The following is a 265,344-nucleotide window of genomic DNA, read 5'->3' as shown; positions in this document are numbered from 1 at the left end:
ACAGCTGGCTGCGTGCTGCCAGCAGCTGGTGGGAGCCCGTGCCGCCGTCCTGCGCGGCTGGTGGCCCAGGCACCCTCCGCCAGCCTCCCAGGGGACCTCTCAGGACAGGGAGGGAGAGGCTGGAGCTGACCTCGCCCTCCCTCCATCATGGAGGCCCCGGGGCCTTAACTCTGCGTCCTACCCTACGTCCTACCCAGACTCGAGCTCTTGGCCCATCGGCCACCTGACGGCTGCCTGGCCAGCTGCTCTTCACCTGCCTGGGCCAGAACAGCGCCACCCCTACCTGCCTGCCCTGCCTCCTCTGCTAGAGCAGACGCCGCCAAGCCCCAGGGCATTTGGACAACCTCTGCTTGGAGGGCTCCGTACCCAGATCTCCCCAGGCCTCTGCTCACATGTCGCCTCCTTCCGGAAGCCTCCTGATTTCCCTTGCATGGTCATCCTCCATGTCCTCCCTGCCTCCCTCCTCCCTCTTTGCCCCGCCCCTCTGCTCCAGCCTCCAACACGCTAGGCTCCTGCCTCAGGGCCTTTGAACGGCTGTGCCATTGGCCCGGAACCCTTCTCTCCTTTACCTGAAATTTCTGCCTGGGCCCAGCTGTCCCCGCACCTGCTGGGGCCCCTGGGTTTAGCAGAGCTGAACAGACACCTCGTCCCCTGAATCCACTGTTCCTTCTCAGGCCCCTGGACCCAAGCCTCCTTCCAGAATGTCCTGGCCGGGGTGGGCTGCAGCGTCTGCCTGTCTGGTAGCCACTGCAGTCGCGGGGATGGTCCTGCCCTGGGTGTGCCCCAGGCCTGCGGGTCCCTGGAGAGGAGGTGGAGGGCTGAGAGCCCGAGAGCAGGCCACTCCCCGCCACATCCCCTCATCCCAGCCCCTGTCCCGAGGCCACGTGCAGACGCCCAGGAGGGGACGCTCCATGTCCGTGGCACAGAAGAGCCTGGTGGTCAGACCTGGTGCCACGGAGCCGGAGCCGGAGTCCCTGCCTGCCACTCACTTCCTTCTGTGTCACCTGTGCCCTGGGCTCCCCTTCCCATCTCTGGAATGGGGTGGCCCGGGGCTTCTTGCCAAAGGGGACGTGCTGACCGCCAGTTTCGCCTGAGGCGGTATCCGCTACCTGGAACCCCTGCTGGCCATGGTCACTGTCATCAATTCTATTTTTTCTGTCCCCAGGGCTCAGTCCTTCACTCCTGAGTGGAAGGTTCTGGAACCTGGGGGTCCGCAGCTCCTTCTGGGATCCTCTGCTCCCGGGAGAAGGTTCTAGAAGGGGGAGGGGCTGCCTGGAGGCTCCTCTCAGTGCCATCTTTGTGGAGCAAGGCTGTCATGGTCACCTCTGTTCACACTGGGGACTTCTGGAGTTTGGGGAAGCAGCTGAGGTCCCCTGAGACGTGCCCCCGCGGAGAGCAGGCAGCCCTGCCCCTGCCGGGTGACTTGGTGGCCCTGGCTTCTGGGGTGGGGGGTGGGACGAGTTAAAATCAAGATCAGGTTCCAGACAGCCACTGTGGGCTGGTGGGGACCTTGAAGAAACCCAGCTCTGGCCCCTAGAAGTGACCCCGGGGCTGCCCTTGGCCTGGGCCCAGCTCAGCTAATGGGGAAGCGTCTGGGCGCCTGGAAACCGTTTCCATGACACTGAGGAGCTGGGCCCTGGAAGGGCCTGGTCCGAGGTGGGGGCTGGGCGATGCTTGCTCGGTAGCCATGGCAACGGAGCAGCTGCAGGAGCGGGCCCAGCTGCGGGGGAGACGCTGCCCAGCCCAGCGCTGGCTGCAGATGGGGACATTGAGGCCCCGCGACACCTGTCATCCTCTGCCGGTGGCCCTCTGTACAGTGGGGGGCCTGGCGGAAGGCCACGCTTCCCGGGCGTCAGGGCCACCGAGTGGCTGCGTCAGGGACCCACCTGCTCCGCCGTCTAACAGTCGGCCCCCACGATGTGCGTGGCTCTGCTCCCTGTGGACCCGAAGGCCGCCCTGTCCCCGTCCAAGGCCGGCCCGCGCGTCACTCCAAAGAGACGTGAGGGAGGAAGGGTCGCCCTGCCACCCCATGGATGGGTCCTAACCTGTGCGCCCTGCCCCCAAGTCCCCACTTTGTCCCCCAGGAGAATCCAGACCCAGGAAGGGGATGTGGCTTGAGGAGGGAGAGGCGTCCAGGCCCGGAGGGGGGACCCTGAGACTGGAAAGCGTCCTGCAGAGTGTCCCAGGGGAGGAGGCCGCCTGGCACTGCAGGGAGGAGGCGATTCCAGGAGCAGCAGCGACCGAGGGCAGCAGGGGTCGGCCCTGAGGTGGGCACCCGGCTTGGCCCCAAGCCCCACGCCCTCTGAGGACAGGAGCAGGCGCGGGTGGCACCCGGCTCTGCCCCCTCAGGCCCACTCCCGTTCCCGAGGCCACCCACCCGCGTCCAGACTTGAACCCAGGCTCCGACAGCAGCCAGGTGACCGCAGTCCAGCCGGCCGCCAGCTGGGCGCACCCCGTCTCAGAACAACAGAGGCCTGCGGTGGCTCGGGGCACAGCACCCCGGGGCTCCCGTCCCAGCACAGGAGGGGGAGGGGGCCTTGGGGACTCTAAGGACAGCAGAGTTCACAGACCCTGGTGGCAGGAAGCGCCCGCTCTGTGGCTCCGTTTGGATGGTGAATAGTGGAAAACGCCCTGGTGTGAGCCTCACACCAATGACACAGATGGGTCGTGGCGATCGCTGACCCTGGGGTCCAGGCGTAGCTGGATCCAGGCGCTGAGGTCGTGTGGTGGGAGCCCTTTCTGTCACCTTCTCTCCTGGACTCCTTCTGGGTGGCCTCCCCTGCCCCCTTCGCAGAGGACACTCCCAAGTTCAGGCTGATTTCCGTCTTCCCAGGGGACCCTCTGGTCTCCTGGTTCCCGCCAGCCCCCCCGTTGGTTCTGATTGGCTAGCCTCAGGTCACATGGCCACCCCTAACCCATCAGCAGGACCCAGGGAGGTGACTTCCCACTAGCCACCATAGGGTCACCTGGGCAGGAGCCAATACCTGTCACCTCGCGGCACCCGGCCTGGGGAAAGCAGCCCTGCCTAAGCAGTCCGCTCACCGTGACAAGCTGTGGTTCCGGGGGTGACTCGCCCTCCCTGAGAGTCTCCACCGTCAGCCTGTGGGGTACGCCGGCCCCCGCCACCTCTGTCCCACGTCCTGATGCAGCACAGCACTTCCCACGTCCCACGTGTCCCCAGGTGGCTCCAACCCCAGGGCTGGCCCAGGACTGTCTCAACCCCATTTTAGGGCTAAGTTCCTAGAAATGACCTGCCCCACGGGTGACCCTGACCCCTCCTGGTGTGCACTTGCTAAGAAATAAAATGACCTTTACAGCAAACTCCGCGTCCTCCGTGGGCAGGCTCCAGCTGACCATGGCCAGTGCATGGCCGACACCTGCCCTCCTGGCCAGCAGGTGCCTCTGTCCTCCCTGGGGGGGGGTCGCGCCTGTGAGCCCCTGACTCAGGCCCCTCCTCTGTCCTCACCCTCCAGGGCTCCCACTTCCCTTGAGGTCAAAGCCCAAGTCCTCCCTGTGGCCCCAAAAGTCCTGCAGCGCCTGCCGCCCCCTTCCTCCTCTCTCCCCTCCCCTCTGCCCGGCCACACCGGCTCTGGCTGAGCCTCCACTCACCAGGCTCCTCCGGCCCCAGGCCCTTTGCACAGGCGCGCCCTCTGCCTGGAGCGCTGTCCCCCAGAGCTGCCCGAGGCTGGCTTCTCCTGTTCACAGAGGTTGACAGGTGAGGCAGGGCCTCAGTGTCCCCAGCTGCAGCCCAGGCGCTGCTGTGGGGCCCCGCCCCGCCCCGCCCTCCTGGCCCTCCCACCCTGGCTTGCTCATCTCCCCGCCAGCCCCTGGTTTCCTCCAGGTCACCGGAGACCGGCCCCTGGCCGCCCTCTGGTCTGGGAGCCCTGAGGGGCCTGGGAAGTTTGTGGCCTGCGCTTGGCCTCGGTGGACGTGCCGGTGGGTGGGGCGCAGGACTGGGCACGGGGCGCATTGCGCTGCGGGGTGAGCGGTGGAGCCACGTCTGCGCGGGGGCGTCACGGCGCCACTCCGGGTGCCCTGGCCGGGTCACTTTGTGCGGTTCACAGTTTCCGGCTCCCTGGCTGGCCCTCCTGGGGGAGCATCGTCTCCATGGTAACCGTGTTGTCGGTCTGACTCCGGCTGAGTGACAGCCTTGGGGGCCAGATGAAGTCACTCGCCTCCCACGCGGGAGGAGGGGCGCCAACTCCAGGGAGGGGCACAGGAGGGTGGGGTCTGCCCCATCCGCCGGCCACCCTGAAGCTCCGTCCTGCCTGGGTGTCTTGGAGGCCTGGCTGGGGACAGACTGCCCGCCCCGGGCTGGCTGGGCGCACACTAGGTGCTCAGTAAACCCTGGGAAGGAGGCCGGAAGGAGGGAGGGGACTGTCCCCAAGCACTCCCTGTCAGCAGGTCCTTATCGGTGGCCTCTCACTCCCACTCGCTCTCTAACTGCACACAGGACCAGATCGGCTCAGATCCCCAGCACAAGCTCTCCTCCTGGTCAGGGGCCTCCGCAGGGGCGGGGAGCCTGGAGGACTGGGGGGTGCGGGGCAGGGAGGGCCTCCTGGGCCTCAAGAGCCTTCCTCCTCCGACCCTCGGAGCTGGCCAAGCCGGGGCGCCTGCCTCCAGCGACGAGGGCCTCCAGGGAGGGGGACAGGAGGTGGGGTCTGCCACCTCCTGTCCTGGCCGGGGACACTGTCTGAAGACAGCGGGTGAGGGACTAGAGTCCCCTTCCTGATGCTGGCACTCAGTGACCTCGCCTCACCAAGCCCAGGTCCAGCGACCCCACCATCCCGGAGGGTCACAGGAGCGTCGAGGCCACAGCTGTGTGCTGGCCTGGCTGGGAGCTGGGGACACAGAGAGACCAAAGCCCATGAAGACCCTGTCCTGGCGGGACAGGTGGCCTCTGCCGGGGAGCAGCCACAGCCACTGCCAGGGGGTCAGCTGGGGGGGACATGCAGTGGGACCAAACAGGGGAGGGCTCTGGGGGCCGGGAGGGACTCTGCAGCAGCCACGCGGCATCTGAGCTGAGACCTAAGACAGAGGGAGGCGTGGAGCCGGGTGTCCCTGGCACAGGGAGCTGGCGGGGCAGGAAGTGCTGGGTGTGTCTGGGGACAGCCAGGAGGTGGAGGAGGCGCCGTCTGAGCCCAAGGGCCTGTCCTGTGAAGAGCCGGGGTTTCCGTGGGAGGGGGACACGCAGAGTCCCCGTGGCCGTGGCAGGAAGGGGCCTGGAGGAGATGGAGCCAGGGAGAGAGCAGACAGACGGACAGACACAGAGACAGGTCCCTCGCTGTGCTACGGGCTGAATCATGTCCCCCCCAGACTCATGCTGAAGTCCTCGTCCTCGGTACCTGGACTGTGGCCTGGTCGGATCCAGGGTCACTGGCCCTGCTCTTAGCTCGGAGGAGGTCATAGTGGGGCAGGGCGAGGCCCTCATCCACCTGCGAGGGTCTTCGTAAAGGGGAGTCTCGGGTGCAGCGTGCCTGCCCCCAGGACACTGCCCCGTGAGCAGGGGACAGCTGCTGACCAGCCGCAGGGGCGGGCCTGCCTGACCCATCCCACCCGGCAGCCCTCAGGGGCGCCACCCTGCCACACGTCCCTGCTCCAGGTGCTGTCCCACGCTGCGAGGGCCCGCGGGGGCCAGGGGTTCACAGGCACCACGCTGGGTCGTGGGCCACTGCTTTGCCAAGCTCGCTGTCTGCTGGGCAGCCTGCCCTGCGACGGCAGGAGGACACAGGGGGCCGGTTCGGCAGCAGAACCCCACCACGTGCCTCAGGAGGGAGAAGGGCCAACAGACCCTCGTGCCCAGCACCCTCTCCATGCCCCTGCAAGGAAGAGACTCACAGAGGAGGAGCCTGAGGCTCAGAGAGGGCCCCGGGCAGGCAGCCTCGCGGTCCTGGCCAACCCAGCCCCTGCCCTCCTGCCCTCGGAGTCACGCTCCTTGCTCTGAGGAGCGGAACACAGGAGCAGCAATGAGATGTCACTTCCATGATTAGTGTCCCAAAGACCGTGACTTCCTCTCACTGAGCCGTGACTTTCCATCCTTGCCACCTGGAGGAAGCAAGCTGCCATGGCCGGGGGACTCTCGGGCAAGGACCTGAGGCGGCCCCAGCCACAGGCGGCGAGGGACAGAATGCCGCTGGCCGCCATGGGAGCATGGGAGCAGATCCTGCGCGCCCAGCCTTCAGGGAGACTTCATCCCTGGCCAGTCCCCCAGCCTGCCGCATGCCTGGTGCACAGAGGCAGGGACACCAGTGGTTCCAACCCCTTGTTTGGGGTGACTTGTTACACAGCAGCAGCTGACCATGCCACGGGCCTGAGGTCGCACAGTGGGAATGGCGTGGTCAGAACCTGAACCGCGGATGCCCAGAGACTTCCATCTGTGCTGTCAACACGACTTGAGGCGTCCTGTGTGACCCAGGGTGGACGCTTTCCTCTTGAACACCCCCAAAGTAGATCATCCCAAGACGCACTTTTTGGGGGACTCCCACAAACCTGCTTTATGTTCCTTTACTTCATGGAGTTTGGCCTGATGTCAGGGTCTTGATGCCCCTTGCCTGGAGCACACCCCATTGCCCTGCGCCCCCATTTTCTTTAGTTTCAGTTCAAATGTCACCTCCCAAGAAAGACCTGTGATCCCCCAGCTGAAGTCCCTCCCCAGTTGTCACTCTTACAGCACTGGCCCTTGCCTGGCCTGCTCGGGTGAGGGAAGCCTGTCAGCCAGGGAGCGGCCCCAGCCAACCCGGCAGTAAGTGCTCAGTGACCCTCCGGCTGCCTGGGACCCTCGTGCCCTCCCAGCCCTGAGCCTCAGGGCCACCCCCAACGGGAGCCTGCAGTGGCAGGTCTGGAGCGCAGGCGCTGTCCGTGGTGCTGAAGGCGCTGCAGCTCCTGGGCTGCAGGTCGGGAGCCCGGGCGCTGTCCGTGGTGCTGAAGGCCCTGCGGCTCCTGGGCTGCAGGTCTGTCCGGGCTGCAGAACTGTGGCTGCCATGGGGACTTTGCATGTCCACCTCCCACCTCCAGCGGCCTCTGTGGGCAGGAGCCTCTCCTGCGCAGAGGCCTGGCCTCCCAAACCCACTGGCCCAGAGTTCTCTCCACTCTCATGAGAATTCGGGAGCCGTGGGTTGTTGGGGTGACAACCAGCCCCGTGCTGAATCCACTGTCCCCACGTGCACGCGGCTGTCTCTGCCTCAGTCTTCCTACCTCTGTCTGCCTGTCTGTGTGTCTGTCCCCATCTGTCCCCGTCTCCCCCTCTGAGAGCTCCCAGCACTCCCTCTGCCTGCCGAGGGCCCAGCCTCCCCAGCCACAGGCCACGGGGGACAAGGCCGGACGCAGGCCCTCGGCCGCCCGCACACTGGCCACGCGAAGGCAGCAGTGCCCCGAGGCCCGATGGCCAGAGCCTCAGTGTCCCGGCTGTCCAGGGGTGTGACTGACACCCTCTTGGGGGCCGCTGCCTGCTCCGCACCTAAAAGACCTCATTGGCCCGGAGCCCCTGGCGTGAGGGAGGTGGAGAGCTCACCCTGGGAGTCATCCTGATATGTCATGATAATCGTGATGAGCGTTTGCCTTTTTTTTTTTAAAAGAGAGAGAGAGAGAGAGAGAGAGAGAGAGAGAGAGAGAATTTTTAATATTTATTTTTAGTTCTCGGCGGACACAACATCTTTGTTGGTATGTGGTGCTGAGGATCGAACCCGGGCCGCACGCATGCCAGGCGAGCGCGCTACCGCTTGAGCCACATCCCCAGCCCAGAGCGTTTGCCTTTGAGGCTGTTGGACACCGTGAAGGCAGGGCCCGGAGCCGGGGTGGCCTCTGCCACCTCCGCATCAGGCGGACCTCTCCCAGGAGGGCGCCCGCGGGCCGGGCAGGGGAGAGGCCACCTGAGTCGCGCTGAGGCTGCCAGACGCCCTGAGTGGTTGGGTGGGGGAGGGCGTGGCCGCAGCTGTCTCTGTTGTCCCCCCGCCGCTCCTCCGCCCCCCGCCACCCCTCCCCTCCGCGCCCTTATTGCTTTAGATTAACTCCCAGCCCCACCGGGTTCCCAAGGATCTGCCCGTCCTGCGACACCCTTCTGCGCCCCTTCAGAGCTCCGCATCACCCCAGGAAAACAGCCGGGGCCATCACAGTCACGCCCCTTCCCAGCCGTGGCCTGCAGAGCAGCGGCCCCTTTCTGTCTCTAGAACTTTCCCGGCTTGGTCCCCAGACTGTTTGTAAGGACCACTTTCAGATACCAAGAGAACAAACCATGACTGACGCTGGAGCCAGGAGGCCGGCCCTGGTGGGGGATCAGAGATTATGCAAATCACAGAGCAAGCCACTGTGCGTGTGTGTGTGTGTGTGTGTGTGTGTGTGTGTGTGTGTGTGTACGCTGCTGGGGATCGAACCCAGGGCCTGGTGCAGGCTCTCTACCAGCTGAGCTCCATCCCCAGCCCATAAGCAGGGCCTCTGGATAGCTGGAGGGAACGGCAGGTGCAAAGGCCCTGGGGCGGGAATGAATCTGAAGCAGAGGGAGCAAGAGAAGATGAAGGGAGTGAGAGCAGAGAGATGGGGCCACACTCTTCAGAGTCTTGAGGCCACATCATTTAAATTTTAGTTTAGTTTAAAATTAACATACAGTAAAAATGATTTTGGGGAAGTGCAGAGTTCTATGAATTTTTAATGAGCTTTATTGAGATAAAATTCACATACCAACAATTCACCCATTTAAAGTGCACAGTTCAGTGCTCTTTAGTGCAACGAATCTGCAGCCACCAGCTACTCCGCACTCCACCAGCCCCAGGGAGTCACATACCAGTGAACAGGGACCCCGGCCCGGTTCTGCAGCCCCCTGAACCACCAATGCACCTCCGTCTCCGGGGACTCACACCTGGACCCGCTGCCTGTGCGCCGGGGTCCGCCCCTCTCGTGCCGGCTGCAGGCTCCTCCCTGCCAGCCCCTGGTCACCAGCCGGGCGCCCTGTGTGCACAGGCGCGAGCCGGGCCCTCGGTGACGGGCACCGGGCTGTTCTCCAATGTGATTCTGTCACTGAAGCCGTCAGGAACATCCATCCACAAGAATGTGGCCACACACCTGTGGTGTCCCTTGGCCAGGGCAGGAGTGAGGTGACAGCTACAGCATGGGTGGACCTGGGGACCTCGTGCTCAGTGACAGACACCCAAGGCCACAGGGTGTGACCTAGTGACGGGAGAGTCCAGGACAGGGGAGTTAGAGATGGGACGGGGCTGGAGAGGGTTGGGGCCCTCCTAGGTTCTCTTGGCCACCGGCTCCTGGAAGAGGCCACAAGCCATGGACCTGTGTGCGTTAGCCGGGTGACACATCGGTGAAGACCTCAGTGAGCGGTTCAGAAGAGGACGAGGACAGACAGGCCTCCGTGCCTTCACCAGGCTGCCTGCCATGGGGCCTCTTGGAGCCTCCTCCGTTTTCTTGGTTGAGTAGTATTCCACCATCAGCTCAACTGCCACCACCCATGGCAGGACACTGGGTTGTTCCCAGGGCTGGACTCTTTGGACGGTGCTGCTCGTCACGTCAGGCCTGCGGGTGGCGAGGTCTTGGCCTCCCTGAGGTGTCCCCTGATGCAGGCGCCGGGTCCTTGGCCAGTGCGTGTTTGCTTTTATAAAACAGCAAGCAAAACCGAATCTTCCGGGGGCTGGGGATGTGGCTCAAGCGGTAGCGCGCTCGCCTGGCATGCGAGTGGCCCGGGTTCGATCCTCAGCACCACATACCAACAAAGATGTTGTGTCCGCCGAGAACTAAAAATAAATATTAAAATTCTCTCTCTCTCTCTCTCCTCTCTCTCTCTCTCTCTCTCACTCTCTCACTCTCTCACTGCAGGGCTGGAGGCTTCTCTCCGCCCGCCGGCACTTGCCGTGAGTGCTGCCTGCAGGCTGTGTGGTGATGCCCTAGGGACTGTCCCTGGTGCCCGGGAAGTGGCCCCTTTTCCTACCGCCTGCACCTCCCCTTCAGAGAAGCCTCCATCCGCCTGCTCGCTGGGTTCCGGAGCCCTGCCTGTCCCCATGTCCCTGTGGCACGCTGATGGCACGTGTTGTCCCTGTCCTCTGCCACACCGTCACTGTGTTGATTCCAGTGAAGTCCCAGATGTTCCTCCCGCGGGTCCTCCTCTCAGGCAGTGCGAGGCCGTGGAGCTGGTCTCTTCTAGAGGCTCAGGCCTCCACCTGGGCAGGCGGCCCAGGGCCATCAGACGGCTCCTCCGAGGGGGAGGACAGCCCAGGTCATGTCACTGGGGGACCCCAGGGAGCCAGTGAGGTTCCGGAGTGAGGGTGGGCGGGAAGGCCCTGCTGGGAGGGTCGGGGGCCACCTGAGCCTCAGTCCCCAGCAGTGAGCAACCCCCAGGGCAGAGGCCCTGCAGCCACCAGTAGGGAAAAGAGGCTGCGGCCCCGAAGCCCTGTCCCCAGCACCAGGGCAGGGACAAGCTGCAGCCGTCCCTCCCGCCGCGTGGGTGTGGCCCGTGGGTGCTGGGAACCCCCTGGACCCAGGCTGTGCTCCTGGCCCTGGGTGGCCACAGAGGCCGTTTCAATTCCAGTCACTCTCCTTCATGCATAAAGTGTGCCCAGAGCCACTTTCCCGAAAATCTAAATTGAAAGTAAATAGCACAGGGACAATTCTCGGTGATAAAACCAGCGATTTCGGAGCTTCTGGGGTGATATTTATTCTCCCCCCTGACGGCCCCAGCCGCCTCCCCGGTGACGGAGCACAAGCTGCCCAACCCAGGCGGCCCCCACCCGGCCCGGCCTGCAGAGGCCCCGCCGCCCGCTCCCGGACAACGAGATCAACGGCCGCTGGTTGGCAATCACTGTGAATCAGGGAGCGCGTCGGCAGGACTTGTTTTCTTTATTGAAAATGTTTAAACTTCATGCGTCGCAAACACCACTGCCCCCGACTGCGCGGAGCTGAGTCTGGAGGAGGACTCTTCGGGGTGCAGCTAAGACCAGGCAGGCGCCCAGGAGAAACTGGGTTCAGAGAGGGAACGCCAGGCGCCTGAAGTCACACAGCAGAGCTCCAGAGCCCACTGTGTACTGCTCCTGTTTTGTTTTGAAGTCACGTGCCTCGTGGAGAGACCGGAGGAGAGCTGCCCTCGCTCCTCCTGGGAATATCCTCCACCACCGGGAGGCGAGGCCGTCCTCCGGGTGGACCAGGTGGTCACGGGTGTACCAAGGAGGGCAGCCGTGCCGACCCTCATTCCCTGAGCACCCACGTGTCTGTCGAGACCCGCTGTGCACTGGGTGCTGTTTTAGGCACTGGGGACACAGCTAGAAATCAAACAGGTCCGGAAGCCGGTCCAGGCAGAGGGAGCTGCAGCACAGAGGCCCGGGGCTGGACCACACTGAGTGAGGGCAGGGGGCAGCGCGAGAGCGGGGCAGGGGGCGGAGGAGCAGCGGGAGAAGGAGAAACTTAAGGTGCTGTCCTGTTGTTCTTCTCGGGGACCCAGGGCTGCGCCCCCTGTCCAGGTGGACTGCAGGTCTGCTGGGGGGCAGGAGGGCCAGGCAGACGGGACACCGGGAGGGCGAGTCCTGGGCTGGGCGCCTCCGGGTCAGAGGCCGCCCAGGAGGTGAGGAGGACACCACCTCAGGTGGACCTCGATGGGGCAGCTCCAGTGTGGACGGTGGGGGCCCAGGCAGAAGGTTCTGGAGAAGCAGCAAGGGCCACCGCTGGGGCCGAGGCACGTGTGGCAGCGGGGATGTGGCCCAGGGGAGCAGGACAGGACAGGACGCGCCTGGCTCCTGTCCGCCCGCCTCCTGTTGGTCCGCCCCACCGTCCAGCACCGAGTGTGTGCAAGGGGTCGCTGTCCGCTGCCCTGGCCGTGGCCCGGGAAGTAGACAGCTCGGGAGGGCTGGGCGGGAGAGGTCCCTGGGAGGCAGCCCCCGTCAAAGTGCTTCTTCAAAAATAAACAGCCTGATTAGCATAAGGTATGCAAATGTATGCTAATGTGCCGACTATTAAAAGATCCCAAATGTCATCGAGGGAAAACACAAGTCCTGGCTGGAGGGGGGGGCACAGGACGAGCCCGGACCTCGGGAAGGTCGCGTGTCACACACACAGGTTCTTCCCGTGTCCCCCAGGCCCCGGGCTGTGGCTGCTGGCCTGAGTGGGAGCCTGGCTCACCCCGAGGCCCCGGCCGGTCCTGGAAGCTCTGTGCAGGGTGACGGTGCCTCCCGCCCCCTGCGCCAGGTGTGCCCCACAGACCTTCCTGGAGAAGACACAATGACAGGGTGACGGTCCCCAGACCTTCCCTCCAACAGACCCCCCCAGCCTCCCTGCAGGTGGGAGGTGGCCCTCACTTGGGAGAACCCACCCCTCTTCCCAGCTCCGCCTCCGAGGCACACGGGGCACCTCTGGCCGGGTCACGCGCTGTGCCGTCCGCTGCCCCCCAGAGCCAGATGGTGCCGTGAGCCCTGTGAAAGCCGTTTCCCATCAGGAAACGGAGGGTCAGAGAGGGAGAGCGCCCTGCCCCAGGCCACAGGGCCCTCCCAGGCCTCTCTGCTGCCCGGCCACCGGGTCCTGGCTGTCCCTGTCACACACCCACTTTGTAAAGTTCTGAATCACTTCAAAGGAGGCTGTTCACCAGGTGGGAAGTGACCACAAAAGCCCGTTCCTGACTCCTGAGCCAAGGCAGGCCCACGAGGCCTGCCCTGGACTTGCCTGCGGTCCCAGCGGAGGACAAGGGTCCAGGAGGGGCCCAACCCGACCTCCTCCCGGAACAGAAGTGAGCCGCCCGCCAGGCGCAGGTGCTGCGCCATCCACCCTCCACGGGAAACCTTCTCCTGGCCTCCAGGTGTGTCCACCTCCCTGAAGGGCGGGCCGAGCGGGGACAAAGGCCCCACTTAGAGGCGCTCGCTGTCAACAGCACAGCCAGAGCAGCACAGCGTGACCAGGGAGGGACGGGCCATCTGCCCACCACCCACCCGCACCCTCCCACACCCGCACCCACTACTGGCCCACCCTCCCCCTGCCAGCCACCGTCTGATGACCCTGGCAAGAGCGGCCATCTGTGCTCCATCCGGCCACCAGCCACATCTCTGGCAGCACCCAGCCATCATCATCCACCTGCTGCTCACGTCCACCCAGGTCCACCTTCCCGCCCAGGCCCGTCCAGGATGGGCCTCACGGTGACCTGCGCCCCTTGTTCTGGTCCCTGGGCCGTCGGGTGGGTGAGGAGCGAGGTCACCAGAGACACCAGAGCTGCCCAAGCTCCCCCCGCAGGCCTGACCCCCGCTGGGGCTGCTGGCTGGTCCCGGGGCCCTGCCCAGGCCGGGTCTGCCTTGTGAGCGCTGACCCCAGGCCCAGCGCAGCCTGGCGCCTGGGGGTCCTGTCTTTGGGTGAGTCCAAGAAATGGAGGCTTCAGGCAGCTCCTCGGCCGCTGAAGCTGCCCTGGCCATGTCCAGCACAGGGCTCCTGGGCGGGGCAGAGCAGCTGGAAGGGGCCCTCAGGAGCCAGGCCTGGCCAGTGACGGACAGCCGGTGGACAGACGCCCCACGCCCACCCCACCCGGGAGGCACCGCTAGGCGCGTGCTCTGGGCCCTCTCCCAGGGTCACCAAAGCTGCCCGCAGCGTAGGGCGCACTGGCCCTTTCCGCCCCCCGCTGCCCCCAGCCGCTCCTCGCTCCAGGAGCAGCTCCCAGGCCCAGTGGGACCCTGCGAAGGCAACCCCCGCCAGGCCCCGCAGAGCACGGGGAGGATGGCCGGCCGGAGGACAGCCCCCGCCAGGCCCCGCAGAGCACGGGGAGGATGGCCGGCCGGGGGACAGCCCCCGCCAGGCCCCGCAGAGCACGGGGAGGATGGCCGGCCGGGGGACTCGGTGCCTCTGGCCCCCGCCGGCTGCAGGACGCAGGCTGCGACACTAGCAGTTGTGTATTAATTGCACTGTTTTTTTTTTTTTTTTTTTTTCTTTCCAGAAACGAGATGCTCCTGCAGTGTGTGTGTGAGCGAGTGCGTGTGTGTGAGCGAGTGCGTGTGTGTTTAATGACTTTCTCATTTTGAGATCGGGCCAGATAGCTTCTGAAGCAAGTCTGCCCAGCGCCTGGAACATATAGAAAATTCTGCCGGCCTAATAGCACCCCCGCCCGCCATCCGTCTCAGAGGCGGGCGGGATGACAAACAGGCACAGTGATTGGATCCATTTCTAATCGACAGCCTGAGATGCTGTTTGAGATGCGCTATGAGACGGAAGGGCGGGTGTGGAAATGGCCGTGGCTCATGTCTCAAGGGCAGGAGAAGAAAGAGGACCCCGGCCAAGTTCAGCCAGAGTGTGAGCCGTGAACGGGGCGGGGCGTAGGGACCCGCCAGGGAGACACGTCACCAAGATCACAGTCATGATGGGGACACTCAGGGGCTCTGGGGCCCAGAGGAGCTTCCTGACTCAGCCTGGGGGATGGGGCTTCCAGGGGGCGAGGAGCTCGGAGAGGTGGAGGCTGCAGTCGGGTGGGTGAGAAGCAGGAGAGATGGGGTGCACGTGGTAGTGCTTTAGGGCCGTGGAGGGGGTTGGAGGCCTCCTGCAGACTCCAAGCAGCTGTAGAAGGATCTGGAACAGGGACAAGTGCTATTTGGTGGCGTGGCCTTGTCCTCGATACTCGGGAAGCTGAGGCAGGAAGACCACAGTTGGAGGGCAGCTCATGGGTCCCTGTCTCAAAAATAAGAAGGGCTGGGGTGTGGTCGGGGGGCACTGCCCAGCCTGCACCCGGCCGGGTCGCTCCCCACACCACAGAGACTATCACCTGCACAGCATCATCAAAGGCACCCGACGGCACTCCTAGGCGTGTGCCGTGGTTGACAGCGGGGATTCAGACACAGGGATTCGGGGGATGGTGACATTCCAGCAAAGGTCCAGATACCCTGACACCCATGGTCACCACAGCGTCACGACAGCCAACCTGGGGCTACCCCGTGGCAGGTGCAGATGAGTGGGTCAACCTGAGTGGCCCAGCCGACAATGGGACGTTATTCCGCCCGGGACGGCTGCCCCTGGCTGTGCGGAGGGCCTTGTGCTGGGGAAAGCAGCCTGGGATTGTGTCCCCACTGTGAGGTCCCTGGGCGGCCAATCCGGAGAACTGAAAGGAGAAGGTGGCCCCGGAGCTGCAGCGGGCGGGGGCTAGTGCTTAAGTCGGGGAGCTTCTGTCGCGGAGGAGGGTGTGGCCAATAGGGGTGGCCGACCCCGCTGTGAACGGGCCAGACGTCACCGACGGCACACTTGAAAAGGGTTGAGACGGCGAGTTTCATGTATGTCGTGCCCCGTTTTAAAAAACAAAAAGGTCTGTAACTTGAAGAAAGAAAAAGATTTTGGCTGGAGCAATAATGGGACTTAGACTAGGTGGGTCCAGGGACGGAAAAGGAGAGTCGCATGGGCGGGGCCTGGCGCTGCGGGGCGGGGCTGGCGCGGGGGGGCGGGGCTGGCGCCGCGGGGCGGGGCTGGCGCGGCGGGGCGGGGCTGGCGCGGCGGGGCGGGGCTGGCGCGGCGGGGCGGGGCTGGCGCCGCGGGGCGGGGCCTGGTGCGGCGGGGCGGGGCTGGCGCGGCGGGGCGGGGCTGGCGCGGCGGGGCGGGGCTGGCGCGGCGGGGCGGGGCGGAGGTGAGAAGCAGGATAGAGATCCAGGACCGTGCAGGCGCCTGGGTTCATGTGCCCATTTTCTGGATTCCTGGACACGGAGGTCTACCCCGTGGCCGACCTCTCTGAATCCCCTCCGTTCATGGCCGGGCCTCAGGTGTCTCACAGGGAGCCCCCAGTGGAAATTCGTGTCGTTTTCTCGGTGCAAAGACCAGGCAGCGCTGGATCCAGACGCTCCGCTTCGTCCCGCAGCGCCTCTGCCACGTGCGTCCTCTTGCAAGGTGCAGCTGTGACACCTGCGTTTAGATTCAATTAAGGCGACTCGACTCCTCCTGGAATACGCGGGGAAGGGAAGGAGAGCGCAACACAGCCCAGGCCTATTTAGAGATCTCCCTCTAAGTGGATTTTAATTCTCTCGATTTATCAGAGGCCGGAGGAGCTGCTGACAGCCGGTGCTCCTTCAGCGTCCGCACACCCCGCAGCCACAGGCAGGGGGACAGGGCTGGGCTCCCCCTGACGTCCCAGCCCAGGGTGGGAAGGTCGGGGGTCGCCTATGAGGTCCGGATCCCAGTTTTGCCCTCAGTGGCTGCGCCACCTGGGGCCAAGTGCCGGACCTTCTCTGGGCTTCAGTCTGTTCATCTGTAAAATGGGGGCAAGGGTTGGGTCTAGCGCCGAGGACCCGTGGACACCGGTCTGGACTGCCCCGGGAGTCTGGGCCCAAGTCTTGGGGCGCAGAGAAGGCTCCACCACGACGGGGGAGTGACGCGCTGCTGTGTGGCGCCTGGGTCACCTTACTGACGCTCCTCTGCAGCCCCTGGCCCGGCCCTGGGGGGAGAGAAAAGGGAGGCGCCCGGCTTGGCCCTGCTTCCAAAGGTCAGGAGGCCGGGGGGCAAGGGCAGGAGGACCTGGGCGGACTGGCCAACGCCAAGCAGCAGATCCGGCAGCAAGGCCTGGCAGGTCAGGGTTCTGGACGAAGGACAGAATTCCATTCATTCTCAGCAGCCACACCCTCTGTGAGACCCCTCCAGCCTCGTCCCTTGTCACCAGGGAGAGCTGACCAACCCAGCGCCGGGACAGCAAAGCAGATAACGGCCAACCTGCTCCCTCTCCTGGAAGCCCCATCTGGCCTTGGACTTCAGGGCAGGAGAAAGCTCCCCTGGCTGCTCCCTAGAGGGCCACCCTGGCCCCGCCCAGGACAGCGCCCAGCACCCGCTTAATGTGCAGTCCCCCTTCACAGGTGGGGACAGGACTTGGGAAAGAGAAGGGGCCATGCTGAGGCCAGCAGCGGGGGCTGTCCCCTGGAGGCTGGGCCGGGCGCACACTCTGGCTTTGGTGGACGTCCACCCGAGCCTCCATTTTGCCATCTGTGGGAGGGAGTGTGCCCCCCTCAAAGGCCCATCGACAGGCGCCAGGTCCCCTAGGAGGGCACGCATCTTCACAAGGGCCTGGTGGCCAAAATGGGGGCATCTCCAGACCTCGGACAGAAAGGGTTCAGGGCCAAGGGGGTTCTGCCTGGGACGCCCCTGGGCAGGCCCAGCAGGTCACCGCTGGCTTCACGGGAATATCACAGCATCCCCAGGTGGCCTCCCTGGATCCCAGGCACATTTCCCATCTGGCCCTGTCCTGGGAGGCCAGTGTGGCCAGGAGACCTACAGGGCCAGAGCTGGGGGTCGAGGTTGGAGGCCAAGAGAGACGGAAAGGGGCCGGGGGAGGGGCGCGGGCTCCTGGGCGGGGCCTGGCCTGCATCCCGCCTCCGCCAGCCGCACCTGGGGACAGGGGCAGAGAGAAGGAGGTGGAAATTAGGGGAGACCCAGAAAGACGGGGGAGACCCACACACAGCAAGAGGAAGAGGGAGGGGGAGAAGGGGAAAGCAAGGGAGAAGGCGGGGCTCCGCGAGGCCGGGGAGGGCCTGGAGGCGGGAGCGTCGCCGTGTCCCTAATTGTAATTACACGGGAACGTTTAGTGTGTAGATGCCGCGAGATGAAGGCCCAGCGCCTGGCCATTAATCTAATGGCTGTTAGTCAATCACGCTTCAAAAGGGCCCGGCTGCGCGGGGGTGGCCACAGCCTGCAGAGCGCGAGGGACTAATGGTGCCCTTGGGGACAGCCGCAGGGGCAGCTCCGGGGAGAACGCTGCTCTGTTCTGAGCCGGGAGCTCCAGACCCTGCAGGCAGCTCCCCGCCTGGGAGCCCCGGGGCGAGTGAGCCTGATGGCAAGGGGCCACCTGCGTGGCCGGGGTCCTCCCTAACTAGCCTCCGCGGGTGTCTGCGCTGGGCCTAGAGGCAAGAACCCGGGGGCTCTGAAGGCAGGGAGGGCGGAGGAGGGGCAGGGCGGCCGGGAAGCGGGTCAGTGTCCTGTCTTCTGAGGGCACAGGCAGCCATGAGGGTCCCCAGCAGATGGCACGGTTCAGTTGGTGTTGGAAAGACGGCCACCTGGGGCAGGGGGGGCTCATGTCAGGCCTCTTCCTCACTCAGAACGCCTCCTGTCCCAGGGTGAGCAAGAGGCCGGCCACCAAGCCTCCAGGGGAGACGAGGGTGGGAAGGTCTCCTGCAGGCAGGCGGAGGCAGGGAGCACTGGCCAGGACGGGCTGGGTCAGGCCTCATGCACCCTGGGCACAGCCTCGAGGCCTGGGGGCGGGGAGCAGGGAGGGGGAGAAGGTGGCCCACCACACCACTGCCACCCACTGTGGGCACCACCGCAGGCGAGAACCAGTGACCCCCAACACGATCCTTCTGGAATACACCTGTCAGCTCCAAAGGACCCCCCTCTTCTCCACCCCACCCCTTCGGCGGCTCCACCTTTGATCTGCTGTCACCTGCTCCCTGCAGCCTGTCCTCCCTATAGCCACCAGAGGGTACCTCCGTCAGCCACCAGGGCTCCCACCGTCCTCAGGAGTAAAAGCTCAAGTCCTCCCTGGGGGAAGAGCTCCACCCGTCCTGTCCCCTCCCTTCTCCCCTCCCCTCATCCCCTCTGTCCAGCCGTGCAGGCTTCTTGCTGTATCCCCCACACGTCAGGCTTGGTGCTGCCTCAGGGCCTTTGCACGGGTTGTGTACTCGTCTTGAACTCCCACATCTCACAGCCTCCTCAGGTGAGCTCTCCTTGATTGTTGCTCCAACTGCCTCCCCACCTGTCTGCCTCTCCCAGCTGTTATTTTCTGACAGACACAAGGATCTTCCGGAAGGAGCCACCTGTTCCCCAGCAGAGCTTAGGGCGCAGGAAGCTGAGCCAGCGGGCTGTGGTCAGGGCGGCGTCCTCAGCTCCAGCACAGGCCACGCACACAGTAAATGCTCAGTTAGTTACTGTCCCCTGCTGGAGTGGACCTTCCAGCAGCCGCGTGTGGGGACTTCCGAGAACCCCAAGCCACACAGCAGAAAACGGGGGAACAGGCTGAGAGGGAGCCTGCAGCTGCGTGCTGCGGGGACATCTGGGTCCCTGCTCCTCGGGATGCTGGGCAGGTGGCCACAGTTCCACTAGCTGCGCTGTTTGCGCTGCGGTGGGGGCGTCTGGCGGTGCCGCCCTGGGACACTGCGTAGGGAGGGCGGGTTGATGACCGAGCCCTTGGGAGGTGGGTCCCCTAATTTAGACTGGGAGGGGGCCTGTCGCTTCCATTCTGATCCCCACCCCACTCCCCAAGATCGTCCTGGGGATGGCCGGGCCAGGGGACCCACGTGGGGGGGACACGGAGCGGAGGACACCATTCTAGAGGCCCTGCCCACGTCGCGATTCCCCACGCTGTCCCCTCCCCCTTCCCCTCTGCTCTTTACCCTCCTCCGTCTCGGGACCCTCCCCCGTCTCGGGACCCTCCCCGCTGGCCTCTGCAGTCCCCTCCCGTCCCCGACCGGCTCCCAGCTCCGCCCACCGAGAGCCTGCAGCCAATGCCCGCGCCGCCTGGTGAGGTAATGCGCCCCTCCGCGTCCCCATTGGCCGGCTGCAGGGCTCTCCGCCCGCCCGAGGCTGAGGCCCGGAGTCCCGAGCCTCGGGCTGACCCGGGCGCAGGGCCCAGGTGGCATGTGACACCCGCGCCCCTCCCTCGCCCTTACTGTAGGCCCCCGCCTGCCTGTGCCCGTCTCTGTCCCTGGAGACCGCAGCCTCCCAGGGTCGCCGTGACCACCGACAGGCAGCACGGGAGACCCTGCGCCGCCCCTGCCGGCGACCGCACTTCCCTGAGCGCCCAGCTGCCGGGGGACACGGGTGGCAAGTCAGCCCCGGCCACTGTGGGCTCAAGAAGGATGGGGACGGGAAGCCCGCCAGGGCCAGCCGGGCTGCGGTGGGCGGTGGGACGGTGACCGGGTGGTCCCCGCACCCGGCCGTCTCTGACACTCTTCCTTTTCCGTCCCCTCCCCTCCCGCCACCACCCACTGATTTCTTTGCCGAGGGGGCCTCCCGGGGTGGCCCCAGCCGGGTCCCTGGCCCCGGACGCGGGGGCTGAGCCAGGACTCAGCTGGGCCGGGGAGGGTGGACCGGGCTTTACTTGGAACGTCGGTGTCAGGTCACCCGGGATGTTTTGGAGCCAAGTCTGAATAAAAAAAAAAAGGTCTACAGTCAGATGTCGCTGGGCCGAGCTGGGGGCGTCGGGGCTCTCTAACCTTCTGCGCCTCAGATAAAGCCCGGCCTGCCCCTGGCCTCCCCCTCCCCCTCTGCCCCTCCCCCTGTGCCACACCCCGGCGCCCCAGCAGAACTTTCCGCCACCTGGAGGTTCCCTCACTCCCCACCACTGACTTTCCAGGCCCCAGGGCACCTCCTTTGCCGGTCTGCAGCATGGACTTTGGAATTTGTGGCCTCTGGCTCAGCCTCATAGCTCTGAGATCCTGAGTCCTGGACCCCTCACCTCTTGTCTCCTTTTGATGGCTGCATCGTATTCCAGTGTGCAGAAGGGTGTGGGGTGTGTGGGGGGCATTTGGCGGTTCCCTGCGGCAGCGCTTGGGGAGACAGCTGCGCCCCGTGGACATATGCTTTCTCTCCTCCCGGGTAAACACCTAGGCGGGCCTCGGGCTGAGTGGTAGGTGTGCATTTCACTTCTTAAGAAACTGCCAAGTGGTTTTCCGAGTGACGGAGCCATTTTGCAGGGAGGGGCACCCGGTCGGTTCTTGGCAGTCCTCCTCCTCCTCCTCCCTTGTCGGCTTCGCCAGGCGCGATTTAAGGATCCAGTCGGACAAGTTTTGACAGATCTGTGAGTAAGCGCTACCCACCAGCGCCAGGCATCGCTCCCCAGAGAACCCCGGCCTGTGTCTGACTGGGAGAGGCAGCTCTGCACCTGCCTCCCTCCCGGCCTCCCCTCCCGGCCTCCCCTCCCTGGCCACCTTGGCACTTGCTGCCGGCTCTCAGCCATTCTCCAGTGCCCCCGAGTCTCCTCCAGTCTATTTGATTTTGGGGGGTGAGTACCAGGGATTGAGCTTGGGCCCTGGACCACCGAGCCCCACCCCGGCCCTTCTACATTTAGAGACAGGGCCTCACTGAGTTGCTGAGGCTGGCTTTGAACTTGGGATCCTCCTGCCTCGGCCTCCCGAGTCGCTGGGAATCCCGGCGTGCACCACCCGCCTGGCTGGCTTTTGGGGCTGGGACGGACTCCAGGGCGCTTTCCCAGGGGCCGCCCCCCCTCCTGAGACGGGGTCCTGCTCTGGCTGGTCTCTTCCGGAGCCTGTGTCCTCCTGTCCCTGGGTGTGCCACTGCACCAGTGAGGATCCATGTTCAGTGTGACGCCCAGCCGACAGGCCAAACCCTGGGGCAGCCACCTCATTTGACTCCGCCGGGTCCCCCAAGAGCCGCCCTTCGCTACGCCGTGGGGGAACAGGGGTGCAGGCGAGTGCTGTCACCTGCCCCAGCCCTCGGTTCCAACGCGGGCCCTGGACCTGGCCCTCGCTCGCTGTGCCCTTGACCACCCTGCGCCCTCCTTGGCTGCCAGGGAAGAGCCTCCCCACACGGAGGCGTCGCCTGGGCCACCGTCCGGCCTGCCAGGCTCCGGAAGAGGGTCGATGACATCTGGAGGACTCCAGAACTCTCCGGATGCCCTGGTGGACTGGCACCCAGTCCTGCGGCCTCCACCCTCCCGCTGGCGGCCAGCCTGGGGGTGGGCGTGGCTGCAGCCCTGCTGGGTGCGTGTCTCCCCCACCCCGAGCTCTGGAACATTCCGGAACCCAACAGCCTGGGCCCGTGGGTGAGCTCTGTCACTGCCCCAGAACCCCCTGGGCACCGGTGGCCCAGGCACACCCGGCCCCGAGAGGTCCCTGGGTCAGTGGGAATGCCGGCCTGCAGGGGCCCTGCCACAGACTCCGCCAGTCCCTGGGGTCAGAGAGGGAGGACCCTGTGCCCTTCTGCTCCCAGAATACTGTGCAGCCCTGGGGGCAGGGCATGGCTGGGCCACCAGCCGGGCTTCCTGGAGGAGGTGACGCCCAGCAGAGCCCTGAAGCTGAGCCCTGGCAGGGAGGACAGGGTGTCCCAGAAGCAGGCTCGGCTTGTGCAAAGGCCCTGAGGTGCTCCGTGGGCCTGAGAGGTGCCCCGTGGGCCCCACGTCCCTCAGGGAGGGGAAGGACAGAGCCATGCTGGCCTGCCCGAGCCCCAGCCCCTTCTCAGGCCATTCCTTGTTTCTGTCCCCCAGAGGCGGGGCACTTGAGCCTCTGCAGACAAGGCACATCCTGGTCTCTGCAGCCCTCGGGGCATCAGCACCCCCGTCCGTGAGGCCAGGGTGACCCTGGGTGACGGTTGCCTGGCCCTGGCCAATGGCCAGCGAGAGGTGGATAAGGCGTCTCTGGGGAAGGCGGCCGCCCGGCGGAGCCCAACACCTCGCTCATCGACGGCCAGAGGACTGGGGTGAGCAGCTCTGCCCGCCCCTTCCAGACCGCACAGCGGGCACCTCCCTGCCAGGCGCACCCCCATCCTAGCCCCCATCCCCACCCAGGTGACCAGGGGTCCCGGGTCCTCCTCCCCATCCTGTCCTCCCTGCAGCCACCAGAGGGCCCCGCCTCCTCTGGGCACAGACTGTGGCTCCCAGCCCCTCCTGGGCTCCTGCTGGCCCTCCATCATGCAGCTCATCCTGCCCCTGGGCCTTTGCACAGGCTGTCGGGGGACATGAGATCCGGGAAGGGGCAGAGTGGGTCAGGGCTGGCCGCGGTCATCCCCAGCACGGTGCTTGGCACGCGGTGGCTCTCAGTGGAGGTTCCTTCCTGTGACAGTGACTTGGTGAGACCTCAACAGACAGCTGCCTTCCTGCTCTGGCCGGGAGCCCTCGGCCGCGGACGGTGATAGAGACGTCAGGGCGACTCCGGGTTTCGGCGCCTCCCCTGCCTTTAATTATTTTGTGACAAGGCGCACAATTCAGCGAGTCAAGGTGGCATTTGAGAGGGACGGTTCCCTTTAGCGTGGCTGACAGCTAATTTGTGGGAAGTTTAATTACAGGCGGCGTTAATTAACTGGCAGAGCGCTGGGCGAGGAAGGGCGCCATCTGTTCCCGAGAACGTCCTCCCCTCCTGGGTGGGCACGGGAGGACGGGGCTGGGGGGAGGCGGGACCCGGAGGAGGGGGCGGAGGACCCAGCCTCCACACCAGCCCTGATGCGGTCGGTGGAGCTCTTCACAGCCAGCGTCCTTGTGGCCTCCTCCAGTGACCACTGGGAACAGCCTAGCAGCCCCGCCCCTCCCTGGTTCTATCACCAGGAGCAGAGGGTGTGGGGTAGAGGAGGAGGAGGACACCCTGTTCTTGGCCTGCACTGGAGAGGCCTGGCTCCCAGCAAAGCCAGTCGGGAAGAGGAACCCGGACAAGATCCAGGGTGAGAGAGGCCCTAGGCCGCACAGTGGGGGAGGGCGGGCCACCCCCCCTCTGTCCATTCATTCGCTCCTTCCTCCCCTGGTCAGTGGGGACGGCATGGACGAGGCAAGCCACCTCCGGAGATAGGCGTTTTGGATCCACATCCCAGTTTTGTCCCATCTATGCTGTGTGTCCTAGGGAAAAATACCTGACCTCCCTGGGCTTCAGTTCCCTCCTCTAACAAACGGGGTTGGCCAGCTGTGGTGGTGCCTCCTTGTGATCCAGCAACTCAGGAGGCTGAGGCAGGAGGATTATGAGTTTGAGGCCAGCCTCTGCAACTCAGTGAGGCTGTCAGCGATTTAGTGAGCAGGGGCGGAAGGAACCCACCGTCCAGGCCGCGCAGCCGCGGGAGGGCGCGGGGTGTGGGCAGCCCAGGACCCGCGGTGAAGAGGACCGCGGCTCAGCGGCCAGTCGGAGGCGCCCTAGGCGCAGGCGCAGTGGCCACAGGCCCCTGTCAGGACTCGGAGGTCCAAAGGCCCCTGGTCTCTGCTGTGCAGCTGGAACCCCGCGGGCACCGCCCACTGCTCCCCGAAGTGACTTCAAACTGGCCTCCGCGGCCGGGATCCTGTGTCCTCAGCCCTCATTTCCCCTCCAGCCTCCTCTTGGCCCAAGGGCCCCCCACACTCCTGCCCTGCTGCGCCTCCAAAGCTCCTCCTCGGGGCCTTGCACGGCCTGTTCCCTCCACCTGGATGCTGTTCCCTGCATCTCCCCACTTCTCCCCAGGGCCGAGTCCTTGCCGCACTCAGGTCTCTGCCCCATGTCACCACCTTGGGGACGCCCTCCATGATCACCCTGTCTCCACCACACCCCCGTAACGCCACCCCCTTAACAGCTAATAGCAAACTCTGAGAGTCGGCCAAGGAACTCCCTTGGTCACCATGTCCCAGTGCAGCACTGAACACATAGTAGGTGCTCCTTAGTGTGGATCCAGAGCCAGTTGAGGGAAGAGTGAGGGACAGGAGGCTGGGAACCCAAGTTGGAACCCTGGCGTGGCCCTGGCACGCTGTGTGGCCTCCAGCGATTTGCTGAACCTCTCTGTTCTTCACTTGGAGGGTGGGATTGACCTGCGTCTCCTGCGGGGTGTGCGGAGGTGTGACGAGGCAGGAGGGAACGGGGAGCCAGCGCGGGGCACCCCAAACCCTACAGGTGAGAGGCCACAAGGGGAGGCCCGCTCCAGGGGTGCCCAGGATCGTCGGCGGAGTAGAACGAACCATCGCCAAGCGCAGGGCTCAGGCCTGGGGGCGCCGGAGTCCTCCCCCCTCCCTGAGCCCGGCCGCGGCTGCCCCTGTGCCCGGGATCCGCTGCGTGGTCTCTGCTCAGCGCACCTGGCGCCCCGCGTGCCCCCTGCCTGTGGCACCTGCTGGTCCCTAGTCCCCTCCTCAATCGCCTCCTCCGAGCCTCCGTTTTGCCATGTGCCACTCCCCCTTCAGCAGACGCGGAGGCGCGTGTCGGGGACGGGCAGGAGGGGCCTCCGCGGCGCTGGGACAGCAGCCCGGGCGGGGGCGCGGGGCTGGCACGGCGGCCTCTGTCAGCTGAGTCCTTGGCAGCGCGGCCTCACGGAGGCTGGAGGAGGCTGGGAGAAGCTGGCACCTTCCCAGAGGCAGAAGGTCCCACGCGGAGGCAGGGAGCTGTGCGTGCACACAGTAAGCACCTACTGGCTGCGTGCCCGGCTGCGCGGGACCTGGGGGCGCCGCTGAGGGCATCCGGGTCGTTTCTGTATCAGGGCGTGGGGGGCCTCGCCTCCTGCCCCTGAGGCCCAGGTTGGAGGGGTCGGTCCTCGCTCTTCCCCTGGCTCTGGGCAGCTGTGTCCAGCCAGGCTGGGGGGTCCCTCGGGCCCAGACTGTGCCCAGTGCCCTCAGGGAGCCACCCGGGCGTCTGGCCTCAGTTCCCAGGTGGGAGGCCGAGGCCACATGGGTTGAGCACAGTGGGCCTCCCGGCCGGCGCACAGTAGGGCCTCGGTGAGGGCTTATTTCCAGGCGCGTGGGCTCCCCCCCACCTGCCTGGAGGAGGCCCTCACTCCCAGGAGGTGCCCTTGGGTCTCACGGGGCAGTTGGCCACTCGGCACCATCACTCTCCCTGCAGCCCACCTCCGGGCCAGGCAGTGTGGCCGCGGCGCAGTGTGGGGTTTCTGGAGAGCATCCCTAAAGGGAGAACCAAGTCCCTCCTCACTGCCTGGAATGCACATGTGAGAGCTGGGGCTGAAGCAGCTGCATGGCCCCAGGAGCAGCCCACTTGCTGAGGATTTTGGACAAAAGGACGTAAAGAGTCCAGTTCCAGGTGGCCCGGAGCCTGCAAGCCACCTACAGGCCGGCTCACGGCAGGAAGAGCCCTGGGTGCTGTGCTGCTGGGTTGGGTGCTGGAACCCACCCACCCCTGGCTGTTCCGTTCGTCCCTCGCTGCTTCTGTCCCATGTCCCCCCCGCCTCGGGCCTGGAGCTGCCCTTGCTTGGTAGCCCTGGCCACCAATGGCCGTCCCCAGTGGCCAAGGCAGCGAGCCCTGGGAACGGCCTTCCTAGTGGCACTGGACAGGCTGCTGTGATGTGCTGGGGAGCTGGGTGGCGGTCCCCAGCATGCAGCCGTGGCCTGTGACCACGTCTGTGTCCCCGCCGCAAGGGCCAGAGCATGACCAGGGAGAGCCAGGGACACTTACAGGGGACAAGCCACCGTGTTGGCTTCACGCAGCGAGGGAGGGGTGTGCGTGCAGGGGGGAGAGGCCCCAGGGGACGCCGTGGTGGCCCTGGGGTGCTGGGTGCCCTCTGTGGTCAGGTCTGGGAGGCATCCCGTGGCCTCCTACCTTCCGCTGCCACTCACCAACCGACAGTCAGACCCTGGGCTGGGGCACCGTCGGGGGGCAGTGAGGTGCCCAGCGTGGCTGCTCGGTCCTTGGTCCTCCGGGTGCTGCGGGAACACGAGGCCGGCGGGAGAGGGGAGCCGAGGTGACGGGCAGGCACGTGGGTCCCTCCCAGAGCCAGGTGTCCGGCCGCAGACGCCCGTGGCGGGGGCCTCTCGCCCCACGTGGACGGCGTTTCTGGACACCCGAGGTGATTCCAAAGTAACCGTTTATTTAGGGGAGGCCGGGCTCCCAGGAGGGCCTCCTGGGCCAGCGAGCGGGCGGGGCGTCCCTCCTGGTCCCAGCCGGAGTGGCCGACAGCAGCGCAGGGCGAAACTCCACATTCAAACCCACTTTATTCTAGAAACACCCGTCGCCACCCCCACGCCCGGACGGGGTCAGACCGGGGGCCCCAGCTCAGGGGGGCCCCAGGGGCCTGTCGGGGGGCGCGGCTGCGGTGTCTGCTGCCCCCAGGGACGTGGTGCTGCGGTGGCGGCTGGGGCTGGTCCGGGCCAGCAGCTCCAGCCTCCGGGAGCGCAGCCGGGCCTGGATGGCCCAGATGGGCGGCTGGTGGCCCGGCAGGGAGGCGTCCTCGTCGCCGAAGCTCTCCACCGTGGAGTCGGAGCCGTCCTCGGTGCTGGCCACCGACTGCTTGCACACGGGGCAGGAGCGCCGGGCGGCCTGCGAGAACCAGGGCCCGATGCAGCGGCAGTGGTAGGTGTGCGAGCAGGGCAGGATCTTGAGCCGGTCGCCCTCCTCGTACTCGTCCAGGCAGATGGCACACAGGTCGCTGGCCCGCGTGAAGGTGCGCACCTGCGCCTTCTGGCTCGCCTGCGCCTTGGCCGGCGGCGCCCGCGGCCACCAGCTGTGCACCCAGAGCCACAGGCGGCGCAGGATGAAGCAGGTGGAGGCCACCAGCGCCAGGGTGCGGCCCAGCACCCAGGACATGGCCAGCACGGGGTGGCAGTCCAGGTCGGGGCAGGGCGGGGCGTCGGGCAGCAGCAGCACGTGGGCGGACTTGTCGCAGCGCACCATGACGCGCAGGTCCTGCGAGGCGGCCTCGCCCACGAACACGGAGGGGATGGCGATCTGGCGCCGCAGGTCCTCGTACACGTGGGCCATGCGCACCAGGTCGTCGGAGCGCACGTTGTGCACGATGGCGGCCTCGAAGCCGGCCCGCTGCGCGTTGAGCACCTTGAGGTCGAAGGTGCAGTCGTAGCGGCGGATCAGCGCGATGGCGCCCAGCGAGCGGTTGCCGGGCCGCGGGCCCTCGATGGGCTGGCAGGCGTTGGCCGGCTTGGCCTCCATCAGGTAGCCCCGCATGCCCCCCGGGGCCAGGGGCACCCCGAACAGGGCCGGCAGGTCGGCGAAGTCCACCGAGCTGCCGTTGCCCTCCAGCACGGCGCGCACCACGGCCCGCGAGGGCCCCAGCAGCACGGCCAGGACCAGCGCGGCCAGGGCCGGGCCAGGCCACCCCATGGCTCCCGCTGCTCCCGCTGCTCCTGCGGTTCCCGCCTAGGTCCCACCAGGGCAGGGCGCCAGGGGCCCCTGGGGCATCTCGGGGGCCTCTCCGGGGCTCCTGGGCAGGGAACGCGGGGCGCTGGGCGGCGGGGGTGGGCCGGCAGGGGCGGGCAACGGGCTGCGGCCGGACGGCCTTAGTCAGAGGCGGCTCGGGGCAGCGCGGCCAGCATGGTGTCACCCAAGCCTGGTCTCAGGGGTTCCTGCCCCCCAGCCGTTCTGCCAGATGACACTGAGCCAGGAGCCCTCAGGGTTCTAGATGCCTCCAGCCTCTGTGACATCGTCCTGCCACCTGGGCCTGGGGCTGCTGGGACTTTCCCAGGCCCCGACCTGGGCCCAGGCGCCTCTGAAAACCCGCTCAAAGCTCAGCGCACCTCAGCTCCCAGCACTCAGGGACCCACAGAGGGACCAGTGTCCCCAACACGGGTTCAGTCCTCAAAAGCCCAAAGAGAAGATGCCATTGTCACCTTCCTCTGAGACTCCAGAGGACCTGGCTTGTTGCCCCCCATGGGTTCAGCTCTTAAGACCAAAGCCACTCCCCTACCCTGCCCCCAGCCCCCTCCCAGCCACAGTTCCCTGCTGGCCTCCAGCACGGCTCTGCCCTGCCTCAGGGCCTTTGCACGACTGCACCTGTGCCTGGAGACCCTCCGTCCTCCAGAGCCCAGTCCCCTGGTCACCTAATCCAGAGCAGCCCCTGCACGCCCCCTCCGCGTTCTGACTGCGCGTCCCTCAAGCGCGGGGCCTTGACTACTGTCTGCCTCCCCCATGGACCACGAGTTACTGGGGAGAGGCTTCGGCTGTCCTCAGCCTCCAGAAGAGCCCCTGGCACATAGTAGGTCCTCGGTATACATCTGTGAAAGGACCAGCGGTCCTCAACCCCCATTTTATGATTGAGACCATAAAATTCAGAATCCGGGCTCGCCGGCAGGGCGCTAAGTCCCCTTCTGTGGGCACTCAGCACCCGCCACCACGCCTACTTCTCCTTCAAACTCAGTGTGGGGGGCGGGGTGGGGGCCAGGTGGAGCTCAGGAAGGCGGGCAGAGCAGACCTGGGGACATCAGGTGCCCCACCCTGGAGCTTCCTCTCTGTAGGGAGTCGGGGAGTGGAGGTGCCACACTCCCTTCTCCATCTTTCTGGTCCGTCCACATCTTACCACTGGACTGTCATGGACTTAAGAGAGCCCGTCAGTTTGTGTCACTAGGAGACCTGGAGAGTGGGCCTCAGGTGCGGCTGGCTCCAGGCACTCGAAATGGCAATCAGGAAGGTGCTTCTCTCCCTCTTGGATTGCCTCGTCCTGTCTGGGCTGGGCTCAGTCTGGTCAGGCCTGCATCTGGCCAGCTTGGCCACCGGGAGCAAAGCTCCCACTAGGCCCCCTCTCGGCCTATCTTCAGGCTAAGCAGTGGCCGGAGGGTGGGCTCCAAGCCCAGGGAGGCCGCGGGGAGAAGCACCAGGGGTGGGGTCCCCCGCCTTGGCACTGCCAGCCCCCGGGGAGGCTGGCTTTGCCATTTTGGCGAGGGGGGGGACAGGGCTGCTGCTTTCTCCTGTTTCACGTCAGGGTCTGGACAACGGAGGCCAGCGCGGACCACAGCCTTCCCAAGGGAGGCTCTTCACGACGCTGCCTCCAGCCGCGGCCTCCCCCTCGCTGCGGATGGCGACGCTCCTCCGGCCCTTGGCTCAGCTTCGCCGGGGGCCCCAGCGTCGCGCGCGGTTCTTGCTGGCGACCCGCAGTCTGCGCTGCCCTCTGGGCCCGACTCGCCTCTCAGTGAGGGACGACAATGGTACCACCTACTTCTGGCGACATCTGCTTGGGGCCAACAGCAGAGCGTGTCCGAGGGCTCTTCTTGTCGGCGCAAGTGGACTCTGAGCGTCGAGGGGCAGGGCAGGGCAGCCAGCCTGCGGGGTAGGCACATGACCCAGGTCTGACCAATGAGAGTGTGGCTATCCTCCAAGCCACAGTGATTGGCTCAGGGGAGACATGTGATCCAAGCTGGGCCAATGAGGGTCCAGCTCCCAAGGGTGCATGGGAAAGAGCAGACCTGTCCGGCTCCTTGCCACATGACCCAGGCCTGACCAATGAGAGCACTGTATTCTCCCAGCCACAGTGATTGGCTCATGGTAGAACATGTGATCCAGCCTGGTCCAATGAGAGCTGGTCCTGGGACTTTCCCCCAGGAACCAGCAGGAGCAAGGCGCCTGCTGCCTTGGTGGCTGAGCTGGGAAGGCGCTGCCCATCTGCTGCCTGGAACAGTCCTGCTGGCTAGAGCCTGGCTCTCCCTTTCTCTCCTGCCACCCTGTCCCTCCCGCACCTCCTTAGCAGGGGTGGCACCCAGGGCCTGGCCCCACTTGCAGACCTTCACTTACCGTTTTCACCATTTCTGTCCATTTGACCTGCTGTCCCCGCGCCTGCAGCCCGGCCCGGGGCCACTGCTGCCCGCTGGAGCCCCCGGGCCTTGGCAGGGGAGTCCGTCCCACCCAGGGAGCAGCCCTCGCCAGTGGCTGAGGGGAGTTGGCGGCAAGCGCCCCATGGCCCTGGCTCCTCTGCCGCCACCCGCACTCTACTGTGTGCTCTGTGTCCATCTTCTGTCACCTACATCTGTGCCATCTCCTTATGGACATGTGCTTGTCACATTGTCCCTGTGTCCTTTGTTTCCCTATCTTCGTCGTTCTGTCTCGGTTTCTCTGTCTCCTTAGTTCTGTGTCTGTCCGTCTGTCTCCTGCAGCCCCACCCCTGCTCCAGGTGACACACAGAGGATTCAGGCAGCTTGAAGGTCAAATGCCACCTTCCTGGATACAGCTGAGCTGCCCCAGTGAGGCCAGAGAGCTGGGAACGCGGCTGGCAGGGCCATGGCACAGAGGGAGCATGAGGAAGAATGGGTAAGGAAAGTGAAAGAAGACCCTGGAGGTCCTAGTGGACCACAGCAAGATTTCCCTGTGTTCCAGGTGCAATCAAGATTCCTGGGGGGGGCTGGGGTTGTGGCTCAGTGGTAGAGCGCTCGCCTAGCATGCACGAGGCACTGGGTTCGATCCTCAGCACCACATAAATAATGTAAAATAAAGATATTGTGTCCACCTAAAAATTAAGAATAAATATTTAAAAAAAAAAAAAAGATTTCTGGGGGCCAGGGACTGACTCACATCTTGACGTTGTCTCTGGCGGAATAGATTGAAGGGTGGTGAGGGTGGCCCTGAGGACCAGGGCAGTCGTCCTGCAGGGAGCCATGGTGGAGACTGGGGAATGGGGACGGGAGGAGGGACAGACTGGGCCGCTGGGACAGTTTGAGCTCATCTAAGCCTTGACTGACGCCAAGTCAAAACCTGGCTCCTCGCCCTCCTGGTGGGAGGCAGGGAGGGAAGGGCTCCGTCTCCCTCGTCCTTCCAGAGGCTTCTGTGCCCACGAGGAGCTGTGGGGTCCTCTGCGCAGGGACCATCACTGGCGGCCAGGCTCTGGAGGGCACCTGCCTCCTCAGCCTCCCTGCCTCCGTCCTGGGCTCCACTCCCCCTTGCTGCCTCGCAGTCTGTCTCCATCGCTTCCTCCCTTTACCCACAATGCACTTTACAGCGGCTCCCACTGCCCCTGTCTTGACCTGGGGCACCCCTCTCCCCAGGGGACCCCTGATTCTGCTCCTGCCCTGAAAAACCCCAGCCCCACGGCTCAGGACCCACCAAATAGGGCTCCTCATCCATCGCTGGCAGGACACGGATGGCAGCCTGCTCGGGGACAGAGCCAGGGGAAACTGAGTCACACCCGGATGCGCTCCCGTGACTGAAACACCTCAGTTCTGCCCAGTGCCAGAAGCCCTTCCCTTTGACTCAGAAATTCCATCTGTGGCCTTTCATCTCGCGGTGACACCGGCTGAGTGCAGTGTGACCGTGACTGGAGACAGAGCAACTGTGTTCCCAGCAAGAGGAAGCGAGCCAGCAGCTCCCAGCCTGGCCAGGCAGAGGAGTACTACACGGCCCTGAAAAGGAGCGGGGGCGCCCCCACGTGCTGACGTGGCGCAGGGAAAGACGGGAAAGGCTGAGCGCGCAGGCGAGGGCACCCGGCACTGTGGGCCAAGCTGGGAGAAGCCCCCACTTGCCTCCCACACACTGGGCCCACACGCTCCACACCTGCGACTCCAAGCACCGGTTGTGAGCGTGAGGCAGAAACTGTGGTGGGCTGAACGGGCACAGATGGTTCTCTTGTCCCCCCAGCAGCCCAGCGCTCTGGCCTCCCCGCAACCAATAAAAGTGTCGCCATCACAGGGCCCAAGGACCAGCTTCTGAGCACCGTCTTCAGGACCCGGCCTTGGCTCGTTGGACCCTGACATCCCAGTCACACGCTGCCCTTTACCTTTAGTCGCACACATTGGTGCCTAATAACAGCAGGTCCACAGTACACAGCTGGCACACCATAAAGGCTGCTTCAAGGTGGAGAGCCCATAGGTCCTTTGGGGTGGTGCCCCTGTCCTCCGACCCAGGCCGTGGGGAGAGAGGCATCCCTGTTGGGGACGCAGGTGACAGAATTGATCTTGAACAAAACCCAGGCCTGGGGGACCTGTCCCCACACGGGGACTGCTCCCCCCACCTGCCCTCCTGGGCTCTCCTCTCCTTCACTGGGTCTGTGCCGAGCGGCTTTAGTGTGGTGGAGGCCAAACTGACCGTTCCCCTCTTGCCCTTGGTGGCTCTCAGTTCCTGCCCCACGGTGCCTGAGACGGTGGCCACGAGGAGGAAGGGAGACAGGAGGGACCAGCTCCCAGGTCCCCTGGGGGACGCTCGTGAGCCTTGGGATCCTCAGACCTTCCCCTCAGCCTCGGGGTCCCTGTGGGTGGAGGGCGGAGACCGCGGCCTTCTCCGGGCAGAGTTCAGAGCGCCACGTCCCCTGGGAGTCCCCTGGGAGCCCTGGGCCTGGTCCCTGCTCTGCACCGGGTTCCCAGGGGCCGCAAAGCCCCTCCCCGAGCTCCAGGGACCCGCGTGGCGGCTTCACTCAGGGTCCCTCGACCGTCACCAGGACACCAACGTGGGGACAGGGACCCCCACTGCTGGAGCCACCCGGTCCCCACCCCGGGCTCTGCCGGGAAGAGCCAGGTGCCCGTGGCAGGGGACAGGGGCTGCAGCCAGGCGCTGGCCAAGGCGGAGACCGCAGAGTCCCCGAGGCGCCCGAGACCCCTGCATTTGGAAAGAAGGGCTGAGTGTCCAGGAGGGAACCTGGCCACCGTGGCCTAGGCCCAGGGCCAGCGTCCAGCAGTGAGTCGCGCTGACGCGGTGGCCTTCTGATCCGAGGGGCCGAGGGTGGCCTGTGGGCAGGAGGCAGGGCCCGGCTGGACCTGGGCAGCACCAGGTGCCCCCCGACCTTCTGCAGAGGCCTGCGGATTCTCCAGGAGCCCCCCGGGATCCTGGCTGGGGTCCTGGGGTCCCGACAGAAGGAAGCCGTCGCTGGAGCATCTGGCGGGATGTCTGGAGGCTGACGTGTCACCTCCCAGAGGGGGGACCAGAAGGGGCTGCTGGGCCTGGAGGACCGAGGGTGGCAGAGACCGGCCGTCCAGGGCGCACCGGGCGGAGGAGCAGCTGTGGGGGTGCTGGGGACGAGGCCGGGGCTCACCCCTGGGCCGCGCCCGGCCCTTGGTACTTTTTATTTTGAGACAGGGTCTTGCTGAGTTTCTGAGGCTGGCCTCCAACTTGTGAGCCTCCTGCCTCAGCCTCCCAGGCAGCTGGGTGACAGGCGCCGCCACCTCGCCCTGCCAAGAAGGATTTTTAAAATCTGGCGGAACTCAGTAAAGCGCGTGGATTGGTTCTCTGTGACCCGGTGACACGCGCACATCCTGGTCTGACGGGCTCTGTGCTCGTGTGAGGTGTCGACCTCGGGAAGCTGGGAGACGCGGGGTGCACAAACCCCGAGCTCTCTCTGCAGTTTTTCTGTGAGTTTAAAGTTATGTAAAAATGAAATTCTTAAAAAAAAATAAACCCACAGAAGTCCTTGGGCACTGAGGAAACGTCGGAGGCGGAGGCAGCGCCCGTCCTGGGGGGACGGCCTGGGGCCAGGGTGCCCAGGGCAGGGCAGTGGTGGCCCCGGGCACCAGTGACCGAGCTGAGCACCCGTGACTGCGGCGGTCCCCCGTCCTTGGACGAGCAGGGCCCTCGGCACTGCCCACTGTCCCTGCTGAAGTGCGCCTCACGGTGTCCGGCCTGGCCCCACGCGGGCCTCCCCCGGCACCAAGGTCCTCCCCGATGCTCTGTGCCACGGGGTGCGGCCCAGGGGCCCGATGGGGAGGCTCCCCTGCTGGGGGACAGTGACCCGGCGGCAGGCAGCGGGAGGCGCGTGCAGAGCCGCTTGGCTGGAGGTGGACAGAGGCAGGAGCTCGGCCACTGGGATCCCAGCCGGGGGACGCGGTGCCCGAGAGGAGGACGAAGGACTGGACTCCCCCCGGGGTGGAAGAGGCCAGGACCAGGGAGGCCGGCACCTGTCTGCGTCCTGCGGGGCCCCAGGGTCCGGGGACATGGAGGGGGTGCCCTGCTGGCGGCTGGATTGTACTGCCCAGGCCCGGGCAGGCGGGGGCCGGGGCGTTTGGCCACAGGCACAGTGGCAACCGCTGGGCCGCAACGCGACTTGTCGGGCGGGAGTGAGTGGCCCACAGGATGAGACTCGGCTGCCCCGGGAGCCACCTCGCCTCCAAGTGGCCCAGGGTGTGCGCGAGTGTGTGTGTGTGTGTGAGTGAGAGTGCGCGAGTGTTCGCGTGTGTGAGTGTGCGCTCGCGTGTTTAATTAGGGAATGAATTTAATTCCAACTCCGCGCTCGGGGGGAACAGCTGTCTACCGAGCCCCGTGGCTTTAAATAGCCACATCTGCACCGCCTGAGCCAGCCGCCAGGCCACCTCCGCTCTGGGGCTCGGAGCCTCGCGCCGTGGGGTGTGGGTGTTGTGCAGAATATTCATCCGGTGGCTGTCGCAAGACCCCGACCGCCAGGCCTCATGGCCGTGAGCCCCTGGGTCCCTGCTGGTGTTTCCCGAGGATGTGGTATCCAGCAGGCGCACCATAACTGCTCAGAGACCCCGAGGAGCGCCTCTGCCCGCTGGAGATGGGGTCTCGCCCTCCCACCAGGCGCACGTGGCTCCGACTGCGTCAGGTCACAGCCTGGGCCGCCCAACAGGACCCTTGGAACAGCCAAGTCACCTCTGCCCCGGGGACACGGGCGCCTGTCTCTGACAACCAGGGCTGGACAACCAGGGCTGGAGCCAGGTCCTGTGGGGACCGCAGCCAGCCCGGGGTGAGGGTGTCCCTGGCTGTGTGGCCAGGACCGCCCACACCCTCGTCTCCTGGGGACAGTGGTCAGGTCGGGGAGTCCACGCCCCCTGCCCGCGCTGGCTCCTCACTGTGAGCCGCTGTGCCGTGTGACTCCCAAGGACAGAGGGGACAGGGACGGGGCAGGAGGGGCCGTGGGTGTGGGAGGCCCAGGGGGGTCACTTGAGGAGGTGGCTCTGAGGTGGCGCTGCAACCAGGGGCCGTCCACACCCAGTTCAAGAGCAGAGCGTCCAGGCAGCGGAGCAGCGGGGCAGAGGCCCGAGGCCAGCCCAGGCCTGGACACTGCACCCCAGCCAGGCCCTGGGGCTGCGGCGGGAGCAGGGAGGGGACAGCCCCGGCAGGTTGCGACTCAAGGCCACAGGGAGCCACCGCAGGTTCTGGGGGGAGAGTGAGACCGACTTTCTGCTGGACACACAGCTCCCATCTGGGTTTCTGTGAGCATTCATTAAGTGCTTGCTGGACACCGAGCCCTGGGAGGACACGGCGCAGCATCCAGGCTGCTCGCGGGCCCCGTGGGAGAGGCACTGAGGTGCGCGTCCCACCCTGCCTGCCGCGGGGCACCGGGTTCCACCCTGGACGGCCACTCACCGGTCACAGGGCCTGGCCGCAGTTTCCCCTCGGGAACCGAGTGGCCTCAGGGATGGAACAGAAAGGACGTGTCCTCAGGGCCTGCCGTGCTCAGCCCTGCCCAGCCCGCTCCTGGACCGTCCCCAGAAGCCGCGTGTGTGTCCAGGGCGTGGTCCCCAGGGGCTGCCAGCAGGAGGCCGAGGGGGCTTTAAGAGGCGGGGCCTGGGGTCTGTCCCTGGGGGCCCTGTCAGGGTGCGGGAGCCCAGCCGGGCCACCAGGGGAGCGGCTGCCCCCATCTGGACAGGCCGCCCAGGCCCAGCCGCTACAAGGCCAGGCGGAGGCGCCTCTTCTCTTGGGCTGACAGTACGCGTTTTGTCACAGCCGCGGACAGCGGAGGGGTCGCCTCGGTGCCGAAGCTGTCCACCTGGGGACCCGCCCCGCCCCCGGGGGCCCCTTCACCCCAGAGAAACGCCCACCCACCTCCCGTGACATGGCGTGGGCTCAGACCAAGAGGGAAACTCCCAGGTCCCACAGAGTGGGTCCACTGGGCCCTTCAGCCCCGCGAGGGGGACCCAGCCCGGTGCAGCAGCTGGCGCTGAGCAGAGCCGCCGTCCCCGACCCACCGGGCGCCAGGCTGCATCCCCAGCTGCCCGGAGGCCGAGGCAGGAGGAGCGCAGGTGGAGGCCAGCCTGGGCGACGCGGCGAGGCTGAGGCAGAGTCATTTACTGAAGTGGCCCCTTCCCACAGAGAGGCCCGCTGCACCCGGCTGGGTGGGGGACGGTCAGCAGAAGCGTCCAGCGTGGGTGACCTTCCCATTCCTGTCGCCTGCTGGCTTGGCCACTGGCGGGGAAGATGCAGCTCCCGGTGCTGGACCCTCACTGTTCAGCCGGGTCCAGGGCGGGGCTCCCTGGAAGTGGGCACAGCAGCCCCCGCCCGAGCCGCCTGCACACGGGCGTGACGTTTCCAAGGTGAGTCACAGCTGGGGGCGGGGAGAAGAGGCCCCTTCCCAGGTGTGGTCCCTGAGGGGCAGCGAGCCCAGAGCAGAGGGAGCGGCTCTCAGGGGCTTCTGCAGACCGCGGCCTCTGCCCCCCCCCCCCGGATGTGAGACTCTGAAGCCACCTGAAGCGGGGCTCAGGGCACTGGTGGTCACTGCTGTGCCCCTGGACCTGGGTGCGGCCAACAGCACTGTCTCCTGCGACTTCGGTGACCTGCCTCAGCTCCCGGCCAAACGCCCCGCCTGGACCCCCGTGCGCACCTGCCCGAGGCACCGGCTCCAGGACAAGACTCAGGCGCCTGGTGGCGCGGGGCCATCAGCACGAGGACCTTGGTGCGGGGACCCCCTGGGCACCGAGTCCCGTCCACTGAGCCCGGGCAGTGCGCGGGGAGGCAGTGGCCGCGTGGGTCCAGCCCAGGTGCCAGGCGAGGGAGGGCAGTCCTGCTCATGAGCCAGACCCAGGCCAGTGGGGTCCCGTGACCGCAGAGTCCAGCAGAGTCCACCCCCAGGGAAGCGGCCTCCACCTGCCCCCCCGCGGCTCCGGCTCAGGGAGGAGGCGTCCGCGAGAGCCCAGCCCGTGTCCAGCTCCAGGAGAGGTGGACGGCGGTGTCTCTGCGAGTGACAGCGGTTCAGAGAGGACTCGGAGAGACGCAGGGACCTGGGACCGCCAGCACCCTGCTCCTGGGGACCTTTTATGAAGTGTCCAGCAGCCCCCTCCCCTTCTCCCCGGGTCCATCACAGACTCCCCCAGAGGAGAGCAAGGCGGAGGGCGTCCACTGGGGTCACAGAGGCGTGCACCCAGCTCAGCCTCGGAGGCTTCTGGCTGTGTGACCTGGGGACAGTGCCTTTACTTCTCTGGGCCTCGGTTACCTTATCTGCAAAACGGGGATTTGAACACTTCTGTGGGGGCCCCAGGGCTCAGATGGTCGTGAAGGTGCAGGGGCGTGGCTCAGGGGAGACTCAGCACCCTCCAAAGCCTTCATAATTCTTCATGGGGGGCTGGGGATGTGGCTCCAGCGGTAGCGCGCTCGCCTGGCATGCGTGCGGCCCGGGTTCCATCCTCAGCACCACATACCAACAAAGATGTTGTGTCCGCCGAGAACTAAAAATAAATATTAAAATTCTCTCTCTCCCCCTCTCTCTCTCTCTCTCAAAAAAAAAAGTTCTTAATAGGGAGCCAGGTATCCAGCAGGCGCTGCATTGACGTCAGCCTCCACGAGGAGCTATTCTCACCACGTGTTGAGCCAGGCACTGTCCCGGGTCACCCCTGTGCTCACATCTTATTTCTTAATCTTTCATCTTTGCATTTTACATATGGAGACTCACAGCCACGCAAAGACGTGGTCAGGGACTTACTGAAGGACGTGGCTCAGCGGGCCTCGGGCGGCCCTGGACACCGTGGCCCTGGACGCCACCGCCCTGCCAGCCCGGGGCAGGTGCTTAGCAGAGTCGCTTCAGTGACGTCGAGGCCTTTCTCTCTGCCAGTGGGAAGGGACCCCGACGGGCAGAGGCCCAGGGCTCCCGAGACTCGCATTCCCCCGACACCCTCCCGTCACCCTCCTTTCTCGCTGCGGGAGCCACCGGCCTGCAATTTAGCAAATGTGACAGCGTCTTGGCTGGGTGCTGCGGCCCAGGCCAGTGTCTCTGGGGTGTCACCTCCCGCGCTGCCGAGCCCCAGTCGGAGGAGCAGGGATGGCCCGGGAGGGTGGGGACAGGTGGGGCAGGCCGCGGACCCTGGGAGTGGGGAAGGTGGAGGTCAGGGCCAGCTCTCTCAAGGTGCGCTTTGGGTTCCAGGTGCGGGACGCGGTGATGAGATCTCGGGGGAGAGGTGCAAAGGCCCTGGGGCGGAAGCGCGGGTGGAGCTGGGCAGCCAAGACCGCCCTGTCCTGTCTGTCCGTGGCCCCCTGGGCTCGGTGACCAGGCCATAGAGCGTGGAGGTACCACGTGGCCCTGCGTCCCCTCCTGGGCGCATGCTCCTGAGAGCCCCGGGCGCTGCTCAGTCGAGGGCCCTTCACAGCAGCGTCCACGGAGCCCACAGGGGGCGCCCAGGAGGCCGTCTGCAGAGGGAGGGGCCCACGGCCTGGCCACCACCTGGACCGTCCTCTCCAGGGCGGGTGGAGGGGACAGCTGCAGACGGGCCCGAGGACCTTGTGCTCATGAGAGCCAGACCCAGGCCGTGTGTGACCCAGTGACAGCAGAGAGCAGGGCGGGCGAGGACCTGCGGGCAGGGAGCTTCTCTGGGGTGACGGAATGTTCTGGAACTAGGTGCAGCCGCCTCCCGCCGGGACCTTCGACCTCAGTGAAATGTCTGGATCCGACAGAGCTGCTGGGGCTGGGCCTCCCCGGGGCTGGGCGGCTGAACAGGCCCCCGCGGCCCTCCAAGGGTCACTCTGCGCTGGTGGACTTCATCTCCACCGAGCAGAAGCCCCGCCCCTGGGTGGCCTCGGGGAGCTGTGGGCGGGAGCTTCCGGAAGCCCTGCTGGCCTGGTCCCGGGCCTGCTCGCCCTGTCCTGGAGGCAGGTCCCTGGACGGCGGGGGCTTGACCCAGGTGCGCCCCCTAGAACAGGCCAGGCCAGCAGGGGCCTCCCACGGTCCCCACTGGGGGAGGGGGCTTGTCCCCGTCCCTCTCCCTTGTCGGGGCGGTGGAGTGGTCAGGTCCAGGCCCTCTCCCGTGGCCTCCAGACCTCCCCTCCACAGCTCAGCCTCCACCTGCTTCCACACGCAGCCCGAGGCCTGGGTAGAGGCCGGAGGCCCAGCTCCACTCCTGCTGCGCACCCTCCCAGGCGCCTCCCTCTGCGGGGCCTCCCCAGCTCCTCCCGCCCCTCCTGCCCCAGGGCCTTGGCACGGCTGCCCTCCGCCTGGGGCCCTCCTCCTGCTCTCCAGGGCCACGGAGCTGCCCAGCTCCACTTACCCCTTCGCGGCTGGCAGGGTCAGAGAGGGTGGGCGGCTGGGGACAGGAGCTGGACGGGGCAGGGCGGCTGCACAGGGGCTGCTCAGGCCTGAGGGGCGGGTGGGCGGCCAGCTGAGGTCCCTCCCGTCCTCGCCCAGATCCCGCCCATCGACACTCCCAGAGCCGCTGGACATATTTTCTCTCCGCTGACACTTTTGGCAAAATACGGTTCCTCCAGCTTTTTTCGTGCAAAAAACATGTCATCAAAACGGTCCCCGCGGCCCGGAGGAGGGGCCGCTGGCTTGGCCCGGGGACTGTGGGGGTGCTCCTGGGAGAGGAGACTGCTCTCCCGGCTCTGGGGGGCGGGGGCGGTCATCAGGACAGCCAGGACACAATGAAGGCCACTCGGGCCAGCTGGGGCGGACGCCCACTCCCGAGCCAGCCGCTGCAGCCCTGCGCCACCCACCGTGTCACCTCCAGGTCTGGGGAGGAGGCCGGGCTCAGAGTGGGAAGGCCTCCCCAAGTCACACAGCAAAGCTGAGGTCTGGACACAGGTCGCCCTCGGCCTCCCCAGGGATGCCCCAGGAGCCTCTACCCGCCAGGGACCAGCAGGGGACTGTCTTCCCCAGCAGTGAGTTCCCAGGGCCCCAAACAGGGACAATTGTGGCAGCAACTGCAGCTGGGCAGACAGAGGAAGGAAGAGCAGGCCTCAGGCCTGGCGCAGTGGGAGGCTGAGGCTGGAGGCTCGAAAGTCCAAGGCCCGACTTGGCAACTCAGACCCTGTTTCAAAATAAGAAATAAGAAGGGCTGGGGTGCGGCCCAGGGCAGAGCGCTGGCTCCCCTGTGCCAGGACCTGGGACCCCCCAGCCCTGGAGACCAGGGACCCCCACTGGGGGGACAGCGGGCCACCCACCACCACGGCTCCACCCACGCCCCCGCTGCTCCCAGCCCTGCCGTGTCACCTCTCTGAGTCTCCCCGGGTCACGGTGCAGATGGCAGACACAGCAGAGGGCGGGAGGGTGGATCGTGGGCCCCACAGGCTGGGTTCCAATCCCAGCTCTGCCAGTGTCCTGCTGTGCAACCTTCAGCAGGTTGCTTGACCTCTCAGTTTCCTTGCTCATAAAGGGCACTCACAAAAATGAGTGGCCGTCCAATCTAAACCCTGTGGGGGGAGGACGGGCGCACAGTAGGTGCTGATAAATGGAAGGGGGTTAGCTGGTGACTCCTGAGGGGAGTGGGCCGCAGTCCCCCGTGGGAAGTGGCTTCTCTAGGAGGCTGCCCCTCCCCGGGGTCCCCGGAGCCGCATGAATCCCGCTTCATGGCCGCGGTTGATGGAGCGGGAGGCTGCCCTGGCGAGGCCCGACTGATCTCCCCGTGTGGCATCTGATCCCTGAGCTCCCGCGGGAGGGGCAGAGGGGGCTGGGCACAGGAGGCTGAGGACAAGGACGTGGGCAGGCCAGTGCTCTAGAGCCCACTCGAGGAGCCCTGTCCAGGGAGCCCAGCCCCAGCCCCACGCCTGTCTGGAGGTGGAACAGAGGAGGCCGAAGGGGGGGGGCGGCTTCTGGGTTTAATAAGGATGAAAATGAAAGTGTCACCAGGAGACCTCCCAGCAAAACCTGCAGGAGGCGTGGCTTTGGGAGGGACGCTGGCCAGCAGGGCAGAGCCTGTGCAAAGGGCCTGGGGCAGGGCCAAGCCTGCAGCTGGAGGCAGGAGCCCGGAGCCTGGGGCAGAGGGAGGCGGAGGCAGGGAGGGGCGGGCAGGTGGGCGCGGCCCTGAGGGCTGAGGGAGGACTTGGGCTCCGACCTGGAGGGCGGTGGGCGCTGGGGGTCCTGGTGGCAGAGCCCGGGTGGACGCTCTGTGTGGAAGCAGCCGGTGGCCCTCGGCTCACGAGTGGGACAGCCCCGCCCTCCAGCTCCGCGGGGCGCACGCTGTCCCCTGGCTTATGTCCACGTGAAACCCGAGTCACCCCCGCAGGGCAGGTGGCCTGGACACGTCACAGTGGTCGGACCCTTGGGAGCCAGGGGCCACGTGGGCTGGGGACCCAGGCGCTGGGCCGCTCCTCCACAGAGGCTGGGCCGCCGGAGCGAGGCCGGGCTCTGCATGGAGCCAACCCAGGGCGCCAGCGCCGTGGCCCAGGAAGCGGGAAGTGGTGGCCGCTGGGCCCAGCAGCTCCAGCCCTGCTCTGGCCTCCCCCGGGGCCATCTGGGAAAGGGGCCAATTAAGAGCAAATCAATTAAACCCGTGGAGCCGCGGCGCCCTGGGCTGGGCTCCCAGTCCTGCCCCGACTCGGGGTCACAGACGCGCTGTGGTGGCATCTGACAAGGGGCCGGGGTCAGCGGTCTGAACAGAGCTCCAACCCGCCCGGGCGGGATCTCAGACGGTATCATCTGATTCCCCCCGGGGAGGGGACTGTGAGCAGCCGAGGGTGACAGAGAAGCCGGTTCTGCCGAGGACGAGGACAAGCTGCCGGTGTGACCCGAGTGTGAGAGGAGCCCTGGGAAAACAAGGCTATAATTTGCTCATTTCTTGTGTCAATCAAGCAGGAAGTGGCTGCTCTTGGCCGCCTGCTCTCTGAGCAATCTGATACCTGAAAGGGACAATTCAGACTCCCTGCGGGGCTCAGAACCTGCAGCGTCTCTCGTGGGCCACATGCAGCCTGAAGGCAGAGCAGAGACGCTAGGAGAGCTCCTGGATCCAGCCCTTCCTGAAGCTCATACACCCTGGACTTTCCAGTTACAAGCCGGGGTTCCTGTATCTGGCTTTGGCTCCGTAACTCACACCAGATTCCTCCTGATTTCACCCGCTGAGACGGGAGGTTAGATTATGGGTCAACCTCAGCTCTTCTCAAACGTCACGGGGGGAACATACGCCCCACTTCAGGGATGTCGGCCCGGCGAGTGATTTGCCTGGACAAGGCACTAGAGCAAAGGGAGAGCAGGCCGACTCTGAGCGTCGGACTGGGAGTCGGATCTTCTGCGTGTCTTGCGTCCCTGTCTTTAGGGACAAAACTACACTGTGAGTCACAGCTAATCCAAGCAGGACACATAAGCACCCGCTCTGGACACAATCCCCAGTGAGACCGGAGCCCAGCCGCCCGCTGTGTGACAGTGAGAAGGAGATGCTCGCGGTTGCGCCTGCAGAGACGTGTGGGCTGTTTGTCACGCAGCAGCAGCTGACGGCCACACCGGCTCATGGGAGAATTGCCATTCCTGGGCTCTGATTGGTCAAGTTGGGTGGGGCCAATGGAAACTGGCCAATGGGAACCGACCTGAGCCACTTGCAGACCAGAGCACTTGTTGCTAGTGAGACGCCCTCAAGAATTTCTCGTCCTGGGCCACGGAAACCAACAATATCCCAGACAGCGGATGTACCAACAGCCAGGGTCCTGGAGAAAGGTGACGGGGACAGGTCCCTAGCCCAAAAGATCACAATGAATGTACCGTGTGAGAGGGAAATAAACCTTCAATGATGTTTGCTCCCGAGACCTGGGGCTGTTTGTTACTGCAGCAAGACCCAGCTGATCCTGACTGACACACGGAATGGGCTTTTGACAGTCGGGACAGAGATGGCACGGATCTGAGGTGAAAGGAGACCCTGGCCCCTAACTGGTAGAGTTTTTCCAGTCTTTCTGCCTGCCCCCTTTCTGTGATTTTGACACGTGTGTGCTGGGGACTGAACCCAGGGGTGCTCTGCCGCTGAACCCCTCCCCGGCCATGTTTTGTTCTAAGATTCACTGGTTGTGGGCGGACACACTACCTTTATTGTACTTCTTTATTTCTATGGGCGCTGAGGATCCACCCAGGGCCTCACACGTGTAAGCGAGGGCTCGACCACCGAGCCGCAGCCCGGGCTCCCAGCCCTTTTCATTCAGAGAAGCAACTCTGAGACAAGTTGCGGAGGCTGTCCTTCAAGCTTGTGATCCTCCTGCCTCAGCCTCCATCGAAGCTGGGGTGGCAGGTGTGGCCTTGGTGCCCGGCTGGGAGTGATGCCGTTGGCTGCCCATCGGTGCTAAGCACCAAGAGCTGAACTGTGCCCCCGCTCAAGGCCACCTGGAGGGGAGGCGCTGGGCGGGTGGCCCCCAGAGCCTCCTTCCCCTGTCTGGCCTCCTCCTGGCTGTGAGGCTCCTCGAGTCTGGAGCCGCCCTGGGTAGCCTCAGGGGCAGCCGCCCAGGCCTGGCGCCAGGCTTCCTGATCCCCTGCGGTCTCTCATCTTGTTCCCCAGAGGGCGCTGGGCCTCCTCCCTGGCCGGGGCCTGAAGACTGGTTGGTTCCTCCGAGCCTCTGAGGCCACCACGGGGTGATGGCAGCTCACAACCCGACGTCCCCTCCCTTGACCTCTGGGGTGTGGGCGGCCGGCCCTGCCTGTGCCAGAGGATCAGGATGGCCCTGCCCTTCCCTCTGTGGCCGCATTTCTCGATCCTCACCCACCCGCGGCCTCCTCTCTCCTGTGCTGCACCGAGGCCTCGACCCAGTGACACGAGGCGCACCTGTTCTCAGTCCCACTGGGAAGGAACACAGCCCTGTGCTGGTCGGTCCCCCGTTCCTGTGACAGACCCCGAGCCCGAGCACCAGGAAAAGAGGCTGAGCCAGGGGCAGTGGTGACCCCCGCTGCTCGGGAGGCTGAGGCAGGAGGATGGCGCATTGGAGGCCAGCGGGGGCAACTAGGCGAGGCTGTCTGTAAATGAACATCAGGGGGCGGGGGGCGGGCGGCTGGGATGGCGCTGGCCCAGCAGGGGCGAGGCCCGGGCTCCACAGAACAAGGAGGAAGAGGCTCTGGAGGCAGCGCCCCCTCGACAGGGGGCCAGGACCCACCCAGGTCCCACTCCTAGGTCCCCACCGCCCACCTGGCCGTGCTGGGGACAGAGCCACCTCACCGTGGCCCCAGCCCCCAGGGACTCTGCAGAAACCTGATCGCGCCCCAACAGTGACATCGAATCACGGAGGAGCCCTGGACTCTGGTGATTAAGAGCGTCTGGGGCTGTGGCTTGATGAGCCGCACATCAGCCCCGGAATGGAGACTCCGAGCAAATGGCCTCTGTCCTCTTCAAACCGCGCTCTGCAGCTGGCGGAGCCGTCACCTGCTGTCAGGGCGCTGGGACCTGGCAGGGTCAGACCCGCCTGGGCCCGACCTCAGCCCCGCCCTCCTGCTCCCACTCAGGGACAGGGTGTCCCCCCCCAGCCCTGGCTCAGAGGCCAGCGTGCTGCCCTGTCCCCACGTCCTGCCAGCCCCTCCCCAGGCACCTGCTCCCCACCTCCTCCCTGGCCTCCTCCCTGGCCTCCTCCCTGCCTCTGCCCTGGCCTCCTCCCTGCCTCTGCCCTGACTTCCTCCCTGGCCTCCTCCCTGGCCTCCTCCCTGGCCTCCTCCCTGCCTCCTCCCTGGCCTCCTCCCTGGCCTCCTCTCTAACCTCCTCCCTGGCCTCCTCTCTGACTTCCTCCCTGCCTCCTCCTGGCCTCCACTGGGCTCCCAGCCTCCTCTGCACCCACTGCCCTCCTATTCTTCCAGGGTCACTTCAAGGTGACCCCAGGACTTGGGCTGGTGCAGCCTCCTCTGGGGGCCCTTCCGGCTCCCTGGGTGGCCCTCCGTGGCTCTGATCACCTGTGTTGTGGCTGCCTGGCCTCGGGTCTACCTCCCTCCTGGACCGGGGCTGCAAGTGGACAGGGCCAGGCCTCCTGGTCACTGATGTGCCCTGAAGCCCAGCTCAGGCTGGGGCACCCACGGGGCAGCAGCACCAGAGTGAGGGCGGGAATCGGGCGGGAGGTGGGGCCCGGGGGCCGGGCATCAGCCCTCGGCAGCCCCCAGTCCAGCCGGGTCCCCAGCAGACAGCACCGGGGGCCCGTCAGTGATCCCGCCCCCGACGGCCAGCGCTCCGCCTCCCCAGGAGCGGGACTCATCCACCCCGCGGGTGGGGCGCCCCACTCTACGGAGGCTGGTGGCTGAGGGACAGGGACACCAGGGTCTCAGGGGCAGAGGGAGAGTGTGAGCAGAGGTGGGGGAGCCACGGCAGTCAGTGGGAAGTTCCTCCTGCAGTCTACCCACAAGCTGGGGTGCAGTCAAGGGGAGGATGGAGTTTCAGCCTGGTGACGTGGCTCTGCCGGGACCCGGGCGGCAGCCGGGCAGTGGTCCAACACGGTGAGCTCTGCAGCCGCAGGAGCTCCACTCCCAACGGTGAGGAGCAGGGGTCTCACCCAGGCCAACCCTGCCCTCGGGGGACACTGGGTGACAGGCAGGGACACGTGCGGTGGTCATGCCTGGGGTGTCCTGGCCGAGGAGGACGGGCCTTCCTTCACACCCGGCCCTCCTGGGGCGTCCCCGCCTGACTTCCCTGGGGGGACCCAGCGTCACCCACTTTCAGGTGACCAGAACCCCCACGAGGCAAATCCCCGTCCCAGGGTCACCAGAGGCAAGGAGGCCAGGGAACTGAGGTGCCCTGTCCACTCGATGCCCGTCCCTGGGGCCCGGAGGCCAGGGCTGAGGCTGGCCTCCCGTGGTGGCGCCCTGGGCCGGCCCTGGAGAGCCCCTTCCCGGCCGCGTCCTCGCTCGGATCATGCTCTGCCTCCAGCCTCTGTGGGTCCTTTGTCCTCCGCGGCCTTCAGCTAATCGCCGCCTCCGCGCAGGGGGAGGGGATAAGTTCACCGGAGGCTGGAATAACGGAGGCTGCTGGCCGGGCAGGGGGTACTGACAGGCGGCCACTTGGCCCAGGCGGCAGCGTCGGGATATTCAGGAAAACAGATCCGGCGGCGTCCGGGCGGCTTGACTGGCAGATGGTGGCTGGCCTGTGCCAGGGACAGCGCCCTCGGCTCTCCCCACCAGGAGCTCGGGAAGGCAGCGGGTGGGGAGCGGGCAGCAGAGACCACCCGGGGCAGCCCCTCTCCCGCCCTCACTTGCTGTGTGACCTTGAGGAACTTGCCTGCTGTCTCTGTGCCTTGTTGCTACTAAGCAGTCCCGTGGGTGCCCACAGTGGAGGGAGCCAGGAGGGTGGGGGGCAGGGGCTGCGCGGTGTCCCCCCACCCCCAGCTGGGAAGCCCCACTCCAGGCCCCGCCCATGCTGCCCCCGGGGGCGGGGCCTTTCCACAGCCCTCCCCCCTCCTTGCCCGACTCAGCGGCTGACCCCACCCTGGACCAGCCTCTGTGTTGGGCCTGGGGACACAGCGGTGGCCGAGGGAGACAGCACCCAGGTCACGGGGTTTTCATGGGGGACCCTGGCCGGCCGCACAGCCCCAAAGTCACCTTGGAATGACAAGTTTGTTGGAGCCGGGCCTGTGACCCACGGTGGGCGTGGCCTGAGGCTGAGCCCGCAAGTCCCCACTGCGACCCACGGTGGGCGTGGCCTCGGGCCCAGGGGGACGCCGGGCGGGGGGAGGCCGCGGTGGCAGGCGCAGCCCCTCCTGGTGGTCCCTGTCTCTGTCACCCTGGGGTGACCCTGACCTTGGCCCCTTCTCAGGTGACCCCCGGAGGCTGGTCTGGGTGGTGACGGCAGCAGGGGGCAGCAGGGGCAGCAGGGGCAGGCGGGGCCCCGGGGGGACACCAGCGCCCACCGTCACCTGAGCAGGACTCGGGAGGAAGCCGTGGGAGCTGGGGACGGCCCCTGTGTTGCTGGGAGGGTCCCCCGGAGGGCTGTGCCGCTGGCCGAGAGTCCCTGGGCAGAGCAGCTGGGCAGGCTGGGCCTTCGGGGCCCAGGGACAGTCCCCTCCCCGGGTCCAGAGCCACAGCCCAGGGTCCTCCAGCCTCTCTCTGGCCTTGACCCTCTGCCTCCTCTAGGAGGACCTCGAGGTGACCATAGGCCACTGCAGCTCAGGGCCCTTCGATGATGCCTCTGCCCCGGGGTGGCCCCGCCACAGAGACGAGGAGGTGGACCACCTGGGGGGATCCCGGGTCTGGGCCTCAGTTTCCCCGCCTGCCAAAAGGGGGTGGGGTCCTTGGAACACTGCCCAGTCCTTTAGGGGGGGTGAGCAGGAGCAGCACGGCCCGCACCCTGGCCAGGGAGGTGGCCAGGGAGGTGGCCGCCGAGCATCAGGGGGATCGGAGATGCCACTGGGGCAGCGTCCTGGGCGGGAGGAGGGCGCGCAGCCTCCGGAGGAGCCAGGGGAGGGCACTCTGGGACCTGGGGGCAGCCGTGCAAAGGCCCTGGGGCGGGCGGCAACCCCTCTTCTCTGGGAGCCTCCCCTGGGAGCAGGCGGCTGCTACAGGAAGGACGTCCACTGTGCTCCCAGCCTGGAGGGCCAGGGCAGAGCCGGGGCAGCACGGCAGGGGCAGGGGCACCAGCGGGAGAGGGTGGGAGGCAGGCGGGGCAAGAGGGTGGCCAGGGACACAGGGGACCGGGCCACTTCTGAGATGGGCGCAGACGCTGACACGGCTCAGGCCAGAGGAGGGACGGCCTGGGGACCTCCAGGGAGAAGCCCAGGGGCCTGGACCTGCAAGATGACGGGGCTGGCGCCACAGACCCCCGCACGCCAGAAGTCGGGCCGTCTCCACCACCACGGAGGCCCCCGGAGAATCAGGGACCAGGACGGGGACCGAGGGCTACTCGAAGGCCCGCTGCCCGCCCACCGCCTGCCCAGCGGGAAGCAAGTAATGGCCAGGGGTCATTTTGAGATATTTATTCAAGGTGCCCCAGGGGCAGGAGGCCTGTATACACTGGCAGGCACGAATTGAGCACCTACTGTGTTCCGCCACTCCCCAGGCAGCGTGGACCAGGAGGTGACCCGGACAGAAACAATAAAAACCTCACCTGGGCACCGTGGCCAGCCTCCTCCCAGCCACGGGGAGGCTGAGGCAGGAGGATCCCAAGTTCGAGGCCAGCCTCAGCAACTTGGCAAAACCCTGCCTCAAAGTGAGAAATACCAAGCACCGAGCTCACGGGGAGCAGCCGGGTTCAGTCCCCGGCTCTGGGGGCCACGAGGTGGGAGATGCGCCGAGCACCCCGTCCGTCCTAAGTGGTGGCCACCGTGTGCCCGCCCCGGACCACTGTCTGCAGGCCCAGCAGGCCCCGAGGCCCGCGCCAACCTGCCCGGGAACACAGTGGGCACCACAGGGACGTGTCGCCCCCGTCACCAGGGTTGGGGTGTCGCGGATCCTGGCCTCCTGGCCTGTCACCCTGCGTGGTGTCACGAGGGGCTGGGGTAGCTGCTCAGCTGGGCACCCAGGGCTGCAGGTGACAGTCCTGCTGGCCCTGTGGCCTGAGGCTGCACCAGGACCGCAGGAGCCCCTGCCCGGGCCACCTCGTGGCATGGACGCGGGTGAGGACCAGGAGGAGGCGGGAGGCCTTTGGGGCTGGCCCTGGAGTCCACCGTCGCTGAGGCAGGGTGCTGGCCACACGGTCACTAGGGACCACAAGGTCGCGAGTGCCTGGAGGCCGGGTTCTCTGAGACCCCTGGGCGGCCAGCCGCCGGGGAGTGTCACAGCAGCAGGAGGAGCCTGGGTGGCTAAGCAGTCCCCGGAGCTGCCCGGGGAGAGGCCGAGGGAGACACGCCCGATGGCTGGGGAGAGGCAGCTCCGAGGGAGCCTGAGGCCCCTCTGCTTCTACTTCTTTCCCTCCTCCCTGTGGGTCGGGACGGGACCGGGCCCTTGTGGAGCCAGGCAGGCTGCGCGGCCTTCCTGGGAGGCCTCCTCCCGGGCCACCTGGTCCCAGCTGTGGAACTGCTGACCGTGGATGGCACCCGACACCTTGGGCCAGAACAGCGTGGGCCCAGGAGTCCTGGCCAGGCCGGGAGGGGCTGCGGGTGGTGCCGCGAGGTCAGCCCTGGCCTCCCACTGCAGCGAGTGGCCTCTCCGAGGGGGTGGGCATTGGAGGGAGGCTGCGACGGCCACGGGACCTCCCGCCCCTGACGGCAAGTGACACCTAATGTTGACACTAAAGTGCCACCAAGAAGGTGACCCCCAGGCAGCACCCCTCGGGGCTGAGGTCAGTGACACAGTGGGAGGGACTCTCAGGACCCCGTTTCCAACCCTCTGATTCTCCAGGTGGGGAAACTGAGGCTCAGGGGGGCAGAGCGGCCCTGACCCCTCCTTCCAGGGGCTCCTCATCTGCGGCCTGTGGGCACGGCACAGCTGAGCAGCTGGGGGAGAGGGTCCGGAGCAGCCGGTCCGTGGAGGCCCCCGTGGGCGTGAAAACCCGGAGTAGACGGGACACCCTGCAGCCTTCGGGGGAGTCTGGGCTGGGCCTCAGAAGGTGGGACGGATTTGATGCTTGCTGATCTGTGGAACAGGCTGGATCAGACCATTCCTGATGTCCACCCACGTCTGAAGTGAAGGCCAACCTGGCCCCCCCTGGCCTTGTGAAGTGCTGGAGCTGGGGGCCATTCAGAGAACCCACAAGCCTCAGGGAAGACCTGTGGGGAGCCCCTGGCTGCTGGGCTGTGTCCCAGGCCCAGTCCCTTGGACCCCTTCCCCTCTGGGCGTGGGAGCAGAGGAGTGTCTCCTCTGAAGCCCTTGAGCTTGCGTCTCTCTTCTGCTGGCGCCTCGGCCGGCTGGGATCCCCCAGTCCTCCCGGTCCCCCCCAGACCTGCTGCTGGGCTGTCATCCCGGCGGGAGGCCTGGGAATCGCAGCAGAATGACCCTGATTGTGGCAGAGGCCTCGGGTCTAATTTCCCCAACGGTTCTGAGCGGCTAATGCGGCCCCCGCTGGGCCGGAGATGGAGCTCCCGGCGGGGCCTCGTGCTGCAGCGCCAGGCCACCAGGCAGCCAGCCGCAGCCTGTCCCTGACCCCCAGGCCGGGGTCTGGGGGAAGGGCTGGGGAGACCCCCCCCCACAGGCCTGACCCTGGGGGACGGCAGGGCTGGGACCCAGCCGCAGGACAGGGCTGGGAGGAGGAGACGGGGGCTCGGCCGGGCGGGTCCTGGCCTCTGGCCCTGGGGGCTCTGGCGGGAAGCTGCTGGGTTTGGGGCGCAGTCTGGGCGGGGCTTTCTTGGGGTCAAAGGCCAACCCAGGGCCAGAGACTGGGTCCAGCTGGGCTCAGCCAAGGTCAGGTGCAGGACAGGGACAGGGCGCGGGCGCAGGTGGAGGGGGGCCGCGGGGGAGGCCGGCCTGGCCCCTGGTCTACACCAGCCCCTGGCGGCCCACCTGTCCCTCCGCGGTCCCGCTGGACGCGCTGGGGCAGGGCTTCGGACCCTGCCACGGTCCCCTGCTCAGTGCTCCTGTGCCCAAGCCCCTCCAAGGCCGGAGTGGCCCTGAGGGACGCAGGGAACTGGGGCACAGGTTCCTCTCTGGACGCGCCCGCCCGGCAGGGGAAGACGGTGGCCGGGGGTGAGCGGGGTCTCCGCGAGCCGCAGGGCCCAGACCAGTGAGGGCGCCACCCTGGGGTCCCGGGGGCACAAGTCACCTGGGATCAGGCGGGAGCCGCTCCTGTCCCTGAGCCGGGCTCTGCCCCCACTTTCTCTGACCTGAGGGTGTGGGAGCCCCCGAGACTCCGCCAGGTTGAAACCCAGGGCTGCCCCCTCCCAGGGTCAAAGCCCAAGTCCTCCCTGAGCCCTGGGGTCCCCCACGTCCTACCTGGTCCCCTCCCTCTGCTCCGGCCGCCAGGGCTCCTGGCTGTGCCTTAACACGGCGGGCTCCCCTGCCCCAGGACCTTGGCACGGGGGTGAGCTGCCCCAGACGCCCTTCCTCCAGGCGAGCCCAGCCCCCTCCCAGTGTGTAACTCGCAGTTTGACTATCACCTCCTCCTGGAGGCCCTCCCGGACTTCCCTGACTTAGGCCACAGCCCTCCGTTTCTTAACCCCGTCTCCCTGTGTGTGTTGGCCCTGACTTGATCAATGTCTGAAGTTTCTGTCAAATAGTTCATTACCTGAAGTGACAGATCGATTTCATTGACTGATGATCTGTGGAACGTGCTGGGTCACACCAACCTGCTGTTGACCCCCTTCTGGGTCAAGCGCACACCTGGCCTGGCCTGGCGGACGGCACATCGCATTCCCAAAGGCAGGGCCCGGCTTTGCTGGCTCTTCCTGAGCACCGGGCAGCATCGTCTCAGAGTCTGGAGGCCAGAAGTCCAAGGTCAAGGTGTGGGCGGGCCACCCACACACTCACCCCACCAAAGGCGCTAGAGCGGGTCCACCCATCCCCATGGGATCCCCGCGTCACACGGGGCTCCTCCTCATCTGAGGACCCCCCTTGGCCCCTGGTTCTGATCCAGCAAGGGTGCAGCGCCGCCCCTCACCAGCAGAGGGCGCCCTGCACCTTCCTCCTCCGACCTGGCCCAGCCGCCGCCTGACTGGAGCTGGACCCAGGCCAGTTCCAGGCCCCTGGTGAGGCCACGCGGGCCCCATTTCACAACCTGGAAGACGGCGGGTGGGCAGAGGCGGGTTGGCAGCCCCGTGTCCTGCAGCTGCCTGTGCCCGCGGCCGACCGCTAAGACCTGGGGAAGCCCTGGGCCGGCCACTGCAGAACCTGCCCAGAGCCGGCCCACCCCCTCCTCTGCCTCCCGGCTCTGAGGCCGTCACTGCTCCCCTGGGCCAGCCGGTCACCCTCCCTGGTCCCTGCAGCTGGTCCTGCCTGCCCCGGCCACCAGAGGCCACCAAGCCCCTGGCAGAGGGAAGAGGACCGAGCGGAGAGACCCGGCAGAGGCCACCCCGCCTGGCCCCACCCTGCGAACCCAGGCACCGAGGCCCAGGCCCAGGCCCAGGGGGTGGACTTGGGACGGGCCTTGGGAGGCACCCAGGGTTGGGAGGGTTGGGACAGTGTCCCCATGGTGGCATGAGTGTCCCACGAGTGAGTCGAGGCGGCACAGAGGGCGTGCTCTCCTCCCCCTCCCTCACAGCACCGAGGCAGCCGGCCAGGTCCCCAGGCGGGGACGTGGGACGCCTAGAGTGAGCCCGCGCTGACCCCGCGAGGCTGGGCCGCCACAGGCCCTGTCCTGGGCCTCCCGGGCCTCCTCACGCGCCTCCTCGCGGCAGGGGAGCCCTGGCTGCAGGCGCGCTGGGCACCTGCTGGTGGCGGACGAGCACCCAGGACGCTGTCCGGGCTCCATGTCACGGGCGATTGGCAGGGGCGCAAGCCCAGGTCGGCTGTCACAAGAGCCACCCTCCTTCTGAACCTGGGGATAAGTAGGACTCGGGGTTCCGAGGGAGACGGGGAAGAGAAGGGGTCCTCCAAGCCCCTGTCCCTGTCCCCACTGAAGCCAGGTCCCCTGGCACCAGGTGGTTCCTGGATGGGCATCCTGGGCACTGCAGGGAGCTGACCCCACCTCGCCAGGCCAGGGGCTCCCATCAGGCCACCACACGTGTCCCCAGCCTGTTCCCACGGTGCTGTGGGGGGCGGGGACCAGCGAGCCCGAGCGTACTGGCTGAGGGGACATGGGGGGGACCCGCGGCCAGACCCTGGCAAGTGGATGAAGTGGGAGGAGCCTCCCGGACGGAGCCTCAGGAGCGTATTGATCTCCACGAGGCGAGAAATTGAATGATCCCTTTTGTGACTTAAAATGCTGCTCAGCAATTCCCTCATGGAAGGGGCCCGCGCGGGCCAGCAGCTGGCGGCCACCCGGCCTCCCAATGGGGTGGAGGACGAGGAGCCGGGCGCCGGCCTGTCCCCGGGGATGGGGACAGAGCCCGCTGCCTGCGCCTGCGGCTGGGATTTATCAAAGACGACGATTATGAGAGGAGCCGACTCCCGACCATCCGCCTGCGCCCGGCTGATGCCCCGGGTGACACCTGGGGGGGGGGGCTTTGGCACCCTGGGGACCGCGGCTGGGCTCCGGCTTCTGTCCTCTGTGCAGGGGGGAGGCCCCCAGGACTGGCACCGCGGAGTCGGCCCCACCATGTCCAGAGCCTTCTGGGCCCCAGGGCTGAGCCGCTGGGCCAGGGACACGCAGGCCACACTGGCCCCGGGGGTCTGAGCCGGTGGTGGCGGGCGCGCGTCCTGGGCAGGCTCTGGGATCCGTTGGCAGAGTTTCTCTGAGATTCAGTTGGAACTGGATGTCCCCTATTCTAGCTGACGGTCCCACTGTGACATTCGGGTCCCCAGCTCCCAACAGCCCCACGGGGGAGGGGCAGGTGCCGCTTCCTGATGAGGGAAAGGGGGGGAGGGGCTGGACCTGGCCGCTGCACAGGGAGGGGGCCTTCCCTGGTGTCCAGGCCCGGCAGCCCCACCTGGGCCTCGAGAGCCAAAGGCAGGACAGGGGACATAGGGGAAGGTCCACGGTGCTGCACCGGGGGCGGGAAGGACCCTGGTGGCAGGAGCAGCAGTGGCCCAGCAGAGCCTCTGGGGCCACTGCCCGCCTCTCCTTTGGCGGTGGGGGACAGATGCCCCAGGCCCCTGGCTGTCCCCTGGCGCTGCCCGGGGCCTCCCTGCCACGGTGCTGTGCTGGCATCCGCCACCAGGTGTCACTGTTGAACAGGCCCCTGGCGCAGCTCTGCTCTTTCCCCAGTGTGTCCTGTGTCCCCAGGAGCCCCAACACGGCCCCCAGGGATCCTGACGTCTGGTTCACGCTCGTAACCAAGTGGGATGCTATGGGGAGGGAGGAAGGAGGGGACCCTGCGGCCACCACAGCAGCAGGACACAGCCCCGCGCTCTGTTTCACACAGTCCCCCTGGGACACCCCACCCGCCTCTCCCTGGCTCCAGACGTCCCTCTGGGCCACGGAGCCTCTGGAGAGAGCCTCGGGAGGAGGCCGCTGGGCACGCTGCCGTCCCGGTCTCTGCGGTGGACAGTCAGGACGGGCTGCTGCGGTCTGAGCAGGGTGACTGTGGGGCTGAGTCAGGCGTCACCGGGCCCTCCAGCCGTGTCACAGGCATCTGGCGCAGGACTCCGTGGAGCCCGGCTCCTGTGAGGGTCAGCCCAGGCGGACGATGACCGGGGACAAGAGAGGGCCCGGGGTCCCGGCCACCCGCCACCTCACTCCCAAACCAGGAGCCGGGCTGAGGTCTGCCGTCCCTGCTCAGCTCAGGCCCACCAGGGAGGAGGCCGGGGTGCAGCCGAGGCAGGGCCTCCTCAAGACCTGGCCGGCCACAGCACCCCTGGCCGGGGCTCACTCGTCACACTCGCGGCTGGCGCTGACGGGTGCACTGGGTGGCAGGCCAAGGGGGTGTCCCACAGCCTGCCCGCCGGACACAGGCCCAGGGAGGGCTCGGCGCAGGCTCCTCGGGCCGTCGGTCGGGCTGGGACACCAGCCTGGGGCTCGCGGGACCCCCACCACCCAGGAGGGCGACAGAGTCCCCGCGAGGACCACGGCCATTTCTTCCCACACCCTCGGCCTCTCAAGGAGGAGGAGGAGCATGGACCCATAGGCCGGGACCCGACGCCAGCGGATTCAGACAACGCCATCTGCGCCTGGGGCTCGGCTGTGACCTGGGGCAGGGCAACGTCCAGGAACAAGCCACTCCTGCCTGGAGCTGAACTGACCCCCACGTGCCTGGCCCTTCACTGGGTCCCCCAGACCCCCCAGGGCAGGGTCCCCAACAGAGCTGCTCCAGGGCACTGTTCTCACGGGTGAGTGCCACCGGCTGCCCCTGCAGCTACATGGTCTTAACGTCCCCAGGAGAGCAAGGGCTCCTGGCCATGCAGCCCAGGGGGGAAGAGGACTTCCCAGGGAGACCCGGTGGACAGGGTTGCAAAGCCAGGAAGGTCAGTAACGAGGGAATGCGGTGTGCACAGCGTGGAGTACTACGCAACTGTAGAAAAGGAGGGCTCTGGGGCAGGTCTCCAAGCTACTTTCCCTCGCCCAGCGCTTCCTAAGCTACGTTGGCCATTAACAAGGGACAGACAAACTGTATGTTTCATTGTGTTTGTAGAAATTATAGAAGATTCTCAAGGAATTAGAGAATCCATGAGAAGAGAATTCCCTCGCGGGATGAGCCTCGGGACTGAGGACAGGATTTCCACTGTCTGCGACTGGCTCCCTCCAAACACCAAGTGAAAACAGAGATAAATCAGCAGATAAAAAGCGGAAACGAAGCCCTAGAAGACCAGGACCAGACGGAGCCAGCAATGACCCCCACCGCGCCCCCGCGGGAAGCCAGGAGCCGGGTCCCACCTGGCCTCGGTTTCCTCATCCATAACACGCGGGTCGCGAGGCTTGGAGGGCCATCGTCCAGGTAAGGGACAGTGTGCGTGGGAGTCCTGGGCAGACCCGGGTGGGAACAAGGGCTGACGGAGGCCAGGGTCCTCCCCGGCCCACCCCAGTCCACTGAGGAGGCGCCAGCGAGTCCAGGCTGCAGGGTCACACACTGACCGGCTCTCCCTGAGGCCACCAAAGTCCCCAACCAGGGAAGTCTGAGGAACCGGCCCAGCCTCCAGGAGGCCTGGATGACCGAGCCTCCGCTGGGTCCCTCCGGGGACCGGAAGAGGCGGGACCCGCAGCCAGTGACCACGTGGCCTGGTCTGTGCACCGAGGTCCTGCTCTCTCCTGTCCTCTGCTCAGCTCCGCCTCCGAATGGGGCCAGAGGGTCACACAGACAGGAAGCAGCAGGTGGGAGCTAGTGGCCGGGAGGGGTCGGGACTGGTGTGGATTGGGGCGAGTTCCTGCTGGGGAAAATGGGAGGATCTGGAGACGGTGGCCGTGCACTGAGACGGGAAACTGGGAAGTCCTGGTCTTTCTGGGGCGGGTGGAGCCAGGGCTGCCCTGCCCCCGCGACCCAGCCCTTGTGACTCAACTTTGAGACAAGGTCCTGCTCAGCTTCAAGGCTGGTCTGGAACCCGCCTCCCACCTCAGCCTCCCTGGCCGCTGGATGACAGGCTCAGCCAGGGCGCCTGGCCAGGGGATGGCCACCCTGGGTGCAGCTGACCACCAGTTTTGGGGAGGAAGGCTTCTGTCCCCGTGGGGTGGCTTTGTGACTTCTTCAGGCCACTCCTCACCAGGGGTTCAGACGCAGCCTCGGGGCCACGGAGAAGCAGAAGCCCAGAGAGGGTGGAGAATGACCCGGGGCAGCACAGCGTCAGGGGAACCAGCAGGACTGGGAGGGGAGGGAGGGAAGGAAGCGGTTTCCCTGTGTCTGAGCCCCGAGGTCCTCCCTGGGGAGAGGCGGACTGTGTTAAGCCGCTGACCACAATACACCCCATAAGGCGCCAGGCCTAGCTGGTCCCCGGCTGCGTGGGTGGGGGCCAGGGTGGCCCTGTCCATCACTGCCTGGAGGGAGGAGCTCAGAATCCGGGAAGGACAGGGACCAGCCCAGGGTCGCCAGCAGAGGAGGGGCAGGAAACCTCCTGGTTAAAGCGCGTCCTCTGCCACCGTCCCCCACGGTGCCGCCTCCCTGTGGTCAAAGCCCGGGTCCCTCCCTGAGGCCTGCAAGGCCACCAGCCGGGTCTCCGCGGGGAAATGGGGGTTCCAGGATAAGTGAGGTCCCAAGGGAAGCTCGGTCACCGCCTGAGAGCTGGGAAGACCCCCGGAGACCCAGCCTCAGCCTCTTGGCCTCTCCCTGTCCTCTGGCCTCCTCCCTGCCCCTCCAGCTCAGCTCTGCGCTCCCGCCTCTGCGTGTCTGTCCCTGTGTCCCTGGTGCTGTTAGAAGTCACACTGGGGAAGCAGCTCCTCAGCCACAAAGAAAATTGCCGCCCCCGCGGCGGGGTAATTGAATCTGCGGGCGGCCAGGATGGAGGCCCAGGATGGAGGCCCGGCAGCAGGAGGTGGGGAGCGGGGCCTGGGCAGGGGGGATGCGCCCAGCCACCACAGGGAAGGACGGATCAGCTCCCCGCTCTGCCTGCAGCTACCGAGCCCAGAGGTCTGTGCTGCATCTGTCCCCATGTGCCCCGGGCCCGACACATGGAGCCTGGGCAGTTCTGCTCAGCCTCCCCTGCCCCAGCCACCCACCCGGAGCTCCACGCTCTACGCCCACCTGCCACCTGCCCCTGCACATGCTGGGACCAGAGGCCACCCACCCACCATGGTCCACCCCCATGCTCCTTCCCCCTCCCCCAGTCAGTCACACCCTCCCCCTCGCCCCCAGCCGCTGATCAAGCACCTCCTTTGAGCCGGGCATGGAGTCCCCAGGGTGAGATTTATTTGCAGGAATCATGGTGTCCATGTGATGTGCTGAGAATCGGGGGCATCCCACACCAGGGGGCTGTGGGGAGCCCAGGGCCCAGGGAGCACAGCCCGACCTCGTGGTGAGGAGACACCAGGACTCAGGTGGCCCTTGGGCCGCGTCCCACCCTCCCTCCCTCCGTCACTGAACTGGTGTTCACAGTGCACCCAGGCCCTGCTCCAGCCCTGGGGACGCAGCTGTGAGCTCCCCAAAGCTCCAGGAGCTGTCAATCAAGCAGGTGAGACACACAGTCACACACAAATGCAGGATCCGACTTCAGGAAGCAGTTGGAATTGGAAAGCAAGGTGTGCGGGGGAAGGGGAAAGAGACGGGGTGGTCACAGCCGGCTTCCCAAGGAGGCCAGATGTGAGCAGAGCCCGTGGGAGGAGGAGCAGACTGGCCAGAGGCTGGGAAGCACATCCCAGCCATGGGAGCAGCATGTGCAAAGGCACCGTGGCAGGACTGAGTCCTGCATTTTAAGAATTAGCTACTCCCCCTCCCCTTTGCAGTGCTGAAGCCAATCCCGGGCAGCGTGTGTGCCCTGCAAGGGCTAACCACCCGGCCACCCACCCGCAGCCAGGCAGCTGCCTCTTTGGCTGGAGCAGAATGCTGGGGTGGGGGCGCCCTGACACCATTCTGGCTCTGCTCACCGCTTCCCTGTGGCGGTTCTGCTTGGTTCACACCTCGTTCCGGGGCTGCGTCTCCCTCTGGGGCTGTTGCCCCCAGGGACGGGCTCCTCCGCTGGAATGAGGCTACCACGGGTGAAGGAGGGGGAAAGAGCAGGTGTCCTTCCCGCGAGGCCCTCGAGGCCACCTGGGAAGGCGGTCAGCGTCTCTGGCCACCGAGGCCCCTGAGGAGGTAGGGCTGCCAGCGGGGTCAGGGCCTCCTGGATCCCCGATGCTAATTAACCCGGGGCCCCCCCGGGCCGCGGCTGGAGGAGTCCAGATAAGTGGGGGGGGGGCTCAGGCGACAGCGGCCCCGCCCAGCCACCCGCCAGCTGGCCGGGGAGGCGGCCAGGAGAGGTCATTTGCATAGGCAGGTAATTGGTTTTGCAAATAAATCTGGTTCTTGAAATTTGTAGATTAGCAATAATACGTCTCCCGATGAGAGAAAGGTCACGGTGGATGAAGCCACAATTCAACTTTCGGGAGATTATTAAACTAAACAGAAGCCTGGCACCCGGCGGCCTTGGTGGCGCCCAGGCTGGGGCGGCAGGGGCTGGAGGGGCCCTCCTGCGTCCGGGTCTGGGCAGAGTGGGACTTTCTGGGTGACCCTCCCAGGACAGGTTTGAAGATCCCCGTTCTCAGTAGAGGAGACTGAGGGCCAGGGAGGACCCCGGGTGAGGCAGGGAGGCGGCAGTGGGGGAAGGGAGGGAGGAGGGTGGCCCCGGCAGGAGGGCAGACTCGTGGGAGGACAGACAGTGGCCATCGGGAGACCTGCAGGTGTTAGCGCTCCCTGCTGCCTGTGCTGGGAGGAAATCAGGGCAGGAGAAGAGCCCGAGGGAGGGAGCCAGGGGCTCAGGGGGCAGACAGGACGTCCTGGAGGGGGCGGGGGAGGGAGCCAGGGAGAGGCCGGAGAGCGCTGGGGCAGGGGGAGCAGCAGGGTGAGTCCCTGGGGCAGGGGGCCTGGTGGTTGTGGGCAGGAGGAGACCTGGGGCTGCAGCAGAGGAGGAAGGAGGCAGGGAGAGGCCGGTCGATGGAGGCCACAGACTTAGGCTTTGAGACCAGAGCCTCCCGTGGGGCATCTCGCTGCTGTGGTTGCCGACACGGTGACAGACCCCTCTCCTCCTTCCCAGCTCACCCAGTGGCAGGGACCAGGGTCAGCTGCGATCTCCACTCCCCACTTGGCCCTTCAGAGACTACAAATGATGCCTCCCTTGCAGTTCAGGGTGACCATTGGACACTGGTGCGAAAAAACAGGATGGGAGCATAAATGATGTGTGTGACTTCCAGGTTCTAACCTCAGAAGGTTAGGACAGACCCTCCTCTTTCCCTTCTCCCCAGGCCCCCCCACCCCCTTCTGGAAGACAGCCATGATGGCAGGATCTGGGCAGCCATCGTGGGCCACAATATGGAAATTAGGGGCTAAAGAGGCAGAGAAACATAAGAGAAGGAGCCTGGGTCCAGGGTGGTGGTGGAGCCCCACTGTAGCCTGGCTGAGGCACAGGTGGTGAGGACCCGGGACAGTGACCTCCCTCGTTTAGGCCATGGCTGTATGGCTTCCTGGTAGATCTCAGATAACCAAGGGACCAGAGCTCGGCCACTGCCCACTCTGCAGACTGCAGCCCTCCCTCCTCCCAGCATCAGCAACCAAGCTGTACCCAGACAATGTGCCACCGTGTGGTCACTCTGGTCACTGTCCTTGCCTGGAGGAAGCCCTGCCCTGGGGGTGGCCCACTTCCTCAGCAGACCCCAAGACGCAGTGTGGACACCCCCCAACTAATCCTCTGACCTCACGCCCCCTTCAGGCTTTAGCAGCGGCACCAGAGCTGAGCGGGGACCTGCCAGGTCCGAAGTCTGTGTGATTCCATACAGCAGCAAGGGGACCAGAGAGGGTGAGGGGTCACACAGCAGACCATCCTCTCCAAATGGGAAGCAGAAGAGCGAATGTGGCCAAGAGAGGGTGGACCACTGGCCCCATCTGAGGGCAGAGGACAGCAGGGACCCTCAGTGTGAATGCCCACCTTCTATCAGCCAGATGTTTTCCTTGCCTCATTCATTCCCCAAACACTTATTGAGCAACTGCTGTCTGCCAAGTCCTATTCAGGAAGCCAGGACGCGTCTAGCCAGGGGGGCAGATGGCAGGTGGGATGAGCCAGGAGCCAGGCCTTGGTCCCGGGCAGCAGGGTGGGGTGAGGGCAAGGAGGGCTTCAGGGCAGAGGAGGTGACAGCTGATGGCCTGAGGAAGGCTGGGGCGGGGCCTCCCTTGCTGTCCTCCCCACTGTCCTCCGGCCTGGGCCTGGCCTCGCTGGAGGGGACACAGCCGCCAAAAGCTCGGGTGGCTAATGAGGTCGGCGCGGCGCGGGCTATTTTTAGCGGCCGCTCCTCGGGACGCCCAATCGCGTCGCCGCCCGGCTGCCATGGCAACGCCGCCCCGGCCCGGGCTGGGAGGGACACCCTCTCCGGCCGCGGGGTGGCCTGCGGGCCGCTCCGGAGCCTCCGCTGTCCCCGGGAGCCCCAGGTCCAGGCCGCGCTGGGCGCTGCGGTGCGGGGCGTCGCCCGCGGTCCCACCCAGGGCACGAGGGCGGCCTCAGCCGGGGCTGGGGAGGCAGAGGGCGGAGGCTGCGGCCCCGGGGCCCGGGGACACCGAGGGGCCAGCACAGAGGACCCAGGGTGGCGGCCAGCCGTGACACCCCCAGCGAGTGCTGGCAAGTGGGTGGGGACTGAATGGGGCCCCAGGGGGGCCGAGGTGACAGCAGAGCCCCGCGTGAGCCAGGACAGGAGGCAGGGAAGGGGACAGGGCACAGAGCAAGGCCTGTGGCCCCAGCGTGTCCCTCTGTGCCTCGGTTTCCCCACCAGCAGGGCCACCCCCACGTGTCCCGGAGCCACCCCAGAGCCCTGCCAGGCCTGGGTCCTCGGTGGCACCACTGGGAGGTTTTTGGTCCTGGTCAGCCCTGAGCCTGGGGGAGGGGACCTGAGGTGCAGCTGGCGTCCCCAGGCCTCCCCGTCCCCTGCCCCCTGCCCCCTGCCCGGTGGCGCTGTCACCGAGTGGCGCTTCCCTGGCTCCTGGAGAGGGCTGAGCCCGAGGCGGGTGGGCGTGGCCCAGGTCGGCCCCGCCCCTGCCCGGCTATAATTAGCCCCATGATGAATAAACATGAGGTGGGGCTGTCGGGGCTGTGACAGCCTCTGTGACACTCTAATTGTTCCCAGGCAGCAGGCAGAGGACAGGGATGATGGGGGCTGGGGAGGGGACACAGGCCTGCTGGGTGGCGGGCGAGGGGCAGGGGCACGTCCTTGGCAGGGACACGCGGGTGGCCTCCGTGTGTGCTGGGTGCTCGCGGGGCGGGGCCGGTGCAGAGGGCTCGGGGCCAAGCTGGTGGCGGGTGGGAGGAGGTAGGACCCTCCCCAGCCTCGGCTGCCCTGCCTGGCCCCGCTGCCCCGGGCACCCACACCTGCCGGGGCCTCCTGGCTCCAGCCGTCCACCCGGTGGGGCCTGTCCTTTGACTGGGGCCGTCGCCCCCTCCTGGCTTCAGGCCACCTCCACCATCTTCCAGTTGACCTGCTTGGGTCTCCACTGGGGGACAGGGCTGGGGGCCATTCTTCCCTCTGGGCTCGTCTGCCCCTCGGGGATGGGATCAGGGTGGCCCTGCCCAGTTAGATGTGCCCTTGACCTTGGCCCCGGGCACCCTGCCAGGGGCCACTGGGTCCTGTTTCTGCAGCTGGAGGGAGGTGGGAGGCGGGCTGGGACAGGGACCCCAGGCCCCTCTGCCTGTGCCAGCACCCACCCCGTGGCCCTCTGTTGAGATGAGGAGCTGTCCCCGGCTCTGCTGCGTCCCCTGACCTCACCGAGGTGACTGGTGGCTCCAGTCTCAGGCAGGGTCCCCACTGCCTCCCAGCCTGGTCCCCTCCTGGTAAGACTGGGCACAACAGTGCCGGGGGCAGGGGACTCAGGGGCCCCACGGCAGAGCCTAGACCCCAGGACATTTTCTCTGTTCATGTCCCTCCACCTGCCCGAGCCCCAGGGACTCCAGCGGCATCACACGTTTGCAGGGACCCCACCAAACTGGGTCCAGCTGGGCAGGAGCAGCCTGGGGCCAGGCAGGGGTGGGTGCAGCCTCGGGTCTGGGGGGGCTTCACGAGGCAGGCACCTGCCAGAATTGACACCCGAAGTCCAGGCGTTCCCTGGGGGCAGTGGCCTCAAATCAAACCCCCTCTGTGTCACCCCAGCCCTCAGGAGGCTGAGGCAAGAGGATGGCAGAGTCAAGGCCAGCCTCAGCAACTTAGTGAGACCCTGTCTCAAAAAATAAAAAGGGCTGGGATGTGGCTCAGGGGTACGCGCCTCTGGGCTCAATTCCCTGGACGGAAAACAATCGGTCAAACCCCTGGGGTGTTTGCAGGCTGTCACCCCTTGCAAAACGGGTGCCCGCAGCTCACACCCTGAGCTATCACAGGGTAAAAGGAGCTGGAGAGAGTGGGCAAACACTTGGCGCCTACTGGGTGCTCAGAGAGCAGGGTCTGTTACCCGGGTACCCAGCAAGCGCGTGCGGCTTGCCCTTAGCAGTTAGGTCCTGTGTGTGGAGCGCGAAGTGACACACACACTCAAAAGCCAGGGGACGGAGGCGGGGTCAGTGGCAGAGAGAGGCCTCGCCTGTGGGAGGCCCTGGGCTGGGTTCTCGGCCCCAGGGTAAATAATGAGTAAACCGAGGCCCTTCAGCAACTAAAAATTAAAGAAAACCAGGGCTGGGTCTCCTGGGGGCGCCTGCTTATTTTAAACAAATGGAGAGGAGGCGGGAGGCGGGGAGTGGGGGCCTGGCGTCTTCCCGCCTGTTCCTGGGCCGGGATCAACCCCCGGGGCCACTCACTCGCCTGGCTCCTGGCCTCCCTCTCCCTGGGGAGGCCCGGCCTCCGCTTGATCCCTGGAATTGAGGTTTAACCAGGAGAAGTTCAGGAGAAGGCCTCCAGGTGTGAGGCCAGAGAGGCCGCATGGAGGGGGCGGGACCGGGGCTGTGTCGATGCGGCACCGCGGGGTCTTCACTTTGGCCACTGAGTGTCTCCTTTGGTTGTTCATTGGCGGGGTCTGCCTGCCCCGCTGGACAGGGGCTCTAAGGGTGATATCTTCATCTCCTTCCCTGCAGTGCCTGGTGTGCAGTAGGCACTCAATAAGTGTTGAGTAAAAATACACAGGTCCTGCAGATACTCCTGGGCTTCTCCCAGAATCCCAGCCCTCCCCCGCTCCCTCTGTGGCCACACCTGGCCTGTCCTGGGTCCCACCTTCCCCCGTGGGCACCCGCGGGGACTGCGCTGACACTCCCCAGCCCCCTGTGGCCCTCGGAGGAGGCCGGCCTGTCCTCTGCCCAGGGCCCTCTCCTCTGATCCCGTCCTCCAGCCAAGATAAGCTGCTGAAGTTTTGCGACCAGGACCCTGGCGGGTGGGCGGTCCTGTGGGGAGGTGAGGGACAGTGTGACATTCGAGGGAAGGACACCTGTGCCTTCTGAAAGCTGGAGACCCTGCGGGCAGAGGAGGGGTCTCAACTCCACCCCTTCACATGGGTCCTTTCACAACCCTCCTGGACCTGGCCCAGTGCCCAGAGGGGACTTGGCCGGGGCCCTGCCCTCAGGACTGAGGGGCTCATTGGGACACAGAGCAGAGCAGCTGGTGCTGAGCCAGAGGGACCCGGAACTGGGGTGGGGGGCGGGCACCTCTGGAGTGTGCAAGAGGTGGCAGGGTCTGGCTGAGTGGGACAAGGGACTCCTGGGTCAGTCGAGGCCCTGGTCAGGAGATCTGGCTTCATCCCAGGGTGACAAAGGCCTGTGACCACACCTGCCTGTCCTGGGTCCCAGCCATCCCCCTTCCCTAAGGCACAGGCCACACGGCCCCTGCACCCTCTCCCCATTCCCCTACCCTCAGAGCCTGAGGCACCCAGGGGCTCTATTGGAGGAGGTGGACCCTTTAAGAGGCGGGGCCTGGCGGGAGACCTTAGGCCATTGGGGGCGTGGCCTCGGGAGCCCCATCTTCCCCCTCCCTCTTGGCTCCCTGGTCCCGGCTGCACCCGAGCTCCGCCCTGGTACCTTGATGTCCTGCCTCCCGCAGGCCCCGGGCAATGGCCAGCAGATGCCGGCCTGGAGCCGCCAAAACCCTGAGTCAAATGAACCTGAGGTGACCGTCTCGGGTATTTGTTATGGTGACAGGCAGCCAACACACTGAGGTAGTTGGGGATCCATCGAGTTGGAAAGATTACGAAAATCAACTCAAACTGTGCTGTTTCCCTTTTCCCCCGCGGCTACCCGTGCCATGTCAGATTGCCCTGGGGCCAGCGGGATATTTCCAGTGGACAGTGCCCAGGTGATGAGATCGAATTGCTAAGATGTGTCGCTTTTTCACTGACCACCAGAGGGCGCTGTGCCCTGCAGCAGGGTAAGGCCATCTGGAGTCTGTAGGAGCAGGAAGTAGTTCTGGCAAACTATTGGTCCTTTGTGGTTGTTGAGTTCTTAAGCTCAGACCTGTTTGCCACCCACATTTTTACCGTCTCAGGGACACAGATCTGTCCACTGGGTGAGGATTCTATTCCACCTCTGACCCGTTTTATTCTGCCAACAAGGGGAGAGAATTAGGCTTCCAATACCCCCACTGATTCTGCAGCACTTATTGGACACCTGTTGCATACTACACTCTATTTGCTTGAGGCAGTCCCCACCCTTCAGACCAATTCATCTCAACAGATGAGAATTTTTTTTCTTCCCTTTTTCCCAAATGAGAAAACTGAGGCCCAGAGAGGGAAAGTGAGTTGCCCAAAGTGGCCCAGCTCAGCCCAGGCCTTCCCACCCAGCTCTGCCTGGCTCCAAAGCCTCTGGGCTCCTTCTCTTGGCCAGCTGCCTCTCAGCCTCTAATAAACTCCCGAGAAGCACTGGGTAGACGGCGGCAAGGACACTCTCTATCTGTCGGGATCGGGCGGCTCGCTGGCGCAGGCCATGATGAATTCTGAGTCTGGCCCATTTATCACGGCGGCAGGAGCGAGGGCGCCTGGAATCCCCACCCGGGCCTCGTGCCCCTGGGCAGCCTGGAGCCGGGCACAGAGGTGGCAAGAACTGGGCGGGGGAGGGGCCTGGGTGAGCCGGGGCTTCTGGGTCCCGGGCGCCCCGCAGACCAGTCTCCACCCTCGCGGTGCCCAGAGGCTCGCGGGGAAACACACCAATGAATAATAATATAAATAATTGATGTCACCCAGGAGTGGAACAGGATGTCCCCAGAATACAAAGCCAGGTGGCGGCTGCTCCGCCCCCGCCCGCCACTGGGAGGTGCAGGGGAAGGCTGGAAGGTGGAGGCAGCAAGTGCGGAGGCTGGGCAGCCTCCATCTGGGGAGCTGCCGTCAGGGCCAAGTCAGGAGCCCTCAGGGCACAGCCTGGAACCCTCACTGTGTGGCCAGCAGCCTTCAGTGGACAACCAGGGGCCCTCACTGGACGTCTCCTCGATGCCCCGGGAGTGGCGAGGCCGCCCTGCCCCAGGTGGTCGGAGGCTCTGCTGGTCCCTCCCCCCATGTCCCAGCCCCCCTGGGGCACGAGGGGCAGCCAGGGTTCCTGTCAGGAAGATGCTCCAGGCCCTGGCCGAGGCCCGTCCTCTCTGGGCAGGTGGGAAACTGGCCCAGGAGAGGCCTCGCCCGAGTTCAGCAGGACGCCGCTGGGCGAGGGGCTTCCGAGCCCCCAGGAGCCCGCCCTGCAGCCCCCACACTTTCTGTTAGACCGTGGGCCCACGGGGGCGTCAGCTGAGTGGCCTGGTACCACACTGTCCCCAGGACTCGGTGGTGCCTAGGATGGGCCCAGGGCCAAGCGTGCAGGGCCAGTGCTGACCAGGGAGGGCACCCAGCCCCAGGGAGGCTCAGGCCCAGGGAGGCTCAGCAGGGTGTCGGGGACACAGTCTGGAACGGCAGGGTGACCCAGGTCAGGGACGGGGCAGGGGCCGGGCAGAGGTCCTGCGGTTTCGGCGGCAGCTGGACACTGCTGCGGAGCCGCCTGGGTCCCCCCCACCCAGGGAGCCCCTCCCACCCTCTGGGGCCCTGGCGGCTGCCAAGTCTCACCTGAAACTCGGGCGCCCAGACTTGCCCTGGGTGGGGCCCAGCCGAGGCCAGTGGGCGGCCGCCTCCGCTGCCTGGCAAGGAGGTGCCCAGGACAGGGGGGGGGGCACCCGGGGGACACAACCAGGTCGGAGGTCGAACTTGACTTTTATTCTGCACACGCCACTCAGCCCCCAGGCTGCCGACCCCAGGGAGGCCGGACCCCAGTTCTGCCATCAGTGGCTGAGGCAGGACAGCCCAGGACAGCAGGGGAGCCCCGGGGTGAGGGTGGGATGGGCGAGTGGAGGGGCCCGGGCTGGTGTCCGGCCGCGCTGAGCAGAGGACGAAGCAGGACTGGCCGGTGCCAGGTCCAGGGCGGCCGCTGCCTTCAAGGTTCCCGGGGCCCTGCCCAGCCAGGCCAGTCCTGGAAGACCTCGGAGGTCTCCAGCCGCAGTCACCTCCCTGAGCCACAGGTTCTGCCCACTCTGCTCCTCGATGACACCTGGGCAGGAGTGCCCTCCATGTGCCTGTGTGACCCAGGGCCACCCTGGCCCTCTCTGTGCCGCTGACAGCAGGAAGCTGGAAGTCCTGCTGCTGATGACCTTCACCCCAGGCCTGGAGGGGGCTCTGACGATGAGGGGAGAGAGAAGAAACGGATGGAGGGAGGGGGAGGGGAGAGGGAGGGGAAGGAGGGGGGAGGGGGAGGGGAGAAGTGGGGAGGGTGGGCTGGAGAAGAGAAAGGAAGGGGCAGGGAGGGAGCGGGCAGGAGGCCTGCACCCCCCCCAGGCCATCACCCAGGGACAGGTCCGACATTATTATTTCAGACCACGCCGCCTGAGCTGTCGGGGCTTAAGAAATGGGTGGCGATTTGCATGCAATTTGCATGCGATTTGCATACTGTTTGTTAAATGTCAAACGCCCTGAAAACGCCCCCTCCCCCACCCGCCTGGCAGCAGGGACCCTGCCGTCCTCCCTCCGGTCCTCCCGCCCGCCTGGGCTGGGCCTGATCCAGGGGCTGGGCGGGAGTCCCAGGCCGGTGCCCTGGGCAGCTGAAGCCCATCTGTGAGCCGGCCAGGCGCCTGGCGGCCACCTCGCTGCAGGTGTGCAGCGGCTCGCGGCGGCAGGGAGCGGGAGTCGGGCCCAGCACAGGGGAGGTCTCCTGGAGGAGCCGGGGCTGGGCTGCAGCCAGGGATCAGGTGGGGACGGGAAGGCCACCCAGGACGGCGGGGACCTCCCCCCAGCGCAGGGCCCGGCCTGCAGAAGAGCAGTGGGTGCCCCCTCGGCAGGGGGCTGGCGCGTCCCGGGGCTCAGAGCCCAGAGCCGCGGCCACCCAGGGCGCAGGGTGGAGAGAGCACCCTGCCTGGGGCAGCTGCACGGCCCAGGCCAGAGTCCACGCAGGGGGACAGGGAGGCCGCCCAGCGGCAGGGGGACAGATGCATGTTCAGGGACTTGGAGGGACACAGGGTTCGAGAACCAGCCCAGGGCTGGGGCCACCAGGTCCCCCTCTGGCTTAGGAGACGGGGTGAATGTTCACAGCAGGAGGCCTGCGGGCCCAGAGGGGACAGGTGCTGGCTGCTGGGGAGGAGCCTGTCCCAGGGGACTTCCTGGAGGAGGCTGCACTGGGCTGGTTGGTGACGGGGCGCCAGGCAGGGGCAGCAGGGGCAGGAGGGCCGTCACAGGGTCCCAGGCAAGAGGGGCCCCTCTTGTGCGGAGCCGGGTGGGGGATCAGGTGGGTGCAGTCTGGTGCCCGTCACGGGGTCCCCTCTGGCTGTCCACAGGGAGGATCCAGGTCACGGCACAGAGGGAAGGCCACGGCTGGGCTGTGGAGCTGGTCAGGGACAGACGTCCTGGGTCAGCGTCGGGGACAGGGCTCCACCAAGAGTTCGCGGTGCAGCCGCAGCCTGAGGCCCTGGGTCTCTCCTGCACCTGGGAGCCCCGACCTGGGGCAGCAGCAGAGGGAAAGGCCACTTCAGCCCAGGCCAGGGGGGTGACCGGCTCTCAGGCCCATGTCCTTCCCCTTTCCCTCACAGCTCTGACGTTGGCCGCTGCCCCTGCACCCACCCCTATGTCCCTGTTCCCTCCCAGACGGACAGGGGTGGGTGGCTTCCGGGGGCTCCCCTGCCCCTGGCTCCGCTGTGTTGGGCCACCTGGTGGCAGACCCAGGAATTGCAGGCAAAGAGTGAGGCGGGAACAGGTGCCAATCAAAGCCCCAGGCTCCATTTCAAGATGGCAGCACCGAGCCCAGAGGGGATGAGCGACTTCCCAAGGTCACACAGCAAGTTGGGGGCAGCACTGCTCAGAGCCATTTCCTTTATCCACAGGCAGTTGAGAAGTGGAGGCCAGCATCTCCACCCCAAGGGCAGAAGCACCGGAGGAGGGTGACTGACCCGGAGGCCTGTCCTGTCTCCTCTCTGACCCTGTTTCTGCCGAGGTCCCTTCTGGGTTCCAGTGCTAGAGTGACCTGCCTGGAGAAGGCCCAGGTGCCCGCGCCCGCCAGCTCCTTCACGCAGCACCTGGAGGCCCCTCCAGCGTGGCTCCGCCTCCTCCAGCTACCTGAAGAGAGGGACAGACAGACACAGGTTCAGACAGACACAGCCCTCGCCCCAGGCGTCCCCCACGCCTGCCGGGACGCGCCTGCCCACTCCCAGTCACCACCGGGGCAGGCAGCGTCCTGAGCAGACAGTCAGCGCTGTCTGAACACCTACTGTGTGCCCGCACTGCCCTGGGGGTCGGCCCAGGGGAGCGGGTGGTGGGTTAAGGAGGTGGTGGGGAGGGGCTGGGCGTGCTGGGTGGTGGGGAGGGGCTGGGCAGACCCCAGCACCACTGAGGGGGGAGGGGAGGGAGGGGAGATGGCATCTAGGCAAAAGCTCCTGGCAGAGGGTGCAGCTGGGCCAAGGCCCTGGGGCAGGACTGGGCCTGGCGGTTGGAGGCACAGGAGGAGGGGAGGGAGGGACAGGCAGGATGTGCAGGGGCCTGCAGTCTGCAGGGCGGACCTGGACCTGGGCTTTGACTCCCCCGGGAGGTGGGAGCCCTGAGGGCTGTGGGCAGGGGACAGGGACAGTGCAGTGGGCACCTCTGGGGCTGAGGGGGTGGGTGCTGGGGAAGCGGCACTTGCCACCCAGTGAAATGACAGTAGAAGTCAGAGCCGTGAGTGTCCCCACCGCACCAGGCAGCCGCGGGGCCCTGGGGACCTGGGCGCCTCCTCGTCCACGCTGGCCTGCATGGGCAGCAGGTGCCCTGTGCCGACTGCCCTGGGCAGTGCGGCCATCTGGAGGCGGGAGAGTCGCCACCCACTTCACAGTTTAGAGACCAGAGGAGACAGGAGGGAGCCCGCGCCCGGGTGAGGCACCAGCCAGCAGAGTGGGCAGCAGGTCCAGCGCGTCCCCCTCCTCTCTCATGGGCAGCTGGGGGCCCTGTCCACCTCTGTCTGCGTGTAGCTCCAGGTCTCAGAGCCCACTGGAGGCCCAGAGAGGCTGGGTGCACCGCCCCAGGACACACAGCCAGGGGGTGGCAAAGAGCGAGGGGCCGGGGCCTGTCCCCCCTGTCTGCTGGGGGGCACAGCCGGCCTCTGCCATCGGCCCAGCTCTGTGTGGTCGAGGACCCGGGACAGGACAGAACCCCAGGGCGGGGCCGGAGCCAGAGGAGGCCCACATGGTCTCTGCCCTCTCCTGACCCCACGCTCACCCCCAAGCCCGCTGCCCCAGAGTTGGCAGAACAGCCCGCGGGCACCCGAGTCAGCCCGTCCTCTGTCCACTGCCCTGCACGGCTCCCTCCTCCCTCAGGGACCCCCGCCCGGTGCCTCAGGACCTTTGCACGGCTGGCCGTGTCCTCTGCCTGGAGCGCCCCCCTCCTGTTGCTGGCCCTGTCCCTCCCAGCCAGGCTTCGGCCACTGCTGCCAGAGTGGCCGCCTCTCCTCACAGCCATGGTCAAGAGCTGGCACTTCATGACAGGCGCATCTGCCCCCAACTGGACAGCGGCTTCCCCGAGGCGAGGCCTGGAGCGCGCCTGGCCGAGTGGCGCTTCCTCCAAGCTTCCAGCACCTTGAGTGACCATTTTCCGGCTGTTTGAGGGTCGCCCACCGCCAGGAACGTGGTCTCTCAGCCCTCAGCCCTGAGCCCCACCCTTCATCACCCACAAGCCTCCCCCTGCCCCCAGAGACCTTCCTCAATCGGGCCCAGCGGGGTCCCCCGCCTCCAGCCTCCCAGGACAGAATGGCGGCCGAGGCTCCATCTCTCAAACCATATCCCAAGCTTGGTGGACCAGGCCTGGCAAGTGTCACAAGGGCCACACTGTGACACCCTGTCCTTTCTCCGCTCAACACCTCAAGGTGGCGTCTGAGACTCCATGACCAGCCCCTGTCCCCTCTGCCACCCACCCACCTTGCCAAATGCCAGCTGCCACCCAGCTCCCAGGGGCCTCCCCCTCTGGAGGTGCCATTCCATGGCCAGAGCCCCGCTCTGCAGACCCCTCCTGGGGCGGGAGACCCTTCCTCAGTCACCTCGGCCAGAGGACTGCCCTGGAGTCCCTTGTGGCCAGCAAGTTTCAGGTCAAACTGTGGAGAGACAAGTGGGCGGAGAAGGAACAGAGAGGGGACGAGGCAGGGACAGAACGGCAGAGGCAGCAGGGGCCGGGGACCACGCCTGTGATCCCAGCAGCTCGGGAGGCTGAGGCAGGAGGATCACAGAGACAAGGCCAGCCTCAGCAATTTAGTGAGGCCCTCACTCAAATTATACAAAGGGCTGGGGATGGGGCTCAGTGGTTCCAGGGTTCAATCCCTGGCAGCAAAAGGAAAAAAGGCCGGGAGGCAGGGAGGCCCGTAGGCAGGGAGGCCGGGAGGCCCACGCTGAGAGAAAGCAGAGACAGACGCGGATTCAGACAGAGACAAGAAGAAAGAGACACACGGCGACGTGGAGACGAAACAGAGACACGGAGAGCAGAAGGGTGGAGAAGGGCAGGGGGGACAGGGCCACCACCCGCAGCGCCCGCCCGTCCCCGCCGCGGCCACCTGGGGTCGCTGACCAGCAGCAGCACCGCGCCGTCCTGCAGGCGCGCCTCGCGCACCGTCTGGTGGTCCGCGCAGCGGCCGCGCGTTGTAGTAGAAGGTGCGCTTCCAGGAGCTCACGCCCTGGCCCACCAGCTGCGCGCGCAGGTCGCTGAGCGTGTCCCGCGGGCGCACGGTGAGCGGCAGCAGCAGCGCCTCGTCGGCCAGGTGCACCTTGATGTGGTAGCGCTTCCAGCGCCACAGCCCGCGCCGCAGCCCCTCCATGGCGCCCGCTCCAGTGGGGCGAGGCCCAGACCCGGGGTGTGGAGAGGACCGCGGTCACGTGGTGGGAAGGGCGGGGCGCGGCCGGGCAGGAGCCTCCCTCCCGGGGCGGTGGCCTCCCAGGAGATCTGAAGGAGGGAGCCGCGCAGCGCAGGGTCAGGGATCCAGGCGGCTCCGGCTTCGTGCGGACATGCAAAGGCCCTGGGGCAGGGCGCAGGCAGGTGGGAGGCGCCGAGCAGCCGGTCTGGCTGGAGCCCAGCCGGCGGCGGAGGGAGGCGGCTGATGGTGCGGGTCTCGGGCCCAGGGACGACTTGGCTCTTCTTCCTTGGAGGGCAGGCCCCGGGCAAGGACCTGATGGACTCACCCAGCGTCTGCCTGTGTCCAGCTGGGCTGCGGGCCGTGGACTCTGCCCTCTGGGGCCGCCCAGTTGGGAGAGAGGGACACACTGCACACACTGTCCTCTGCTCCGGTGGCCAGGGCCTGAGTAGGGGAGGGCCTCTGGGGCCTCCGCTGGGAAACCAGGAGATGGGGACGGTTCCTCAGGGTGGGCTTTCCACGGGGGTTAGCGGGTGACCGAGAGTCCGTGGCTCCCACAGGGGCAGCTGACCCTCATGACCACACGCCTGCGGGGTGCCCAGCCACTTCCCTGCCCCTCCAGCCCCACGGGACAGGCGCCGGGCCACCCTGCTGGGCCAGGACCCTGGGGTGGCCTCAGCCATTCCAGGTCTGCCCTCGGCCAGTGGAACGTCCCCTCCAGCAGTGGACAGTGTGGCCCCTCAGGCAGGAGCTCACCTCCCTGGGCCTCGGCCTTCCCGCCTGGGCAGCGGGTGGACGTCCCAGCAGAGGGAGAACACGGGACCTCTCCCAGGAGCCCAGGAAGAAGGGGGAGGGCCCGACTAGCCCGGCCCCTGGCCCCAGGCTCGGCTCTGCCCCAGCGGCCACCCGCCCGCCGTCAGACTTCAGATGGCTGTCGGTTTATTTTTGAGACCAGGCTCTCTCTGCTGCCCAGGCTGGCCTCAAACTCCTGGGCTCAGGCCATCCTCCTGCCTCAGCCTCCCCGTAGCTGGGACCACAGGCGCCTGCCGCTGGGCCTACTCCAGACGGAGGTTTTAAAATGGCTAAAACCAAAATAAATTGTAGACAGGCTCCCTTCCAGACACCCACCCCACCAGCTAGAAATGACCAACTGCTGGAACACAACAGGGGACTTCAGTGACGGCCCCAGTGAGTTGAAACATGACATGAAACCCAGAAGTCTTTCATTAAAAGAGGAATAATGGCCAGGTGCGGTGGCACACGCTTGTAATCCCAGCTACTCAGGAGGCGGAGGCAGGAGGATTGCAAGTTCAAGCCCAGCCTCAGCAATTTCACGAGAGTCTGTGTCAAAATTCAGAATTTTGAAAAGGCCGGGGTGTGGCTCAGCGTGGAGGCTCGCTTCGCACACGTGAGGCCCGGGGTCTAGCTCCCGGCACCTCCTCACGTGTCTAAGGGACCTGGCGCCTGCTCAGCCCCTTCACAGAGGAGGAGGCCAACTTTTCAGATGTGATAGATAAAAGACTGATTCCTTAATATGTAAAAAGCTTCCTTCTAGAAATAATAGGAACGACACGCCAGTAGCTAAATGGGTAAGGAACAGGGTTTTTGAAAAAGGAAGGCAACGCAGCCGGCCTTGAACACAGCGGAGGGACTCGTCAGATACACACGAAGCCACCACGGAAGGCAGTTGTCCTCCCACCTTTTAGGTTGGCAAAGATGAAGACATTTGTTAATGCGCTGTGTCGCCGGGGCTTGGGGACAGCGGTCTCACGCAGCGGTGAGAGGACGCCATCCCCCTGCCACACAGCCGCTGTGGAGCCCCTTGTCCTGAGCTCGCTGACCGGGGACGCCGGAGGCCCAGAGCGGGTAGCAGCGGCGTCCCTGGCCGGTCCCTGGCCCCTGGTCCTCTCTGCAGAGGAGGTGGGCGGGCCGGCTCGGCCTGCAGAACCGGTCACCCAGGCCCGGCCACCTCCCCTGCCAGGCTGACCTCGGGCCTCGCCCATCAGCTGCTGGCACCCGGGCGGGTCAGAGGGAGGCCCAGGGACGCGTGGCTGGGACCGACGGTAATTGTGACCTGGTCGTGATGTCGCCAGGAAAAGCAGGTCCTCTGCCTGGCGGCTGGGATGGCGGGATGGTGACCTCCGTCCCCGAGATGCCGCGGAATGCCCCGGGTTGGGTGGCAGACGCAGGCGGACGGTGACAGGCTCCTGGGTGTGGGTGCCCGGCTCCGGGCCCTGGGGACGCGTCCCTCCCGCCAACCCTTCTGCGATCCAGGCTGGGCAGGCTGCGGCCACCGCGGCCCCCTGCCGCCTGGGATTGCAGTCCTCCTGCCTCAGCCTCCGCGGAGCTGGGCAGCAGCGGGGCCCGCCCCCACCAGGGCTGGGAGCGCAGTGAGGAGCCGCCCCTCGGCGGGGTCGGGGCAGAGGGGGCCGTGAGGAGCCTCAGGGCCGTGAGGGCTCGGAGGGACGGAGGAAGCCCCCAGCAAGTGGGAGGCAGGGGGCCGGCAGCGGGGACGGGGCTGCGCCCACCAACTCCACAGGCAGGTGCGGGCGGGGCCGCTGGGCTAGGTGCCCTCCACCGCTGCCCCCTGCAGCGCCTCGCCCCAAGACCCTGGACACGGAGCAGGGTTCCCGTCAAGGGCCACCTGGGTGGTCTCCAGGAGGGGCAAGAGGGGAGGCGTGAAGTTCGTTTTTCCCACTAAACCCTGGGTTTCAGCCGGGCACAGTGGCACACGTGTCTGCCATCCAGAGACTCGGGAGGCTGAGGCAGGAGGATGGCAAGTTGGAGGCCAGCCTGGGCAACTTTGCGAGGCCTTGTCTCAAAAGGAAAAGGGCTGGCTGGGCTGCGGCTCCGTGCAGAGCGCTGGCCTTCCCAGCCCCGGGCTCCGACCCAGCCACAAAAAGAAGAAAGGAACAAAAGTGAGGCCCACGTCCCCGAAGCCACCCAGGAAGGTGGGCGCAGAGGCCGGAGCAGGCACAGTGAGTCCCCTGCCGGGCGGCACAGGAGGAAGTGGCGTGCTGGGCGGTGGCTTCCAGGACGGAGAGCCCTCTGGTGCTGACTGACAGGCAGGGCCCCTGGCCCACGGGGCTGGACTGGCCCTGAGCGGCCACCGGACCCAGGTTGAGGTGCTGGAGGGAGGAGCTCGCACATCCCGGGTCCCCCGGTCACTGTCCAGGGGTGCTCCATGGGGCTGGGGGGGCGGGTGCCCCTGTGGCTCCAGGGAAGATGCAGGAGACGGGGGAGGGGACGTTCTAATGCCACCACCTGTCCACCGGGCCGTGGGGTTGTCCCTGACAGCCAGGGCCATGGACGGCGGTCACCCCACCAGATGCACAGACGCAGAGACCACACTGGCACACAGGACACGCACACGCAGGACCCAGGGCCTTGGCCTGGGCACTCGGGAGGCCCTGGGTCCCAGCGGCAGCCTCTCCAGCCTCCACTGTGTCCCAGGGCCTCCTCCAAGGGGTGGCCGGCCAGGAGGGGACAGGCAGGCCGGCAGCACAGCATGGCTCTCGGGCGCCACCCAGTGGGCAGGCGGGGCTCTGGGGTCTTCCCGTCTCGCCTGTCCCTCCAGTGTGTCTCCTGGGCCTTCTCTTCTGTCCCCACCTCCGCCTGCTGCCCCTCTGCCCCCAGGCCCCGCCCAGAGCGCGTGTCCCAGTCTGCACTTGGACTCGGTGGCTGCACACCCCACGCACACGGCCTCCCCTGGGCCCTGTCCCCTGTTGCATCCCGTGTGGGACGCCATCTTGCTGACCGCTGGGGCTGCTGGCAGGACGGCCAGCCTCCTGGGCTTCGCTGCCCGCCAGCTCGCACGCTTGGCCTTCGGGGCAGGCACCCCGAGGGGCAGGCTGCCCCCAGCCGAGGCTCACCCCGCCATGGGCCCCCGTGGCCTGGGGAGGGCGGAGCGCGGAGCCCGGGGTCCTCGACCCCCAGGAGGCCGGCCTCCTCTCCAGGGCCCAGACTTGCTGTGGCTCCCGACTGGCCTTCAGGCTGGTGACCCTCCCCTGAGGGGGTGGCCAGCTCCCCTTGGCCCTCAAGTCCCCTGGGCTCCGTGTGTGTCCCCCAGGTGTGGCACCCCTTCCTTCTTGGCGCCTGGCCACCCTGGGGAGCAGGACTCAGGTGCAGGGGCCATGGCCACCTCCCTGGCACCGACCGAGCCAGGGCGGGGGTCCTGGGGCGTTTGCCGGGCCGGGCTCTGGGGCCTGGATCTGGGACCGCGGTGCAGCTTCCCAGTCGTGGGGCCTCGGGGACGTTTTCTGAGCCACTTGTGATCCCCGCCCGCCCCGCTGGGTCTCCTCTGTGAGCCTCGGGCCTGGCCGCAGCTCTGCCCAGGCGAGGCCTGTGTCTCTGTGGCTGGGCACACGGGGCGCCCCGCAGCGCCACAGCCCGCTGGCAAGGTGCGTGACCCCAGGACCGCGCAGGCTCCTGACGCCATCCTGGGCTCCCTGCACTCGAGTGGCCAAACCGTGGCCTCCTCCTAATATCTGCTCATGCGCCGCGTGGGGGACGGTCCAGCGGGGACGAGGGGGAGCCTGACCCCTGGGGAGGGGTCTCTGGCAGGTGGCTGGGGCTGCCGTGGCCCATGCAGAGCGCTGGCGGAGCGCGTGCCAGGCCCTGGGCTCAGGAAGCCACCAGGGGGACAGCACCAGTGGAGGCCACCGGCTGACGCTGTGCACACGGGGGTCGTGGGGCCTGGTTTCCTTGGGGTGTTCTGCTGCGGGGTGCAGGGTCGGCCCGCTCTGCTGCCCACGCTGCTTCAGGACGGAGCTCGGGCAGCGGGGCTGAGGTCGCCGGGTGCCAGGCAGAGCCGGGATCTCCCTGGGCCTGCACCCAGGCTGGGGGCCCGTCCTCACCGAGGTCCCCAGGGGGCCAGCGTGCAGAACCGAGGCCCAGGGTGCTCTCTGGGGACCCTGGAGGACCCCGTGCCCCTCCCGGCCTAGCTGTCCCCGGAGTCGCCCATATGAGGTGTTTCCTTTTGAGTTGAGAGGCCCTCTAGTGACACTGCCCTTGACGTTATCTGGGTACGGCGACAAGCAGCCTAACAGGGCGCTCACCCTGCGCTCTGGGGCTCCGAGGTGGTGACTTTCGTGAACACAGAATTTAGTGAGTGGCGAAGGTGACACGGCTCTGTAGCCGTGCAGCCGTCGGTGAGGGGCCATCTGGTCCTGCCACCCCTCAAACCAAACTCCAGAGCACCTGAGCCCTGTTCCTGTGGGGCTCCCCGGGACTGTCAACATTTATGGAGCACTTACTGTATGCCCGGCACGATTCTGAGCCTCTTCTGTGGCTACGCCACTGCTCATAGATGGCGGATGGCGCACGATCCTTCTTCAGGTGAAGCCGCCGAGGCACAGCTGGTGGCCAACCGTGTGGGCAGACAGCAAGGTGGCATGGCAAGCACTCTGGCTCCCCCTCCCCCGGCTCACTCCTGGGAGGCCGCCAGTGCTTCCCTCCTTTAAAAAGAAGGATCTGGGGCTGGGGATGTGGCTCAAGCGGTAGCGCGCTCGCCTGGCATGCGTGCGGCCCGGGTTCGATCCTCAGCACCATATACCAACAAAGATGTTGTGTCCGCCGAGAACTAAAAAATAAATATTAAAATTCTCTCTCATCCATATCTATCTCTATCTCTTAAAAAAAAGGATCAGTCCTTCTGGCGCTGGGTGGGGAGGCATCCGCGGCCCCGGTGCCAGGGAAGTGCCTGGGCTCTGCCCCACCCTCAGCATAAGTGTGTGTACCAGGGGGTTGAGCTCAGGGCCCTGGACCCAGTGCTGAGCCACCCCAGCCCCATTTTGTATTTTATCTTGAGACAGAGTCCCACTGCGTTGCTCAGGGCCTCACTAAGCAGCTGAGGCTGCCTTTGAACTTGTGATCCTCCTGCCTCAGCCTCCAGAGCTGCGGGGATGACAGGTGTGGCCGTCCCACTGGCCAAAGGAAATCTTCTTTTAGGCTGTAAGCACATCCTCATGGTGTGCAGCACCCACGCCCGTCCCCACAACTGTCGCCTCTCTGCAAAGGGAACTCTTCTGTCCCACTCCGCGGCAGCTCCTGTCCCCAGCGGTCACCATCCCACTTTCTGTCAATCTGAGGGCTCAGGGTCTCCCCGGGCGCCATCAGGCATCTAGTTTTGCTGTCTGTGTTTTGTGGTGCTGGGGACGGAGCCCAGGACCTGGGACATGGTGGCGGGGCAGCTCCTCCAGAAGGGAAAGGGAGCCGCGGGACCCGGAGCTCGGCTCCATGCCCAGGCGCCGGTGGTGGAGCAGGTGTGCCCGCGGCGAGGTGTCTCACAGCAGCAAGGGGTGGCCATGACCCAAGGGCCCTTCGGCGACTCCTTCCTGCAGCAGAGACCCTGTCCCCCTGCGTTCTCCTGGAGTGAAACCAGGATGAGGACCCCCAGGACAGTGTCATCCTGAGGCCAGAACCACAGGCTGGCTTCCTGCCTTTGGGGAGAGGGACGTGGTTCTGCTCTTGGCGCTTGTCAGCTGAGGCCCCTCCTCGAGGACACGGTGGAAAGTGGACCTGGGGAGCAGAGGTGGACAGGAGCCAGCTTGTCCAGCCCGCGCACTGCCCACTCCTGCGTCCCCTCCAAGAATACTGCGCCCCTGGGGACGTGAACCTTGGCCGTCTGGCCCTGCTGGGCTTGGTGGTCACGATGGTGAACCAGCAGCTCGGGAGGCTGAGGCAGGAGGATCAATCACGGTCAGCTCCGTGAGACCAGCCCAGGGGTGCCGCCCAGGGTGCCGTGCCAGGCCCTGGGCCCCGTCTCCAGCACAACAAATAGACAACAGCACCGGGCAGGAGCCGCAGGCCAGAGTGCCCCGGCCATGGCTGGCCCGCACTCCCAGGCCTGTGCAGAGGGCCGTGACCAGACACGGCAGGAGGCTGAGCCTGGCAGTGTGAAGTCTTCGGGTTCTGAACAGCACGTCCCTCCACCCACTCGGAAGACCCCCAGGCATCACTGCTGTGACGGGCACAGTGGGGCTGCAGTGCCCTCCACGTCCTACTCACCCCCCACCCCGGGACCTCGGACGTGGCCATAGGAGACGGGCTGCTGCAGTGGGTCTTAAGAGGAGGCGGGAGCAGGTGGAGCAGGGTGGCTCTGGGGAGCAGCTGTGTGGGAGGGGTATCGGTCAGGGCGGGGGCACCACAAACTCCCTCGGGGCCTCGCGTCCTGGATCCGCTGGCAACCTGCAGGGCTGCGCCTGCGAAGTCCCGGGCCACCAGCAAGCAGGACAGGTCCCCTTTCTGCCAGACAGAGGTGTTCAGGCCTGGCTCAGCCCTGCGGCCCCAGGAGGCCTGCCTCCAGCTCCCAGCCAGGGACAGCCAGAGAGGCCTGGATGGGGAGCCCCAGGATGCCACCCACATCCGCCCCGGCAGGCAGCTGGTGAGACCTAAAGCGCTCACCGTGCCCCTGGGCTGCCTGCTCTCAGGGCAGGGACTCTGTACAGTGACTCCAGGGGCCACCGCTGTGGGGCTCGGGCCTTCCCTGCAGCAAGCTGGGCTCTCAAGATCTTTCAAAACCAGACCCCGGCAGGGACACAGGGACAACCTGCAGGGGTGTCTGGCCTGCGGGCGGCTGCCCTGGACCCAGAGGGGAGGCAAGCGTGCAAGCCCTGAGGTGTGCAGTCCCACCGCTGCCGGCCATCGCCCGCCCACAGGGCTTCCACCTCCCTGTCCAGCCCTGGGGGGAGCTGCGCCTGCAGAGACCTCCCGAGGGCCCTGGGCCTGGGCGGGTGAGATCCAGCAGGCAGCTGCCCTCTGGGGCCAGCCCGTGTCCACCAGGGGCTGCCCGAGCTGCGTCCCAGCCTTTCCGAGTGTCGTCGTCGTCGCTGGGATGGCAGGCAGCGCCCCTGCCCAGCACAGGTCCCATCAGCTGCACACGCAGGACCAGGGGGAGGAGGGTGCATTCCTCTCGCCCAGCCTCAGGCACCCTGCCACAGCCACCCTGGCCCCCACCTGGCAGAGGAAGAGACAGGCACAGTGACGAGGCCTGATGGGTGGCCCACGGAGCATCCCCAGTCCATGACAAATGACTCCGACCACAGCACTGCCACCTTCAAGGCCTGTGCCCTGGTAGGTGCCTGACTCCGGGCCCGTTTCTGCTTGGGCCGAGTGGGGACCCAGCCAGCCACTCCCTGGGCAGCTCTGAGGCTCAGGAAGGTGGTGGCGGACATGGTCACCGGCTGGTGAAGGGCCAGCAGCGTCCCAGCTGGGTGGACACAGCAAGGCACACGGTGCAGGAGTGCGAACCACAACGTTTATTTGGAAATGGAATGCTCGCGACAGGAACCTGGTCTACAAACGGCGGCGGGGCCAGAGCATGTTTATTAAAAAACAAAACAAAACAAAACAAAACAAAAAACAAACAAGAGTCCCCACAGTGTGGCCTACACCACGGCGGCAGGTCGGCTTCCGTCTCGAAGGTTCCAGTTCACGGGGCCTCCGCCTTCCGGCAGAGCCGCGGTGCGGGGGCTTCAGTAGCGTCGGGTGAAATGGGGGTACGGGTGGGGGTGGGGGTGAGGGTGTGGGACTCTGCTGGCCCGGTCCTGGTTGGCCACTCCGCCACCATCTAGTCCACCGCCAGGCACCACGTGACCTTGGGAATGTCCAGCATGTGTGAAGCCGCCTCGCCTAGAACAAAGCCAGAGGTCCCTGAAGCCCAGCTCCCTGCAGCCCGGCCAGCGATGAGACAAACTGTCACCCATGCTGCATTCTAGGTGACTGAGGGACATTTGCACTAGCTGCAAAGAGTTGCTTTTTGGTTTGTTTTCAAAGCATCCAACCCAGCAAAGTTGACCAAACACGCACAGAAGGGGAGTGAGCACAGCTGCCCTGCTCCTTACCCAGCCACGCCGCCTCGGCCTGCCACGTGCCCGGGTCCCGAAGCTCCAGACAGGCCCCTCTCAGCACCTGCAGGAGAGGACAGGCTGAGGACACCAGCACGTGGCCTCCGGCCCTGGGCCCCGCCGCGCCTCTCCTCCGGAGTACCTTGCCACCGCGTGTTCTCCCGGCCCACGGCGCTGGCGTCCACGGCACCCTGCCAGGCCCGGACCTGATGCTCCTCCAGTCGCGGGTTGTGCTCGGCCCAATCTCGTCCCCCCCTTTGCCAAAACAGAAAAGAGACACAGCTGTCCCGACACGTCTCCAGGCACTGAGAGGAGGCAAGTCCTGCGCCCCAGAGAGATGGGGGCAAATGACCACCGAGCACGGGTCTCCCCAAAGAGGACACTGCGGAAAGCCCGGGGAGGGTGCTCAGCAGGGAGCCACCAGGGACCTGCAGCTCAGCCACGAGAAGGGGAAGCGGACACGGGGCAGCCTGTCCGACAAACCTGGGGCCCCTCCAAAAGCTCCAATCCCCTGAACATTCCAAGGAAATCGACAGACACATTAAAATAGGTCAGAAGCCACACTCCAGAGTGTGTGCCACCAGCTAACCAGCGTCATTATAATGTCGTCATGTTCTTTTTTTTTGTACCAGGGATTGAACTCAGGGACACTCGACCACTGAGCCACATGCCCAGCGCCTCGCTGTTGCTGAGGCTGGCTTTGAACTCGTGATCCTCCTGCCTCAGCCTCTCCAGCCCCTGGGATGACAGGCGTGTGCCACCGCGCCCAGATGACCATGTTCTTAATTATTGTTATTACACAGCCATAAATTTATGCCACATACCACATTTAGGTTTTATAAACGTGTCCCACGTCTGGGATGAGGGAACAAAACAGGGTTCACACAGACCTGCCCCGTGAGCGGCAACGCCAGGCTCTGGCAGCCCCCGAGGGTGGAAGGCAGCGCTCCAACAGAAACACCCGCACCCACGCAGCAGCGTGAGCCACGGAGCCAAAAGGTGGGAAATGACCCAAATATCACGGTGCAGGGCGCGAGCCAGGCGCACTGTGCCTTACAGCGGGACACTGAGCCAGAGCAGGAGCCATCGGTGGAGGTGAAGAGCCAGACACGAGGCTGCTTGCCCACTCCCAATACCCCGAAAGCCACTGAGCGGCGCAGTGCCGGTGGGTGACTGCACGGCGTGTGAGCTGGACTTCAGCTTTAGGCAGAGACTGCGGGATCAACAGCCAGTGCGATGCCAATGTCCCAGCAACAGGGGTCACCAGGGGCTCCCGGGGCTTCCCAGCCTCGGGCTGTGTGAATACCCAGCTACTGCTGTGGGACGGTGGCCCTGGGCCAGCCGGGCTCAGGGGACCCAGGGAGTGAGGCCTCCATATGGCCCACCAGCCGCTGCCCACTGCGGTCTGGGCTGAGGACAGCTCTCCCACTTAAATGTCCCACAGGCGATGAAGTGACGCGGAGGCATCAAGCTCTAAGTAGGTCGCTGGGAAGAGAACATGTCCCACTAGTTCATCAGACTGTGGCTGCGATCTGCCACCTGCAGCGGGGTGGGAACTGCCGGTGTCCTTGAACACCAGGAACAGCTCAGCTCCAAGGAGAAGCAGAGTCCCCAGCAAAGGTGCATGGAGGGACAGGTGGCACAGGAGGAGCCCAGGCCACCCTGCCCCTTGCAGCAGGGCCCCACCTCACATAGGCCACAGAGACGGGAACAGCAGCCTGGGGACAGTGCCAGTCCGGGGCAGGGGTGGGCTGGCTGGGAACTGCGGGGCCACCGTGGACACCAAGCATCCTGCTGGGGCGGGAGGCCCAACCTCACAGACCTGAGCCACGGGGCCTGCCACTCACCTGGGGCCAGGCGGGAGGCCCCGGCCTTCGCTCATCCTCTTGTCAGAGCTGTAGCCCCCCCAGCCGTCGCGGGAGTCCCGGCCATGGCGCTCGGGGGGTCCTCCATGGCTGTGGCGGTCGTCTGAGTAGTGCTAGAGGCAAAGGGGGACAGGGGATGCTCTGCCGTGGCCGCCCCCTTCCGGGAGGGCCAGTCCACCTGTGGGCCCAGGGGAGCAGTGGGCAGCCAGGAGCAGGCTGGGGGCCAGGGCGTCGAGCTTCCCGAGGCCCTGCACCAGGGGACCCTTCGCCCCCAGAGTCCCCTCGTCATCCCCTCACAGCTCTGTCACCAGCCCACCTGAGCACCCCAGCACCCCAGCGCCTGACTGGCCTGGCTGAAGGGCCACTGATGACATCAGCCCTGAGGCCCCTCGCTGCCTGCCACCCGAGGCCGGTGCTGTACACGCAGACCACCCAGTGGCCCTGGCGAGCGATCCAGCACCACGTCTTCTCAGAGAACACACCTGCTTCAGACGCCCACCCCGCCCCTCAGCCGCACTCCTGTCCTCTGAGCACACACAGGGCCTGCACAGTGCCAGAGACTTAGGGCCACCTGCAAGGTCTTCACCCCAGTGTCAAGCACTGTAGCTGAGCCAGATGGCCCCCAAATGTGCTTAAGTGATGCCCCAGCCAGCTGTAGGCCGCCACCTGGGGTGTTCTAGGGCACCCACTGTGTCGGACACGAAGTTCCTATGCTGCTGAGGCTGGCCTCACACCTGGCCTCCTGAGGCACTGGGATGACAGGCCGGGCCACCGTGCATGACTCTAACCTGCAGCTGGAGCGCATGGAGACCACTTGGGAGAAGACCCCAAGCACGCGCTCTGCGAAGCGCTCCCAGAACTGCTGTTCCCATGAACCCCTGCCTGGTACAAGTCACCAGCCACAGGCCGGAGCACAGGCAGGCAGGACCCTGGTGCGGGCTCTGGCCCCACTCACCTGACCGTCTCGCTCTCCCATCACGGGCCTGGACCCCTCCCTCCTGCAAAAGGAACAGATCTCATTCAGTCGGCAGCTGGTGGGACGGACACTCTACCGGTCACCCTAGAGTCCTCCAACTAAGGCATGGGTGCCATGTCCCCACACGAGCACTGTCACTCCCTGGCCGGCTCAGCGGGTCCCTGGATGGTTGGAATAAAGATGTGACTGAATGCAAACCCTGAGAAGGAGCCTCAAAAGCAGACTCGCTGGAAGGCCTCACTGACCTGACAGCCTCAGGCAGTCCCCAGCGTCTCCTCTGACCCACGCCTGTGACTCAAGCCATCCGCCTGTGAATCAGACACCTGGCTCCCCCCAGCCCCCTGTTCTGACCCCTTCCATTTCCCAAGAGCTCCTGGGTGGTGATGTGGCTCTGCCCGCGCAGCCCAAGGGCAGAGAGACGTCAGGTGGGGCTCACCCGGAGAACCCCGGTCACCTTTCCTTGCAGTGCTGGAAACTTTAATAAGCTACATACACTCAGCCGGGCACAGTGGCACACACCGGTAATCCCAGTGGCTTGGGAGGCTGAGGCGCTAAGCAACTCAGTGAGACCCTGTCTCTAAATAAAATACAAAACAGGGCTGGGATGTGGCTCAGTGGTCGAGGGCCCCCCACCCCGAGTTTGATCCCTGGTACCAAATAAAACCCAAAACCCTACACATGCTGTCCTCCTCCTCCTAACAGGGACTAGCAAAAAAATGAAAACCAAAACCTGGCTAAAATCCCCACCCACACCACCAAGGGAGTAGGCCCGAGGCGTGCTGCGCGCTCAGGCGACGCTCTGCAGCCCACTGGCGTGGCAACCTCTGCTGGTCAGCCAGCCCCGAAGTCCCTTCTTCCCCCATTTACTCCCTGTGATGACCAGAAGGATGGGCCCTGTGCTCTGTGGCAGAGTGGTGACGGAAGAGACCCCAGGGAGCCGTCACCTCAGAACCTGGCGATGCTGCCAACCCCACCCTGACAGCTTGGCGCGAGGCCCAGAACGCTGCCTGGGCCAGACGTGTCCTCCCTGTACGGAGGGGACAGTGGATGTAACGAGCTCAGATGCCTTCCTGCTTGGCAAACTGAGGAAGCTCAAGTGACCACGACTCCAGCGACCTGCTGGAGCTGTGTGTGAGGGACCAGGCGGCCACCAAGACACTAGAGAACAAGACTCTGAGAGCAGGGGCGAGGACCCGTCCCTACACAGGACGGGAACACAGCTGACACCTGCCGCGGGCGCGGCTACAGACTGCTGACCTGTCAGCGGCGTGGTCCTGGTACTGGCCTCGGTCTCTGTGGTCAAAGTCATGGAAGCGATGATCCGGCCGGGGGAAGTCAGCGTGGTACCTGTCCTCCAAGGCCACACGCTTTCCTTCTGGCCAATAGGCATCATCTCTCCTGGTTTTATAAAAAGGACACCAATTTCACCGACGAAAGAGAATGAGGAAAAGGAGAAGGCCAAGGCAGGAGGAGCCCCCTCTCCAGACCCGCCATCCAGGCCGCCCGCAGGCTCATCTCTAACAGCCTGTCGTTACCGCTTTGATTTGATAAATTAAAAGCCCCCAAACTGCCAGGAGGCGAGCTGCTAACCACCCGGGGGAAGGACTGCTGGGAGCTAATTGTATCACAGGCTGTTAGGACCTTGATCCCCGCATGAGCTCAGACGCAAGTAAAATGAAATACGTGATCCTTCCAGAAGGGTGTTCCGGTTGCTGCGCTCTTACCTTCCATCTTCTACGGGAAACCAAACTCCCTCTGGGTTTTTTTTTTGAAAGCAAAGGAGTCAGATCGGGTGATAGTGAACTACATACAGAGCAGGAAGCATCCAATTATCTTCTTCCTGGCTCTTACCAGAAAAGGAGGCTCCTGGGGAGCAGGGTGATGGGTGACCCTCAATTAAGTGGCTCCAAGAAGCTGGAGACCAATAAACCTACTTTCTGGATGGGAAGGCAATTTCCTCTTCTGTGGAGCCTTCTCTGCCTGTTGGCAGACTGGCCCTGGCCAACCCTGGCCTGGCAGACGTGTGGTCACTCAGGGCCCACAACAAAAGCCCCCGAGGACAGACCCTGAGGGTCTCTGTAAAGCTAAACTGGGAAGAACAGGCTGCAGAGCCTGGGGTGGCCACCGGTGGAAGGGGACACTGGGGTGTGGGCGGCAGGCCTGGCTCACCGGCTGTCCAGGTCGTAGGGCCTCCGCAGGGCCGGGCGCCGCTCCTGCTCGTAGCGCAGCTGCTCTTGCTGGCGCCGCAGCTCCTCGCGCTCGCGGTGGATGCGCTCCTGCTCCTTCCTGCGCTCACGCTCCACCCGCATGCGCTCGCGCTCCAGCCGCTCCCGCTCCATGCGCTCCCGCTCTAGCCGCTGCCGCTGGCACTCCAGCTGCAGGCGCTCTCGCTGCAGCCGCGCCTTCTCCTTGCGCTCGTGGAAGGCCTCCAGCCGCTGCTCCCGCTCCCGTTGCTCGCGCTCCCTGCGGACAGGGACACCAAGTCCGCCTCAGCCTGAAGTAGGAACCACCCCAGCTGGCCCTCGCCCAGAAGCGCTGGGGTCAAGGCCAGCAAGACTGGGCTCAAATGCACCGAGGAAGCCAGCAGGACTACAGGAGCGCACCGCCACAGGCAGCAAGGCCTCCTGGCTGGACAGCGGCTGGGCTCGTGGGGAACCCTGGAGCAAAGCTGCACCTCGGGGAGCAGTGCCCATTCCTGTAATCCCAGCAGCTTGGGAGGCTGAGGCAGGAGGACCTCGAGTTCTAAGCAACTCAGTGAGACCCTGTCTCCAAGTAAAACATAAAAAGGACTGGGGAGGGGCTCAGTGGTCAAGCACCCCTGGGTTCAGCTCCTAGTGCCAAACAAACAAAACCCCAAATTCCCAAATATCCCCAAATCTACAACTTTCTGAGCACCAACCTGAAAAGTAGAAGATTCCACCCCAAGCTCATGTGAGGGGTCAGTCAAAAAGCTCTCAAAGTGGCATATAAAAGTACCCTCAGGCTGCACCCCAAGGTATCTCAGTAAGTTCATGTAAATACTTCAAAATCTGGAAAAATCCCAAACACATCTGGTCCCAAGCATTTGCAACCACCTCCCGAGGGGAGAAAGGCCCGATTCCTGTCTCAGGGCCACACTCCGAGGCCAGCAGCTGACCTGCGCCTCAGTCCCTGAGTCAAGCTCATTCAGGACTGTCAGCCTGGACGGGGACTGGAGAAACACAGGCTCAGGGCTGGGTGGAGTGGGGGCCCGTTGCAGACCCATGGCCAGGCTGCTGCGGGTCAGAGGGCCACTGCTCCTCATAATGACAAGGCCTGGGAAGGGTGGGCACCAAGAAATAAGAGGAAGCTCCCAGGGTGCCGGTCCCCAAGCCACTAGCGCAGAGGGCAGGAAGGCCCTCACTGCGGGACGCAGACGCAGCTCAGGGGGAACGTCCAAACACTGCAGCCCTTCTGGTCCCCTGAGCAGCATCTGAGAAGGGAACTCCGGGTCTCCCTTGTGAAGTGGCAGAAGGTCAAAGTGACAATGACAAGCCTACTTTAAAACTTTGTTGGCTGGGGTGGAGCTCAGGGGTACAGGGGTTGCCTGACAGGTGTGAAGCCCTGGGCTTGATCCCCAGTCCCACAAAGAGGCCCTGCTCTGACACCATCTCCTCAGCAAAGGGAGGAGTGCTGGAGACTTGGCTCGGGCTGCTGCAGCCTGAGGGCGCTCCTGAGGCAGACATTTCAGGAAGCTATGACGGTGGGCACCCTCTCTGGCACAGCTGAAACCAGGCCACAGAAAGGTGACCACTGACTTCTGGCTGCAGGCTTTGGTCTGATTTACAAAGAGGGTCCCGGCAGGAAGGACCAAGACCCCCACCCCGACTGAGAGATCCAAGTTACCGAGGGTGATCTGTCCTACAAGGGCCAAGGTCCAGCTGCACCAGGGGAAACACTGGGCAAAACTGGGCTTCAAGGACTTTCGTGCCACTTGTCACTGTGAACTGGTGCTCAGCCTTGCCTCCTGGATCTGAGCAAACCCAGGAACAGCCAGATGACTTGCTCTACGGGGGCAGCAGGGAGAAAGGCGACCACCCCAGAGAAGCCACCAACCCAGCGCCGCGACCGCGCCCTCACCGGCGCCTCTCCGTCTCCCGGATCTCGCGCTCCCGCTGTCTCTGGCGCTCTCGCTCCCGCTGCTCTTTGATTTTATCGAAGGACAAGATGTCTCTCTTCTCTTTGCTTTCCGACTTGCGGTCCTGACTCTTGGAGCTCTGTTTGCCAAAAGGGACGTATCAAATTTAGTCAGAAAAGTGACTGCAGGCAGAGGAGCTAGAGGAACTCTCTAAAAAATCTAGGGTAGTGAAAGTTTTTGCCACGAGGAGATGGGAAGCGCCGGAGGAGACAGGCTCAGCCTGGCGTGAGCACGGCACGATGGAGATCACGCACCAAGACACCACACGACACCCCAAAGGCACAGACAAGTCCTCGTGTCCCAGCTAAAACACTGAATTTAACAAACTCTTAAAAAAAGTGACTGTCGCACACACAATGGGAGTGGGAGATACATATCTGGGTTAGACTAAGATTCTTTCGTCCCACGTGGTTTACTTGGAAAGCAGTGGTCTCCGAACCGGAGGCCTGGGCACAGGCTGCCTCACTCCAAGTCTGAGTTTTGCTGCTTAAGCCAGAAGCTTGCTTTCAATTGTTGAAGGGCATTAACAGAAGAGAAAAGTTGGCTGAAACCTCAGAAATCCCGCAGGGAGCTTTCCTGGCGGAGTAGAGCCCAGCACTCACCATCCAGAGCAAAACCAGGCCTCCCAGGGCCACGGGCCAGGCCAGGTGAGGCCAAGCGTGGCCACGGGCCTCAGTGGGTTCAGTGAAACCAGCTGCTGGCTCAGCTGGGTGACTGACCGCCCACTTCCCTCTCCTCCCAGCCCAGCCAGCCATACAGGACAGGCTGTGGGAGGCCGCATGGGACAGCGCCCCTGGGGAGGCACAAGGTGCCCGTGGCCAATGCCTAGGACGCCATGTTCCTGGGACGAAATGAAATTTTGATGTTTGACCCCCGTTTCTGAGACCTTCGAGGCCTCTCCCATCCTGGCCACTTGTCACTGTCCCTGGAGGCTATGGAGCAACACAGAACCCGGGGCTTCCTGCCGACAGACTCACATCTCCAGGGTGGGGGCCTGGGCGACTGTATTTTAAAAATGTCCCTGAATGATTTCACGAGCTCACGTGGGGAGGGAGAAAGACAATAAAGACGGGCAACGGTGAAAGCCAGTCATTGCACCAGTCAGGAAAGAAGGGTGGAAGAGGACGGGGAGAGACACAGAGGACAGCCTCGTTACAAGGACAAACCCAGACGCTCTGGGCCTGAGATGAGCCCACAGCTCGCAAGGTCACTCGCCCTGCAGCTGTAGTGAGGGCCACACCGCAGGGAGGTGCCTGCAGAGGGCTGGGGGTCACAGGCACTTGGAGGTGCATGATCCACTGCCAGCCAATCATCTCCATTCTGAGCAGCACTTATTTCAAAATAAATGTGCTTTTAAAAGAAAAATGACTGCATGCCTTAGCTTTTGAAGATTTTCAAGTGACATTACGTGCACAACTAAGGCAACCAGCCGCCATTCCCTGCAGGGGCTGACCGGTGTTGAGAGCCAGAAGTAATGGTTGAGAGGCGAGCCATTAAGATGATGCTGGATTGATTCAACTGTATATTAGACCTTTACTGTCCGGTAATAGGATGGCTCTTGCTGCCTCGGGCGCCCCCTACTTCGGAGTTCCCCTTGAGTTCTCGCGGGGTTCCGAGAGTGAGTGCGTGTGCAGCCCAGGGGAGAGAGTGCCAGTGGTGTGTGGTGTGTTCCTGGAGGACCCGCGTGGGTGGCGTTCGGGAGAGTTCCGGGGGAGTGTGCGTGGAATGCTGTGGGAGTTCGGAAATAAAGTTTGTTCCTGCTTGAGTGGCTGGTGATTTGTGCCCAGCTAGACTGTGGCAGACCGGGTCCCGTGGCGTCCGCATGCTGCAGGTGTGCTACGTGCGTGAGGCGGGCGGGCTCGCACCCACACAGCGGCTTCCGCTGGCCCACTGCATCCCCCTGCGCCAGCTGGACGCTCCCATCACACGTGCTGTCTCTAGGGAGTGTTTTCGCCCTGGGTCATCCGGGTGGTAAGACTATGGGTCGTTTTTCCCTTCGTACGTCTCTGCAGTTTACAATTTTCCTGGAGCCCACGTGACAAGCGAGCACTGATGCTTACTAGGATTGGAACGTTCCTTTCGCTTCCTTTGCGCAGTGCTGAGTCGCAGTGCAGGACACCTGGTCCACGCAGGGCACGGGCTCCACTAGGGAGCCACGCCCCAGCCCTCGTGTCATTTTTAAACGCAGTCTGGCCACCCTCTGCCCCCACGTTCTCAGTGGACCCTAGACTCGGCGCTCACTGCCGGAGCCCTGCCCCCTGCCCCCCATAGCGGAGCAGCAGGCCCTGCAGTGAGGTCTTCTCAAGTGGACAAAACCTAGAGGAAGCCCCTGCCTCGCCAGCGCCTTCGCCGACAACCCGAGGTGCTCAGCTGGAGGCGGGCTCCGCTTTTCTTCTGGTCGATTTAACACGAGACTAGAAGTCGACTCAGGATCACTGATAACTGCTGCTCAGAACTCCGGGGTCGGCCTGCCTTCCAACGCCAGCTGGGCCCCTACCCTCCCGCCCAGGAGAGGCCCCGACACGAGCCACGGCGCTCAGCATTCTCAGGAAAGCAAATACGGGGAAGCGACGTTTTAGGATGTGACAATGGATCTTGCATGTGCCCAATCTCAGCAGTTGATGGACCCGGCTCCTGAGTGCATCAGCGGTTTTGAAAGTTGAAAGGGAAGCAACGCTGCTTTGCCAGTGTTGAGGCCCAGAGAGCAGCAGCCCGTGCCAACCCAGAGGCAGAGGCCGTACTCACCCTCTCCTTGGACCTGCTTGTGGTCTTCACACTGATGACGGGCTCTCCTTTGGACTTATCCATCACGACTGTCCGTTCCATTCCTCGGCTTCCTTCAGGAGAAAAACAGCAACCTGTCAGGACACGCCACCGCTCGGCTTCACAGGGTCTCAGCCAAGCGACAGTCCTGCTGCAGAATTCCTTCACCCCTTGCCAAGCCCCCAGAGCCACATCTTCACCCTCCTACACGCCCCACAGCTCTGCGGAGCCTGGCCCTGTGCTCTGCACCAGCCACTGCTGTCCCCGAGGGAGTGCCCCGCCAGGTGGGCGGGCTCCCTCACTCCTCCCAGGCAGGAAGGCTTCCAGAGCAAGGTCCTGCAGTGAGATGGCCACCTCTGACTGTAGAAGCGACGCCTTACTGGAGGAGACTTACACACTGGGGGAACATTCAAGAGACACGTTCCGAGATGAGGCTGCTGGTCCCGACCCCGACTCTGGAGCGCTAAGCCCAGTGCTCCAGCGGGTCGGGCTGTGTCTCTGATGCTTGTTGGGGGTTTACTTTTTGTCACAAAACAAGCTCAGAGTATCACACAACGCAGTGATGCAGGGTGTGACAACTTCCATAAAATGACAACAGAAACAGCACCTTCGAGGACAACTACCTCAATGCGCGCAGATGTCCTGAGGTTTTAGTTATTCTCTACTTGGGGGACACGTCACCCAGGTTAGCCAGACTCCTGCTCTCAAAGGTCCCAAACTGTCCTGCCGCCTCAGCCTCTGGAGTACCTGGGACTAAGGCGCACACCCGCGCACCCTGCCGCTCTTCTCTGCCTCTCACTCTGCCTGGCTTTGACCAATGCAGGAAACTGCGCCACACACTCACAGCCGGTTGCAGGAGCCAGGAGAACTCCTCCTGCGAGCCCCCGCCATGTTCTGCCCGAGACTCAGGGCAGCCGTCTACTCACTCCAACCTGTGCTCAGCCTCAGGTCCCTGGACTTGGCCGTGGTTCAGAAACCAGAACTGCCTTCCCGAGGCTGCTCTTAGCAGTTCCCGTTAAGAGCAAAACTCGGCCACAGGGACTCGGGACTTCTCTGCCCCCCACACCCAGGTCCTCCTCAGGCTGCCCCCGTCACAAACACTGAAAAGATGCCAGTCACCTGACTTGGTGACTCTAGACCGATTTGTTGGTGCTGGTTTAGGCTCATCTTGGTCTTTTTCTTCCTTTTTAATGTCTTCAGGCTTCTTTTCCTCCTTTTTCTCAATCTTCTCTTCCTTCTTGATTACGGTTCTATTTAAAAACATGGTTATCAACCTTGAGCACCAAGACTCCAACAGGAGCAGCCCCTCACCCCCAGCTTCATCCCTGACAGCGAGCGCGCAGTGAGGAAAGGACTGGAAACCAGTGATAACGCTCTTTGGACCCAGCCCCGGGTCCCACTTCAATTATCCACTGCCTCTATGGAGACTGGGGGGGGAGGGGGACGGGGACGTTTCTCCAAACACGAGATGTGCTGGCATCAGACAGACGTGCAAGTGCAGCTGCGGAACTCTCCAACTTCCTGAGAACACTTCGCCCAGACACGAGGCGTTCTTTGCACATGATGGAACACACGAGGACCCACTGCCTAGGGCCAGAGCCGCTCCCCCACACCAAGACCCAGACGGGAGGGCTCCGTGTACTTCTGGAGAGTTAAAATGGCACCCCAGGTGTCAATCAATGTGACTGCACCACATCAGAAGCATTTTGTGCTGTGAAGGAGCCACCTAGCCACCAACCGGTCTACAGCACAGGGAGATTCTAGCTCAGGGGGTTGAAAAGCACCATTACCAAGTGCCAACCACAGGCGGGTCCAGGCAGGAAAGCCAACCGACCCTGCTCCTGCCCCACTCTGTCTCCTAACTCCTGTAGCACAGAGCGACCTTATAATATTCATTTTAAATAACACTAACACGATGAAAACTGGTATGTACCAGGACTACTGTAAACGGCTTGCTGACACACTGCTCCTGTTTGGAAAAAATCTCACACAGATTCAGCTGAAGTGATGTGAACTGCTCCATCGTCTCCCTGCCTCCATCCGACTCTACTGTCACCCACCTTGTGTGGGTGCGGGTACAGAAGTTCCATCAGGTTCTGGGGCCTGGCATAAAGGAGGCTGTGTCCAGCAACCTGGCCCCGGCCTGCTCTGAGGACGGCCTGTGTGGACACATAGATCTGTCCAACTGCTGTCAGCACTCCACAGCGGTTTCCTGGGGCCTTCTGACGGACAGAGGTCACTCTACACAACTGCCCGGAAGCCACGGGGAATCCCGAGGGGCCTCCTCTGCCCCCACTTTCTTTGCACCTCCAGGGTACTGCCTAGACACCAAGGGACAGGCCGGCCACACCAAGCCAGTCAAGGGACACGCAGTGAATATGAGGCCCTGGGTGGAAGGACCCCTCTGAGGTGCCCAGGCTCTCCAAACCAACCACACAACACCACGTCCAAGACTAGATGCGTCTTTGCAGAGTCTATTTCCCTGGGTCGACTACTCAACCTCCAGAATCTTAAGACAAAACGCAAGGTCAACAAAGGTGTTTGAACAAAACAACAACAACAACAACAAAAAACACCACCTCCTGGCCGAACATTTGGAAGCAGTTTAGTTTTAAGCACCATGAGCCCACCTCCCAGTTACAGCCACAGGGCTGAGGCAGCCTCACACACAGCACTGAATCCCTGCTGGCTGTGTGACCCCCTCTCCCAGCCTGCTTCCTCTTCTCTCCAGGGCACCGGCCTCACACAGCTCCGGCACTCCAGCCCAGCACGGGGCCCAAACCTGCGAGCCAGTGGTCTTCACCTTCCTTTCCCTACCAACACGTCACCATGGGACGCAGGTTATGAATGACATGTGCCCGGACACCAAGAACTCTCAACAGTCCTGTCCCAGCTCAACCCGTCTCAAGCATTCGATGGAGAACAGGGACATGGTCCCTCCACGCATCCTGCCTCTTGAAAAGCGAGATGGGTGGATCTGTAGCAGAGGGCTCCTCGTGTAAAGCAGAGTGGACCTGGCCACAGAAGCAAGTCATGACAAGACAGATGGACACACACTGGGCTTTGAGACGGTGCCACTACCAGACAAGTCACCAAGGCTAACCGACTGCAAAGACAAGCCCTGACCCTGATAGCATAGGAACGGGCCGTGCTTGCTTTCAAAGATTGGGGTCTATTTCTATCTTTATTAAAAATATAAATCACTTCTTTTTATGGAAAGTGCCACAGACCCTTGGCTTCTCCACTGCTGTGCCAAGGTGCCCCAGGGCACCACAGTAAGCTCACAGCACGCTCTGGTATACTTTTGATTCTGACATGAACAGTAATCTCTGGCTTCTGCCAGGCCCGGCACAAACTTCCAGCTCAAGGTCGCTCCCTGCAATGCAGGAGCACGCTGAATTCCTTTGGATGGTGTTTTATCTTGGAAAAATTGGGTTTTTGATAGTTTCCCTGCTTAAAAAAGGCTGCATGAAAATCTACGTTGATGAAAAATGCCTCTAAGCCTGGAGAACCTTAGGAAGAAACAGAGACCAGAGCACTTCAGACTATGTGCAAGATTGCTTTCAAAGTCCCCCGAGTCGTCGGGACACAGGTGAGGACCACCTGACCCGCGTCTGTGGGCAGCCAGATCAGGCAGTGCACCAAGGGCGAGTGCGGGCTGCACTGGGGGCACAAAGGAGATGCTGCTCTCCTCGTGAGGCCCACCCAGGGCCACCCGGCCTCCTCCCAGGAATCCCAAGGGAAAGATGTGTAAAATCACTTCACTTTTCCATCTTGATCTCCACAGAATGGTGCCTGTCGACGCCGGGAGGCTTCTCCTTCTTCACCTCACACTCTCTCCGCTCTGACGGCTTCTTCCCGGCAGGCTCGTTTTTGGCCTAAAACAGAACATGGGCAGAAATGACCCCTAGCAGGTCTCGGCGCCTGTGAGCCTCAGTCAACGCTGACAAGAAGCCTCACCCTCTCCACGGAGATCATTCTCCCGTGCAGTTCGGTTCTGTGCAGATGGCTGATACACTTGGTCGCCTCGTCGGACGTCGACATGGTGACAAATCCATAGCATCGAGCCCCAGGACTGCGGGCATTGGTCACCACTTTGGCCCCCACAACCTTTAAGACAAAGAGCACTCTTGCTCTCAGATCACTGTGCAACTTGTGACATTACCAGCACTTAACAGATAACCAGATCATGGCCCACGAATTATGAGTTCTGCACAACCGTTACTGGCTCTCATGAATCCTGGTCGACCAAAATACGGCTCTTTTAACAGGAATCAGCTCTCCGAAAGACACAGGCATGCAACACCGTCCACCTTTAGCACTCACTACCTGGTAAGTAACCAGAAATGGGGTTGTTTCATCCACTGTACCCACGGATGGCCGAGGGGCTATCTACTCAGATATGTACCCACCCACGCCAAGGAAGGCTGGGGGCAGTGCTGACCAGCATGGCTTCACTGCTTGCAGCAAAGTGCTGCGCTGCTGTCTGAAAGGACTGAACACTGGTGGGAAGGTGGACACAGTAGTTTTCAGACCCTGGACCCCAGGCTGCCCAGGACAGTGATCCTGAGGATGGTCCTGCGACTGCCCTGGTTACTGCCGAGTCTCCAGGTCACAGACAGGGAGGAGAAACTAAGGCAGATGTCAAATGAGTTGAGACCGACCTGAGATGCTGAGGTCAAGGCAGAGAGAAGTCATTACACAGAGAGATTACTGGACGGCAGGAGAGCGCAGCACATGAGACCTCCAGAGACCTGCAGAGGCCTTCTTCTGACCAGGGCACACGGTGAGGACACCAAAGGCTGGGTCACTCAGATCCAAAATGGTTCAGGCTCTGTCCAGGAACCCGAGGGGAAAAGCTGCTCACTCGTGGGGCACCAGGCAGAGGCCTCAAGGGATGCTGTGCCAGCAGTGGGACAAATCAGCCCCATGAAAGACCACCCTAGCCCTGGCCAGGTCACCTGCTGTGGCGGGGGGGGGGGGGGGGGCCAGACCTGAGAGGCGAGGATCAGTGGACAGGATTAACAGTTACTTTAGCTCCACCCTGACCTTCAAGAAGGTGGAGGAGGCCAAGCACATCAGGCCCACACCCACAGAGACCCCAACCAAACTCCTGGAGATGAGGGGACCCCAGACAGACACCATGTAAGAAAAAAATCAGGGAACCTCAAGAGACAGAAGAGAAACCACTAAAGACGAGAAAAAAAAAAAAAAAAAGATTAGGAGAAAAAACCAAACTCAAATATCAGTGAGCTGACAGCTCAGGAGTCCCCAAAGAAAGGATGACCAACAACTGAAGCACAACACACCGTCACCAAACTGTCCCAAACCAGGCTGAGGTTTAGGTGTCTTTAAAGCTGCGAGCGAGAAAAGACAGACTGTACTTAAGATCACCCCAGACACCACGGCCTGTCATCCCAGCAGCTCGAAGGTCAGGAGGCTGAGGCAGGAGGACCCCAAGTTCAAGGCAAGCCTCAGCAACTTAGCAAGGCCCTAAGCAACTCAGTGAGACCCTGTCTCTAATAAAATATGTTTTTTTTTTTAAATGTAGATACTCTAGTTGTTTGATTTTGGTATACACTTATTTTCTTTTTCTTAACATTTATTTATTTTTTAGTTTTCGGCGCACACAGCATCTTTTTATGTGGTGCTGAGGATCGAACCCAGGCTGCCCGCATGCCAGGCGAACGCGCTACCCCTTGAGCCACATCCCCAGCCCTAAAATATGTTTTTAAAAGGGCTGGGAATGTCGCTCAGTGGTTAAGCGCCCCTTAACTCAATACCTGGTACCAAAAAAAAAAAAAAAAAAAAAAAAAAAAAAGAAAGAAAAGAAAGATTAAGAATTCTTACCCAGGAAAATATAATTCAAAATGGAGGTGAACGAAGACTTCACATGTACAGACGCTACAGGCATCCACACCAGAGCCCCACACTGAAAGTGATCTCAACAGGGACCGGACCCAGCAAACAGGAACAAAGGCTTGACTCAGTAATCATATTCTGTTCTTATTTACAAGCCTCTTTAAAATTAACTGTTTAACCCGGGGGAAGCCACAGATCAAAGGAACTTTCCTCCACATCACCAAGGCCATTTATGGGGCTGGGGTCGTAGCTCAGTGGCAGAGCGATTGTCTAGCACACGAGGCACTGGGTTCCATCCTCAGCACCACATAAAAATATTGTATCCACTTTAAAAAAACTAAAAAATAAATATTAAAAAAATAAGTAATCAAAAAAATTAATAAATAAATAAATACATAAACAAAGGTATTGTATTCTACTACAACTCAAAAAATTTCATCTAAAACCAGGACCAAGTCAGGGCTGTCCACTCTCATAACTCCTATTCAATGCAGTCCTCAAAACAACAGCCAGAGTGATCAGACAATAAAAGGGTACAAACAGGAAGCCAAACTATCTCTGTTTGCCAACAATAAGATCCTATACCTAGAAGACCCAAGAAACTGCCCCAGAAGCTTATAAAGTAGTTCAGCAAAGTAGAAGACCAATACCCATAAATCAACGGCTTTCCTACACTTAACAGGGATTCAGCCGAAGAAGAAATCAGAAAACCACAACGTTAACAATGGCCACATTACCAAAAGCGCCATACAGATAAAATGCTATCCCCATCAAACCACCAATGACATTCTTCAGAGATTTAGGGAAAACAATCCTTAAATTCATTTGTAAGAATTATGGGAGACCCAGAGTAGCCAGACCCAAGAAAAGTGAAGCAGGAAACTTACAATACCTGACCTAAAATTATACTGCAGAGCGGTGTCACGGAGGCCAACAGCACAGAAGACACAAGAATAGATCCTCGAACCTAGAGGCATCTGATAGGTAACAAATGTTCCAAAAAGGTATCTTTAAGATAGTAGCATTTTTAATAAATGGTGCTATGAAACTGGTTAGCTTTGTGTAGAAAAATGAAATTAGACTCCTCTTTTTCACCCTTCACAATGGATAAAAGACAGGAATTTGACCACAAATTTTACAGGTGCTACTCCACCACACAGGTGCGGGAACCAACTTCCTGAACGAGACCCCAAAGCACATTTAATAAATCACGAATTAATAAGTGGAGTGCCAAACAACTAAAAAGCTTCTGTATAGGGGCTGGGGCTGTCGCTCAGCTGGTAGAGTGCTTGCCTTGCATGCACAAGGCCCTGGGTCTGACCCCCAGGACCAACAAGACGAAACAAAACAAACACTTCTGCCTAGCAAAGGAAAGGGTTAGGACGTGGAGAGAGCTGCAGAATGGGAGAAAAATCTTGGCCAGCTACTCCTCCAATAGGGAATTAGTATCCAGAATATAGAAAGAACTCAAAAAACTTAGCACCAAGTCAAAACCAAAAACCCCACAAAACACCAACCCAATAAATAAATGGACAAAAGAAACAAACAGAAACTTGTCAAAAGGAGGAAACACAAATGGTTGACAAATTGTCAGCTATCCCACTCACTCCTTGGAATTTTTCCAAAGATCCCAAAGCAGCATGCTACAGTGATCCAGCCACCTCAAGGTTTATAGAGCACAATTCAAGATAGCTAGATTATGGAATCAACCCAGATGCCCATCAGCAGATGAATGGATTAAGAAATTGTGGTGGGCTGGGGATGTGGCTCAAGCGGTAGTGCGCTCGCCTGGCATGCGTGTGGCCCGGGTTCGATCCTCAGCACCACATACAAACAAAGATGTTGTGTCCACCAAGAACTGAAAAATAAATATTAAAAAAAAAAAAAAGAAATTGTGGTGTATATCTACAATGGAGTTCTACTAAGCCATTAAAAAAAAAAAATCACAAAATTATGGCATTTTCTGGTAAATGGATTGAAAATGAAGAATGTCGTGTTAAGTGAAATAAGCCAAACTCAGAAACTCAAAGGTCTCATGCTAGTTTGTGTGGTTTTTTGTGGTGCTGGGGATTGAACCCAGGGCCTTGTGCAAGTGAGGCAAGCCCTCTACCAACAGATCTGCAACCCCAGCCCTCAAAGGTCTAATGTTTCCTCTCGTTCTGTGTAAGGCAGAGTAAGACAAAGAGGGAGGAAGGATAGGATCCAGAGTCAAAGATGCATTATCAGGAGCGAAAGGAAGTCAGGTGGAGCCCAGAAGGAAGAATGGGAGCGGGGAGAGAGGACAGGAGGGTAAAGGGGGAAGATCTTAACCTGAAATGGATTTCTATGCAGATGAGTTTGTCGGCATGAATACAGCTACTTTGCGAAAGTAGAAAGCTCCAAGTAAAAAAAAAAAAAAAAAAAAAGGGCAAGGGAAAAAAAAAAAAAAAACACCCAGTAACGTAGTGCATGGGTTCTTCTTTTTTAAAAAATATTTTTATTTATTTATTTTTATGTGGTGCTGGGGATCAAACCCAGGGCTTGGCCCATGCTAGGCGGGCGCTCTACTGCTGAGCCACAACCCCAGCCCAGTGCGTGGGTTTTTTAAAGGTATGTGCTATAATCCCTAAACAACAACATAACAGTTGGGAATGGTGGCATAGGCCTGTAATCCCAGCAGTTCAGGAGGCTGAGGAAGGAGGATTGCAAATTCAAGGCCAGCCTCAGCAACTTAATGAGACCCTGTCTCAAAATGCAATATAATGGCTGGGATGTGGCTCAGTGGGAGCACACCCTTGGGTTCAGCCCCCACAGAGGAATAGCAAACACAGCAAAAGTTATAGACAACAAACCAAAAGTCGCGCAAAGATGCGGTCCACAAGAAGGCAGACCAACAGGAGAAAGGGATTGGCGCGAAGGGAAACAGCATGGCAGTGACTGGTGACGCCACGGACTCAGGACGTGGAAAGAGCCGTGGACACGGCAGTCCTGGCCTCAGGCCCACCACTGATCCAGAGGGTCAGCCTGGGAGAGGCATTTTTCCTCCTGACCTCCGGGGTCCCCAGGGAGACACACCGCAGGGCCCTCGTGCCCGGGCTCTGCCGTCAGCCCTCCAGTCAGAGACGGGGCCTCACAGCTTCCCAGCCCCCAGCATCAGGGAACTGAGCCAAGAGGTTCCTTTACTTTGTCACTCTGAACGTCCTCACAAGGACACCACTTCCGAGGACAGATGAGACCCAGATGGGAGGAGACACCACGATAAGCTCTGGTGTCCCCATTCCTCACCACATGCCCCGGTCTCCAGCTCCTCAGAGCCTCCTCTGACCACTTCACCTTGTCCACCACCTTGAGCTTCTGGCCAGAGCCAAGTTCCTGGGGCAGGGCCATCAGTCACTCCAACCCCAGCTGAAGAGTTACCTCCCAGGTGGACACAAGGCCTCGCTGGGTGCGAGGAGCCTCCCTGAGGCACCCTGAGCCACGAGCACCTGGGATTTCCAGCAGTACCTACTGCGATGCCAGCCGCCGCAAGAGCTACCCAAGCCGGCTGTTCAGAAAAGCTCGACATGATGGACGCTTTCTCGGGTGCTGACTGCCTACTGCTCCCTGGATGGCTAATCAGCGACAAGATCAGCGACAGACTCAGGATGAGGCCATGCCAGAAACCTATAAAATTTTTCTGCCTGAAATCCTGCACCTTTCACACCATGAGGTCCTGAGGGTTGGCACGAGGCTGTTTCAGGCATTAACTCCAGGACAGCACAGTCATTTCTAATTGCCCTTCAGGGCCTGTGGGGGGCTTCTGAACTGTGTACTTTCTCTCCTGTGTATTCCAACAGCACTTTAGTGATTTCTTTTTTGGTACCAGGGATTGAATGCAGGGAGCCTAACCACTGAGCCACCCCCCCCACCTTTTATTTCTTGAGATAGGGTCTTGCTTTGTTGCTGAAGGTGAGCCTTGAACTTGGGATCCTGCTCTCTTGGCCTCCCATGCTGCTGGACTATAGGTGTACAGCACTGTGCCCTGCTAGTGATTGATCTTTAAACCACCATCACATTCCACTTTATCAAAGTACACATAAAACGCCAGAAGATAGAAAGGCCAAACACACACTTACCATTAAGGAAAACACCCCCAGCACACTGCTGTAAGTTTGCACAGGCCAGAAGAGTCTGTGTGTTTATGACAAGTCACAAAGACAGAGGGTCTTAGGTAATGGCTACCTACACACGGTCCCAAGCAGGGGTAAGACCGGAGCCTTCTGCCTTGCTTCCCAAGGGATCCTGATAACCCTGAACCAGAAACTAGGGCACACTACTGGGAGCTTGGTGGGTCTCCCCCTTTTGGACATTTAAGACCAGAAATGAGAATCAATGAAACCAACACAAGCAACAAGCTCTCTAGCTCCTTTTTTAACCCCAAATTTTTTAGGCTGCACATACCTTCCCGTATTTGCTGAAGAGGTTCTTCAGGTCAGTGGCACGGGTGGTGGAGGACAGCCCGCTGACCCACAGATTCCTTCCAGAACTGCTGCCCACACGGCCTGCGGGAGAGGGAGGTCATGGCACTCACCTCCAGGCACACGGGGAAGTGCCGCCGCCCCGAGAACTGCAGCCCCTTCTAGCACCCTTACTGTGCCCGGCGCCAATGCCTCTGCCTATGGCAGCGCAGGGCCACCAACCCACAAGGCGGACAGGGAAATTCTGCCAGCAGAAGGCGAGAGTCTCTGAGGCATAAGAGCAGAGCCATCTCCCATGGTGGAATCCTCTTTGGACGACTGCAGTGTCTGAGAGGGTCGCCTCACTATTACTCAACAGGTTGAAGCGTCCCCATCTTGGAATGCGAATCGCAGTATCCATAGACGAAGACCACGACCGACACAGCACAGCGCTCCCAACCACCCAACTCATCCCTAGAAACCATCAGCGGCTAACTGTGGCCGCCCAACATGATGGCCCGGACACGAGGGCCGACGCCAGGGCTGCGCGGCCCCTCCCCCAACACCAGCTAGTCCTCGCCCCCGCGACCGGGAACTCCTACCTTTTTCATCTTTAATGACTGGCTTTATATCTTTTTCTTCCTTAAAAGAGCTAGAGACAAAAGTTAATGTTACTCATACAGGAAAAAACGAAAGAGAACTAAATTAAAGGTATGATATGTGCTAAAACTGAATACCTACCAGAAAATTAGTCTGAAATAAAATTTTAAGACACCTTTGTAAGCTTATTTTAGAAAATCTGACCCCAAAAATACAATGTCAGATTCGTAAAAGTCAATGTCAATTCAATTAAGCTGAAGATAACAATTAACAATTTAAAAACACAACCATGGTAGGTTGATAAGAAATAAAGGAATGGAATCACCCATTAAAAATACACAGAGAAATAAACACTGTTGGGAGGTAAACTACAATTTCAGCAGTCTGGCTGGCCAATTGCAGAAAAAACAGCTTATGTGTGTCATTAAATGACCAATGAAAAGGAGATAGCGTCTGGTCTAAAACTGAGAAACAACAAACCTCATTTTCTGATCAGCGCCCTCACTGGTTGAGGACTCTTTAGGAGCCGGAGGGACTTCATTACAAGCTTCAAAATCAAACTTCTTCACGTCTTCTTTGCTATCTCTGGGCTCTGGGCTCGGAGCTTCCGTGGGCGCTTCCGCGGCCTCCTGGCTAGAGGCCTCCGCGAGCTCGGAGCCCGCGCTACTCTGCTCAACTGGCTTCTCTAGCCCTACAGGCTCACAGTCCGTCCTCGCGCCTTCGCCTGTCTGCTCCACGGGCTCCCTTTTCACTACCGCTAACAGGGTGTCTGCCTCGCTCCACTGAGCGCGTGTTGACTCGCTGGCCAAATCTAAATCTCCCTCCTCCTCCTCCTCCTCCTCCTGCTCTTCCTCCTCCTCCTCTTCCGGGTGGGCGCTGCCAAAAAGGTCCTCTTCCTCCGCAAGCTTTCTGTCTGGCCCCACGCTACTTGTATCCTGTGCAAATGGCTGCTCCAGCTCGGAACCTTCTTCTTTTACTGGCTCAGATTTACAAGTTTCCCCCAAAATGTCGAGTATTTTCTCATTTTCTACGGATTTAACAGGAATAGAATGGCACAAGGTTTAATTACCAGGGAAATAAAGCAATCACAATGTGGAACTGGCACGGCTGCCACACTAACACGAAGAGAACTGCTAGCTACACAGAGATTGGAAAACCCGCGGGTACACACAGTTACACTGGTTACACTACCTGCGCGCCGCCTACTAGGTAAGCCTCTACGCTACAGGGGAGAGAAAAGCCCCAGATTTAAACACCTACAACCCCTGGCTGTTTCAAGACAGACTTCCAAGTTTTGTGAGATCTGGGTCTTCCAACTTATCTTCCAATGTCCCGGTGCCGAATCAAATGCAATCACCGTGCACTGAACAGTTTAATTTCCAAACTTCTTTGATTTTCGGTTAACAAAACAGTTCAATGTGAAAACCAGAATCTCTTCCATCAGCAGGAGATAAAACACAGTCCAGAAGGGGAATGCGACGTTGGAATTTTCTTGAAGAAACTCTGCCTCCTCTTCTGGAGTCCAGTCACTTCTCGGGTTACCGAGCCCTGACACCAGCGTTAGCCTGCCTTACTGCGTTCACCAAATCGACTGCAGCAAAATATCACAAGATCTGTTTCATGTGTAGAAACACATGGAAGAAACCCAGGGGGAATTACTTAAATGCCACTCCATGTGGATAGAGATGAAAATCATCACTACAGCTCAACCAAAATGTCTGACCTCAAGAAGCCAGAACAACACTCTACAGATCTGGTGATACGTACGGGTTTCCAATCTCTGATCCTCGTACGATCTGGATTGTCCACCACTAGGGTAATTTACAAGACCATAACACAGCTTAAGATTTACACCACTTTAAATAAGAGTAGCGCGAAAAATTCCAAACCATACTGTCGTGTTTCTCTTATCAGTACCTGGCTCCAAGAGAGGTTCTTCAATATCCTATTTAAGAAAGACAAGAAAAGAAAAAGCAGATTCACAGTCACCCTAAAAGCTGCATGGGCACGTTCCCCGCAGACTCGGCTTCAGACTCCGGTAAGGAAAGGCCTGTTTCCAGACTCTCCAAACACCCCATCCTACAGCACCACAGCCACCACACTCTCACACGGCCACTTCCTCTGGGACCAGTGGGATGGCAGTGGCAACTCCAGCCTGCCCCGTTCACTCCCAAATCTGGCCACCATACTCTGTCCCCGAAATGATCAAGGCCACCATAGTTGGCAGGGGCTCCTGGGTCAAAGCAGAGGTTCTACAGCCTATTGCTGCACCTCACAACTGATTGGGGTAGAAAAACCATCTCCCCAGGGCCAGCTGTTATTTGTAACCAGAAGTTGTCATGTTTAACAGACCAGACCTCTCTCTTCCCTGCTGCAAACCTCCCGACTACCCCTCCAGGAAGCAATCACACCCTCCCTGGCTAGGACAGCTGAGCCCTGCTTCTGTACTCCCACCCTGCCTTCTTAGCCACTGCCCACACCATGGCTCCCATTTCTTATTCCCTGTGCTAACTCCAGGCCTGGATTCAGACAGGACTCCTGAGAAACTTGGAGGCACGTTCATGCCGACCAACTGCTTCCTCGCAGCACTTGCTCCTGGTCACATCCCTGTGGGTTCTGTAAGAGCCCATCATTCCAAACTCTGAGACTGAGACTGCATCCATTCTACCAAGTACCCCCAGCCCCGGCTCAGCGTCAACACTCAGTCCACACCCTTCTCCCACACGTACTTTCTCTCACTGAGGAAAAACCAACTGTTGTTCATCAACGTCTCTAAAATCGCAGACTCAGATGATATCTTACCGGAATCACTTTGAAGTCCAATGATGAAGCTTCCAAAGTGCTCTCGAAGCCTTCCCCATCCACCTGAAAAAGGAGATAGAGCGTTACTTTGTGGGCACCAGGGCTGTGAATGCTAAGGCCTGCAATTTGCCACCTTCTAGCCACTTGTGTCCCTGTCCTTCAAGTGCCTGTGGCCACATGCAGATCCACTGTGAGATCACTCAGTTTTCCCCTCCCCCTGTCCCTGCACTGCACCACACCTGTGTCCCACAGTGGCTCACAGGTGGTGGGCGCGCTGTCTGCTGACTGAAGAATAGGAAACCGACTTCCAGGGCAGGTTCTAAGCACCGGTGGTTTACTTCCACTACCCAAGCCCAACTTTTCCAAAGTAGAAATCAAAACGTGAGCCACAGGGCTGGGGATGTGGCTCAAGCGGTAGCGCGCTCGCCTGGCATGCGTGCGGCCCAGGGTTCGATCCTCAGCACCACATACCAACAAAGATGTTGTGTCCGCCGAGAACTAAAAATAAATATTAAAAATTCTCTCTCTCTCTCCCCTCTCTCATTCTCTCTTTAAAAAAAAAAAAAAAAGTGAGCCACAATTTAAAATCGGAAACTCCTCCAATTTCACTTGATAGCAATAAATAGGCACTTTTTTGTAGGATTTTTTTTTAAGCAGTGCCAGAGATGGAACCCAGGACCTTGTGCATGCTAGGCAAGCAGTCTGCCACTGAGCTACATGCGGGCCTTCAAGCTTTTATGATAGTAAAGCACAGTGATCCCTCCTTTTTCTAAATCAGAACCTAGGACCTAGATGCCTTCCAGAAGCAGGAAATGAGAAAGCAAGCACACCCTGGAAATGGCAGAAATGGCACCATGGCAGGGTGCGAAGAAAAGAGGGCAAGCCAGCTGCTCCACGCCACTCCCTGGACGAGTGGATTGCGAGTCTGGAGCTCACAACTTCCAACGTCAGGGTTAAGATTCAGTCCTATAAGGGCCTTTTTCCCCAAAGGCGAAAGCTAAAATGCCTTAAAATAAAATAACCACCTACAATGGCTGGGCACGTGTCACAGTCAGGTTGAAATGACAGTGATAGGGTGGCGTGAGCCACAAGCGTCTGGTCTGTCATTCCGAGCACCTCCCCAACAGTAGGAGGGCCCGGATGGCGGGTGAGTGACCATTTGTTAACTCTTTATTCACGCTCCACGTTAAACACACACATATAACCTTCTTAAAAGGAAAAGACTCTCACTAACTGTGTCAGCCGTCTGTTTGATGGCTCACAACATCACAACACGCGGAGAAAGGGTCTGCCCGCCAAATAATCTCCGATACTCACCATGCTCTACTTCAAAGCCATCTACTGTTTAACTCCTGACCCGCGCGGTGCTTAAATGGAGGTAATTGCTACCAGGGCCGGGCCCCCGCCAGGAGCCCAAGGGATGAGCCCAGGCTCCCCCACACCAACAGCCCGACTGCTGGGTGCCTGGGGCTGCTCGCACACACCCGCGTCTCCAAGTTACCTACAGCGTGTTCCGTGAGCTGAGCTGGAAGCTGTCCCAGCCGCGCAGCCACGTACTCTTTACTGCGGCAGAAGGAGGCGAGAATGCCGTCGGGGGCGCTGTCCTCCCCAAAGTCTGCAGCGCCACTGCTCTGAGCCTCAGCCCCGTCCAGAAGGCGCATGTCCACCACGCCCGTGTCCTGCAAACTCTCCAAACCTGCTTCCACGTCCTCCTGAGAGGAGAGGACGGGCATGAGCAAGGCTGAGCAGAGCACGCAGGGCTGCTGCGGCCACCTCCCCTTCATCGCCATGTACCTGCCCATCTCTGGAGTCTTCTTCCAGGCCGTTGTCCTCTGTGCCCTCCTCCTCCACCTTTTGTCCTGAACACAGAATAACAGCCCAGTCAGCTAGCGCGCAGGCGCTGGACTCAGGAACTCACACAGGACAGACTGCAGTCCTTGGCTAGACTGGGTTACAAAGGAAACGAAAAGTGTCTTTTTCTATCATGTAATTTTGTCTCCACTGATGTTCTAAGCAAGCCACCAGCTCTCACAGGAACAGCCAAGGTGTCAGTAACCTCTCTAGGTATTGATATTTTTCACAAAGTAACTATAAGGTTCAAAGCACTTCAAAAGCACTCTAATCACCTTCCTTCCCTAAAAGAAGAAACCGCAGAAGACAAGGGTTTAAAAAAATAATAATAAAAGAAACTATGATGCCCTCTAATCATCAGAGAACTGCATCCTAAGCCAGGGTAAGGGGCGGGGCAGCCCTACCGCGTGAAGGAACAGGAAACCAACTTACAGGGTCCCATTCTGAGCACACAGGGGCCAAACCAACCACACAGCAACAAACCACCACGCTGGACTATCAACTTGCTGGACCTCCCTACCCGCCACCCACTGTAAGCAGGTCACCTGTTTTGTCACTTTTCAGCTCAGCAACAATTATTTTCTGTAAGGCAAAAAGGCAAAGGTTGCCCTAAAGTCAAGAGCCACCCTGGGTCTTCTGAAGGCTGAAGAATTTCACAGTCACAGAGGCACTGCCGGGGGAGGGATGCTGGGCCTGGCGGGAGGGGAGGAAACTTCAAGACTTGAGAGGAGGACAAGCTCCCTGGGCTGCACACTGCTCCAGTTCTGAAAACTGTGCATGGTGTCCGTGTGCAGCACGCAAACAAACCTGATGAAAATGCACATGCACGCGTGCACTCCGTCTCAAAAGTGGGTGTGGCCCAGGTACCCAGGGAAAGCAAGTTCGGGTGCATTTTTACTCATAAATGATACCCAGAGGTTCTAGTGTTTGGGGCGATCTGGCATGCCCGAGATATTTCTGGTTGTCACAACTGGGGGATGCTACCAGCACCTAGTGGGTAGTGCCAATGCTGTTCAACACCATGCCGTGCTCAGACACAGCCCTGTCACAGAGTCATCTCACCTGTCAACAGTGCTGAGGTAGAAAAGCCTGACAGGGTCTCATGACCTTAAAAACAGACTCTCAAAGAATATTTGACAGGGCTGGGGATGTGGCTCAAGTGGTAACGCGCTTGTCTGGCATGCGTGCGGCCCGGGTTTGATCCTCAGCACCACATACAAAGATGTTGTGTCCACCGAAAACTAAAAAATATTAAAAAATTCTCTCTCTTAAAAAAAAAAAAGAATACTTGACAGCCTTTGCATCTTTACCTTACAGAAAATAATTGCTGCTGAGTTGCAAAGTGACAAAACAGGTGACCTCCTGTAGGTGGCGGGTAGGGAGGACCAGCAAAGTAACAGTTCAGCATGCTGGTTTGTTGGTCTGTAGAGATCCTCAGCCCCCAGCCCCAGCCCCTACACTGGTTTAGGCTGCAGTTTTCTGATTACCGATCACAACATTTTATGTTCCTTTTTATTTTTGGAAAAACCCCTGTCCTCTGTACTTTCTTCAAAACAAAGACATCAACTTCTATTAAAATGTCTGTACACATGCAGGCTGGATATGTGGCTGCACCTGTAAAACACAGGGGTACCAAACCCAAAGCCCCACCACCTGGGAAGGTGAAGCGCTGTTACATGTGAGAGACCTCGGCCACAGAGTGCAGGTGAGTATGCTTCCTGTAAGCATATAAGTACACTTACGTGTTCCAGGTTATCTACAAGTACTCTCTCTAGTTCTAAAAATAAACAAGGAAACCTACCTCTCTGATTGAAGTTCCACCCTGCAGGATCTGCACGCTACACACTCGCAGCAGCCCATGCCCTGCTCTCATGGCTGGGCCTGGGAGCTTCTTAACACTCGCAGCAGGCTCCCTGGCTTCAATATCCACAAGTGACATGAGAGAGAATCTGGCTCAGCTCCAAAGCTCAGAACCCAAACTCTGCTGTCCTGCCTCCCATCATAAGTGAGCACAGTCACTCCTTCTGAAATACATGCTTTAAATATGTTTGGTAATCGCTCCTAATTTCTAAGCCCCCAAATATCCACAAAGGATGTAAAGAGGAGGCACACATACCAGAAGCTTCCCAAACAGGAGGGGGCAAGAGGCCAGTGCTGCAGATGGACAGCTCCTCAACTCCCAGTGGCTGATCTGCACTAACTGAAAGGCAAGCGACGGGGACATGGGTGGGAAACTAAAGCTTACTCTGGCCTATTCCAATTTGGAATCCCCCCAAAATATTTACTTTTTAGTTGTAGTTGGACACAATGTCCTTATTTACTTTCATGTGGTGTTGGGGATCGAACCCAGGGCCTTGTCTGTGTTAGGCATGTGCTCGACTGCTGAGCCACAACCCCAGTCCTCACTTTGCATCTTAATCTTTCAAAATCCACTGTCAAGTCTTCAACAATTTTTCCTGTTTAGATGGATGAGGGGAGAAGACTCATGTTTCATCCGCACTAAGGACGTGAAGTTCTGGAATCCGTGCAACTCAGCTGCACGATGATCAGAAATGATTGGCTAATTCCTCCCAATCAGACCCTTTCGTGGAAACACAAGGATCTTCTTTTAACCTTCTAGCCATCAGGGTCCAGCACGTCACGTAAGGAACCTCATGCCCAGACCCTCCAGAGGGAGGTAGCTCACTCAGTCTAACTCTGCCTGGGGACCCGGGCCACCGGTTTCTTCTCTTTGGACTTGGCAATTTCCATTTAGAAAGAAGGGGAAGGGACCAGAAGCGCTTTAATCCCTCAAGAGCCAAGGCTATGAAAGTTTTCTCTACACTCATGGAAGTAACCACTGTCCAAGCTTTGCGGACAAAATGCTAATTCCAAGTAGTTTTGAGTTGACCTGCTTTAAAGCAGTCTTTCAGACAAGCGTGTGAATAACTAACAGCTAAACTTCTACTAAGGTTGAGTTGGTTTAATGATTCAAAGATCCTGATAGAAGCCAAGGACATTTGAATTAATACGCCCTGAATCTGTTTTAAATGAGTACCTACATTAAAAAGTTTTAAACTATTATTTTCACAAATATTCAGAAACATACTTTCAGATCACAAATAACATCTCGTCAGAAGCCACCTGTGTGCTACAGAGTCTAGTCCATTCAGTGTCCCTAGCTCAAAGACGATCCAGTGTTGAAGTCAGGGTCTGAAAGGTCCAAACGTGTTGAAGACCTGGTCCCCAATGAAGTAACGACCAGAGATGAGGCTTTTCGGAACCAACTGCACCATGTTGCTCTAACCTCCAGGGTGGACGACGAAGTCTGCGGGCTGAGTGATGTATAGGAACCCTGAGAGGTGGGAACTGCAGGCAGGTAGGCAGGTAGGCATGGCTGGAGGAAGCAAGTCACTGGGGGATTGTCCTGGGAGATCGTGTCCTGTCCCTAGCCCCCCCACCCCCTTCCTGGACTCATGAGTTGAGGTTTGCTCTGCCATGATGCTCTGCCTGACCTCTGGCCCAAGGCAATGGAGCCAGTGGACAGTGGACTAAAACCTTAAGCCAAAATAAACCTTTTATCCTCTAAGTTGTTTGTGTCCAGTATTTTGGTCACAGCAAAGAAAAGCTAACACAAGAACAAAAAGATACATCAATGTTTCAAAGTTAATTTTAACTTAGACTTTAACCTCTTAAAACACATGGGTTAGTATGTCTTAGGAAGAAGTTGTACTTCTTTGAAAAAGTGCTAAAGAAATACAGTGAGGACTAGGGCTGGGGCTGGGGCTGAGTGGTAGAGCACTCGCCTAGCACATGTGAGGTACTGGGCTCAATCCTCAGGACCACATTAAGGTAACTAGATAAATAAACTCATTGTGTCCATCTACAAACTAAAGATAAACATAAAAAAAATTGTTAGAAAACATAACATATACTATGTATCATATAAAAACATGACGCTAGTTATATTTTTACTTTCTAAGCAACTATCCTCCATTGCCTGAATTTAGTACCATCTGGATGGAGCATGTACGGCTGGGAGATTTTTTAGTTATAGGTGGACACAATATCTTTATTTTATTTTTACGTGGTGCTGAGGATAGAACCCAGTGCCTCACGCATGGTAGGTGAGCGCTTTACCTCTGAGCCACAGCCTAAGCCCAACTGTGAGAATTTTCACATGGCACCTTTCCAGAAACAATTCTAGGAGTTGGGGATGTAGCTCAGTGGCGGAGCACTTGTCTAGCATGCACAGGCCCAGCACCACAAATAAAAATAAACAATCTGGGCATGGTAGCCCATGCCTAAGTGGCTTGGGAGGCTAAGGTAGGAAGAGGGCAGTTCAAAGCCAGCCTCAGCAACTTAGTAAGGCCCTGTCTCAAAATAAAAAAAGGGTGGGGATGGGTCTCGTTGGTTAAGCGCCCCTGGGATCAATCTCTGGTACCCCACCCCATGATTTTAAAAAAGATTAATTGTAGATGGACACAATAAATTTATTCATTCTTTTAAATGTGGTGCCGAGGATCAAATGCAGTGCCTCACACGTGCTAGGCAAGCGCTCTACCACTGAGCCACAACCCCAGCCCCTTCCCCAAATTTTTATTAAAAAATAAATAAGAAAACATCAAGTGTGGTTGCACACACCTATAATTCCAGCCACTCAGAAGGCTGAGGCAAGACGATCACAAGTTCAAGGCAACTTAGCAAGACTCTCTCTCAAAATAAGATGTAAAAAGAGCTGGAGACGTAGCTCAATGGGACTATACCTGAGGGTTCAACCCTCAGTGCCATGAAAAGAAATACAAGTCATCACACAGAAGTCTCAGATCATATTGTCCCCATCACTGTAAAATCTAATGTGAACAATAATTAAACAACCAGAGTTCTGGAGTTTCAATATTTAAAACCAAGTGCTTTTGAAAATAACCAGTACCAGCCACAAAAAAGAATGAAGTCCTGATGTGTCATATGGCTGGGCCTTAAAAAAAAAAAAGGCAGCTAAATGACGGGGGCTGGCAGGAAAGGCCACTGGAGCCCACTCACATGGAACACCTGCAACGGGTGACTCCAGAGTCAATGGGGGCTCCTGGTTGTGGGGGCTGGACAGACAGGGACAGGAGAGTGATGGCTAATGGGCTGGGGTCTCCTTTTGGGGGAAGGAAATGTTCTGGGATGAAGACAGTGGTGGTCAGTGCATGATCTCGTGAACACAATAAAAACCCCTGAACTGGACACCCTAGGAATCAAGATTTGTGAATTCTATCTCAATTGTTGGAAGAAACATACTGGTAAGACATAAGCTGGGTACAAATACCCAAACAATCTATTTTGGATCCTAGACAGGAGGAAGGGCTCTATTTAGTCTCGGGCTGGTGTTATTTTCCTTGGTTTGTTACTTTTTGAACAAGGAAGGGAGCCAAGCAAGTGCCACACTGAGTTGCTCAGAACAGAGGGCAGCCCAGGCCGTGCTGCACCGGGCTCTTTTCAAGCCCTGTGTGCCCTATACTGGGGACTGCAGGGGGGTCGTGGGGGGCTTTACCACAGAGCTCCACACAGCCCTTTTCATTTGTTTGAGACAGGGTCTCATTCAGTTGATTGGGGCCTCTGAGTGGCTGAGCTTAACCTTGAACTAGTGCTCCTCCTGCCATGGCCTCCCAAGGCGCTGGGTTTAATGTGTATTTCAACTTTATCTGGCACTGTGCACCTGGCGCACCTACTTAGCAGGTAGTGAAGAGCAAGCCTAGTTCTTAGAGGGGACGCTGATGGCCAGCAAAGTCCTCCTCCCAGCCTGCGGGGCAGGAAGTGTACAAGAGCCACTCCTGGGCTCCAAGCAGCCAAGAGTCAAGTGGTTACCTTTAACACATCTCTTGGTCGTCCTCCTGCTTGTGGTTTCCAACTCGATGCCAACTTCGTCAGGATCTTGCCCTTCTTCCTTAACCGCCTATTAGGAGGAGATGATGATTTTTTACAAGGTCATTAAGAGCTGGGCAGCAGCACACACTGTTCTTTGCAAGTAGCAACTCCCCAGTAAACAACAGCGAACTCCACTTCTGTTGTGCAGGTTGCAAGCCTAACACAGGACCATCCCAGAACAAGTGGGTTCTCCTTGGGCCCAAGGCCCAGAAGACAAAGGGGAGGCAGGCAGTGACCCTGGCCCCAGAACTCACCTCAGAGCCCCACCTTGCACTTTTAAGTTATACCCCGGGACAACAATGAGAGAGCGCGCCGGCCAGGCCAAGGGCTGGGTGGGTGGCCTCACTCATCAGGGCCTTCCCCTCCTGGTCCAGGACTCACAGGCCTCTGCGCCCAAGGAGCTTGTTCCAGTTGGGACCCTCCCCCGACGACTGGGGGATGTGCCTCTAAGGAGGGACACAGGACGCGTGACCCTGGCAGGGAGCTGGAGCAGCAGCACCTCAGTGGAGGTGGCCACGCAGGTGACATCTCAGACAGACCCGAGATGACCCCAGGCTCCAGCCAACCTGGGGGCTGGAGTGGAGGACGGATGAGTGCAAAGGCCCTGGGGCAGGGGCGGGCAGCGCCTCCCCGTGCGGCCAGCTCTTCAGTTCCCCCGTTCTCCAGAGCAGGAGACCGAGGTGCAGCAGGACCGGCGGTCGCCGCCAAGGTCACAGCGCCCAGCCCCGACCCAGCCCCGCGACAGGTTCGGGGCCGCACCGGGGCGCAGGCGGGAGGGGGCCGGGAGGCGAGGCACAGAGAGGGACGGAAGCGGGCCAAGGTCACACAGCCGCCCGCTCCGGACAGCCGCGGCCGCGGTGACAGCCCGAGCGGGGCCGTGCCCGAGCCGCCCGCGCCACCCCCGGGGCCCGGCCGCCTCACCTTCTTGAGCCGCTCCATCAGGACGCTCTTGTTGCCGCCCGTGTCCAGGTTCCGCTTCTTGAGCTCCGCCCGCAGGTCGATCACCCGCAGCTCGCTGAGTCGCCGCGTCCCAGCCTCCGAGGGGCCCGGGCCGAGAGCGGCAGCGCCAGAGCCCATGTCTCCCGACCCCGCCAGGGCCTCCGCCATCCCCGCTTTGCGGTCGCCGCCACTGACTCTACCACACCGCCGGCGGCTGTAGCGGCTCTGAGCACAAAATGGCGCCGCCAGAGAGGAAAACGCACTCGCTTCCTCCCGCCCCGCTTTGCGGCCGCGCACGCGCGCCGCTTCCACTAGCGTTCTCCGCGGCACCCGCGCGAGCGCGTCGAGCTGCTTGACTTCCCCCCGCCACAAGGCGCCTGCGTGAGTCCTGCAGCACGCAGGCGTCGCGGCGGCCGGTCGGCAAGGCGCAACGCGCCGGCGCAGATCTCTCCGAAGTTCTCTGCACGCATGTGCAGAGGCGACCCGGAGCGTCGGCCTCGCGCCGGATACGCCTGCGCAGAAGCGAGGCGCGCCGGGGCGGCTGGAGCGGTTCCCTTGCAGGCGGCGCCATTTTGTGCGAGAAGCCGAAATAAAACCGGCCTGGTTCTGTGTGAGGTGGGTGTCGGAGCCAGGGTCCCTGGAATGGCGGAGACTCTGTCTGGGTTAGGAGATTCGGGTGCGGCGGGTGCGGCTGCTCTGAGCTCCGCCTCGTCGGAGACCGGGACGCGGCGCCTCAGCGACCTGCGGGTGATCGACCTGCGGGCGGAGCTGAGGAAACGGAATCTGGACTCGAGCGGCAACAAGAGCGTTTTGATGGAGCGGCTGAGAAAGGTGAGGCGCGGGCGGGCCGCGGGCGCTGGGGCCGGCGGGCGGGCGGGGCGGCCGCCAAGGTCACGGCGCGGGGCTCCGGGCTCCGGCGGGAGGCGCGGGCGGGGGCGGCGCGGGTCGCGGCGCCGGGGCGGGAGAGACCGGCCGCGCCCCCCGGGGGCGCTGGGGTTCCTCACGCCGCGGCCGGCGCCGGGCCGGGGGAGGGGGCCGCGTCGGCCTTCCCGGCGTGGACAGGCCCGCGGGGCTGCTGCGGTCCTCGAGGCGCGACCCCGGCGCGCTCCGCCCGTTGCTGCCTCGGCCGTCCCCCGGTGCCCTGGCCTCGGTCGTGTCTGCGGGAAGGGCACTGACCGCGCGCCGGCGGGACTGGCCGAGCCCGGCAGCCTGCCTCGAGTTCGGTTCCCCCGCCGTCACCGGGGTGCGACCTGGGACCCCGTCTCCGCCGTGAGCCGTGCCCAGTGGCGTGTCTGCGGTGGCTGTCCCCGAGGGCAGGGCAGGGCAGGGGCTTCCCGGGGCCGTCAGGGCGGAGTGCCGGAGGCGGCGTGCACCTGCTGCGGTGCCCCCAGCCGGGGAGCTCCTGGGCCTCGCCGAGGCTTCTGGAACCGTCTACAGACAGAACCCAGCAGTTGAAGTGGGTTTGAGCAGAACCCGGTGGGGGTGCAGGCCGGGCCCGAGTGTGTGCCAGGAGCCGAGGCCCCGGGTGCTGGCCAAGACAAAGCGGCAGCGGCACGGAGAGGGGTCGTCAGGGAGACCCGACTGCAAGCCCAGCTTCTGCGAAGGTCACCGCTGACATGACCGCGCCGGTTTGCAGAGTGCCTCATTGGTGCCGGCCACTGTGCTGAGCTGGGGCCTTTCAAGTGAATGGCAAATTCTCGGGGAGAAAGATGGGACCTGCCAAGAAATTCTTATGATCCGTGGTTCTATGAAGCAGGGCCACCTAGTGATGGAGAGGGAGATCTCTGGGCAGTGTGTTTGAGATGGCCTTGGGGTGCAGCAGGCTCCCTGACCTTCATGGTCCCATGCCTAACCCGACTGGAACTCAGGCAATGAGTGGTCGTGCTTACCCACAGGACCCAGGCGGGCATGGCCGGGAAAGGGGTGGCTGGTCACTGCTGGGCCAAGTAGCACTTTGCTGGGTCAAGTCAAAGGAAATGAGAATGTACCTTTTCCTTTCTGAGTTTTTTTTTTTTTTTTTTTGGCTGGGAACAAGATGAACCAGAAGAGCTGGAGATGAGTTTGTTTTTAAGAGTCCTTGCAGCAGCCTGAGGAAAAGACCAGACTCAGGGTTAGGTAAATCTGCCTCAAACCACAGTTCAGACCTCCAGCACCCTGCTGGCAGGCAGAGCAAGAGAACAAGTGACCAGCTGTGGTAGATAGGTGTGCACTGGGGAAGAGCATTTTCAGGTCTGTGTTAGCTCTGTTTCAGGATGGGATTCCCATTTCACTTGAATGTTCTGTGAAAGTCTGTGTGTGCTGTGGGTTTGTTGGTTTGTTTGTTTGTTTTGAGACACTTTGTTGCCCTGCCCAGCCCTGAACTCCTAGGCTCCAATGATCTTCCTTCCTTAGTTTCCTGAGTGGCTGGAATGGTAGGTACATATTGTGTCATTTGGTCAGCTTTTCTTTACTTCCCTTTAGGCAATTGAAGATGAAGGTGGTAATCCTGATGAAATTGAAATTACCTCTGAAGGAAGCAAGAAAACACCAAAAAGATCCAGCAAAGGTATCAAGGACTTATACACGTGTGCTGTTTCTTGCTTATCTGGTTGTGATTTTGGACCTGTGACAATCAAGAATCCTTTGGGGGACCTTTGCCTTGTCATTCAAGTTCTATTTCCCACAGTACCTGGGAATTCTAGCAGAGGGTTTACCTTGTTTTTGGATTTGTCAGTAGCCCTTGTTTAACCAAACCCTTTTTGCGGGGTGGTGGATACCTTCATGTTGAACCCAGGGAGCTTTGCTACTAAAATATATCCTCAACCCTTTTTGTGTTTTAATTTCGAGACAGGGTCTTGCTAGATGGCTTAGGTCCTCGTTAAATTGCTGAGGCTGCTCTCAAACTTGAGATCTTCCTGCCTCAGCCTCCTGAGGTGCTGGGATTATAGGTGTGCCCTACTGTAACTGGCCAAATAGAGTGTTTAGGTTGCTTGGGTCTCCTGTTGCTCTAACTTGCTAGAATGTAAAGTTTCTTTGAATACCACCTGACCAATAAAGAATGGTCACATTTCTTTCAAAAACTGCCTGTAGGATGAAAGCCAGGTTCACAGAACATTAACCTTCATCATCTGATCCGTTCTCTCCCACTTCCTCTCTCCCTCTATTCACTCTTGGCCCTCTGGACCTTGGTTTTCGTGTCTCACCCGCCTCTCTTTCCCATCTCTCTGTGTTCAGGGCCTTGTTCATCCAGAGACAGCTTCTGATCTCATTGATAGCAGCTCACCTCAGGTCCTCTGCACTCCCTTAGCCTAATTCCCTTGAACCTTGTTCAGTGTTTAGCTATCCTGCTTTGTGTCGTGACTAGATTTTTTAGGATGGGAAGATTTTTGCCTTGTCTTCTTTTCCCTTGGTAGTTTGTCTTCGTATTTTGAAAGAATCATCTAAAGCTATGCATTTGGGCCTCTTCAATTATCTTTTGATAATTGAAGGCCGTGGTGTTCAGACCTCAAACCTAAATACTGCTGTGTACCTGCCTGTCACAAGGAATGGGGTTTGAAGTGTCCCAGAGACAGGCCCAGTGTCCACCATATTTTGGAAGATAGGTCCTGGGAGAGCAGCCCCAGTGATCTCACACGAAATGAAGTCACTTGAGTACATTTTGCATTTTTGGCTTTGCCCAAATAAACCTCTGTGTAGAGGAAAAGATTGCTAGAGGGTTGACATGCCTGTGGGCCTCCTTTTTTATTTCTTTTCCATTTAGTAAAAAAAAAAAAAAAAAAAAAATGCTTTTGGGCTGGGCTGGGGCTCAGTGGTAGAGCACTTGCCTAGCATGTATAAGACACTGGGTTTGATTTTCAGCACCACATGTAAATAAATGAGTAAAATCAAGGTCCATCAACATCTAAAAAGATTAAAAAAAAGAAATGGTTTTGCTAAAGTTTTATAAAATACATGTATTTATGTCTGGTGCAGTGGCCCACTCCTTTAATCCCAGCAGCTGGGAGGCTGAGGGAGGAGGATCCCGAGTTCAAAGCCAGCCTCACAAAAGTGAGGCATTAAGCAACTCAGTGAGACTTTATTGCTAAATAAATACAAAGAAGGACTGGGGATGTGGCTCAGTGGTGAGTGCCCCTGAGTTCTGTTTCCTGTGCCCTCCAGCCACCATTCCCCCCCAAAAACCAAAATATGCATTTAAGTAAAAATGAGAACTTCTTCCCAGTCAGGTAGCCACTCAGTGGTAAAAGTTGGGGCATAATGTCCAGATATTCTGTGTGTATTCTGTCATTTAAAAGTAGACATACGAATAGACACATACATGTATGTACTTATTTCTCTAAAAAATTTTAGTCGTGGGCCTGGGGTTGTGACTCAGCGGTAGAGTGCTCGTCTAGCACTTGCGAGGCTCTGAGTTCAATCCTCAGTACCACATAAAAATGAATAAAATAAAGGTATTTAAAACATTTGTTTAGTCTTCTTATTCAAAATTCTCTATAATTTGCTTTTTTCACTCAATATGGTAAGGACAAAAGAAAAATGATCAGGCCTTGTCCTTTTATAACACCCTAACAGTAATTTTCCACATCAATGTATTATGATTTGCCTTATTAACTCTCCTTACTATTAGTCTGTTGAGGGCTTTCTTTGTTTTCAGTTTTCATTGTTGTCACAAACCAGAAATTCCTCTTTGAAGTTAAGATAATTTTTTGTTTTGTTTGTTGAGCTGAGGTCCTGCTGTGTTGCCTAGACTAGTCTTGAACCCCTGGGCTAAAGTGATCCTCTGGACTTAGCCTCCCAAATAGCTGGAACTTTAGGCACGTACCACTGTGCCTGGAAAAGGAAGATATTTTTTGATAAGTAAAAGAAGTTTGAGGTTAAAGGGTATGATATTTTAGTTTGAAATAGTTATTAGAAAAATAGTTTTCCAGCAGGCTGTACTATTAATGTCCCTACAAATAGTAGATGAGAGTACCTGTTTCTTTCTTTCTTTTTTCTTAATATTTATTTTATTTCTTAGTTTTAGGTGGACACAATGTCTTTATTTTACATGTATGTGGTTCTGAGGATCGAACTCAGTGCCTCATACATGCTAGTCGAGCACTCTACCACTGAGCCACAACCCCAGTCCCTCTTTTTTTTTTTTTTTTTTTTTAAATTTATTTTTTAGGTGTAGATGGACACAACACAGTGCCTTTATTTTTATGTAGTGCTGAGGATCAAACCCAGGTCCTGCCCGTGCGAGGGGAGCGCTCTACCACTGAGTCACAATCCCAGCCCCAAGAGTACCCCCCTTTTTTTTTTAAGAGAGAGAACTTTTTAATATTTACTTTTTAATTTTCGGTGGACACCACATTTTTATTTTTTATGTGGTGCTGAGGATCAAACCCACCGACCCTCGCATGCTAGGCCAGTGCACTAGCGCTTGAGCCACATCCCCAGCCTGAGTATCTATTTCTTTAAACTACAACCCAACACTGAATATTTGTGCTTTTTTTTTAATTGTTGATTAAAATTAATTTAATTGTTGATGGATCTTTATTTTATGCATTTATTGATATGTGGTGCTGAGAATCGAACCTGTATGTGTTAGGCAAGCACTGTACCACTGAGCCACAACCCCAGCCTCTATTTGTTTGTATTTTTAAAAGTTACCTTTTACGCCAGGCACAGTGGTGCAAGTCTGTAATCCTAGCAGCTTGGGAGGCTAAGGCTAGAGGATCACAAATTCAGGGCCAGCCTCAGTAACTTAGCAAGGCCCTGTTTATGAATAAAATATAAAAAAGGGCTGAGGATGTGGCTCAGTAGTTGAGCGCCCCGGGTTCCGTCCTTTCCAAAAAAACAAAAAGTTACCTGTTATTAGGATAAAAGTATTTTTTATATTCATCTCCTCCTCTCTGCAGATAAAATTTTAAGACTTAACTTGTTTGTGGTGTTTTGGTCATTAAAGAGTTAATCTTTCACGTGGACAATGTTGTCAACCTGTGCCTATATGGCAGCTTTCATTGTGGTTTAAAAGGTTCTACCTGGCTTTTTTTAAAAAGTTACCTTATAGAGTAACGTTTATGGTTTCTTTTGGGTATTTAATTCGTTTAGAATTTGTTTTTGCATGTGGTATGAGGTGGTAAGTAGGAATCAAAACATGAAGCATTTCTTTTTTTTTTTTTTTTTTTTTAAGAGAGAGTGAGAGAGAGAGAGAGAGAGAGAGAAAGAAAGAATTTTAATATTTTATTTCTTAGTTTTCGGCAGACACAACATCTTTGTTTGTATGTGGTGCTGAGGATCGAACCCAGGCCGCACGCATGCCAGAGGGGCACGCTATCGCTTGAGCCACATCCCCAGCCCCAACATGAAGCATTTCTGGCATCAGAAAGATAGCTCCTTCCCAGTCTCCCATTCCACCCACCACCCCAGCAATAACAGAACATCATTTTCACCACAGATTAGTTTTGCCTGTTTTATTTCATGTAAAATGGAACCATGCAGTACTGTTCTTAACCCTGCGTCCCCTGGGTGGGGTTTATTCTGGAACTCTACAGTACATTTGACATTTGACAGGGCAGGTCTGAAAGTTTTCATAAAGATTTGAACTGGGGGCTGGGGATGTGGCTCAAGCGGTAGCACGCTCGCCTGGCATGCGTGCGGCCCGGGTTTGATCCTCAGCACCATATACAAACAAAGATGTTGTGTCCGCCAATAACTAAAAATAAATAAATAAATAAATATTTTTAAAAAGATTTGAACTGAATATACAGTAATCTATTTAATGAATTAACTCAAAAAAGTTTGAAATTCTGGGAAGTATATTTCAAGTAATCTCAGCAGTTCTCCAAAATAGTTTTATACCCATAATATATTTAGCAGAATATTAATTTATCAGTAAATTTCTTTTAACAGCATTATCACAAAGTTCAAATTAATAATGTCGTGGTGGTTGAGAATATAGCTGGACATGTAAAGCTAGATTGTTTGCTTTTTAAGTGTTTCCTAATCCTGTGCTTTGCTGGATTGTTTTTTGTTTGGGTTTGTTTTGACATTTTCATACTCACAGAAAAGTTACAAAAATAGAGGAATTCCCAGTTATCATTCACCCAGGTTCCCTGAAGGGGATGTGTGCATTTAGTACGGTTGCTTTACAGCACCCCTCTTAGCTGTGTGATAACAAGTGGCCCCTTTAACCTGCGTGCTACAGTATTTCCTTAAAAAAAAAAAAAAAAAAGAATGTTGCATAACCATAGTCTTCAGAATGAAGATATTACCATTGGGCTGGGGTGTAGCTCCATAGTAGCGCACTTGCCTAGGCAGCCAGAATCCCCATATATGTGAATACATATACACACAGCATTTTAAAATAATAAGCAAAAGCACACACCTGAAATCCCAGTGGCTCCGAAGGCTGAGACAGGAGGATCGAAAGTTCAAAGCCAGCTTCACATAAATGAGGCGCTGAGCAATTCAGTGTGACCCTGTCTCTAAATAAAATATAGGGCTAGGGTATGGCTAGTTGAGTGCCCCTGAGTTCAATCTTGGGCAACCAAAAAAATAAATAAAAAGAAGCAATCGAGAGATGTGACCTAAATAACTTGAGAAAGATTTCATAGATTAGATGATTTCATATAAAAAAATTGTCATTTTCCCCCAGAGTAACCTTAAAAGGTACAAATTTGTCCTAAAATTAATGTAAAAAGAAAATACACCAGAATAACTACAACTCTGGTGGGGGGAACAGTGAAGAGAGCTTGCTTTAACTGTAATGATAGGATTTTGTAAACAGTGGACAGAAAGTTTGAAGATTTGCAATTTAAAAGCATTTTTATAGTAAATGACGCCGGAACAATTAGCTGACTGATAGTGGGGAAAATTGCTTTTCTCATATCTTTTCATGCAAAACATGAATTCTAGCTAAGTATGGAAGTCGCAAAGTGAGACTAAAACTGGGGAAAATTTGCTTATGTAAAAGTTTTAAATCTTGGGCTGGAGTTGTGGCTCAGTGGCAGAGCACTTACCTAGCATGTGTGAGGCACTGGGTTCCATCCTTAGAACCACATAAAAATAAATAAAATAAAGGTATTAAAAAAAGTTTTAAGTCTCTGTTAACAGAAAAAACAACGAATGATATATGAGAGAGCAAATATGGTGAGGAATTGTGTTCCTCGCAACTAAAACACTCAGGGTCACTCCAGGTGAACTGGGCAGCACAAAATAACCACACAAGAGACAGAGACCTTTTTCTTTGGGTCCTGTGACGGCTCCTCTGACCTTAAGGGTCCACAGAAAGAGAGCCAGCCAGTGCTTGCTGAACCCTTGTATTGAGAAGCCATTCAAATGAGGCTGGGGTCAGGATTCGGGGGGCTGAGTCTAGCTTCGTGATGTCTGCTGTCAGCAGGTTGACTGACATCTAGGAAGGCCACACCCAAGGGCAGAGCAAGAGAAGGGGACACACAAAGGTCGTTTCTGTGGAACATTCTATCCCAAACAGGGCAAGGGGGTAACATCACAAAGGAACAGGTGAGCATAGCTCAATCCATGGGGCTGAAGATGGGGTCCTCAACCTCCAGGACCTGGGCAGTGTCCAGGTAACTATGAGATGTAGCGACGTCAGAGCCTCTCCGCTCAGGAAGGAGAATGCAAATCATTCAGACTGGCTCCCCACAAGGAATACACAAAAGTATGCTGTCCAGAGAACATTAAATATTCTTACAAATCAGTAAGAAAGATAAAACCCAGTTAACAAAGAGCTAAGAATGTATAGGCAATTCACAGAAAACAAATTGGTGGCACATGCCTTTCATTCCAGCTACTTGAGAGGCTGAGGCAGGAGGATCATAAGTTTGAGGCCAGCCTTGGGAAACCTTCATTTCAAAATAAGATTTAAAAAAAAAAATAATAAAGAATAAGGAGTGGTAGTGTGGCTTAGTGGTAGAATGCTCTTGAGTTTAATCCCCAGTACCACACATGCAAAAAAGAGGAAAGAAAGGAAAAGAAAACATGACTCATGTACAAAGATGAGTGCATCTTTAATAACATTGGAATAGGGATATGGCTTAGTGGTAGAGCACTTGCCTCGCATGTATAAGGACCTGGGTTTCATCCTCTGTAAGTGGGGAAGAGGGAAACAGAACCTTTTGTTATTGAAGTGAGTTATGATAATATTCATATAATTGCAAAATGTTTTTGTAATCAGAAACATTTTGTGGGCTAAAGTTCTGGCTCAATGGTTAATGCTCAAGACCCTGTATTGATCAACAGAAAGAGTGAGCATGTGCTGCACCCTTTTATATAGCTGGACATGTAAATATAGCTGGACATGTAAAGCTAGATTGTTTGCTTTTTAAGTATTTCTATTAATTTTTTTTTTTAAATAAAGCTTGTTTTTTTGAGGTAAGAATTTCCTTACAGCCAGGTGCGGTGGCAGCTGGGGAGGCTGAGGCAGGAGGATTGTGAGTTTAGCAACTTAGTGAGGCTCTAAGCAACTTAGTGAGACCCCATCTCTAAATGAAATATAAAAAAGGCTGGGATGTGGCTCAGTGGTTGAGTACCCTTGTACTCCCCCCCCCAAAAAAAAAAAAAAGTTACAGACATTCTTTTTTAGCTTAGCATAAAAGATTTGCCCTTTAACTTTTTACCCAGCTGTGGGAAGCTGTATGTCAATAGGTTGTAACATCAGAGCTAACTGTAGGTCCTGGAGTTACTAATATTCATCATTTTGTTTATTTATGTTTTGCTCTGTATCATTGTTTCTCTGAGGAATATGCTGTGTGTTGCTTGACTAAAAAGCAGCACATTTTTACCAGATGCTCTTCCCACAAACAGCCACTTAGGACAGGTCTAATCTGCCTTGGCCTTAGTGAGAACCTATTTCCACACCTCCTGCTCACAGCCAACTAAGAGCAGAGCCTCTGCTCTTACCCTGAAGATGGCGTGCGGGCCCCCATTTCTCAGAGTGCCCTTCCAGGCCTGCATGTTGCAGTGTTTCTAAACCAGGAAGTGCCGTAGGTGTTGGAGATGGCTACTTCGATGGTGTTCCGGGGCTTATACACATAAAAGTCATGCTTCTGGAAAATGCAGCTCATTGATCTTTTGTAAATGGTTCTCTCATTAGGGCGTAAACCAGAAGAAGAGGGTGTGGAAGATAACGGGCTCGAGGAGAATTCTGGGGACGGACAGGTATGTGCAGCCTTAGGAGCAGATACACTTAGTGGATGAGCCGGGGGGGGGGGGCAGTCATGTAATGGTTTTTATTTTGTTTTGTCACAGGAAGATGTGGAAACCAGTTTGGAGAACTTGCAGGACATAGACATGATGGATATCAGTGTGTTAGATGAAGCAGAAATTGATAATGGAAGTGTTGCAGATTGTGTGGAGGAGGAAGATGCTGACAACCTCCCAGAGTCCCTTTCTGACAGCAGAGAGCTGGTCGAGGGAGAAATGAAAGAGCTTCCGGAGCAGCTTCAAGAACATGCTGTAGGTAACTCGGCAGTGTCCCTGGAATGTACCCTGAATGCCATCCATAGGTACATGGTAGATGATAAACGTTATAATTGGAATGAAGTTCTTATAATGCCAGTACTGTAGGATAATGGTTCCAGTAATTCTGAAAACACTTTGTTGGAAAGTGGAATCTCATAAAGTACCTAAGTACGTGCTGTCCACTCAGTGGTGCAGCATGAAGCATTGAGGAAGGCTGTTCAGGTCTTTCCTATTATAGGAAGTTGCTCTGTGGTGTTAGTATTTTCAAAGCATCCCAGTACTGAAATGAAATACTGGAATTCCAACAGTTGATCTTTTTTTTTTTTTTTTTTTTTTCCTTTAAGAGAGAGAGAGAGAATTTTTAATGTTTATTATTCAGTTCTCGGCGAACACAACATCTTTGTTGGTATGTGGTGCTGAGGATCGAACCCGGGCCGCACGCATGCCAGGCGAGCGCGTTACTGCTTGAGCCACATCCCCAGCCCCCCAACAGTTGATCTTTAATACTAACCTCGACATTATGTTTGAAGCCTCAGCTTTTTTCATGTCAGAAACAGTCAATTGTGGCAAGATGTTACTGGTGGTGTTCCTTGAACTCCACCTGCCAAGCAGTAGACATTGTGTCCTGTGAGCCTTCCACAATGTGCTGTGTAGACACTGTGTAGACACTGCTTGTCAGTTGAGGGAATCGGGGCATAAGGAAGTAAGAAATATCACCAGATAGCCCACAGCTCATACTAGAGTAAGAACCGGACCAGGCCAGTCCCAGTGTCCATATAGTTAAGTCAGACACCACCTTGTCTTAGTGTCATCACTTGTTTGTTAATTGGGGGGTGGCTTGGGGCCTTTGGATGTGGTTTGTGGGAGGACTCATCCCTTCAGCGGCCTGCTGACTGTGGCACGTGCACCCTGTTCCGTGCCTGTCAGTGGGCACGTCCTCCTGGAACCAGTTAACCGTATCTTGAGAGGTAGCATATTATTGTTGAATAGGGGGTTTGATAACAGAGTATAAAATTGTTTTTCTCTGTGTGTGAGTGTGTGTGTGTGTGTGTGTGTCTTCAGCTTCCTAAAAAGGAATAGCAGAAACACTTGCATAGTGGTGAGCAGTAGATACCATTTATAATTGACTGTATATTCTTAAAGCTCTTTTCTTCCCCTACTAAGTAGAAAATAACACATTGTGTAACAGTCAGTTGGAAACATCCTAAATTTCTGTCAGTAATGGCTAAATAATTTTGATTTAATGGGAACAATATAATTTGAGTTAAGAGCATTTACTTTGAATGTCTTATTGCTGTGTGACCTTGGACAAATTACTTAAAGTCCCTAGGTCTCAACTGCAAAAATAATAAGTTTTGGGAGGATTAAATGGATGAATGTTTACCACAACAGTAGAACGGAAATCATGAGCCTGTCCATCCATGAGTTTTTATAATGTTTGCTTAGAACACAGCCATGTCTGTTATTGCTATTGTCGTAGCTGCACACAGTAGGAAAGGTCGGTAGTCACAACAAAGCCCATCAGCCCTACAAAGCCCTGCTTGCTGCGTGGTCCTAACAGAAGTTTGCCTGATCCATACCAGCGCCTAGTACATAGCAAGCACCATAGAATTATGAAATTTTTTACAACCAGTAATGTGGTAATTGCTGTTGTGTAACCATCGAAGTGAACTAAAACAACCTCCAGGAGGGAAGGGAGAATTGGTACAGAATACTGTGCTGCCTTTCTTGCAAACGGAGGAAGGGGTGATCTTTGGTGCACAGGCACTGCGCTCAGTGTGTGTGTCTTGCATTTGGGGCAACAGTGCACCGAGGGAAGGAAGAAATGGACCCCGGGTGGTTTTTGATGTATAGCTTTTGTAGACCATTTGAGGTTTTTGATCATGGGAGAGTGTCTTTCCTAGTCAAACCAAGGTGATGATAACATATGCTCATATTTCAAAAATATCCACCTTAAAAATGAACCAACTTTCGGAGCTTTGGCAGAATAGCCAAAATTATCTTTCTTCAAGCTAATCCCCCTTTCTGAGTGTGAGGAATCCCATGCCTTGCTGGGCAGAGCCCTCATCTAGAATAGAAACTCTGTGCTTCCAGTTATTCCCTTGCAGGTGGGCCATAGATCTGGGTCTTGTCTGCCCTGTGCTCCTGTCCCCAATACAGCTTGGGAAACCACTGGAGGCGGAGTAGTCAGAGGTGCTGTTCTATTCTGGGCCGGGGCTTCTGAGCACTTTTGGATTCTAGACACTATTTCTTGAAAAGCCAGCCAAAACTTGCTAGTGTGTGTTTTGCCCAGTTTTTTTTTGTTTTGTTTTTTAGAGAGAGAGAATTTTTTAATATTTATTTTTTAGTTCTCGGTGGACACAACATCTTTATCTTTTATTTTTATGTGGTGCTGAGGATTGAACCCAGCGCCCCGCGCATGCCAAGCGAGCGTGGTACCGCTTGAGCCACATCCCCATCCCCTGTTTTGCCCAGTTTTGATCTCTCCCGTGTAGCCCAGGATATTTTCTTAGAGGCTTGCATCTCAAAATCCACGCTCATACTGTTTTAGTGGGTTTCCAGGTCTGTCTGGAGATGGGCGTTTATGTCCAGCATTTTTTCTTTCTAGCCAGAATGCTATTACGCTGTTTTAATCCCCTCACGGTTTTTACCATTTTGTAATAAATGATCTTCATGGCTGTTGCTTTTCATTGAACAGATACGCTGTTACATCACCTTATTGATGTAATAAATTGTGTTCTTCATTTGTTTCGTAGGTAGATGACAAAGAAACCATAAACAATTTAGATTCATCATCATCTGACTTCACTATATTACAGGTAAATTGTTACATGTCTCCACTTTAGAATCAAAGATTAGGCCACAGTTTCTGGAAACCATCTGAGACATTGCATGGCAGTCCCAGCTAACAGTCATGACAAGGTTTGTTCCCTTTGACAGGGTCTTCAGCAGGGGTTTTGCTTTCTGTTATCCCCGACATAACAGTGTGCCTGGTGCCAAAGATTCCCCAAGTTTGACTGGTTTCCTTGAAGCACTGTAGCTTATCAGCAGATAATTGAATGGCATATTTTTTGGCATTCTTGTTACAGGTTGAACATCCCTCGTCTAAAATGTTTGGGACCAGAAGTATTTTGGACCTCAGGTTTTGGAATATTTGCAAATGCACAATGAGTTGTCTTGGGGATGGAATCTTAATTCTAAACACAAAATTCCTGTGTTGCTGTTGTTGCATCATATATACATGGCCTGAAGGGCACTTATATACTCTTCGCAGCATGCCTGTATTTAAATTGCAACCTGCCACAAGTCAGGTGTGGCGTGTTCCTCCTGTAGTGTCAATGTTCGCTGCCCCAAGTTTCAGATTTAGAGCAGTTTGGATTAGAGATGCTCAGCCTGTAATTTCATTGCTCAGGGAAGGGCAGTCTGGCTGAGCCCATCTGGATGCATCCCCTGCAGAAAGATGAGTACTAGGTGAGGCAGCAGAGGGTGGAGCTCCCTGAGAAATACAAGCAGGGCACTGGTGAGGGCTTGAGGTGTGAGCAGATGATGCCACAGCTGGGCCTGTCCTTCAGGCATTTTCTTGTAGAAACTGCCCACGTTTCTTTTGACTACTGTGTCAGCATCTGTGTGAGTACTGAATGTTGAACAAATCAGAAGAGAATTAATGGGTGTGGCTTTTGTAAACATGAGTCTTGTTTCCTTGAATGTCTTTGCCAGCCTACCTAGGTGCCTGTCTAGTCTTAATAAAAGTTAGTGTCAGCTTTCGCTGATCCTCCTTTTCCTTAATGTCACCTATGTGTTTAATTAGAAATCACCTTTCAGATGAGATCTCCATGTGCTTCTGCCAGGCAGGGGCGAGGGAGGTATTGGAAAGCCAGAACTCCAGCCTCAAGGAGGGTGCAGTCCTCAAGGAAATTTGGTGCAGCCCAGCTCATCTTTAGAGCTGATGTCACTCCAGCTGCGAACTGACACAACCATTCCTGACTCAGGAAGGAGAGGAGGAACTGGATCTTGCCATTTTCTCTATGTCTTAGGTCAAAGGTTCCCTTGTTAAAGATGGAAAATATACAGTGTCTCCTGGAGATGGATACTTCTCTCTAAACAATGTTAAAGAGGGGAATCATTCTGAGAGTGGTGATTCACTTCAGCTGTAGATAATGTCTTAATTCTCAATACTGGGTAGGTTACAGAGGCAGGTGAAAGCAAATCAAAAATAAATGAAGCCAGGCTGGGTACGGTGTTGCACGCCTGTAATCCCAGCGGCTCAGGAGGCTGAGGCAATAAGATCGAAAGTTCAAAGATAGCTTCAGCAACGGAGAGGCCCTAAGCAACTCAGACCTGTCTCTAAATAAAATATAAAATACGGCTGGGGATGTGGCTCAGTCAGTGGTCGAGTGCCCCAGAGTTCAATTCCTGGTATCATCCCCCTGCCAAATGAAACCTGGAAGAAAGTGGACAGTTTCCTAGGCGTCACAGAATGGCAGGGCAGTTCTCCGTGGAAGGTGCAGACACTCCAGCCACCACTGAGTGCTTGTGAAGCTCCTATGATGTGTCACATGCGGTGTTGGCCACCAGGGATAGGTGTGAATGAGCATAAGGACTATCCTCTGTGTACAGGGCCTAGTCTCCCAGTGTGAAGTTCCCATGGCCCCAGGGTTGGGAAGAGGCCTGGACTGAGGATTGGGAGCACAAATTCATGTTCACATAGGCCTCATTCAGAGTCTGCTCTGTGTCCTTGGACAAATTACTCAGTCCCTCTGGGATACTGTCTCCTAACCTTTGAAAAGAATGTTAATGCAAATAGTACCAGCCTCCCAGGGCTTGCTGATGGCCAGCGTTTGTGTCTAAGGTGTTCACGATTATGCCTGGAACCTTGTCAACGCTCAGTGTGGTCTGGAGCTCCCAAGCAGAGTGTCCTGGGGACATGGGCCCTCAGTAGGCAGCAGCCAGACTCTGAGGTAGTGAGCCCTAAAGGAAACCTTTCTAGAGGAGGTGCCCCTGAGCCAAGCACAAAGGTGGGAGGTTGTGTGGGGAGCCTAAGGTTGGAGTTCACAGAGGGTCAAGAGCATGCCCCTTCTAAGCAGGGTATAGATGGGACAGGGCTTCCTGCAAGGCTTCCTGGGAAGGGTTGGGATTTTATTGATACGATAGATGACCTGGTGGGAAATTGAGGGAAGGAGGAGATAGAGGAGGGGTGAATGCTGGAGGGTGATTCTGTGCCCCGCCCGGAGGGCAGGGTGGCACCACTACATGATATAACTGATGTCACTAAGTCTTGAGTTTTCAGAAAGCTAGATCTGGGTTAAATGAATGAAGTGATTGCCAGGCTCTCTGTTAGACATGAAAGGAAAATGAAAGCCCTGTTGTCCTTGAGCTTAAGAGTTCTCTTCTGAGGGACAAATGGGTGACTAGTGAGACGGTCCCAGAGGCCGGGAAAACCTTATGAAGAAAATTGGGTCCCCTGAAAAGGAGGCTGGCATGTGGGGCTGGGGACGAGCTGGCGGATGCCAGCTGTGTGGGGTCTTTCCTTAAACAAGCAGATGTTCCACCTGTCTTGTATGAAGTTCCCCTTGGATTTCACATTCCCTTCTTAGGCATTAGAGGCATTAGAGTCTTGATTTTAATGAAGTTTAGGTGTTGTCCATGGCAGAGTCTTACTTGCTTTTTTTTGTTGCAGGAAATTGAAGAGCCATCTCTGGAGCCAGGTACTGTTCAATGAAAAACTTAGCAGCTGGGGTTTGGAACTATTCTAGTCTTCCACCTTCTTTAATTTGAATACTTTAATTTTTAAAAGTTGCAGAACTATAGTGTACGTTGTTCTAAAGGTTTACAATCCAGAACATACCAGGATCATAGAGATTGGAAACCCAGCCGTATCACCAGATCTGTGAAAGTGGCTAATTTCTCATTTTGCAAAACATTATTGGTAAGATGAAATGCTCTTATGCCTTTTTAAATAAACGGCATTTAAACATTATGGAACAAGTTTGCACGCTCTTAGGAGCTGATGCCTCTGTACCCCACGAAACAGATCTTGTGATATCGGGCAGTACCTTAACTTTGTGGTGTTTGGTTCAGGCAGTGTAGGTAGTGCTAGGGAGACCCATATGAACCATTGGGATGTGCCTGGACTCCAGAAGAGGAAAGAGCTCCTCCATGAGAATTCCAAACAAACACTGTCCCCCTTCTGGACTGCAAATATCTCAGCACCAACGGAAGAGATTCTGATTTTCATGTTGGACTGTTCTATTAAACGAAATTCAAAGAAATTTGGAAATTGAGCTGTTCAGTGCACGGTGATACATTCAGTTAAGCACCTTGGACCTCGGAAGCTAAATTTGGAAGAGTCATATATACACGGCGACAGAATGAAGACTGTCAAGAATTCAGCCAGAAGGTTTTGGGGGTTAAATCTCTGGGATGCTTTTCTCTCCCCTGTAGTGTAGAGGCTTACCTAGTAGGCGGCGCGCAGGTAGTGTAACCAGTGTAACTGTGTACACCCACGGGTTTTCCAATCTCTGTGTAGCTAGCAGTTCTCTTCGTGTTAGTGTGGCAGCCGTGCCAGTTCCACATTGTGATTGCTTTATTTCCCTGGTAATTAAACCTTGTGCCATTCTATTCCTGTTAAATCCGTAGAAAATGAGAAAATACTCGACATTTTGGGGGAAACTTGTAAATCTGAGCCAGTAAAAGAAGAAGGTTCCGAGCTGGAGCAGCCATTTGCACAGGATACAAGTAGCGTGGGGCCAGACAGAAAGCTTGCGGAGGAAGAGGACCTTTTTGGCAGCGCCCACCCGGAAGAGGAGGAGGAGGAAGAGCAGGAGGAGGAGGAGGAGGAGGAGGGAGATTTAGATTTGGCCAGCGAGTCAACACGCGCTCAGTGGAGCGAGGCAGACACCCTGTTAGCGGTAGTGAAAAGGGAGCCCGTGGAGCAGACAGGCGAAGGCGCGAGGACGGACTGTGAGCCTGTAGGGCTAGAGAAGCCAGTTGAGCAGAGTAGCGCGGGCTCCGAGCTCGCGGAGGCCTCTAGCCAGGAGGCCGCGGAAGCGCCCACGGAAGCTCCGAGCCCAGAGCCCAGAGATAGCAAAGAAGACGTGAAGAAGTTTGATTTTGAAGCTTGTAATGAAGTCCCTCCGGCTCCTAAAGAGTCCTCAACCAGTGAGGGCGCTGATCAGAAAATGAGGTTTGTTGTTTCTCAGTTTTAGACCAGACGCTATCTCCTTTTCATTGGTCATTTAATGACACACATAAGCTGTTTTTTCTGCAATTGGCCAGCCAGACTGCTGAAATTGTAGTTTACCTCCCAACAGTGTTTTATTTCTCTTTGTTTATTTTACACTGATTACATAATCTTTTTTTCTTTTCTCAACCTATCATGGTTGTTTTCTTTAATTCTTCCTAATTACCTTTAGCCCAGCAGAATTAATTAACTCCTGTGGGTCTGAAATCTTACGGTTAGGTCAGATTTACAATACAAGTTTGTCGGGGTATCATTTTTTCAGAACTAAATTTCGGGTAGGTATGCAACCTCAGCACGTATTTTATAATTTTGAGTTTTGTCTCCTCAATGCTGCTTCCTCCTGGAGTGACACTGTCTTTTGTCTCTAGTTCTGTTGAAGATGACTCGGACACAAAAAGACTTTCCCGGGAGGAGAAGGGTAGGTCCCCGTGGCAGTGCCATTTTCTTGGAGCATGTTGGACCCCAGGATCAGCGGGCAGGGCATTTAATTCTAATCCCTGGTGTCCTGTGTGCCCACCCAGACGTGCCTAAGTCTTTCGGGAGATCTTTTCCGCTCCCTCCTGGATTATAGAGTGCGAACCAGTTCCTAAGAGTGAATGCAGTGTCTTGATGTGGACACATGATTTTGAGAGTGTTTTGAATTCCTTGATCCTGTAACCCTGCCTTAAACCACTCATTGAGGAAACAGCTTCACCGGCCTCTAGTTCCTTCTCCAGTGCTCCGCAGAGAGTAAAAGGGTGGGGTGGGTTCCCTCAGGATCCCTGTTTAGCTCAGAGGCAGGCACTTACTCGCGTGCCTGATGCCCTGGGCTCTATCCACCTTACCCTGTGGTTTAGCTACTTGGTCATTGTCTAAGGAAACCTGAGCCATCCCACAGCCCTGGTTCCTGTTGTAATCAGCATTCCTGGCAGTGCTGTTGGGTTTGATGGACAGCTGCCGAGTCCTCACCCCAACTGACGTTAGGTTGTGTCATGATCCGAGAGCAAATGGGAGTTGTCTCAGCTTTAAACTGACTTTCTTGAAGACTTGGGGTCATGTGGGTTTTGTATTCTTGACCAGAACTTTCTTTTGAAATAGGTCGTAGCAGTTGTGGTAGAAATTTCTGGGTTAGTGGACTTTCTTCTACGACCAGAGCTACAGATTTGAAGAACCTTTTCAGCAAATATGGGAAGGTAAGAGCCAGGGGTATTCTGCCAGTGCAGGTCTCTGTGTGCTCCAAGGTGTCCTGGGGCTCATGTGCTGATGCTCTGCAGACCCTGGCCCTCCCTAGTCAGGAATGTGGGCGCTCCCACAGCCCACATCTGGCTTGGGTCCCTCCATCACTGTAAGTGTGCCATCTTCCTATTGGTGGCTTTGTGACCCTCAGGTCTTAAAACCCAGAGAGGGCTGCTGTAAGGTTGAATCTGAGGTATGGACAAGAGCTGTGGTCAGTGTTTGAGAAATAACAATGACTGGACAAGAACAGGAGTGACACTGTGGCATAGTGCTTCAGAGGAGGGCCTGTGCCATCCTGTTGAGATGGGTGACCCTGACTGCAACTGTATCACTGCCTGGCCTTGAGGTTGCTACCTTAGCCCACCGGAGGGCAGTTCTGGCTCCTGCTTGTCTGAAGCATCTGCCTCTCTTACACCTATGTAGGCTGGTGGGTGATGGCCATCGCAGGTACGTCCTGCAGTCCCTATAGGGTGACACTGGGGTTGGCTTTCTCACCTGCTCTCCTCGCTTCCTGTGTCCCTGTGCATTCTGGACTTGCCTCCCAAATAAACTTTTAGGGATAATCACAGGTTAACACCAGCCTTGTTCACAGGAAGAGCTCAGTGTACCATGACAGAGAAAACTAAGAACTTTCACCCTGATTCTTGATGTCCAATTGCTGAAGGAGGGGGAGCTGAAGACACCGCAGTCGTACAAGTAGCTAATGAAGCCCGCAGGGCCTGTGGTCCCCATAACCCACGAGGCTGAGGCAGGGGGATGGCAGTTCACAGCCAGCCTCAGCTACTGAGTGAAGCCCTAAGCAGTTTATGACCCTGTCTCAACATTTAAAGGGGCAGGAGGTGTGACTGGTTAAGAACCCACAGGTTCAATCCCTGGTACCAAAAGAAGAACAAAGCAACCAACCTGGTTTTGTGTGGGTCACAGATGTGACTTTTTGCCCCATTGCCCATGTCCCTCTCCTAATTTGGCTGTACATTTAGGCTCATTTCCTCCCATATTTAAGCCACGTTAAAAGAGCACAGGCAGAATTTTGCTTTTTTTTCCCCTGGTGGTGCTGGGGGTTGAACCCAGGGCCTCGGGCAGGCGGGGCAGGCCCTCCACCAGCTGAGCTGTGTTCTCAGCCCTCAAGTTGGCACTTTTGTCTCCCCCTCCCTGTCCTCACCCTGCCTTCCTGGCCCTCCCAGGGAGCCCAGAGAACTGTGTGAGGAGGACCGAAGGCCTTTGAGGAACTGCAGGGAGATGGAGCTGTCCCTTCTCCGTGTGCCCGGTCCCCTGTGCTTTTGCTGCTGTGGTGTGGGGCCTGCCCTGCTGCGGGGTGTGTCCGAGTCATATTTGCTGCTTTCCTTCAGGTGGTGGGCGCCAAGGTCGTGACGAACGCCCGGAGTCCTGGTGCTCGCTGTTACGGTTTTGTCACGATGTCCACAGCAGAAGAGGCAACAAAATGCATCAGCCACCTGCACAAGACTGAGCTCCACGGGAAGATGATCTCCGTGGAGAAAGTGAGTGGCCGTTTTCTCCTGGGGTGCAGCAGTGTGAGGAGAGGAGGGGGCACTTGCACTTGATTCTTTTCTTCAGGCAAAAAATGAACCTGCTGGCAAGAAAGCCTCGGAAAAGAGAGACGGCGAAGGGCGGAAGGAGAAGGCGGGCACCAGTGACAGGTGTGCTCTTCCCTGGTAAACCAGCGGGCTGGGGCTGGCGAGGGCACCGCAGCTTGGCAGGCTGAGTGTCTGTGGCTCGACCACTGCGACCCGTGCCCCTGCATTTATTTGTATGGGGCCGGAAAGCTGGTGACACTGTCTTCGTTCTAGTCACTCGGTGCTCTTGCGAGGGCGCAGTCACAGCTGCTGTGTTTCCCTAACACCTGCTTTAACGGTGGCGTGTCTGGCGCTGTCACTTGCAGATCTGCAAACATTAAGAGGGAGGATAAGGCCGACAGAAAAGAAGACACCAAAAAGGGTGATGACGGAAGTGGAGAAAAGACTAAAGAGCCCGATGATCAGAAGCCTGGCCCCTCGGAGCGCTCTCGAGCCACCAAATCAGGTAGCCAGCCTGCCCAGCCATGTAGGAGCTTCCATCTTTCCTCTGTCACTAGCTGGTGTGACTTGTTGATTTGCTGTGATCAAGTGACACCACACACCAAGAGTCCTCCTGCATAGTGTGCAGTGTGGCGCTTCCTTCCTGAGGTGCTGCTTTTGTTTTGTTCTTTCTGGTTTTTTTTTTCTTTTTTGTAGTTGTTGATGGACTGTATGCTTTTATTTTATGTATTTTTATGTAGTGCTAAGGATCAAACCCAGGGCAGCACACATGCTGGCAGCCAGCGCTCTGCCCCTGAGCCGCAGCCCAGCCCCTAGGTGTGTTTCTCACCTCAGATGTCCTCCTCTGTTTCTATAGGAAGTCGGGGCACCGAGCGAACTGTGGTGATGGACAAATCCAAAGGTGTGCCTGTGATTAGTGTGAAGACATCTGGGTCCAAGGAGAGAGTGAGTCGGAATTTCCTCCTACCTGTAGTTGTTCGTGGTGTTTTGTTTTGTTTTACAGTTAACATTATTTCTGGGCATATTTTAGCAGATTCTTGAACTGTTCAATTGGAAAATAAGCTTTCTACCTTTACAAAAATATAGAATTTTTAAAAATAACTTTTTTGTAGTTGTAGATGGACAGAATGCCTTTATTTTATTTATTTTTATGTGGTCCTGAGGATGGAACCCACTACCTCATGCATGCTAGGCAAGCATTCTACCACTGAGCTACAGCTCCAGCCTCCCAAAAATGTAGAATTCATAAAGGAAAAAGGTGGAAAGGTTTTCTTCATACTCATTCCTGCTCTGACATCAGTTGTTGGTTTTTATTTATCTCCTAAAGCTGTCTTCAAAAGTAGAATCTGAGAGCAGTGGGCGTGTTTTGCATCGCAGCGGCTCTCCTCTGTGAGCCTGAGCCCTCACACAGATGCCTCTAGGCATGGGCTTATTCTTGGCCTGTCTTCTGGCAGAATGTTCCACAGGAGACAGAAACCAGAGTGTCTGTGTAGGTTCTCGGCCCAGGTACACTCTGGCTAACGGCGACCGCAGTGGTGAAGGCAGGACACCCAGGTCATGAGGGGATGATGACAACAGAGACAGGTCCCTATGCAGGTTGCTTCGGCAATCACGCCTGCCCCTGGGTCTCATGTGGTACAGTGAGAGTGCAGTGGTGTGTGTGTGTGGTTCCTACCCAGAGAAGCCCCCTGGAGCAGTGCTGTGCAGGATGTTAGGAGGCTGGTCGCGAGGGCCACCCTCTGCCTGGCATGAACCAAAATGATTACATCCCGAAGGGAAAGTAGATCTTTTAACTTAAGCTTTTGTCTGCAGACTTGGAACACTGAGTGACCAGAGACCCTTCTAAAGAGAGCAGTCATGGGCCTGCTCTGTCAGTCTGAGACACACAGAGGACGAGCTGGCTATGGTTTTGAGTGGTGCAGATCAGTTTTAAGCTGGCCTTTCAATATGGAAGCCCATGTTTTTTTTTGTAAATGTTATATCTTTTTACTTTTGTGTTATGATAATGATTGAAAGATGCAAAAGTAAAACTAATTCCTGCCAGGTACAGCGGCACACACCTGGGGAGGCTGAGACAAGGGGGTCACAAATTCAAGGCCACTCGGGGAAAATCAGATGTAATCTCAAAATAAAATCATTGTTTTAAAAGGCAGGGGATGGCTGGGTGCAGTGGCACACGCCTATAATCCAAGTGGCTTTGGAGGCTGCAGCAGGAGGGTTTCATGTTCAAAGTCAATTTCAGCAACTTTGCAAAACCCTGTCTCAAAAGATGAAGAAGACTGGGGACGTTGCTTAGTGATGATCGAGTGCCTCTGGGTTCTGGCCTCAGAACCACACACACACATTCCAGGGCTCAGATGGGTAGCTCTCATTAAAATGTTACACAAATAAGGAAGTTGTTAGGCATATTAGAATTGGCTGCATTTTTTAATTCACTGAATATTATGAATCTAGTGCAAAATTAAGAGATTTATTTTGGATGCATCAATTGATGTATAAAAATTCATTTTGATCTTAAATTTCTTCGTGAGAAATACTCGTTTTCATTCGGGCTCTGTCGGCTGGAGTCAGTAGATCATTGTTTGAAGAGTTTATGTCATGTTAGACATAGAGGGAAGCCTGTGACCTTCGAGGCACGAGATTTCTTTAGAGAGAATGCTTCCTTCTTACTGCTCATTCCAAATGAGTTCTTCCCTAGAGTCTGCATTCATTTTTGGACACAGATGCTCCTCCTTTTTTCTGTTGTCTTTTCTACCTTAACTTTTGTCCTTTGATAAACTAGGTCTCCAAAAGCCAGGATCGCAAGTCGGCCAGCAGAGAGAAACGGTCCGTTGTGTCCTTTGATAAGGTCAAAGAGCCTCGGAAGTCAAGAGATTCAGAGTCCCGGAGGTGAGTCATGGTCCAGGAACACTCACTGATGTGGCTGTCCCCAGACTGTGGTCATGCCCCTGTCCTGAGCGGACATCCTCAAAGTTCCCAGTGGGTGGAACGTTGCTTTAAGCCTTTTTGTTCTGTGGCTTTCTATTTGTGGATTTGCCGTGTGCTGGCTTTCAACTTCTGGCTGTTTTTCAAAGGATTTCATTCAAATCACCCATTTCTTCCCCAGAATTGTGGAAGGTAGCGAGGTGGTTAGGTGGCCTGCCTTCCTGTTGCGGTGATGCTGTTTTGCCGATAGTGTCACATTTGCCTCAGGAGCTGGGAAGGGAGGATCCAACAGTGAGCACATTCTTAACTGCGCCAAGGAAAACTGTGGGATAATGTTGGTCCCCCAGGGTTGTCGTTCTGTGTTGTATTGAGCAGTTAAAAAATGAATAAAAGGCCGGCAGGGAAAGGGGTGGGCACAAGAGCAGGGAGTTTCTGCCCTGTCCCTGGAGGTTTTCTGGTGGGCAGTGAAGCAGGTGCCTTTACCTGTTTATCTGGCAAACTAATCAACGGAAGAGACCTTTATGACTGGAAAGTCACGTGAAAAGAGCAGCATTTCCCACCAGTGAAGGGGGACTCGGTGTTGAGGTCCTTCACCAGCGGGAAGGAGGACTTGCCCCGGTCAGAGTTGTGCATCTGCACCGTGGAAATCGAGAGTCAGGACGTGCGCGGAGGAGGGACGGCCACATGAGGAGAATAAGAAGTCAGAATAACGGGGCCACCAGAGAAAAGGAGAGTCCTCGCAGGGCAGCAGGGTTTCCTGCCTTGAAACGCAGGGAGTGCTGCTCAGCCTCACCAGGGGTCAGAGAGGTGGATGGTGGCAGCGCCGGAGACCTTTTGTTGTTTTCTGTCATGTCCTTGGTGTCAGTGTAGGGCTGAGGTGTGAAGAGGTGGTATTTCTGCCAGGGCAAGGAGGGGCGGACACGTGCCACAGAGCCCTCCAGGTCCACGTGATCCACTGCTCCTTGTCACCTCTAGGGGACCCACGCACAGGGAAGGGTGAACGAGGGGTCAGGGTTGTGCCGTTTGGGGCCTTGCTTTGGCAGACCACACCTTATTGCACACAGGGTGGCCTGCTTCCCCTGAGAGTGTCGTCCATCCATAGAGGCGACCCATGGTGGGGTGAGATGTGTTCAAAGTACACAAAACGAAGCCTGGGTGGTATTTTTCTGCCAGTGTAGGTGTGGGTCACCTTTATTGCAGAGACTAGCACCAGAAGGAAATGCACTAACACATCACCATGTCCCTGCCAGAAGCAGACAGTGGGCTGTCCTCCTGAGCAGGCCCCATCCTCGGTTTTGGGTTGCTGCAGAAATAGGAGGTGTGGGCATGAGAGTCCATTCTGCCTTTAGCCCCATTTCACACGGACTAATCAGGCTGGTGGCAAATGGTGTCACATGTTGAACTTCAGGAAATGTTTAAGAAATGAGGCCAGTTCATAGGACAGCTGGCCTCTCCTGTCCTACACCTGTGCTCCCTCTTCCGTGGCTGGGGTGGACAGGGCTGGGAGTGGAATCCTTGGGCTCTTGCTGCGCTTCACCAGCCCCTTGTGGCCAGCACCTCTCCCGCTGCTTCTCATGCATCCTGGAGTGTGAGTGGGAGCCGTGGCCCTGGGTGTGCCCGAGACCCCCTGGGGTGCCATACACTCCAGCCCTGCTGTCCTGCCACAGGGAGCGCGAGCGCAGCGAGCGGGAACAGCGCCTGCAGGCTCAGTGGGAGCGTGAGGAGCGGGAGCGGCTGGAGATCGCCCGCGAGCGGCTGGCCTTCCATCGGCACCGCCTGGAGCGGGAGCGCATGGAGCGGGAGAGGCTGGAGCGAGAGCGCATGCACGTGGAGCAGGAGCGCCGGCGTGAGCAGGAGCGCATCCACCGAGAGCGTGAGGAGCTACGGCGCCAGCAGGAGTTGCGCTATGAGCAAGAGCGGCGGCCGGCAGTGAGGAGGCCCTACGACCTTGATGGCCGGTGAGCTTGGCCACCTGGGTGTCCTGGTGTGACGTGTGGCATTGGCCACCAGAGTCATGGAGGCCCGCAATCTTGTTCCAAAAGGAAGCCCGGGTCTGGGCTTCTACTCAGCTTGCCTCCTGGCTTCAGCGGGGTGCCCTGGTGGTTTGGCTCAGCAGAGATGGCGCTGGGTCCAGGCATCAGGTCCAAGCCCAGGCGCAGGAGGGGTGCGCAGTCCTCCAGGTCGCGCACGAGGAGGAGCACCGGGAGGCAGCCAGGGACCCAGAAACGCCTCCCTTGAGGTCCACACAGGCCTCTGTCTTCCACTGGATAGGTTAAAGGGAACCCATGTGCCATCCAGTGCCACTCTCATCAAGGGCCTTCTCAGCTGCCATCGGTCTCTGCGCCTTTGTCTAAGAGAGGAGTCTGCTTTAGCCACCGCTGAGTGACTAATTCGTCAGTGGGTTTCTCGGGGCCTCTTTGAGAGGCAGCAAGTCAGCTTTAGGCTAGAAGCAACGGCAGAGTCTCCTGAAAGGGCTCTGGAGAACAGAGGTCTTCCTGGTTTCCCCACAGTGGCATTGGGTTGGGTTCCCAGGGTCACCTGTGACAGTCCTCCTGATGGCTGCCCTGCTGAGAAAACGAGCGCCCTCTGCACGCAGGCAGCACAGCCCTTCTTCTCTCCCAGCCCAGGCAGCCAAGAATACTGTGTGGGAGACGCTCAGGATGTGACGGGGACGGGACCGTGGGGCTTAATTCCAGCTCCACAGGGCTGTCATTGGGAAGGCCTCTTTCCATCCTGTCCTGCACCCCTCACAGGCGGGACGATGCCTATTGGCCAGAAGCCAAGCGGGCCGCTCTGGATGAGCGCTACCACTCTGATTTCAACCGCCAGGACCGATTCCATGACTTCGACCACAGGGACCGGGGCCGCTACCCCAACCACTCCGTGGACAGGTCAGTGTGGCCCTGTTGCCCCTTCTTGGTGGTGTGGGTGTTTTCCCCTCTGGTCATTCACTGGCCTTCCTTGACCCAGGCACCCACATGACCCATCACTTTGTATCCAGAGCAGCTCATGCTCCAGCCACTCCACCTGGGGTCTGGGTGGCCCCTTCTGGTTAGCAAGCTTCTTTTCCTCATGGATTGGTTTAAACTGTCTCTTTCAGGAGAGAAGGTTCCAGGTCAATGATGGGAGAAAGAGAAGGACAGGTAAGTCAGAGCGACAGTGTACCCACAGTTCCCATGGAGTCCAGTCCCTTCCCCGCTGCAGAACCCCCCTCCCACTTGAGACCTAGTGGACCTGCTGGGCTTAGTCGGGACGTCTCCAAACCATCACCTCAAGGCCTTTTGTGGCTGTTGCCGAGGCTCCCTAGGCTGGAGGCCTGGCAGGCCAACCTGTGCTGCTGAAAAGTGCAGAGCCGCGCAGTAGCACTTCCTGTTGCAAGGTCCTCTGCCCCATGGGCCTGGGGAGGCAGCAGCCACTGCGTCTACTCCCAGGGCACACTCGGACAGCTCGGGCTGCCACTAAGCCTTGGAAACAGCCAAGTCTTCGGTCCGTACTTGTTCTTTTTGCAGGTTTATCCCATTAGAAAAATAAACTGGGGGCGGGGGCGCTGACTCTAACCCCAGCAACTAGGAGGCTGAGGTAGGAGGACCACAATTTCAAGGCCAGCCTCAGCAACTCAGTAAGGTCCCAAGACCTCAAAAAACATAGGGGTCTGGGGATGTGGCTCTGGGTAAAATCCCCTGGGTTCAATCCCTGGTACAAATAAAAAAGGAAAAGAAAAAAATTAATGTGGGATCCTTAAGAGAAAACAAGCTGTGAACCGAAAGAAGTGTTGGCAAAAGACACGTCTAGTAAAGGACTGTTACCAAATCACACAAAGGACTCTTAAAATGCCCAGTCCCAAGAGGAGAGAGCGCGCAGTCATCTCAGTTCTGTCGGCTTCTAGGTGGAGAATTCCCACCAGGGCCCTGCACCTTGGGGCGCTTTACTGGAAGAAATGGGGGAAGGGGGAGTTCAGGAGGTGCTTATGGCAGAGGAGATGCCCTGCGAGTTGTGTCTCTTCCCATGGCGTGTTCTTGACAGAGCTGTGCCTCGCTGTCCCATCTTGTCCCCTCTTTGGTGTCTCAGCATGACTGAGGACAGCTAGCCTCCTGGCTTACACTGGGGTGTCCTTACAGGATTACTTCCTCTTGGTTCCTGGGGGTAAACCTTCTGTGCAACAGCACCACAAGCTGGTCTTCTGATTTCCCCGGGACAGCTAGAACACAGTGGCCACACATCCACACTCTGGAATCTAGACAGAACCGGGTCACATTCTGGTGACACCCTATCTGCCGAGTCTGTTCCTCTGGCTACAGAATGGGGGTGATTATTCCTCCCACATAAGGCAGAGGATTTAGGCGAGGTGTTGCGCACACCTTGTCGTACGTGTGGATAGTTCCCATTGGTCATGACCAGCTGCTTTCCGTGGGGTTAGTAGACGACGTCCTCCCGAAACTGACAGTGTTTCTCACATGCCCAGGCCTGCAGAAGGGAGCAGTGCTGCCCTAGCAGCATGGGGTGGTGTTTGGCTCCCAAGAAAAGGTCACAGAAAGAGAAAACTAGTTCAGAACTTGGGCTGTTGTTGAGCTCTTAGGGGGTTTGGTTGGACAAAAAAAAAATACTGGTTTGATTTTAAAATTGCAGGAGAAGTGGAAATGGCTAAATAGTAGAGAAGTAGGTCTCAACAGTAAGTCTTTTACTTTGTAGTAAATGATTTGTCCACTTTCGCGCCTTAAAACTTAAGGTTATTGAGTCAGGTGCAGTGGCCCACATCCGTAATCTCAGCAGCTTGGGAGGCTGAGGCAGGAGGATCCCACATTCAAGACCAGCCTCAGCAACTTTGTGAGACCCTATTTCAAAATGAAAATAAGTGGGGGGTGTGGCTCAGCAGGTACGTGCCCCTGGTGTAGGTAGGTAGATATGTTGATAAAACGTCATTCAAATGTTTTCTCAAAAATTCAGTGAAGCTGTCTAAGCTGTGGGCTGGTGCGTGTGTTGTGATCAGTGTGTCCTGGGGGTCGCCTAGGGAGGGAGCAGTGTTTTCTGGAGCCCGTGTTGGAAGCTGTCCTTGACTGTGGCAGGACGCACCGTGGGTGTGCCCTGGCTTGTCCACGGTGAAGCCCCTGGTCTCGGCTTGTTGAGGCTCTGGGAGATGAGGCCAGGAGAGTGGCGGGGATTGCCCCTGTGCCTTGGCACACACTGGTTAGGGCCCCTCTGGTGCCGCCGTGCCCGTAACATTTTCCTGGGTAGCCACCATGATCGTGAAATAAGGAAAGGGGCGCGTGGCTGTTACCTCCTCCGCTGGGAGGAGGGCACTTGGAGAAAGGAAGGTGCAGCCACGGTGCCCGGGGATGAAGGGGGAGGCCTGGGAGAGCTGGTGAGTGTCCTCTTCACCTCTTCGACTGCTCTGGGTGCTGGGCAGTCACCAGGCCTCTGCTCAGAGTCCTTTGGAGAACTCTGGCGTCCTGCTTGGGGGACCTCGGCCTGCCGTCACCAGTCGCTCTTTCCTTCAGCCACAACCCGGGCCACGGCTTTTCTGGCCTGTGGAGATGAGGGGGTGCAGCTGTGTGGGGTGAGTGAGGTGGCCCTGCGCACCTGCGAGCCCCCCCGGGCAGGGGCCTGGGTAATGCCCTTGTCATCACCAGCTTTGTCGCCCATAAGGCCTTGGGCGGAGTTGATGACCAAAGCTTTCCTCTCGTCCTCTCTCTCTGATGTCCAGCATTACCCTGAGCGCCACGGAGGTCCGGAGCGCCATGGCCGCGACTCCCGCGATGGGTGGGGCTATGGCTCTGACAAGAGAATGAGCGAAGGCCGAGGGCTGCCCCCTCCCCCCAGGTTTGTTCCCCCTGCTCTGCCTGTCCCGGGCCTCTCAGTTGGCAAGACAGACCTGTCTCGCCAGGGCCACTCAGTCACTGGGGTGAGCCACCAGGTGGAGAGGGCCAGGCCCAGGCAGCTGGCCGTAGTTCAGGGAGCCCCAGAGCCCACTGAGCAGCTGCCGGCTGAACCCATGTCCTTCCTGCGGCTCCTGGGACACAGGGATGGGAACGCCCCCAGCTGAGAGGACAACGCTGGACCCACTCTCAGCGTCCACCTCCGCCATTAGGGTGGAAGCCAGAGAAGGGGACACTCCAGATCAGAGATCTCTTTTTCCAAGGGGCAGACGTGACTGGGGGGATCATGGCCGAAGACTAGAGGATGACCGGGCCTGGCAGGGAGCTGCTGACGGGGGCATGATAGACCGGGACCACAAGCGGTGGCAAGGTAAGGAGTGACTTGGTGGGTGGAGACCCGGGACAGGGAGGAGAGCGCCTGCCCTGGGGCTCCGGCCCCTCAGGCCACCTGGAGCTGGCGGTTGGAGGTGCTCTGGGGGTCTGGATAGGCACTGTGCAGGGGGTGTCCGAGGTCCTCCCCACCTGACGCAGTGAGGGCGCGGGGACTGCCAGCTCCTGGCTACGCAGGTGCCTCAGTGGTGAGGCCTGGAGGGCGGGGGAAGCGGGAGGAGTGGAGGCCCCGAGTGCTGTAGCACCGATGCCCGTGTGACCTCGCTCGGCCTTTCTTCCAGGTGGTGAGAGGAGCATGTCTGGTCACTCGGGGCCTGGCCACATGATGAACCGGGGCGGCATGTCAGGGTAAGGTGGTGGTCGGTGACACTTGAGACTCTTGCTGGGATGCTCCACCTGTTCCTTCTCTGCATGATGGCTTGCCAGGGTGACAATTTAAAATCCCCAGCTAGCCCCCTTGCCTTCTGAGTGGGACACCAGGTCAGAGGGCTGCGGCTCAGGAGGGGCTCAGGCGGGGTTGGGCAGTCGCAGGGGGCCTACCCTTCCTGGGCCCACCAGTCCCAGGACAGAGTGGGGCTTGGGAACGGCCACGGCCTGTGGGAGGGCTCCAGACCCGAGATCCTGACTTCTTCCTAGGCGAGGCAGCTTTGCCCCAGGCGGGGCCTCCCGGGGCCACGTGATCCCGCGTGGAGGGATGCAGGGCGGGTTCGGAGGACAGAGCCGGGGCAGCAGGCCCAGCGATGCCCGCTTCACTCGCCGCTACTAAGTAATTTGAATCCTGTGTTCCTGTCACGTGGCCAGAGTATGTTCTGTTAGGAGTTCTCTTAAACCGTGTACAAACCATTTTTTTTATCTGCTGCCATATTGTAGCTCAATACAATGTGAATTGTTTTTTGTTTTTTGTTTTGTTTTTTGTAATAAAGGTGTTTCTGTTCACATGCCCTTTACTCATTTATAAAGTGTGGCTTCTGTTTCTGCCAGTGAAGGGCAGGGGGTGGGGCTGTGGGGCCGAGGGACTTGCCAAAGCCCATGCAGAGGTGCAGGGCTCACAGGGTCGGCAGGGCCATCTTGTCCCTCCCTCGCCCAGGCTCAGCGGTTTTGGTGACTGAGCTCCATCCCTGGCAGCCATGCCAGGAACCCGCCCAGATCCAGGCAGGTGGGACTTGGCCGCCTGCCCAGGAAAGGAATAAGCAAATGACATTGAAAACATGAATTTAACGCAGTTTAATCCAGCTGGGGAGGAGCGTCTGAGTTACTTGGGCACCAATCCTCCAGAAGTAGGTCCAGCTGACAGAAACGCCAGGGGGTGGCCTGCTGTCACCCAGCACAGCTGGTGGTAGTGTCGAGTTTCCAGTGTCCGTGGGAGGGAGCTCAGGGAGCCTTAAATTGGAAAGGGGAGCGGCGAGACAGGGTGCTGGGCCACCACAACACACCTGGGTGGCTGAACACAGCTGTGCCACCAAGTGTCTCCAGTAGAGATGCACCTGGCAGCGCTTGTACCTGTGAGTCCCACTGTGTGCGTTGCTGGGTCGCGGTGTCCCAGCTGTGTCTACTGACCCTGTTGGTGTTAGAGAACCACTGGAAGGGCATCGGCTGCTCTGTGGTGCCATGAAGTCCCATCCCGAGGACACGGTACACAGCCACCTCTGGTGAGGGAAGGCCTCCTCCTGTGGCTCACCTGCACGGGGCTGGTGCTGTGGACACTGAGCTCCCTGCAGGCCACGCCCACGGGGTTTACAAGCCGCTCTCCAGGGGAACTGGGCAGCACCAAACAACCCACAGAGACCTTTTTCTTTGGGTCCTGTGACGGCTCCTCTGACCTTAAGGGTCCGCGGAAAGAGCGAGCCAGTGCTGAGGAGAAGCCATTCAAATGAGGCTGGGGTCAGGATTCAGGGGGCCGAGTCTGGCTTCGCGATGTCTGCTGTCAGCAGGTTGACTGACATCTAGGAAGGCCACCCCCAAGGGCAGAGCAAGAGAAGGGGACACCCAAAGTGTCTCCATGGAACATTCTGTCCCAAACAGGGCAAGGGGTAACATCACCAAGGAACAGGTGGGCGAAGCTCTGTCCATGGGCAGCACACCTACGTCTGAAGACGTGCCCTCAGCTTCCTGAACTGGGGCAACGTCCAGGTCCCTATGCAGTGACTGGTCAAAGCCTCTTGCTCCAGGATGTTAGGCGGGAATCGTCAGAGTGGCATTTGGCCAGAGTGGCCCCCCGGCGGAGGGGTCAGTGCACTTGAAGGCAGGGGACCCTCTGGACCTGCCTGCTTTGGAAGAGCTCAGACAGCAGAGGGCCAGCCTGAGTGCACAGGCTGTGGAGAAGGCTACACCAGCAGCAGGCGGCGGCCGTGCGGGACACACCTGGAGCTGCAAGGTGGCGAGCCCTTTGGCCCAGCCTGGGCCTGACAGGAAGCAGCAGAGGCAAGGACGACAGTGGGGCTCGCCTCATTCTGGGTCCCCTCATCTCCAAAGCACTGGTGGCTCTGCCAACAGCCACTGGCTCCAGTGAAGAAGGTGGTCGTGTGGACGTCAACAGGAAGTCCAGGCGGGCGGCTCCGTGAAGACTGTCCCACTTTCTATTTATTTTGGTGCCGAGGAGGATCAAACGCAGGGGCACTCGACCACTGAGCACACATCCCCAGCCCTGTTTGTCCTTGATTTAGAGACAGGGCTCATTGAGTTGCTTAGCACCTCACTTTTTGCTGAGGCTGGCTTTGATCCTCCTGCCTCAGCCTCCCCAGCAGCAGGGATGACAGGCATGCGCCACCCTCTCCCTTGCACCAGGTCCTATCCATTTTTTTATCTTGAGACAGGGTCTTGCTAAATTGCTAGGGCTTCACTAAATTGCTGAGACTAGCCTCAAATCTGCAATCCTCCTGTCTCAGCCTAACCTAACCCTAAGTCCCCTCACGGCCTTCCTTTGAATACCCAGGCAGTGTGCATTTGCTGGAAGCAGAACTCAGCTATGATTTTTTGGTGGGCGGGAACACAAGGACGACGGGCCCACCTGCGGGTGAGCACCCACCACATCCTCAGCCTCCAGTTCAAACAGGGTGGCCTTGATTACAGGCGGCCCCTCCTGGTGCCTGTGCTGGTGGTCCCCCACCCACTGCTGCCTCTCACCTTCTCACGATAAGGGGAGCCCCGAGGACCCCAGCCTTCAGCCTTTGGCAGGGGCTCCAGCCCTGCCTGGCTGGCGGGCGTCCACGCCTGCCCCCTGGAACCCCAGCCTGCACACGTGGCCCAGGGCACACTGGACCACCAGAGTGCCCGAGCTGTTGGACTCGGCGGCTTGGATGGGGGTGAAGGGCCCACAGGGGCCATCAGCGGCCTCCAAAGGCTGGTCAGCTTTCCCATCAGCTCTGCTGGGGACTCGCATCACAGGGGGGGCGGGAAGGGAAAAAACAGGGGAATGACATTGTTCTACTGCGTGCAGGCACAAATACCTAACACATGCCACCAGTATGTCCAACTATGGCGCACCAATAAAAAAATACGTGGTGGGGGGTCAGCACTGGGCCCCTAACAGCTGTGACACAGGGCAGGAGCACCTTGGCGAGTCCCCTCCTGGCCAGGCTTCCTCCCCCTCTGTGACAGCCACTGAACTCTGGGGCCACCTGAAGCAATGGCTGCCACCTGGCACAACCCAGGCATCTTGAGCACCAGGCCAGGCCCCAGCAGATCCTGGTCAAACACCAGGACACCTTGGGTGTGAGGTATGCGATGTGGCTCACCGCCTGGGCTGCAAGTGACAGGAGGTTTTGCATTTGGCCAGGCAGGTCCCGTCATTGGTAGAACAGGCCTGGGAGCCTGTCCCTTCCCAGGGCTGCTGGAAGGGCTTGGTAGACAGGCCGGGCAGGGCATGGGTTTCTTCCTCCACAGCACCAGGGGACGGGGATCCTCGCCAATCCCCCTCATTCCACCCTCACCAAGGGCTATCAAGGACAAGAGGGGCACAAGGAGCCATGTGGCTTCCCAATGAGGAAGTGAGGGAGTCCCCATTCCTGGGTCTCAGTGGCACAGGACCTATGGGATGCCCGTCCCCTGCCCAGGCATTCCCAGCCACACCCTGCCCTGTTCCCCACTCAGGCCAGTCAGACAGCCTGGAGAGCTGCCCAGTCCTCTGCTCCCTTCACCTCTAATATCTGTCCCCTGCTGAGCTCTCTCGCCTGCTCCCCGAAACTCCTAGGAATGGGGATCCTGCTCCCTGTCCTGGCACAGCATCCTGGGAAGGAATCCGACTCCCACCCAGGCTGTCTCCTCCCAGGGAAACTGCTCTCTGGATTCCTGACACTGATTCCTTGCCGTCACGAGCCATGGGGACACACTCTGTGGCTGGGTACCAGGGGCTTCCCAGGAGCCTTAGACAGACCCACCTTGCTGGAGCTTCCGTCCTGTGGGGGCACAGAGCACAGGCAGCCAACACAGTGTCCCCAGGAACAAGGGAGACTTGGGAGAGGAGGCAGGGCCTGGGTTCTGGTGGACGTCCCTCAGGCACAGGGCCCACAGGCCTGGGCGCTCAGGAATTACCAGGTTGTCAGAGAGAGAGTGGCTGACGGTGGTGGCCAGGAGACCAGGACTGGACTAGGACCCAAGGGGCTAAGCAAGCGAATCAGTGGCCTTGGGGCTCCTGTGGGTGGCATGTGGGTGCTCACTGACTGAGCCCCTTAGACTGATTCCCTAGGCTCAGTCAGCCGGGATCATGAAGCCCCTGCACAGGCTCGACCTTCCTGACCAGGACCAGCTGTCCACCGTGACGCCCCACATCAGGTTGACAGTCCATGACAGCAAAGGAGTAAACCAGCTTGAGAACAAGGTCCAGCCTCAAGGAACCACTAGGAGGAGCCAGAAGCTCAGGCCCAACCGTGACCCCGGCAGCACACAGGTGGCAGAACAGTTCTGAAGTCCTTTATTGGGCCAGCAAGGCTGGGAGCTGCCCTTGGCGTGGGGTCCCAGTCGGGAATCGGGAGCCCCCGGCACCCTGCCCAGGTCCGCAGGTGGACAGCCTCTGCAACTCCTACTTGATGTGCTCCTTCACGTACTCCCAGCCCTCCCTGGAGTACTCCTGGGCCTTGGAGGGAACCGCAGACAGCAGGGACATCACCTTGATGATGCCTGAGGGGGCGGGGGGGGGGGGGGAGGCCGCTGTGAGGCTCCAGCCCCTAGCCTCAGCCGCGCCCCAGGGAAGCCCCAAACTTGCAACAGGCAACTGAAGCAGATGCAGGGCAGGGCCTGGCTCAGTGTGGCCCTGGCCACCTGCCCCCATTCTACCAGGCAACAGCCCCGCCCTCCCGGGAGGCTCTACCCCCCTCCATTTCCCCAGAATCCCCACCCCTTCGCCTCTTTTAGATCCATGGGAGACAGGAGGAAGGATGACAGGAAAGAAGGGCCAGGAAGCCAGGAGGGGAGCCATGTTGGGGTGCCATGGGCCACACTCTGCAGAGGCACAGGGCCTACCTGAATTCCAGGACTCGCGGATGGGAAAGTTGATCTTTGGAGGGGCTGGGAGCTGGGGGAAAAAGGAGCAGAGCCTGGGGAACAGGGAAGGGCTCTGCCTCCCAGCAGCCCCAGGCATGCAGAGGACACCAAGCCAGGCTGGAGGACTGAGGCCACCCCAGAGCCACACGCACTCCCAGCCGTACCTGTGGTATCTGCAGGCCTGTCTGCCGGGACACGTACTGGCTGAACTGGTGCAAGGCAGGGGGCACCACCTCCTCGGCCTTCCGCAGGGCGGCCTCACTCTTGTCACTGGACCCCAGCAGATCCTGGTCATACACCAGGTAGGTGGCACCACCAGCCACACTGCCTTTGAGGAGGAACCTGCCGCAGGGAAAGGAGCTCACTGTGTACTGCTGGCCACCCACGAGGAATGTGACCCTCCTGGGGGGTTCCCAGTCCAGATGACACTCATGTGGCCTGACAGCTAGCTGGGGAAACGAAGGGCACCCTGAGAGCCCAAAGGTGCTACAGCACTGAGTTCTCACTGCACAAAGCAGAGCCACTCAGGGCCACTGCAACTGGAAAATGAGGCAGGAAAATGGTCACTGGGGTTATTCAAGGTCCCTCAGAGTGCAAGGGACAGTGAAGACTTGAGACACCTAACCTGTCGGGAGCCTTCCTGCCCAGGGTGGGCTCTCGGCGGGCAAGCCGCTGGTTTTTTTCTAAGTGTCGCAGGGCGCTTCCCGTATGTCACTCGCTGCTTTGGGAGCATTAACCTCGGGACAAACGCGAACGGTAGGATTCCCTGGGCACTCCCGTTTCACAGACGCGGCAGCTGAAGCTTGGAGAGCTCTCGGGCAAGTGAGCCGAGCGACCAGGGATCGCCAGGAGGAAGCGGGAGGCGACCGCGACCCGGCGAGGCCCGTCCCAAAGAGTCCGATTCCCTACGTCGGCCAGGGAGAGGGGACTGACACCTCGGAGAACCGGCCGAGTAGGAGCCCGCAGGAGGGGGCCCGCCCGAAGCCCCACGCACCTCATCACCGACCACACTCGCGACACCATGGTCGCTCCGTTCCGCGCGCAAGGACACTGCACTCGCCCGCCGCTTCCGGTCTCGGTGCCGCACAGGCCTCTGGGAAGCGTAGTCCTCCTCGTCTGCCGCAAAGCCCTCTGGGAGTGGTGTCTTGTTTCGCCTCAGGCTCCTCCGCAGGGGCCTCTGGGAAATTCAGGACTCGTCCGCCGCACAGCTCTCTGGGAAATGTAGTGCGGCCGGACCCAGGGGTAAGAGGCCTCAGGGGTCTGGAGTGAAGCCTGAGGTGACCCAGAAAGATGTCGAATCACGAGGGATCCCGAGCCGGCGCAAATGACTGGAAGAGCACGTCTAGAAAGCGGTCGTCACGGCAACGCGAGGCTAGTTCGAGAGAGGCGGGCCCGTAGCACGTGACCGGGCTCGGGGCGGCGGCGAGCGGGAGAGCCCGGCGGAGGCCGTTGCCTGGCAACGCCGGGGCGCGGAGTCCCGCTCACGTCCCCTCCCATAGGAGGTGGGCTCGAAGTCACGTGGCCCCGCCCTACGGGAGGGGGCGCGGTCGGGGTCCGGCCGAGCGCCGCCGGGAAGGTAGGCCCGAGGGTCGTTCACGCCCGGACCCCGGCCCCGCTGGCGGCGGGGAAACTGAGGCCCGAGGGGGTGAGTGCGCGGCTGGGGACACGCAGGGGTCTCACGCCCCCCTGTCCCGGCGGGAAGCGAGGCCGGGCGCGGTCGCGGCGCCCGTGCGTTCTGCCAGGTCTGGTGCCCCTTCCGCCCGCTGCGTCCCGGCTGCCAGGCCCCCGTCTCCACCCGCCACCGGCCCGCCTGCCTGTCCCTCTGCACCCGCCTCCTTTGCTGGACCAGGGGTGGGAGGAGCCCCTCGGGGCGCTTCGTGCCCAGTCCCTGGGAGTGAGACGTGGAAGCGCGTGTCGGGCTTGGTGGCCCTGGCTGGGACGGCTGGGGGATCCGCTCCTCTGAGCACCCAAAGGTGCAGAGATAGGCGGTGGGGTGATGGGTGGGCAGCGCCAGACCCGCGTGGCCCGTGGTGAGGGCTTTGGGCCCTCTGGGGCAGGGGGAGCCCTGGACAGGCTTGCAGCTGCAAGGGGCTCGGCCAGGATGCCTTCCAGAGACCCCTCTGGCTGGCTCCAGGGGGCGGGAAATTAGGGAGAGGAGCGGAGATCCGGTTCCCCCAACCCATCATCCCGCCGCTCCCCGCCCTCGCAGCTTCTGGATTTGTGAAGACCCCCGTCCTTGTCCCGTGGACTTCAGAGGACAGCAACCCCAAGGTTGGATGGGCTTGTGGGAGACCGTGGTCCCCAGAACGTGAGGAATCTGGCTTGTTGCCCTCTTCCTCCTTCTCCCCCACACTGAAGGCATGTCTTCACCCCATGAGGGGCACTTCTGTGTCCACCCATCCCCAAGTGTCCAGCCCTCTGGTGTCTCCAGACAGACCTGTCTCTCTGGACTCCTCCAGCTCTTGCCTATCCATTCCCCATAGCACTCCATGTCAACCTAGGGTCTACTGAGCACATGTTGTATACCTGGCATGGCTTTGGGTACTGAGGACCAACAGCCAGGTGCAGTGGACCATACCTCTAATCAGTGGCTCAGGACCCCGAGGCAGGAGGCTGGCGAGCTCAAGGCAGCCCAGGAACTTAGCGAGGCCCTGAGCCATGCAGTGAGACCCTGGCTCAGAGAGGGGAACATCAAAGGGCTGGGGCTGGGGCTCAGTACCAAAAACCAACCAGCCCTACAGGGAGGAACACAGAAGCCGTTGTCGCTCTTCTTCCTGCCCTCAAGGTGTGACCCTCTGGGGGGAGAGGGGGCAGTGAACACAGGAACGTGCTTCCAGGCCAGGACAAGTGCGGAGGTGGGGAGGAAGACGGGGTCAGGGAGGGGGCGGCTGCAGCAGCTCTAGGGAGGCGGCTCAGGGTAGGGCATCTCTACAGGAGGTCACTCTTGTGCTGAGACTTGAAAGAAGCAAGAGGCCGATGGCAGTGCCAGCACAGGGGTCCTGAGGCAGGGTGGCGCCTGGCTGTGGCCGGTTTGGGGAACCGAGAAGAGGCTAGTGGAGTGGAGCAGAGGGGAGAAGGATCCTGTCCACACAGCTTTTTGGTCATCAGGATTCTGGCTTTTGTCCTCAATGAAAGAGTCATCAAAGGGGAGGGAAGCTGCGATCTGCCTGTTGGGTGGCTTTGAGAAGTGGGGTCACTGAAAAGTGTCCCGAGTTCAGGTGGAGGATAGTGGGGGGCTGGACCTAGTGGTCGCCATGGAGGGGGAGAGGAGGGGCAGGTCCAGGGCCACAGTGTTACCAGATGCTCATCAAATGAAGGCCCACCAAACAGGTGTGGCTGCGGCCAGCCCCTCCCGGCTCAGGCCCCCAGGCCATGAAGGTGCTGCTCCTCACGGGGCTGGGGGCCCTGTTCTCCGCCTACTACTGGGACGACAACTTTGAGCCAGGTGAGCGCCCAGGGTGTGGGGAGGGAGGAATCCCGCCGGCTCTGCCCTGCCCCTGCCTGACCCCCTGCTCACTGCAGCCCGTCTCCAGGGAGCCCGCGTGCTGCTGACCGGGGCTGCGGGCGGCGCTGGTGTTGGTGAGGAGCTGGCCTATCACTACGCCCGCCTGGGCTCCCACCTGGTGCTCACTGCCCAGGCCGAGGCCCTCCTGCAGAAGGTGAGCCACCCCATTTCCAGATGGATGGCTGGGGGCTTGTGAGGAGAAAGAAGACCTAAGTTTGAACTTCTGTAATGGGCTTCCTCGGGAAAGTCGCCTAACCTCTCTGAGCCAGTTTCCTTATTTGCAAAATGGAGACACAGACCTTCCCTTGGGTTCTGGGTTGCGCTGAGCACAGTGAAGGAGTGGAAAGCAGGAAGTGCCCTTCAGGAAGGCCTTGCTGATGGCCAGGGTCTCCAACCCAAAGGCCAGGGGCCCTCCTTAGCAACAGCTGTTAGTGCTTGGGGGGATGCCCGAGAGAAGCCGGAAATCAACGTGTGTGGAGCCCCCGGGGACTTGGGTGTTGGTGCGCGGCTCTTTTTAGCCGCAGTGTGAAGCCTTGAGAAGGATGCCCTTGGGACCTGAGCTCAGAATAGAGGCGGGGCTTCAGGTGGGATCCTCCGTGTGGCCGGCAGGGGGGGCGGCTGGGGAGGAGAGGCCCACGGGCAGCTCTGGCCCCCCAGGTGGTGGGGAACTGCCGGAAGCTGGGCGCCCCCAAGGTCTTCTACATCGCCGCGGACATGGCCTCCCCCGAGGCGCCCGAGCGCGTGGTGCAGTTTGCGCTGGACAAGCTGGGTGAGGGGCGGGGCCTGGAGTCTGGAGCAGGGTACCCTGGCCTGAGCCTCAGGGTCGGCGGAACTGGGGTGGGGTGCCGTGGGGGCGGGTGTCTGGGGCCTGGGGCGCAGCCGGGGATGGAGGCTCACCACTAGGGGGCGAGGCCCACTCCCAGGGGCGAAAACTTGCCGGACGCCAGGAGAGAAATGCTTTGGTCTCCCGGGTGGGGGGTGCTACCTGCCGCGAGGACCTCGGCGCTCCGGACAGAACCCCACCCGGGGCGGGGCGGGGATTCGTACAGCCCAGCGGGCAGGGCCTCGGGCCAGCCCTGCGCTGACCAGCATTTCTGGGCCAGGGGGTCTGGACTACCTCGTGCTGAACCACCTCGGCGGCCTTCCGGCCGGCATGCAAGCCCGCAGCGCCCAGGCCACGCACTGGCTCGTGCAGGTGCTCCCCGAAACCAGCGGCCCTGCCCCTTCTCGCCCTGCCCTCCTCCCGAGCGCACCCATCCCAGCCCAGGGCTCCGCCCCGCGTGCAAAGGCGCTCCTCCCTCCTCGGCTCCTCCCGGGGGACGTCCGGGCCCCGTCCCTTTGGGTCCTAGGCTCCGCCCCTCCTGGCCTTGGCTCCGCCCTAGTATGGAGCCCGTACCCCTCCACCTGTGTCCTCGGGCCCCGCCCGTCGGGCCGGGCCCCGCCTCTGCCCTGTGACTCGCCGTCGCCGCCTGCAGGTGAACTTCCTGAGTTATGTGCAACTGACTAAGTTGGCGCTGCCCAGCCTGACTGACAGCAAGGGCTCGCTGGTGGTGGTGTCCACGTTGCTCGGTGCGTGAATGTGGCTCTAGCTCTTGGGGGAGGGGCTTGGAGAGGACGGGCTTCGTGCGGGAGAAGCGGAGGGGCGGGACTGCTCCCTGGAAGAAGAGGAGCATCTTGTGGCCCCTCAGCAGCTGCCCTCCTGCGCCCCTAGGCCGTGTGCCCGTGTCCTTCTCCACCCCCTACTCAGCGGCCAAGTTCGCGTTGGACAGCTTCTTCGGCTCCCTGCGGAGGGAGCTGGATGTTCAGGACGTGAATGTGGCCATCACCATGTGCGTCCTGGGCCTCCGGGATCCGGCCTCCACTGTGGAGGGAGTCAGGTGAGGCCTGGGTGTGAGCAGGGAACCATCGGTTGCATGCCGTGGGAACCCACCGCAGTCCCTACCATCTCCCTCCCTAGGGGCTTCATGAGAGCCAAGGCGTCCCCGGGACCCAAGGCGGCCCTGGCTGTGATCCGAGGTGGTGCTACACGAGCCTCCTGTGTCTTCTACCCGTGGCGCTTGCACCTGCTCTGTCTGCTGCGAGGCTGGCTGCCGCACCCGAGGGCCTGGTTCATTCGCCAGGACCTCAACATCTCTGCAGTTGCAGCCTGAGTCCCCTGGGGCTCCTGTCTTCCCAGACGGGGGGGTACCATCCAGCTGTTCCTGGAGTCGGGACACTAACAAAGACACCTCCGAGAGGGTGGCCGGAGTCCAAGATGGAGTCATCAGGGCAAAAGCCAAACAGAATATCTGCGGGCACCTGGAAACAAACTGCAGGTGTTCGGCACCCCCTCAGTCTTGGAAGGCAGCAGCCCAGACTTGGGGTTCTTGGAGGTCACTGGTGACATGTGATCATTGCTTCCACTGTGCAAATAAGAAACAGTCTCCAGAAAAGTGATGCTCCCTCCCCAGGTCGCCTGAGGTGGATGCCCTGAGTCACCTCTGGGAGCCTCTGAGTCTCAGTTGATTTCCACTATTCCAACTGGGAGCATTTCCCACCCCCAGCTAGGGTCTCTGGTACTCTTGACACCTGCGGTCCACCTGATGGCCAGGTGGGAAGAAGAGGAGAAGAGCATATTCTGGGCTAGACTCAGCCTCCCGTTTCATAATAAAAGGTCTTCCCTTGCTTATGTACATATATCTATTACTCAAATTCCTTTTGCCTTCCGGAGCCGGGAGAGGGGCTAGAACTATCAACCTGTTTTGTAGGTGGAGAAATGGAGACAGACAGGATGGGCTCCCCTCAGGAAGTCAGTGGGAGAGGCAGGGGCACTGATGGACCTGCAGGACTTGGTTGCAGCGTCAGCAATAGTGTAACCGGGCCCCACGCCCTTGAGGTCAAGGATCTTGGGCCTCGCTGTTGGAGTTTGGTCTTACAGTTGTTCCCATTCTGAGGATGACGCTGTAGCTTAGGCAGGTTGGGCTAATGAGGGCCACAGCTGCACATCTGTCAATTAAAAACGGACGCTCCTCAAAATGGAAAGCCAGTGCTGCTGGTCTAAAGCAATTGTAAAAAATAACTGGCATGGATACAATGTTACAAAAAGCTGCTACTGTGGGCTGTCCAGGGCTCTGTCCAAGAAAGACTGTCCTCGTCACACCAGTCCCAAACTGAGGCTGTCTCTTAGAGACAAGTAAGATTGACAGAAGAAGGGGTAAAAGGGGCGCGGAAATCAGAACTTCCAGATCTTGTTGTTTCCACCACCTGATTCAAGGTTGTTCAGCAGGCATCCCTCGGCCTGGCATCATCCCAGCACGACCTTACGTCACGTCAAATGCCACCAGGAGGCACTGTGACCACTCCCTTCATGAAATCAATAAACCCGTTGATGGAGGTTTTTTCGTGCCACCTTACATATGGAAAAACTGGGGGGCCTGGGAGGTGAGGTTGCTATGTCCGGGTTAACCAACAGGCTGCAGCTTCGAACTCTGCGGCCTTTGAGGCACCACCACCACGTCCGCTGGTCCCGGGGTCAACGCGCATGCTCAGGGAGCCTCCGGACGCCAGGGGGCGCGCGCGTTGTTCTTGCCTCTCTGGTCTGCGCCTCCAGCAGCGAGTAGATATCCCAGAGTTCCGTGTGGCGCCGGCCCTTCCGCTCCGGGAGCCATTGGAGAGCAGCAGGTGAGTTCGTTCGCGCCTGACTCTTCATCCTTCGCCATCCGGGCCCCCAGGCCCGCTGGGCGGGTTGGAGGGTGGCTGGGCCCGGCGAGCGTGCCCGAGGAAGCCGCGGCGCGGGGTGGCGGGCGCCTTGCCGGGACTCACCCCAGCCCTTCTCCCCATCGCCTCCCGCAGCCATGGCTCTGCGCTACCCCATGGCCGTAGGCCTCAACAAGGGCCACAAGGTGACCAAGAACGTGAGCAAGCCGAGGCACAGCCGCCGCCGAGGGGTGAGTGCTGGGAGCGGCGGGGCCTTCCGGGCAGAGGCGCGAGCCCTGGCGGACCGCGTCGGCGCGAGGCTCGGGTGTGTGCCGCGGGCATGGGCCCTGGGCCGGGGACCGCCGTCCCGTGTCGCGATACTGTGGACGGCAGCCGGGGGCAGGCAGGCTGAGGGCTGGAGTGCAGGGGCCGGGTGCGCCCCGGCCCGGCCCCGCCCTGACGGCCGCCCTGCCCCCAGCGCCTGACCAAGCACACCAAGTTCGTGCGGGACATGATCCGCGAGGTGTGTGGCTTCGCCCCCTACGAGCGTCGGGCCATGGAGCTGCTCAAGGTCTCCAAGGACAAACGGGCCCTCAAGTTCATCAAGAAAAGGGTAGGTGGGCTGCTAACGGGGGTGCGCCGCGAGGGGCCCCGGGGCGCAGGCTGATGGGTGGCCTTCTTGCCGCACAGGTGGGAACACACATCCGGGCCAAGAGGAAGCGAGAGGAGCTGAGCAACGTCCTGGCCGCCATGAGAAAGGCAGCTGCCAAGAAGGACTGAGCCCCCTTTCCTCAATAAACCATCCCAGAAAACCATGGCTCCTGCGTCCTGGTGTGGGGGGTCGTCTGCTGGGGACAGACATGCCCTGGGGGCAGGCAGCTGACACAGAAGCAGGTAGCCAAGTGGTCCTGGAAATGCTCTTTAATCATGATCGCACCGGTCTGCATGATCAAGCTATAATTGAGGACCTGGGACCCAGGTCACCTGGCCAAGCCAATGGGTGGGTGGCTTTGCTGCCAGGCCCAGCGTCCTTCCCCAAGCATACAGTTCAGTCCAGGCTGGGCCTGCTGCCATCACCGCTCCACAGCCAGGGCCTCGGCCTGCTGCCCAGGGCAGGAGAAGGCGATGTCGAAGACCTCCCGGTAGTGCTCCACGAAGTGCACCTCCAGGCCCTCGGTGATGAAGGCCGCCAAGTCGTGAAAGTCCTTCCTGTTCTCCGCGGGCAGGATGATGCACGTCACCCCAGCACGCTTGGCCTGGAAACAAGGATGCTGAGTGCCAGGTCCAGGACCCTGGGCTCCCCACAGCCTAGGGAGGTGGTGGTCCCTTGTTTCTTGGTCATCTGGGACACACCCATACCCCCCTGCTCCACACCAGCCCCACCTCATGATACCCCACACCAATAGGGACTGTCCACTGTCTTAAAACAGGGCTGGAGGACCAGCTGGGACAGCCAGCTCAAGTTGGGCTCTGGGTCCAGGGGGCCGGCCTGTCCCGTGGAGGGTCTGGGAACTCACTGCAATCGTCTTCTCCTTAATGCCACCAACAGGCAGGATCTTCCCTGTGAGGGAAACTTCACCAGTCATAGCGAGGTTCTGCCGGACAGGCTGATTCATGGCCAAGGACAGTAGGGCCGTGACGATGGTGCAGCCAGCACTGGGGCCGTCCTTGGGGGTGGCACCCTGGTGGGAGACATAGGTGGGCAGGTGGCCACTGTTGAGGGTGGCAGGAGGGGTCTTGGGGTGGTAGAGGGGAGAGCTCACCTCAGGCACATGCAAGTGGATGTGGGAGGTGACCAGGTACCCATTGCTGGGGTCCTGCTGCATCAGGAAGGCCCTGGCGAAGGTGTAGGCAATGCGTGCGCTCTCCTTCATCACCTCCCCCAGCTGGCCCGTCACCTCCAGACTGCCATCCTGGTCCTCCTTGTTGCCCTTGAATGGTGGCCGCCTCAGGGACGTTTCAATAAACAAGGTGGATCCTCCTGGAGGAGGGGGTGGAGCCTGTGAGCACCAGTGGGTCCTGAAAACCTGCCTCTGCAGAGCACTAACAGTGGACCCAGCCTGAGCAAGCAGGGTCCTAGTCACTGGGAACCTCCTTTGCACAGCCCAGAACCTGCACCCACCCGTGGCCAACCCCGGCCCTCTCTGCCCAGGGTTATGAAGACTCCCCCCCAGTAACCAGTGCTGCCCTCAGCTGGCACCCACAGGCTGCCCTGCTGCCAAGTATAGCCCACTCCCCAGCTCCCTGCCCTTAGGTCAGGGTGGGCTCAGACTGGGGGCCGCCCCCACCCTCCCAGGTGTCACCACACTGCTGGCTGCCACACCTTTTTTCTTGCTTAGCTCCGAATCCCTGGGCTTTGTTCCACATGGTCCCTCAGGGGGGAGGTGTTCAAAGGGATGGTGAGCTACAAGCCCTTGCAGCCCTGGGGTCCAGCTCACCCATGGCGGTCCAGGCCAGGCCCATGACCACACCCGGCGGCGTCACATCGTACATGCGCTCCACTGTGAACACGGGCTTCCCCACAAAGTCCTGCAAGTTCTCAGGGGTCACCTCCACAGACTCGGCCTCACCGCTGACAATCTTGTAGGCCGACTTCCGCAGCACCTGGGTGGACAGCAGGGTGCAGGTGGGCGGTGCGGGGTGGAGGGGCAGAGCGGGGCAGGAGCAGGGCCAGTGGGCAGAGTCGCTGCTCACCTTCTCTACCTGCTTCTGTAGGTTGCGGACGCCACTCTCCCGGCAGTACTGCTTGATGAGCAGGGTCAGCACATCTGAGGACAGCCTGGCCTTGCTCTCGTCCAGGCCACACAGGGTGCGGGCCTGAGGCACCAGGTACCTCTACAGGAGGAGTACTGTCAGGGCCCAAAGTGGCCCAGGACCTCAGGCCCCACCTACCCACCTGGGGCCTGGCTGGCAGATGGGACCAGCAGGCACTAGCAAGCGGGGTTGCAGGTGCCTGGCCCTGCAGAGGCCACATGCCCCCGTCCTGCCCTTCTTAGGCTACTGCATCAACACAGACCCTCTTGCTGTCCCAGTCACCCTGTGTGCCACTCCCTACAGGAAAGCCAAGCCCCCGGGTCCCCTGGGGTCACCCCACCACTAGACTTGAGTCTGTGAGGCTGCTGACTGCCCGCCTCAGTGAACAGGAAGATGGGGTCACAGGTTCCAAGGTCACCCAGAGCCCAGCACGGCTCCCGTCACACAGTGGCCCTAAGCTCTGGCAGTGTGGCCTAAGACATCTGAGACACAGGGCCAGAGCCACATTCATCCTACCCCGGGGTTGGTCCCTAGACTCCTGAGGGGTCCTGTGTGCCTGTCCTCCAGCCCCAGACACTGAAGGCTCAGCAAGGCAGGGGGAGGACACTGGGGGTGGGGAGGGGAGAGGCCCCCCCCCAGCCTTTCCAGAAAGCAATCGGAGATCCTGCTCCGGGTGGAACCAGGCGCCTCAGAGGCCACTGTGCTGCTGGGGACCACCCAATCTAGTCTATCAAAGCACCCAGGCCTGGGCCAGAACTCCCAGCGTGACACCAAGAGCAAGTGAGCACACTTCCTGCACCCAGTGGTCTCTGGCAGGCAGGCATCTCAGTGTGACCTCAGGGAGGGGACGCTAGAGTGGCTCCCGCCACGGAACAGCGTGACCCCGAGGCAGGAGTGTTCCAAGGACACCTGTGCCTGAATTCCTTTCTTGCTTTCTGGCCTCATCTACCTTCCGCTGCGCAGTCCACAGTGCCCCTGCCCAGGGCCACATCCGCCCTGCAGTCCCGTGAGTGGACTTCTGCAAAGCGGGCCACTGCAGGCACCAGGCCCAGCAGCTGGCGGCACTGAGGTGGGTTTGCAGAGCCGAGACCCAAGCAAGGCAGCTCCTGCCTCTGGGCCGGAGGCAGCAGGGACGGCTGGCCCTCACCTCCGCAATGGCCAGTTTCTCCTGGGCCACGTAGCCAGACACGTTGATCATCTCCATGCGGTCCCTCAGCGGCTCGGGGATGGTCTCAGTGATGTTGGCCGTGCAGATGAACAGCACCTGGGGAAGGTGGTCAGGTGCTGCCACTCCAGGGGGCCTTGCCAGCCCCTGCCCCGCGAGCCCCAGGCAGCAGGACACGCACCTTGGATAGGTCCACAGGCACGTCCAGGTAGTGGTCCAGGAAGTTGGCATTCTGCTCCGGGTCCAGCAGCTCCAGCAGTGCTGAGGAGGGGTCCCCCTGGTAACCCCGGCCTATCTTGTCCACCTGGAGTGGCAGAAGGCAGGTGGCACTGGCACTTTGCCCCACTCCTGTGCCACTCAGGACAGCAAGGGACAAGAGGGACACCTTCCCTCTATCAGAGCCAGTGTCACTGAGACGGTCCCAGTAGGGTGGATCCCCCACAGTGACAGCACTCCCTGGTCTGGGCACCCGGCACCCTGCACCCTGCACCCTGCACCCTGCGGCATGTGTGCCGGGGAGTGAAGGGTGGGCCGCAGCACGGCCAGGGCGGCTGGAGGGCGAAGCCCGGCACACACCTCGTCTATCAGGACCAGGGGGTTCTCCGTCTTGGTCTTCTTCAAGCACTGGATGATCTTCCCGGGCATGGCCCCCACGTAGGTCCGCCTACAGCGGGGGGCACAGCTGGGTCAGGAGCCCAGGAAGGCCCCAGGGCCTCAGCACACCCTGCACTCAAGCAATGAGGAAACCACCAGCCGCCGCCGCCGGCAGCAATAACACGCAGTCACCCCTGACCTGCCTCGCACCTGAGCCGGAGACGCAGGTTCTCCAGCCAGACACGAGTGGCCTGGACCACAGGGCTCCCTGGTCCCCCCAGCAGCTCACAACTCCTACCCATCCCGGCGTGGCAGACCAGCCCCGTCCGAGTCTTCCTAAGGGACAGCTGCAAGGCCAGCTCTCCAGGACCTCACTACAGGACACGAGGCGCGTCCCCAGGCCTAGCCACAGCCCGGCGCCTTCCCTCCAGGGGCTTCCTGATAAGCTAGCTCCTTGCTCTGCCTAGGGACACGTGAGACAGGAGTCCTGCGCGAAGGCCCAGCAGGGCAAAGCCCAGGGAGGCAGAGGAGGATCATGGGGCACAGAGACCCCACCTGCTGGGAAGGGGAAAGCGGGCGGGGGTGCCGGGAAGGCCTCGTGGGATAGGCAAGAAACACTCAGGGAGAGGCTCTGAGCAAAGGTGGAGAGGGAGCCAATGGGGTCTGGAGGAGCAGCTCTCCAGCTGAGGGCACGGCTCACGCAAAGGCCCTGAGGCAGGACCAGGCTGGCGAGTTGGAGTGAGGAAGTGCTGGGGCAGGGGGAGGGGGCAGGGAGGGGACAAGACAGGGTACAGGCCTGTGGTCCTCCAGGAAGACTTGGGCTTTGATCCAGAGGGAGGTGGGAGCTGTGGAGGGCTGTGGGCCTGCTGCTATGATGACGTATTTTAGCCCAGCTATCAGTGTCCTGTCCTTGTCCTTGTCCTTGCCTTGGAACCCAGACTGACGTCGTCACAGAAAGCCTGCCCTTCTATCCTCAGCCCCGCTTGTGTCCTCCCCTCCACCTCAGAGGACGCCCACTGGCTCCTCTGCTCCGCCAAGGTCTCCTCACCCCCAGGGAGTGGCCTCTGCCTTGCAGGCACGCCCAGGAAGGGCACACTCAGCCTCCTGGTACCCGCTCCTGCAGCCTGCTGTGGCTCCTGTCCCCTGCTTTCCTAGAGCCCCCTGCCCCGCAGGGAGGCTGCCAAGCATGCCCATGAGCCTCGGCAGCCAGACATGTCAGCACTGGGAAGAAAGATGTCACCTCCTCCACAGACTTGACTCTCTTCCTTGCTGTGGTGTTGGGGATGGGGCCCCAGGCCTCACGCCCACCAAGCTCTGTAAACAGCGAGGCCGACCTGGAGCACACGCTTGGCTCGCACCAAAGCTACAGCCGAGCTTCTCCAGAACCACCGCCTAGAGGCTGGGGTGGCAGGAGGCCCTCAGAGAAGGCAGCACCCTCACTGCGCACCCAAGGCCACAGCATGCAGTCACTGGACACGGTTCCAGCCCCAGCCCTGGGCCTGAAGGCAGGAGAGAACAGGCAGGTGCTGTCTCTAGCACCTGCGACTCGGCCCCAGCTCCCTGGGAGGCGCAGCTGGGCAGGGCGCAAGGCTACCCAGGGACTCTGCCTAGAGACCAGGGCACCAGGGCGTGGGATGCCAGGACACCAGCTGCAACTGCGGGGCCTCCGACGAGCCTGGCCAAGAGCCTCCCAAAGAGCCTTCCCGGGGGGAGAAGTGGGCGTGGGGCCAAAGCCCCCAGCTGGACTTGGGGGACCCGCCCACTTCCAGACACACTCTGGCGGCCACCCAACAGGCAGCCAGGGGGAGAAGCGCGAGGTGAGTGCAGGGGAGGTGCACCAGGCCCACCTGTGCCCCTTGATCTCTGCCACGTCGGTCATACCCCCGACACTGAAGCGGAAGTACTCGCGGTTCAGGGCGCGGGCGATGGAGCGGGCAATGCTGGTCTTGCCCACGCCAGGGGGGCCGTAGAAGCAGAGGATCTTGCCCTGGGTGGAGCCGCGGAGCTGGCTGACGGCAATGAACTCCTGCAGGCAGAGGGGGGCTCAGCGGGGCTTGGCCTCTCCCCAAGCGGGTGAGCAGCTCTCCCTCCCCGTCTCCCCAGTGCCTGGGATTCAGGAGGGCGCTGGGCTTGTTCCAAGGGCTGGCTAGAGCTGCCATCAGCCCCAGGAAGGACAGCACTTCCAACTGGACAACCAGGTGCCAGACTACAGGTGCCCAGAGGCACAGCAAATCTGGCTACACCCACCCCATACACCCACCTCCCTCCGGCTCCTGTTCTGTCACCCCTCCTGTCCAGCTTCTGTTGCCCCCAGTACAACTTTTATCCCCGTGACAAATCCATGAGCCCTCCACGGTGGCGGGGCCAGTGGCCCAGGGCCCCCGCCCCTCAACATCACTAGCCTCCACCAGCACCCTCAAACCCTTACCAGGTGGCCCTCAGAGCACAGGGCCACGAGACCATGGCAATCCTTGCTCCCCAACGTGCCCTGGGCACCCCAACCAGGTACCCAGGACGAGGGCCAAAGGTGCCTGGTGGGGGCAAGGGCCAGGAGCGCTGGTGTGACGTGTCCTCTAGAGCCTACCACTGGACACACGGGCTCTGTGGTCACATGGCAGCAGGTTTGGGGTGGGGCCTGGCGAGGGCAGTACTGGCCCAGGAGAGGAAGAGGTCCCAGCTGGCCGCCTCACCACGCTCAGGGCCCTCCCAGCCTCCAGGACTGAGCCAAGTCAAGTCCTGTCCCTTATAAGTCCCCGTTCCTGGAACTCAGCCTTGGCATCAGACCAAGAGAGCAGTGGGGCCCCCTGTTCCCGGCCTCACCAGGATGCGCTTCTTGACGTCCTCCATGCCGTAGTGGTCCTCCTCCAGCACTGCCTGGGCGCGGGCCAGGTCCAGGTTCTCCTTGCTGCACTTGCCCCAGGGGATGGACGTGAGCCAGTCGAGGTAGTTTCGGGTGACACTGCCACGACAGAGCCTGGTGAGTGGGGTCCCAGTGCCCTGGCCTCTGCTGCAGCAGCCGCACGGCTGTACGGGTCCTTTATACCCCATGCTGTGCCCACCATGGGTGATGTGGGCCCACACAGGGCAGTGCCCCTGGGCAGTCAATGCCTTGGAAAGCCATCGTGGTGGGGACTTAGGGGTCTCTCTGCTCCTGGGACAGGGGCCCTGCCTGCTCTACTTCTCAGCCAAACACTGGATGCGCAGCAGAAGGGCCTGAGATCTAATGTGCATCACAGCCACGTTGACCTTCTTGTGCCCTCGAGGCCAAGACTGAGGGAGATGCACAGAGGGGACAAGGCTTAGGACGGGGGAGAAACTGGACCCAAAGCTTTGGGTGGAGGAGAAGGCCAGGGTTACTGCAGGCTGGGAGGGCCACCCAGACTGACCCGGAGCTGGGGCTGTGCATCTCTGGATGGCAGCTGCCCTGGGCCATGAGCACGTGGGCTGGGGGGAGGTGGAGACCTCTTAACCTTGGGGAAGAACTGCCATCAAGGAATGAAAGGTGTTGGGTAACTTAGGAACGTGCTGCCACAAAGACCACCCTCTGGGGCACGGGGTGCCCAGATCAATGGCCCACTGGGCCCCACGCCCGGGGGATTCACATAAGGACAACCAAGCCCAGTGGGAGGACGTCACCAGGCAGTGCCACAGCCAGCCTCGGGCTGAAGGAGCCTCAGGAAGGGCCCAGCCAGGTCAGCAAACAGAGCCCCAGAGCCCCGCAGAGTCTGCCGCGCACACTGGCGCACATCCGGAAGGGAAGGGAGCTCCAGGCCTGGAGGGCTGGTCCCCAAGTTTCCAAAGCCCCTAGGAGGACACAGCACTTGCAGGGGGACAAATGGCTTCCAAAACATCCACCCCCACCTCCACCTGTGAAACATGCCGCCTCCCAGGAGTCCTGCAGAAGGGCCCCAGAGGGGACACTCTGGGCCATCTGAGACCCAGTGTCACCAGGGGTCCTTAGGAGTGAGGGAGCAGGAGGTCAGAGCCTAGAGGACTCTGTGCTGCTGGCTCTGCAGATGGCGACGGGCCCAGGAGCTCCTGGAAGGCTGGGGACTCTAGGAGCAGGAAGAGGCAGGATGCAACTCTCCCAGGGCCTCAGGAGGGACCAGCCTGAGAGACCTCCACTGGACTCCCGCCCCAGAACTCAGATGGTGTGCTAGGTCTTCTTAAGGCATTGTCATCTTAAGGGACTGTCACAGCAGCAGTGGGACATTTAGATGCCACCCCAGAAGCAGGAGTTGGGTGCTAAAGCTCCAATGCCTTCCCAAGTGTTCCAGGCCAGGGGATCTGGCCCAGTAACCAAGACCCCCAGGACTGGGTGCCTGCCTGGGTCCAGCCGCCTCTGAAGAGCTGTCCCAGAGCCTCCTGTGATCCCAGAGCCTTGGGAGGCCGAGGCAGGACTGCCAGGTTCAAGGCCAGCAACAACTTAGGGAGACTGTCTCCAAAAAATAAACAGGTCTGGGAGAGAACTCAGCTGTACCATGACCCTGGGCCCAATCCCCAGTACCACGGATGAGAGCTGTCCCAGGGCCTCAGCCCGGCCACCAAGCCCACTGACACGTCCTTGAGGCCAGCCTCTCCACTCCTGGGAGCAGCCTGCTGGGAAGCTGGGTTCCTGGGCCACGGGCAGAGGGAGCTGTGCAGGGAGGGGCCAGGCAGCGCGTGGCAGGCATGGGTACAGCGTGGGCTCCTCGTGGGCTCCTCCAGCCCCGTAGGCTTTCCCCACTTGCGACAGTATTCGAGGAAACAGGCCCGGCAAGGCCAGGGCCACAGGAAGACCTGGCCATTTCCTGGCTGCTCTCAGGGGACAGAAGCAGAGGTGGTCTTGGGGTAATGGCTCTAAGCCAGGCACCCCTGCCCTCAATCCTGTGGTCACCTCCCAGCCCAGGGCCCTGATCACCAAGCCCCAACCTGCTCATCTGTACAATCAGGGAGACAGTGGCAGTTCCAACCGGGACAAGGAAAGCGACACACCTGGAGCCTCTCCACACACTCTGTGACAATCTACCACAGACACCACCTCCTGGCCCACCCACTGCTGGGGATGGAAGGCGGCGCTCACTTGAACTCCGACGAGTGGTTGTCCAGCAGGCCCAGCTTGCTCAGCTCCTCGTCCACCACGTCCATGACGTGCTTGGGCACCACCAGCTCCTTCAGCCGCTCACGGAACTTCTCTTCGATGGCGTCCTTGTCCTCCTTCTCCAGGCCCAGCTCCTTCTTGATGATCTTCAGCTGCTCCTGCAGGAGGTACTTGCGGTGGGTCTGCTTGATCTTCTCCTCCACCTGCAAAGACACGGGGGGGGGGGTGAGGGGGGGGTGAGGGGGGGTGGGACTCAGGGCAGCGGCAGGCGGTCCGCCCGCACTCAGGACTCAAGAGCTCGAGTGCCAGCCCCATGCCATTTCTCCTCTGTGCACGTGGTGCTGGGGTGGGACCCAGGCCTGGCATGTGGCAGGCGAATCCTACACTGAGCTGCACTTGTCAAGACTTGGGGTCTTGCTATGCTGCCCATGCTCCCTTTCCCCACAGGGGCACTGCCATGCCCAGCCCCTCCTGTGCTTAACCCGGTGTCCCCCAGCGCAGCTCCTGGTGAGCACTGGTGCCCCAGGAAGGCTGGCTGGCTGGCCTCCCCGCTTCTCAGACAGGGCAGAGGCCTGCGCTGCAGCTCAGCCCACCGCCTACTGCCCTGCTTCCTGTGAGAGCTGCCCAATTTTCTAGGCTTCCCAGATCTAGGCGGGCGTGAATTCTACTTAAAACTAAGTGGGAAAAGCGGGTCACACCAAAACACCACCGGGGCTCCAAGAGCGACGTCCAGACCAGCCAAGGATAGGCTCCAGGGCCTCTGAGGACCCAGCACAGGTACAGTCTGGTCCCTCCCAGCCTGACTCCCACCTGCAGCCGGCATTGGGGGAGCAGCGTACAGAAACTCTCACGAGGACTGGGAAGACCTGGGACAGACCCGGGACAGACCTGGGACAGCTCTCATTCTCTTGGGCTCAGGACTCTGGGACGGTTTCACAGGCCAGAACAATAAAAGGCCCGAGAGCTTATAGACCTTGAGTCAGAGTCGGCCAGGTGCAGTGGCGCCTGAGTTCCTAGCGACTTGGGAGGCTGAGGCAGGAAGATCAACTGAGCCCAGGAGTTTGCGACCAGCCTGATGACTCCCTCTGATGACCCGGTCGCCCGTCTTCCCCGGGGCAGCCAAGCCGCTGGCTCACCTCCCGCCCGAGGCGCTGCTGCAGCTTGCTCAGCTCGAACTCCTTCTTCAAGAGGGAGAGGGCCTTGTACAGCCGCCTGGGGATCTGCCGAGAGAGGGAGGACAACCTCGTGGTCAGGAGTCGGCCTGCGCACGTGCAGGGTAGCGACAGCAACACCCCAGAGCTGCCAAGAGAGGGAGGAAGCTGCCCACACCTCCCCAACACAGCAGTCTTGAAAACGCCTTCCCGACAAGGCCCGGGGTCTGCGGCCACATGCCCAAGACGTCCACAGAACGGCAAAGGCAGGTGACACCTGAGGACATGACTGAAGGCAGGCTGACTCGCCAGTGGCCCACATAGACCCACAGAGCCTGCTGACCGCAGTCACCTCACAGTGCTGAGCCCGGAGGCTGCCCGGCGCCCAGCACCGCACGGGCACAGCCAGGCAGGAGGTCACTCACGTTGGTCTCCTCCAGGACATCCTGCAGCTCGTGGGACTCGGCCCCAGTCAGCGCAGCACCCATGTCGCTCAGGTAGATGGGGTTGTCCACCACCCTCTGGCCTGCCTGCATCATCTGCAGCACTGACTCCCTGCAAAGGACAAGGGGGGACATGGCCACAGCAGCCAGGCCTTCACCCTCACTGCACTGTTGTCCCCAAAGAGGCCTAGGCCTTCCCGTCCTACTGCCTAGTGCCGCCCCTCCACGGCCAGAGCCAAGACGGCCTGCTGTGCCCCAGCCTAGAGCTCCTGAGGCCCCCTGCAGCAGGGGGTGATCCGCCCTCTCCTCCAGGAGATGAAAGCACAGGCTCCAGGACACTCCAGGAAGGGCAGGAAGGGGAAACACCCCAGGTCTCAGGTGTAGGGTGTCCCCTGCACAGAGCAGTCCCTGTGTTCTGCAGGATGGCCCTCTTGGAACGCCCCTGCCCCTCACTGCATAAAAGGCCTCAGGCAAGCCCAGCGTGACCCCAGGGCACGCCAGCCACTCACGTGGGGGACAGACCTGTAGAGGGGGTTCAAAGCGATGATGTCACGGATGGTCTTCACAATCTCAGCGGTCAGGGCCTGGTGAGTGGAGATGGGGCAGTTGCATGGGCCTGGAAGCCAAGGCCAGCAGGGGGTGTGGCCCAGGAGCCCTGTCCATCCTCCACTCCATCAGCTCCCTGTCCACTGAAGCTAGATCTGGGCTTGGAAACCAAGGAGACCCACATCTTCAGTGAAAGACGTTCACTTTCAAGGAGTGAAAGCTAAAACCAAAGCCTGTCTCCTCAGACCCCCTGAGCTTGGACCTCAGAATAGGCCACCTTGGGAGGAAAGGGTGGGGCCCATCTCGGCCTCCTGCACCTGAAGCTCTGTGCTCCTCACCCTCACCCACACTACAGCCTATACGCCACAGGCTCTCAGCCCACCACACCCTGGAACCTCGCACCAGGCTCTCTCCAGAGACAGGGACCCTCCGCTGTGGGCGTGACAGAGGCCTGTTTTCCTTCTTGCCAACTCTGGAAGCCATGGGAGGCCAGTGTCACGGCTGGAGCATGAACCACACCTCAGTTGTTCCCAAAAGGCCACAGGCTCAGAGCAGGGCATAGCCCATGAGCACACAAGTGGCCTGCAGGGGCTGCCAGTCACCTGTATGACGTCCAGCCTGGCCTCCAGTCACTGGTGTGGCCCTGACCTGAGTTTACCTCTGCAGCTCACTGGAGGCCTCCTACCCATCACCACAGCACTGTGAGGCCCGCCCGGCCAGCCCTGCTGCAGATTCCCAGGGGACACCAATACCACGATCTCCACCAATGACACCAATGCCACTGCAGCAGAGCCACTAGCCAAGCTTTTTTTTTGTTGTTACCAAGGACTGAACTGGGCTCCAGCAGCCCAGGGGTGCTTAGCCACCAAGCCACATCCCCAGACCTTTATTATATTCTAATTAGAGATAGGGTCTCACTGAGTTGCTTAGGGCCTTGCTGAGTTGCTGAGACTGACCCTGCACTTGTGATCCTCCTGCCTTAGCCTCCGGAGCTGCTGGGATCACACCACGGGCAGCTTAAATGAGTTTAAATGAGTGTAAGTAAGTTTTCACCTCCTGTCCTCAGCCACAGCAGGTCACTGAAAGGCCGTTTCCACCAGCATGGGTCTCAAGGGCCTCACGTGGCTCTGTGCATGGGTCTGTCTACCCAGGCCAGCACAAGTGCAGCACCCACAGCCAACAGCACCGGTTGATCCCGCACTGCTAGGAGGAGCCCCGCATCCTCAGCAGAGCCCCAGGGGACACAACCACAAAGGGCCCAGACCATCCCTTGTGGCCCCACCTGGCTCATGCTGTCCTTAGGGAGGCAGCCAGTGACACGAGGCACACCCCTAGAGTCACATACACCCCAGGCCTTTGATTCGCTTGCTAAATGGCCCTGCCCCCAGGGACATCAAAGGCTGGCTCTTGGCACAAAGAAGGCGGCAGGACTGTCAGGGTCTGGGGTCTGGGGTCCAAAGGCTGATTCTTTCCTATGGAGCAGCCAGGGGTCCCCTGCTTGGAGGGTGGAGCGGGGACAGAGGTGCTCTGGTGGAAGCTGGAGACTCCTGCAGGGTGGACTCGAGCTGTCTGGACGCGGGTCAAAACCTGCCCCCCATGAGAGGAAGGCCTGGCTCAGCCTTCACCCTCTGGCCCAGTTCCACCTGAGGCTGCTGGGAGGAGCGTGTGCTGCTCACTCCAGGGCGGGCCTCCTGCGGGCCTGGCCCAGGGGCAGGCAGCAAGTCCTGCCCAGGTCACGGGGCTACTAGAGGGAGACCTGCACGACAAGACTCACTTTGACTTCTTCAGTGACCTGGAAGTCCTCGTGGACGACGTTCTCGACCTCCACCATGAGCACCCCACTGGAGGAGTCCAAGGTGGGCTCCGGCGCCACCTCCAGCTGGGGCTTGGTGCCCAGGTCATCCTCCGCCTCCTTCTTGCCCCGCTTGGGCTTCCGCCGGGGCTTCTGCTTGTTCTCCACCTCCGGCTCCTCTGGCTCCACCTCCAGCTGCCTGTTGATATGAATCCTGGGAAGGGAATGAGGTGGAGGCGAGGCTGAGGCAGTGAGCCCAGCACCTCAGTCAGAGGCAGAGTGGACACAGGCTCCTTGTGCTAGAGGCTGAGCTGCTTTCTCAGAGGCCCAGAGACAGCCCAGGACATCCGAGGGAGTCAAGCCCCTGAGTCTTCGGGATGAGATGCCAGCTAGCAGGGCACAGGCCCCTCCCCAAGGCCATGCACCGTGACCACGCCCCCGCCTGTTAGAGTCTGTAAACAAGTCTGGATGGCGCCTGGCAAAATGCCAGAGGGAGTGGTTTGTGAAGTAACGCCAGCAAGCCATTAAGTGTGGAGACTTCTTATTGGCTGACTGCTGTATCTAGTTTATGTTAATTAGATAAGCTGTGTGGACTGTATAAATACCTCTGTTGTCCTACAATAAGCGGCTCCCACTTCTGCTGTATAATCTACACAAGTTGTTCCTCACCCCCCAGCTATCTTGCTGCAGCCAGACTGCGGCCAGTACGGGGAGCCCCGGGACACTCGGGGGTAAGTGATGAAAAAAAGCTGCCCGTCCCTAGATAGGACGGGAGCAGATGGACGGGAGCAATCTGCTCGTCCCTAGGCAGATACGGCGAGAGGAAAAATGGCCATTTCGAGAAAATGGAGAAGACTGATACAGTATGTTTGTGTCTTGTTTTATCTTGAAATGTTGTATTGTCTTTGTGATGAAAATATGTAAGGGGTGAGAAGTAAATTGATAAGGGAAAGAGGCACCCCAGTGGAACCAAGAGCAGTTAGGGCATGTGTTGATGGAAGCCCAGGAACTCTAGTCAGAAAGAAAAAGTTCAGAAGAAGAAAGATTATCAGGAAAAAAGTTGCAGCAAAAGGCTATTACTGAATACTTTTCATTACCGGAGGGTGCGTGAATCAGAATCGGGGCAGTGGCTGCTACGTGCGCGAGCAGGTCGTGGCGCAGCAAGTAGTTTCCAAGCGGCGGCAGCCGGGAGCCCAAACCTAGACCTGACCTGGAGGCACAGTCTCGCAGGCTCTTGCTCTGTGCCCAGTAGCAGTTTGAGTCCGGGACACTCCCCGGGGCCATCTGGGGCTGCCCAGGATGCTACAGCTGGTAGCAGAAGACGTCCCTGATGTTTGGTCATTTTCAATGCCAATAACTAAACTACAATGGTTCTCCCACACCTGAAGGCTGATGAGTAATGAGCACTATTAAGGCTTATTTCAAATGTAAAAAACCTTGAGATAATGTACTAAATTTTCCAGAAGTTTGTTTTCTTAGTGCCTGCTGGAATACTACAGGATTTTCTTTAACATCATTGCTGGAGTTCCTGCCTTCGTCCCAGTGAAAACGAGGGTGGAAGAATTTCCAGTGTTGCCAAAAACCAGAGGAGACTTCGGCTGAGAACCAGACGAGACTTCGGATCAAGCTAGCTGCCTGCAGAACTTACCTGGACTGTGATTTACCTGGACTGTGAATTAATCTATTGAGACACTGCTTTACCTGGACTGAGACAACAAACTGTAATCTACAACAAATTGTAACTCGGTATCTTTGCAAACGATGTCATTGCTGGTATAATTTTTCCAAGGGCTTCTTGCATGGAGCCATCAATTGGCTTGGTATCGTGGCATTTTGTATCCTCTCCTTCTGCTTGTAACAGATTATTTATGGTGTTTGTGTAAAACCCACTATGGTCGTTATTTAAATTAAACAAAAGGGGGAAATGTTAGCGTTTATAAACAAGTCTGGATGGCGCCTGGCAAAATGCCAGAGGGAGTGGTTTGTGAAGTAACGCCAGCGAGCCATTAAGTGTGGAGATTTCTTATTGGTTGACTGCTGTATCTAGTTTATGTTAATTAGATAAGCTGTGTGGACTGTATAAATACCTCTGTTGTTCTACAATAAACGGCTTCCACATCAATCTACACAAGTTGTTCGTCACCCCCCAGCTATTTTGCTGCAGCCGGACTGTGGCACCCGCCCAGGGGTTTCTTCATTCCCTTCCGACTCAGATTGAAGAGCATCTCTGCAGCCACCCCCAACACCCCCTTCCATAAGAATGCAGTGTGACTCAGAGCTTCTGTCTGTCCTCCCTCCTGTGCCCACTTTCTTCATGCAGCCTAGCACCAGAGACAGGCCCTCAGTGTGAGATAAACAGAAATAAGCCTTTGGCCTTGAGGGTCTCTCCTCCGCCACACTGGGTAGTAGCAGTACCTTCCTCAGAGGGTGGCCTGAGAGCCTCCTGGGATGTAGTCAGAGCCTGGCTGATACTGGGCCCCTGACAACCAGCCTCTGATGTGCCTAGGACAGGCCCCAGGGTGCTGGGCAAACCTCAAGCCTCAGGGGCTGGCAGGCCTGCTTCTGTAGGGTTCCCTGCTGCCCCTGGTGTCCCCAGGCAGCTGGTCCCACCCCCACACGGATTTATCCCTTGCATAAAAGGGCGCAGCCACGCACATCCTCCCGCCAGAGACTGAGAACACCCAGCAAAATAACCCTGACAGCCTACGGGCGCAGGCGGTTTCCTCTGCTTTGATTCATTTCCACTGCATCTATTCCTTCCCCTGGCCCAGGAATCCCTCCAGGGGCAGAAGCAGCAGCTCATCCCTACCCCAGGAGCAGAGGACAAGGGCCTGGGAGCCTGTGGCAGTGGGACACCTCCAGCTTGTCTCAGAACCAATGCCTAGTCCTTCCGCTGACACAAGAAAAGCCTCTCTAAGAACAGGGAGGGCCCAGGGCTGGAGAGGCAGCTCAGCTGGCAGAGGGCCCTGGGTCCAACCCCAGCACCACCAAAAAAGAGAGACACACACACACACAGAATAAGGAGAACAAGGAAGACTCCAGGCTCAACAGACTCTAAGAGGGGCCCCACAGGTGGCTTTTTAGAAACTCACTCGCTGAGACCTTTCCCACAGGGACCCAGGTGCAGGGCTCTGAGGAGACGCATGCTCCAGAAGGATGCTCCCGGAGCACACCAGCCTGTTTTTTTTTTTTTTTTTTTTTGGAGGGGGGGGGTAGGTACCTGGGATGGAACCCAGGGACATCAACCACTGAGCCACATCCCTAGGCAGGCTAGCATCTTTTTTTATTTTTTAGTTGCATGCAATATACCTTTATTTTGTTTTGATGTGGTGCCAAGGATCAAACCCAAGGTCTCACACGTGCTGGGCAAGCGCTCTACCGCTGAGCCACCACCCCAGCGCCACCCCTCAGCATCTTTTGACCTCTTGATTGATCAGCCAAACTTGCAATCCTCCTGCCTCAGCCTCTCAAGCTGCTGGGATTACAGATGTTCTTGAGTGACTGGCAATGACCAAAAGGCTAAGCAGGTTATGAAGGTTTTACGTGCTCCTCAACAGGATACAGGCAGGTGCTCCTACTGAAAACCCATTGCTGCAAACGTTAAGCAGGGGCTGGGTGCGCTCAGTGGTGACGCACTTGCCCAGATGTGCAAGGCCCTTGTTCCACCTTCAGCAGAACCACACACTCTCACACTCACACAACCATGGACAGAGGCACTTTAAGCTGGGGGCCACGTGTATGTCCGGTCAGAGAAGTGGTGGAACTTGCCAGCTATGGGCACTTGCTGGTAGGTACAGGCCTAGGCACCTGGAGGAAAGGCTCTCCCACCTGCCAGCATCTGAGACAGCTTGCTACTCTCTGGGGTGACAAACCTCAGCCTTTGTCCACTGCTTTGCTCTTAGTGCTTATAATGAATCTGCATAAGGCTGATTGACAGGGTGGATCCATGCAGGGACTGGGCACTCCAGGGCTGCTCTTTGTACCTGCCTCATCTGCAAGGGTCCCACATGACAAAGCCCCTTGCTGGTCAGCTCACACACCTTCTGTGTCCTGTGACGATCATGCGCAGCTTATCTCCAAGGTCCTGCATCTCGTGGATCTGGGCAAACGTCCCCGTGTGGTAGATCTCCTCCAAGCTCTCGACCACATCGGCCTCATTGCTGAGGGACAGCAGAAAGGTGCATGAGCCGAGCTGCAGGGCGCACAGCGTCAGGGAGGTGTTGGATAGAAGGGCCCTGCCAGCGCCCTGCCGCCACTTTACAAACAGTGGCCTGGGGCTAGGGCATGGCTCAGTGGCACAGCACTTGCCCAACACACGGGAGGCACTGGATTGGAGCCTCAGTACCACATACTAAATAAAATAAAGGCATTCTGTCCACCTACAGCTAGAAGAAAAACAATTAAAGCAAAAAGCAGAGTGGCGCCCTGGGCTCCCACAGGGTGACCTCCACAGGGCAGCTCCTCGCCAGCTCAGAGCTGAGGAAGGGCTCTCTTCCACTCTCCTTTAACTTGGTAGAGCCCTCCGGCTGGCTCGGCACTCGAGCAGCCTCCCAGGTGCCTTTTAACACTACAGGTCCTTGAAGCTAGATCCCTCATCTGGACAGTTTGCAGAGATTCCCTGCTCGGTGCTAGGGTGGAGCCAGGCGCGGCCAGCACTCTACACAGAGCCCGGGAGCTCAGTGCAGGAGCCACCAGAGTCCTCAGCTGCGACTAGAGAGGCATTCTGCCCAGCCCTTAGCCGGGGCTCCTCTTAGGTCAAGGGGAAAGGTCCACTCTACACAGCAGGACTGCAGGGAGCCAGGCGCCAAGGCCCCTTCAACAAAAGAATGAAGGAAAAATGCCACTTACTTGTCATCTCTCTTTAGAAAGACGCCGACATATGGCTGGGCAAGACGGACTTTCCTTCTCAACAGCTCAACCAACTTCTTATTTTTAACCTAGCATGACAACAACCCGAGTGAAATGCAGGGCAGGTCTTCTACTGACACTCGACAGTTTTACTCTCTACGGACATGCTAACCTGATTCAGGACACTAATCAACATGGTCCAGGAATCTGGACCAAAAGGACAGGGCTGGGGTTACTGGAAGGGGATGGGGCAGAACAGTATTACCTAGTGTAGTGGTCCCTCCCGCGTTTCCAAAGAAAATTCAGGGGCTGGGACTCAGTGGTAGAGTGCTTGCCTAGCATATGTGAGGCACTGGGTTTAATTCTCAGCACCACATATAAATAAATAAAATAAAGGTCCACTGACAACTAAAAAATATTTTTAAAAAAAGTATTAAAAAAAGTTCAAAGTAGACAAATGACCAGAACCAAGAAATTGCTTTAGCATCCCACTCAAAAAGCTGTTTCAGGGCTGGGGCTGTGGCTTAGTGGTAGAGCGCTCCCCTAGCACATGTAAGGCCCTGGGTTCAATCCTCAGCACCACATATAAAATAAAGGTATTATGTCAAATACAACTAAAAAATACTTTTTAAAAAAAGCTGTTTCGGGCTGGGGATGTGGCTCAAGCGGTAGCGCGCTCGCCTGGCATGCGTGCGGCCAGGGTTCGATCCTCAGCACCACATACAGACAAAGATGTTGTGTCCGCCGAGAACTAAGAAATAAATATTACAAATTCTCTCTCTCTCTCTCTCTCCTCTCTCACTCTCTCTTTAATAAATAAATAAATAAATAAATAAAGCTGTTTCAGTGGCAAAATGTCTGAGTTTGAAAATCATAACCATTCTGTTTTTCTTAATGTCAGGACAACATATGTGGAGGTCAAACGTGGCCTCTGCACAGGCCACACTCTCACAGGAACTACCTCCTCATCCACCTGTGCTAGTCATGTTCATACCCCAGAACCACAGCACTCTTAGTGCCATCCCAGGGGCGGGCCAGGGCTCCACTGTCCTCCAGGAAACATCTGGCTGGCAGGGTGCAGCCATCTGAGACTCAGCTGATTCCCTCCACTCATTCCTGGCCAGATCTTACTTAACGAACCTTAAGCTTTAACAGGCACCAGAATCAGTTGCAGGACTGCTTAAACTGTCGGCAGGGCCCCAGCCATGCAATTTCTGATCCAGGAGGCCTGGGGTGGGCCCCAGAAACAGCGTTTCAAACTGACTGCCAGGTGACACTGAAGCTGCTGGCCCAGGGACCACACCGAGGACCAACAGAGGCTCTTGTCTTGTGGTGGGAACACCCGACTCTGTAGATTTATTTTTTTATTTTTTATTTTTTTGCAGTACTAGGGATTGAACCCACTGGTCCTCTACCAGTGAGCAACCTTCCCAGTCCTTATTATTTTCTAGGGCAGGATCTCACTAAGTTGCTGACGCTGGCCTCAAACTTGCAATTCTTCTGCCTAAGCCTCTGAGTAGCTGGGATTTCAGGCAAGACTACCACATCCAGCTTAGACATACTTTTTCTGGAAAGAAAGTGTGTAGTATCCAGTAAGAGGATGCAAGACCCCAAAATTAAGACAGGCTGCTCCACATTCAAAGGCCACCAATCAGGAGAGAAGCTATTAGAGCAAGTAGTATTAACTACAAAATCGAACATAAACAGATTTGCTAACAGGTTCAGAAATGTTTACTGGGTCCCAAAAAAGCCACCCCAACTTCTCCCCTGCCATCAGCTGACTGCTACACCCTCCACACCTATCTCTCCATCCCCGTGGCAAAACCCTTGTTATTTCCAGGGTAACACGGACAGAAACACTGACGACCAGGTCTCCCAATGCAGTCCACAGTGACTTGTTTGGCCCTCCTGGCTAGCTCCAGATGGGCACAGGACTTTCCTGAGGAGTCATCTCTCTGCTGGGGTACTGGGGCAAAGGGCATCTGTCATTATGGGGTGGGAGGCAAGCCTGGTGAACAGTCCTGGCCCCAGAAGCCTGGGAAGATAAGGAGGACAGCTGGGGGTGGGGTCAAAGCTGGGCCGGAGGCCTTCAGGGAGGAGTTCTGAAATGTCACCAACATCTTCCATGTGCACCTGCCACGGCACTCGGAGGAGTTGTCACATAACTTCTAACTTCCTCTGGGTAGCAAACTGCAGCAGCAGCATCTCACTACTGAGGCAAACTAAGCGCCAGACACAGATCCAAGTCCTTGACACAGAACTTCATATAAGTCCGACAACAGCTCCAGCAGTAAGATGCTACTCTGATGTCCATTTCACAGACAAGAAAATCAAGGCCTTGAAGAGTAACTGGAAGAGTAGTGGGACCAGAATGACTCCTTGGGGTCTGGCTCTGGTGTGTGCCCCAGAAACCATTACTCAACATCAAGGAAGGGTCTTGAAAAGGAGCTCAGACACACAGAATTGGAGGGGGGCTTCATCTGTCCCTCCCCACTCATGGGCTGCTGCCTCTCTGCACTGCCCTTTCCCCTTCCAAGGGATCCTTGGGATTTATTTATTTATCCAGACTCTGGAATGTGAACGCAGAAGCTGACTCACTGTGTGACCCTGCTTACAGGATTAACTGATAACCTTTCTCCTCCCTGGACTTGAGCTCCCACTGATTTTAAAGGGGAGGGGGTGGTAGGTGGGGGAGAGGCATTTGGGTTCTTCCCACTCTGAAAGCTGAATGACAGGGGCCTCCTGCAGTCACTGCTTTCTCCCTCTTACATCACCCTGCTCCTTCCCGCCCCCCTCATGGCTCTTCCTCTGAAAGGACCAGGTTTACTGCCTCTTCCACCTCCACATCTGCTCCTCAGGCCAGATGTTCACCGCTGCCTTCCTCTGCCTGCCCCGTGGCAGTCATCAAGAACACTGTCCTCCTTCCCCTCCCTCAAGCCTCTTTACCATTCCTCGCTCTATTATTCCTGGCGGTCAATGCTGCTTATTTCATCCTCACAGAAGGTCACTCCAAAGGCCGGGAATCTAAAACTACCTGACAGAGCACAAGCAATCAAGAAATGGTTGTGTAACGAGGAAATGAATTCTGATCCCAAAGAGGTTCCTAAACTGTCACCCGAGGGAGTTACAGAAGAGTAAGCAGGCTGCAATACTGCCTCTGGTCTGCCCGGCCTTCCATCACCAGGGCTCGAAGGGAGTCCTAAGTTCACGGAGCCCAACTCCTCTAACAAACCCAAGGAACTCAAAAGGGTGAGGCATTTGCTCAGGAGCACCCCACCGGTGCCGCGCGGACGGGACTCCAACTGCAAACTCTGAAAAACTTCGGAGAAAGTTCTGCGGCCTGAGGGCGCTACGCGATCCCTCGGTCCAACCTGTCACTTGCAGAGGTGGGGAAACCAAGGCCGAGGCGGGGGCTCCCATTACCTCGATGATCTTGATAAAGCGCGGGAACACGGGGTTGCGGGTGATGGCGATGAGCGGCAGGTGCGGGAACACGTCCGGGATCGTCATGGGCGTGAGCGCCGTTATGACCGGACCTTCCCCGGCGCCTGCACCGCCCCCTGCGCCTTCCTCCCCGCCCCCGTCGGCGGCATCCTCGCCGCCCGAGAATGCCCCGCTGCCGCGGCTGTTCGCTTCCCAAAGCCCTCGCCACTGGCCGGCGGCTGCCGGGCCTCGGCCCCAAAGCGCCCAAGGAGGCGAAGCGTCGCAGGCCCTCCGGCCTCTGGGCAGCCACGCGCCGGCCGCGGTCGGGCCCCTCCCCCCGGCGGCGGCCAGGAGCGGCCGGCGCAGAGCCCAGCACCGCGCCGCGCGCCACAGCCGCACGTAGCCTGTGCTCGCCGCCATGGCCCGGCCATACTGGGGGCGCGCGGGAGTCGCGTCATTTCCGCTCTCCGGGCCGCGGCGCACGTGACGCCTGGCGCGTGCCGCGGCCCCGAGGAGGGCGTGGCGCTAGAAGTCACGCCTCTAGGAGGGGCTTGCGGTGGGCGGGGTAACTCCCTCGGCCTCCCACCTCACGCGCGGCAGAGCTTTCGGGTCACCGGGAAAGCTGTGGAAAGAACTGATGCTGCAAGCCTTTGAGAACTTATGGGCTCCCTGGGCACGCGCTTAGGGCAGCGGGTGACATGCGCATGGCCAAGCTCTGGGCCGTGAAGTTGCATTCGAGCTTCCCAGGAGACAGGACGCGCATGCCCACACTGACGGGCCCTGCGAGCCCAGGATCCAGTCGCGCATGCTCAGGCCACGCAGGGTGCTGCCATGTGCGCATGCGCAGGCACGGGAGCGCCCAGGCTCGTCTACGCACGCCCTGCCGGTGGAGCTAGTGCCCGAGGCGGTTGTAGGGCGGTGGTAGCCGTGTCCAGCGAGATGCTGGTGTTGATGCTGGTGGTGGCGGCGACCGCCCGGCTCTGGGCGCCGGTCGGAGCTAGTCAGCTGTGCCGGTGGGGCTGCCCTCCGGGGGCTGGGGTGCTGCTAGCGGTGGGGAGGGCGCCGTCCTTGAGGCCGCGGACTCTGTAGGAGTCAGGCTTGGTACTGCCCTTTCTCCCACCTTCCCAGCCCATCTCCGCGTCCGCCAGTTTTACCCCGGGACTCCTCGGCCGCTTCCACCCTAGGCTTTTCCTCCTGTCCGTTGACCAACCCCTGAGCGGCTCTTTCTGGGCATTCCCCTGCCTTGGTTCTCCGCCGAAACCCGGGACAACGCACGTCCCTCGCGCAGCCTGCAGTCCCCTTGCACAGCCGGCCGGAGCTGTCCTGTGCCTCCTTCCACGTTTAGCTGGACCACGTCCCTGGTCTCCGCTCCCTGGGGGCCGGTAGTAGTACGTCCTCTCCCAGACTTCACAATCACCCGAGAGGTTCCTGGGGTTCCCAGAGCTCCTGGCCTGACCCCTGGGTCACAGGGCTGCAGCCAAGACGTCCGCGTCCTTGGTCCAGGCTTAGGGCTTTCTGTTCCCTCTGCCTGGCATGTTTGGCTTCCAGATTTCTCCATGATCAGTTCTTCATTCCCCCTTTTAAGCCCTTCTCCACTGTTACTTTCTATCCCTTGATTCTTGTATTTTCTGTCACTAATTGCTGTTATTTAATTTTTTGACCAATTCGCACCGTGAGCCTGTGGGCTCTGGGCTGCCCATTTCATTCACTCCTTACCCAGTACACTTCTAGACTCCAGTAGACGGGTGGATAGTGTGCAAGGGCCACGGGCCACGCAGATGCCAAAGCTCAGTTGGCACCCTCGGGCACAGGAGTGAGCTGTCACTCAGCAGGGACCTGCTTACTGTGAGATAGTCAGTGTGTGCCTAAGACCCTTTGGGTCTTTATGACAAGCTTCACAAATTAGTGATTCCTTCACCTCATTTAATAGATGTGAAAACAGACCCAGGAAAACTTTAGACCCACTTGCTGAAAGACATATAGCTAAGTGGGAAGTAAGGTTTTCCTGTAAGGCTTCCTAGGAGGACTTATCTCAAAGTGTATAAGGATCAGTTGTGTCTACTTCTCCCATTTCCCCCATGCTGCTGGTCCCTGGCCAAGCAGCGCAGCACCTAGGAATTGGTTAGAATTGGGTAGAGACACAATTCCCCAAACTTACTGGGTCAAAGGTTCCCGGTCATGTGGCGCTCACTCAAGGTTCAAGGCTGAATCTCTGCTACAAACTATGCTGCCATTCCCACCATCTCGTAAGGAAAGAAGCAGGAAAGCTAATGGCTTGGAGCAGGAGTTTTATCTTCCTCATCTGGGCTCTGTGAATGAGCTTTTGGGAACTGACAGGCTCCATCTCTGTGTAGGCCTGTACACAAATCTGCTTCACAGAGCGGAGGGCCCACAGTTTCAGAGTTTTCTAGGGTCACCCACAACCCTCAAAACAAGTCAAGGGCAGTAACTAACATAGTCTGAATATTGACTGCAAATGTATCTGTTACCTCCAGGATTCGCACGGTGAGGACAGGAAAAGTGTTTAACGTCATTCAGCAAGTCCAAGGGGTACGTGGCTCCCCCCTACATTCTGCCTTGAGTTTTTATCTAATGGCTAGAGGGGAAGGAACATTTCCTCATATCTCCTGAGAGGCAGCAGTACATCAGGTCTCTAAGGAGATTGCTTTATTTAATCCTTAATTAATTTTCCTTAGCAGTAGGGAATAATCACTCCCATTTCCCTAATGAGAGCTTTGATCAAGGAACCTAACCAAGGGGTTAGGACTCAGGTCACCTGACCCTCCACCCACAGCTAGGTCTGCTATCACATCTGATAGATTTTGAAATGCAGTCACGTGGAGGTGCTCTGCGTGGCGCAGCATGGCGGATAGCACCACATTACCCAACACGTGCTTAAGATGCCTAAAAAGCAAATTCCCCTCCAAGGAAGCTTCCTGTTGACGCTGTGCAATTTCAAAGGTAGTCTTTCTAAATCTTCAAGTCTCTGGATTCTCACATTCTGGCATAAGATTCTCCATCCTTAGGCCTCTCTTCCAAGTAATCATCTGGGTATTCTGTTTGTTTAGAGAAGGGCTCTTTTTTTAAAAAAAAAAAATATTTATTTAGTTGTAGATGAACACACTATTCTTAGTGGTGCTGAGGATCGAACCCAGTGCCTCACACATGTGAGACAAGCACTTTACGACTGAGCTACAGCCTCAGCCCCTGGAGAATGGCTCTTGCCATGGTGCCCAGCCTGGCCTTGAACTCCTAAGCTCCAATGATCCTCCCGCCCCATCCTCCCAAAGTAGCTGGGACAACAGGCGTGGGCCACGGTACCCAGCTACTATGTGTCAGTAGACAACATCTACAGGAATGAGGTGTGATATGAATGACACCTTTTATTTCATTGTGATTATAGATTGACGTCAAACTGCAAAAATAGTCCAGGGAGGCTCTAGGGGCCCCTCCCCAGCTTTCCTCAGTGGTAACACCTGACCTGACCACACTCTAAAACCAAAAGAGGAAAATGAAGCTGGGCATGGTGGCATACACCTGTCGTCGCAGGTAACCTGGAAGGCTGAGGCAGGAGAATCACTTCAGCCCAGGAGTTCAAGGCCAGCTTGGGGGACATAATGAGATGCCATTAAAAAAAAAGGAAAAAAAAAAAGAGGAGATGACATTGACACAAGCCACCTACCTAATGGATATTTCACCCTTTACATTTGTAATGTTGACATTGGGTTGTTCTTGTATTGCCTGGTTATCAGCGTTGATCTCATTGAGACTGTGATTCTCTCTAGGATGTGCTGTATTTTCAGTCTGGGACCAGGTTGATTAAACATGCTTGTGATAAAAACATAGCACTGTATCTAGGGTAAGTGGCCATTTTATTCACCGTCTCCTTCCTTTACATTGAAACTTACTCATCCCACAAACACGAGCAGAGATGGTTTTGCCCTCATTGCTCCTAGCTGGCTGCAGGGAGTCCACGCTTAGGGCTAGGCTTGGAGAAAGGGGAACAGAGAGCAGCAAGTAACTAAAACAGTCACAGCAGAGCGTCCACGTCCTGCATCTGTGGATTCCACCGACCGCAGACTGAAAAAATTTTCTTAAAAAATTGCATCCCTGTTGGGGCGTAGTGGCACACACCTGCAATTCCAGCTGCTACGGAGGCTGAGGCAGGAAGATTGAAAGTTCCAGGCCAGCCTCAGCAACTTAGTGAGACCCTGTCTCTAAATGAAATATTAAAAAGCCTGGGGATGTGGCTCAGTGGTTAAGCGCCATTGGGTTCAGTCCCCAGTAGCAAAACCAAAAACAAAACAACAAAATCAAATACCAGAGCTATAAAGAGGTGCTCCTGCAAATTCAGTAACAGGTGTTACCTGGATGGTTCCTGGCTAAACAGGAATTTCCCTTGAACAGAACATTTTTAGAGTAACTTCATGGTCTTATAAAATTTTCTTGTGTGAAATCGTCCTAATTTAACTCTTTTATGGTTTATTTCAGAAAACACATTTTTCTCACGAGAGACAACTTTGAGAGTAGTCTCCTTCCACTCACCATCCCTACATCCATGACGGTAGTTACTTTACCAGATGGTTTGAAGGATCTTTGAGATACATAATATTCAGGGGAAGACAGAGTTCAAAAGCATCAGAGTGGCCTGCTTTCGTTAGTTTCAGGTTTCTTTGACAATGTGCCCTTTGAGGCCAAGAGCAATTTCTAAGCTAAAACCGGGTTGGGGGTTGGTCCTGTTCTCTTCCTACTACCAAAGTGGGCTTTTTCTTTGAGAGAAAGGAAACACAATAGTGGCCCAGGGTCTTCCTTCCACTGTGTGTCCCGGAGATGGGATGGTATCCTCATTTCCTGAGGTCATTTCAAGTCCTCCCTAAATTGTCCTCAGCCAAAGCAGAACCACCCTCACAGTCACTGTCTCAGGAAGTTCTGCCACTGGCCCTGTGCAGCCCTCATTGCTCACACTGCTGGCCTGTCCTGCAGACATCTAGCTGTGTCCCGGAGACGAGGACGGACAGGGGGTCGGGGACAGCTTAGCAGATCCACGTCCCGCACAGCGCAGTGACCGCATCCTCCTTTCTAGGTGGGCGTGCCAGAAGTGACATCAGCACATTTTGCCAACGCGTTACTGCTGTTGGTAGTGAATGGGAAAGTCTATACTTATGCCTACAAGGAGGATGTCTGGCAGATGGCGACAGGTGCGTGGGTTTGTGTTTTTGAACTTTGTTGGAGTTTAGCCAACATTTGAGAAGAGAGGATCAATTTCAGAAACATACATGGCCTTCCTACTTGGGAGTCAGTCCCTGGATGTCACCTTGTCTCCCCCCAACCCCCAGGTGCTGGGAATTGAACCCAAGGGTGCGCGCCCAAAATAAAACGGTCAGGGGAACTGCACTTGAGTCAGGGTCTTGCTGAGTCTCTGAGGCTGGTCTGGAACTTGAAGTCCTCTTGCCGAGGCCTCCGGGTGGTGGGATGCCAGGTGTGCATCCCCGATGTGGCTCAGCGGAGGAGCACTTGCCTGGGTGTGTGAGGCCCTGGGTTCCGGCCCCAGGACTGGAAAGAGGAAAAGAAGGAAGGGAGGGGGTGGGGGAAGGACCAAATGAAAATTGGCCGAAGCCTCGTCCCAGAGGGTGGGAACCCATTGTTTCTGCCCCAGCCACAAAAACCCGCTCGGCCTGATGGAATCAGAAGACACCCCCAGGACCCAGGAGGACCCAGGGGGGCCAAGAGTGACTCCCCGATGTCTTGTGGGGATGCTCAATCCCACATAGTGCTCGTTAGGGGCCCGGTGAGCGTCCTGAGGAGGAGAGCAGGGAACCCCAGTGCAGGCGGCAAGGGGGTGGCCGGGGAGCCTTCAGGGCAGCTCCCCACCGGGTCCCCACATTCTGTCCTGTCTCCATGTCATGTCGACTCCGGGACCTGACGCAGGTGCCGTCCTGCCCCCTGTGTCCTCCTACTCTGGAGTCTTCACTGACCTAAAGCCCTTGAGGTCATCCACGTGGTGACCGTGCCTACTCCCACGTGGGTGCCGTGCCCCCGGTGGGCAGACACTGGGGTCCTTTCCACCTCTGGCACAGCCTGCTGCGGGGAACACAGGTGCCAGGCCTCCCCAGTCCCTGCTGTCAGTGATTCCGGGTGTGTCCCCAGGGGCGGAAGGGCATCCTCGCGTGACTGTGGGTTTCTGGGAACTGCGAGCGTTCCAGCCCCAGGCAGTGCACCATCGCCCTTCCCCACGTCCTCGGCACACTTGGGCCTCTGCTGTTTTGATCAGCCATCCCTGTGGGGTGCGGGCCACCTCCTCGTGGCTTTGACCTGCATTTCCCTAACAGTCAGGGACTGTGTGGCTCTGGAGGAGAAGCCTCTGCTTTTAAATAGAATGAAAGGAAGAGAAGGGAGCCCCACCTGGGATTCGGCAGCCCTGGAAGTCCCCCCAAGCCAGCAGGTCTCACTGGAATCCTGCGATGTTCAGAGACACTTTCCATTTCCAAAGCCGGGGGAAGAGGCTACGGCACTGAGGGGAGAGGAGGACCTGTTGAGCCTCCTGTGGTGCCTAGAGAGGGCCTGAGCTGAGGGTGACCGCCTCACGTCCCTAGTGTCGAGGCCGACACACTCCATTCTAGAACGTTCTCTGATGGTGTATACAGTGGTACGTAAGGATCACCTGTTCTTTTCAGGTATTCAGCATCCCGTTTCACACATCTCTGGTGACAATTGTTGTTTTGTTGGAAACACCTTTTGCACGGTAAGCACGATTTACGATTTTCCCTTCTTCACTCTGTCCCGAACACAAGTCATCTTGAATGGGCCCCATGCCAGGCTCGGGGGACGTCACCTCCGTGGAGCTGGGAAGAGGGCCTGAGAGCTGGCAGGGGCCCTGGAGAGACTTCAGATCAAAGAGCGCCCCCTGTGGGCCTGTCTATCTTGTTTCAACAAACGTACCATTTTGGAATAATTATAGACACTGTAGGGATTTGCTAAAAGACCAGAGTCCCAGGTGTCCTTCCGCCAGTTCCCCAGTGGTCACGCCTCACACAGGACATGGACACGGGAGCCACGCCCATTCCCAGTTCTAGGCCATTTTACCCCGTGACCTCCAGTGCCACGGAGACAGCCTTGTTCTCTCTGCAAGGCACGTGTCTCGAGACCAGGGTGCTGGGCACTGAGGACAGCACAAGGCCACGCGTGTGTGTGTTTGCATACGCACACGTGTACACACTAAGTACACAGGTGTCTATGTGAACTATTTTTCATATACGTGGAGACCCATGGTAAAGTCCAACTTGTGATTTAGGTAGAGGTCAGCAACGATAAGGAATGACGGAACAGAGATGGTCACCTCCTGTGACCAGAGTCCTGCAGGGTGCGGGGCTCTCCTTCCCAGCAGGGCCCACTGTGTTTTTCCTTTTCCCTTAAAGGAGGCACTTGGACCCCTCTGTGGTGGGTCCAGTGGCCCACATGGCCACTCCCATGCTTGGGGCCTTGTTCCACGAAGTCGGGGCTGTGCTCTGGGAAGCTGTGGCATTCAGTGGATGGCCAAGGGGCAGGTGGCACACACAGCGCGGAGGCACCCAGGTAGGGTGGGGGCTCCGACCCAGGAAGCAGATTCGTGTCCAGCAGGTGGGAGAAGGTGCGAGGCCAGTTAGGGGAGCACACGTGCTTTGTTCAGAGGTGGACACGGCCATTGGCCAGCCTCAGCTTTGCTTCCGCCCTGGCCAGTTCCGCTCAGCGCCCCCCAGCCTTTCCTTTAGGCCCTTTTCCATGGAGCCAAACAAAGGAGGCCACCACCACCAGGCTGCAGGGGCCAGGCTCACAGGCTGACATTCAGGACTCGGGTGGGCCCCTCCACGCAGTTGGTCGTCCCGGCCCTGGCCACACCACAGACCGCACAGCCCCGAGGACTCAGCCATTGCTGGGCCTCCCCCCACAGCCGAACTAGGGGATGCTTCTCCCCCGGGCCAGGGGAGCGTGGGGAAGGGGACTGCGTCACACTGTGCAGAAAAGCTTGTTATTCCCATTTCTGGAATTTTCCGTTTAGTACTTTTGGACCATGCTGGAATGAGGGTGTTAAGACGGAGGAGAGGAAGGCCGTGGGCAGGGGTTATTGTCCTGAAGAGCAGCAGCTCCTATTTTGGACGCCCACGTTGGTGGGGTTGGAAGTCCTGTGACGGAAGCTGGTTCCCAGGACTGATGGGTCAGAGATCCTCTGAGTCTGGTCTTGAATCAATCTAATGAGGCAGGGGCCAGCTTAGCGGAAGGCCTGTGGCAAGGAGAGAGGTCAGGAAAGAGAGGCCCTGGAGACGGGGGAGCAAGAAAGGAAGGACGGACGGAGGCCAGGCAGAGAGACCCACGGAGTTCATTTGCCAGAGCTGAGGAATAAAGGCCGCCTCCCTAGATGGAGAGGGGAACAGACGCTTGGGCTCCAGGACTTTTATGGGGCAGGCTCAGGGATTAGAGCGGATTCCTGACGCCGTGGTTAAGGGTGGGTTGGGGTGAGGGAGTGGGGAGCCCTTCTCAGAAGCGCCCTGGGGCGGAAAGTGAAAGTCTTTCTTAAGATGGCAGCTGTCACGTAAGATGGCCGAGCCGATGCTAAGCAGGGACCTTAAGGGACAGGGGCGTAGGTCAATCTTCTGTGGCTTCTTCCTGCCGGGCAGGGGCGGCCTCTGGATGCTTGTCAGGGGCGCGGGGTGTCACTGGGGCCGTGGTGAGGGTCGGGGGGTGATGCTGACCCTGGACGCCCACGTGGGTGGGGGTTGGAAGTCTGTGACCGCAGCTGGTTCACGGTTTGGTTGGAGACCCTCTGAGTCTGGCCTTGAATCAAGGTAATGAGGCAGGGGCCAGCGTCAGCAGAAGGCTATGGCGAGGAGGGGGTCAGGAAAGGAAGTGCCCCAGGAGAGGGGTGCTAGCTGCCATCCTCCCGTTCCAGTGGCAGAGGGAAGCCTGGGGACCTGAAGGGGACATGAGTAATGAAGTCCCTTGGTGGCAAGGAATCCCGCTCCTTCCCGATAGCAGAGTGGGAGAGAAGAACGTGGGCAGCGTGTGTGGAGTCAGTGTGGACGTCGGGGGCCTCCCTCTGCCCCAGGGAGGCTCTGAGGAGGCGCCAAGCTCAGCCCGCGATTGGACGTGTTGCTGGGGAGGTTCCAGAGACTGCAGCAGACCCTGCCTGGCGGACCCCCCCCCAGGGAAGGAGGAGCCATGTGTGGGCCGCGGGCATGTTCCCTGGAGCAGGGGCCCTCCTGTGGGGGTGTGGAAGGAGCTCCCCCAGAGTTTAGTGCAGGAAAGGAGGAGAGGGGAGAGTCCTGAGGGCAGGGGGCGCAGCGGGGTTTAAAGGCGAGCACGCGTGGAGAGTGACAGTGGCTGGCCCCCAGGGGAACCTGAGCAGACAGAGGTTGACCGGGTAGGAAGGTAGCCCTGGTAGGAGGGGGTTCCGTTGAGGGATGGGGAGCCAGGGTGGTGAGTGGGGCCCCAAAGGTGGGTTCCTTTGACTCATTAATGAGTAGAGAGGCTGTGGCCCGTGTTCTCAGGCCAGGGGCCACCCCTTAGATAAGTCACGGGGCAAAGGTTGATCCCACATCATGGGTCCAGGACCCCGAGAGCCAATCCCTGCCTTTTCACCTGAAGGTGAAATGGGCGTGGGAGGTCAGGGAGGCGGAGAGGCAGAGAAAGTGTTGTTTGCTTAGTTGCAGTTGGACACAAAACCTTGATTTTACTTATTTTTATGTGCTGCTGAGGATCGAACCCAGGGCCTCACGGGTGCTGGGCAAGGGCTCCACCACTGAGCCCCAGCCCCCCGCCCCCTGCCCCAGAGAGAAAGTTTTGAAGTCCATCTTCTGTGTTGTTGCCAAAGGAAAAGTTAAATTGACACCCCCCCCAGGCCCCTGATCAAGCCTGCTGGCCCTGTGCTTTGTGGCCAGGGAGATGCTGCCCAGGGCTTTACAGTGCAGGAGAGTTCTGGTCCCTTGTGTGTCTAGAAGGAGGGTCTCTGGAGGAATCCGGCCATTAGTGGAAGTAGGAGCTGGGCGGGGGGCAGGAGGAGCGGGGAAGGCTCAGCGTGGAGAAAGGAGAGAGGCTGCTTGTGAGGGATCTCCTTCCACTCTCCCGAGTGCTCGCAAAGTTATGAAGATGGGGAGGGGGAGAGGAGGCCACAGTGAGGATGAAGAAGGAGCCCCAGGTGAACGGAGGAGGGTGTGTGCTAACTGCCCTGGGCCCGAGGCCAGGGTGCGCAGGCCTGGCCACACACACACCTGGGGCTGGAAGGGAGCTGAGGAGGCTGCCCTGCAGAAGGGAGCAGCAACGGGGAGAGCGGGATTGTGACTGGGCAGAAAATGGAGGGCTTTGGAGACGATGTGAACGGGCTCGTGGTGTGTTGTAAAGAATCTCAGAGAATGAGGACGCAGAGACAAGGTGCAGAGGAGGAGAGGTGGCCGAGGGGCTCTGTCCTCTATCTATGCCAGTCATTAGTACCGTAACCACTTCTTCGCTCAGGGTCCAGGAAGGCTGCTTACGCCGAGTGACGCGTCACAGCTACCGCTACCGTACACAGGGCCAGGAGCTTTGTGCGGTCTCAGGGAGGTCACTGTGTGAAGTCACTGCTAGGCGGGCAGCTCCAGGAGCACCGGAGCCTGGGGAAGCCTTGTAGATATCATCGATCAAGCAAGTTCCTCTGTTCCTGGGGTTATGTGCCTCAGGTTAAGGTGGAAGCTGATGAGATGCTGGCACAGAGGGCGTTGCCATAGCAACCGGGCATCCTGTGCCTTGGCACAGAAGCTTGCCCAGGCACCAGCATGTCACAGCCGGGGAGTCATCAGGGACCCCATCCCAACACAGAACCCCTACAGTGTGAGGCGACAGAAGGGCTTGAAACATCCCAGACAGTAGGGTCCACCCTGGGCGGGTAATGGGAGGCCCTGGCGATGGACTAGGGGATGGTCCTAAGGTGAGGCTGAGGATCAGGGGCGCGGCAGGTGAGTCTGGATGGAAGCGAAGATGAGGGAGGAGGAAAGCGCAGCCCCCACCTTTGTGAGAATGTCTCTTCCCACAAGGGGACGGGCTGCTGTGGAGTGACCAAACGGGAGTGGGTGAAAATCGGACAGTCAAAGCCCAGACAAGGCTGGGTGTCTGTCAGGGCTGGTCAGGTTTGCCTTCCCCCCCACAATAGAGGTCACAGAGGTCACAGTCCTTGGGGACTGAGTATGTGGCCCCGGGGTCTAGGAGGAAGGGGGCAGGTCCACCTGAACTAGGCAGAGTTACCCTGGGTTCCCATGGAGTGACGGCAGTGGTCGGCCATGGGACCTGGGCCTCGTCAGTCCACCAGGTGTCCGAGGAGGGACCGACCGGCCCAGGAGGGAAACAAAACAGGCCAGGCCTCCGGGCTGCTGGGGCTGCCACCGGGCAGCAGAGTCCTGAGCACAGGCCCGGCCTGCGCGGCCCTGGCTCCTTTCCCAGCCCCAAACACCACCGAGTGCTGGTCAGCGGCCAGACAGACATGTCGTGAAGGGCCACTGCCCTCCAGCCTGGGGTCAGCGAGACCCCGTCTCTAGAACGAGGTGGCACAGGCACAGGCGGGCAGCTGTCCCTGCTGTCTTCTTCTGAGGGGTTGTTTCCTGTGTGTTGTTTTCCCAGGAGATAAACAATTCCATTTTTGCATATTCGCGTGGAGAACAGGTATCGCAGACCACTATTTATTCCTCCGAAAACGGAGGAATAAGTTTCACCAATTTTACCTTCAAAAACCAGGTATGTTCAATTGGGCAAGAAAGTGAAAATGATATATGTCCTACCTGTTGTCCCCATTGCTCCAGAGACTGAGGCAGGAGGATGCTTGGCCAGCCTGGGGGACACGGTCACCAAAACATAAGCAAATAGATACTCACACACAGGCACCCGCCTGCGAGATGGGCCGTGGGCTGGCAGAGGACGAGCGCAGTCTCCTCTCTGCAGGATCCAGCTGGCTTAGGGGTGGGGGGACACTCCCAGGAAGTCACACTGGGAAGGAAGGGGGTACGAACATGGCACCCATGGTAGAGCACCTCAGAGAGCTGTACCACGTCCACTCCCCTCCACCCAGACAGTGCCCTCAGCCACCACCGTGGCACCCAGTTCACAGGTGGGAGAACTAGAGTGGGTAGGATCGTGTCCCCTGAAGATGCACGTCCCTCCAGACTTCAGAAGTAACAGCCTTAGGCCATCTGTGTCCTGTGCAGTTACCCCAGACTGGGTGACTGGCCAGGAAGAGAAGCTGCTCCCAGCCCTGGGGGCGGGGCAGCCAGGCGAAGGCTCTGGGGGGACTGGCCTCTGGCCAGGCTGCTCTCTGCTTCACAGGGGGCGTCACGGTGCCCCTGTGCTGCTTCAGCCCCGGGACCCGACCCTGTGTCCTCGAATGGCAGGAAGGGCAGGGAGGAAGGGCAGGGAGGAAGGGCAGGGAGGGAGGGCAGGGAGGAAGGGCAGGGAGGGAGGGCAGGGAGGGAGGGCAGGCAGAAAGGACAGGGAGGGAGGGCAGGGAGGAAGGGCAGGGAGGAAGGGCAGGGAGGGAGGGAAGGGAGGGAGGGCAGGCAGGAAGGGCAGGGAGGGAGGGCAGGGAGGGAGGGCAGGGAGGGAGGGAAGGGCAGGGAGGGCAGGCAGAAAGGACAGGGAGGGAGGGCAGGGAGGAAGGGCAGGGAGGGAGGGAAGGGAGGGAGGGCAGGCAGGAAGGGCAGGGAGGGAGGGCAGGGAGGGCAGGCAGGAAAGGCAGGGAGGAAGGGCAGGGAGGGAGGGAAGGGCAGGGAGGGCAGGCAGAAAGGACAGGGAGGGAGGGCAGGGAGGAAGGGCAGGGAGGGAGGGAAGGGAGGGAGGGCAGGCAGGAAGGGCAGGGAGGGAGGGCAGGGAGGGCAGGCAGGAAAGGCAGGGAGGAAGGGCAGGGAGGGAGGGAAGGGAGGGAGGGCAGACAGGAAGGGCAGGGAGGGAGGGAAGGCAGGGAGGGCAGGGAGGGAGGGCAGGGAGGGAGGGCAGGGAGGGAGGGAAGGGAGGGCAGGCAGGAAAGGCAGGGAGGCAGACCTGTCGCCCCCAGGGCAGGAGAGCAGGAGAGGGGAGGGCGACTTCTCCAACCTGAGCCCTGGCAGGAGGATGGAGCCCTGCCACCACCTTACAGAGCCCACTCCTTTCAACTTGAATCTCAGAGGACACTGGTGGGCGTGTGCACCCAGGGGTCATCCGACTGGGAAATGGGGTGTTGGCCCTGTGACGAGTCCAGATGGTGTGCGCAGCTGGATGGAGTAGGTCGCGCCCCAAGTCCAGGCTGGTGTCCTGGTAGAGGAGAGGACCTGGGAGGGTCCACAGAAGGCCCTGGGACAAGGGGCCATTTCTGGTGTCACAAGCCTGGGGACACAGGACACAGCTTCTTCCTCAGAGGCTCTGGGGGCTCCTGATTAGCCGGCACCTTGATGTCAGACTCTGAGCATCCAGAACTGTGCCAACGGATTTCTGTTGTCTTCACTTAATGTCTGCTGTTCTGAATGCGGTCTTCTGCCGTGGCAGCCATTGGAAATGAACCCAGGGGCTAAGGCTCAGAGAAGGGCAGTGTCCTTCCTAAGGTCACACAGCATGGCAGAGCAGTTCAGAGGACAAGAGCCCCTCAGGCCACCAAGGGCATGGGAAGTTCTGGTGTAACTCAGAAGACACACTTGGGGGTGCATCCAGAGGAGTCTGGCCCGCTGCCACGCTCCCCAACATCCCAAATCTGTTTTCTCTGCCCTACCAAGAAGCCCGCAAAACCCAGAACTGAGCTGGCCACACATTTCATTCAAAATGAGTCCTGGAAGGACCTGGTCACAAGATAAGAATGAACCTTGGGTTTGGTCGCAAACGCGCATCACTGAGGTCCCCGATTATTAACCAAACGGTTTCCCTCTTCCCTCCCCATGCCTCGGAGTTGTTTTCCCATGGACTTCTCGACAGGAAGGTCCCTCCGCTCAGGAACTATCTGGGCTCAGGGCCACTGAGCCAGGACAAGGGCCGACCACGCGTGGGTCTCCTGACTCCTGTCACCGTCTGACTGCCCCCTCGTCCCCTTCCCCCGAAGCCAACAACGGGCCTCTCCTGCATCCACGCTGGCATGGTGGCCTGCGGGTCACTGAGGGTGACATCTGGGTTCTGATCCTCCCTCTCTCGTCCCAGACTGTGGCCCTGATGACATTAGCACACATGGCAAGGTGAGCCGTCCTTGCCCTGTGGGAGGAAGGTGGCAGACGTGCTCTGTGGACTCACTCCCGGAGACGGGCCCACCCACCCGTTAGCCAGGGGGTCACCTGCCCCGCAGCCCGGGCAGTGCCCGTGGAGCTGAGCTCGCAGGCTGATCTGCTCCCGAGTCGAGGTTCCTGGAGGTTCCGCTGCCAGAGAAGAGGGGGTGGTGCAGCTGGTGCGAGGCGCTGCTCCAAAGAGGTCGGCCCAGGAGCTCGGGGTCCCAGAGGCCTCGCTCCCCCACGGGACGGCCCGGACCTTGGTCTCCTGCTGCGGGTGGCTGCTGGACGCTTCTCTGGACAGCCAGAAGCTGGGAATGAGGATCCACCCGGCGTGGAAGACCAGGCAGCTCCTGGGGCCGGGCCACGTGGGGTCCTCCAAACACCCACACCAGAGCCGCCTTCCTGCAGGACCCCTCCTCTGTCACAGACAGGAAGTGGGTCTAGAAAAAAGGCTTTCATTATGGCTTCTAAGATAATGAGCCCTCAGAGTGAGAAGGAAGCACGCATCGTCACAGCCACGGGTGTGTGCACTCACGGGGACTGTCTTGTGCTTCACAGGCAGGACTGGTCGGGTCTTTAGGGGGAGTCTTCTACTTCCATTCCTTGTCACAGATCGGGCTGCTGCTCGTGAACAGTGGGAAGGTAGGCGACTTGGCCCTCCTCCCCGCTCTCTCCCCTGCACCCAGCAGTGCTCCCTGGCTCCCGGGGTGAAGGGCGAATGTGGCGCCTGTGTCGTTGGAAACTCTGAACCCTGTGGTGGATTCACTGAGTTGGGACGATGATTCCGCCTGTGCAAAATGAAGCTCAGACCCAGATTTAGTGGGTTAACCCCAGGTTTTGGCAGGCCGTGAAGGGGGTGCGCAGCCCTGGAGTTGGGGAGAGCCAGTCCCCAGGAGCTGCTGGTAGGGAGATGAAGGAATAAAGAGCCTTGTCCCATCAGAGGCTTCCCACAGGGAGCAGTGGTGAGGGGAGGTCTCAAGGTGGCCCATCCCAGAGAGGAGTCCACCTGGAAGCTTGGACCAGCCCCCAGCCCCGCCTCTGTCTCCTTTGGGGCCATCACACTGCGGTTAGGCCATGTTCCTGGTCCTCTCTTCCTTGCTCCGGGTCTGCGGGCTCCTGTGGTCGGGATGGGTGGAGGGGTCAGGAGATGGGGCTGGGGCTCAGTGGCAGAGCGCTTGCCTGGCATGTGTGAGGCACTGGGTTCGACTCTCAGTGCCACATATAAATAAATAAAATAAAGGTCCGTTGACAACTAAAAAATATTAAAGAAAAAAAAAGAGGTCAGAAGATGCTAGCCGGGCTGGGGCGTAGCTCAGTGGTCAGGTGCCCTGGGTTCAGTCCCCAGTACTGAAAACGAAACAAACAGAAAAGAGCAGGAAAGAAGGTGCCCGACCCGACGGCACACTCCTGAGATCCCAGTGACCTGGGAGGCTGAGGCAGGAGGATTGCAAGTTCAAGGCCAGCCTTAGCAACTTAGTGAGACCCTGACTCAAAATGAAGACTGTAAAGGGCTGGGGTGTGGCTCTGGGGTGGAGAGTCCCCAGGTCCAGCCCCCAGGACTGAAAACCAAAGAACTGTGGTGCCTTCAAGCCAGGCCGCAGGTGTCCACGGCTTTTCCAGGCAAGACCCCCTGGGGGAGTCGAGCCTCAGAGCCGCTGGGAGGCGCTGAGTCGAGGCCTCGGCCTCCTGGCTGCCCGTGCTCTCATGGGACTCGGTTCCTTTGTCTGAAGGCTCCTTCACGTGCCTGTGCCAGGTCCCCAGTGGGGCAGGAGGCAGAAGCTGGCTGACCCTCCGCTTCGCACCAGGGCTCTCCATTCCCAGCCCTCTACCCCTGCCCTTGGCCTCTGGGTCCTTCTTTGCAGTGCTCCCTACAGGGACATGACCCGGAGCCACTGGGCCAGTCCCCTTGGCTCCCGCCCGTGCACCTCTGTGGGGAAAGTGCCAGGGGTCAGTGCGACCCGTGTGGGTGGGCGCAGCGAGCGCAGGCTGAGTCTCGCCCTTTGGCTTGGTGCTTGGTGCTTCCCTGGCTCCTCTGACCAGCGTCTGGCAGTGCCAGCCACAGTCCCTCGCGGCACCGTGGGGGTGAGTGAGGGCTGCAGACCCCCTCTGTCCCTCAAGCACCCTGCAGGCCCTGGAACGCAGCACTTCTCCTGCCCAGGGCTGGTCTGTGTCCTCCAGCGGCTGGATGGGGGTGGCAGGCGGGGGGCGGGCAGACCAGAGCAGGGTCGGCAGTCCCCTGGGATCTCTGCACTGTGCGTCTCCTGGGGGATGGCGTCCGGGTCGGTGGGGCCACGCGGCAGGATGCTGTGTGTTTGCTGCTGGGGTGATGGGTGGTGGCGGTGCTGGGGATGTGCCCGGGCCTCATGCTGTGCGGGCGCTGCACCCGGGCCACCCCCTGCCCTTTCCACTTCCATGCTTCTCTGTTTTGGGGAGCCCCATCCCCAGGCCTTTTCATTTTTTAACTTGAGACAGGGTCTTGCTAAACCACTCAGGGCCTTGCTGAGTTGTGAGACTGGCCTCAAGCTTGCAGGCCTCCTGTCTCAGCCTCCAGAGTCACTGGGATGACAGGCGTGGTCAGGCTGACATTGTGCGATAGGGACTCTGACCCTGTCCTGGGAACTCTATGACGGGCAGATAGGAAGGGGCTTTGGAAACGGCACAGTGGAAGAGCCAGCCCCTCACAGGGATTTTAGGAATAGAAGCTAAGTTGCATGTGCCAGCGATTTGGAGGAGAGAGGGACCAGCTCGGGAAGCCGTCTGGATGCCAGTCCACGTGGCCCCAACGTGCAGCTTCTCGGGCTGCCCTGCCACGGCAGAGCCTGTGAGCAGGCCGAACACCGGGACAGCCTCGCCTGTAACAGCCCACCTCGCAGTGACCAGTCCAGTCCTCGAGGCCTCGATGTAGGCATTTGTCCCTTCCCAGGTGGCCTGGTTACCTCTAGAGGGCAGAGCGCAAGCCCAGCACAGCAGGGACCACAGGGCCCGTCCAGCAGGCAGGGGTTGGTTCCGGCCCTGGGGTGGTGGGCCTGGGCCAGGCCCCTCTCTGGGTGGGCGTCCTGGGTGCCCGGGTGTTGCACCGCACACAGGAGCCCCCCAGTCCCCACAGACCCCCAGACGTGGCCCGGTGTTGCTTGGGAGGAAGAATCTTCCGCGGTGGAGGTCCCGGGCCGAGACCTGCTGGCCTTCACGAGGAGGCCGAGGTTGGAGGGCAAGTTCCACTGACCACAGAGGGGGCGCGTGTGGCGGGGGCCAGGGCCTCCTGCGTGCTGCCGGGCACCGAGTGTGCAACCCGCGGCCTGCCCACACGTGGCTTCTGTCCCCGTGACGGGTCTCTCTAGGGCGTGTTCGTGTACTCGGAGCAGCCCCTCGACCGGAACCCGGGGCTGGCTTTCAGCTACGACGAGACCCTGGATGTCTTCCTCTGCCCCGGCCTGAGAGGCTTTCTGATCCTCTGGTCTGAGAAGACCCTCTTGGTTTCCCCCAACTCAGGTGAGCGGGCTGCGCTCTCGGCCTGCAGGATGCGGGACCGGACAGGGAGCAGAGCCAGGTCCCCTCGGCAGAGCCCGGTGGACGCGGCAGGTTCTTGCTCCACTGAAACCCACCCGTCCTCCCCAGTTCCCCGGCCGGCTCTGGAGGGCAGGTGGGCAGGTTCCGAAAGCCCCAGGCTCCGCAGGCACAGGGTCCCAATTTGACCAGGAAACCTCAGGTCTTCTCTTGGGGCCACAGTCAGTGATTCCGCGAGGTGGGCGGGCTATTGCCCGTGTTATAGCATCCAGGATGGACGGGACCTCCCCAGCAGAGGGACAGCGCCGTGGTTGTGGCTCAGCCCTCCACCACCAGGGATCTGCGGGCAGGGCCTCTGCAGCACTTGGGCTGGGGGCACACAGCCACATCCTAAGGCACAGAGCAGCTGGGGACGTGGGTGTGGCCCCCACCCTGCCAGTGGAAGAAAAGGGCTCAGGCTGGCCACCCATTTTGGAAGCCCACCCCAGGAAGAAGGCACTGCGTTGAGGTTTTGTTGGTGCTGGTGGGGAACCTGGGCCTCCGGCATGGTGGACACACACCCAGCTGAAAAGCTCTGTTTCGTCCCTGATTGACACTCTCTCTATTAAAAGGCCTGAGCTGAGGGCAGAGGCCACACCTGTCATTCCAACATCTCAGGAGGCTGAGGCAGGAGGATCAAGGTTCAAGGCCAGCCTCTGCAATTTAGCAAGGCCCTGCCTCAAAATATGAAGGGTGGGGGCCTAGAGCACCCGTGGGCTTGACCCCTGGAACTGCAGAGGAGTAAAACAGAAAAAGAGCAAGGTCACCACTGGAGGGCAGGAGGCTGGTGGCAGGGGTGGCCCTGGTCTCAGCGCTGAGCATGCTCACGGGTCCTCATGACTCTCCCCTGTCCCCTCGTAGGTCAGCTCTTCGAAACTGTCCAGGTGCACAACGGATCCCAGGTTCTGTCCACTTCCATCTCCAGACTCAACATCTCCATCCACAGCATCACTGCCAGTGCGTGCCTGCCCTACCGGTACCTTCTAGAAACCTCCATGCCCAGCCATTAGCCAGTGACCGGCCTGACGCAGCCCAGCCACAAAGCAGGCACACGGGGAAGACACAGCTTGTGCCTCAGCGAGGGCACGGGGCCAGCTGGGCACCACCCTGGGGCTGCCAGAACCAAGAGCCACAGACTGGGCGGCTCTGACCCCCGACGTCTGTGCCCCGCTCTGCCGCCCAGGGCCTGCCGGACGGCCCTCTGCAGCCTCCAGGCAGGCCTCCGCTCCCAGCTCCGGTAGCCTTGGCTGAGCCTGTACCTGCAGGTGGCCGTCCTCCCTCTGTCCCTGTCCGTCTCTGGATCCAGAGTTCCCCTTTTCACAAGGTCCCTGGTGATGTGGGACCAGGGCACCCCCACGACCTCCTTTTACCAAAGTCACCTCTGCAAAGACCCTGTTCCCAAATGCAGATGTTTCTCAGGTTGGATAGGGTCCAGCGAGCCGGCCCAAAGCCCGCCCACTGAAGCTGCGGCCACCGTGGCCCCAGAGGCTCCCTGTGCCCCGACCACCCCCCGGGAAAATGGGAGAGATCACGGGTGAGGCCATCGCGGGTCCAGGGCGTCTGCAAGGCCACACCCGGCTCCTGGGTCAGGACCCGAACGTCTGTCTCTGAAGACACAGAGCAAGGGCTGGGGTTGTGCTCAGGGGCAGAGGCTCGCCCAGCAAGCACGAGGCATGGGGTTCGATCCTCGGCCCCACGTAAATGTAGAATAAAGAGACTGTATCCACACACACACACACACACACACACACACACACACATCTCAAGCAACTCGCCCCGACTCCAGCGCCCTTGGGCCTGCCGGCTGGGCCACTGCTGTGCTGGGGCAGTCCTGTGCTCCATCTTTGGAGGAACAGGTTCTGTCCAATAAGTGAGATTTTCCAGGATAATTTTCCCCTGAGACAGTTATTAGCTCAGAGACTCTGAGGCAATCAGTGAGAAAATTTGCAGGACCACTTGACTTTTTAAGAAAAGCCAGTGCTTCCCGTTTGCTAATTGTACATTGCATCCTATCCTCTGTGTCCATTTATCTGTTTAAAATTAATTTATAATTAGAGAAATTAGTTATATAAGAAATCCAGGGGGGGCTGAGGATGTGGCTCGAGCGGTAGCACGCTCGCCTGGCATGCGTGCGGCCCGGGTTCCATCCTCAGCACCACATACAAACAGAGATGTTGTGTCCGCCAAGAACTAAAAAATAAATATTAAAATTCTCTCTCTCTCTCTCCATCTCTCACTCTCTCTAAAAAAAAAAAAAGAAGAAGAAGAAAAAAGAAAAAAAAGCAATCCCGGGCTGGGGTTGTGGCTCAGCGGTAGAGCACCCGCCTAGCATGTGTGAGGCCCTGGGTTCGATCCTCAGCACCACATAAAAATAAATAAATAAAATAAAGGTCTATCAACAACTAAAAACATATATTTGTTTTTAAAAAAAAACCCAACGGTACATGGTGCTTTTCTTTCTTTCTGTTTTTGTTTTTTTCCCCCAGGACTGGAAAAAGTGGAACCCCGGCTTCGCACATGCTGGACATAGAGCCCCACCAGCCCTGGTTGGCTGTTATTCAAGATAGGGTTTTGCAAGGTTGCCAAGGCTGGCCTCCAATGTGCCATCCTCCTGCCTTGGTCTCCCAAGGAGCTGGGATTACACCCACACCATCCAATTTCCTTCCCTTTTTTTTTTTTTTAAGAGAGAGAGAATTTTTAATATTTATTTTTAGTTTTCGGTGGACACAACATCTTTGTTGGTATGTGGTGCTGAGGATGGAACCCGGGCCGCACGCATGCCAGGCGAGCGCGCTACCGCTCGAGCCACATCCCCAGCCCCTCCTTCCTTTTTTTAATACTTATGTTTTAGGTGTAGATGGACACAACACAATGTCTTTATTTTTATGTGATGCCAAGGATGGAACCCAGGTCCCGCCCGTGCTAGGCGAGCGCTCTACCGCTGAGCCACAGTCCCAGCCCCCAATTGCCTTCCTTTTTAAGGCCAAATAATATTCCATTGTATGGCTGGACCACATTTCCTTCATCTTTTCGTCAATAGACTTTGGGTTGTTCCACGTCTTGGGTTTGTAAATCAGGCTGCAGCGGATGTGAAAGTAGGGAAATGCCAGTCGAAGCCTGAGGAGGGCTGCCTGTGGCTGGTGGAGAGCGCTTGCCTAGCCTGCAGGAGGCCTGGGTTCCATCCCCAGCACCGCAAAAAAACCAAAAAAACCACCCTGGTGAGACACAGCCCACACTCATTATTCCTTGGCTGTGATCAGGAAAAAGGACAGAAGGAAAAAGGCAGGAGCCCAGCTTGTGCCTGTTACCTAAAGCCACGTGTGGGCTCCAGAGGTGTCTGTGGGGTGACTGCCGTGGGTCACCGGGAGGGCGCTCGCTGCAGCACTCAGAGCAAGGCCACGAGGCCACCACCCGGGTCTGCCTGTCTGTCCTAGATGAGCACACGCTGGCCGTGCTGACCAAGGAGGACACTCTGTACTTCGGGAGTCTGGAATTCCTGTCCAACTCCATCATCCAGGTGGGTGACAGCCCCTCCCCCTCCTCTGCCAGAGGCCAGCTCCTCGGGGCTATTAACATAGCAGCAGCGGGAGGCAAGACCCTGAGCACCTAAGGAGCAGCAGAGCCGGCCCCCTGCGTCTGTGGGTGTGGGAGACGCTGGACTTGGGTTTAAAGTCAGCCGATGCACGTTGATGCACACGTGCGTGTATGGAAAGACACGTGTGCAGGGGAGGTGTGTGCACCGCGGCTTGTTTATTTATATGTGTGCTTGCTGAGCTGCGTGCTCCGATGTGTGTATTCAGTGGGCGACAGGCCAGCGTCATTGGCTGTCCACCACCTCAGCCGTCCATTTTCCTTTGTGTCAGAAACACTCAAAATCCTCCTTACTGGCACTGTGTGTGTGTGCGTGTGCGTGCGTGTGCGTGTGCATGTGTGCGTGTGCGTGTGTGTGCGTGTGTGTGTGGTGCTGGGGTGGACCCAGGGCCTTGTGCCTGCTGGGCGAGCCCCCTGCCCACTGAGCCCCAGCCCCTCCCTGCTCGCACTTTTGAGCCCTCCTCCCACCCACCTGCACTCCTGGCCCCTGCCTAGGCTGTGTCCCCTGTCCCCTGTTCCCCTGGGAGGTCCCCTTCAGTCCCGGCTGTCACCTTGCCCAGAGTCCTCAGTGGGCCCTTTGGGGAAGTCACTTCTGCTGCCCCATCTGACAGGTGGAGAAGCGGGGTCCACGGCCCGGCCGGCCCGTCCACCAGGGCGGCAGAGGCGCTGGCCTGGGGCCTCCCAGTGCCTTGCCCGGCAGCCCTCCCCCACTGCCGTGTTTTCCGTGCTCCCCCCTGTCCCCCCCAGGCTTCCCGGAAGTTCCTGGTGGCGACTACAGTGAGTTAATTGGGTGAAGCACAAATGTGAGGACATTTCTTTGAGGTCCCCATGGTGGCATCCAGGGCTGTGGTGTCCTGGGGACAAATTCTGTAGCTGCCTTTGACTCTCCCGCGAGGCTGGTGCCCTGTGGCCAGGCGAGACTCCTGGCCACCTCCCACGAGGCCCCCCAGGCTGGGAGCCCCAGAGAGCAGCTCCCCGTGGGACCCAAGGCTTTGCCTTGGGGGGGCGTCTTTAGTTCCGAGCCACAGGATAAGCCGCGTCTCACCTCCGACCTGGCTCCCCTAGCTGGCCCAGGGCTCCGTCTGGTTCCCAGAGGCGGTGCTGATGTTCTCCGGGGTGGGGATGCTGGACATCCTGACGCCGCTCCCCGACGCCGCCTTCCCCACCTTGGACCTGCAGAAGTGCCGGCTCAACGTCCAGGCCGTGCTCACGGACCCCGGCCTCCAGGTGAAACAGTGCAAGGTGCACGTCCAGCGCCGAGCCGTGGGCCTGGGGAGGGGCCGGGCTCAGCCCAGCACTGGGAAAAGATCCAGAGCTGGAGGCCACGGCCAGCAGGCCCGGGAAGTCCCCGAGAGGGTTCCAGGAGGGACGGGAGCACACGTGGCGGGCGGGCTTCTGGTCAGCTGAGTCCGCCAGCCCTGCACCCCGAGTCTCCTCAGGAGCACCTCCGGGTCCCTGTCGCAGAAAGGAACAGATGTTCCTCTCATGTTTTCCTTTCATTCTTTATTTTTTATTTTTGCAGCGCTATCCCTATGTTAAGTTTTTTAAATTAATATATTTTTTTTAAAGAGAGAATTTTTTAATATTTATTTTTTAGTTTTAGGAGGACACAACATCTTTATTTTATTTGTATGTGGTGCTGAGGATCGAACCCAGCGCCCCGCACCTGCCAGGCGAGCGCCCTACCACTTGAGCCACATCACCAGCCCCCAAATTTAATATATATATTTTTTAATATTTATTTTTTAGTTATCGGTGGACACAACATCTTTGTTGGTATGTGGTGCTGAGGATCGAACCCGGGCCGCACGCATGCCAGGCGAGCGCCCTACCGCTTGAGCCACATCCCCAGCCCCAAATTTAATATTTTTGATAATATTTTTTGTGGGATCCAGGATTGAACCCAGGGGTGAGCTACACCCCGAGACCTTTTTGTTTTTATTTTAAGGCAGAGCCTCACTAAGTGCTGAGGCTGGCCTTGAAGTTGTGGTCCTCCTGCCTCAGCCTCCTACTTGCTGGCCCGCAGGCCGTGTCCTTCCCCCGCTCTCCTGCACCTGTTCCACTGGGTGAGCAGCTGGTCTCCTGACAAATGATCCTGGCTAAAAGCATGAAGCAGTCCTTCTGGCCACCCAGCGAGGGAACAGAGAGGCTCAGAGGACAACAGTGGTTTACGTTAGAGAGCAGGCGCCACACTGAGCGCTCACATCACCCACCACGTCCCACCAGCGCCAGCAAACCCATGTCCACTGGGTCGCCTGGATCCTGCCATCGAGTTTCCCAGAAACGCCGAGGGCAGAGGAACATGTTCAGCCATCCCAGAGAGCTCTAGGCTCACCCCAACAGCCAGGGTTCCCCAGAGATATGCAGAAAGGGAACTAAAGAAATAAAGGGAACCTGTTGGTGGCAGGCGTATTAGCTGGCTTTTCGTTACCATAATGAAATACTAGAGGCAGGTTATGTTTTGGGAAAAAAAAAAAAAAACCTGTTTTTTTTTTTTGGCTTCTGGTTTGGAGGTTGGACTCCAAGTGTAGCTTGCATCAGATGGTGGCAGAGGTGTGTGGTCTCCATTTCTGTCCTGATAAAGCCACCAGGCCTCCCTCCGGTCATGGGGCTCCACCCTAATGACCTGTCCCATCTAGTCACTTCCCAGAGGCCCCACCTCTGTGCCTCGAGGGATCAGGCTTCCACCTCCTCAATACCATCGGCATTGAACTTTGGGGATTAAGCTCTGCCTGATTTCCGGGAGACAAATCATATTTGGATCATAGCAGACAGAGACCTCAAAGAGATGACCGTGTCCAGCAGAGCCAGGAGGCGCAGGAACGCACATCTAGGCAGTGGCGCGCTCGAGATGCACAGGAAGCACTGCTGGGGGGCGGGGAGGGTTCCCCGGGGCTGGCAGGGAGGACAGTGGCACAAGTGGAAGTCCAGGTGACCCGCCCAGCCAGACCTGGGCTCCATCCCCAGGGCCCCTGCGTCAATTACCACTCACCGCCCCTTCTTTTTGGAAGCAGGGGCTTGACCCTTTCATCCTGTCTTCCTGACCAGATAGAACTTCTGGAAAGCAGATTAGAATCCGAGATGTACACCATTGACATGAACAGCAAACTGAATTTGTCCTTCACACTGATACCCCGGCTGGGCATGTCCCCCATTCCACTGGTGAGTGAGTCTCTGATGCCCCTGACGGTCAGTGCTAGGACACTGCCTTGGCAGCGCCCAGGCTGTGCCCAGACTCTGGACGCCCCTGGCGTCCCCTGGGGAGAGAGGCCTCTTCGGGTGACTGTGAGACCTCTGCAGGTGACTCCACAGCCAGCCCTCTGTGCTGAGTTTGTGGCTGACCGGGCCCTTCCCCACCCTTCACGGAGCAGCCCCAGGCCAGGTGAGGTGCTGGGAAAGGCAGGAGGTTCCAGGACCGTGAGGGTGGGGACCGTGTGCCTGAGGTGGCGGGAAGGCAGTGGGCCGCCTGCAGGACCCCGCTTAGCTCTGTGCGGGCTCTGGCTGGATCCAGGCATCCTGCAGTTGGGGATCTTCAGAAGTCAGCCAGGTCTGAGCAGTGAGGGGAGTGCCACGCTTTGCTTTCAGGTGTCCTCTGTGACCTAGGGAGGACTAGCCGGGGATGGACCTCTGCCTCAGGGAGTGAAATCGGGGTGTTAGGACATGGGGGGGGCTGTGGAAGCTTGTGGAAGTCAAGCTTACTTCAAAGAGTTTGTTCAGCTTCGCTGCCCCCCGGCCACCAGTCCAGTGGTCAAGGTGGTCTCCTGGCCTTAGTCTGTGAAGGACGCCGCCCCTCCCCAGAGTTTTTCTTCAGCTTCGCTGCCCCCCGGCCACCAGTCCAGTGGTCAAGGTGGTCTCCTGGCCTTAGTCTGTGAAGGACGCCGCCCCTCCCCAGAGTTTTTCTTTTTTTCTTTTGGAGACAAGGTCTCACTAAGTCGCGCAGGCTGGCCTCAAGCTTGTGATCCTCCTGCCTCAGCCTCCCGAGGAAGCTGGGATGACAGAGGTGGCCCCAAACCAGGCGAGGCTGCCTCTTTGAGATGGCATGCGCATGACCCCTGCAAACCCAGGCCTGGGACCGGGGCTGCCTCTGCTCTCCCCAGGGGTCCCTCCCCCCACCTCCTCTACGGGAAAGGCCTGGGTCGCCCAGCTGCTGCCACCTGCAGAGTGGCACTGAGGTCCAGAGAGGGTGGGTGGACGAGGGCACGCGGCGGGGCGTGGGACCAGCAGCCGCAGTTCAGGGCGAGGCTGGTCTTCTCCGGAGGAGGACGGGTCCCCTGCACTTGCCCTGCTTGGGCTGCTAGCTCCAACAGCCGCCCCCCACCATCTCGCTCCCCAGGTGATGGTGAGCAACCCCTACTCCCTGGGGCTGCAGGCCACCATCTACGAGGAGGCTGACAACACCTTCGACGGCAACATCGTGTACAAACTGGTAAGTCCCAGCAGTCAGGCTGGGGGACCTCAGGCCTTCATGGAGGGGACCCTCCCTCCTGCTTCCCTTGCTTGCACATATAGAGGGTGAAGCATCGGGGAATTGGGGGGATGCACCCCTGCCCCTTGTTGGCAGGGGACAGGCAGCGGTCACCCACACTTGACCTCATCACTCACATGGGAGCCTGGCAGGACAGCCTGGCAGCCCAGGCAGGGCGCGAGCCCTGGGCAAGGTGAGCCAACTGAGGTATCAGGATTGGGCCACACCAGGGAGGGACTCAGCCCAGCAGTCTGGGACCCGTTGTGCGTGTGCACCCATCAGGCCTCGCAGTCACCCCTGCAGTGTGCACTGGACCCAGCGCCAGGGAAGCACAGGGCAGTTTGCACGGGGCCTGCCGGTGTGACTGGCTGCAGGGAAGTCTGGTCCAGCCTGCCCCCTCACACCTAGGTGACTGGGACGTGGCTGCTCCAGGGACAGACACCGCCAGGGAGTGGGTGCCCTCAGCTGGGGCAGCACCCTGGAGCTTCCAGGAGCCGGGCCCCCAAGGGCAGCCTGGCCAGGGGGCTGCGGGGCTCTGGGCTCCTCCCAGAACCCTCTCCTCAGCTCTCCTCATTCTGATGGGGGACATCCGGGAGCCCTGCTCCAGGTGGGGCCTTTTCCTTGGTTCCTAGGACATTGACCTCAAGCAGCAGCACCACTGGGGCAGGGCCTCCCCCAACTTCACCTCCAGGTATGTGGCCCTCTGGACAGAGGAGGGGCTCCTGCTGGCTGCAGGGTTCCCTGGGAGAGAGACAAGGCTGAGCTGGACCCCAGCTCAGGACACCGGGTTGAGAACAATTGAAAACGCTTTGCAAAGTAAACAGAATTGGCACACGCGGGGGCCGCCGTCCCGCTGAGGGTTCTCCCCAAAGAACGGAAAGCAGCGTCTCAAAGGGACGCGTGTGGCCAGCATGGGCAGCGGCAGCTCCCCGAGCCCCGGTCCGCGCTCAGAAAGAGGGAAACCCGGAGCGCAGCAGTGGTGCTTGGTGACATGAGCGGGGCACAGAGGGCATGCAGCGGAGTCCACTCCCGGGTCCACCCCGGGCAGTGTGGGGAGCAGGCCGGGGGGGCGGGGCCGCGGCCCAGGCACTGAGTGGGGCGAGGGTGGGGACGGGGGTGGCCGCGTCCCCGAGCTGCGCCCGCAGACGCGGCTGGTGTGTCCAGCCTTGAGCTACGTGGATTCTACCCCCGTGAAAAAAGAAGGGCCGGGGGCGGGGCCGACCTGGGGGAGGCGGGGCCGAGCCGTGGGGGCGGGGTCGAGCTGGCGGGGCGGGGCCGAGCTGGCGGGGGCGGGGCCGAGCAACCGAGAGGAGGGGTCGAATAAAGGACCCTGGGAATTCCTGAGCTGCAGGGCGCGTGGGGAGCCTCAGGGATGCCAGTTGTAGAGGTTCACAAATTCATTCATCCATTGAACACTTACGTCTCAGGAAATGTGCGCCCCAGGCACTTCTACCCTTAGGGGACCTGAATGACAGGGAGACAAGGCATAGTTACGCGGGAGCCCGAGGAGTAATAAGAAAGAGTCGCGAGCGGGAGCCCGTACCCTGGAGCTCATCGGGTGGAAGGGAAGGGTATAAAGATGCAGATGCGGCGGCTGTTCAGACGGATTTGACAGGAACACCCCGCAGTCCGGATTGAGGGTCCGACAGGGGGCGCAGAAGCTGGTGGCAGAGCCGCAGAGTCAGCGGTGACACGCTGACGTCAGGGGTGGTTTTAACAAGTGACGGCCCTGCCGGGTGTCTGCGGCCATGGTGGACTGCCCAGGGCTGGGCGACTGCAAAGAGCAGACGACTTCTCCTGGTTCTGGAGGCCAGGGTGCTGGTGTCTGGTGATGACCTTCTCACTGTGTCACCCCACGGTGGGAGGTGGCAGGCTGGAGAGCCCGAGCCCCAGCCAGTGACGGGGCAGGCTCACTGTGGTTCCCGTCCCTGTGCGAGCGGACCCCCCTTCCCCGGAAGCAGCCACTCATCCTGCTGAGCTAATGGCTTCTCCTCGGCCCCCACCTGGCGAAAGTGTTGTCTTGGGGACTAGGTTTCCAACACGTGAGCGTTGGGGGCACATTCAATCCACAGCAGCTAGGCGACCACCAACAAAACGGACACAGGAAGAGGTGGAAACTTGAGAGAAATTTGGCCTCCACCTGAGCAGAGGTTCTCAGCACTTAGAGATGGGTGGATGGGTGGGTGGATGGTGGGTGGGTAGATGGATAGGTAGGTGGGTGGGTGGATGGTGGGTGGGTGAGTGGGTGGATGGATGGTGGGTGGATGGGTGGGTAGATGGTGGATGGATGGGTGGATGGGTGAGTGGATGGGTGGGTGGGTGAGTGGTGGATGGGTGGATGGTGGGTGGGTGGGTAGATGGTGGACAGATGGTGGATGCATGGGTGGATGGGTGAGTGGATGGGTGGGTGGGTGAGTGGGTGGATGAGTGGATGGTGGATGGGTGAGTGGGTTGATGGATTGGGAGATGGATGGTGGGTGGATAGATGGTGGGTGGTGGGTGGGTGAGTGGGTGGGTTGATGGATGGTGGGTGGGTGGGTAGATGGTGGATAGATGGGTGGATGGGTGGATGGTGGGTGGGTGAGTGGTGGATGGGTGGATGGTGGGTGGGTGGATGTAGATGGTGGATGGATAGGTGGATGGGTGAGTGGATGGGTGGGTGGGTGAGTGGTGGATGGGTGGATGGTGGGTGGGTGAGTGGGTGGATGGTGGGTGGGTGGGTAGATGGTGGATAGATGGGTGGATGGGTGGATGGGTGGGTGGGTGAGTGGTGGATGGGTGGATGGTGGGTGGGTGGGTAGATGGTGGATAGATGGTGGGTGGATGGGTGGGTGGTGGTGGGTGGGTGAGTGAGTTGATGGATTAGGTGGATGGGTGGATAGATGGTGGGTGGTGGGTGGGTGAGTGGGTTGATGGATGGTGGGTGGTTGGGTGGGTAGATGGTGGATGCATGGGTGGATGGGTGAGTGGGTGGATGAGTGGATGGTGGATGGGTGAGTGGGTTGATGGATTGGGAGATGGATGGTGGGTGGATAGATGGTGGATGGTGGGTAGGTGAGTGGGTGGGTTGATGGATGGTGGGTGGGTGGGTAGATGGTGGATGGATGGGTGGATGGGTGGGTGCTTGGGTGGATGGTGGGTGGGTGGGTGAGTGGGTTGAGGGATTAGGTGGATGGGTGGTGGTGGGAGGATGGATGGATGGGTGGGTGGGTGGGTGGGTGAGTGGGTGGATGGATTGGGAGATGGATGGTGGGTGGATGGATGGTGGACAGGTGGTGGATTGGTAGATGACTGGTGAGGGTAGACCATGCTCCGTGTCCACTGACAGCACACACCCCTGCTCCACAGCATAAGGCGCCCCACGATCTCCACTTTGACTGTGGACATAGCCAACAGGGAGATTTCGTGTGTGGACATGAAGCCACAGGTAGGCCCTGACCCTTTGCCTCCCCCTCCCTGTGTGAGCATGTGCCCGGCCGTGCTCTCTGCCAGCTGCAGCCCTCCCTCCCTGACCTGCCTGTCCCTCTCTGTCCTCTGCAGTCGATGCTCATTTCTGTGGGTTGTGATCTGGAAAAGAAGATCGTTGTGCAGAAGTAAGTGTGTCAATATGCGGGTGGGGTGGCACACAGCTGGGTGGCCGCAAGGGACAGCTGCTCAAGTGGGTGTCGTGTGTGTTCGGCTGTTTCCTGTTCGTCTCCCATTCCCACAGTAAAATGTCAAATAATCTGCTGGCAGAGCGCTTGCCTAGCATGCCTGGGGCCCGGGTCCACCCAGGCACCAACCCCAAAAAGTCGGTTAAATAACCACCGTGGACAGGCTGAGCCGGCTTCTGCCACGTCCCTCCCGCACTGCCTCCTCTTCCTTCTCACCGGCGTGTTCTGTTTCCTCCTTTCAGCCCCCTAATTCCTCGTTTTGATCAGGATTGCGCAGGGTCTTCGGCTTTGATCTCTTGCTAAGAATAATTTAGAAAATTTGCCTTCAGTATCCATGATCGCCCCCCGGAAACAGAGTCATGGGAACCCAAGGAAAACAGCAAAGAAACCGAGTGGGGCTCCTGGCCTCCCTGTCCCCGCAGACACTGCTGTGCTGGTGGGCAGACCATAGCTGCTCTGGGTGGACACCTGACGCATGGCACCTGCCCATTCCTGTGGTGTAAACGCCCCAAGGTGGCCGCTGATCTCAGGCTCATGAACCCCCGAGGGTCAGGTGGCTGTCTCGCGGCAGCGCAGGGTAATGACAGGCTCCATGGCAGTTTCCCCAGGTCTCCCCCCAACATGGAAGGGTCTGCGCAATTGATGGATTACATACCCTGATCCTTATCTGCAGGAAATGGTTGTAAAATACCACACAGTTTGTTCCAAAAAAGTTGGGCAAAGGCTTGAACCAGCACTTTCCAAACAAGGAAGGGAAAAGAGACGCCAGTGGCTGTAGAACACACCGGACGCTGCTGCGGGGAAGGCACCAGGTCACTGAGCGGGGGACGCACGTTAAAGAGCTTAGCTCTCAGGAGAGCTGGTGGGGTCGCCACGCCCACCACCCAGCTCTGCCAGAGGCTGAGGCAAGAGGATTGAAAATTGGAGGCCAGCCTGGGCAACTTGGTGAGACCCTGTTTCCAAATAACAAGGCTGAGGTGGAGCTCAGTGGTGGAGACTTCCGGGCTGATCCCAGTTTGACGAGACCCGGTAACGCGCACCTGAGGACGGCCAGGCTCCAGAGTCTGGCAGCGGGGAGTCCCGTGAGGTTGGGGTCCCATAGCTCCAGGCTCAGAGCCGCTTTTGGGGTGTACGTCTTCCAGCCATTTGCAAGCCCCCGAGGACCCAGCGGCCCAGAGTGGTCACAGTGGCTTATCCTGACAGCTTCCAGGAGGAGCCAGGCCGCGTGCCCCAGAGGGAGTGAAGCACCCCAGCATGACGTTCTGACATAGCAGAATGTCACAGTGAAGAGAAGGAGCCAGGCCACGTCCCCTGTGCAGGGAGAGCCACCGACAGGAGGCCAGGCGGGCCACTGCAGCCCTGCCCGTCTGCGCTCCACCTGCACCTGAGGACTTCCTCCTGCCCCCGCAGTGCGGCCGCCTGCGCCAAGGCCAGCCTCTGGTGGCTCTGGTGGCTCTGCTGTGCCTTGACCTGAGGAGATGGCCCCGCCCCTCCGTGGTCCCCCAGCCCCACGGCGGAGACCTCAGACAGACCCCCAGGATGGACACGCTGCCGAAGCCCGGCCAGTCCTGCCCAGCTGCCACGGCCTCAAGGAGCCCAAGGAGACTGAGGACAGGATGTCGCGTGGGAGGCCGTGGGGCTGCAGGATGGGAGGGTGCTGGGGAAGCCACGGCAGCAGAAGAGCCCAGTGACAGCAGTGTTTCACTGGGTCCCCGAGCCACGGCAAGTGCTCTGCCAACGTAGAACCCACCTAAAATAAAGCCACCCAGGGCCACCAGGCTCGGGGACGCATGCCTGTGATCCCACGCTGGAAGGCAGGAGGAGGCCAGTTCAAGGTCAGCCTGTCTCAAAATGAGGAGGGCGCAGTGGCCAGGCACCCTGGGTCAGTCCCCAGGAGCAAGAGAGAAAAGTCAGGGCCACGGCGGCCTCCGTCAGGGTCCAGGACTGGCCCCAGTCCTCTGAGGTCAGCTCTGAAAACCTGCTTCCCAAGAGCCCGCGGGGCCGGCACGGGACAGAGCAGGGCGCTGCTGCAGGGGAGGGCGGGCTGCCTGGGGCGCTCGAGGGTCCCAGCAGAACCGCTGGGAACAATCTGTGGGGGCAGGTACGGGAGCACTGTGCCCGGGGCGGAGACACGGGGGTCCGACAGATGAGACAGAGAAATGGGTCACACAGGGACGGGCGGATGGACAGATAGAGATGTGGGTTTGGGGGGGAAGGGTGCTGGGAATTGAGCCCAGGGGTGCGCTACCACTGAGCCGCATCCCCAGCCCCAGCCCTTTTCAATTTTTATTTTGACAAAGGATCTCGCTAAGGCGCTGAGGCTGACCTCAAATTTGAAATCCTCCTGCCTCAGACTCCTGAGCCCCTGGGATTACAGGCATGTGCCATCACACCGGGCCTAGAGGTGGATTTTTGAGACTTTGTGTCACCCAGGCCAACTGACAAACATACGCGCACACACATGCACACACACGCACACACTTTTTCTTTCTAAGTGTGTGACTGTGCCTCGTGCTCTTGCCTGGTTACTCTGGGAAGACTCGTCCTGCTCTGGTCAGTTTAGAGCACACAGCTACCTCTCCACGGCCACACGGAGGCCACCCTGCGTATTCTGATGTGTCCATCCTCGCCCGTTGCTGTGGCTTTGATAGAACACTTGAGACTCAGTAATTTGCAAAGATAAGAGGTCAGTTTAACTCAAGAGCACTGCGTGAGGCCCTGCTCTGCACCTGGTGTGGCCTCGTGCTGTGCGTGTCAGGTGGCTTGATCCGAGGCCCCCTGTCCCCACCGTGACTCACCACTCCCAGGAGCCACACTGGTCATCAGCTCTTCCACCAGGGCAGGTCCCTGGTGACCCCAAGGCCATACTGTGGCCCCCCGACTCTCCACCTTCACTGGAGGTTCGGTGGGGACAAAGCCCACCCCAATGCAGCAGTACCCGGCCTGCCCCACTGGACCGCCTGTCCTGGCCACAGGCTGGTGGTGCACCTGCCGGCCAGGGGAGTGCAGACCCAGAATTGGACCCAGGACGGAGGCCTGTGCACCGAGGCCCTCGCCCTCCGGGATCCAGCGGCCGTGCTGTCCTCTCCTTGGGCGTCTCCCACTGCCCCTGCCCATGGCGGCCTCTCGCTCTGCTCTCCTCTTCCGCCAGCCAGCCTGGACGGATGGAGACCAGCTCTCCAAGGCAGACGGCCAGGTGTGCGGCCGAGGCCTTGGGGCCAGGGAGGCCGTAAAGGCAAGAAACCCACAGGAGAGGGTGGAAATCAACACTGTGGCCCAGAAGCCCGTCACAGGGGCTGGTGAGGGATTGGGTGGGGAGCAGAGGACCCCTGCAGCACGTCACTGTCACTCCTGATGTCCTGCACACCTCTGTTCTCCTTAGGGGCCGCGTAGCAGCTCCATCTACTGAACCTCCTTCCCCGACACTCTACCTGGGACGTCTTTCCTACTTCAGGCTGCACAGCTAGGCCTCACCTTTTTATCAGCTGCATAGTGTTCCTGCATGTGGCCAGTAAGCTGTCCCTGTCTTTAGGGACATCTGAGCTGCACGTGAAGCTACAGAGCCCCCAGCCTTGTGTGCCCATCTTCACGTACCACCAGGGCGTGGGCTCTTCAAGATGAACTTTGCGGAGACTTGCTGGGTCCAGGCTTCTGTCTCAAAAAGCTGTGTCAGGACTGGGCTGGGGCTCAGTGGCAGAGCGCTCGTCTGGCACGTGTGAGGCACTGGGTCCGATCCTCAGCAGCACATGAAAAGGTGTTGTGTCAACTACAGCTGAAACATAGTAAGAAAATAAGGCTGGACCAAAAACACTTGAGTAGACATTTCTCCAAGGAAGACAGACGGGGCCAGCGAGCCCTCGAAAGAGTGCCCCGCGCCACGCGGGAGGAAGGGGCAGGTCACACCCACGAGGAGCGCACCCAGCATGAGAGGCACTGGGAGGACGAGGCCGGGTCGGACCCTGCGCACCGTGGGCAGGAGGGGAGAACGGGAAGCCACTGTGGGGAGCTGGCGGCCCTCAGAGAAGGGAAACACAGGATCTGCACACCCTGGGGCCGTCCCATTGCTGGGAGCAAACCCAGAAGGACCATGTCCTCAGCAGCAGGACCCACGAGAGCCGAGGCGTGGGGCACCGTGGGTCACGAGGGGCGAGGGACCCTCACGCCATGCACACCACGGCGCCCTGACTCCTGCTCTCACGTGGGCGCACCCCAGGGACACTGTGCTCAGAGACGCAGCCCCAGACGCAGCAGGACACGCGGCAGCCTCACCCCCAGGAGCTGGTGTGGCAGGGGCCGAGCTTCAGTGTGGGGAGATGGAATGTTCTGGAGAGGGTGGTGGGGACGGCTGCACAGCCCTGTGTCTGCCCCGGGACCCTGGACTGCGCACTGGAGTCTCATCAAGACGGTAGCTCCTGCTACATGTGGGGCGGTCCACATCCTAAGTGACTTTTTTTTTTTTTTTTTTTTTTTGGTGCCAGGGATTGAACTCAGGGACACTCAGCCACGGAGCCCCATCCCCAGCTCTATTTTGTATTTTATTTAGAGTCAGGGTCTCACTGAGTTGCTTAGGGCCTCGCTGTAGCTGAGGCTGGCTTTGAACTCATGATCCTCCTTCCTCAGCCTCCTGAGCCCCTGGGATGACAGGTGTGGCCACCGCGCCCGGCCTCTAGGTGACATTTTTATGTCTTTATTTTTAGTCGATGTAGAGGACAGCATGCCTTTATTTTATTTGTTTTTCTGCGGTGCCCAGGATGGAACCCAGAGCCTCCCACGTGCTAGGCAAGCGCTCTGCCACTGAGCGCCAGCCCAGCTGCACCCTCTAGGTGGCGAACCGTCCCCTGGCCAGGTCGGGCCCCACTGCCTGCATCCTTCCCAGCCCCCGGCTGCGGAGGTCCCCTCCAGGCCAGGCAGCTCTCACCATCTTTTCTTGCTCACAGCAAAATCTCAGCCTGCTCCAAGGGCATCCTGAACGCCGTGGAGCTCCAGAAAAACTTCTCCTACGTCATCGAGAAGTAAGGCTGCCCCTCCCCCAGGACGCAGGGCAGGGCAGGAGTGAGGGGCTGACAGCTGGCCAGAGGGAGTCCATGCTGGGCGAGGACCAGAGCCAGGAGGTCGCCGCCCACAGGGCCAAGCCACCCAGAAAGAGCCACCGTGCCAGGCCCTGGGCACCCCTGGACACCGCCCCAGCTGCCCCAGCTCTGGGTCTCCCCCGAGGTAGCGGGACCGCTGGACATTCCCAGCCTGGATGGGAGGGTGCAGCGGACCAGGGCCTGGTGGCCGCACGTGTAGTCCCTGACCCCGGGGCTGAGGCAGGAGTGTCACCTGAGCTCATGAGCCAGAGACCAGCCGGGGCAGCATAGTCAGGCCCTGTCGCCCGAGACAAGCAACCGGACTGTCTGGGCCGGACGTGTGGCCTCGCCACTGCCCTCGACACCACAGCACAAGAGCCATCACCGACACCTACAAGTGGGTTCGCAGGCCACCCACAGGTGACACACAGGTTCTGCGAAATACCACACCTTTTCCAGCACCGGGAATTGGACCCAGGGGCACTTATCCACTGAGCCCCAGCCCCAGCCCTTTTTTTAAAATATATTTTTTTAGTTGTAGATGGACACAACATCTTTGTTTTTGTTTATTACTTTTTTTTTAATGTGGTGCTGAGGATCAAACCCAGGGCCTCACGTGTGCAAGGTGAGCGCTCTACCATTGAGCCACATCCCCAGTCCCCTTCCCAGCCCTTTTTAAAAAGTATTTTATTTAGAGACAGGGTTTCTCCAAGTTGCCTAGGGCCTCGCTGAGTTGCTGAGGCTGGTTTTGAACTCGCCACCCTCCTGCCTCAGCCTCCCGAGCTGCTGGGATGCAGGTGTGGCCACCAGCCTGGCATATTGCACTTTTTTTACATAAGGGATTCAAGCATCTGTGGATTGGGGAGTCCTCGGGGGATCCCAGAACCCATCCCCGTAGGACTAATCCCCTTCGGATCCTGAGGGATGCCTGTAGCTGTAGATACGGAGGGAGGGAAGGAGAAAGACTAATTGTAAGGAATTGGCTGAGGCCTGGAACTTCGGACATCTGCAGGGTAGTGGAAACTGGAGCCCAGAAAAGAGCTGCAGTTTGAGCCTCATGGCCATCCGCTACGGCACAAGGGTTGGGATTGGGGGCAGGTAGGTGTTTGTTCTGTTCTGGCCTTCGCCTGATTCGGGCAGGCCCACCCAACATGGTGGGTCCCCCACAGCACTCAAAGAGCCCTGATGTAAACGTCAGTCTCATTCAGAAACCAGAAAAGACACCTTCACAGAAACAGCCAGATCATGTTCCACCAAAGGCCTGGACCCAGTGATCCAGCCACGTTGATACACAAAATCAACAGGAAATCCCAGTGTCTCTGGGTCTTGACTGTGAAGCTTGCCCCCTAGATGTCACCTCCATTCGGGTGAAAGTCCCTGTTGCAGAGGGAAAACAGGCTGCAAAGGGCCTGGCAGAGGGCAGGAGCTGACCCCACTGCCTGTCGCTGCTTCCTGCTCTCTTATTAAAGGGAATCCTACGACTCCAGCTACCAGGGGCAGCGGTCCAACAAGGACCTGGTGGTGCAGTACTCGTACAAGGACCTGGGCTGCCCGCGTCTCGTCTACTACGACACCCCCTGGAAGCCCGTGATCGAGCTGTAAGAGCCCCGTGGGTGCCCAGCTGGGGGACACCTCCGGGCCCTTGCCTCGGGCCCACCTGGTCGGGGGCCTCCTCAGGGCGGTGGTCACTCTGCCCTCTGGGATCACAGCGTGTGCCACTGCGCCAGGCCCAGCTGGCTTTTCAAATATTTGTCACTTGCCTCTGGTTGGTGGGACCCACGGTGCAGCTGCCACGTGAGGGGAGCCAACTAAGCTGCAGATGTCACCAGAAACCTCTGGGGCCGGGCAAGCGTCCTGTTTGCTTGGGCAGGGTGCCGCTTGGTGATGGCATGCTTAGAGTGTGCAAGGCCCGGGTCCTCACACATGCCCAGTGTGCGCGTGGGATCTGTCCCTGTGCTTATCATGAGGTTACTCGGTTCCCACACACGGCATCAGCTTCCTCCCGTCCCTGCTCATCGGTCCCTCTCAGAGAGGCTGCTGCCCGGTGCCTGGCCCCTACTCTGTCCCCTCTCCCTGCACCTGGCGCGGCCCCCCACCCCCAGGACAGGTCCACGCAGCGGGCAGCTGCGGCAGAGGTCTTCTCAGGTCCTTGGAGCAGCCCTGCCCCGCGCTGTGTCCCAGGTGGCGGAAGTCGGACTTCCAGGAGATCGTGAGCGCCGAGTACGTGCTGCTGGAGGTGAACGGGGTGTTCACCTACTCCTACGCCATGACCGCTGGCTCCGCCTCGTGCCTCAGCCAGCCCCAGAACTGGACCAGCATCCTGGACTCGTCCTCCAAGAAGGGACCCTTCTCCTGGAACAGAGAGGTAGCGCTGACCCTCTGGTCGGCACAGATCATGCCTGGATGAGGGGGAGGGTCGCAGGCCCCGGGGGGATGGGAGAGCGTGGCACTGGGCCGTCCTTTGGAAATCCGCAAGGGAACTGACCACGGTCCGCTGGGCCCTGCTGCGGGGGTGAGCCCGCCGGACGCCATCTCCGCGGACTGACTCAGCTCAGGGTCTGAGCTCCGTGAGCGTTTCCACCATACGGGGTGGTCTGTGGTCAGCTGGGAGGCAGACGGCGGGCCGCTGGCCTGGTCCAAGGCCGAGCGCAGAGCGGTGCCGCCAGCAGGGGGCGCGCGCTCCCCGCGCCCCCGCCCGAGCGCTGTCCAGCGAGGTGACCGGCTCTCGGTCTCGTGGCCCTGGGCCTGTGGGCTCACCTTGAGGGTGCTGAGGATGCACCCAGGGCCGGACACGTGCGCGGCGAGCGCTCTGCCGCGGAGCCCCAGCCCCAGCCCGTCAAGGGCTCTGGCTATGCCGCGTTAGTGTCGCTTTCCCTGTTTTTAAAGATGAAACTCGCTTCACATTCCATGAACTTTGGGGGTTCTGGAGTCGGACCCAGGGGGGCGCCATCGCTGAGCCCCAGCCCTTTCTCATTTTTACTTTGAGACGGTCTTGCCAAGCTGCCGAGGCTGGCCGTGAACTTGCAGCCTCCCGCCCAGCGTCCACTCAGTGGAGGGGCAGGGGTGTGCCACCGTGCCCAGCACTGTGGTGACTTTTTTTCTTTTTTAATAGTTACTTTTTAGTTGTAGTGGGACGCAACACCCTTGATTTATTTATTTACTTTCACGTGGTGCTGAGGACGGAACCCAGGGCCTTGTGCATGCTCAGCCCCGGCTTTGGTGACCTTTTAAGGGAGAATGTGTCAGAGTTCCGCACCACATAGTATTTCGGTCACCGACAGATGGCATGTGTGGCCATGCTCCTGTGAGATCAGGACAGGGCTGAGGACGCCCTGTCACCTGGGGCCTCGAGTGCTGTGGCCGTGCAGCTCTGGACACCACTGAGCGGCCCAGTAGCACAGCGCAGGCAGCTGTGCTGGGCCGTGCAGCTGTGGGGCTGATGACAAGGCGCCTGGTTCCTGTGTTCCCTGAGGTTGGGACCCAGGGCCTCAGGCAGGCCAGGCGCACTGTGGCTTTCAGACACGCCCGAGACGTGTCTGTCCCGGAACCCGTCCTGTGGAGCTGCGTCTCTGATGGCTAGAGACTAAACGGTGTGCAGTTCCGCAGGGTCCCCAGGCCTCCCCCCTGCAGTCTTGTCCCAAGGTGCCCAGGGACGCGCGCACCAGAGTGTGCTCGAGTGTCCTGCAGCGAGGACCCTGGTGCCTCTCTGTCGAGGGACACCTTCACTCCTTTGTGCTGGGTCCTGTGTCCTCGGCGGTGCCCGTTTTCTTGCGGGCTGGGGTCTCCTCTTGGTTTTCGAGAGCTCGTGGCTGATGTCAGGCCCCGTGCCATCCCCGGGTGGCCTCTGCCTCTGGTCTTCACTCACACCACACAAACTACCCCTGGCTCCCTGTTGCTCTCCTTTGTTGCTGGATTTTCCCTCTGCTCACCTGCCTCCCTTCTGGGAGGCTCCGGGCAGGCGGGGCAGAGGACCCAAGTGTAGGGCCGGGAGGTGGCCTGGGTCCTGGCTGAGGGCAGCCAGCATACTGGGCCAGCCGCGGGCTTCCTGGGTGAGGGCGGCTGGTGCGGGTGGACAGGCTGACAGCCCTGGGGAAGGCCAGCTTGCCAAGCTGGAGTCATCTGCAGACCCCCCAGGCTGACGGCCAGGGGCCTCCGCCTCCACAGAGCAGTGGGCACCCTGCTCCCGAGGCCCAGCAGGAGGCTGCGAGTCCAAGGCCAGCCCCAGAACTCAGCAAGGCGTCTCCAGCATAACAGGGCTGGGGTGTGGCTCAGAGGTAGAGCAGCTGGGCGAGGTGCAAGCCCCCACCCACGACAATCCCGGACGCGCAGGAGTCCGCAGCAGGGCACTGTTCATCTACCTCCAAGTGTCACCCTAGAATCTGGGGACAGGACAGAAAGCTGCCACCTCGACTGGTCCCCTGACCTGGCTGCATTGAGCCAACAACAGACCCCGGAGGGGAGTCCGGGCTCCACCTTCCCGGATCCCAACGTGGAGTCCCACCGGGCGGCTCCTCCAGGGCTGTGAGGAGAGCCCGTCCCTGGCCCTCTTGGCCAGCCTTGTGGACGTGCCACCCCACCTCTTCCCTCACCCACATGGGGGGTCCCCTGTGCCTGTGAGGGTGCAGTGGAGGGTGGCAGGCAGCTCCTGGGAGGACAGGCCAGGGCCAGTGGCGTGCTTTTGTCCCCTCCCTAGAACTACATAAGCTGCCGCGACAGCAGCAGCAACCTCACTGCCTTGGAGTGGCCCGATGTCCAGTACCAGGTCCTGGGGGGCCTAACAGACAACGAGATCATCTTCGACCAAAGGAACGGGTTCTACATCTTCCACCTGTCCATCGTGGACCCCTACTACAGGTCAGCTGGTCTGCCCTGAACCAGGGCCACCTGGCAAACTGGGGGCAGGCTCTGTGGGGCGGGCCACACCTGTGCAGGGTACTCTTTATGCCCCTCCCTCACCGGCTGGTAGATTCTGACTGAACTGACTTCCCATGGGGCACCGGGGCCACAACTGTCATCCCAGTGACTCTGGAGGCTGAGGCAGGAGGATTGCAAGTTGGAGGCCAGCCTTAACGACTTAGCAAGATCCTGTCTCAAAATAAAAGTTAAAAGGCTGGGGTGTGGCTCAGCGGTAGGGTGCTTGCCTGCCTCCCACACGTGAGGGCCTGTCTCTGTCCCCAGCGGTACCAAACAACAGAACAAAAATCCCAGCTCAGACTGTCCCACAGAGTGACGATTTTAAGTTCTAGTTGACATTGGTTCATTCGGGAAGTCCTGGCCCTCTGAGGATTCTGCAAGTTAAACCACCCAGTGGTCACAATGTTTAAAGAACCCTGTCTGTACTGGACACGTACAGGGTTTTTTCTGGCCACCATTCCCTAAGTAACACACGACAACAACCGCTACACGGCCCGGGGCCAGGGGTCCGTCCCTCAGAGGTGACTTCCGGCCTGGGGAGGACACAGGTTCTGTGCCCAGACTGCCCGTTTCACACAGGGGACAGCTGGATTTCGGATTCACAGCCAGTGCTCCTGCCACCTCAGTGGGGGACACCGTGGGGGCAGGCTGCAGGCAGCTCAGCCACTCAGCGCTGCCGGCCTCGGGGGAAGGGGGTCTGTGAGCCGGCCACCAGGGGACTGACGACTTGCATGGGGGGTGGCTCCAGGCAGCCTGTCCCATCAGAAGTCCCCACCCAGGGGCGTCAGGAGCACCTGGAGCCAGCCCAGTACTGGTGGCCAGCGTCCCCCTGGGGACGACACGGGCGACTTCCTCACCCTGCTTGAGTCCTCTGAGCCATCACCGTGGATGAAGGTCCACCCAGATGTCCATGGGGCCTCCTGGGCCCAGGGCTGGCGCCCACTGCCATGTCCCCTCAGTCCGCAGCCCGCTGTCCTGGGCCCTGCGGCTGTCCCAGCGCCTCCCCTCCTGCCCCCGCAGCTACTGCCAGCTGGAGACCACCTTCAGCATCTATGTGTACGGGGCCTACCCGCGCAGAGCCATCCCGCCAGAGGCCGCCATCGTGCTGCTCGTCAGCGGCCTCCTGCTGGCCGTATGGCTGGCCCACCTCGTCCTGCACACCAAGGAGGGCCACAGGTGCCAGCAGTGCTGTGCCAGCCTGTGCTGCTGCGGCTGTGCCAGGGCCAGGCACTGAAGCCCCGGCCCCGCCAGGGCTGAGCACGGGGGCCTCGGAGTAAAGCGTCACACTGAGCAGGCAGCAGGCGCCTTCTTCCCACTCCCCGCCGGCAGGATCGCCGTCTGTCTTGCTGGGTTGGAACCCAGAGGGCCCAGGCCGGGAGGGTGCTCTGCCTTGGGAGACACACCCCGGTCCTTTTTTTTCTCTTGGTACCGGGGATTGAACTCAGGGACACTGGACCACACCCCAGCCCTGTTTTGTATTTTGAGACAGGGTCTCCCTGAGTGGCTTAGCGCCTCGCTTTGCTGAGGCTGGCTTTGAACATGTGACCCTCCTGCCTCAGCCTCCCAAGCTGCTGGGATGACAGGTGTGGCCAAGGCACTCAATCCTCACTGATTCTGTGACACTGTGGCATCCCGAGGCCGAGCCCATAGGACCACGGTTTCCTAGAGATGACACTCAGTGCCCTCTCCACAAACCTCACGTCTGTAACGTGCAAACCAAGCAGTGCCCAGCGCAGGCTCCCAGCCTCCCGTCACTGGGATCTGCAGTCCAGGGCAGCCCCAGGGCCGAGAGCCTACCACACAGAGCCTGCCCACCCTTTGCCTTTTGTGCCAAAACCACAGCAGGGACCCTGCCTTGTGTTCCCAGCTCCCTCTGCGCCCGGCCAGTCCTGTGCTTCTGGGCGGCCCTGCCTCCTCCCCTCCGCTCACTTGGCTGGACCGATGACGAGGGTCCACACCGTGTCAGACCTCAGCTCGCGAAGCTGAGCAGGGTGGCGTACCCCGCCAGGTCCCAGGCCCCCTGGGCTCCCCCAGCACAGACCTCGGGTCCCCGGATGAAGGTCCCAGCACCAGGGGACAGCCCAGGGCGGGCAGGACTCCCAGCCCATCCTGGGAGGAGCAGGCCAGGCGAGCCATCCCACAGGGGTGTCCCAGGTGGGGCGGCCTGCCACCTGCTGTTTGGTCACACGTTCCTGGGGGTGGCACCCCTCAGGGTCACCTTGGGCACAGCAGAAAGGCAGGGGAAGGCCTGTGCATGGGCAGTCCCATGGGATAAGGGGGGAGGCTGAGGACACTGGCGCTTGGGGTCACCCTGCCCTTCCTGGACTGGGCTGTCTCTGGCTTCTCAGATCAGCACCTAGGCAGTCCCCACTGGAGCCCTGCTGGACACCCTCACCTGGGCTCAGGGGCCACGTGCCACACGTGTCCCCGCCCTCCTTACTGGGCCTCCCTCCTGCACCGGCCTCGCCCACCCGGAGCCAGCGCTGCCCCCACCACAGGGGGGTCTGCTTGTGCCCAACCCTCACCACCGGCCAGTCGGCAGCACCAGCCCAGCCCCTGGCCTGCCTCCCCTCGCCCACCACTGGCCCAGGGCTGCGGCAGGGCCTGGCCCATGGCCCCAGGCTCCACAGAGGCCCCACAGAGTCAGGGCCTCTCCCACCCTCTCCCACCTGTGCAGCTTCCTGGGACGCAGGGCAGACAGCAGGGTACAGACCGAGCGTGCTGGCCACTCCCTGGGGAACCTTGATTTCCACCACCAAACACAGAAGTCAAGTCCTCGTGCTGGCTGGACGCAGTGCCGCGCACCCCTGATCCCGGCTGCTCAGAGCTCCTGAGGACTTGGCAAGACCGTTTCAAAATGAAAACGGCTGGGGATGGGGCCAGGGGAAGAGCACCCCCAGGGTTCCTTCCTGAACCAGAAAAAACAAGCTCCCCACTTCCCGAGGACCCCTGCTCGGGCCTCTGGCGCAGGGACGGGCCTGTCTCCTGCGAGTAGCCCTGGAGGCCAGCATCACCAAGTGCTGGGTCCTCCCGACCTCAGCACGCAGCAGGGCACAGCCCTGCCTTCCCTGAGACACGGGCCAGGGCCCAGGTGTCCGCACACAGCCTCCTGCCCCCGGAGGCCAAGGGATGCCAAGCCGAGAGATCAAAACTTTTAATGGGGGGTGACTCCCAGGTCCTGCCGCGGCCCCACGGGGGCTGCCACCTGCCTGCCCTTGCCACCCGGCTTCCCCTTCCTGACGGCAGAGGCAGCCTTCTTCTTCCCCGGGGGGTCAGACCTCAGGGCAGGGGCCGCAGGGTCAGCAGCAGGGGGCCCCAGGCGGGGCGGCGGGTCCTCGTCAAGCGCCTTGAAGTTGAAAAAGCAGTCCACGTTGGACACGGTGTCCAGGATCTCGGGCACGCTGTAGTCGAAGGACAGCAGCTCGTCAGGCAGGTGCAGGGAGCGGATGTCACTGGAGGAGTCGTCGCCGCCGCCCCCGCAGTCGGGCAGGCCGGGCCTGGGCAGCTTGCGCGGGGTGGCCTCGGGCTCCGCACCGGCAGGCAGGCAGTCGAAGAGCTTCATGGCGTCCTCCAGCAGCACGTTGTCCGGGAGCACAAAGGCCCGGGCGGCCTCCGGGGCCCTGATCTCCCCCGGATCCGTGGCAGGCGGTAGGCTGGGCACGGCCCCACTGCCACCCTGCGGCTCCTTGGTGGGGACAGCCAGGGGCTCACTGGGCCGTGCGGCCCCCTCAGACCCGGGGACTTGGCTGAGGTGGCCCTTGAGGGGGCCGTAGGTGCTGGGGGGCAGGGTGGCCTCGGTGGGCAGCGTGACGAGCAGCTTGCTCTCCTTGGGGGGCGCCAGGCTCTCCTTGAGCAGCGGCGGGGGCAGGTCCACAAAGGCGGGGGGCCCCCCATCGCCCACAAAGCCCAGGGCCTCGGGCCCAGGTCCCTCAGGGGGGAAGTAGGGCATGAGGTACTGGGGCCCCCCGGGCGCCGGCTGGTAGTGGGGGTACGCTGGCGGGGCTGGCACGGGGCCCTTGAGGTAGCGCTGCGGCTCCAGGAGGTAGCTGCCTGGCGAGGCGGGGCCCCCGGCCACGGCCAGCTTGTACAGGGACGACTGGCCAAAGTCGGTGGTGGCCCACTCGATTCGGTAGATGCGGGGGTCGAAGAAGCAGCCGCAGGGCGCCATCTGGAAGCCTGCAGGCAGCGGGCGTGGGCACCCACGGGGTTGGGACAGGGGCCTCCTGACTAAGGGCCCCTCGCTCTGAACTCTCTGGGGGTCTGTCTGGGCGAGGACATGGCTTTCTCCGCAGCTTCCTGAGGGATGGGGGCCCCAGGCTTTGCTTCAGGGACCCACTGGGATCCGGCCTCACTCTGGGTCCCCACGGGCAGGGCCCAGGGCATGCTCTGGAGGCTGGGCAAGGGGGGGCAGAGCTCGCCTCTGGGGAACCCGGGGAGCAAGGCAAGCGGCCTGCCTCCTGGCACAGAGGACTGGCCCCTGCTCTGGGGCACCCGCCTGAGGTTGGGGACTCAGGCCCACCTGCAGGGTCCCATGGGGGCAGAGAAGGGAGATGAGCCCTGCCCACTCTTAACTGCTCCGGCCCTCGTTGAGCTGGGGTGGCCGGTACCTGCTGGAGGGGCGGGAAACGCCTCTTTCTCCGAGCTTAGGGGCTGATACAGGAGGTTCGAGGCTGTGGACAAAGGGGCCCGGTGGGTGGGGCCTGAGCTGCGGAGGCGCCCTGGGCACCACCTCCGCGAGGCCGCCCCCACCCCCGCCACGCGTACCCACGGCAGGAGCAGGCTCGGGGCAGGCGGGCGCTGGCTGGCTGCCCAGCCCCTCGGTGCTCTCCAGGCCCCTGGGGCTGAAGCCTTCCTGGGGGGCTGCGGTGGGGTAGAAGGGCTTGGGGTGCTGCATGGGCAGGCGGGGCCTGGCAGGTGGGAGTGGAGGCGCCCACCGGAGAGCAGGCTCAGAGTCCTGCGGGGTTCTACGCCCCTGGTTACTGGGGCAGTGGGTTCCAGGCCAAGGCCTGCCCACCAGGTGGGGTTCCGGGGGTGGGAGGGTGGGTAGGAGGCAGAGGGGACACCCAGAGGTGAGAGCCAGGTGTCACCTGGGGTGGTCAGACCCTGGCCTGGCCTCTCTTCTCCGGCAACACTGTCCACTGCTCAGAGCCATGGCCCCCAGCAGGGGCCCTGACCTCACCCGAGGCCCACTCCACCACCCGCTGGCAACCTGGTGGTCCTGGCCTCTGGGCAGCACAAAGCACAGCCCCACCGGGCCCTCGGGTGGCCGGAGGCCTGGTGCATGAGTGCGGCGGCTGGGAAGGGCTGCCGTCCAGGAGGGAGGCGGGGGCGACCGGGACGGCAGGGGGGCAGGCGAGGAGCAGCCGAGCCGCAGAGAGGCCTGGGCTCCCAGAGTGAGCCGTGTTTATTGTCTTGTCCACGCGGGGGCCGGGGCCTGTGGGCTACTACTTGTACGCATTGGCCTTGTGCTTGGGCAGGAAGACGAAGCCGGGCGGTACAGGTCCCAGGAGCATCTCGCTGTGGGGAGGGCGGGGGTCAGACCTGGGGCTTGGCCACCCCGGCAGCCCGCCCCAGCCCCACCGCCCGGGCACCTGATGCGGATCCAGTCGGCCGCCTGCTGGCTGGCCATCAGCGTCTCCAGGTAGTCGCGGCCCAGGTAGTAGGGTGGCCGCTCGTTGACCCTCTGCGGCAGCCGCTCCAGCAGGCCCACGGGCACGTACCTGCAGGGATGCAGGTCAAGAGGAGCCTCCAGCCTGGGCCGCTGCCCCCCAGGGGCCACCCCCAGGGGCCACCCACCTGCACAGGAAGGAGAGCCACTCTAGCAGGAAGCGCCTCGTCTTCTCCACGCCCTGCGTGTCTGAGCCCCAGTGCTCCAGCCCGTAGCTGGTGAAGTCCCTCAGGATGTCCAGGCGCTCGGAGGAGGAGATGTCCCAGTGCCGCTGCTCCTTGATCTCCGTGAACAGCCACGGCTTCAGCAGGGCCCCGCTACGGGGTGGGGGCATCAGCCGGCGGCTGCCTGGGCCCTGGGCCACAGCCACCAGAAGCCCTCCCTGCTGCGACTCCCCTCGCTCCCTGCCTGTCCTGGTCCCACAGGACCACAGCGGGCCCCTCACTCCCACGCAGCTGCCACTGGCCTTAGGTCCTACAGGGAACTCACCGGGCGATCATGACCCCGGCCACTCCCGTCTTCAGGGCGCGGTTGGCATCCTCGTATGACAAGATGTCCCCATTTCCTGAGGGGACAGAGAGGGCACCTCGGGAGCTGCTCTGGGTGATCCCCACCACTGGGTGGCCCCCGTCAGGGCAAAAGAGGTGCAGGTGGGTGAGTCTGATGAAGGGGGTGGCCTCAGGTGGCAGGGGGACAGAAATGGCTTTGGGGCACCCACCGAACAGCGGCATGGGGCTGGCGGCCTTGGCGCACTGGGCGATGTACTGCCAGTCGGCCAGCTTAGTGTAGCGCTGCTCCCGAGAGCGGCCGTGGAGCTGAGGAGGCAGAGGTGGAGATGCAGACATCAGGCACACAGGTGGCCGTGGGGACAGGGGCCATGGGGACGGCGGCCACAGCCCAGGCCGGGACCCACCGTGACGAGGGCCGCACCCCAGTCCCGCAGCTCCGGCAGCAGGCGGTGCGCCAGCTGCACCCGCTCCTGGACGCCCGTGCGCAGCTTCACCGTCAGCGGCACGTCCAGCACCTGGGGACAGGAGGGAGTTGGCGGGGCCGGGGACAGGCCGGGGATGGGCCGGGGACGGGCTGGGGCAGGGCCAACCATCACGCACCTGGCTCATGCCGCGGACGATCTGCTGGAACTTGGCCGTGCGGTTCATGAGTGCGCAGCCCCCACCCTGGGGAGAGGGAAGGTCAGCCCTGCCCACGCCACCGGCACCGCGACCACCCAGCCCTGCCAGGACTCGCGCCACGGCGACGTCTGCGGCCACCTGCCCAGTCTCCAGCTGGCGCGACACCTTCATGACCAAGTGGGGGGAACTGAGGCACAGGCCCGGCCACCTTACCTTCTTATACACCAAGTCGATGGGACAGCCGACGTTGATGTCCACAAAGTCCACCTCGATGGTGCGGCCCAGCAGCTCTGCACACCTGGTCATGGTGTCGGGGAAGGCGCCCTCCAGCTGTGGCACAGCAGGAAGACCCCAGGGCCTCGCACCTGGGGACTGCCACACGGCCATGGCCACCCGCCCTGGCCTCCCAGGGGGTGGTCAACCAACCGCCCTGCTGGCATCATCTCTGAGGCACCAGGCCTGCACCAGGGCCACTGGGCTGTCACCCAGGCAGATCCTGAAAGTGGCGCTGAAACCTGGCAGCCACAGGGCCCACCCCGCCTCTGGGCAGACGCTGACCTGGACACCGAAGATGTCCTCGCACTGGTGGCGTTTGAGCAGGGCCCACTCGGACATCTGGCCCTGCAGCAGGTTGGTGCATACAGCCATCTCCCCACATGTCACATCCGCCCCAAAGCGCTTGCAGATCCGCCGGAAGGGCAGGTTCCCGCACTGGGCCACCAGGACACAAGACATGTGAGGCCACAGCGGGCAGGGACCCAGGGGCCCGGGCCAACCAGCCCCCTCCTCTGCCAGGCCCTACCGTGGTGAGGGGGGCCAGGTACAGCTTGCCGTTGATGTCCAGCTGGAAGGAAGAGACCACGTGAAGGCAGACTCCCCCACAGCCCAGGACGCTCCCCTCTGTCCTGCCATCCTGGCTCCTTTCCACCCAGGGCTCCTGCAGGTGACCACCCACCCTTCGTAAGACTCCTTCTTTGCCCCACACTCCCTGTGCTGGAGAGCTCATCTCTGACCACCAAACCCCAGCCATGATGCCCCTGCTCTCAGAAGCCTTCTGCGTTGCCCCCATGCCCAGCCCTGGCGCTCCAGGGCGGCGCTGTGCGGCCAGCTCTCCTGCCCGCCACGCTGAGGCTAGCTGAGGCTGGGCCCAGGCTGGAGATCAGAGGGGAAGGTCAGCGGGGCTTCTCCAGGCACCTGGCTGTAGGCGTCTAGCACAGGAGTGACACAGCTGGTGCCCGGCAGGCGCGTGCTGTGAGGCCAGCCCTGCCGCCGCACCTTCTGCAGTGGGGCCTGGAACACACACCCGCTTCTTCTCACAGGGCCGCAGCCTGACCACGTCCTCGTCCGTCAGGGGCCCGCAGGTCTGCACAGGGCGGCTGGGAGAGCAGCCAGCGTCTGGCCCAGCGGGGGCCTGCTGGGCGCCACAGTCGCTCTGCCCTGGGGTGCCCTCGGCTGCGGTGGCTTCGAGGACGGCACCAGCCGAAGGGCCTGGCAGCTGGCCCTGGCTCAGCTGGCGCAGGGCGAGCTCAGCTCGCTCGAAGCGAATCTTGCGCTTGCGCAATTGCTGCTGCAGGGCCTTGTCCAGGCCATTGCGCACTGGCTGGCGGTGGGCCCAATCTGAGGCCAGCTCCTCCTGCACCAGGTTCTGGCCCTCGGGCCCCAGGTGGGCCCCAGCGAAGCGACAGGTCACACCATAGGGGCATCTGCCGAAGGTCTCGAAGAGCACACAGCGGGGGCCCAGGTCGGCCGGCTTGGTCTCCAGGTAGCGGCTCACGTCGTGCAGGAAGCGGCAGCGGTCACCAAAGACACACTTTGCAGCAGACTCCTGTGGAGCGGAGGGAGGACGTCACAAGACCGGGAAGGTTGCTTGTGCGTCCCAGATCCCCGTCTTGCCTGTGTCCTCAGGCACGGCGGCAACCTCCCCAGGCCTCAGGCTCTCCATCTGTGACTGGGGACCAAGAGCAACACAGTCGGTCCTCGACCTGCCAGGAGGTCACCTGCAGACACCCACGGTAGGTTAAAGATGCTCCACGTCCAAAACATGGGGCCCGCAGAGCATCGGCCTTCACCTTTCCAGCCTCGGGCTGACGGGACCCAGCATCATGTGACTGTCACACCACTCACAAGAGCGTCTCATGTTACAAATCAGGAAAACATCAAAATTCAAGTCTCAAAGTGCGGTTCCTGCAGAATGTGTGTGCCTTTCCCGTCATCAAAACGTCAGATCAGAGGCTGAGTCACACCAAGTTGCCGGCTGTACTTACGTTGTGACGGGATCCTGAGGATCAAATAGGGACTGAAGCCCCCAGAACCTACTCATGGGGTCATGCTCACCTGAATCAGTGAGGGGCAGAGCCTGGTCTTGTCATAGTGTGTGGGCTTCACGTGGGGCCGGCCCTTGTTCTGGCCCCGGGCCCTTTTTTGGGCCTGTGGCTGCTGCCCCGGCTCAGCTGCCTGCTCCGCCTGCCCATCCTCCGACTGCCCATCCTCGGTCTGCCCATCCTCCAGTCGGATCCTCTTGGCCCTAGGCTCAGCCAAGTCATTGCCATCAGGGTCTCCTGCCTCCGATTCCTGCTGGAGCTTCTCCCCTTTGGCTTCCAGGAATTGGTGAAACTGTTCCTTGGTGGTGAGGTATCTGCCAGCAGAGAGGGAGAAGAAAGGGGACTCGTCCAGGAGGTCCTCCTGTGAGCGCAGAACACTGGGGTGAGGAGGCTGAGCACTACCCCTGTTTAAATGCTTCAGTTGACAAAGAACTCACTACTGAGAAGCAGCCAGCTCCCATCCAGGGCTAACCTCAAGGCCAGAGGGAGAACCTACTTTGTTCCTGGTTCCCCAATCCCCTGAGCATCAGGCCTAAACATAAGTTTTATCAAGCAGGAACATCCCTGGCCTAACGTGGGAAACTACAAGTCCCAGCATGCCTTGCAGCGAGGACCAACTCGCCTTCCAGCCCCACAGACACTGCAATCCCCAGCATGCCCTGCGGCATTCGCGGCGACGCCAAACCCCCTCCAGCAACAGCGGCTGTAGGTGCACACGCGCCGTTCCCACCACAAGGAGGGACTACAGCCCCCAGCACACACTGCGGGTCTCGCCTAGAACCCCGCCTATCCAGCACGCACGTGGCCGCCCCTCACACAAGTGACAGCCTCCGACGCACACCTCTGCGGGTGTTAGCCTGACCAGTCTGCGGGCTATGAGCGGAGGAATAGCCCGGACTGAAGACTGCAAGTTCCCTGCTCTGGACCGTGCCCCACATCCGGGCATGCGCCGCTCGGGCAGCACTACGGGTACCGGGAAGACTACATCAGGTGCCCCCTGCTGCTCTGGAGACTCACTGAGATTTAATGGGCGCGACTCCCCGTTCTGACGCGCTGACTGCTGAGTCGCTGTCACCTCCACTCTCTGCTGGGGCCTTCTTCTCTCCCTCCGCCATCGACAACTCAAGGCCGTTGTGGAATGTGGCAGACAGGCCTTCCGGGTCGCGCATGTGCTCCATGGCCGTACAGGGCGAGTGCGCATGCGCACAGCGCTCCAATGACGCTGTTATGCGCGCCTGGCGTCACGGGGCGGAGCCAAGCGTGGGTGGGTCCTCGGACGGGCTTGTGGGTCAGAGGGAAGCCAAAAAGGGTCCTCAAGGGCTTCAACCTGACACCTGCGGGCCACAGGGAGTGTTCTGCTCTGCTTTAAAAAATATAAATTCTGTGAGGGGGAGTGGCGTGGAGGAAAGTAGTTCCCAGTAACCTTTTATATGTTTTTATAATAACCGGAAGGCAGGAGCGCAAGGCTCCCAAGTAAGGACAAGGAGTTGGCAGCACGGTGCCCCTGATGGACGGTCGCACGTCGTAGGCGCGTATTGAGGTCTCTTACTGGGTCCCGTAAGTCTGTACAGTTAGCGCACGTTAATCAAAAGTTTAAGGAATGTTTAAGGAGAACTTACTACCTACCCTGATTTGATCATCACATACTGTGCATGGGTCAGATCATCACAGGGCACCCACATGTTTGTACAATAAAAATAATTATTTTTAAATGTAAGTTTCACTACTTTTAAGTGGGGCATTTGTTCAACAGATAATTAGTTGACAATTTATGTGCCAGATGCTCCCTAGATTCTGGAGATACAGCAGTGAAGAAAACAAAATCCCCCTGAGCTGGCGCAGGAGTTACAAAGACAGTGAACATGATAGGTAACTACCCTGTTAGTAGTAATGAAGTAGGGAAGGGGAATTGGGGATAACACTTTTGGTGCTTGCACATTTTTAGTAGGATGGTCAAGGAAGGCTTCACCAACAAGGCCATATTTGAGTATACTCAGAAGAAGTGAGAGTCATAGGGCTATTGAAGGAAAAAGTGCTCCAGGAAGAGGGCATAGCTGTGCAAAGGTCCTGGGGCAGGACTGGACTGAGCATGCTGGAAGCACAGCAAGGAGAAGGAGAGGTTGGGAGAGGACAGGGAAGGTCATTCAGGGTCCTTTGGGCACAGGGAGGACTTGGACTTTGACACCCAGGGATTTGGGAGCCATGGAGGGCTTTGAGCAGAGGAGGGAGGCCCTAGTCACCATTTGCCACTGCCCCCATCATGCCTGGTTATGCCCCCTAAGGTCCTGGATTTTGGAGGAGGCTTGTGCAGTGGGGAGCTCAGGCTCTCCCTGAGTTAGACTCCCTGCCCCTCCCTCCACCTGCCAGTGGGGAACACCCTGCAGCTCTCCCGCCTCCCCTCAGCTATAAAATTGGGCTGATCAGAGCATGTCCCTCAGAAGGAAGGGGCTCCTGAGCAGTAGTCAGACAGCTGTGGTCACTGCGTTGTTGTCACTGTCCTTGTTTTCCCGACTTCTTTCCAGGAATGCCATGCGTCCCTTCACCACATCACACAGCACTCAGAAGGCGAGCGCTGTCCACAGCAGGAAGGGGCTGCCATGCTTCTGGTGTGACAGGCGGTGAACAGGCCCGAGACGGAGGGACGTCCCGAGGCCACCAGAGCCTCAGCAGCAGTTTTTCTAGGAGGGTGGAGACAGTGGAAGGTCAGAGCTGCCGCCCACCTGGGGCCCGACCAGCTCCTCCTCCCTCCTGGGGTGCCTGTCCCCTGCCTCTGGATCCTGTCACTTGTCCCCCACATGGCTTCACAGGAAACAGTGGGGGAGACAGGCTCAGGGAGGCCTGCCTCTTCCTGGCCAGGAGCCCATGGCTGGCTGTGGACACCTGGGTGTTCTATGAACGGTGGCGCGTTGGCTCATCACATGTGCCGTCCACACAGTAGGACGCTGGTGGCATGACAGTGCTCACTTGTCCCCCGTGAATGGTCCTCAGTGCTTGCTGCGGGCCAGGCCCTATTCTAAACATTGATACCCGACTCTGACCTTTGTCACCCGAGCCTCAGGCACCCCGGTCCTGGGGAGACCCCATGTTGTCCCCAGGAGACTTCCCTCCTGCTGTGGCCTCAGAAGCCTCCAGCCCCTCCTGGCCTCCTTCCCCTGGCCTCCGCATCCCCAAGAGAACCGTGGTCTCAGCACCTCTCCTGTGTCCTGCTATCCCCAGCCAAGGGCTGCCTCACCACCCAGAGCCAGAGACCAAGAGGACACCTTCCTGCCTCTCCCCCCCAACAGCCTGTGGACCTCACTTTCCCACCAGACTCTCACAGCCATCCCCGCCCCTCCTCCCTCCAGACTTCCATCCTCCTGTTCCAACAGCCCAGCTCCCCCTGCTCCGTGGGAAACACGATCCCGGCAGAGGATGCACCCGACGTGCACGAGCCCCAGGTTCAGCCCCTGGCACTGCAAAATCATAATAATAATATTGGGCAAAACTGACCAGGCCCTCCCGGCTCCCAGTCCTTCCCTGGCTCCCTAGTGCCCTGCCTGTCCCATTCCCTAAGCTCCCGCACGGCCCAGCCCTGCTGCCTTCTCCCTGCTTGCTCCAGAGCTCTCAGGAACCAGTCCTCCCTCTGAGCCTCCGCACGTGGTTCCCTCTTCAACCACACCATTCCCTGCTCCCAGGCACCTTGATCTCCCCACCCTTCCCCCCGAAGACTCCCCGGCTGTCCCACGAGGTGAGTCCAGTGCCCGCTCTGGCCCCCTGGCTGCCTGGCCCATGATCACCTTCCCCACAGGACTGTGAGCCCAGAGAGGGTGGGGGTTGGGTCTGCCTTTGTCGCTCTGTGTCCCCGGCACCCAGCACAGGCCTGACACAGGAGGGGCTCCATGAACACTTGTCCAGGGAAGCGTCTTTCCCCAGCTGGAAATGGGGCACCGCGGGGAGCCTTCCCTGGGAGTCCCACTTCACTGCGCTGTGGCAGGGGCCTGAGGGGTTCCCATGAACCTTGGGAGCATGGGGACATGAGGAGACGTCACCCAGCCTCATCCTCCCAATGCCTGACCTTGACTGAGGTCAAGGAGGGAGGCTGTGACCCTGGGCCTCTGAGCCGGTGGAGAGAGTGAGGGCCAGGTGGGGGTGGGACAGGCCTGGGGACCTCGCAGCTGGCTCTTTCTTCCAGGCTTCTCTCTGCCTCGTCTCTTTGATTCTTTCTATTTCTGTCTCCAAGATTCATTTTGCTCTTGCTCTTGGTTCTCTCCTCGGCTCCTCTCTGCTCCCCTCTGCCCCCTGCGGCGCCCTCCCAGCCCCTGCCCTCTTCCTCCCTCTTCCTGGCTGGACAGCGCTGCAGGGCAGGTGCAGCCCGGGCTCCATGCCCGTCTCTGCCGCAGCCACCCCGGATTTGTGGCTGCGACTTCTTTATCGGTGGCTGCAGCTGCCTCTTATCTCCTGGCTTCAGGACAGGAGACCCGGATTAGGGCAGCCCGGGCTAAGGACACGAGACGGCAGGGCCGGCCAGGCAGCTGGGCAGGCGGCGGTGATGACAGGGAGCCAGGGTGCATGTGGCACACGCGGGTGAGCAGTGGTGTGCACACTTCCATCTGCTCCTGTGTGTCCACGGGCAAGCGCGTGTGTCTGTCTGCACAGCCCTGCAGGGCCCCACTGGCCACCCGCACAGCCTGGCCCCGCCTCCTGCAGGGACTGTCTGCCTGATGGCTTTCCCACCTTGCTGACCTGAGACCCCCAGGGATGGGGCCCTCGACCTGTGACCTGAGGCTGTGAATGGCCCTGTGGGGACAGCTGCTGGCCCTGTTTTTACCATCCTGGCCTGGAAGGCTGGCTCCTTCCTGCCTCCCACAGGCCTCCTGGGCTCCATCCCAGCCTGGCTGTCTTCCCCTCCGGCTCCCGGGCCCTCGCTTGACCCCCAGCCAGGAGCGTGTGTCCAGCTCTGGGGACCCTGCCAGAGTTGAAGTGAGAGTGATGTTGAATTCAGCACCCAAAGCTGAGCGCTGAGGAGGACCAGGGCCAGTGGCGGCAGCCTGGAGTCATCCCACTGATCCAGGGCAGTCCAGGGGACACTACCCAACTCCAAGTGCTGATCTGATGGCACAGGGAGCCGTTCCTCAGGTGGAAGAACTGAGGCCCTGGGCTGTGCACCAGCACACTGCAGGATGAGGACGGGCTCTGTGACTAATGCTCGGGCCAGAGGCAGCTGGAGGTAGAGAGGACACTGAGTGCCCAGCCACCTCCAACCCTGCGGAGCCCGTCCCTGGGGGTCCCAGGGTGCAGCCCCAGGCCCTCTGGCCCTGGACCAACTCCTAGCACTAAGATGGAAAGTTCTCCACCAGCCAAGTCTACAACTTGGCCAGCGGCCGCTGGCCTCCCAAAACTGGCCTGGGTCTCCACCCCTGAACAGAACACTCCCCTTGGGAGCAGTGGCCTCCCAGGGAGAGAAGGGGCCAGTCGTGGGGGAGGGACAGAGAGGAACATTCCAAAGTCATCCAGTCCCAGGTCGGAACCCCTTCTTTGCTGCGTGACCTGGACCTGCGTCTGGATCTCTTTGATCCTGGGGTTTCCCAACCACAGAAGGGGCACAGAGCAGGCTGTGGAGGAGGGCGTTGTGGCCAGGAGCTACCAGGGGAGCCATCCGCAGAGGTGGTGAAGGAGCGGAACTAATTTCCAGGCAAACACAGGGAGGGCAGTCAGGCTCTGAGGCCTGGGTTTCAGTTACCCTTGCCCGACCCACCCCTGCCTTGGCCTTGACCCTGGCATCCTCGTGAAAGGAGCAACGTGCCCAGGGCTGTCCCTGTGCCTCCCCAAGCCTCAGTTTCCCCACTCCTCTGCTCTGGGAAGGGAAGACCAGGAATCCCAGGGTGGAGCAGACACTGGGAGATTCGAGGCCGAGCTCCACCCACCCCACCCTGCCCAGCCCAAGTCCTGACAAGGAAAGTTTAAAAATAAAGCTGAAACGCCCTGGTTTCCTGCCGCAGCGCCAGCCCCTGGCCTCCCAGCCTCCCGCCCAGCGGGGCTCTCCCTTTCTTGGAAGCGGTTGAGACCCCAAAGATTGGTCCTCACCGGGGGCCTGTGGGTTCGAGTGGGGATGGGCCCCACCTAGCTGGGGGTGGAGAAGTTCTGGAAATGAGGTGTGACTGTGCACCCCAGTTCCTGACTGTGCTGAGTCAGCGCGTGTGACAGGGTGCTGTCGGTCACTGACTGTCTGGAGGGTGACATTGTGTGTGGGTGACTGTATGACTGCACCCAGATGGAGGGAACTTGTGCTTCTGGTGTGACCACGTGCGGCGGTCCTGAGCAAAGCAGCATCCTTATGTCCCAGAGTGTGACACTGTCTCCTCCATGGGTGTTTGGTCAGCGCGTGTCCCTGACTGTGGCTGGAGGAGTCCCCACCTTCTGCTCCTGCCCGGCCCACCGACCTCCGCCCCTCCCCTGAACCTCCGTGCCCCCAACCCAGAGGAAGAACCAAGTCTTTCAAGTCGCGTGTCCCAGGCAACTATTTTATGAGCGTCCACATGGTGGGCACATGTGTGTGTCCTGCACCCCATGTGTTGGCCCGCCCCACCCCCGCGGCCCCCAGTCACAGCGGGGAGGGGGGCACAGGCATTGAGGGGTGAGCGGGAGGCGGCGGAAGGGCAGCTGGTGACAGCTTAATGGTGGCTGGCTGGCTGGGGGTGGGCTCCTGCAGGCTGCGCGTGTGTGCACATGTGCCGCGGGACCGTCTCTGGCATTCCCGCGGCCCGGTGGCGGGGGTAGGCGCCTCAGCACAGGGTCACCTGAGCGTCGTGTGTGGGCGCTGTGTACATGTGCAGGGCAGGTATAGGTCGCCTGGGCCATGTGTGCAGCGGGCGTGGCATGGGTCATGGCCCGGATGGGTGGTTTCATGCCCAGAGCTGGTGTGTTAACCAGCGCCACGAAGTGGGGGCAGAGGAAGAACCCGCCAAATGTGTGTGAACGCGTGCACGCGGGTGCACCAGCAAGCAGGAAGTTCCTCTGGGGCCAGTGGGGTACATATGTGCGTGTGTGTTAGTGTGTTAGTGTGAGGTGCAGGCTGGGGGTCCGTGGTTTGTCCTGCTGTCCAAGTGTGAGCACGTGGGTGGTAGTGACCTGCTTGTGTGGCCTGAGGCTGCACTCGTCCTGTGTCTGGCTCTATGAGAGTGGAGGCGGTTTGGGGGTCCTGCCCAAGGGGGAGCGCCCCTGCCACATCTTGTCTGGGTCAGGGCCAGCTGGCGCTGAGGGTAAGTGCCTGCGAGTGAACATCTGGCAACGCCGCTGTGTCACTTGGTACTGCATCCCATGAAGATCGCCAGTCACACCCCACGGGGAAACTGAGGCACGCGGAGGCCACGCAGAGCACAGACCTTTGTTCTTTTCCATCCTGGGCTGGAGGCAAGCCACCGCGGAGCCGTCACTCCTCTGACCCACTCTCCTGTCCCCGCACCCCCAACCTCACCTGGCTCGCACATGCACCGCACCTCGCGCAGCCCCGCATCAACCCGCACCCAGTGATCCAAAAGAGGCGTGGGTGTATTGGGGTTGTCCTGGGGAGATCCAGTGCGAACCCACAGGCTGCCGGGATCAGAGGAATGTAGGCGGCCAGGCCAGAGGGAGAAGGAGGCCCCAAGAGATCGGACAGCGGGAGAAAGAAACCAGACCACCAGGCCAAGAGAACGCGAGCCGGGACCGGGACCCGCGCGCTAGAAGGAGTCTGCGCGCCGGGGCCGGGGGCGGGGCCGGGCGGAGAACTCTCCGTAACTCGGCTGTGGGCGGGGCCAAGACCGCTCCGGCCCCGCCTCCACCCCGTCCCTCCTCTGAGACCGCTGAGCGCCGCCAGGGGGCGCTTTGTGAACGCGGAACCGTCGGGGAGGGGGCCGGGTGGGTTTGGGCTCTGGGGAGTGAAATGACGCCGGTCACCGAGGGTCCTGGAGCCCAGGAGGGGGCGCAGATGGGAGCCAGGAAAGAGAAGGGGATCCCCCTTAGTGCTCTGAGGCCATATTGGGGAAACTGCTCCTGGATGGGGGACTCTGTGGACAGCGGTATCGTCGTCATCAGTCTTAGGGTATCGTGGGCGGTCTTGAGGGGAAACTTTGGTTTCTTGGTTCCCTGAGAGGATTTTCTTGGGAACCAGCTTCTTCAACTTTTTGAGAAGAGGACCTGGGACAGAACCGGCGGGTGAACCTGTAATCATCAGTGGGGCGGGGCCCTGGGGGTTGAGGACGCCGCTGTCGAGTGGTGCTGTGGCTCTTAGTCCTCCAGGCAGGGATCTGGGGGGCGTCTTGGGACTCTGGATTTAAGGAAGACATAGGGATCTCCAGGGTAGGGATGGGAAGCAGCCAGTATTCAGGGGGCGCTGGTCTGGGATTTTCTCCTGAAGGCCTTTCTTGCACCCTCGGCTTCCGGAAGGGGACCTGGGACAGGACTGTGGGGTCTGGCAGTCGGGCCAGATCCTCAGCGGACTGCGGGGCGCCCAGGGCCGCAAACACTGGCGTCGGGGAATTGTGGCTTTAGGATTCCAGGAGGGGACTCTTGGGAAGGGCGTCTGGAGCCCTGGCTTTCCGGAAGGGGCGCCGTCGGGGCCCCCGGGACCCGGGGAGCTGGCCGTCTAGGTGGTCGCCCTGGGCCCCGCGCTCCTGCCACCTGCGCTCCTCCAGCGCCCCTCGGGCGGGGGCGGGGAGGACGGGGGCGGCTCCGGGCCGGGAAACCCGAGCCACCGCCCCCGGCCCCGCCTCCGGCCCCGCCCCCGGCCCCGCCGGCTGAGCCGTCCGCGGCGGGAGCGGCGGGAGAGCGCGCCGTGGAGCCGCTCCGAGCGCCCGGGCCCCTCGCGCCGCCGCCCCGGAGCCCCCGCCGCGCGCCCAGGCTGCCCGCGCCGTCCGTGCGGCCCGCGCCCCGCGCCCCTGAGCCCCGGCCGTCCAGGGCACCCGCAGCCCCAGCCCGCGCCGGCCCGGGATGGCCGCAGCGCGCGGCTGAGCGAGCCCGGGGGGGCCCCATGGGCCGGCCCGCGCCGCGCACCCCCCGCGGCCGCCTCCTCCGGCCCGGGCCCTCCCGGGCGCCGCGGGCCCAGGCCGCCCTGATGGCGGGCGCGGCGGCAGGGGCAGGGGCTGGGGCCGGCGCGGGCGGCAGGCGCAGCCGCCACTGACGGGTAGTCCGGCGCCCTGAGCAGGTAAGCAAGGTTAGATGGGGGCCTGCGGGGACGGGCACGAGACGACCACCCGGCCGGTGCACCCCCGGGGCTCAGGGAGACCCTCAGCTTCCCTCCTGGGGCCCGGGACCGGCGCGTGTGTGAGGGCGGGTCGGGGGCGACAGGTCTGAGCGTGGAGGGGCGCTGGGCTGGGGAGGGCGATCTCAAGCGCCCCTCCAGGCAGGAGTGGCGGAGGTGTCCCTGTCCGACGGGGCGGACGCGCTCTGCTTCCATAGACCCCCGTAGGTGCCTCGGAGGAGGCCAGGAAGCGCCCGCGACGGGAATGCCCTCCCCAGCCTCTAGGAGGGCGAAACCCAGACACCCCTTCTGTCTCGGGGTCTACAGGGGCGGGGCGGGCATCTGAATCCCGAAGACCCCGGGCGGGGGCTGCCGGGGGCTGCCGTCGCGGCCCAGCTGCGCACAGAAGTAAACATCTGTCAGCGGCGCGTTCCAGCCGCGTTCCCTGCGCGCCGCCGCTGGCGCCGCCGGGGACACGGTGTCCTCCGGTAAAGGCCGGGCCCTCTCAGCTCCGGGAGACGCCAGGACTGCCACAAGAGGGCGTCCAACCCTTGGGGGGGGGGTCCCTTAAGGGCAAAGATTGGATTTGCAGGGGCCGGGCAGCGCCTGTCTTCTCTGCTTTTGTAAAAGAAGACTCTTGCTCAAAATTGCCCCAGGAGGTGGTTTGTGGGTTAGGAGTCGTCAGGTCCAGGGGGATTCAGACAGTGGGCAGAATGGCGTGCACTGGAGAGAAACCACGTCGCTGCTAGCATACATTTGGGTGCCTACCGCTCTCTGCAGTCCCCAGCCCTGAACTGGGGGAGCAAGAGCAGGAGCCCCGGGTGAAGTAGGGTGGACCTCACGCCTGCCCCACAGCTGCCCGTCTGCCCTGCCCTCTCCTGCCCCGCGTCCTTCTGTATTCCATCGCACTCTTTGTCTCCAAGTGCCCGGGGCTGAGGAAGCCCCGATGGGGCGTGACCAGCCCAGGCGGATGTCAGTGGAGGGCAGATTTTGCCAGTCTCTTCCCACCCCCAGTCACTTGCCTGGGGGCCCTGTGGCACCCCTCCCCACTCCTTTCATCCTAGGACTTCTGAGGGTCGGGGTTCCCAAGCCCGCGCCACCCCCAGCGAGCTGCAGAGAGCTGGCTGTAGGGGAGCAGGAAAGAAAACAGACATCCCCCTCTTCAATGGGACAGTGTCTGGAATACCACCAGCCCCTGGGATTTCTGGCCTCAGCTTTCAGGGCTTGAGCAGAGGATAGAACTTTCAAGAATCTGGGGCAGAAGAGACCCAAAAGTTGGCAGCCAGGCACAAGAACACATTTGTTTCAACAAATGTTTGACAAACAATGATGGTATCAGAGTCCTGGTATCGGGCCTCTTGTGCCCCGTCCTTGAAGAGAGACAGATTTGGAGACCCAGGGACACAGAGCTGCTGTGTAGTAAGGGGTGAGGGCTCTACCACAAGGTAGGAAGGGCATTGGAGCTGGGGCTGTGAAGGATGAAGAGGAGTTTTCTTAGTGGGAAAAGAAAGGACATTTTGGGTGGCAGGATCTGCACATGCAAAGATCTGGAAGCAGGCAGTGGCATGGCCGATTCTGGCATATTCAGGGTTCATGGTTAGTGTGCCAGAGGAGGAAGAGGGTGGGGTACTCAGGACAGAGCTCTGGGGTGAGGGTTGGAATCAGGAGGAGAGAGGAGATCCAAATGCACTCAGCATTGCTGGGCCAGACTGGGCTGGGGGAGGGGGGTGTCCAGGCCTCAAGGCCCAGGTGGGGAGGCCAAGGCAGATGGGTCTGAGCTCCAGGCAGGCCCAGCAGGATGCCACTTCTCCGCATTTCCCAGCTGAGAAAACCAAGGCTGAGCAACTGGGAGGCATTTCCTTCCTGCCGCTTGTTCCTGAGCTTGAGGCTGCATTGTGCCCAGGCCCCGTGAGGGTGAAACCAAGCACAGGACCGCCGGGCAGGGAGGGTGCATCTGGTGACAGCACCCCAGGCAGCTGTGCGCTTGCAGAGTGCGGTGACAGGGCCCTTTGGACAGGCTGACCAGGAAGGCCTTTCAGTGAAGATAATGGACAGAGAGTTCTTGTCAAATCCAAATGAAATCAGGCTTTGGGTGAAGCCTGGAAGAAATCAGACGGGAGCCAGGTCCAGTGGTACACACCTATAATCCCAGCAGCTCGGGAGGCTGAGGCAGGAGGATCCTAAATTCAAGGCCAACCTCAGCAATTTAGTGAGGCCCTAGGCCACTCAGTGAAACCCGGTCTCAAAATAAAACTTTGAAGGAGGCCGGGGTGTGGCTCAGGGGTGAAGCGCCCCTGGGTTCAACCCCTGGTACTGCCGGAGAGTCGAAAAAAGAAAAGGCCCGGGTGCAGCTCAGCGGCAGAGCACCCCGGGTTAAGTCTCAGCACTGAACAAAACTGGGGTCCAGAGAGAGGGTTCCATCCGGGTTGAGTGGCACGTGCCTCAGGGACCTGAGGAGGAGGAATGGCCAAGGACGTGGTGTCCGTCTTTCTTTAAATTTTTTTTTTTTTTTGAGAGAGAGAGAGAATTTCAATATTTATTTTTAGTTTTCGGCGGACACAACATCTTTGTATGTGGTGCTGAGGATCGAACCCGGGCCGCACGCATGCCAGGCGAGCGAGCTACCGCTCGAGCCACACCCCCAGCCCAGGTGCCTGTCTTCCTCGGCATGAGGGTCTGGGCCCCTGGGGCAGGGCCTCGGTTTCCCTCTCAGGTGGTGGCTTCCTGGGGTGTCCTCTGGCTGCTCCTGGGAGATCCACGTCTCCGGAGCTGCCCGCTGGGCCCCGCGCCAGCTGCTCAGTGTGCCAGGCCTCATTAGGCTGATCCTGTCATCCCACCCCGCGAGCCCCCTCCTGCCAGCCGCAGACGCCTGTGGGACCAGCGGGCCTGCCCCGTGTGGTCAAGGTGGTTATTTTATGGGCCAACACAGAGGGCCGGCCAGCAGGTCCAAGAAGCTGGTGGCCTGGCACACAGAGGTGCTCCTGGGCACACCTGCGGTGAGGGGTTCAGGAACAGAAGGCTCCAGGTGCTGGGGCAGGGGGTGGGCAGCCAATCCTGAGCCACAGGGCTCCTGTCACCTCTGACCTCAGCGTCCCATGTTGTCCCCTGGCTCTGCTTGCTGGAGCCACACTGGTCGCCTCAAATGCACATCCCTAGCTCCAGGCCCCGCCTTGCGGTTCCCTCTGCCTGGAACCCTCTCCCCAGAGGTCACCTGGCCAGTCCTTACCATCCCCTAGGCCTCAGCTCCAAACCTCCAGTCTGAGAAGCTGCCCTGGCCACCCCCTGGGAGCAGCCGGCCGGTCACTCCATCTGGGCTGCTGGGGTCCGCGGGCAGCCAACGTCTACTGTGCCATAGCTCTTCACCTTGTTCTGTCTGTCTGTCTCCCCCACCAGAGGGCAGCCGGGCCCAGGGTGTCCCTGGCATACAGTAGGCGCTGAATAAGTGTTTGCTGGGTTGCGGTGTGTCAGGAGCAGAACCTCTGCTGGCATGTTGGTCCTTTCTTTGCCGGGACCTGCTGTGTGTCTCTGAGGAAACCTGTCCCTATTCTGGGCTCTGCACTTAGGGCCTGCCCCCCGTCCCCACTCCTCACCCCTCTCCCAAGCTGGGCGGGCTCCCAGCAGAGTGGACTCCCTGGAGGCGAACCCTGGTGGACTCCTGTTTGCTCTGTGACCCCTGACTGTGGGAAAGGTTTGGAGCCTCTGCAGGCCGTGAGGGGATCAGCAGCAGAGAGCACTCCGCACGGCACCTGGCCCCAGCCAACAGAGGTCGAGTGGCTGCTGAGCTCACGGCTGTGAGGCCACATGGCCCGGGGCTCAGAGTGTGAGGAGGGGGTGGACAGCCAGGGCTCTGAGGGGTGCGTAGGATTCGCCTGCCCCCGCGCCCTCCCAGCTGAGCCCTGTGCTGCTTGGCCCAGAGCCAGGCCACTGGCTTCCCGGACCTGGCTTTTCCACCGGCCACGTGGGGTGAAATGGCACACCTGCTGTCGTTGCTGCCCTGAACACTGGGGACAGCACCAGTGTAGCTTTATGTCCTGCTACGATGATCACAAAGCGGCTGTCACTGGCCTCCCCGTAGGCCAGTGTCCCTGTTTGCATCCCTCTGCTTTACTGTGGCATGGACAGACCCAGAGCCCCCGAGGACGACCAGCGGCCTTGATGCTCAGGGCAGCAGGGAGCCCACGATGGCTCTAGCAGTGGAGCAGCACGTACTCTATTTGGGAGAGGCGAGGGGAGTGGGTGGGGGCCGAGTCCACCCCCCCAACACCAGCCGCCGCCCCCGCCTGCGGATGCTGCATTCGAACCAGCTGGGCTCTCCAGATGTTCCTGGTTTGCCCCCAGATGTGCATCACTGCCCCGTCTCGTCCTCTCGCGGGGTGGGGCTGGGCCCTGGCCCCCGAGGGAGGGGGCACATTTTTGTGGGCTGTGGAATTTGTTTCTTGTTTGAAAGCCATGGCGTCCTCCTTGAGAGAGGCCCCAACCGCTGGCCAGTCCTGCCCCTCAGTTTCCCACCAGCGGGACCCCAGGGAACCCCCCAGGCCACTGGGCGAAGGGGCGGCCGGGCCGCCCTAGGTGTCAGCCAGCGCCCCCCCAGTGCCAGCGCTGACCAGGAGGCAAGGTGAGGCACGTGGGCCCCAGGCCCCTGCCCTGGGCTGCCACCACCGAGCCTGCAGGACCTCACTGAAGGGGCCCTTCAAGTGGGAGACCGCCTCTCCGTGGGACAGCACCTGGCCCCTGGCCCAGCCGCGCCTTCCTCCTGCGCCAGCCCACGCGACCCCCGCCTGACCGGCCCTGGCAGCGGCATCCCCAGGAGCCCCCAGCCAGGTCCGCCCCGGGGCACTCCCTGGCTCTTACTGAGGGGACGGGGCATGGGCAGAGGGAGAGGGCACTGCTGTGATCCAGGGCCCGCCTTCCAGCCTCCACAGGCCCCACTCTCAAAGCCTGCCCCTCACCGCCAGAGGACCCCCGGAGGACCCTCCTGAAATCCTCGCCAGCGTGGATGGGGCTGGGGCTGGGGACGCGGGAGGCCTGGGGCTGGGAGCGGCCAGGTGCGGCGGAGGCGTCTTGGTGGGGAGGGGCTACAGGACTTTGAAGGATGAGTAGGAGCTTGCCAGACGCGGACAGCCCCTTGCCCACCCGCCCCTCCCTCCTTCCTGTCTCCCTGGGGGCAGCCATGGGGCCAGACAGAGGCTGGACCCCAGGACTGGCTGTGCCTGGCGGATGTCCCCTGGGGAGCGTGGCAGGAGGGTGGGGAGGAACACCGCCTGCACAGAGGACACTGCCCACCAGGGACCCCGCACACCCTTGCCCGCTCCTCCCGGCTGGGCCTGCCCTGCTGCCTCCCCTCCGGCCTCTTTCTCCCCTGCCCTGGACGGAGGGTCAGGGCCTCCAGCCAGAAGTAGTGGCCTTGCCGCAGTTTGGGCCCTCAGGGTCCCAATGGAGGATGCACCCCTCCTCGTCAGCAAGAGCTCTCAGGCTGTGGACGCGCCCCCAGGACAGGAGAGACTGCTGGCCAGGCCCGTGTCCAGGCCCAGCAGCTGCGCCCGTGGCCCTGGGCAGCCCAGCTGTGCACTCCTGCATGTGAGCAGGCGGCCAGGACTCAGAGCCGGGACTCGCCTGGCAGGCCCAGCCCAGGCCAGGGCACGAGGGTGGCAGACACCCCTTGGTGCAGGAGTGAGTAGGGGCTGTGGCTGGGGCCCGCGCAGGCGTGAGCACAACGTGGTGTTTGGGGCTGCCCAGGAGCGCACTGAGCTGGGGACCACTCAGCCTGCTCGCAGTGGGGTTTGGGTGTGGGAGGGAAGCACACCTGTGTGTGGGTGTGGCAGATCTGGAGTGTGAGCGAGGGGCACCGGTGCCTCTGTGGGGAGCGTCTGGGCGTGGAGCTGTGTGCAGGGCGTGGTGAGCTCCCGCATGTGCTCGTGTGGGGAGCCATGGGGCACGTGCGGGAGCAGAGGGCTGGGCGTGTGTGACACAGGCTCACGGGTGCACACCTGGTCCCCTCCGCTGCCCGCTGCCACACCTGCCGCACCCCCTCCTGTCGGGCCTGTGCCAGAGACAAACCAGTTGGGTGACCCCCAGACAGAAGGGCCCATTGTTAAGGTGCTTATCGGCCGCGCCTGCGGGGCCCCTCCACAGCGGTCCTGCTTCCCTGCCCCCACCGGAGCTTGGGTGGGGGTCTGCAGCTCCAAGGCCACCAGAGGCCCCTGTGGCCAACTGGATTCAGTCTCAGTCCTTTGCACACACAGCCCAGAGCCTAGGTGTTCACACCTCGTGGGAAACTGAGGTGCGCCACTCCCAGACGTGGCCTTGGGGCTAGCAGGGGCTGGCGGCTGGGAGGGCTCGGTCCTGAGGCTTCCCGCCTGTCTCCCTTCCTGGTGGTCAGGCCTCCAGCTCTCAGATCCTAGCTGTGACCTTGGGCGAGTCGCATGGCCTCTGGGCTCAGTTCCCCATCTGTAAAATGGGGACAAGGGTGTCACCTGCTTCTTAGGGCTCTTGTCAGATAAAACGATTTAATTTGTGGGACGTGTGTAGAAGGGGTGATGCCCAAAGCAGGTGCTCACCAGGGGTGAGCAGGGGTCTGGGCGGGCAAGGCCACGCTGCCCTCCTCGCTCCCTTCCCTCTGTCACCTGGCTTTCCTTTCTGTCCTCAGCACGCTGGCTCGCCCCGGCCACCATGTTTCTCTGCATGTTGTCTGTCTTGGTCCCACAGAGTCTTCAGGGCCTGGGCACCACAGGTGCCAGCTTTGCCTTAGGTGAGTGGGTGGACACCCCTGTGGACTGACCCTGCAGGCCAGGCCAACAGGAGACAGACAGCAGAGCTTTGCAGGCGGCAGTGGCCTTCCGCCAGGGGCTGGTGCTGGACTAGAGTGGCGGACAGAACCCTGGACCCTGGACTAGGATCCCAGCCACCCTAGGCCCGGCTCCCATTCGTTGATGTGCCAGGAGCGCCCTCCAGGGTGACTCTTATCAGACCCCCAGACTGGCCCAGGACTTGTTTACACTCCCGGTACCAGAGAGCTCACTCCCACCAACACCACCCCCCAGAGATGGCTGCGCAGGGCTGGGGTGTGGGCCGTGGTAGAGGGCCTGCCTGGCAAACCCGACACGGTGGGTTCCCTCCCCCGCACCAAGAGAGGAAGGAGAAAAGCCATACCACTGACAGCGGCAAGTCCCCATTTGCGCCTCAGTTTTCCCAGCTGCAAAATGGGAGACCCAAGTGCCTTTCTGGGGGCTTGGCATCAGGCCTGGTATACAACTGGAGCTTAATGAAAGTCCCCTCTTGCGTACTGTTTGGTGGTGCAGCCATGTGCATCCAGGCGCTGGTGGGATGCCAGGAGGAGGGGGAACCATTCCAGGGCCCGGCTCATGCAAATCACATGCAAATGAACGCAAATCGCGAGCAGCTAAATGCCCGCGCGCTGGGGCGGCCTGCGAGGCTCGCGGTGCGCGCGTGGGGGCGCCCGGGGACCCGAACCCCGCCGAGCGGCCGGGAGCTGACCCGGCGTCCGGGCTCGTGTAAATGTTTACACCGGGCCGGCCGCCAGGCTCCGCGCCGCGACGACACCAGGCTGCCGGGCGGGAATGTAAACGCGGCCGGGCCGCCCTGGGTCGGGGAGCGCCCAGCCGGGGTGGGGGTGCGCGGGACGCTGAGCACTCGCTGCACGCAGGAGCCACAGCTCCAGCAACCAGTGCCCTCGTGGAGGCAGCTCAGGGAACTGTGGGGACCCAACAGGCACCCCTGCGGTGGCTGCAGATGTCAGGGGAGGCTTGCTGGGGGAGGCGCAGTCCACCCTGCCCGAGGGGAAGGAGAGCAGGGAGACTTCCCGAGCGGAGCCTGGAGGCCGGGCCGTGCTGCTCGGCTGTGCTGCTGGTCCTTGGCTGCCCGGTCTGCGACTCAGTTCAATCTGCCTGGAGGGAAAACAGGCTCAGGAAGGAGCAGGGAGTCTCGCCCGGGGACATAAATATGTGGGGGAATGGCCTCAACCTGGGTTCCTGCCTGCACTCTGTCATAAGCTCCAGCTGCCCTCCCCACCTTTGTCCCACAGTGCCACCTTCAGGAATGCTCTCACCCTCCTCCTTTCCTGGCTGCAGTCAATACACCAAGCTCTGTGCAGCCTCAGGGCCTTTGCCCCACCACGCATCATTCTCAGCCCCTAGGCCAGCTCCTGCTGTAAGCTCCTGGTGTCACCTACCATCAGCTACTCAGGAAAACACTCTGGGACTGGAGTTCGTTGCACCTGGCACGAAGCCCACCTGGCCTCAGGCAGCCTTCTGCACAGCCTTGTGCACTGGCTCTTTCATGAGCCATGGCGAAGTTACGTTCAGCATGAAGTGTTCCAAGTCAGGGGCCCCACTGTTCAGGGTGCCTGGCCCACTGCTGCTCAGGGCAGGCGGCTGACCATCCCGTGCCCACAGGCCGAGGATGCAGCGCTGGAAGGCGGCGGCCCTGGCCTCGGTGTTCTGCAGCTCCGTGCTATCCATCTGGATGTGTCGGGAAGGCCTGCTGCTCAGCCACCACCTGGGACCCGCGCTGGCCCCGCTGCGCCGCCCGCCTCGCACCCTGGACGCCCGGATCGCCCGCCTGGCCCAGTGTAAGCCCCGACCCTTTGGCTCGGATCCCCCATGTGGGGTGGCCATCCGGTGGCACTGCAGGCAGTGGAGCTGGAGGGGGTCACGGAGTTTTGTGTTTCAAGATGGAGGTGAAGGAGGTACAAGTGCCCCCCAACCACCCTGGGCCTGGGCCTGGCCTGTGGGGAAAGATGGCTGCTGGGAACCGGGGTCCTTGGACTTAGCTGTCACAAGGAATTAGGCTCTGGCCCTGAGGGACTGTGGGGGCCAGATGGAGATTAGACCTAGGCATTCGGCCCAGGCGGCCCCCACAGCGCAGCAGGGGATCGGGAGAGGGAGGCTGGATCCAAAGCCCCAGTGACCTGCCTGGTGAGAAGCCACAGAGACACCAGGGGCAGGAGGCCTGCGCAAGGCGCGGGACAGCGGAGGGGCACTGTGGAGGCTTGGAGCTCCCCCAACTGTCCCTGGTGCCCCAAGCTACGAGGACTGTGCGAGGGCCCTCCCTTGTGTACAGCGCACATGCCCACGCGTGTGCCTGCGTGGGTGGCTGGCTGGGCTGTAGGACGCGTGCGTGGTGCCTGCGAGAGCTGGTGAGGGCAAGTCTGCGCCCGCCCTTGTCAACCCACACAATCCTCCTTTCTTGTCCTCACAATGGACAAGGGCAGCCCCCGGCATGAGCTCCACTCCACCCCTGCGAGCTGAGAAGTCTTCTAGGACACTGGGTCCCTGAGACCCGGGCGGGGCCCCCCAAAGCCAGGGCTGCAGACCTGGGGCGAAGCACGCCTGGTGGAATTTCAGCCCCAGGGAGGGTCCCGGTTCCATGGGCAGGTGCCTGCCTGCCCTGCATCCGGTCCCAGGGAGAGGCATTGATCCCCCAAAGCCACAGCGCTCTAGGCCCTGAGCTGATGCACAGACGGTGGGGTTTCAAGCTCGGGGAGCTGGATGGGGCATCTCCTCTCCGTGCAAGTGGCCAGCCCTGCTGGAGGGAGGCAGGAACAAACACTAAAAGACTGTTTGTCGATTATTTATTAGTGATTCAGGTTCAACTGTGCATCAGTATTTTATCTGTGAACCCCATGAGTAACTGCCCATAGACATACTTCTGGGGTGGAGACAATACTGGTGGGGTTCTAGGCTCCGGTTGGGCTCGCTCCTAGCCCCACGGAAAGCCTTATGCACCCTGTCCCCACCCTGCGATTAAACAGCTGGGACTGTGCAGCTCAGGGCTCCCTCTGTTCCCACCTTTCAGTCCCTGCCAGGACAGGGACAATGCAAGATTCTTTGAGTAGACAGGGAAACCAGGGCCACCGCCTGCCTAGAGCTTCAGTAGCGAGTGTCTGAGCCCAGGTTCGTCTGGTTTCCAAGGTCCTGGCTGGGAACAGACACCCCAGCGCGGCAGCCAGCCCCTCCTCCTAGACCCTCCTGGAAAGCTCATTCTTTTGCCAGCCAGGTGCAGCAGCCTTGGGGCAGGACTAAAGTCGGAATTCCCTTCCAACCGTCATTGTGACTGCCACCTGCTCTGGGGTAGGGAGGCCCCTGCCTACAGTCCCACCTCCCCCGCCCCTGCCATCCGTCCCAGCATCTGCACTGCTCTCCTGGGGATGCAGGGTGTTGGGGCAGGGCCAGTCACTTGGGTAATAAATTTAGGCTTCAGGGTCCTGGGAATTTGTGACTCAGGCACCTCCTGGAGACTGTGGGAGAAGAGGGCTGGGATTGGGCCAAACTTGGGCTGGGCAACTGATGGAAGCAGAGAGAATGTCCTTTGCCTCCCCCCACCACCACCTGCTAAGTGGATGACCTTGGGCACAGCTCTACCTCTCTGATGCTCATTTCCTCCCCTGTAATAAGAGGGTGGAGCTGACGGTAACTGCTGCCATCCCACAGGACAGGGTACCCGGGCAGTAGGCGCAGTACCTGCTGCTCCCCTGTGTTCTGAGAAGCCCAAATACTGTGGTTTCTTAGGCAGGGACACTGAGACCCGTTGCACAGCGCAGCAGCACGGGGAGGCAGACAGCCCAGGCTCAGAGGGGAAGAGGCTCTGGGTGGGGCCCAGAGACAGTTTTACCTACTCAGCGCAGCTAAGGGGTGAGGATAGGGGATTGGGAAGCAGCCCCTCAACACTGGCTGGAGAGGGTGTGCCAGTGCCCTTGGGCAGCCCAGCACACGGGTGGAGAACAGCTGGGGGCCCCACGGGGACATGGGTCACAAACAGCCCCAGGGAATTCTTTTCTGCAAAGTGGAAAAAGACAGCCGAGCAGTGCAGTGTGGATGGGGGTCAGATTGAATTAGGCGAGCAGATGGATCAAAGGGAGATGGGCAGCAATGGTGGTGGTGGGGAGCCCCAATCAGCTCAACTCAACGGGAGTGGGGGAGAAGGTGGCCCTGGACACCCAGGAAGGGTGAGGCTGGTTCTGAGCAGCCTGTCACAGAGGCAGGGGTGCTGGGTCTGAGTGTGCACCTGCCCCAGTGCAGCCCAGCGATGGGCGCGCGGGCAGCAGCAAGGGCGGGAGAATCGGGATGTGGGAGTGAGGGGAAGGGTCCTCTGTGCGGGGAACAGCGGGGGAAGGGGCGCCCACCCGCTGACCTCTCCGTCCTCTCTCCCCTTACAGACCGTGCGCTGCTGCAGGGAGCCCCGGACGCGGTGGAGCTGCGCGAGCTGACGCCCTGGGCCGGCCGGGCCCCGGGTCCGCGCCGTCGTGCAGGGCCCCGGCGGCGACGTGCGCGTGCGCGACCGGGAACGCGACCATGCGGGCTGCGCGAGCTCGAGGTGCGCGTGAGCGAGCTGGGCCTGGGCTACGCGTCGGACGAGACGGTGCTGTTCCGCTACTGCGCAGGCGCGTGCGAGGCGGCGGCGCGCGTCTACGACCTGGGACTGAGGCGCCTGCGCCAGCAGAGGCGGGTGCGGAGGGAGCGGGTGCGCGCCCAGCCCTGCTGCCGCCCGACGGCCTACGAGGACGAGGTGTCTTTCCTGGACGTGCACAGCCGCTACCACACGGTGCGCGAGCTGTCGGCGCGCGAGTGCGCCTGCGTGTGACCCTACCTCATCTGGCCGGCGAATGGGCGCCCAAGCCCTCCCTCCCCGACGGCACCCAGCGGCCCGCAGGGAAACAGACTGCACGTGCTCTGCTCGGAGGTTGGGACGATGCCGTCGAGCCCACAGACTCTCGCGATAACTGAGTTGAGATAAAGTGTGGGAAATGGTGCCTGGCTCTTCACTAAGAAGGGATGAGGTTGTGTGGGGAGGGGCACCGTCTCCATCCAGAGAAGGGGAGCAAGTAGGGGTTCCACCTGCAGGGTGGAGGGAGGCTCCCGTTTGCTTTGGGGGAGAAAAGTTGACACACAGAAGGGAGCAAAAAAGAAAGTAGGTGAGTGGTGTGAGGTCACAGGGACCGCTTTTCCCGTCTCCCTGCAGGTCCCTTTGCCCCCCTCCGCCTGTCCCCACCTCCACCTGTCCCCATCTGCACCTCCCCGCAGTGTATGCTTTTGAGGTGACAGAGGGGGCTTTGGGGTTGATAGAGGAAGGTGGAGCCACCGTGTGGGTGAAGAGTGAGGTCTAGGTGTGTACCCGACCTTCCTCGCCTAGAGGGCCTCCTGGGTCTGGTCCGCCCCCACCAGCACGAACTCAAGCCACTATCTCCTTCCACCAGCTAAAAATATCCACAGGTCCAGGGCGACGCCAGCCCCATCCAGACCTAAGCCGGCGCCTGCTGGGGCAGAGCTGTGTCCCCAGGGACCTGGGTCCTGGGTCCATAAAAGCCTTGGACTGGCCTCGAAGGGGGATTTACGATGAGCCCCGGCGGAGGATGGAAAAAGCTCTGCGTGGTGTTTGGATTTGCCGCGGTGTCACCTTGATGCTTGGCAGGCCCAGACAGCGCGGGGGTGTTGTGTTCCCAGAGTCTGTGGGTCCCAGGGTCTGGTGGTGGGGAGGGCCCTGGGACCCAGGCTGCGGGGGTGGGGCTAATCCTCCTTTCCTTCCCCTCAGATGGGGAGTGGGTTCTGGAGGGTGCAGTGTCCCTTTTCCAAGACAGCCTCTTGCTGATCCGGTCTCCTAAGGACACATGCCCCAGATGGGGAGCCCAAAGGCACAGCCCTTCCTCGAGACTGGGTCTCCTCCCCTCTTTCCCACACCTCTGAGCTCAGGACCACCTGGAATCCCTGCCTCCTTCCCAGACACATTCCCTGGCACAAGGCTAGAGGACACCATCAGAAGCTGCAGCCAGGGAGAGCCACCCAGCTCCTCAGTCTCCATGCCCCTCAGCTGCAGCTGAAGGAAGATACTCCAGGTAGCTACCAAGAGGACTTCCAGGAACCCTCAGAGCGGGCCAGGCCCCAACCTGTGGGTGGTCTGCTTGGAAGGCCGTTTCAGAGCCATGGCTGGCTGGGGTCCCCACCCGCCCCCACAGTCTCTGGCTGAGGTCTGGGGTGGTGGATTCCTGCTCTATTCCGGCTGACTCAGCCCAGCCGGGGCAGAGAGGCTGGGGTCCCCAGATGCTGCAGAAACCCACGTGGTGCTTGCGCAGGGCCTCAGTTTCCCCCTGGCTGCCCCAGAGACCTGAGACTCAGAGAGGGAAGCTGTTGGCCCGGGGCCAGGGGGAGGACGGGCTCCGAGGCCCGGGCCAGGTCCCCGAGGCTGCCTGCCTTGGTGTGCATGTGTGTGTGCAGGCACACCCGCACCCTCCCCGGCCACAGGCACCCAGCCTCCCACCACAGGTCTCTGGTGCCACCCACCCGGGAACTGGAAACTAAACAGAGCTGCCCGCAGGCCCGGGCTGGGCTCTCAGAGCGCCCGCCACGCGCACACGCACACTCAGGCAGCAGCCACCAGAGCACCGCCACCCAGGGACTGCAGACAGGATCACACACGGATCACATTTCCCCAGAAGGCTCCGCTCAGGGAGGCACACCTCCAGGTCAGCCTCTCCACCGGCACTCGGGGTCACACAAAGGCCCTCCACACCCCTAGCCCCTTGATCCCACCCGCGTGCACAGCCTTGCCCCAGGGACATCCGCACACAGAGCAGGGGACCCTCCCGGTACACTCGGAGACACTCCCAGGCCTGCCCATTCAGTCCCCTGCTCAGAAGACCACCGTGGCACACAGAATCAACCACAGTCCCATGGTCGGGACAGGTACACAGACATCCTACCGAGTCAGTGTCACAGCCAGGCGCAGTCCCTGCCTGACAGAATGGAGACCTGGGACACACATGCAGCCTTCCTGGGACCTGACCCCCGTGCTGGCACCCCAGCCCCGCCTGGCCCTCCACCCCTCTGCCGCGTGGCCTCCTCACCCTGCCAGAGCCCCCAGGAAGCCCCCGCCCTGGGCTGGACTGGAGGCCATGAGAGGTTGAGAGCAGCTTCTCCCACCTACATCTGGGGCTGGAGCCTCCTGGTGTGGAGCCCTCCTGGGACTGCAGGGCCATCAGAGTACTTCTGGCCTAGGGACAATCTCTCTGCCCCTAGATGTGACAACCAAAAATATCTCTGGACATTGACAAGTGTCACCTAGTGGGGACAGAACCATCCTGGACTGAGCCGCTATTCTAGAACAAGGAGGGGACACGTCTGCTTTCTTGAAGCATCACTATCTGGAAATGGTGACAATTCTGCATACCCCACAGGCAGTCATGTCACAAGCCCACGGGCCAGTCACCAGAGGACAGGACCCCCAGGGAGCCCGGTCCCCAGGGCCAAGTTTTTTTTTTTTTTTTTTTGAGGGCAAGGTCCTGGGCTGCCCAGGTCGACCACCAGGCCAGGCTGCTAGCAGGGGCGAGCAAAGTCCCCAGCAGGGGAGGCCCCTGGAGCCCAGCCAGGCCAGCAGAGATGTCCAGCAGGCCTGGTTCCAGGTAGGAGGCCTCCAGAGACCCAGGTCCCAGCCGGTGCCCGGGCAGGAGGCCCAGCCGGCCAGTCAGGTGAACCAAGAGGCGATGCTGGGCACCGTCTGGTACCTGGAGTCCTGCTGCAGCCGCCAGCAGGCTTTGCAGAAAGACAGCGCCCAGCTGCCCGACGCCGGCCGCAGGGTCTCCCGCCAGCGGAAGTAGCCCAGGTAGCGCGCGGGGTCGCGGTCCAGCTCGCGCAGGTGCTGCGCCAGGGCCTGGGGGCTGGGGAAGTCCTCCACGTGGATGAAGGCGTCGGGCGGCAGGAAGCGCTCGTAGTTCTGCCGGCTGGGGCCCAGCACCACCGGCACGGCCCAGGCGCGCAGGGCGTTGTTCCACAGCTTCTCGGTGATGTAGTCGCGGTGCTGCGAGTTCTCGAAGGCCAGGTAGAACTTGTACTGCGCCAGGCGCCGCGCCATGGCCTCGCGGGGCAGCTGCTGGTGCGACCGCCCGAACACGTGCACCGGGAGGTGCGCGCGCAGCTGCTGGTAGTAGCGCACCCTGGCCGAGTCCTCCCTCCAGTTGGACACCACCCAGGCCACCAGCTCGGTCTTGGCCGAGAGGTTGAGCCCCGCGGGCTCCGGCGGGCCCGGCCAGGGCTCGAGCCAGCCGTAGGGCGTGAAGACGTCCGAGTCGCTGCGGTAGGACATGGTGAGGTTGAAGAGCCCGTCCAGGGCCTGCAGCTGGCGACAGTGGCTGGGCGACTCCATGCTGAACCACACCCAGCGCTGCCCGGGAGGCCGCGGGGACGGCGGCAGCTGCTTGCTGGGCGAGTAGCTGACCTCCCGGTGGTGCACGATGACGGCGTCTGCCCAGGGGTACTGGCTGCGGTTGGTGGTCAGCTGGCAGTCGGCCTCACTAGGCCGCAGCTCGGAGCAGCGGGACAGAGCCACAGGGGTGTGGAAGGGCAACGTCCACAGGAGGATCAGGAGGGACCTGCCGGCAGGGGGGCTCCAGGTGGCCAGCCCTGCTGACCCGTTGGCAGCGGTGGGGACAGGTTCCCTGCAGGGGACCCCTGCCCTAGGAGGCCCAGTGGGGTTGTCCTGTGACACCCGCAGGTAGGAGTAGAAACTCAGAGCCAACAGCAGCTGCAGTAGCAGCCCCCAGAGGTAGTGGCGCCAGGGACAGGACAGCTTGGCCTGGTGGGGCATTTCCATGTGGAGAGGCTGCGGGGAAGAGGGGAGACAGAGGCATGAGGACAGGGACCCCGCAGAGGGGCCCCCAGGACTGCCGGAGATAACGGTGGGGGTTCCCATGGAGCCTGCCACTGTGCCTGTTTCACAGATGACAAAACTGACCAAACGGCTCTCGGCCAAGACGGCGAAGCGAAGCTGGATTCAGACCAGGAGGCCTGGCCCCGGGTCCACTTCTTTCTAGCCACAGGGCAAGGGGACGCGGCACTTAGGCAGGGGGCCCAGGGAAGCTCAGGCCCCACCTTGACCCGACTCTTTCCCAGACTTTTCTCCAGTCTGGAGAGAAGAGCGTCCATCATAAATGTGTCCAGGCGCTCCTGGAACCCAGGCGGAACCCAGGCGGGAGTGAACGAGGTCTGGAAGGTCAGGCGAGAGCTCGCCAGGAAGAGCCGGGGGGCAAGGGCACTGCTGGCTGAGGAGATGGCCCCGGAGGTGAGAGGGAGCCCGGCCGCTCCTGGGAAGGTGGGGAAGTGCCCTCTGAACTTGACTGGTGCTGGGGAGCGCTCTGCACCAAACCACGCGCCCCACCCCAGCTTGAGTTCCTGTCCACTCGCGTCCACCCAGCTGGCCACCTGCCCTGTGAGGCCATGCAGGGTGATCCGGGGCCCAGATGTGGCCCTCAGCCCCTCCCCACGGGGGAGGAGGAAATTGAGCAGGAGTGGGGCCCCAGGGAGGCCGGGCTGAGCAGGCGGGCAGTGCCGGCTCCCAGTCCTGGGGGCCAGACAGGAGCCGTGGGTGGGCCTTGTTCTGGAGACGGGCCAGTTGGCGACTGGCGCTCTGGGGCCGGAGTGCCAGGGGAGGGCCGCGGGGCCCAGAGCATGGGCACAGGGTCTGGGATGAGGTCCTGAAGGAGGAGGAGGAAAGCCACCTTTGAGGGGTGGGCGGGCGGAAGCGGGGGTGTAGGGCTGGGCAGGGATGATGTCCTGGTGCCCTGTAAACGGCAGAGTGCGGCTACTGGAGGGACCTGGGCCGGGGCCCTTCGCCTCAAGGAGGGCGCCCTGGGCAGTGTCTGGTACCCAGGGCCACTAGGGGACAGTATGACCCAAACCACAACAGCACGGACAGTGAGGACAGCCACAAACCTCAACAGGGGTAGATGGTGGCCAGGTGCTCCTGTCCCCTCCAAGTGCTCCCAGACCCAAGACTCCAAGCTCTGAGGCAGAAACCGAGACCCCAGCCTTGCCCCTCTTTGCCCCTGGTGGCCCTGGAGCCGTCCACTTGAAGCCCAGAGCGACACCATGGGCCTTCCCAGTCCGCCAGGCAGAGCCACGGGTGCCCCAGGACCCTCCGCAGGTGGAGACCTCCACCTGCACCGTCCAGCGGGGGACTGAGGAGCCCCTGGACGCTGTGTCCGAGCAACGTTCAAGGTTAAATTTTAAACCCGGCATTCTTTCCTGGACAACACAAGCTATTTCAAAATTAAAATGAAAACCAAAATCGGCCCTCAGCATTCTCGACTCACAGGGAGGGAGACTGCCGGGTGCCCTGGAGCCCCGAGGGTGTGCAGAACCTGAGCGCCCTCCGCGGCCTCTATGCACATCCAGGGGAAAGCTGAGCCTCACGAGTGTGTCCTGAGTGTGAGTCGCACGTCAGCTCCCAGACTTAGCGTGATATGCCCAAGCTGGCTTCAAACTCCTAGTCTCAAGCAATCCTCCTTCCTCAGCCTCCCAAGTACCTGTGTGTCTCTGTGCCTAGAAGAGTATATTTTTAAAATTATTTTCACTATGTCTTTTTGATTTTTTAAAAAAATGGCAGCTGGGTATGTTGATGCATGCCTATAATCTCAGCAACTCAGGAGGCTGAAGGAGGAGGACGTCAAGTTCAAGGTCACCCTCAGCAACTTAGTGAGACTCTCTGCAAACTAGGGATGTAGCTCAGTGGTAGAACACCCTTGGGTTCAATCCCCAGCACCAAAAATATTGTGTTTAAATATGGTACTAGAAATATATCAACTGCATGGGTTGGGGTTGGAGCCCAGGGGTAGAGCACATGGGAGATCCTGGATTCAATCCTCAGCACCACATGAAAAAAATAAATAAAAATAAAGATATGGTGTCTGTCTACACTAAAAATATTAACTGCATACATGGCTTCCTGTGTGTTTCTTGGGGCTTGGTTCATTGCCCTTTAGTTTCTAAGAAATGGAAACCAGCAATAACTGTTCACAACTTGAACTGCACTGCCGTGGGAAACATCTAGATGCCACACACATGCATGGGCATACAGAAACAGGCTAGGAGCCCATGAGGGGGAACTGGTTAAACTAGGGTCCTCCCCTATAAGGAATACTATGCAGCTGTGAAAATGATCAACAGCACCACACAGGCATAGACACAGCCACACAATGGAGACAGGGTTGGTGGAGGCTGACCCTCCAAAAGCATGGGAACCTGCTTAAGAAACAGAGACCCAAACTATCAGACAAGGAAGCAGTTTTTGTGGGTGTGGTCATAGAGATTGAACCCAGGGGTGCTCTACGACGGAGCCACATCCCCAGCCCTTTTTATTTAAGTTGCCCAGGTGGGCCTTGAACTTGCCATTCTCCTGCCTCTGCCTCTCAAGCCTCTGGGAGTACAGGTGTGCCCACTGGACCTGGCTGGAAGCAATCTTTATTTAGGAACCTAGAACTTAGGCTTCATGCCCTGCATGGTTAAAATTCTCCGCCTGATACAAGAGTTCCCAGACAGGGCGTTGGTCCCCACATATATATTGAACCCAGGACACTCTACCACTGGGTTAAATCTCTGTCCTTTTTATTTAATATGTTTTATTTTGCTGAGGCTGGCCTCAAACTTGGGACCCTCCTGCCTCAGCCTCCAGAGCTGCTGGGATGACAGGTGTGTGCCACGGAGTCCAACAACTTTTAAATTTAATTTTTTTTTTCAAATAAAAATTCCCCCATTCAACAGAACTTCATGACTTTGGACAGAACCTATTCCACACTAGTCACTGGAACATCAGCATTAGAACGAGGTGAGAAATTCACCGGGTTGGTGAGACACAGGGGCTCCCGGCGGACCCTGCTGGGTGGAGTGGGTGAAGGAGACGTTGCCAGGATCTTTTCATTCTTTAATATGGCTACTGGACATTTTGAATTGCATTGGTGGGGTAAACTTGGTAGTTCCTTAAAAGCCTCGCCATAAACCAGGTGCGGGCCACCTGGTTGTCCCGGTGACTCGGGAGGGTGAGGCAGGAGGAGGGCAAACTAGTTCAAGGTCCACCTGGGCAGCTCAGTGAGAGTCTGTCTTGAAATAGAAAGGGCTGGGGTGCCGCTCAGGGGTGCATGTGTGAGGCCCTGGTCCACCCACAGCACCAGGGAAAGGGAGGAGGGAGGGGGGAGGGAGAGGGAGGGGGAAGGAGGAGGGAGGGAGGAGGGAGGGGGAGGGGGAAGGAGGAGGGAGGGAGGGGGGAGGGAGGGGGAAGGAGGAGGGAGGGGGGAGGGAGGGGGAAGGAGGAGGGAGGGGGAGGGAGGGGAGGGGGAGGGAGGAGGGAGGGAGGGGGAAGGAGGAGGGGGAGGGGGAGGGAGGGGAAGGAGGAGGGAGGGAGGGGGAGGGAGGGGGAAGGAGGAGGGGGGAGGGAGGGGGGAAGGAGGAGGGAGGGGAGGGGAAGGAGGAGGGAGGGAGGGGGGAGGGAGGGGGAAGGAGGAGGGGAGGGAGGGGGGAGGGAGGGGGAGGGGGGAGGGAGGGGGAGGGAGGGGAGGGAGGGGAGGGAGGGGGAGGGAGGAGGGAGGGAGGGGGAGGGAGGGGAGGGATGGGGAGGGAGGAGGGAGGGAGGGGGGAAGGAGGAGGGAGGGAGGGGGAGGGAGGGGGAAGGAGGAGGGAGGGAGGGGGGAGGGAGGGGGAGGGAGGGGGAAGGAGGAGGGAGGGAGGGGGGAGGGAGGGGCAGGGAGGGGGGAGGGGGGAGGGAGGGGGGAAGGAGGAGGGAGGGAGGGGGGAGGGACGGGGAGGGAGGGGGAAGGAGGAGGGAGGGGGAGGGAGGGGGAAGGAGGAGGGAGGGAGGGGAGAGGGAGGGGGAAGGAGGGGGGAGGGAGGGGGAGGAGCAAGAGAGCAAGCAGGACTGGAACAGGTACTTGTTCACAAGAGAAGGGTGGGCAGCACCCACGTGTCCCTGGTGGTGAGGGACAGGCACCGTGCGGTCCACCCTTGCACAGCAGGTTGGGCAGCCGGGAGAGGGAGGAGGTCCGGGGCTCACTGCCCGCGGAGGGACTGGGAACATGAGGCAGCCGGTGGTTGTACTTGGAGAGGGTCTCGCTAACTGCCCGGGGGCCTTGGGTTGTGACCCAGGGCTTGGATGAGACCCGCGGGACAGCCCAGGATGGACAGCCCAGGATGGACAGCCCAGGATGGACGCTGGCCTTGGCCTGACGGTGCTCCTCCCCACGGAGAGGCCGAGGGGCCTGGCTGCGCCCTGGGGCTGCTGTGGCCTCTCTGCTGTGGTGCCCAGAGCTGGCCTCGCCACCCTCCTCTCCTGGTGTCCTGCTCCCGTCGGGCGCTGAGCGCGGGCCCCCAGCCTGTGGACGGAGAGCCCGCGCCCTGCCGCCTTCCTGCTCTACTTGTTCCTGCAGGTCCCTGGGCCGAGCGCAGAAGAGCCACTATCGCTCTGTCCTGGGACGACCGGTGTGGCCACGGCCCGACTTTCTCTGTGTCCCCACCTTTTATTTTCTGCACTGGAGGTGGGACCCAGGGCCTGGCTCCACCACGGAGCCACTGAGCGCTGCCCCTCCTCATGCTGAACCTCTGTCCCCTGGGGCAGTGGCAGCCACCTGGCCTGGGTCGGCCTGTCAATCGGGGCTCCACAGCCCTGAGCAGCCGCGACCCACCTGACCTGCAGACTGGGTCACCCGAGAGGCGACTTTGGGGGAAGAGGGAGTGGGCTGCCCGGTTCACGCTCCTGGGTACATTCTGGAAGGGGACAACCCCAGCCCTGGGCAGCAGGCAGGTGGCCTCTTGCCTGGGCTCCAGCTCTGCGTGCTCGGGCTGTGTGTAAGGTTAATAAATCGCCACTGAAATGGTCTCATGGGCCTGGATCCTGGTGGCCCCTCCTAAGGCACCAAAAAGTCTTTGGCAGTGACCTTGAGGAAGGCAGATTGGGGGAGGCCATAAACAGGAGGCCAGGGCTGAGACCCACCCAAGTTCACACCAAAATATTTTTCCTTGAAAGAGATTGGACGATACTACTTTGCCGGGATGCCAGAAAGGTCAGAAAAAACAAATCCAAAATCAAGAAGGTGAGCCGCCCCCCAGGCTCCCTCCTACAGGGCACGGGCAGAGAGCATCTCAGGGAGGAGGGAGGAGGCCCAAGAGGTGACGGAGGTCGAGGGTGGTCGGGTTTTGAACCCAGAACATTACCCAAAGGAAAACCCGGCAGAACCCCCCCCCCATACCCTACTCCACCTGGGTCCCCAGGTCCCCAGAGAAACCAGGGGCTGTGACTTCAGGTGTCCCCCGACTGCAGGACCCTCCCCTGCCGATTCCCAGGGCACCCAGCTGCCATGTGAATCAAAGCAAGAGGGACGGGCCAGTCTCCCGGGCACTGCGGTGCCTGGTGGCGAGCTTCCTTACCTGGGGACATGGACGGGCTCCCGGAGGCCAAGGGTCAGCTGCTTCTCAGGGCACTGGTGAATCAAAACTAGGCAGAGGAAGAAGGAAGTGCATCAGAGCCACCCTGGCTGACAGTACAGTCCCCACACCTGTCATCAGGTGACCCAGCTCCGGGCCACCCAGGTGTCAACCAGAGAGGCTTCTCCAATCCGTGCTGGGATGCCCAGGGGTGGCAGGGGGCAGACGCATGCTTGGCCCTGCCCTCAGTGACGCTGTGTGGTTTGGGCACAAGACTAAGTAAGTGATCCATAAAGTGACAGGATTGAGCACAGTCACCGGCCTCTCTCAAAGGGCTTCCTCGTGGAGCCGCAGGGACTCCTCGGAGTCTGGGGGCAGGGACAGGGCAGCAGGGCCCCCACCCCCACCTTGCCAGACCCTGTCCCCTCATCCCCCACATCAGCACAAGTCCAGGGACACTGGAGCAGAGGCCACACGGCAGGGAGCCACGTCCGGGGTTCAATGAGGGAGAGTGTGTCGCACAGAGGTGACCGGGCGCGGCACAGGTGGAGGGGTTCGCCTGCCAACTCGGTGTGCCATGCTCTAGGCAGGAGACCCCGAGGGGGCTCTCGGGAAGGTGTCCTGGAAAGCAGCGGTGTCCGGTGTCCCTCTGTACCAGGGCAGTGGCCAGGCCCAGGTCTCAGAACCCATCCAGATCCCTGCAGAAGCACCGGGGAGCTACCTCAGCTTCCTGGCGTGGGTGAGAGAAGGTTCTGGAAGTCTGGTTTTGAGGGAGGGTGGCCCTCAGCCCTGTTAAGGTCATCGTGGTAGAGTCCACGCAGTCCTCGATCCAGCGGGAGACAGCTCCCCTTCCCTGCTCCAAAGCCACCTTCCAGCCTCCTCCAGGCCCGAGAGTGCTCAGGGGGACGGCTCTGGAGGGTGGGAGTGGAGGCGGGATATTTGCAGAGGAGACGGACCTGTCTGATCCGCACTCCGCTGGCTGACCGCGTCGGGGCTGACATCCTGAAACAGAACTCATGGGCTGTCCGTCTGACTGCCACTGTGTCCTGGGCCCCTGGCCAAGTCTCAGGGACAGGCTCGCACGCTCCCCTCAGCAGCCACCTGCTCCTGAGGAACCCGGCCAGGAGACGGCCAGTCAGGTCCTCCCAGCGGTCTCCGCAGGGACCTCCGTCCGCCCGCAGTCCTCCCGCAGTCCTCCCGCAGTCCTCCCGCTCTGCCTCCAGCTCCAGGCCCAGTCCCCTCCAGCGTGGCACCTCCAGGGAACCTGTGCTCTGGGCCGCACCCGACTCCTCTTCTGGCTCCCGCGGCTGCCTGCGCGTCCCCGTCAGAGCCCAGGACACATGGTGTCACCTCCCCTGTTGGGCTGCTGTCCTGGGACAGTGAGACCCTGTCTCTAAAGAAAATAGAAAATGGGGCTGGGGATGTAGCTCAAAGAAAGAGAGAGAGAGAGAGAGAGAGAGAGAGAGAGAGAGAGGAGAAGGGAGAGGAGAAGGGGGAAGAGGATGGGGAGGGGGAAGGGGAAGGGGAGGGGGAGGGGGAAGAGGAGGGGGAGGGGAGGGGAGGGGGAGGAGAAGGGGGGAGAAGGGGGAGGGGAGGGGGAGGGGGAAGAGGAGGGGGAGGGGAGGGGGAGGGGGAAGAGGAGGGGGAGGGGGAAGAGGAGGGGGAGGAGAAGGGGGGACCCACAGCATGGGGCGAGAGCCAGAACCTCAGCAGTGAGTCTGCAAGGGTGTCAGGTGGTGTGAGTAATAAAGTTTGTGGTCCATCTCCAGAATACAGCCCTTAGCTTAATTGGGATGTAAGGTCCGACTGTAGCCCCCCCTGTGCCTGCCCCGAGCTCCCCGAGTCAGGACAAGGGGAGCACTGGTTCCTTGAGAGCCGAGGCTCTGCCCACCTGGGTGCACCTGCTAGCCAGGTTCTGCGGGTGCCTCTGGCAGAGGTGAAGCTTTCTTTGTCTCCCGTCTGATTTATTGCTGCCCCTAACGATTCTGGCCTTCAACATGGGCTCCATTCCTCACCTGGGCATCGTGGGAACCTCCTTTCTGAGAAGAGATGCAACCTGGGCTGGGGAGGTGGCTCAAGGGTAGTGCGCTCGCCTGGCACGCGCCGGGCACTGGGTGGATCCTCAGCACCACATAAAAAAATACAATAAAGATGTTGTGTCCACCGAAAACTAAAACATAAATACTAAAAAACTCTCTCTCTCTCTCTCAAAAAAGAAGAAGAGATGCAGCCTGTCGCCTTGTTGCGGTGGCCTTAAAGTGGGAGGCGTAGGAGAGGAAACTGCGATCCCCGAGGCTGGCAAGGGACCCCAAATCAAAGTGGGGTCTGTCATCCCAGCGGCTCAGGAGGCTGAGGCAGGAGGATCGAGAGCTCAAAGCCAGCCTCAGCCACAGCGAGGTGCCAAGCAGCCAGTGAGACCCTGTCTCTAAATAAAGACAAAATGGGGCTGGGGTGGGGCTCAAAGAAGAAAGAAGGGGGGAGGGAAAGGAAGGGGACCAACAGCATGGGCGAGTGACAATCTCAGCAGCCAGGTAACCCCGTGCAGGGACCCAGGCGGGAGAACCTGGTCTAGGCCCAGCGACAGGAGCAGCGGTGCCAAGATCCCCGAGGACAAGACTTCTTTCCCTCTGAAGAGTCCTCAGCAGGGAAAGGAAACAGCGGTGATGTGGAGTGACCGGCCCCCACCGGGAAGGAGTGGCCCCGCACCTGGACTTTGGTGCCCCGTGGCTGCACACTGTGTTCCTGAGGTTCCCGGCGGCTCCGGCCCTCTCCACGTCTGGGTCGTGCTGCGAGCGTCTGTGACAGGCTCTGTCTCCACCTGGGATTTCCCACACGTTGGGCTGTGGCTGCACCTGGGTCCTGCAGGCTTGGGGAGGGCACCAGGGCCACTGGCTGGACCCTGTTGGTCCCTGAGTCTGAGTTTTCCTGCAACCTCCACTTGGGTCCACCCCCTTCCATCTGCCCCCACCCCCCACGCCAGGGCAAAGGAGTGGACTGGGATGTTGAGCCTTGGGGGTGGCCTCTGCATTTGAAAAGATCTTTAATGAGGGCCCAGGTCCCTGAGTGCCTGCTGATTAACCCTCCTACCCTATCCAGGGGGTCACAAAGGACAGAGGACCACTAGAGCAGGACCTGAGGGCAGAACGTCGGGCACAGGACTTTTTCACACACACAGGCTAGAGTGTCTATCCCTCTCCTGGGATAAAGTTTGTTACAGAAGTTCGCAACATTCTCACCCAAAGAGCCACAGTTTCCCGTGCAGGAGCCTCCCAGGAGAAGGACAGGGGCCTGTCCTTCTGGAGGTCTGCTCAGAGCCAGTGAGGCCACTCGGGCTGAAGGGACCCTGGAGAATGAGCCACGTGACCTTAACCAAGACTGTGTTTAAGGAGGAGGAGACCTGCCCCAGGGAGAGAATATAGATAGATGCATGTTATATATTTATATATTCCCCCTTAAGACATTGATGGGGATCCATTCTCTTCTGTACAAGTTTTAAAAAAGAACATGCAATGAGTCGACTTTGTCAGACACCCCAAATATATGTGGAGATACACACATCCGTGTGTATCGATGCCTAGCGTCTACCTACCCACCTGTGCCCAGGGGTGCACTTTACCCAGAGGGTGTTCCCTAAAGTGGTCTGTCGTGATAATCTCCTCTTCAGATTTATAGAGAGAGCAAACTGTAGGAGGGGACTTCTTCAGATCATTTGCTGTTCTGTAAGTGGATAAAGGTGACCTGTTATCCATAAGATATCTACATAATCTGCGGTCACTTTATACACTGGGGTGGAAATTTAGGTGTATTTTTAAGGATCATAAGGAGAGTCTGATTTGTTTGAAGGGTGACATTGTAATGGAAGCATTTCCCCACTTTTTCCATAAGAAGAAGTTAGGAGCTCTGTAGGTCGTTGACTCATGCTTCAGATACAGTGTGTGTTGGGTTGTTTAACAGGAGCTGGCCTGAGGAACACTCCATGTCAGGACGGCTCCGAAGTAGGCTGAACTTAGCTCATTTTAAATTGTATTTGAAAGAGACTTAATTATTATTTTTTTTAATTTTTGGTACTGGGGATTGAACCCAGGGGCACTCGACCACTGAGCCCCATCCCCAGCCCTATTTTGTATTTTATTTAGAGACAGGGTCTCACTGGGTTGCTTAGTGCCTCGCTTTTGCTGAGGCTGGGTTTAAACTCGTGATTCTCCTGCCTCAGTCTCCCAAGCTGCTGGGATGACAGGCATGGAAAAAGATAGATTTTTTATCAGGGCTGGGGATGTAGCTCAGTTGGTAGAGTGCTTGCCTTACATGCGCAAGACCCTGGGTTCAATCCCCAGCACAAAACAAAAACGAACGGTAGATTTGTTGTTGTTGTTGTTGTTGTAAAGATGACTGTCATCTCAAAGTAACGAAGAGATATAATACAAAACTAAGTAAAGGTGTGGATGAATTATAAAAGGTCTATATGATTGTAAGAGAGTTTTAAAAGAAAGTCAAATTTATAAAGTCTCTCATATGTGACAGAGTTGATAAATTTCTGAATCTTTGTGGAGGCAAAATAGATACCAAAGATGTATTAGTGTTATTATAGATTATGTTTTTTGGTTCAAAGCTATTATGCAGATAGAATGGTTTTTGTTTTGTTGATTTCCTTTTGTATCTTCCTTGTAGACCTTTATACGTTTTGCCCTTTATCCCAGAGCAACAGTTAACTTGAGATAGTAATCTTCACCTGCAGAACAGAACAGGATGTAAGGCTGACTTCCAGTACTAATATTAACCCCAGATAAATGGGAGGGTAACTATAAAATTATAGCCCTAAAGTGACTGGTTTAACTGGCTTGCTGGATGTTTAAAACCAAAACTTGGAAACCAATGACAAGGAAGTAAAAGGGCCAAGGAAAAAGTAGCCAGTATTTTGGCCCTTGCCCTCTATGGTCAGCCAGGACCCAGGGAAGGAAGGGACCCCTCCAGGGCCCTACATCTCTGGTGAGCCACCTGACCTCCCGATTAGGAGGACTGAAAGGACCCTGGAAAACAGGAAGGCCAGCAGTGCACATTCTGCAGAGTGGAAGGTCACTGGAGAAGGAAATGTCCCTGATGCTTCCAAGGGAAGCCACGTGTGGTCAGCAAGAACTTGACCATCCAGGCAGGTGGCACAACTGGTAGAGGAAAGCTAAGGGAGCCAAGGGGCTTCTCACTCATTTCCAAGTGTGATCTCTGAGGCGGCTCAGCTGACTCTTAACAACAGATAGAAAAAAGATCAAGTTGGACCCCCTTGGTCTCAGACACCTGGCAGGAGGAGGGCATAACCAAAGTACAGCCATACCTGGGCATTTAAGAGAAAAGACAAGGGTCCTTTAAAAAAATTAGTTGTTGATAGACTTTCATTTGTTTATATGCGGTGCTGAGACTCGAACCCAGTGCCTGACACAGGCCAGGCAGTGTGCTACCGCTGAGCCCAGCCCCAGCCCCCACAATGGTCCTTTCGAGTAACTAGAGATGTACGTTTGTGACAGTCCTCCCCAAAGTAAACAAAATGGGGCGGTCACAAGGGAAGGGTTCCACAGGGGTTCCCGACAAGCCTCGCCCAGAGCCGTCAGTCACAGGTCTGCTCCGAGGGAACTCGAGACCCCTGCGCCCCCACCCCACCCCTGTGACTGCTGTGAGCTCGACTCCTCCTCTGCACTCTGCCCGTCTCCACTCCCAGCCCGGCACGTGGTTTCCACCGAGTCCTGGAGAGGAGGCAGCTCCACGGAGGGGAAGGACCTGCCCCCGTGCTCCTGACCACGGGGTGGCCGTCCGAGTGCTAAAGGGAAGAACCCATCACCACGGGCGATTTCCACCCCAGAAAGTTGGAATATCCAGGAAGGATGGCAACCCCAAAGGGCTCGATAAAATGGAACTCAAGCCTAAGAGGACGAAGGGAGGGTTTGAAGAAACAGAAAATCCGTGTCCGGCTTCCGAATCCAGCGTCCAGCCTGGATTGGATCCCATCCTAGCCGTTTTAGCCGTTTTAGCCGTAGCCCTTCCCTCTGCCCGCCCACTTTAAAATGTTTTCTGTAGTTGCAGAAGGACAGCGTGCCTTTATTTTATTTCTTTAACTTTGGATGATGATGATGATGATGATGATTTCTGCGATGGGAAGGACCCAGCCAGCGCCTCGCACCGCTCTGCTGCTCCCCTGGGCACGTGTCTGCCCCTGAGCTGCAGGCCCCGCCCCGCCCCAATCTAAGATCAGCCAATCGCCTAGCCGGTGGCCCGAGCTCCTCCAATCAGGGAAGGGGCGGCGCCGGGCTGGGCTCCGAGCAGGCGCACGGTGGCCGCAGGTTCGCCGCCCGCCCTGGGGAGTGGACGGCTGCCCACCCGCGGCCCAGCGCGGGTTGGGAGTCTGCGGCCTCCGTGTTTCTCACAGCCAAGGCGCTGCCTTTGGCACCTGAACGCGGGGCGAGGGTCTGCTGGTGCGGAACCCCCACTCCCCACTCCGAGCGTGGCGGGGCTCCTGCGGGCTCCACGGCGGCTGTCCGCAGGAATGAGCTCCCCACCGAGCGGGGTCCAGGCAGCGTGGCCCTCCCCGGTGCTCAGCGCCACCTCCAGACACCCCCGAGGCGCCACGGGGAGCTCCACCTGTCCTGGGGCCAGGCCAGGAGGGTGCCGGGAGGTCTCTGCCTGGGAGCCCGGGACAGGCCCGGACTGGAGCCGAGGGCCCGCCTCCCCGGTGCCTGCCTCCTGCGCTGCGGTTCAGATCCGGTTCAGATCTGCTTTCTGTCCTGCGGCCAGATGGTGCTGTCTTGGGGGGTCCCCACACCTGCGCTCAGGACCCCGAGCCCCTGGAGTCCCCCGGAGCAACATCCATCCATCCGTCGCCAGGCCCCGGGTAGGCGTGGGCTGGGGCAGGAGCAGCCAGGCCTGGGCTCTGACAGCGATTTTCCGTGTTCCAGCCCCTAACCCTGCCCAGCCTCCCGCAGGCCCGCAGCACCTGGCTCAGCCCCGCGGGGCCCGGAGGCTGAGGACGGCTGCACAGGGATGGTCTCCCAGGTCGGCTGCCACAGCCAGCCCTGCCTTGATCCTGGGCGGAGCCCTGAGCCCCAGCTCAGCACCCACCCAGTCTGAGCCCCCAACCAGGCTGGGCTCCACACCCAGCAGAGCCCCAATTGCAGAGCTTTGGGTCGCTGGTCACTGGGTTCGGGGAGCATTGGGGTCTCTGATTCTGCCCACATTGCCCTCTCAGCCATCCTGTCACTCCACGGTGACAACTGAGACAACACACCCTCCTTGGACAGGGCTGGAAACAGGTGGGGTCTCAGGTCCTCCCACCCAAACCACCAACAGCCTCCATGGTGGGGGACGACTTGCCGGAGCCAACCCCAGCCCCACGGCCAGCCCCACGGAGGACTCAAGGCCTCCCAGACCCGCAGCCTGTGGCCCCTGCCTCACGTGCTTTCTCCTCTGGCTTGTGTCCTGGGCCAATTCTGGGGGACTTCCTGTGCCATTGCCTCTCCTGAGCCCTGGTCACTAGCTGGGAAGCAGGGTGGGTGCGGGTGGCATTCGATCAGGCTGCCTGGCCTTGGAATGCGGCTGCCTCCTGGGTCCCAGCCTTTGGGGTCTGAGGAGTCCCCACCCAAGCCCGGGGAACCGGAGCTCCCCCTGAACATGCTGTGTGTCGGGAGAGGTGTCCTGGGCCTTTCTGGGCAAGGTTCCAGACGGAGGGACAGGGACATCTCTCTCAGACTCAGGACGAGCGAGGACTGGCTTTCAGGATGAGGCGAGTCCAAATGCACCCCCTTTCTGGGGTCTCTGCCCTCCTTAGACCCCCAGTGCCTCCTTTGGCCTGGGGAGGTGGGCAGTGGAGTCCCAGCCTGCGGGAACGTCCATCCCCTGGGCCTTGGGCTACCAGCCGAGGGGGACTGGCTGCTCAGGAGGAGGGGAGGGGACCCCGTATTCCACCTGTGCACCTGGGGCAGGGGGCAGGGCAGTGGGGCTTGGGGACGATGCTTAGGCCTGGGGGGCACACTGGGGATGCCCTGGTGGCAGGGCAGGGAGCCTGCCTTTGTGGGACCCACAGCGGGTGGCCAAGGTCTTCCACGCTTCAGAAAATTCCAGATGGAGGGAGTTAAAGAGAAGTTGGGTAAGAGGGAGATGCTCCGTCCTCAGACACCGGTCCAGGTGGAGGCAGTGACCACAGAGCCCCCCGGGCTTTGGGGGGCAGCATCCGCGCCCTGCTCCATGCATTGCCAACCTGGGTGCAGCCCTGCCCAGCCTGGGAGGAAGCCCAGGCCTGGCCTCCAGGCACCTCCCCACCCTCGCAGCCAGGTGGAGGGGAGAGGGGCCCCAGGTGTGTGGTGTGGGTGGTGGGGTAGCGGGAGCCACAGCTGGTGAGGCTGGCTTCCGGGGTCACCAGCTGTGGGCTGAGGCCCTGCAGCCCCAGGCCCTCACCTGCCCAGAGCCCTGTCCATCCTCCCGCCCAGCCCACTGATGGCTTTGCGGTCCTCCCTGAGGACTCATCGGGAAGATGGGAGAGGAGGCTCAGAGAGCACCTGGAACTCTGCCACCCACCCCCAGCCCTGTCTCCCTCGGCAATTCCCCAGGCCCAGAATGTTCCAGAATGTTCCGGAAGTCCTCCTTTACAGTCCTGATTCACCTGCAGCCCTGGGTGGAGGGATGGAGTGGAGGTGGAGGTGGAGGTGGGCTGGAGCCAGGGCCTGTCTGACCCCAGAGCTCTGGACCCTAAGAGCTTTGGAACAGACTTTGATCTCCGGCAGCTGTGTGACCTCCCCCGAGTCCCTGCACTTCTCCGGGCGTCTTGCAAGCAAGATGGAACCAACACGGGCTTCATGAGGGTCTCTGCCTACCCTCTCTGCAGGGCGGATTGTGGGCAGGGGCCAGGAGCCACAGGTCTGAGTCCCTGGCTCTCTCTGGCCTCCCCTGCTCTTCAAGTGGTGCTGGGGGCTGCTGATCGGAGGGGAGCAGGGACGCCCAAGGTGACAGAAACCTGGCATCCCCTGCCACCCGCCCCCGGCCTTTCCTCACCCTGGCCCCCTGGCACCCCAGCCGCTGGGTTCATGCGGCTTGAATTTCAGCGGGTGGGTGAAGAGGCGGGGGCTGGACACGCTTCATTCTCCAATTTCTGTAAGTAAAAGCTGTGGGGCCATCTTTTGTCACTGGAAAAAAAGCCCATTGCAAAACGGTGTGAGAAAAAACAATAGCGTGTAGGTGCCGGAGAGGATTCCAGGGAGCCGCAGGACAAAGGGCCTTTCTCTCTTTCTGGAAAGGTTTTGGGGAGCATGTGACGGGAGGATCAGAAAAACCCGGGAAGGGATTCTGTGAGAAAGAAAATAGCTGTAGGGAAGAAGAGGTTAAAGAGGATTTTTTTTTCTCTGTGTGATTTGGGGGGATGTTTTCAAGTCTTCTGAGACACCTGTCACTCCACCAGCAAAAAGAAAAAAAAATAGAGCCAGGAATGTTGGTGACGAGGTCTCCAGGCTTGGCCCCGCCATGTGCAGAGGGCGTCCTGAATGTGCCCCGCCAGCTCTGTCCCATTATAGTTCTCTGGAGAGTGGCAATTTCCCCTACCCAGGCTCTCAGAATGTTCCGGAAGCCCTCATTTACAGTTGAAACCCACCTGCAACCACTCAGCTCCCAGGCAGCTGCAGCCCTGTTCTGCAGGGTGAGAGTGCTGGGACTTGATCTTGGAGCCAGATGTGGAAATTTCAGGCTGCAAATTGCCCATCCTCAGCTCCAGTTCCTCCCAAGCCTCCAGTGACCTCAGCTGCACAGTCATGGATCCCGAGGCATCTCTGCCTGTGTCCCTTATGGTTCATGCCCCAGGACCTTTGCATGTACTCCCTAGAGCCCTTGTGCCCCCACTGCCCAGATGGCTCCCTCAAATGTCCCCCTCTGGCATTTTAATTCAGAGGGTGTCCCCCCCCCAGCATGCCTCTGCGCACCCTGGCTTTAGCTGGCTCCCAGCAGTCAGTACTGCCTAGCACG

General features: G+C 60.3%; 12 protein-coding genes across 21 annotated transcripts; 5 read left to right on the top strand and 7 right to left on the bottom strand.

The window, feature by feature from the left end:
• Nucleotides 1–26,582: 26,582 nt before the first annotated feature.
• Znrf4 (zinc and ring finger 4) lies at nucleotides 26,583–27,644 on the bottom strand. The gene has a single exon (XM_026404253.2). It carries the CDS (start codon nucleotides 27,642–27,644, stop codon nucleotides 26,583–26,585), a length of 1,062 nt encoding a protein of 353 aa, XP_026260038.2.
• Nucleotides 27,645–79,609: 51,965 nt separating this feature from the next.
• On the bottom strand, nucleotides 79,610–112,683 carry Safb2 (scaffold attachment factor B2). 2 transcript variants are annotated; one of them, XM_026404350.2, is made up of 21 exons: nucleotides 112,311–112,683; nucleotides 111,330–111,417; nucleotides 105,441–105,505; nucleotides 105,152–105,358; nucleotides 103,647–103,709; nucleotides 102,762–102,789; nucleotides 101,325–101,871; nucleotides 100,847–100,896; nucleotides 100,249–100,349; nucleotides 93,928–94,077; nucleotides 93,733–93,845; nucleotides 91,087–91,217; nucleotides 89,950–90,041; nucleotides 87,147–87,283; nucleotides 85,218–85,511; nucleotides 84,306–84,446; nucleotides 83,028–83,070; nucleotides 82,055–82,185; nucleotides 80,350–80,462; nucleotides 80,205–80,271; nucleotides 79,610–79,992 (listed from the first exon to the last, which is right to left on the bottom strand). In XM_026404350.2, exons 1-21 carry the CDS (start codon nucleotides 112,494–112,496, stop codon nucleotides 79,836–79,838), a joined length of 2,904 nt encoding a protein of 967 aa, XP_026260135.2. In that variant the 5' UTR covers nucleotides 112,497–112,683; the 3' UTR covers nucleotides 79,610–79,835. The 2 variants fall into 2 exon arrangements, with proteins under 2 accessions (XP_026260135.2, XP_077652737.1); XM_077796611.1 differs by lacking the exons at nucleotides 101,325–101,871; nucleotides 103,647–103,709; nucleotides 105,152–105,358; ... (1 more) ...; nucleotides 111,330–111,417; nucleotides 112,311–112,683 and having other exon boundaries at nucleotides 102,762–102,776.
• Nucleotides 112,684–112,817: 134 nt separating this feature from the next.
• Safb (scaffold attachment factor B) lies at nucleotides 112,818–142,885 on the top strand. 2 transcript variants are annotated; one of them, XM_077796610.1, is made up of 21 exons: nucleotides 112,818–113,159; nucleotides 114,789–114,873; nucleotides 122,404–122,468; nucleotides 122,559–122,769; nucleotides 125,532–125,590; nucleotides 128,449–128,476; nucleotides 129,408–129,954; nucleotides 130,380–130,429; nucleotides 131,089–131,183; nucleotides 132,576–132,725; nucleotides 132,802–132,884; nucleotides 133,127–133,266; nucleotides 133,618–133,706; nucleotides 135,544–135,650; nucleotides 137,354–137,644; nucleotides 138,440–138,577; nucleotides 138,787–138,829; nucleotides 141,388–141,503; nucleotides 141,829–141,929; nucleotides 142,231–142,297; nucleotides 142,586–142,885. In XM_077796610.1, the coding sequence occupies exons 1-21, from the start codon at nucleotides 112,971–112,973 to the stop codon at nucleotides 142,713–142,715; spliced, it is 2,784 nt and encodes a 927-aa protein (XP_077652736.1). In that variant the 5' UTR covers nucleotides 112,818–112,970; the 3' UTR covers nucleotides 142,716–142,885. The 2 variants fall into 2 exon arrangements, with proteins under 2 accessions (XP_077652736.1, XP_077652735.1); XM_077796609.1 differs by having other exon boundaries at nucleotides 141,823–141,929.
• A 3,956-nt stretch (nucleotides 142,886–146,841) lies between these two features.
• Nucleotides 146,842–148,527, bottom strand: Micos13 (mitochondrial contact site and cristae organizing system subunit 13). The gene is made up of 4 exons (XM_026404369.2): nucleotides 148,422–148,527; nucleotides 147,592–147,769; nucleotides 147,407–147,458; nucleotides 146,842–147,064 (listed from the first exon to the last, which is right to left on the bottom strand). Exons 1-4 carry the CDS (start codon nucleotides 148,448–148,450, stop codon nucleotides 146,967–146,969), a joined length of 357 nt encoding a protein of 118 aa, XP_026260154.1. The 5' UTR covers nucleotides 148,451–148,527; the 3' UTR covers nucleotides 146,842–146,966.
• A 313-nt stretch (nucleotides 148,528–148,840) lies between these two features.
• Nucleotides 148,841–153,201, top strand: Hsd11b1l (hydroxysteroid 11-beta dehydrogenase 1 like). 8 transcript variants are annotated; one of them, XM_026404382.2, is made up of 9 exons: nucleotides 148,841–149,072; nucleotides 149,637–149,698; nucleotides 150,758–150,872; nucleotides 150,950–151,086; nucleotides 151,590–151,701; nucleotides 152,036–152,127; nucleotides 152,408–152,501; nucleotides 152,644–152,809; nucleotides 152,890–153,201. In XM_026404382.2, exons 3-9 carry the CDS (start codon nucleotides 150,800–150,802, stop codon nucleotides 153,080–153,082), a joined length of 867 nt encoding a protein of 288 aa, XP_026260167.1. In that variant the 5' UTR covers nucleotides 148,841–149,072; nucleotides 149,637–149,698; nucleotides 150,758–150,799; the 3' UTR covers nucleotides 153,083–153,201. The 8 variants fall into 8 exon arrangements, with proteins under 8 accessions (XP_026260167.1, XP_026260169.1, XP_026260163.1 ...); XM_077796608.1 differs by lacking the exon at nucleotides 148,841–149,072 and adding an exon at nucleotides 149,090–149,169; XM_026404384.2 differs by lacking the exon at nucleotides 149,637–149,698.
• Nucleotides 153,202–154,492: 1,291 nt separating this feature from the next.
• On the top strand, nucleotides 154,493–155,424 carry Rpl36 (ribosomal protein L36). The gene is made up of 4 exons (XM_026404388.2): nucleotides 154,493–154,592; nucleotides 154,764–154,858; nucleotides 155,086–155,220; nucleotides 155,298–155,424. Exons 2-4 carry the CDS (start codon nucleotides 154,766–154,768, stop codon nucleotides 155,385–155,387), a joined length of 318 nt encoding a protein of 105 aa, XP_026260173.1. The 5' UTR covers nucleotides 154,493–154,592; nucleotides 154,764–154,765; the 3' UTR covers nucleotides 155,388–155,424.
• Nucleotides 155,425–155,513: 89 nt separating this feature from the next.
• Nucleotides 155,514–176,823, bottom strand: Lonp1 (lon peptidase 1, mitochondrial). Its single transcript, XM_026404357.2, has 18 exons — nucleotides 176,404–176,823; nucleotides 172,981–173,069; nucleotides 172,173–172,292; nucleotides 168,115–168,346; nucleotides 166,317–166,378; nucleotides 165,777–165,906; nucleotides 165,337–165,420; nucleotides 164,183–164,403; nucleotides 161,941–162,079; nucleotides 160,968–161,146; nucleotides 159,103–159,190; nucleotides 158,708–158,830; nucleotides 158,509–158,625; nucleotides 157,302–157,442; nucleotides 157,046–157,211; nucleotides 156,371–156,588; nucleotides 156,125–156,289; nucleotides 155,514–155,863 (listed from the first exon to the last, which is right to left on the bottom strand). Exons 1-18 carry the CDS (start codon nucleotides 176,821–176,823, stop codon nucleotides 155,681–155,683), a joined length of 2,877 nt encoding a protein of 958 aa, XP_026260142.1. The 3' UTR covers nucleotides 155,514–155,680.
• A 491-nt stretch (nucleotides 176,824–177,314) lies between these two features.
• Catsperd (catsper channel auxiliary subunit delta) lies at nucleotides 177,315–217,085 on the top strand. Its single transcript, XM_026404254.2, has 23 exons — nucleotides 177,315–177,416; nucleotides 178,899–178,953; nucleotides 180,189–180,262; nucleotides 180,895–180,967; nucleotides 181,487–181,601; nucleotides 183,078–183,145; nucleotides 188,023–188,136; nucleotides 191,175–191,258; nucleotides 193,955–194,105; nucleotides 195,021–195,116; nucleotides 197,594–197,676; nucleotides 198,498–198,527; nucleotides 198,816–198,992; nucleotides 200,799–200,912; nucleotides 202,084–202,176; nucleotides 202,848–202,906; nucleotides 205,564–205,642; nucleotides 205,756–205,808; nucleotides 210,806–210,880; nucleotides 212,407–212,535; nucleotides 213,119–213,302; nucleotides 215,631–215,791; nucleotides 216,872–217,085. The coding sequence occupies exons 1-23, from the start codon at nucleotides 177,343–177,345 to the stop codon at nucleotides 217,083–217,085; spliced, it is 2,355 nt and encodes a 784-aa protein (XP_026260039.2). The 5' UTR covers nucleotides 177,315–177,342.
• A 1,920-nt stretch (nucleotides 217,086–219,005) lies between these two features.
• Nucleotides 219,006–220,810, bottom strand: Prr22 (proline rich 22). The gene is made up of 3 exons (XM_026404417.2): nucleotides 220,616–220,810; nucleotides 220,459–220,521; nucleotides 219,006–220,027 (listed from the first exon to the last, which is right to left on the bottom strand). The coding sequence occupies exons 1-3, from the start codon at nucleotides 220,743–220,745 to the stop codon at nucleotides 219,006–219,008; spliced, it is 1,215 nt and encodes a 404-aa protein (XP_026260202.1). The 5' UTR covers nucleotides 220,746–220,810.
• A 416-nt stretch (nucleotides 220,811–221,226) lies between these two features.
• On the bottom strand, nucleotides 221,227–226,624 carry Dus3l (dihydrouridine synthase 3 like). Its single transcript, XM_026404416.2, has 13 exons — nucleotides 225,988–226,624; nucleotides 224,984–225,284; nucleotides 223,953–224,474; nucleotides 223,452–223,493; nucleotides 223,208–223,360; nucleotides 222,863–222,979; nucleotides 222,629–222,694; nucleotides 222,433–222,543; nucleotides 222,238–222,334; nucleotides 222,009–222,084; nucleotides 221,648–221,836; nucleotides 221,443–221,571; nucleotides 221,227–221,368 (listed from the first exon to the last, which is right to left on the bottom strand). The coding sequence occupies exons 1-13, from the start codon at nucleotides 226,146–226,148 to the stop codon at nucleotides 221,296–221,298; spliced, it is 2,037 nt and encodes a 678-aa protein (XP_026260201.1). The 5' UTR covers nucleotides 226,149–226,624; the 3' UTR covers nucleotides 221,227–221,295.
• A 15,960-nt stretch (nucleotides 226,625–242,584) lies between these two features.
• Nrtn (neurturin) lies at nucleotides 242,585–245,764 on the top strand. The gene is made up of 2 exons (XM_026404445.2): nucleotides 242,585–242,753; nucleotides 245,340–245,764. The coding sequence occupies exons 1-2, from the start codon at nucleotides 242,585–242,587 to the stop codon at nucleotides 245,762–245,764; spliced, it is 594 nt and encodes a 197-aa protein (XP_026260230.1).
• A 2,874-nt stretch (nucleotides 245,765–248,638) lies between these two features.
• LOC113193609 (4-galactosyl-N-acetylglucosaminide 3-alpha-L-fucosyltransferase FUT5-like) lies at nucleotides 248,639–249,763 on the bottom strand. Its single transcript, XM_026404256.2, has one exon. It carries the CDS (start codon nucleotides 249,761–249,763, stop codon nucleotides 248,639–248,641), a length of 1,125 nt encoding a protein of 374 aa, XP_026260041.2.
• Between the last annotated feature and the right edge of the window lie 15,581 nt (nucleotides 249,764–265,344).

Source organism: Urocitellus parryii, chromosome 3 (assembly GCF_045843805.1).
Source record: "Urocitellus parryii isolate mUroPar1 chromosome 3, mUroPar1.hap1, whole genome shotgun sequence".
NCBI lineage: Eukaryota > Metazoa > Chordata > Mammalia > Rodentia > Sciuridae > Urocitellus > Urocitellus parryii.
The sequence above is the reverse complement of the archived record's forward strand: the minus strand, read 5'-3'. Positions and strand labels throughout refer to the sequence as shown.

Coding starts and splice junctions, on each gene's coding strand:
- Znrf4 (XM_026404253.2), bottom strand. CDS start 27,644: ATGGGGTGGCCTGGCCCGGCCCTGGCCGCGCTGGTCCTGGCCGTGCTG.
- Safb2 (XM_026404350.2), bottom strand. CDS start 112,496: ATGGCGGAGGCCCTGGCGGGGTCGGGAGACATGGGCTCTGGCGCTGCC. Junction 111,418..112,310: donor TGATGGAGCGGCTCAAGAAG/GTGAGGCGGCCG, acceptor TCCTCCTAATAG/GCGGTTAAGGAAGAAGGGCA. Junction 80,272..80,349: donor GGAGAACACGCGGTGGCAAG/GTACTCCGGAGG, acceptor CCTCTCCTGCAG/GTGCTGAGAGGGGCCTGTCT.
- Safb (XM_077796609.1), top strand. CDS start 112,971: ATGGCGGAGACTCTGTCTGGGTTAGGAGATTCGGGTGCGGCGGGTGCG. Junction 122,770..125,531: donor GCTTCAAGAACATGCTGTAG/GTAACTCGGCAG, acceptor TTTCGTAGGTAG/ATGACAAAGAAACCATAAAC. Junction 141,930..142,230: donor GGACCACAAGCGGTGGCAAG/GTAAGGAGTGAC, acceptor CCTTTCTTCCAG/GTGGTGAGAGGAGCATGTCT.
- Micos13 (XM_026404369.2), bottom strand. CDS start 148,450: ATGGTGTCGCGAGTGTGGTCGGTGATGAG. Junction 147,770..148,421: donor CGAGTGTGGTCGGTGATGAG/GTGCGTGGGGCT, acceptor TCCCTGCGGCAG/GTTCCTCCTCAAAGGCAGTG. Junction 147,459..147,591: donor CAGGCCTGCAGATACCACAG/GTACGGCTGGGA, acceptor TTTTTCCCCCAG/CTCCCAGCCCCTCCAAAGAT.
- Hsd11b1l (XM_026404384.2), top strand. CDS start 150,800: ATGAAGGTGCTGCTCCTCACGGGGCTGGGGGCCCTGTTCTCCGCCTAC. Junction 151,087..151,589: donor CCGAGGCCCTCCTGCAGAAG/GTGAGCCACCCC, acceptor CTGGCCCCCCAG/GTGGTGGGGAACTGCCGGAA. Junction 152,810..152,889: donor TCCACTGTGGAGGGAGTCAG/GTGAGGCCTGGG, acceptor CTCCCTCCCTAG/GGGCTTCATGAGAGCCAAGG.
- Rpl36 (XM_026404388.2), top strand. CDS start 154,766: ATGGCTCTGCGCTACCCCATGGCCGTAGGCCTCAACAAGGGCCACAAG. Junction 154,859..155,085: donor GGCACAGCCGCCGCCGAGGG/GTGAGTGCTGGG, acceptor CCCTGCCCCCAG/CGCCTGACCAAGCACACCAA. Junction 155,221..155,297: donor TCAAGTTCATCAAGAAAAGG/GTAGGTGGGCTG, acceptor CTTGCCGCACAG/GTGGGAACACACATCCGGGC.
- Lonp1 (XM_026404357.2), bottom strand. CDS start 176,823: ATGGCGGCGAGCACAGGCTACGTGCGGCTGTGGCGCGCGGCGCGGTGC. Junction 162,080..164,182: donor AACCACTCGTCGGAGTTCAA/GTGAGCGCCGCC, acceptor CTGTCGTGGCAG/TGTCACCCGAAACTACCTCG. Junction 157,443..158,508: donor AGAAACTGGCCATTGCGGAG/GTGAGGGCCAGC, acceptor CTCCTCCTGTAG/AGGTACCTGGTGCCTCAGGC.
- Catsperd (XM_026404254.2), top strand. CDS start 177,343: ATGCTGGTGTTGATGCTGGTGGTGGCGGCGACCGCCCGGCTCTGGGCG. Junction 202,907..205,563: donor TCCCCCAACTTCACCTCCAG/GTATGTGGCCCT, acceptor CCTGCTCCACAG/CATAAGGCGCCCCACGATCT. Junction 205,809..210,805: donor AAGAAGATCGTTGTGCAGAA/GTAAGTGTGTCA, acceptor TCTTGCTCACAG/CAAAATCTCAGCCTGCTCCA.
- Prr22 (XM_026404417.2), bottom strand. CDS start 220,745: ATGCAGCACCCCAAGCCCTTCTACCCCACCGCAGCCCCCCAGGAAGGC. Junction 220,522..220,615: donor CGAGCCTGCTCCTGCCGTGG/GTACGCGTGGCG, acceptor CTTTGTCCACAG/CCTCGAACCTCCTGTATCAG. Junction 220,028..220,458: donor GTTTCCCGCCCCTCCAGCAG/GTACCGGCCACC, acceptor CGCTGCCTGCAG/GCTTCCAGATGGCGCCCTGC.
- Dus3l (XM_026404416.2), bottom strand. CDS start 226,148: ATGGAGCACATGCGCGACCCGGAAGGCCTGTCTGCCACATTCCACAAC. Junction 222,980..223,207: donor AGGACATCTTCGGTGTCCAG/GTCAGCGTCTGC, acceptor GCTGTGCCACAG/CTGGAGGGCGCCTTCCCCGA. Junction 221,369..221,442: donor GCCGACTGGATCCGCATCAG/GTGCCCGGGCGG, acceptor CCCTCCCCACAG/CGAGATGCTCCTGGGACCTG.
- Nrtn (XM_026404445.2), top strand. CDS start 242,585: ATGCAGCGCTGGAAGGCGGCGGCCCTGGCCTCGGTGTTCTGCAGCTCC. Junction 242,754..245,339: donor GATCGCCCGCCTGGCCCAGT/GTAAGCCCCGAC, acceptor CTCCCCTTACAG/ACCGTGCGCTGCTGCAGGGA.
- LOC113193609 (XM_026404256.2), bottom strand. CDS start 249,763: ATGGAAATGCCCCACCAGGCCAAGCTGTCCTGTCCCTGGCGCCACTAC.